The sequence below is a fragment of the Cryptomeria japonica genome, chromosome 5 (genome assembly GCF_030272615.1).
Source record: "Cryptomeria japonica chromosome 5, Sugi_1.0, whole genome shotgun sequence".
NCBI classification, from domain to species: Eukaryota; Viridiplantae; Streptophyta; class Pinopsida; order Cupressales; family Cupressaceae; genus Cryptomeria; species Cryptomeria japonica.
In genome coordinates this window covers 648,135,099-648,423,456 of record NC_081409.1, presented here as the reverse complement: position 1 = coordinate 648,423,456, position 288,358 = coordinate 648,135,099, and the positions used below count along the sequence as shown (strand labels likewise).

Genomic DNA, 288,358 nt, shown 5'->3' with positions numbered 1-288,358 from the left:
CTTCTTGATTTTTGCTAAATTGTCAATTAACTCATCCTTTAACCATTCACAGATATCAATTTTCACATTGTCCTTAACCATGTCATAAGCACTCTTTATGCATAAAATGGAAACTGAGTTAAGCCTATTAGCATGAGTTACTTTGTAACCTAAAATCATGCTAACAAATCTAACATTTGTATCGGTCACATCATTAACCCTCAATGATCTCTTGTCGGATGTTGCACCAGTTAAGTTTATTACTAAGTCATTGGAGACCTTCTTGGTTTTGTCAGGTCTGTTACCGGTGGAAGGTAACCCTATTACTGCTTTCATAGCTTCCTTTGTAATTTTATGCACTGAGTCAAGCCAAAAGAATGAACCATGTACCCTGCTCAGAACTATCCTAACCACTTCCTTGGGAAATTCAGGAATGCAGAGGATTTCAGTGAATCCTAGGGTTTCAACAATTTTATGCTCAGGTTTCACATTTCCGGAATTGTCACATATGACAGACTTATACATGTTTTTAATTTCTTCATCACCTAATTCCTCTATGTTGCAATGAATATACATTCTAGGGTCTTCTGCATAAACAATACCTTTTGGAATTTTTGAAAAAGCATCTGTGTTGTCATCTTTCTTAGCTACCTTGGGAACTAGCTGAAACACGGGCCTAGGTCATTTTATAACTTCGACTACTGTAGGGTTTGCTATGAATTCAGGTGCAGAGGAGGATGCCATGATGATAAATACCTTTTTCTACCTTTGGATGGATTGATTGCTAAAGTGCTTTGCCTCTTTGCTCGGAATGCCTTAGCTTGGTGTAGCATCCTAAAATTGTGACACTTGCAATTTCAACCGCATTTGGGTCTTCACGATGGCGACGCAACACAGAACTTGAATGGAGACCCCGAAACTTGCTCATGGCATCAAAAACTGCATTTTTCCAGCACCCTGGCCTGATCCTCCTTGCACCCTGCTGTCTCAGGAGGTGGGACCAGAGCGCCCAGTGCCTTGGTCCTTCAGGACCAGGGCGCCCAGCGCCCTGGTCCCCCAGGACCATGGTGCCCAGTGCCCTCGTCCCTGGCCCTATTTTTAGGCCTGGTCTCCTATGGGGCTTCGGGTCTTTTTGTTTGCAAATTGGAAAATAACATTTCCTAGTCGGCCTAAGGTCGGGAAAATCAGTCTATCAACCCTAATTGGCAAGTATATAAACTACATTTTCATCTCTCATTTGGATGGATGGAAAAAAAGGTGGAAACGATACTCAAACATTCAAACATTCAAGCATTCAAGCATTCAAGCATTCCTTCAAGCAATTGATCATTCTAAGTCTCCATTCAAGGCTAAGTGTTGCATTCAAGACAAGGATTCAACCATTGAAGAGGAGATCACATACTACAACATACAACAAACAACATACAACAACATCTACACCTTCGCATGTAAGAATACAAACATTCTTACAACAAGGTACTAGTACTTGTTTTACATTACAATCATTTACATTTACAACATTTCTCATTTCTTGGTTAATTCCAAAACTGGGGTTTGACCTAAGGGAAAACCCCTAATCCCTAACCCCCTAATTGTCTTCGCTTTTCTATGTGTAGGTTGCAGGTACGCAGCTGAAATTGAAGATCTGGAATCCTTGTGCAGAGACGAACAGATCCCCCTTCGTTTCGTGGATTTTTCGGAGGACCGTGTGCACACCAGGCGCCATCGTCCCATCAACTTTTGCTCAAATTTGCAAGACAGTGCCGTCCCGACATTTTACTGCTAATTCCAGGTCCGCAGCTTCATCCTATATCCCTATCTCTGTTTATAAGCGAATCTTTCTCACTTTTCATGCATTCCTAGCTTAATCATTCTATCTACATTCTTTACAAAAGAGGGTAGCCTTGCTGTCTTAACCCTTGAAACTCATTTAGCATCCAATCTTTCATTGTGTGGGATTGGATCTTGTGAGTTTCAACCCCTCTTTTGAATGTAAAGTCTCCCCTAAGTGAAAACCGTCAATCCTAGTAATCTCCCTTCTCTCTCCTTGGAGTTGGAAGAGGGGAGAGCAACTAGGGTTCGATTCTCCGCTTTACATTTTGGTGAACCCGACGTGAACATCCTTTCTGATTATTCATGGTTAGATTTGAAAATTGGATTCCTTGATTACATTTCCATGTTTGATCTTTTGCAAAATTTTAGAGGTTGATTGCATAAAAACCCTAAATTTTCTTTTTAGTAATTAAGCTTGTGGAATGTTTAATTGTTAATGCTTGTTTCAGATCTACCCTTCTATTATAAATTATCAATTCATATTTGTGCTTTAATTCTGAAAATTAAGTGGTTAAGTGTCAAAACCCTAATTTTTGAAACCCTCTTAATTCAACCTTTGTCCGACAGTTTCACTGATCAAAACATCTCCAAATCAGCTATAACTTTGGATTCCGCAATAAAATCATAATATCTTTCATCCCTGAAAATTTGGAAAAAAGTTGCGAGGACCGTGTGCACTCCAAGTGCCATCGTCCCCGACATTTTTTCTGAAATTTCGGGAGTTAGATCTTACTGTATTTTTTTGCTAAAATCCAGAATTTTGGCTGATTTTATCAATTCTAACACTTTCAAAATTAAGGTCAAAGTTGGTCTTGTGATTGCTTGGATTAAGGCTTCTAATTATTCAAAAATTGTTGAAATTGAAATTTTATGTCAAAATTGTGTTTCTTATTGTCCTAAATCTGAAAAGTGTGTTGATGTTCATCCAAAATTTCAGTACTTTATTCAAATTCTTGCAATTTGTGACTTTTGAAATTAAGCGCTTAATTACAACAACTTTGATTTCTGCTTTCAAAATTGAATTTTGCGTGAAATTGAGTCAACTTTTAAATTTCAAAACTTGCATTGCTTTTGGTATTCCCTCTAAAATCATAAAATTCAAAATTTCAGTTTCCCTCTCTTTTTCAAAATTCAAATTTTGCATTTTTCGACAATCTTGGTAGGGTTCAATTTTGAGATTGCAACTTTAATTTGGCCTATCTATAGATCGTAAAATCACTCAATTTTTTTAGGTTAGCTTTAAAATCATCATAACTTTCATCCCTGCAAATTTCGAAAAAAGTTGCGAGGACCGTGTGCACTCCGAGCGCCACGGTCCCTGACGTTTTTTCCGAAATTTCGGGAGATTGTCGTGATTGCATTTAACAGCTTAAATCTAGGAGATTGGCTGATTTTATTGAAATTTGCTACCTCTAAAATTCAAAATCTTCTCTCCCTCTCTAGTGCATGAGTTTTACAACAATAAGCCCTACTTACACTATTCCCGTTAGACGAAGCCTTAGAATTAAGTCTTTCCAAGGTTTAATTACTGAGGAGATGGAACCTAATTTGAATAGCCTTTTTAATGAGGACATGGGTAATTCCTCTAATCCTTCTAATGATGAAGAAGCTCTCCATGAGGTTTCTGTAGAAAAACTTGCGAAATTGGATAACCAATTTGACGATTTTCGACAATGGATGTCTCAAGAATACCCCGATAGTCAAGCTCTTCCTTTAATTGAGGGTCTAAAACATATGCTTCAAAGTGATAAGAATGGAATTGATATTTTGCGTGGTATTGCACACATTGTGGATTCGAATGTGATGCCTATGAAGAGTTGTGCCGAAAATTTAGGTTATACACAACCTCCCACTCAAGTCAATCATTCTATTCCTTTGACAACTTCTATTGCTAGCATACCTACTTTTACATCAAACATAATGGCTAATTCAATACAAGACATTCCTCCTATGATCACCAGTCATGGGGGCAATCCTTCCTCTTCAATTAATCCTCTTCCTTCATTCATTCCTTCAATGAGTGTTCCTATTACATCTCCACAAATGAACATGACGCAAGGGGGCAATTCATTCAACCATTCCATTCCTCCTTGTAGTGTTCCTCCTTTCCAATCTTCTCCTATGATTAACTATCATAGTGTCCCGCCACCTTACTCTTTACCTTCTTTCAATAACATAACACCTCCATCTCAATCTAACACATCTAATATGAATTCTTTGACTGAAGCGACCATTAACAATCTTGCACAAACTGTCTCTTCTTTACAGCAACAAATTGCCTCTATGAATCAATCTAAGTTTAGTGTGCCCACATTTGATGTTGCAAGCCCACTTTCTCTTGAAATTGTTCGAGATATCCCTCCTAAACATGTTGAAATCCCGCATTTGGAGCTTTATAATGGTAAAGGTGATCCTCTAACACATGTTAAGACTTTTCAAACAACATGTACTGATTTTGCTTATGACCAAAGGTTGCTTGCAAAACTGTTTACTAGAACATTAAGAGACAAAGCCCTACAATGGTATTGCTCGTTGCCTTCTTATTCTATTACTTCTTTCGAACAACTTGCAAATGATTTCATTCAACAATTTCAAAACAATATAAGTCCTAAAGTTACTTTGATTGATTTAATGCATTGTAAACAAGGTGTTAAAGAAAAAGTGACTGATTTCATTGGTAGATATAAGCATTTGTATGCTTAAATTTCTTTTCCAGTGCCTGACAATGATATTCAAAGAATCTTTATTTCTAATTTATAAAAAGATATTTGAGACAAACTTCTATTTTCTGAGTTTACTTCTTTCAAACAGTTGTGTGCAACTCTTCACAATTATCAACTGGCTGTGAGTCAAATGGAACAATCACATCCTATGGCTCCGAGTGATAAGGGTGATAGCAGTCAACAACCATTTGGAAAGTTTAAACCGAACAAAGATTCCATCAAATTCAATGAAAACATCATCAACAACAATGTGAATGCAGCATCAGGTGTGCCTCCTATTTCTAAGTTTTTCAAGAAAGAAAGAAAGTTTACTCCTTTGAATGAATCATTGCATAGTATTATGAATAAGCTATTGGAACAAAATGTGCTTACTCTTCCTCCTATAAGGCAAATAGATCCTGCAAAGATTAATTCACCTTATTTTGATAACAAATCTTTTTGTCAATTTCATCATCAACCCGGGCATGATACTGAAAAATGTTTTGCTTTAAAGGGTAAAATTCAAGATTTGATTGATAATAATACTATCTCTGTTTCTGGAGTGAATGATAAAGGCAACACATCTATAGCTCCTCCTAACCAAAATCTTCAGATTTTTACTGATCCATTACCTTCTCATACCTCTAATGCGATTGAGACTAATGATTCCTCTTTTTCATCTGATGGTCTTGTGTCTATGACTCTAAATGTGATTAACTTTGTAGAGCAACAAGAAAACCCTAAAGAACCTTCCATCACATTTGATTCTAGTGAAACTATCAGGGCACCTGATGGTCCTTTATATACAGTTGCAAAAGTCAAGAATACACCTTGCCGTGGAGTGCTTATTGATCCTTCGTGCATGGTTAATGTTATTACTAAAGAATTTCTTTTTACTTTGCAATTGAATCAAGTGATCTATGAAAAAACATACGTGATTGTGAAATTATTTGATGCATTTTCTTCTCTTGCAATTGGTTCTATTACATTACCTATTGAGGTCCATAATAAATCCCTTGATGTGAACTTTGCTATTATTCCTTCATCCGAACAATTTCGTGTGAAGCTTGGCTATCCTTGGCTATCTTCCATGAAAGCTATTGCTTCTCCTATTCATAAGTGTTTGAAATTTCCCCATAATGGTGAAGTTGTTACTGTCAATCATAGTCTCTTTAAACCAGCTAAAAGAACTTCTAGTGTTCCTATTGATTATTTTTGGCCTAAACAATTCCAATCCCTTCCTCCGCGAAGTGATCATCTTTTCAAATCTTATCAAAAGTGGAAAACAGATATGATCCTATCTCTAAGTGAACCTAGAACACCCAAACTTGATATTCCTATCGTTCTTGAGAAGGAAGTTCTTCCTTTGAAAGATAAAACTAATGTCTTTCCTCAAGAAGATTCCCAACCCATTCCTATGGATGTGACTATGTCTATGCCTAATAAACTTTCTAAAAGCAGACCTATACCTCCTCGTCATGATGGACTTGGTCTCCTTCCTAAACCAAAAATTCCTCCTTTATATGGAGCAGTTCCTCCTCCTTCTTTTTATAGAGAGAAGAGACCTTCCTCTTCTCCTATTATCCAACCTAAGAGACCACAACCTAAACACCCAAGTAATAAGGATGAGAACATTCCTCCTCCTCAATCTCCTCAACTTCCTACTAAAACTAGACGAAATCGTTCTGCACATGAACGCCGACGAAAGCGTCGTCTTAGAGCTCAGGCAGCTGCTTCTCAAACTTTGCAATCTCCAAAAACACCTTGAACAAGCATTATTCCATTTTCTCCAAAATATCCTAAACATAAGATGCATGATGATCTTGATTCTGTGCGAGTTAAAGATCCTATTTTTATAAATCTTGATGATGATATAGATGAAAATGTTATTCATGATGAAAATGTTACTCCTCTTGCTTCTGATAGTGAATATGAACTTATTGATATTGATAAGCATTTATCTAATGAATTTTCTAAAGCACTTATCCTAGCTCCTAGACAAGAACAACGTGGCTTGGAACATGAACATAGCCCTTGTTTGGATCTTGTGATAGCTCCATCTGCTGTGTTGGATGTTCTTCCTCTAGCGTGTTCCCTGCCTTCCCGAAACATTGATCAACAAGATCGGGGGGTAGATGACGTGCTAGACTAGTTACATTAGCATAGCAGACTCTATCCTCCTCTCTTTTGTTACTTCTTCTATGTGTTATTCACATTCTTCTATTTGTTGTCCTTAGTGTTGTCTACTTGAGGACGATGCAAAGCATTGAGATCTCTTTTGGTCTCTCTCATGTTGACTCAAAAGACACATGTGTTCCCTTCTTCTAGGTGACCTTCCTTGATTGGGGAATGAAGAACAATTATGCATACATACATATGATATACATGAATTATCATACAACATACTAACCCCGAGGAAAGCAAAGTCACCTCGTTCTTTGTGTTTTGTATCTATTATCCTTGGGTTTATCTCACACTTGGGGGCTAAATCTTTGTGATAACGTGCTCCTTTCCTTCTCATTTTCTATGTGTATCACTACCTTAAAGCAATCACCCCCGTTGAGGCGTGTGCGATCACTTTAACGTAGGGGGGCATACACCCCGTCTATCCCTTCAGGATACTTGAGAATTTCTTGGCGAACTTAGCTTTGCCTTGAAAATTTTTGGTATTTCTCTTACATGACTCATAGTGAGGGAACCTTACTACTGACAGTCATGGTTCTCCCTCGTGATCTTCCCTTTTACTTTTTCAATCGAAGTCGTAAGATCCTTAGTCCACTAGGGGCTCGGTGTGTCTTGCCTCCTTGACGTGGTGAAAGTCTTTCAATTTTGTTTCCTTGTACTTTACCGGAAGTATGAGCGTACGCTTATACTCCCACTAAAGTGGGGGCTAAATGTAGCGTCCTAAAATTGTGACACTTGCAATTTCGACCGCATTTGGATCTTCACGATGGCGACGCAACACAGAACCTGAATGGAGACCCCAAAAGTTGCTCATGGCATCAAAAACTGCATTTTTCCAGCACCCTGGCCTGATCCTCCTTGCACCCTGCTGTCTCGGGAGGTGGGACCAGAGTGCCCAGCGCCCTGGTCCCTGGCCCTATTTTTGGGCCCAGTCTCCTATGGGGCTTCGGGTCTTTTTGTTTTCAAATTGGAAAATAACATTTCCTAGTCGGCCTAAGGTCGGGAAAATCAGTCTATCAACCCTAATTGGCAAGTATATAAACTACATTTTCCTCTCTCATTTGGATGGATGGAAAAAAAGGTGGAAACGATACTCAAACATTCAAACATTCAAGCATTCAAGCATTCCTTCAAGCATTTGATCATTCTAAGTCTCCATTCAAGGCTAAGTGTTGCATTCAAGACAAGGATTCAACCATTGAAGAGGAGATCACATACTACAACATACAACAAACAACATACAACAACATCTACACCTTCGCATGTAAGAATACAAACATTCTTACAACAAGGTACTAGTACTTGTTTTACATTACAATCATTTACATTTACAGCATTTCTCATTTCTTGGTTAATTCCAAAACCGGGGTTTGACCTAAGGGCAAACCCCTAATCCCTAACCCCCCAATCATCTTCGCTTTTCTGTGTGTAGGTTGCAGGTACATGGCTGAAATTGAAGATCTGGAATCCTTGTGCAGAGACGAACAGATCCCCCTTCGTTTCGTGGATTTTTCGGAGGGCCGTGTGCACGCCAGGCGCCAACGTCCCATCAACTTTTGCTCAAATTTGTAGGACAGCACCGTCCTGACATTTTACTACTAATTCCAAGTCCGTAGCTTCATCCTATATCCCTATCTCTATTTATAAGTGAATCTTTCTCACTTTTCATGCATTCCTAGCTTAATCATTCTATCTACATTCTTTACAAAAGAGGGTAGCCTTGCTCTCTTAACCCTTGAAACTCATTTAGCATCCAATCTTGCATTGTGTGGGATTGGATCTTGTGGGTTTCAACCCCTCTTTTGAATGTAAAGTCTCCCCTAAGAGAAAACCGTCAATCCTAGTAATATCCCTTCTCTCTCCTTGGAGTTGGAAGAGGGGAGAGCAACTAGGGTACGATTTTCCGCTTTACACTTGGTAATCTTCACGCTCTCTGAAAGTTTGAATTCACGATGAAATGAAATGGAGCCAAAAACCTTATTTTATAAAGTCTTTTCTGCTACCTACCACATTAATTGCTTGCCGGTAATGTATTAGCTTAACTTTATTTGCTGATAATGAATGATCTTCAACTTCTTTTCTTTAACCGAGGGAATAATAGCACATGTGTCATTAGATTGCCAAACCCTCAAGATAATTTTCTTCAATTTGATGAAGAACATCCTGCCAGTGGAGCATTGCTCTGTCTTGCCGGTGGAGTGTCATATTGTCCTACCGGTGGAGCATTTGTTGGTTCTACCAGTGGAGGAGTATCCCCAATATTTAGATCACCTTTTCTAATCCATTGCTTTAAGAATTCTTGCTTAACCTCTTCAACCTTTTCTTTACCTTTCAAACTAGTACTTTTGTTGTCTACTGGTGTACCTTTACTTCTACAAAATTTAGCAATATGACCAATCTTGTTATATGCATAACAAGTTACATTATTTTTTTGAATAGCTTTCCCATAACCTATGTCAGTTTGTGTTCTGCATTTATTTGATAAATGACCAAATCTTCCACAAACATAACATCTTACATTCATTTTGTAATTTTCAGAGTTATGACCAATTTTGTTGCATTTGGAGCATTTACCAGTGGGAGGATTGATGTTCTAATAATTCCTAGATCTACATTCATTTGCCCTATGACCATATTTATTGCAGTTAAAGCATTTTCCATTGAATTTGTAAGTATTAGAAGGTCTTATCAGTTTGCTGTGATCCTGGGTATTTGCAGTACCAGAGCTTTTTCCAACTTCAAATCCAATTCCAGAAGTGTCACCTTTGGGTTTTTGATTCTTCAATAAGGTACCAAGTTCTTTAGAGCTTTTCTTGAATTTTTCTTTGTGTTGATTTGCAGTTTCTAATTCCCTTTCCAAAATTTATTTTTGTCTCATTAGTTCATTTGAGTCATTCTGAGTATGCATCAGATCTATCTTCAACATGTCATTTTCATAGCTAAGTCTCGTGTTCTCATTTGCTGCATCACTTAGTCTTCTGGTCAATTCTTCTTCATTCTTCTTTCTGTCCTCAATCTCTTTGCAAAATCTCATAGTCATATCCTGCATTTCATTTTTTGTTGTCATGATCTCTTGTTTCTATTTGCTTATCATATCATTTAGTGATTCCTTTTCATTGTTCTCATTTTGCAATTTTTCACAAAGTTCTCTTCTCTTATTTCTTGTAACAATAAGATTTTCTTGAAGTGCCTGAATAATGTCCCGAGCTGCTTTTAAATCATCTTCTAATTTGATATTTTTCAACTTCTTTGCATCATAGTCAGTAAGAGCTCCTTCAAGTTGCTTCATTAGATTTTCCATCTTTACCGGTGTCAAGATCTTCCTCAAGTTGTTAGGCTTCTGAAAATAAAGGACCAGGCTCTGATACCAATTGTTGGGGTTCCCATAGATACTGAGAGGGGGGGTGAATCAGTATCTGACCGGTAATGAGATTTTCTTGAAATAGAACATGCAGAACATAAAGTAACAGTATACCGGTATGCAAGAATTAATGTAAATAACAGAATCAAAAACATCCACATGAAAAGAATGCCATAACACAAGATGTTTAACGAGGAAACCCGGTGTGGGAAAAACCTTAGTGGGATTTGTGACCCACAATATTCACTTACTGGCCAATAAGAAAATATTACTTACAATAGGGGCCTGCACATGCAGGAAGGCCAACTGCCTAGAGCACACTACTCAATAAGAAGTCACACTGACTTACAATGAGGATTTACACAAATCCAATATTCTGTACTACTTTACAATAGCATCTTCAATGCCAGATTTAGTACCGGTTCTTGCTCTGTTCTTTACATATACCCTTGACCTACAATTCGCACATTAGGTCTACCTTATAATTATCTTTATACTTCCTATCCATATCCTACAAATGTCTACAATGATCTCTTTTATATACAAGAGTCATTTTACAATTTGCCAAGTTGGCTTACAATAATAAACAAAATATTACATATCAAAAATCTTGTCAGCCTGTGTGCTAGTATACATGTTCTCTTCTATGCCAGTGCCAGTGTAGAGTGACCTTGCTGATGCCGGTGCACTGTCTTGCTTGAATAATATCTTACTGGTGCCATAGGATTGCAAGGTTGCCTGTGTAATGTTTTACCGGTATAATGTCTTGCTGGTGCCATAGGATTGCAAGGTTGCCATCAATGACAAAACCTTCAATCACACACAATGTCTCATTGGAGTGTCCATATGCCAACAGACAAGTCACAAGCTTTTGAAAGATTCAAAATTTTCAGAAAAATGGTTGAAAAAGAAAGTGGATACAAGCTGAAATGTCTCAGATCAGACCGTGGAGGAGAATTCACATCAAACAAATTTGAAGACTACTATGAAAGACATGGAATAAGAAGACAATATTCAACACCTAGGACACTACAACAAAATGGTGTTGTGGAAAGGAAAAATAGGAAAGTCAAAGAAATGGCGAGAACAATGTTAAATGAAGAAAAATGTGCCTAACATATACTAGAAGGAGGCAGTCCACATTGCAGTATATACACTAAATAGGGTGCAGCTAAGAGTAAACAACAAAATGACTCCATACAAACTTTGGTATGATAGAAAACCCTCAGTCAAGTACTTCAAGGTGTTTGGTAGCAAATGTTTCATTAAAAGAGATGTGGATGGATTAGGTAGCTTTGAATCAAGAGTAGATGAAGGTATCTTCTTGGGCTACTCTACTCACAACAAGGCCTACAAGTGTTTCAAAAAAAGACTAAAGAGAGTGGTTGAAAGCATAAATATTAGGATTGAAGAGGATATGCACAAAGGGAGGCAAAATATAGTAAATCAGATTGAGGAACCATATATGGAAGAGGAAGCACAGTCTAAAAGTCAACAAGAGGAAGAGACACCAAGCAAGGCTCCAAATAAGTATGTTCACAAAAATCACCCTGAGGATCATATTATAGGAAACAATAATGATGGTGTGCAAACAAGAAGGAGAGTGAGGAACAATGGACAAGTAAATTTCTACCTTATGATAGATATGGAACCCAAAACATATGATGAGGCCAACAAAAGCGATAAGTGGATGAAGGCTATGGAAGAAGAGTTGCAACAAATTGAGAAGAACAAGTCTTGGGATTTGGTTCCTAGTCCAGTAGACAAGAATGTTATTTTTATTAAATGGGTCTATAGGAACAAGATGAATGAAGAAGGCAAGGTAATAAGGAACAAGGCAAGGCTTGTATGCAAGGGTTATGCTCAGGTAGAGGGCATAGATTTTGAAGAGACATTTGCACTAGTTGCAAGGCTTGAAGCTATAAGGATGTTCTTGTAATTCTAAGCCTATAAAGGATACAAAGTATATCAAATGGATGTCAAATCTGCATTCTTGAACAAAATTATTGAAGAAGAGGTGTACATAGATCAACCTGAATGATTCCAGCTACATGAAGATGAGAAATTTGTATCCAGATTGAGAAAAGCTTTGTATAGTGTAAAGCAGGTACCTAGAACATGGTATTCTAGGTTGGATAAGTACTTACATTAGCAAGGATTTAAAAAGGGGCGTGCAGATAGCAATTTATATATTAAGGTGGATGGTGATCACATGATTATTGTTGTTGTATATGTAGATGACATCATCTTTGGAGGCAATAAGGATATCCTATGTAAAGAGTTTGTTGATCAAATGCAATCTTAGTTCGAGATGTCCATTCTTGGAGAGTTATCATATTTTCTTGGTTTGCAAATATCACAATAGAATAAAGGCATATTCATTTCCCAAACCAAGTATGTTAAGGACATGCTGAAGAAGTTTCAAATGGAGGACAACAAACTAATTAGTACCCCCATGGTGACTGGATGCAAGCTAAGTAAAAATTATGAGTCACCTAGTGTAGATCGGACTTTGTATAGATCAATGATTGGGAGTTTGTTATATCTAATAGTATCAAGGCCGGATATAGTTCAAGCAATGTGCATGGTTCCAAGGTTTCAAGCAGCTCCTTAGAAATTGCATGTCAATGCAATTCGATTGTTGGCATTTTTGATGTTTATGTTGTGATTGTCATTGATGGACACACACTTGCTTTGAGATCACTTTTTGTATGTATGAGTTATGCTCAACCAGTATTTGTTCCAAACCGATATTGCATTATAGTCTATAGGCTATCGATGTTTTGCAAAAAGTGTATATCAATCTCAAGTGGTATGGAGACCTCAAGTGGTTCGAGGATCTCAAGCGGAGAGAAGAAACTGAAGTGGCAGTTATCATTTTCCCAGTCTTCATTTTTGGATAACCAGTAATCGGTTTAATGTTTGAACCGGTATTACTCTGTGATGAGGTACCAACCGGTAATTGGTAAAGTTGTATGAATCGGTAATACTCTGTGATGAGTTACCAACCAGTATTTATGTGATGAGTTACCATCCACCGACACTTTGACAATGATTTGTGTCATGTTATCAAATGTGTCTAGATGCAATGAACCTAGGAACTTGCAATTTAATCCTATTGGACCAACATGAAATCAGATTCCTTTTTTAAGGACATCATGTCTAGGGTTTTAGGTGTGTAGCTGTAAGGGGTTTTTGGTGGTTGATGAGTTTTTGTATGTGTGATCTTAGAAGAGAAGATCAAGTCTATGTGTTGTAACAGAGTGTGGATTTACTGAAGACTGAAGTAATGCTGAAATGCATTAGCAATGAGCTATCATGGATCTAACCAAGCATACTATGCTATTTGCTAGATCATTCACTTGTTGATTACTCACATCTTCAACAAGTCTAAAACCCTTAACCAGGTAGGCCCAGAAAAGCCTTTGTAAATCCTCTAACAAGGTGGTTCACATCTGTGGATCTAAAATCTTCTCACAAGGTAGTCTTTAACAAGACTTCTCTCCTAATAGAGATTGAGATTCCTAACAGGATTTGTTCTGGTAAACAATATTGTATGACCTTAATTGGTCTGACCTTAACTGGTCTAGTTACTATTTTGCAGATAGTTACTTGTGAGTTTCATCTCACCATGGTTTTTCCCATTTGGGTTTCCACGTCAAAATCTCTTGTGTTATGGTGATTGTGCTTCTATGGGTGATTGCCTTATTTATTGTTTGGTTTGCATTTGTGTTAACCTGTTTGTTAGTTAATCTGTTATACTAGTTTACTACTAAACTGTTAAAGTGTTTAAGTTCAGTATTTTCTGGTATACTAATTCACCCCCCCCTCTTAGTATTCATCAATTGGTATCAAAGCCAACCTTTCTATAAGTTTAACCACTTGGAAAGAGATATGGAGGAATACACTATGAGGGAACTTACTCATCGCCTCACTTAGATTGAGAAAGCCTATGATGAACTCAAAGTCAAGTATAAGGCCTCTCTGGCAAAAAGGAGAGAGCATGCTGAGAAACTGATGGAGCTAACTAAAAATAGTTCCTCTGATGAAGCGGATATGGATGCCCTAGTTGGAGAAGTTGAAAAAATGAATGAGTCTAATGCCAACCTAAGAAAGGAATTGGAAGGACTAACTATCAGGATGTGTCAAGAGCTTGAGAACCAGAGGAAAGCTGAAGATCTGGTAAAAGACAAAGATCATGAGATCTCTAAGTTGAAGCAAGAAATCAGTACACTTACCGCTCATCTCCAAGAAAGAAAAGTGGAAAAAGAAGAAATGCAAGGTGAACTAAACTTGGCTATTTCTGAGGATGCAATCTTGAAGGAGTCCAATGGTACTATTACCAAAGAACTCACTGAGTCAAAGGAAATACTTGCCAAATTCAATAAGAGCACTGTTAAGTTAGAACAAAAGCTTGAATCAGCAAAACCAGTAAAGAATACCACTGGACTTGGTTTCTTTGAGTATGAAGAAGGTGAGACCTCTAGAGAAAAAGATGTAGCATCAAAGAAGCAACTGACATCAAAGGATAAAGGTAAGAGAAAGTTCAAACATGTTTGATTTAATTGTCTCGAGGAAGGACACATTGCCAATGTATGTAGAAACAAGGCTTACAATAATTTTCCTTACTTTTTAAACAATAAGCCTAGATCCAATAGATTCAATGGAAATTGTTATGCATGCAACAAGTTTGGGCATAGAGCATCTGAATGTAGGTCTGTCATGCACAACAGTGAAAGGTAACCTCAAAGGAGTCAAGGAGTTTTTCTTGAACCCTATGGGAACCGGAATCCTAACCAGTTTAATACCTACAATTATCAGTTAGGAAGCGGTGACTATCAAGTGACAACCAGATGGAGAATAACCTATTTGATTTGTCATGGTAGTGGTCACACTACTGTAACATGTAGAAGGAAGAATGGAAACATGAATAATGGACCTTGGAGAGCACCTGGAATGATTTTCTATCATTGCAACAAACTGGGTCATACAACAAGATTCGATAGAACAATAAAGAATATATCAGATGATATATTGGTCACTTCAAAAGGAAAGATTGATGTTGAAACTGTTCAAACAGATATGAAGAAAACTTGGAAGAAGAAGCTAGAAGAAATGTCTCAAGAAGAACCGACTTCTGCACCTAGTGTGGAAGTCATTGAACCGGCAAACTAAGCTACAAAAAGGCTTAGGGGGAACAATCGGTGAAATATTGCAAACCCCTGATTTACACCAGTAAAAGACCTTAACCGGTATGTGATACTTGTCAATTGGCAGAAGACTGAAAATGGTAAAAGGCAAATTAGGGTTTACGCCCTAATAGTGGAGCATTTATTGTGGTAGGTGAAGAATTCATTTAAAAAGGGATTTTCAAGTCATTTTCACTTATCAATTTTTGAGCGAAGAAGTTTTCAAGTGCAGAGCAACAAGAGGCAATTTGTCTTGCAATTCAGAGAGATTTCAAAAACTTGAAGAATAATCTAAAGATTTCATCAATCGGTCAAGTGTGGAACTCAAAGCGGTAATCCAGCAATTGAAGTAGTGAGTGACGAAGCGGAATTCGCAAGCCCTAAATCTTGACTTTTGAAGGTATTTTTCGAGTTTCTCTATTTATCATGGCTTCAGCATCGCACTCTAGTTCTAGTGCACTCGTTGATTCACTTGATTTCATACAATGAAAGGCAAAATATAATGCCCTATCCCAAATACCCATTTTTGTTATAGTAGAGGAAGGTATTTCAGATTACATGACTATAAAATTGAAGACCTAGGATCTCTAGTGATCCATTCTCAGTTGAGTTTGTTCTGCGAGAAGGACAAGAAGATCAAACCAAAATTTATCATCTTGGAAAAGAAGAAGCTTCACAATGCGGTCTATTTCCTTGAAGAATTCACAGATGATCACATCTACATCATTCTAAGCAGAGTGCATGGTGACAAAATGTATCTAGAGTAGACACATGACATCACACCGGAAGCAATTCATGCTGTCACCAATTTCTGTAACATTGGAGAAGTGCCAGCCCTAAGGAAGATCAAGAAGACCGATATGACTAAGCTCACTGGTTTTGTGAGTGACCAACGAGGAATGACCATCAATACCATCAAGGAAAATCTAGTCAAATATGCCTGCATGGTGATAGGTTACCGAACATTCTATGCTAGCAGGATCAACTTTGTCTTTGCTGCAGCGGTAAATGCTGGGTACAGGATGATTATGGAATATGCCTCATTTGATTTATGCACCTATATGCAAAGGCAACTCCTAGTGAACCCGAAGTCAATAAAATAGGACAATGCCTTGAGATTTAAATTCGGACAACTATTGGTCAAATTGTTCTTCTACTTCCAAGGCTACTTTCTAGGAGTCGGTGATATTCAGTGGTCTGCTGACCAACCAATTTCAAAGCAAATCAATGAAAGTCGACAAGCGGTTGGAACCGATTACCCTGAAGTTCTGAACAAATACTTTGATGAGTTCAGATGCAAGATGAGACAAAGGGTAAGAATATCCAATGATATTATCAAGAAATATGAAGAGGACATCTACTTTATAATCAAAGTAGATGAGTGCATAATGGAGGTTGTTGAGCCCAAAAAGGAAGAAGTGAAGCCTATGGGTTATGAGGTAATGTACGACATGCTGGACGGGTATGCTTCTACCCTACTTGCCTCACTGCTTGATCCTAAAAAGAAGAGAACTGACACTTATCTGGAAAGGGTTACACCGGTTGAGGAGCCCTCAGTGAAGAAAGGAAATGCAGTGCCATCTGTATCAGCACCGGTTACTCCAGTGAGTCCTAAAGTGACCAAGTGATCATCAGCAAAGAAGAAACCAAAAGTTTCTCCTGCCAAAGTCTTTGAGAGAAAGCGGAAAAAAAAAGCAACACACCAGATTCAGAAGACACTATATATGAAGAACCACCTAAGAAGACTAGGCAAATGAGGAAGAAGACAAAAGCAACTAGCAGTGAACCGACATTTTCAGCACTAGTAAATATTGATATCTCCTCTTACAAACCTTTGACACATTGTCAAAGAACCATTAAGAATATTAAGAGGAAAGTGCTGAGTGACTTAGTAGATTATTTTGATGATTTCAATGATAGTGAGAAAGAGGAAGTGGAACAAGAAATCATTAAATATTTATGTATTAATGACTGGTCGCCATCAAAAATTAAATTTGTGACACCAAATTATTTATATAATTCTTTAGACAACAAATGGCGCATTGCCATAGAAAAAGAACAGGAAATAAGAGAGGAAATATGTGCATAATATTTTCCTAATGTGTCCAATTCCAAACTCTATGAAGTTATGGAAAAATATAAATGCCTCTTCTTTATGCGAAGAAGGAGAATCTTGTTGCTAGAAGGGAGAGTCCCTGAGGTGGTAAAAGATACCCACTCTCATGCTCAAGCTGCTCTGAAATTGCATCAAGTATCTAAAGCCAACAAGAAGGCTGAACAAGAACCAAAAATTGCAAAACCGGATGACGTGTATAATAGTGAGGGAGAACAAATCACTAAGAAAATGGACCCCATTGATGTTGATGCCTTGAATGGTGAAGATGTTACCCCTGATACACCATCAGAAATGGTAGGATGGGAGAAACAGGAAGAGGAGAAGAGAAAGGAAGAGGAGAAGAGAAAGGAAGAAGAGAAGAAACAGGAAGCGGAGAAGAAGGAAGAAGAGTGGAAACGTGAAGAGGAGAAGAAGAAGAAGAAGAAGGAAGATGAGAAGAAACAAGAAGCAGAGAAGAAGAAGGAAGAAGAGCGGAAACAGGAAGAGAAGAAGAATAAAAAGGAAGATGAGAAGAAACAAGAAGCAGAGAAGAAGAAGGAAGAAGAGCGGAAATGGGAAGCAGAGAAGAAGAAGGAAGAGGAAAGGAAAGAAGAAGAGAAGTAGAAAGAAGAAGAAAGGAAGAAGGAAGAAGAGAAAAGAAAGAAAGAAGTTGAAGAGTAGAAGAAGGCAAAAGAAAATAAGCAAAAAGCCAAAGAAAAGGAGGAAGCGGCAAAAAGTGTACATGCAAAGACCCCAAAGGCAACCGGTGGTAAAGCCAAACTAGCTAACATCACCAGTCCCATTGACCTCCAGTTTGCAAATGAAATGGAGCTACTGCAAAGCATTAAGCTTGCTCAAGAGTGATTGGATGCACTAAGGAGGAAAAAGCAGGAAGATGTGATTCAAACTGTGGTGGAAACACTCACCAGTTTGATTCCCGATACTAATCTCCCAAGTACCGATTCCTCTTTAGCTCAATTGAAGCTCTTATGAACAGTTGTAGAGGACCAAGTGCAATGTCTGGAAGATGTTGCCGAAGCCAATTCAAAAAAGAAGCATCAAAAGGCTCAGAACACTGCCTTGGTGAAGAAGTTGAATGAGCTCTGGTCTGATCTACAGAAGGCACAGAAGGACATTAAAGATGTTCTAGATGAGGGGAATCTACTACTCAGCAAGATATGTCAACCCCATCTATTCTATGATGATGTGCTTGCTTAGAAAGGCAAACTGCAAACTGATTTGAAGGCATTCATAAGAACCTTCAAGACACCATATGATTCCTTTACCACTTATGAGAAAACCGTTCACCGATTTCAACTTTAGGCTGCAAGAATTGAGTTGGAGATCAGCAACCGGACCAGGGATTTGCAGGAACTACAACTAGTTCTACTACCAAGACTGCAAATACTTAAGAAATGCTATCCCAATTTGGATGCCTTGACGGTTACTCAAGAGATGAGTACCTTGGACACCATGGAGGAATAGGTATCCTAGATGCAAACAGAGACAGAGGTTGCTACCTCATTGCTTGAGTCATAGTCTGTATCCATGAAGACATTTATACAAGACTTTAAATCAATTTTTGACAAGTTTCAATCTTTATTGTCATAAACTCTTATTATTTTAATGCTAATGGACGCAGGGGTTATTGAGCTGCACTTTGTCATTGTTGGCAAAGGGGGAGTAGTATTTTGTATTCAAAATTTTGATGCATGCTATGTATACTTTCATGTTTATCTCTGTAAGGGAGTAGTATACATTGTATTTTCTGCAAAAGGGATAGTGTATATGCTTAGGGGGAGTAGTTTTGATTATGGCATATTTTTGTTGTAAAACACTTAGATGTCAAAATTTTCCTAAGTGTTGCCATCAATGCCAAAGGGGGAGATTGTTGGCATTTTTTGTGTTTATGTTGTGATTGTCATTGATGGACACACTCTTGCTTTGAGATGAATTTTTGTATGTATGAGTTATGCTCAATTGGTATTTGTTCCAAACTAGTATTGCATTATAGTCTATAGGCTATTGGTGTTTTGCAAAAAGTGTTTATTGATCTCAAGTGGTTTGAGGATCTCAAGCAGAGCAAAGAAACTGAAGTGGCAGTTATCATTTTCCCAGTATTCAGTTTTGGATAACCGGTAATCGGTTTAATGTTTGAACCGATATTACTCTGTGATGAGGTACCAACCGATAATCGATAAAGTTGTATAACTGGTAATACTCTGTGCTGAGTTACCAACCAGTATTTATGTGATGAGTTACCATCCACTGACACTTTGACGGTGATTTGTGTTGTGTTATCAACTGTGTCTAGATGCAATGAACCTAGGAACTTGCAATGTAATCCTATTGGACTGATATGAAATCAGATTCCTTTTTTAACGACATCATGTCTAGGGTTTTAGGTGTGTAGTTGTAAGGGGTTTTTGGTAGTTGATGAGTTTTTGTATGTGCGATCTTAGAAGAGAAGATCAAGTTTGTGTGCTGTAATAGAGTGTGGATTTACTGAAGATTGAAGTAATGCTGAAATGCATTAGCAATGAGCTATCATGGATCTAACCAAGGAGACTGTGCTATTTTCTAGATCATTCATTTGTTGATTACTCACATCTTCGACAAGTCTAAAACCCTTAACCGGGTAGGCCCAGAAAAGCCTTTGTAAATCCTCTAACAAGGTGGTTCAAATCTGTGGATCTGAAATCCTCTCACAAGGTAGTCTTTAACTAGACTTATCTCCTAACAGAGATTGAGATTCCTAACAGAATCTGTCATGGTAAATAACATTGTATGACCTTAACCGGTCTGACCTTAACCAGTCTAATTACTATTCTGCAGATAGTTAATTGTGAGTTTCATCTCATCGTGGTTTTTCCCATTTGGGTTTCCACGTCAAAATCTATTGTGTTATGGTGATTGTGCTTCTGTGGGTGATTGGCTTATTTGCTATTTGGTTTGCATTTGTGTTAACCAGTTTGTTAGTTAATTTGTTATACCGGTTTACTGCTAAATTGTTAAAGTGTTTAAGTTCAGTATTTTCTAGTATACTAATTCACCCCCCCCCTCTTAGTATTCATCAGAGGATGCTCAAGTATCTACAAGGGAAAATCAATTATGGCTTATGGTACCCTAAGAAAGGTGATTTCACTTTGCAAGCCTACACCGATGCTAATTGGGTAGGTTTCCTAGATGACAGGAAGAGCACCAATGGTGGAGCTTTCTTCTTGGGAGATAGATTGGTTTCATGGCACAACAAGAAACAAGAGTCAATTTCATTATCAACTTCTAAAGCTGAATATATTCCAGCTACCACATGTTTCTCTCAAGTCTTGTGGATGAAGCAAATACTAAAGGACATTCAGGTAGAATTTTTAAACCCCATTTCTATCATGTGTGACAATTCAAGTGCTAAAAATATATCAAAGAACCTATCATGCATTCTAGGACAAAGCACATTTCCATCAAGTATCATTTTCTTAGGGAAAAGGTTGTAGAGAAAGAGGTAAAAGTTGAATATATGTGCACGGGTGAGCAAGTAGTTGATATCTTCACTAAGCCGCTACCAAAAGACAACTTTGAATATCTAAGATACAAGTTGGGCATTGTCCCACCTCCTTTCAACACTAAAGCATATTCTAAGGTCTATGGTCCATGGGGAGCATATTGTGTTACTATTTTTCATCCTTGAACCTCATGTTTGTCTCAGGGGGAGTTCTCAAATTTTTGTAAGCAGTATAGGCAATTCTTTTTTATATTATGATAATGGCTCATCTAGCTTTCAGACATACCAACCATTCAGATTTATGCACGCAGAGATGGTCATAGGGGGAGAAGAATAAGTCTAAATGTGTTGTTTGTCAAGCCCTTTGCCATTGTTGTCAAAGGGGGAGAGAAGAAAGTGTGTTGACATCAATGCCAAAGGGGGAGATTGTTGGCATTAGATTATCATTGATGTCAACAATTAAGGAGAAATCAAACAAGATGCAATGTGAAGATCAGATGGATAAGTTGGTAAAAGTATTATTGCAACATATGCATGAAGTGTGCCATTGGGGCATGAAAATGGACAAGGAAGACAAAGGCAATTGTGTTAGAAATGTATTGTGAAATTTGGTCCGACTCAAAAAAAGTTTGCTGCAGTTGTCAATAAAACGCTATGTTAGTCGCATGCAGTTATAATGAGTATCAGTTGCAGTTATCAATAACACACACGTTATTGCTATCTATAAAGATGCAAAAATGTGAAAGGAAAGTCAATAAAATGATGTTTATGTGGCCTCCACTATCCCTCAACATGAACGGTTGAAGATAAGTGACCATGCAGCATAACACTAAAGTGTGATGGAGATGTCAATAACACGCAGGCTATGCTGGCCAACTTATCCCATGATATGCTATACATGGTAACATAAACTTGCGGGATAACATGAAGGTAGAAGTGTGAGGTTATCCCACATGAGACAAGGATGATGTCAGTGGGCCCGTGAGATAAGAGAATAAAAGGAAGTGAAGGGCCTACTTATCTAGTGTGATCAAGCTGGAATGTGAAGAAGATCGCGGGATAAGGAAAAGCGAAGACAAAGGAGAGAAAGAACTTATCCCGCATGGGTAAGAGATCTGAGAAGAAATGATGCGGGATAAGGAAAATGGTAGAAGGCATGTTATCCTACCAGACCAGATCAAGGAAGAGTTGTTGTTTCGCGACATGTATAACATGCATGTTATGTGATCTACAGAACACATTCGTGCATCCCACAAATTCAACATTTCTCTCACACATGGACTTGTTGTATGTAGAGGGAGTTATTGATGAGTCCCACCATTTGCCATGTGGCCATTAACATGTGAATGCTAAGTGGACAAATAAAATATACTTTCTTTCGGTTGGTCATTGAATTTGCAAAATGCATTCGTATCAAAGAAAATTTCTAGTCTGTTCAAAATTAAAAGAGGGAAAGAACCATCAGCGGGATTTTTTTTTGGTTCAATTTTGGTTTTGGAGGGAAATCTTTCAGGAAATGCAGTTTCTAGAGAGAAATTCCAGTTGGAACAGACTGTTATGTTTTGGATGGAAAATATTTGAATAGTGTGACTACCGCCATGAAAAAGGGACCAGATTAGTTAGAGTGTGAGCTGATGAAGTGATGAGTTTTTGGAATGCCTGGAAAAGTGAGCTGTGTGAAAAATGTGTTGAATATTAAATATTGAAGAAAATACAGAGGCTGTAGAAAAGTGTTTTTCACAGCTGTCAATAACACGAAGTCGGAGTGGTCAATAAAATCACAAAAAAATTATGTGCAGAAAAATCAAATAGTAAAAAGGAGAAATCAGAGATAACAGAAAGTTGAAGCAGAGAGCAAGAAGAGAGAAGAAATAAAATTTCCAAGTTGAGATCAGTGTTTAAATAGAAGAGTTACAGAGCCGTGGTGCAATTAGAAGAAGTAATTATTGCAGAATAATTAAAGGTAGAGAACAAAGCAGAAAATAGAGTGATGTTTGTAGAAGACAAATTGTTAGTTACAAAACTTCAATTGTAACAAGGTTCTTAATTGTTCTTGTATATTTTTATTGTATTTATCTGAGTGGGTGCTTAGAGAAGGGTTTGGTGCTCCTTGAGTTGGTGCTTAGAATCAATAGGGGTTGGTGTTCTTTGAGTTGGTGATGAGAATTATCGGGGGTTGGTGCTCCTTGAGTTGGTTCTCATAATTATCAGGGGTTGGTGCTTCTTGGGTTGGTGCCCTAAACATTATAATCAAACTTTATTGTGAGGCTAGATTGGAGTAGTAGACTCCAACAACTATTCTCACTGATGTTTTCTCCACATTGGGAGTTCCTCGTATATCTTGTGTCTTGTGGTTTGATTGTGCGTGTTTCTACTTTATCTACATCTTTAGTATTTGCACACTTTTTGGTTTAATTTTTTTTTGAATATCATTGATTCACCCCCTTCTCAGTGATCTCTTGTGTTCTTCAGACAAAATGCCTATATAGTGACACACACACACACACACCATTTTCTGTGTTGCAGGTTCAATTACAGTTCTTTTCAGATTCTGACAAAAGAAAACACCTTGCGATACTATCACGACACAAGTTTTCATTTTCATCAAGAAAAATCACTAACTCGTTTGGGTGCATTTTTCAACGAAAATTTCTAACGAACTATGGGATTTTTTTTTGTTTTGTCAGATATTATGAGGTTAACTGTGTCAATTTGTTATTTAAAAAAAAAACTTTCTCGACGTTTGTCAAAATTCCTACGGTTATAAATTTTGTTGGAGTTACGACAGGCAGTCATCAAAATTTTGACGAAAAATATAAAAGTAAAAAAGTAAAAAAAAGACCCTTAGGGTTAGTCAAGTAAAAAATATAAAAAATCGCGCGGATAGTGTTTTCCATACTTGTGACAACATTTTGCTAGGTTTGTGAAGGTTATAGACTGAATTTTTATAGTCCTATTTTGTTGCTTGTGAAGAAAAAAAATGTTAGATAATATTAGTCAAGAACAAAATAAGGAGAAATTGCTAGATTGTGGTCTAGGTTGAAAAGAAAAGGCGATGGGAAATGTTATTGTCCCTACAAAAATTGCAAGGGCCTAAAGATGAGAAGAATTTTAATCACAACAACTGAGAAATATTGTAGGCAACATGGTCACATTGAAGGGGGGCATGATTATCATCCATTGGTAAGTTGTTCATTATATGTGTTTATATTGATTGCATTTGTAAATGTTTATATTGTTTTAACAATTTATATACATAAAAAATTACTTGATAATGAGATCATGATCATGGTTTATTTATGTTGATCATTATTATATAGGTGGGGCGCCCTATGGCACATGATATGGACTACCGAGACCCGAAGAATGTGGTTTTCCAAGTGGAGGAACATGGAGGTGTGAATATCAAAGATGAAGATAATGATCCTATGGAAGAAGATGATCATGCACCAGAAAACACAATTGAAGATGATGGTACAAATACATTAATCCATGACACATTTAGTACTGGTGTTGTTGATCATGATGATCAAGATGACTTTGATGTTGTTCATGATTTACCTGTACTTCAGAAGGCATACGAGCCCCTTTATGAACGCTCCCAAACAACTCTTCTCTCTTTTGTATTGTTGTTGGTGAGATTGAAGGTTATGAATGGTTTATCCAACATAACAATCTCACGTATGTTAAGGTATGTCATATATGTCATCTTTTTTTATCTATTTTTGTTGTTATTTTATCACTAGTAAATAAAGGGTGAAATATGTACCATTAATATTATTTATATTAACAAATTTTTTTTTTCATTGTAGATTGATAGGTGAATTTTTCTTACCACCATCAAATATTCTACCTCGCTCATACCAAGAATTATCTGCCATTATGAAAGATATTGGAATGGAGTATCAAGCAATAGATGCATGTCCCAATGATCATATTATATATCATAAACAACATGAATTTGCAATAGAATGCCCTGAATGTCATATCAGTAGATATCAAATAGATCAAATAACAAAAAGGGTGCCTCGCAAGGTTCTTCATTATATTCCCATTATTCCACGTATGCAACGATTATTTAGTTGCGGAAGCTTAGTGCAATTTATGGATTACCATGCATGAAACATAAGTGGTGATGACATTCTTCAAATTCCTACAGATGGTTCTGCATTTAGGGACAAAGGAAAAATGGCCACACTTTAGAGAAGAACCTTGTAATCTCAGGCTTTCATTGGAAGCGGACGGTGTCAATCCATTTGGAGAGCTGAGATCTATTTACTTGGTGTGGCCTATTTTTGTTATCAACAATAACATTCCTCCATGGATGTTAATAAAGAGGGAGCACATAATGTTGGCAATGATTGTTCCAGGTATTTTTTTCATTTAATAGTCAGGTACATTAAATTATATATATTGCAGTAAATTACATAATATTTATGTTCATTCAACTAGGTAAGCACCAAGTTAAAGATATGAATATATATATTGAGCCTCTTATAAATGAGTTACTAGAGTTATGGAATGGCGTCACTATGTATGACATCTCTAGACCAATAGGACAAAGACAAATTCAATTCCATGCAATGCTTGTATGGACAATTCATGATGCCCCGGGGCTAACACATTTTTGTGGTATGTTATAAAGTTCAACTTGTGCACTTTAATAATATTTAATTTTTTTAAGTATAAATCATGCATTTTTAAAATGATCTATTCAATATATATATATATATATATATAATTATAAAAATTAACAGATTTAATCCAATTATAAATGATCTTGCAGGTCTTCAAACAAAGGGAAAATTTACATGTCCAGTTTGTGGTCCAAAGATGAAATCTCGTCATTAAACAAGTTTAGGAAACCAGGTGTTTGATGAATATAGGCACTTCCTCCACAAGAATCTTAAGTATCGAACTACTGAAAAAACATATTTTTAATGGGAAAGAAGAGACTACATCAAAACCACGAAGAATGACACCTCGCCTATGGAAGTTGGAATATAATAGAATTAATCATCAAGGTAATGACATTCAATCAAATTGTTTATCTATCATATATGATATGTTTGGAATTTATATTTACATATTGTGTTTTATTTTCTCATGTTGTAATTGACGATGATTGTCATTGTTAACTTTTTAAACTTATATGCTTCATGAAGGTCGTCAAGGCATTAATGACCAGCTTCCGAAGGGACTAAAAAGTTATCCTAGACAATTTAGTAGGTTGCCCTACTATGAGCAGCTACAAATTAGTAAACATGTTTGATACTATGCATATCGAAAATAATATAACAAAGACGTTATGGAAAATATTGGATGGAAGGCGTGACAAAGAAAAAATTGTCAAAATTTGTAGTGACTTTCAAGAATCCAATCATGCAATGAAAAATGGCATTTCCCATAGGATTTGTTGTGAACATAAATAATATCATAAGCAAAGAAAGGTAAATTTTGGCCAGGGATGAAAATGGATGATTGGCATACCTTCTTTAAGGTAATTCATGTTCTTGTATATTTACTATATATTTGTATATTGCATGTACATACTTTTTTATTGTATTATGTTTACTAGTTTTGGAAAAGCAATGAAAATATCATTTTACAATTGTTGTAGTATGTTTTACCTATATCTCTCCCAAACCACTTCGACAAAAATGTGAAGCAAGTTATATATGATCATGGAAAATACATGAGGTAAGTAGTGATATTTGTTCAATATGTTGTATAGATATTATACTTGCCATTTGTTTTACTTGTGTGAGATTTTGCCAAGATCAAGGGCACAATGAAAAGAACAAAAGAGAGACAATAGTATGACAAGAACAAACTATATTCTCATCAATATGCAAATGATCAACTGGATTAACGAATAAAATAAATATGGGCCTACATATATAGGCAAGGTCAAATGGATATGTGAGCACACAATAATGACATGTGGCTCAATGAGAAACAAGGGTAGGTAAGAAAAAGTAGGGGTAGAAAGGAAAAATAATATAATATTTCACAAGAGGTGGATGACCCACCAAATGTGGAATGTAACAACAATATAAGACCACAAAAGGTGGAATTTATCCTACAACCTACATCTCTATGTGCACACTTCCCTAACTATCTCATATCCAAACTACAATGAGATGCATTATCCTAAGTTAACTTAAGTAAAGTGTAATTATATCCTATATGAATAAATAATTACACCAAAACCCCTCCTTAAGTACAACTTGGGGGAATGAAGACTCAAGTCAACAATGCAAGATGGGTCCTGGCTACTAGGCCATGATAGGTACCCATGTACAATATGAAAATGAAAGAAAACCTATGCAATGCAATCTCTCACAAACAGAGAAAGGGAGAAAACCCAGTGGGAAAAAAATTACCCCCAAAAGAGAGATAAATGTACAAAAGACTCTCAAAGAAGAAGGACAAAACCTCAAAGAGGAAAAAGTACCCCCCATAAGAGAGGAAGGAGAAGTTAGCTAACCCCCCTAATGAAACATCCCGCACCCCCAAGAGAGCTCGCAACTGATGGAACTTACTCTCAGTTAAGGGTTTGGTGAATATGTCTGCAACCTGCTCCGTTGTAGGACAATACTGCAAATCAGTGACCTTCTCCTAAATCAGCTCTCGGATGTAGGGCATATGAATCTCAATGTATTTGGTCTGCTAATGTTGAACTAGGTTGTTTGAGATTTCAATAGCACTCTGATTGTCACAATGCAGAATTGTTGGCTGTGGAATGGAGAACCCAAAATCTGTGAGAATATGTTGAAGCCAAATAGTCTCAGTCGCTACGTTAACAACCCCTCGATACTTAGCCTTAGTCAAAGAGAGAGAAATAGTATGTTGCTTCTTGTTCTAACAATAAATGGGGCCTGAACCAAGGTGGAAGTTGTAACTAGAAGTAGACTTATGATCATCAAGATCCCCATCCCAATCGGAGTCTGTGTAACCAACCAAGCGAAGTCTTGTGCCTATTGCATAGTGAATCCCATTATGATGTGTACCCTCGATGTAATGTAGAATGCATTTGGCCGCTTTCCAATGAAGCTCATGTGGTTCCTGCATGAAGTGGGAAACCATGCCAACCGCAAATGAAATGTCAGGGCATGTGTGACTCAAGTAGATGAGACCACCCATAAGATAACGATACAATGTGGAATCAATTGGTGGAGAAGAGCACTTAGCCTCAATCTTGACTCCTGAAAGAAAGGGAGTCAATGTAGGCTTACAATCAGCCATATGAAAGCATGCAAGTAGATCAAGAGCATACTTGGGCTATGAAAGTGTAATCCCGGAAGGTGACTACGAAATCTCTATCCCAAGAAAGTAGTGCAAAAGAACCAAGTCAGTCATAGTAAATCTGTAATGCAAAGCATATTTGACATCACTAATGATGGATGCGGTGCCCCCTGTAATGATCAAATCATCAACATAGAAAATAAGTATCAAGTGTGAGTCATCCTGTCACAAAATGTAGACATTCGAAAAGGAATGACACCTATTGAACCCTACTGAGAGAAGAAAGGAATCCATCTTGGCGTACCAATCCATAGGGCCTACTTAAGGCCATAGAGAGATTTCCTCAATCTGTAAACCAAGAAAGAATCCTGGATGAAACCCTGTGGATGCTCCATATATATCTCCTCATCAAGATCCCCATGAAGAAAAGAACTCTTCATATCCATCTAATGTACAAACCAACCATGAGTTGCAACAATAGAAAGTGTCAAGTGAATGGAGTTCATCTTGGCTACGGGTGCAAAGGTCTCAGTATAGTCAACACTTGGAACCTGAGAAAAACCTTTCGCAACAAGTCGAGCTTTATACTTATCCACACTACCATCCACTGCAAACTTGGTCCAATAGATCAACTTACATCGAACCATCTTTCACCCTTTAGGGAGAGGGACTAACTCCCATGTGTTGTTCCTCATCAAGGAACTATACTCTTCCTCCATAGCTTGGTCCCACTCGAGAACCCCTGATGCTTCTTGAAATGTTTGTTGATCAAAAGTGGTAGCAATGTATGCATGTATAAGGTCCTGATGTTGTGATCGAATCCTCCCATGTATCTGAAGGATCCCCAACAAGAGAACCCATTGAATCAAGTTTCTGTCGAGCCCAATGAGGTCTATGTGGAGAACAAGGCTCCTCAACTGCAAGTAGACCCTACAGAGGTGTAACCCTATGAGTCAGAGTTGAAAGAGTCTCACCATCTGAATCACACTCATCACTATCCATAATGGAGGAAGGTATAGGAGGAAGAGAGGCTAAGCTAGGAGAGCTTCCCTCAAAATGAACAATCCTCTCAATTAACACCTCATGTGTCTCAGGATCCATCAATCGATATGCCTTAACACCCTCAGGATATCCAACAAAAATACAAGGCCTACTCTAAGGTTCCAATGCCCTATGTTTTTGTGGAGGAATGCGAGCCAATGCTGGACACCCAAAAACTCTAAAATGTCTCACAATCGGTTTCCTACCAGCCCAAGCCTCAAAAGGAGTAATACATGTCAAAGCTTTGAGAGGAACCTGATTTTGGATCTGTGTGGCACAACTGATAGCCTCTGCCCTGATAGTTCTAATACTTAATGTTAAGTACAGATACCAAGCTAACAAGATGAGAGGGGGGGGTGAATCATACAAACTAAAACTTCCATAAAACAACAAATTCAACCTCGGTAACATATACTTCAGCAATATAACAAAAAATGATAAACATGCAAACTCATAAGCATATAAACATCATAACACTCATAACACCAGATTTAACGTGGAAACCCAAATAGGGAAAAACCACTGTGCGATTTTGGACCCACTAAGAAATATACTCTTCTAGATTATGCTTGGTTAAAAGCAAATCCTGTTAAATATTACAAACACATTGCTAGATGTGACTCAGTTAAGGGATTTCCCTTATATCTGTTAGGATCTTCACCTTGTTAGAAGTGACCTTGTTAAAGGATTTCAAACACTCAATCAGAATGTCACCTTGCTAGAGGGTTTTACAAATAAGACTGTTAAGTCCACTTAGTTAAGAAATTTTCTATCACTTTACAAAATAACGGTAATAAAATCTATTTGCAACTTCACATCTAAAAATGCTAAAGCAGATTCTTATTTGCTCAATACAATCTAGTCATAGGACTTATCTTGTCCATCTGCTGGGCTCTATACTCTATTATTCAAATAGGTCTTCAAGCTTCTGTGCTTGGTAATCACTATGTAGCATCCCTGTGCATACACTTGCCCACATGCATTCTTTATCAACAGTTCCTTATTTATAAACAATTTTCCAACTACTTAATCTCCTTGATCACATTTCCCATGATCAATCATAGCCATTAGATCTTCAAACTTGACCAGGTTCAATGTATCCTTCGATCTGAAAATATTTTACCCCTCCTTGGAACTTGCATACATTTCTTGGAGCTTGTGCTAGGGTATTGTGGTTCAATCTACGCTGTAGATCTTCCTGCCGATTTCCCTTTGACATAGATTCTTTAACAAACTTCATTCACGACATACCAATCATTTAATCAATTCTAGCTCATCAGCTTCCTTCATTAAATAATGCTTTTATTCATTTAATGCATTTTGTTATTACTCGGTTGCAACTCGGTAAATACTAAACTTCAGTCGGTAGACATTTTGCCTTCAGTAACTGATAGCGATAACCTTAGGGTTTACTGACTAGGTTCCTTAGGGTTTACCGACTAGGTTCCTTGCTCGGTAACATAGTATAGTATTAACCTTACAATCCTTAAAGTTTCTTCCCAGAATATGAATGCTTTGGCGGATCATTTGGAAAGGAAAAATTAGGATAAGAACCTGGTAATTATAGAAGATGCTCCAACCTCCAGCCCCACCCACCAGAACCCTAGATGTAGAACTACGCAGACTACTATTGGGAAGGACACCAAAATGAAAGAGAGCCAGCTGGGACAGGAAAACAATGACCTGAGGGAAGCAGCCAAGGCGATGATGCTCTTGGTACAGAATGTTGAGGAAACTATGAAGAGTTTTTAATTAACTTGTAATGATGGGCTTGGGGCCAATTTCTTGCTGGCCTCTTGTTGTCCCTTTCTCTACTGCTGATTTTTTTGCTAGTCTTTTGCAGCTGTCTTGTTTTGTTTCCTTCTTGGATATCTTTCAAATGTAATCGGGTTTCGGGTCCCTTAAAACCTATTTTTACTTAATCAAAAACAATCTAAACATCATGATCTCATCATTGTCTAACTCGATAATAGTTGCCCATTGAATAACTTATTCCTCCCCTTATTCATCACATTCTTTCTATGTCTTTTATCGACATCTTTATACTCACCAAATCATACTTCTTAAGATATGGCAACATCATCCTCAATTAGAAAATCAATTTCTTGACATCAATGACAAAATAATAATATTAAGACAGTAAACATCCTTAATCAGTTATATCCATAATCATCAACAACCTTCCCAATATCCTAATAGAAATGCCAACAATCTCCCCCTTTGGCATTGATGGAAAAACCAATTGATTTGGATTCAGATTGCTGAAATGCTCTCCCCCTATCATCAGTCTTCTCCCCCATACATTAGTCTTCTCCCCTTTTCTCCAGTCTTCTCCCCCTTTGACAACAATGCCAAAAAGTAAAGAACTAAAACATAATTTCTTCTTGTATGAAGTGATTTCCTGCTATTATGTGTCAACTTAGTCTCAGTCAGAGCATTTTGTCTTCAATTCTTGTTCCTTGTATATGTTTCCTACACACCTTTAGAAAACATCCCAAAGTGTGTAAACCAGCATCAACTACTAAAAGATATTCTTTAGAGTTGTTGAATTGATACTTTCACTGAACTCGGTCAGTGAATGGAAGATAGGGGTAGGACCCCTAACTTACTTCTGAGATACTCAAAAGTGTCCCTAGGCAGTAGCTTGGTAAAGATATCTGCTATTTGTTCCTTTGTGCTAACATACTCCAACACCATTTTCTTCTCTTGAGCTTCTTCTCTAAGATAATGATATTTGATGGAGATGTGCTTTGTCTTAGAGTGCATAAAAGGATTCTTTGAAATGTTAATGGCACTAGTATTGTCAAAGAATATAGTTACTGGCTCGGTAAATTTCTCATTTATACCTTCCAATAGTTGTTTGATCCATGCTATGTTGGTACAATTCAATGCTGTAGCAACATATTCAGCTTCTGCTATTGACTGTGAAACACATCCTTTTTTCTTGCTAAGCCAACTCACTAGTCTTTCTCCTAAAAAGAAAGCTCCTCCACTTGTGCTTTTCCTGTCATCAATGTTGCCTACCCAATCAGCATCAGTATAAACTTTTAAATCAAAGTCATTTCCTTTCTGATAAACTAAGCCATAATCTTCAGTGCCTTTCAAGTATCTGAAAATTCTCTTGATTGCTGTCATGTGTGTTTCCTTGGGATCTGCAGAGAATCTTGCAACTATACCTACTTCATGTGCTATATCTGGCCTACTGTGAACAACATATTGTAGCTTTCCAATCATGGATCGGTAAAGTGTCTCATCAATAGACGCAGATTCATCATTCTTAGATAGTTTACAGTTGGTAGTCATAGGAGTACTTACTAGTTTTGAATCCTCCATTCCAAATTTCTTCAATATTTCTTTTATGTACTTGGATTGAGTAATGAAAATCTCATTTTTCATTTGTAGTATCTATAAACCTATAAAATACTTTATCTCACTGATTAAGGACATCTCAAATTCTTTGCTCATTTCATTTCAAAAGTTCTTATAAAGAGTCATTTCCACAAAAGATAATATCATCAACAAATATGGCTGAGATCAGTATTCCATTTTCATCATTCTTTATGTACATATTGTTGTTTTCACTTGTTCCTATAAAACCAATCTTGATTAAATAAGAGTGCAATCTTTCATACCATGCTCTAGGTGCTTGTTTCAAACCATATAAAGCTTTGTTCAATTTACATACCTAATCTTTATTCTTGTCTTCAACAAATCCTTCAGGTTGTTCAATAAAAACTTCTTTTAATATACCATTCAGAAATGCAAATTTGACATCCATTTGATATACCCTGAAATTCTTGTAAGCAGTATATGCCAACAATGTTCTTACTTTTTCAAGTCTAGCCACAGGTGCAAAAGTCTCACCATAACTAATTCCTTCTTCTTGGGCATAACCTTTGCAAACTAATCTTGCTTTATTTCAAATGACCTCACCTTTTTCATTCAGCTTGTTTTTGAAAATCCACTTTGTACCAATTACATTTTTGTCCTTCAGTCTTGGGACCAGTGTCCATGTGTCATTCTTCTTGATTTGATCAATCTCTTCTATCATAGCATTTATCCAATCTTCACTATTAAATGCCTCTTTCACTATCCTCGGTTCAAATTTAGATATCAGACATGTGTTCTATCTCAGTTTGTTCCTTGTCATCACTGGATCATCCTTATCTCCTATAATCTGTCTTGATGCATGATGTCTTCTAACATAATTGGTTAATACAGGCTCGGTAGGCTCTGTATGATCTTCTTCATCACTCGGTAACTGGATATTCTCTTCATTTTCTTCTACAGTTCTCTCGGTAAGACTTGTCGGTTGAACATAGACAAATTCATCATAATATTCTAGTTCCTTGGAATTTCCTTCATCATTTCTTTCTGCAAATTCATCAATTTTCACATTTGCACTTTCTACTATTTTGTTAAAAGATTTGATTAGACATTTAAATGCTTTTCTTCTAGAAGAATAACCAAAAAATGTTCCTTCTTCACTTTTTTGATCAAACTTGTCATTTCTATCATCTTTGTGTACCTAGCATCTACTTCCAAAGATTTTAAAATAACTTACATTAGGTTTCTTGTCATGCCAGATCTCATATGGTGTCTTCAAAGTTCCTTTCTTTAGTTGTACTCGATTCAAGGTGTAAACTGCTGTGCTTATTGCTTCTCTCCAAAATGTTTGTGGCACTTTCTTTTCAATCATTAGGGTTCTAGCACAATCCACAATAGATCTGTTTCTTCTCTCAGCAATTCCATTTTGTTGTGGAGTTCTCGGTGCAGAGACTTGTCTTTTTATACCATGATCATTGCAGAATAAGTTGAACTCATTAGATGTGAACCCTCCTCCTCTGTCTGATCTAAGACATTTCCGTTTTCTTCCTGTTTCATTTTCAACTCTTGTCTTGTACCATTTAAACATTTGAAAAGCTTCTGATTTTTCTTTTAAAAACATAACTGACATCATCCTTGAATAGTCATCCACAAATAATATGAAATATTTATCACCATAATAACTTTGAACTTTCATAGGACCACAAAGATCAGTGTGCACAAGATCTAAAATTCTCTTAGAAGTGTAGGACTTACTTGTAAAGCTTGATCTTGTCATCTTACCCATCTAGCATCCTCGACACATAGCATTCTCAGGTTTCTCAAGACTTGGTAGACCTCTTAGTCGGTGCTTCTTGCTTATTTTGATCAGATTATCAAAATTTACATGACAAAACCTTTTAAGAGTCATCTATCTTTTCATCTAGACACTTATTTCGAGTTGAGTCAAGATGAAATGTATTACCTTTTGTTTGAGTTCTGGTAGCAGCTAACTTTCAATGCTTGTCATGAACTTTGACAATTCCTTTTTGAAATTCTATTCGGTAACCTGTGTTGTTTAACTGTGCTACACTCAACAAATTTTATTTCAATCCTTCAACCCAATAAACATCATTACATTTAGCATTGTCAAGAAGTGTTATGGATCCTTTACCTTTTACCAGACATGGTGCATCATTACCAAATCTTACATAGCCTCCATCATAATCTTATAATATAACAAACTTGTGTTTATCGCTTGTCATGTGATGTGAGAATCCACTATCTATGATCCAAGAATCATTAGTATTTATATGAGATATTAGGGCTTTTTCTTCATACCTTTATTCATTTGATTCATCTTTGATAGCCACATAAACTACTTCCTCTATATTAGTTTCATCTAATTTATCATCATTGGATTCCTCATCAGCTATTAAGCATGACTTTCTATCTCTTCTTTTGAAGTCTTGGTATCCTCTGTAATGATTATGTTTCTGTCTGTCATCTCGATAATCTCTCTTTTCAGTAGAATCTTTGTCAGGACAGTTAGAAGCCATATGTCCTATCTTATCACAATTGAAACATTTCAAAAGTAGTTTTCCTTTATACTTACCTTTGCCTCTTGGTAACCTGTTGGCATTATAACAGACAAAGGGAGATTGTTGGCATTTCATTAAGGATATTGAGAAGGTTGTTGATGATTATGGATATAACTGATTAAGGATGTTTACTGTCTTAATATTATTATTTTGTCATTGATGTCAAGTAATTGATTTTCTAATTCAGTATGATGTTGCCATATCTTAAGAAGTATGATTTGATGAGTATAAAGATGTTGGTAAAAGACACAGAAAGAATATGATGAATAAGGGGATGAATAAGTTATTCAATGGGAAACTATTACCGAGTTAGACAATGATGAGATCATGATGTTTAGATTGTTTTGATATCCTACATATGTTGTTGATTGTAAGGTTAATACTATACTATGTTGCTGAGCAAAGAATCTAGTCGGTAAACCCTAAGGAACCTAGTCAGTAAAACCCTAAGGTTATCGCTATCGGTTAAAGAAAATAGAATGTCTACCAAGTAAAGTTTAGTATTTACTAAGTTGTAACTGAGCTATAATATAACACATTAAATGATTATAAACGTTATTTAATGAAGGAAGCTGATGAGCTGGAACTGATTAAATGATTGGTATGCCGTGATTGAAGTTTGTTAAAGAATCTATGGCAAAGAAAAATCGATAGGAAGATCAACAACTTAGATTGAACCGCATTACCCTAGCACAAGTTTCAAGAAATGTATGCAAGTTCCAAGGTGGGGTAAAACATTTTTCAGATCGAAGGATACATTGAACCTGGTCAAAGTTTGAAGATCTGATGGCTATGATTGATCATGGGAAATGTGATCAAGGAGATTAAGTGGTCAAGCAATTGTTTATAAATAAGGAACTGTTAATCAACAATGTATGCGGGCAAGTATATGCACAAGGATGCTACATAATGATTACCAACCACATAAGCTTGAAGAATTGTTTGAATAACAGAGTATAGAGCCCAACAGAAGGACAAGATTAGTTCTATGTCTAGATTGTATTGAGCAAATAAGAATCTACTTTAGCATTTGAGATGTTAAGTTGCAGATAGATTTTTATTACTGTTATTTTGTGAAGTGACAGAAAATCTCTTAACCAAGTGGACTTAATAGTCTTAGCTGTAAAACCCTCTAGCAAGGTGACATTCTGATTGAGTGTTTGAAATCCTTTAACAAGGTCACCTCTAACAAGGTGAAGATCCTAATAGATCTAAGGGAAATCCCTTAACCGGGTCACATCTAGCAATGTGTTTGTAATCTTTAACAGGATTTGCTTTTAACCGAGCATACTCTAGAAGAGTATATTTCTTAGTGGGTCCGAAATCCCATAGTGGTTTTTCCCTATTTGGGTTTCAACGTTAAATCTGGTGTTATGAGTGTTATGATGTTTATATGCTTTTGAGTTTGCATTTTTAGCATTTTTGGTTATATTACTGAAGTATATGTTACCGAGGTTGAATCTGATGTTATTATGGAAGATTAAGTTTGTATGATTCACCCCCCCCTCTCATCTTATTAGCTTGGCATCTGTACTTAACATTAAGTATCAGAACTATCAATTGGTATCAGAGCTTTGGACTCTGGAAGAAAAGTTTAAAGGTACTTAAGGCAAAGATCCAAAGATGTATAAGAGGGATGCACTGAAGGTGAACAAGTCAAGTTTCTCTACATGGCAGAAAAGGATGAAGCTGCACCTATCAGGAGTCGAAGAATATGCTATATATTGTCTAGAGAATGATTTTGTTACACCCAGCACCTATCCATTGACAATAGAAGAGATAAAGGAAAAGCAAGAGCATATCCAAGCAATGATTGAAATAACATTTTCATTGACCAACTCAGAGTTTAATGATCTAGAAGGCTGCAATGATTCAAAGGCAATGTGGGACAAGCTCATATCTGTGAATGGTGGTGATGAACATGTTCAAAGAGCAAAAGTGGATAGTCTAAGAGGGCAACTTGAATCTATGAGGATGAATGAAGGTGAGAACATAACCCAGTATAATACAAGAATAAAGGAGATTGTCAATCAAATCAAAGAAGCAGGTGGAACCATTGAAGAAAAGGATATAAAAAGTAAGTTGTTAAGAACCCTTCTACCAGCTTATGCAATCTGAGTCTCTACAATCTATGAATTGAGGTCTATACCCAATATGCCAGTTTCTTTAGATGCTATTATTGGTAAGCTACATGCATTTTAGTTAAGTAATTTTGATAACAGTGGGTTTTCAGTAAATAAAGTTGAATCTGCATTTAGTTCTTTTCATCTTCATGAATCTAATGATTACAATAAAAGAAAGTATAAGTACTCTGAAGGAGATCATAGTTGAGCAAGTGAAATATTTCGTAAGAACATGGAAGAAGTACACAAACTGTATGAGGAAATCAAAAAGCAGGAAGAGTTTGAAGCACTATTAGCTAGAAGGTTACCGAGAGGCAAAGGTAAGTATAAAGGAAAACTACCTTTGAAATGTTTCAATTATGATAAGATAGGACATATGGCTTCTAACTGTCCTGACAAAGAATCTACTGAAAAGAGAGATTACCGAGATGACAGACAGAAAGATAATCATTACATAGGACATCGAGACATCAGAAGAAGAGATAGAAAGACATGCTTAATAGCTGATGAGGAATCCAATTATGATAAATCAGATGAAACTGATACAAAGGAAGTAGTTTATGTGGCTATCAAAGATAGATCAGATGAAGAAAGGTATGAAGAAAAAGCCCAATATCTCACATAAATACTAATGATTCTTGGATCATAGATAGTGGATGCTCACATCACATGACAGGTGATAAACACAAGTTTGTTATGTTAGAAGACTATGATGGAGGCTATGTAAGATTTGGTAATGATGCACCATGTCTGATAAAAGGTAAAGGATCCATAACACTTCTTGACAATGATAAATGTAATGATGTTTATTGGGTTGAAGGTTTGAAATACATTTTGTTGAGTGTAGCACAAATAAATAATACAGGATAGTGAATAGAATTTCAGAAAGGAATTGTCAAAGTTCATGACAAGAATGGAAAGTTAGCTGCTATCAGGACACAAACTAAAGGTAACGCATTTCACCTTGACTCAACTCGGAAAAAATGTTTGTATGCAAAGATAGATGATACTTGGTTATGGCATAAAAGGTTTTGTCATGTAAATTTTGATAATCTGATCAAAATAAGCAAGAAGCACCGAGTAAGAGGTCTACCGAGTTTGGAAAAACCTGAGAATGCTATGTGCCGAGTATGCTAGATGGGTAAAATGACAAGATCAAGCTTTACAAGTAAGTCGTACACTTCTAAGGGAATTTTAGATCTTGTGCACATTGATCTTTGTGGTCCTATGAAAGTTCAAAGTTATTATGGTGATAAATATTTCATATTATTTGTGGATGATTATTCAAGGATGATGTCAATAATGTTTTTAAAAGAAAAATCAGAAGCTTTTCAAATGTTTAAATGGTACAAGGCAAGAGTTGAAAATGAAACAGGAAGACAACTGAAATGTCTTAGATCAGATAGAGGAGGAGAGTTCACATTTGATGAGTACAACTTATTCTGCAATGATCATGGTATTAAAAGACAAGTCTCTACACCGAGAACTCCACAGCAAAATGGGATAGCTGAGAGAAGAAAGTGGTGTTGGAGTATGTTAGCACAAAGAAACAAATAGTAGATATCTTCACCAAGCCACTGCCAAGGGATACTTTTGAGTATCTCAGAAGTAAGTTAGGGGTCCTACCCCTATCTTCCATTCACTGACCGAGTTTGGTGAAAGCATCAATTCGATGACTCTACAGAATATCCTTTAGGAGTTGATGTTGATTTACACACTTTAGGATGTTTTCTAAAGGTGTGCAGGAAACACTACAGGGAACAAGAATTGAAGACATAAATGCTCTGACCGAGACTAAGTTAACACATCATAGTAGGAAATCACTTCATACAGAAAGAAATTATGTTTTAGTTCTTTACTTTTTGGCATTATTGTCATAGGGGGAGAAGACTGGAGAAAAGAAGAAAAGAAAGATTGAAGGAAAGAGGAGAAAATTAATGTATGGGGGAAAAGACTGATGACAGAGAGAGATCATTTCAGCACTTCAGAATCACAACAATCTAAATCCAAATCATTTAGGTCAAATCAATTGGTTTTGCCATCAATGCCAAAGGGGGAGATTGTTGGCATTATAACAGACAAAGGGAGATTGTTGGCATTTCATTAAGGATATTGAGAAGGTTGTTGATGATTATGGATATAACTGATTAAGGACGTTTACTATCTTAATATTATTATTTTTTCATTGATGTCAAGTAATTGATTTTCTAATTTAGTATGATGTTGCCATATCTTAAGAAGTGTGATTTGATGAGTATAAAGATGTCGGTAAAAGACACAGAAAGAATATGATGAATAAGGGGATGAATAAGTTATTCAATGGGCAACTATTACCAAGTTAGACAATGATGAGATCATGATGTTTAGATTATTTTGATATCCTACATATGTTGTTGATTGTAAGGTTAATACTATACTATGTTACCGAGCAAAGAACCTAGTTGGTAAAACCCCAAGGAACCTAGTCGATAAAACCCTAAGGTTATCACTATTGGTTAAAGAAGACAGAATGTCTACCGAGTGAAGTTTAGTATTTACCGAGTTGTAACCGAGCTATAATAGAATGCATTAAATGATTATAAGCATTATTTAATGAAGGAAGCTGATGAACTGGAACTGATTAAATGATTGGTATGCCGTGAATGAAGTTTGTTAAAGAATCTATAGAAAAGAAAAATTGGCAGGAAGATCTACAACTTAGATTGAACCGCATTACCCTAGCACAAATTCTAAGAAATGTATGCAACTTCCAAGGTGGGGTAAAACATTTTCAGATCGAAGGATACATTGAACCTAGTCAAAGTTTGAAGATCTGATGGCTATGATTGATCATGGGAAATGTGATCAAGGAAATTAAGCGGTCTAGCAATTGTTTATAAATAAGGAACTGTTGATAAACAATGTATGCGGACAAGTGTATGCACATGGATGCTACGTAGTGATTACCGAGCACAAAAGCTTGAAGAACTGTTTGAATAACAGAGTATAGAGCCCAGCAGAAGGACAAGATTAGTTCTATGTCTAGATTGTATTGAGAAAATAAGAATTTGCTTTAGCATTTTAGATGTGAAGTTGCAGATAGATTTTTATTACTATTATTTTGTGAAGTGACAGAAAATCTCTTAACCGAGTGGACTTAACAATCTTATTTGTAAAACCCTCCAACAAGGTGACATTCTGATTGAGTGTTTGAAATCCTTTAACAAGGTCACCTCTAACAAGGTGAAAATCCTAACAGATCTGAGGGAAATCCCTTAACCGGGTCACATCTAGAAATGTGTTTGTAATCTTTAATAGGATTTTCTTTTAACTGAGCATACTCTAGAAGAGTATATTTCTTAGTGGGTCTGAAATCCCACAGTGGTTTTTCCCTATTTGGGTTTCCATGTTAAATCTGGTGTTATGAGTGTTATGATGTTTGTATGCTCTTGAGTTTGCATGTTTAGTAATTTTGGTTATATTACTGAAGTATATGTTACCGAGGTTGAATCTGATGTTATTATGGAAGATTAAGTTTGTATGATTCACCCCCCTCTCATCTTATTAGCTTGGCATCTGTACTTAACATTAAGTATCAAAACTATCATAACCTTCTTGCTAATAGAGCTTCAAACTCTTCTTGCTTTCTGGTTTCCTCGTACAGTTTGTGTACTTCCTCCATGTTCTTGCAAAATCTTTCACTTGCTCCACTGTGATTCTCTTTAGTGTACTTACTCATTATATCATTGTAATCATCAGATTCACCAGTATGAAAAGAACTAAATGCAGACTCAACTTTATTTACCGATGACCCACTGTTATCAAAATTACTTAACTCAAATGCATGTATCTTACCAATAGTAGCATCTAAATAAACTGGCATATTGGGTACAGACCTCAATTCATTGATTGCAGAGACTTGGATTGCATAAGTTGGTAGAAGGGTTCTTAACAACTTACTTGTTATATCCTTTTCTTCAATAGTTCCACCCGCTCCTTTGGTTTGATTGACAATCTCCTTTAGTCTTGTACTGTACTAGGTTATGTTCTCACCTTCATTCATCCTCATAGATTCAAGTTGCCCTCTTAGACTATCCACTTTTTCTCTTTGAACATGTTCATCACCGCCATACATAGATATGAGCTTGTCCCACATTGCCTTGGCATCATTGCAACCTTCTAGATCATTAAACTCTAAGTCGGTCAATATAGATGTTATTTCAATCATTGCTTGGATATGTTATTGCTTTGCCTTTATCTCTTCCATTGTCAATGGATAGGTGCTCAGTGTAATGAAATCATTCTCCAGATAATATACAACATATTCTCCAACTCATGATAGGTGTAGCTTCATCCTTTTCTGCCATGTAGAGAAACTTGACTTGTTCACCTTCAATGCATCCCTCTTATACATTTTTGGATCTTTTCCTCAAGTACCTTTAAACTTTTTCTTCCGGAGTCGAAAGCTCTGATACTAATTGATAGTTCTAATACTTAATGTTAAGTACAGATGCCAAGCTAACAAGATGAGAGAGTGGGGTGACTCATACAAACTAAAACTTCCATAAAAACAACAGATTCAACCTCGGTAACATATACTTCAGCAATATAACCAAAACTGCTAAACATGCAAACTCATAAGCATATAAACATCATAACACTCATAACACTAGATTTAATGTGGAAACCCAAATAGGGAAAAACCATTGTGGGATTTCAGACCCACTAAGAAATATACTCTTCTAGAGTATGCTCAATTAAAAGCAAATCCTGTTAAAGATTACAAACACATTGCTAGATGTGACCCAGTTAAGGTGTTTCCCTCAGATCTGTTAGGATCTTCACCTTGTTGGAAGTGACCTTGTTAAAGGATTTCAAACACTCAATCAGAATGTCACCTTGCTAAAGGGTTTTACAAATAAGACTGTTAAGTCCACTCGGTTAAGAGATTTTCTGTCACTTTACAAAACAATAGTAATAAAATCTATCTGAATCTTCACATCTAAAAATGCTAAAGAAGATTCTTATTTGCTCAATACAATCTAGTCATAGGAATTATCTTGTCCATCTGCTGGGCTCTATACTCTGTTAGTCAAACAGGTCTTCAAGCTTCTGTGCTAGGTAATCACTATGTAGCATCCCTATGCATACACTTGCCCGCATGCATTGTTTATCAATGGTTCCTTATTTATACACAATTTGCCAACTGCTTAATCTCCTTGATCAGATTTCCCATGATCAATCATAGCCATCAAATCTTCAAACTTGACTAGGTTCAATGTATCCTTTGATCTGAAAATGTTTTACCTCACCTCGGAACTTGCATACATTTCTTGGAACTTGTGCTAGGGTATTGTGGTTCAATCTGCGCTATAGATCTTCCTGTCGATTTTCCTTTGCCATAGATTCTTTAACAAACTTCATTCATAGCATACCAATCATTTAATCAATTCCAACTCATCAACTTCCTTCATTAAATAATGCTTTTATTCACTTAATGCATTCTGTTATTAATCGGTTGCAACTCGGTAAATACTAAACTTCACTCGGTAGACATTTTGTCTTCATTAACTGATAGCGATAACCTTAGGGTTTACCAACTAGGTTCCTTGCTCGGCAACATAGTATAGTATTAACTTTACAATCAACAACATATGTAGGATATCAAAAACAATCTAAACATCATGATCTCATCATTGTCTAACTCGGTAATAGTTTCCCATTGAATAACTTATTCCTCCCCTTATTCATCACATTCTTTCTGTGTCTTTTACCGACATTTTTATACTCACAAAATCATACTTCTTAAGATATGGCAACATCATACTAAATTAGAAAATCAATTTCTTGACATCAATGACAAAATAATAATATTAAGATAGTAAACATCCTTAATCAGTTATATCCATAATCATCAACAACCTTCTCAATATCCTAATAGAAATGCCAACAAGCTCCCTTTGTCTGTCATAATGCCAACATGCCCAAAAGGCGGGATCAAGAGAACGTGCATGTATCATACAACTAGCCATTTCTTTGAGAGTTTTATTCTTGTGTTCTGGAACTCCATTTTTTTGTGGAGTGTAGGCAACTGAATGTTGAAGATCAATCCCCTCAAATGTTCAAAAATCCTCAAGTCTTTTGTTCACATATTTCCTTCCATTATTTGTGCGAAGAATCTTGACCACTTTCCTTGATTGCTTCTCCACATGAGCCTTGAAGTCTAGAAATCTATCAAACACTTCACTCTTATGAACAAGAAAATAGACCCAAGTGAAGCGAGAGTAGTCATCAATGAAGGTGAGGACATAGTGGGCCCTACTAAATGAAGCTGATGGAAATGGACCTACTACATCATTGTGAACAAGTTGAAGAACTTCCATAGCTCTCCAAGATTTCCCCTTATCAAACTTGTCCTCAGGATGCTTTCCCATGGAACATCCTGAACATACACCCTCTAAAAAATTGATGTGAGGTAGACCTGTGACCATGTCTTTAGTGCTAAGCTGTTGAAGGTAGCGGTAGTTGAGGTGACCAAACCGCTCATGCCATAGCTTACTTTTTGAATTTGAATGAGTAAGCAAGGCCCTAGAAGGAGAACTTGGCACAATGTGGGAGAATTAATAAAGTCTTGAGTTGTCATTGACTTGTCCCACTGCTACCAAGGCATCATTATCAAGTTCCTTTACCACAACTGAATCAGGTATAAAATAAACCTTTTTCCCATTCCCATAGTGATTTGGTAGATAGAGAGAAGATTGGTAGACAAGTTAGGAACATAAATAACATTCTCAAATGTTCCATCATCCATGTCAACCAAACCTTTCCCTTCAACCTCAACTTGTGTATCATCACTAATGAATAATGATGAACAACAGATACCCCAACCGGTATTGAGAGGGGGGGGTGAATCAGTACAGATAAAAACTCTCCTCAACCACTTTGTCTAGCTAAAGCAATACCAACTGGTTATCATCATTACTAAACTTAACCATGGCAATACCGGTTAAACACAGTAAGACACTAGACACCATAAAATGATAAGTATGAACACTTCAAATACGATCAGTACTCGACTTCAATTTCACCCATTAACATATGTATGTGGTATACTAGAAATACCATAACGTATAAATTCTACATGCATAGTCTTTCAACCAAATACTTCATAAACATCACATGAAAAATGCATAACACATAACACAAATTTTTCACGTGGAAACCCAAATGGGAAAAACCACAGTGGGGATGAATACCCACAAGCTTGTTTTGAACTCTTTTGAATCTCACCCTGTTAGAAGCCTAGTTCAATTAGAGACTTTACAATAAGGTTCTACTAGGAACCGATCCTGTTAGAGATCACCCGGTTAAGGGATGGCTATATACCCTTTTAAAGGTTGAAACCATGTTAAAGGTTACCTCGCTAGAGGATTTAAAGAACTCAATGATCTTGAGTCACCTGGTTACAGGTTTTACAATAATCCTGTTAAAGCTATCGAGTAAAGGGATTTTCAAACTGTTGAAATGATTAGAAGACAATAGGAAAAACTCCTGATCTGATAACAACACTACATGCCAAGGCAGATCCTTTTCATATCTGCTACTTTGCAATCACACTTTGCAGTTTCCCTCTTACTAGTCTGGCAAGTATCAAGTATCTCTTTACTCAGATACACACACATAACATTTGCCAACAACTTTACAATAACAAACATCATCGACCTTATAGACAATAGTTTGGTCAGTAACATAAACCCTAAACCCTAATATGCTTAGGTTTACAACACAGGCGGTCCAATCCTGACCGTCCAAACATATTTCATAGAGTATTACAATTTCCAACAGATCACAAGACAATATGCATCATTCATTCATCACCGCTCATGGGAATCGGTAACCCATCACACTTTCTTCTCATACCATTAAGAAGAATGATCATTCCCTAGGTAGACTTCAAATGTAGTCAATCTTCTCATACAAGATCCTCAAGAAAATCCTTCACGTGCACAAAGTTGATGCGGCACCTTGATCTCATTCATATCTCTTAGTTAACTCATCATAGAGTATCATCGGTTGCATCACACAAGCTGGATTTCCAAATCGATAACCATAGAGCTGAGACTACCAACCGGTAGTCACACTAAGTGAAACCCTAACACCGGCTCACTACATCTCTTCATGCTTTTTCATACTAGTTCACCAACTTTATTGAGATCAATGATAACATACATTATCATCATATCAACATATTGGTTCACCATATGCTATCATATCCAACAATCTTCCCATATGCCAACAATATCCAACAATCTCCCCCTTTGACATTGATGTCAATATTGTAGACATCATAGACCAGTGTATATCCATCATCAAATATATTCTCCCCATACATCAGATATCTTCTCCCCCTTTGAAAACAATGCCAAGGTGGAGGCACAAGCTTTCAAAATCTACAATGTTGCTCCCCCTAAGGAGTAGCATCCTTCAACACATCAATCCTAAAAGATTGGACACTATAGTACTTGATTGATGCGGAGCACACATCTTTAATTAATTTCATGAAGGGGTAGAACCCCTAATTCACTTATCAAATAGGTAAATGTCATCTTCGGTAAGGGCTTAGTGAATATGTTTGCTAGCTGCTCCTTACTGGAAACATGTTGTAGTACAACCTCCCCATTCTGAACTTTTTCTCTCAAAAAGTGATATTTAAGCTCAATATGCTTAGTTCTATCATGCAATACCAGATTCTTGGAAATATTTATTGCACTTGTATTATCACAAAATATATTCACTGGTTTAGATACAGGTACCTTAAAACCTTCCAATACATGCTTCATCCAAATTGCTTGAGTGCAGTTCATAAATGCTAACACATATTTTGCTTTAGTTGTAAATTGAGAAGTACAACTCTGCTTCTTACTTGTCCACGATACTAATCTTCCACCGAGAAAGAATGCTCCACTAGTTGTGCTTTTTCGGTCATCCACATTACCTCCCCAATCAGCATCAGTATATACCTTGAGATTATAGTCACCATTATATGGATACCACAATCCATAATCAACTGTTCCTTTCAAATATCTAAGAATCCTTTTGACAGCTATCAAGTGGGATTCTCTTGGACATTTCTGAAAACGAGCTACTATGCCCACTACATGAGCAATATTAGGTCTGATGTGCACCATATAGTGCAACTTACTGATCATTGACCGATACTCCTTTTCATTCACTAGTGCTAAATCATCTTCCTTGGTCAGTTTACAGCCAGTCACCATCGGTGTACCAACCAATTTGCTTTCCTCCTTGCCAAAAGTCTTCAATACCTCTTTGACATACTTGGATTGGGTAATAAAGATACCCTCTTTCATTTGTTGAATCTGTAAACCAATGAAGAATTTTATTTCTCCTATCAAAGACATCTCAAACTCTTTCTTCATTTCATCTGCAAACATATGACTCATTCTATCATCTCCTCCAAAGATTATATCGTCCACAAACACTTCACAAATTAGAATCTAACCACCTTCTAATTTCAAGTAGATGTTTCTATCTTCACTTATTCTCTGAAATCCAATCTTCACAAGATGAGAGTGTAGTCTTTCATACCATGCCCTAGGTGCTTGTTTTAGTCCATACAGGGCTTTGTGTAATCTACACACCATGTCACTATCTTCTAATAAGGAAAACCCTTCTGGTTGCTCTATATAAACTTCCTCTTCTAGGATTCTATTTAGAAAAGTAGACTTTGTATCCATTTGATAAACCTTAAATCCCTTAAATGCTGCAAATGCAAGTAGCATTCGAACACCTTCTAATCTAGCCATAGGAGAAAAATTTTCTCCATAGTCTTCTCCTTCCTCCTAAGCATATCCCTTACATACAAGCCTAGCCTTGTTCCTGACAATTGTGCCTTCTTCATTTAGCTTATTCCGGAAGACCCATTTGGTACCTATGACATTTTTATGTTCCAGTCTAGGCACCAAAGACCATGTCGCATTCTTTTCTATCTGGTCTAGCTCCTCTTCCATTGCTTTAATCCATTCTTCATCTGTAAGAGCTTCTCTTGAAGTCTTGGGTTTAAATTCAGAAATCATGCAAAGTTTTCTTTCACTTTTCTTCTAGTGAGTATCCCTGCATCTTTATCTCCTATGATTTGCTTTGGATCATGATGCAACTTTACATATCTAGGAATGATTCTAGCTTGGTCTGCTAGCTTTTCTTCTTCTTCTTCAATAACTTCTTCTTCTTCTCTTATTACAGCTTCTACTGGTACAAGAACACTGAGATCTTTACAAATTTCTTTATTAACCGGTTCCCAGAAAGCTATACCTGGTTCATCTTCCACTTCTTCGCTGCATGTTTCCTCAGGTTCCTCAGGGGATTCATCAACCCTGACATTGATACTTTCAACAATATTCTATGTTCTATTATTGTAGCACTTGAGAGATTTTCTCTTAGTGGAATATCCCAAAACTATTCCTTCATCACATTTTGCATCAAATTTGCTCAAATATTCACCTCTCTTGGTATAACACTTACTACCAAACACTTTAAAGTAACTCACAGTGGGATTTTTCCCTGTCCAATACTCATAAGGGGTTTTATCTTTACCTTTATTGATGAGTACCCAGCTCATAGTGTAGACTGCAGTACTCACTGCTTCTCTCCAAAAAGTGTGAGCAACCTTTCCTTGGATCAGCATAGTTCTAGCCGCTTAAACTATCCTGTTATTTCTTTCTGCTATGCCATTTTGTTGTGGTGTCCTTGGGGCAGACAACTGCCTCTTGATACCGTTATCTTCACAATACTTATTGAATTCATCAGAAGTGAATTCTCCTCCTTGATCAATTCTCATATATTTTATCTTTTTACCATTTTCTTTTTCTACTAATGCTCTGAAGGCTTTGAATTTTCCAAATGCTTTAGCCTTGTCTTTCAAGAATGTGATCCACATCATTCTTGAGCATTCATCAGTAAGAATCATAAAATACCTATCTCCCTGAATACTTCTAGTTTTCATAGGACCACACAAATCAGTATGCACAAGGTCAAGTAAACTTTCTGCTGAGAAAGACTTACCTTTAAAATTTGAGGAAGACATCTTCCCAAGTTGACATTCTCTGCACAAAGAATTCTCAGATTTGTTTAGCAAAGGTAATCCTCTTACCACCTTGATCTTTCCAGCTTTAACAATGTTGTCAAAGTTCATATGATAAAGTCTCCTATGCCATATCCAACTATCATCAAACTTAGCCATTAGACACCGACTTATCTTGGCATTCAACTGAAATAGTTTACCTCTGGTTTGTTTAGCAGTGGCAATAACTTCACCATTATTCCCAATTATACTGCAAATTCCACCTTTGAATTCTAGAACTAATCCTTTGTCATTCAGTTGAGCAACACTCAATAGGTTATGCTTAAGACCTTCTACCAAGTAGACATCGTCTGCATTGCTTTTTCCATTCAGTGAGATGGATCCTTTTCCTTTCACCAAGCATGGTGCATCATTGCCAAATCTGAAAACACCTCCATCATATTCTTCCAAAGACAGAAACTTTCTCTGGTCATCAGTCATATGGTGAGAACAACCACTATCAATTATCCACTCATTAGAATTGTCAATGCGGGAGACTGATAATTTTGATACTTAATGTAAGTACAGATCCAATAGCTAACAAGATGAGAGGGGGGGGTGAATCATACAAGCTTAATCTTCCATAAAAACATCAGATTCAACCTCGGTAACATATACTTTAGTAATATAACCCAAAACTGTTAAACATGCAAACTTAAAAGCATATAAACATCATAAACCTCATAACACCAGATTTAACGTGGAAACCCAAATAGGGAAAAACCACTGTGGGATTTCAGACCCACTAAGAAATATACTCTTCTAGAGTATGCTCGGTTGAAAGAAAATCATGTTAAAGATTACAAACACATTGCTAGATGTGACCCGGTTAAGGGATTTCCCTCAGATCTGTTAGGATCTTCACCTTGTTAGAAGTGACCTTGTTAAAATATTTCAAACACTCAATCAGAATGTCACCTTGCTAGAGGGTTTTACAAATAAGACTATTAAGTCCACTCGGTTAAGAGATTTTTTGTCACTTTCACAAAATAACAGTAATAAAATCTATCTGCAACTTCACATCTAAAATGCTAAAGCAGATTCTTATTTGTTCAATACAATCTAGACATAGAACTAATCTTGTCCATCTGCTGGGCTTCTATACTCTATTATTCAAACAGGTCTTCAAGCTTCTATGCCTGGTAATCACTATGTAGCATCCCTGTGCATACACTTGCCCGCATGCATTGTTTATCAACAGTTTCCTATTTATAAACAATTAGCTAACCGCTTAATCTCCTTGATCACATTTTCCATGATCAATCATAGCCATCAGATCTTCAAACTTGTCCAGGTTCAATACATCTTCCAATCTAAAAATGTTTTACCCCGCCTTGGAACTTGCATACATTTCTTGGAAGTTGTGCTAGGGTATTGCGGTTCAATCTAAACTATAGATCTTCATGCTGACTTTCCTTTACCATAGATTCATTCAAAAACTATATTTACAGCATACCAATCATTTAATTAGTTCCAGCTCATCAGCTTCCTTCATTAAATAACGCATGTAAACATTTAATGCATTTTGTTATAGCTTGGTTACAACTTGGTAAATACTAAACTTCACTCGGTAGACATTCTGCCTTCATTAACCGATAGCAATAACCTTAGAATTTACCAACTAGGTTCTTTTCTTTATAACATAGTATAGTATTAACCTTTACAATTTACAACATATGTATGATGTTAAAACAATCTAAACATCATGATCTCATCATTGTCTGACTCAGTAATAGTTGCCCATTGAATACCTTATTCATCTCCTTATTCATCATAATCTTTCCTGTGTCTTTTACCGACATCTTTATATTCTTCAAATCATACTTCTCAAGATATGGCAACATCATACTGAATTAGAAAATCAATTTCTTGACATCAATGACAAAATAATAATATCAAGACAGTAAACATCCTTAATCAGTTATTTCCATAATCATCAACAACCTTCTCAATATCCTTATTGAAATGTCAACAATCTTTCATTGTATGTTATAATGCTATATTGCCAACAAGAGATTTCTTGTCTGACACTTCTTCCTTTACTTCTGCAAACACTATGTCTTCATTTTCTTCATCTTTTGATTCTTCATCAATGACACCTTCATCCATTGCAACTAGGCAATTTCTTCTATTTCCTCCTTTATATTTTCTAAACCTCTCTAGTTTATCCTTATTATAATTGTTAGGACAATTAAAAGCTATATGTCCTATCTTGTTGCAGGAAAAACATTTCAAAGGAAGTTTACCTCTATTTTTTCCAGTTCCCTTTAGATGTCTTTTAGCAAGAAGGGCTTCAAACTCCATTAGAATCTCTTCATCATCCATATCTTTGCATTGTCTAGATTCATAACTGGTACTAGTTTCTTTTCCTTTTCTGGATGGTGCAGTAGATGCTTTAAAAGATGACTGAGTCTTTTGAACACTACCATCATAGCTATTCAACTCATATACAGTTAATTTTGCAATGATAGAATCTAAGGATACCTTGGTCTTATCAATAGACCTTAGCTCCTGGATAGCAACAACTCTGATTGCATAGACTGGTAACAATGATCTAAGGACTTTACTAATAACAGTGGTATCATCAATCGTTCCACCAACACTTTTGATATCTCCAACTACTATCTTAATCCTAATACCATATTGTTGAATCATCTCTCCTTCAACCATCCTCATGTCTTCAAATTTTCCTCTAAGGCTTTCTTCCTTAGCTTTCTTTACATGCTCATCACCACCATAAATAGTTTCCAGTGCATCCCATACCTCCTTAGGAGTGTCCTTGTCTTGTACATCAATAAACTCAATGTCTAATAGGTTGCTGATAAGGGCTTCCATGACTTGCCTATTTTCCTGGATTTCTCTCTTGTGATCATCAGTCAGAGTGCTAGTGGGAATCACATATGCATTCTCAACATAGCTCTAGTGTCGAGCACCCATACCCTTGATGTAAATCTTCATTATGTCCTTCCATATCTTAAAGTTATCTCTATTGAACTTAGGACCTTCCCTCTTCATCATTACAGTAGGATCTTTTACCTAAAGCGGTTAAACTTATATTATCGAGGACCTGGAGTTGCTCTGATACAAATTGATTAATAATGATGAACAACAGATACCCCAACCGGTACTAAGAGTGGGGGTGAATCAATATAGATAAAAACTCTCCTCAACCACTTTGTCTAGCTAAAGCAATATCAACTGGTTATCATCATTACTGAACATAACCATGGCAATACCAGTTAAACACAGTAAGACACTAGACACCATAAATTGATAAGTTTGAATACTTCAAATATGATCAGTACTCAACTTTAATTTCACCCATAAACATATGCATGTGGTATACTAGAAATACCATAACCTATAAATTCTACATTCATAGTCTTTCAACCAAATACTTCATAAACATCACATGAAAAATGCATAACACATAACACAGATTTTTCACATGGAAACCCAAATGGGAAAAACCACGGTCGGGATGAATACCCACAAGCTTGTTTTGAACTCTTTTGAATCTCACCCTGTTAGGAGCCTATTCTGGTTAGAGAATTTACAATAAGGTTCTACTAGTAACCGATCATGTTAGAGATCAAACGGTTAAGGGACAGGCTATATACCCTGTTAAAGGTTGAAACCATGTTAAAGGTCAAAACCATGTTAAAGGTTACCTCGCCAGAGGATTTAAAGAACTCAATGATCTTGAGTCACCTAGTTACAGGTTTTATAATAAGCCTGTTAAAGCTACCCGGTAAAGGGATTTTCAAACTGTTGAAATGATTAGAAGACAACGGGTAAAACTCTTGATCTGATAACAACACTACATGCCAAGGAAAATCCTTATCATATCCTCTACTCTTCAATCACACTTTGCAGTTTCCCTCTTACTGGTCTGGCAAGTATAAAGTATCTCTTTACTCAGATACACACACATAACATTTGCCAACAAATTTATAATAACAAACATCATCGACCTTATAGACAATAGTTAGGTCAGTAAGATAAACCCTAAACCCTAAGATGCTTAGGTTTACAACACAGGCGGTCCAATCCTGACCGTCCAAACATATTGCATAGAGTATTACAATTTCAAACAGATCACAAGACAATCTGCATTGTTCATTCATCACCACTCATGGGAATCAGTAACCCATCATGCTTTCTTCTCATAACATTAAGAAGAATGATCATTCCCTAGGTAGATTTCAAACACAGTTGATCTTCTCATACAAGGTCCTCAAGAAAATCCTTCACGTGCACAAAGTTGACGTGGCACCTCGATCTCATTCACATCTCTTAGTTAACTCATCATAGAGTATCATCAGTTGCATCACACAAGCTGGATCGCCAAACCAATAACCATAGAGTTGATACTACCAATCGATAGTCACACTAAGTGAAACCCTAACATTGGTTCACTACATCTCTTCATGCTTCTTCATATCGGCTCACCAACTTTATTGACATCAATGACAACATACATTATCATCATATCAACATACCAGTTCACCATACGCTATCATATCCAACAATCTTCCCATATGCCAACAATATCCAACAATATCCAACAATCACCTATGTAAATGTGAGGTACCTTTGATGGCTCCAATGAATAAAACTTCTCCTTTGTATAACCCATGTGATAAGAGGCACCTGAGTCAAGTATCCACTATTGTGAAGAACCTGTTTTAGCCACAAATGCTAGCCCTTTTCCCTTAGACTGTAAGGAAGTGGAAAGAGATTAATCCTTCTTGTTGTAGGCGGGTGGAAAATTGATGTTGTTCTTCTTAAGAATATTTGTCAACTCATCAACTTGTTTTGTGTGGCATCAATGCTCATCATGACCATACTTCTTGCAATAAGCACAAGTTGGTTTATCCTTCTTAGGTGGAGTCCCGTTCTTGGAAGAGGATGAAAAATTGCCTTGTGATGGAGAGGATGATTGTCCTTTATCCTGTTGTGGCTTTGGCTTAGATTTCTTCTTCTTCTTGTTGGAATCTTTTCCTTGACTCCCTTGATTAGCCACCAAAGCCTTAGACTTTGAAGACTTGAGAATCCCCATGTTCAACAACTTAGATTGTTCCAACATCAATATTTCTATGAAAGCATCAAATGAAGGCATAGTATAGGAACTCCCCACTATCAAACGATGAGTTTGGAAGCTAGAAACAAATGCTACATATTCAGGTGAAAGCTTGTCCAAGAAGTTGAATATCAACTAAGCATCCTTTTTGTCAATTCCACAATCCTTAAGCTTTGCTCTTAGCTCATTTGCTTTGGTGACATAATCTTGGATTTTATCAAAACTCTTGGGATCTAAGTTAGTGAGCTCATTATCAATCTTGTAACCTCTCATTTCATCAACTTGACCATACAATTTCTGAAAGATGTCCCAAGCGTCTTTGATTGTAGAACACTTCTCAATGTGAAAAATGAGGTCATCTGATACATACTTACGCAAAGTTCCAAGAGCCATGCAATTATTAGTGAGCCATTCTAACTGAGAATTATGATCAGCCTTAGGATCAGGTGGTCTTGCTATTGTTCTATCTATGTAATGCGTGAGTCATTTTTCCATTAGTTTGCTCCATGCTTTAATTTTCCAAGATGCATAATTATGAGGAGTTAAAGGTGGAAATTTATGAGGACTCATAGAAACAAAAATGAAAGCGAATAAGGAAAGAGAGGCACAATCATACAAGAAACCCCCCCAAATTTACTCAATCAAAGAACACCCCCCCCAAAAAAAATGATGATTTGACACTTTATACTTAGTGCATGTACAATGGGCCACTTGCAAAAAATGGCAAAGTGGACTTCTGATTTCAACTTTACAACTACCTCAAAGAGGCCAAAGGAGACTCAAACTGATAATGCAAGAGATCTAAACTAAGATTCAAGCAAATTACAAGTACCAAGTAGGCCAAAAAAGACCAATATCTGAAAGTAAAATATATAATCAAAATCTCTGAAAACTGATCATAGATTATGAAAGTAGACAAAAAAACATGCACTTTAAAAAAAATGACACCTAAAAAGGAGCTCATATGAGCCCAAACGAAGCCTTTGAAGTTGCAAAATTGAGGATTGGACGGGTATAGCTAAGAGAGTCTAAAAATTTTGAAAAACCTTTGCACCAAAATTAGAAAATAACCATACCACTGCGGAAAGCATGAAAAATTAGTCCAAATAAAAAAAATTGCACCCAAAAAGGAGTAAATTTGAGCAAGTTATGAGCCTCCAAAATTGACCCAAAAAACCAAACTGCTAAATGGAGAGGGGTCTAAAATTTTCAAAAAAGTGCTAACGCAGGCTGATGTCAGCAAATGATTGTGTTAAACTTGATGGCCATATGAATGTCAAAATGGTCGTCGCACCCCTGGCGGACCGTACAGAAATGTTGATGTGGCACTGACTGAGCAGATGATGTGTCAGAAAGTTTGTCCATGGGCCAGTGGCCTCCTGACACGTGGCAGACGTGGATTCGCTAGGGAGGAGTTTTGCAGCGGCAAGAAGGATGCTGCTGGCTGGATCAAAGACAGATGGCTGGAGTTGACAGAGCCCGGTGATTGACCGGCGGGCTGCAGGGTGTTGGGGCCGGTTGCTAGAGCCGGTGGCAGTCGGTTGCGGAGGTCAGCGAGGAGTAGACGGGCTGGCGGCGGTCTACGAAGCCGGAGGGGAAGACTGGTTGCGTGGCTGCCAAGGACGATGTACAGTGGGTGACGTGCCTACAGGTGGTACAACCCTGCGTGTTGCGCAGGGTACGACCCCTACAAAAAATCTTTTTCTTTTTTCGAATAATAAAAAAATATTTTTCGAAAATCCGTACCGTCCTACCCGAATTGGGTAAAAAATTCCTCCAACACCCAAAATTTGACTTTCATCAAAATAGGTCGAGTTTATACGCGATTTTTATTGAAACGGCCTCCCGGACACAATGGTGAGGTTGAAAATGCTCTAGGATGCCTGCAAAATGTGTAGTACCTCATATCCAAAAACAAAAGCCTTCCAAGATGTCTCCCAAAACCAATCAATAAAGCTCCAATGACTCTGATACCATGTGAGATTTTTCCAAGATCAAGGGCACAAAAGAGAGATAATAGTATGACAAGAACAAATTGTATTCTCATCAATATGCAAATGATCAACAGGATTAACCAATACAATGAATATAGGCTTGCATATATAGGCAAGGCCAAATGGATATGTGAGCACATGATCATGACATGTGGCTCAATGAGAAACAAGGGTAGGTAAGAAAAAGTAGGCGTAGGTAGGAGAAATAATATAATATTTCACAAGACGTGGATGACCCACCGAATGTGGAATGTAATAGCAAGATAAGAGTACAAAAGGTGGAATTTCTCCTACAAGCTACATCCCTATGTGCACACTTCCCTAAGTGTCTCATATCCAAACTACAATGACATGTATTATCCTAAGTTAACTTAAGTAAAGTGTAATTATATCCTATAAGAATAAATATTTACACCAACAACTTGTTATGTAATATATTGTATATTATTTTGTTAAGTCTCGTTAATATATTTGTGTCTTGAATCACTTGTAGATGGTTTTCATCTAAAGAAATCCATCAAGAAGATATAAATTATTGGAGGAGAAAAATTCCTCGTCTAATGTGTGAAATGCAAAAGTGTCTACCTTCGACATTTTTCAATGCACAAGAACACTACCTCATACACCAAGTACACACAAGGTAAATGTGGATGATTCAGAGGCACTTGAAATTTTTGAAGGCTTTGGTTCGACAAAGAGCACATCCTGAGGGTTCTATGGTGGAGGGATATATGGTATACCAGACTGTGGTGTACATTACTCAATATCTTCCTAAGTTCACAACAAAGATCCATGTAGATCACATTTGAGATCCCAACTCCAATAACAAATTCAAAGGGGAGTACCTAATGGGGAAAGGTAGATTGAGGAAAGTGAGATGCAATTATAGGATGTTCATGGACATTAATCTAAATATATTTTAATTACATTTTGTTTTTATATATATTATAGTTAATTAATTCTTAATATTCAATATACATCAATTATAAATTTTTATTTGTTTTTTATACAATTAGTCGAGAGTGGAATGCACTACATTTGTATGTCGCAAACAATCTTGATTGGATGACAATATGGATTGAACGATGTCAACAATATGGTCGTGCATTAACATGGGAAGGTGTGGCTTCATTGGTTAAAGAAGCTCATCGTAATGGAGATTCCAATGTTACACCAAGGGAAATTGATTTAGCATATGGTTTAATAGATAAACATGTACGTATAAATATATTATTCACCCATATTATTTAACTATTTTCAATTGTATTGATGTATATATATATATGTATATTTATGTTGATTTTATGTATACATTCGACCAAGAATAAATATGTTTATCAACTGGCAAAGCAATAATTTATACATGTTTAACATATTGTAGGTGAAACACCACAAGGCTATGTGGTGTAATGGTCATAAATTTCACATCAAAAAGTTGGGTGACATGAAGAAAACTTGTGATTCTGGGATACCTACAGTCTTTCATGTGACCAATGTTTCATCTAGAAGCAACATACATCCTCAAGTCTCAGAAAATCGATACTATGGGATTTTGGATGATATACTTGAATGTGACTTTAGGTCCTTCAAATTAGTTTTGTTCATCGTCCAATGGCACAGGATACAATTGAATAAAAATGATCCTAACAAAAATGTTATTAAACATGATAATGGATTTACAATGGTTATTACAAGGTCGTTTGAGCGAGTTGGAAATGAGCCCTATGTTCTTCCAAGCCTATGTGAGTAGGTATTTTACTCAGAAGTTCCACATAAACTGGGTTGGTCATTTGTTGTTAGACATGATCCTAGAGGAAGGTTGGTAAAGTATAATGTGATGGAAGAAGAAGATACCGAAGAACTAGAAGATAATGTAGATGATGATCAAGATCAACAGTTAGCTGATGATGTGCCTGACGAAGATGTTGAAGAAGATGAACATGATAACGATGATGTAGGAGTTAATGTTCATGAAGATGATGATGATGATGATATCAATGATGATGATCCTTACAATGTCGATTCTAGATTGGATGATACAGACAAAGAGTTGGATGAATAAGAAGATCAATGTCATCATTGAAATGTATGAGGTATGTGATTAGTATATATATTATATATTTGATATTGATTTCTTGATAGAATTTTATTTGACTTATATAGCTACATAATTAATTCATTATGTTTTTAATTTTAACTCCATTACATAATTAACTCATAGTAATTACTCTGCTTTAATGAATGATAACGATGTGTCTAAAAATGATATACTTTCTTTTGTGATTTTTCAAGGTGATGTTATACCTTATTATGACATGACCTAATGCTTAATGTCATTCATACTTTTACATTACAAATATGTGTTTAGCCTAACTTATTTTTCAAGCTAAAAGCCTCAAAACAACATAGTGGTAGAATGTGTTACAAAATATTGCATCAACGTACTAATACGTTGTGAGCAATAGACCTTAAAAAAATATCGTAAATAATTTTGGATTTTGTCAACAATTGAAATATATTAGTGAAATAGTGCAAAAGATATATTCAACATAGCTTGGTAATGTTCATTCGGATCAAAAATTCTCTAATTACATATAAAAATATTCAATATCCCATAGGTCAAATTCAATTTTTTAAATGTATAATATTCCATATAATATCCCATAGCTTGGCAATGTTTACTTATAATTACATATAGAAATGTATAATATCTCATAGGTCAATTTCAATTTCATAATAAAATACTTCAAATTATTGTGCAAAGCAAAAGACTTCAAAATACTTCATTCCCACAAAGCAAAGCAGAAGACTTCATTCGTGCGCGTAGGAGCTTGATCAGGAAGAGGAGATTCACAAGAAGAGTGACCAAAGTAGTGAACTATTTGAACAAAGGAGCTCGATTAGGAAGAGGAGATTCACAGGATGAGAGATGGTAGGTTAATGAAGAACCTGACTAGAACTCGTTGAGCGAGTGATAGTTTGGATCAAAATGCGTTACGTTGAAGCTTGAGGTGGCTATAGCTTCGATTGGGTGGACTAATTCTGATGCTAGCGGGTGAGATGGTGAAGATAGGCTTATCAGTTTACAGGTGAGCCATCACTTAGCTTCATCTTATGTGCGTCTCAAATATAATCATATTTGCATAGCTATTGTTTCATGGGTATCCCATTGATGCATTTTTAGGGTACTAAGAAACACATGATATGGAGGCAATTGTTTGGGTTGACACTGTTGGTTTGAAGAGGTTGGTTCTGATCATAGTTTATGTCTGATTGGAAGAAAATTTTAAATTGACCTTAAATCGATAACCCCATTACATCAATTGAGAAGAATAAAAAGTAGGGTTATTGTCACATATGAGAGTGAACAACCTAGAAAACTTGGTTACAATGTTATCTTCGGCAAGTTTGATGACCATGTATGTGATACAATTTTTTTCGATTGGTAAACTGTCGTAGCCATAGATTTTTATTGATATTAAATCCTAATACAACCCAGATCACTAGGGGCACCGGTAGGAAAGAGTCAGGTGGAGAAAACCTCTAGTCTCACCCCATATAAGTTATATAGTACAATTGAGGAGATCTCAGACCTCAGTTCAAGCCCAAATAATGGCTTATTTGAAGCAATTCAATACATATAAGTGGACTCCAAGAATTATCAATATATCTCTATCCACAATCAATACAAGTAGCTAAAATTCTTAGAGATTGATGATGCTCTGATCACCCCTAGATCTAGACTCTCAAGGTCTCCTTCTTGATCCTCATCAACAATGGTCGTGAGCCCATGTATAGCTGTGCACTCTATCCCTACCATTGAAATTCCTAGATTTTACTTAGTTCTATGCTTGTTGGAGCTAGCCTATCTGTTACCTGCAAAACATAGTGACAAGCCAACCAAGCCTTCTCGAATTATGTTAAGGGTTAGCTCACATATATATAATACCAAAATATGACCATATAGCATCAATAATGTGAATTTCAAACTTTAAAAATTATGTTAAGATACAGTATGTAGTTGACACCGCACTAGAATAGTTAATGATCTCCCATAAATTAATGAATAAAAAATAGTCCACTGAAGAATATTAATAGCTATAAAGAAAGATCAATTATCATAGAGATATACACCTTCAAAGAAGCATACTAACTTAAGCAAGTAGAGCACCTTCTTTAGAGGTCTAATTATTACTATGCATGTGGAAGCCAGCTTTGCTGACGTCTATAAGAAGAATGATGAGTAACCGATCCTACTTCAATTCCCAACTAAGGGTAGTCACACATATATCCACTTTCAAATCATAATTCAAGAATATAGCATAGATGCTTGTAAATTTAAATATATATATTTAACATGAATCGGTATTGGGATGCCATTTTCAGTAAAATTTGATAAACACCCATTATATAATCAGTAAAGCATTGGACAGATGATAGTAGATTTCATCAAGATGAAACAAGTAGGTAGAAATATTTCTAATAAGGCCGAGTATTTGGTATTTCTGTCAAGCCAGAGTACCAGAAGAAAAGCACGTATAACCATAAATTTATATAACTAACCAGCTAAGTATTTATGAAGCTAATCCAAGATCAAGCTATCAACCTGCCGAAGACATTATCCAGAAACATATAAAAACAGAGGTTTCATAGTAGTAGCACAAAACCTATAACCATCCCCTAACTAGCTACAACCAAAAGAGTAATTAACATAATATACTAAATTTCCATCATGAAAGCCATTAAGGATTAAGGTGACCTACTATATCGACAAGTTAAAATATCCAGATATTCTGAAAGATAGAAGCTATCAAAAATGCAGACTACCTTAAACAAACAAAATGCCTACTAACTAGCTAACATGCTAGGATTAATTTTGTAGTAAGCATAATGTGAACATGCCACTATATATAATGATATCCTAAAGCATGTTTAAAGGATAGTGATTACTCTTGCCTACATCATTTGTCCACGTGACCGGAGAGGGAACGGGCTCTCTACAAGATTATGAATATAAAGTATTATAAAGATATCTGAATATAAATATAGATAGATAGATAGATAGATAGATAGATAGAGAGAGAGATAGATAGAGAGAGAGAGAGAGAGAGAGAGAGAGAGAGAGAGAGAGAGAGAGAGAGAGAGAGAGAGAGAGAGAGAGAGAGAGAGAGAGAGAGAGAGAGAGAGAGAGAGAGAGAGAGAGAGAGAGAGATTTGAAATTTCTAAGGAGTTTATTTAGCTCCTCCTTTTTAACTGCTGAGAGGTCAATGCAAGATAGTGTATGTGATACAAAACTTACAAGTTATAGCTTCTATCCAATGTGCGTAGTATTTAGTCATCAATAAAAATTTGTGACCTGCAGAAGAGTTTGGGTTAATGACACTAATGAAATATAATGCCCATTAGGCAAATGGTCTTCACCAAATACACCAAATAGTTGTCTAAGTCTGAGATTAAACATTAGTTAAGTCTATGAAATAGCTAAGATCAAAATTTATCAGAATGAGATCCATTTAACCATTTGTCTGTTAAATTTTTATCGTAACTATTTACAAAGCTAGTAACAAATCTTTCATCGTAACTATTTATAAAGCTGGTAACAAATCTAACTAAGACTAATCAATCTCTTAACATTAGATTAATTTTGCCGATATATTCAACGTATGCTTGTTCTTTGTATGTCACACATTCAGTGAGCAGTTTCTTCATCATGTATTCTTGGGCATATAGTTCATCAATGATTTTGGAAACCTGTGGTGCCAATTCTTTATCCTCTTTGATCTTCGATACTCTGCGCTCTAAATTTCCACCCAATTCAGCCTTGAATTGCTCCATTGTCAAGAGCTCATCGTCACTCGTTAGATTCAAAAGATCTTTTGTATTCTCAAACTTATCCACATCGCCTTTCAATAGTTTATAGTAATGATCATGAGTAGCAATCATCTCATTAGGCTTTGGCCCTGTTTTATCACACAACCTCTCCTTCATTGTCATATGGTTATCCAAGCTTGTGAAAGTTCCTTTGAATGGAGTATCCCAAGTGTTCATTGCATCAATCTTGTGCTTAATTATCCCTGTTATCAATGCATGTACAACAGAATATTTCTTTCCATTTTCCTCGGTCATTTTCTTCTCAAACTTTTCTGCTTTGTATTTCTAATATATGGCATCTTGAGATGCAAGCACGATCCTCTGCTCTTCCTAACAATCAATAGGTCGTTATGGTATTGCAGTCCTTTGATCCTTTTGCAATTGAGTTGCTATATCTTGCCACTTTTGTCTTTCTTCAACCTATGCATGATATGCATCCTTGTAGTGAATCATTTCTCTTGTGACAAAATCCACCCGATCTACATTTAGTCTAGCCACATTTAAATTTAACATTGTAGTCTCCATGGGATTGGTCATCCCCACCTGTCAAATAGTCAATGTTGCAAATAGCTCATCTGGATCAATCAGAAGGGGCCTTTTGTCTTGAGGGTACACAACCCATTTCGGTAATGCTTTTTGTCCTTGATCATATCCAGATCTAGTATACACTGTATCAATATTTTCAAGTAATTTGAAGTTCTCTTTACCAACTGATTTGGCATATGTGTCAAACATTAATACACCCTTCATATTCCAACCACAATATATGATTGTGCTAGCATCTTTTAGCATTTATCTCCATTTGGCTGGAGTTATTGTCTTCATTTCCTCATCAATGTACTCTTGAAGCTTATTTAACGCTTCTTCACTGATGTCTTCTCTTCCTTCAATCCTCAACTGCTTTTCTTTATGCTGATATATAAATGTCTGAAATTCAAATTTAGGGATTTGGATGAATTTCTCATCCGAAACAAAGTTGTCACAATCATCAATTCTCTCATCTAAAATTGCATGTTTCGGGGGCTCAACAAGAATTTCATTTTCTCCCTCTCCCTCAGTAGCCTTTGTTGGAACCTCATCGTGCCTCTCATGGGCCCTGGAATTTTGGTGACAAATGATCAAGAGGAACCTCTATCCTTGGTTCACATGGCTCGTGTAGAAGATCCTTTTTCAGGGATTCCTTCAAGGATTTCCTGTCTTAGATCCATAAGTTTCTCTGCTTTAGCTAATGGTTCTGTGATATCTTCAAGATCGTGTTTGATCATATCCCTAACAATCTTCAAGTTCAGGTGTGCTTACCCTTCAAAGACTCATTGATGGCTAACTTTGACTATGGTTTACATGGAAATAACTCACCATTGCTATTTCATTTTGTTACCAGGAGCTGAATCCATTGATGTTCATATTTACTTTAAGATGGATCAATACAACCTATGTGGGAAGGTATAAATCTATATATTTTTCAAGTTTTCTTTCCTCTCTTTAATTTTCTTGAAGCTTTGCAGGTGGATTATTTTTTTCTTTAGAATAGTAGCATCTTGTCCATGCAATCATTAGAATTTGTCACTATCAAATACAAATTGATATTTTGAGCTTAGTCAAGCTAAGGACTTAATAAGACAAAAACATATCCCCTCATATCTAAGGCTTCCCATAAACAGTCAGAAATTTTACATTTCAAGATTTTAGAGCATCTTCTACACAAAACTTGCAATCATTGAACTAATAATTTTATAATTAAAACATTACCCAAAATTACATAACAATAACTCGGTTGCTCTTAGTCTTCCTTTGACATTGTCTCTCTAATCTAAAAGCTCTCATTACTATCAGTTCTTGGTGAGTGATTGAACTCAAGGGTTTTTTGACCGTATTCTTGGAATTTCTTTCACCCTATCTTCTATCACCTCTTGATACTCAAAACCCCTTATCTCTATTTGATAATTAAAACCTCATAGCACTGAGGTTTTGACAGCACTGACGTTTTCCAAAGTTAAGTTTAAGTTTTGACAACCTTCTATAACCCTTAACCAAATTAGAGTAACTTAACCATCTATTAGCCAAGTAAAATTTTCCAAAGTTAAATTTTAAGTTCGTATTGATTGTAATGTAAATAATATGGATAAAGAGAGTTTGTATTGAACCATCAATCCCCAAACCTAACTCTAAACCTTGTAAAGAAAGGGAGAGATAGAGATAGAGGCCGGCAGGGAGAAGGGGACAAAGAGACAAAGAGTGGGAGGGAGAGAATGGATAGAATGGGATATAGACACCTGAGAGAAAGAAAGAGGCAAAGAGAGGGAGAGATAGAGATAGAGGGCGAGAGAGAGAGAGTGTGGGAGGGAGAGAATGGATAGAATGGGATAGAGACACCTGAGAGAAAGAGGCAGAGGGATAGATAGATAGAGAGAGAGAGAGAGAGAGAGAGAGAGAGAGAGAGAGAGAGAGAGAGAGAGAGAGAGAGAGAGAGAGAGAGAGAGAGAGAGACTGCCTAACATTTTTTTTTTAAATATTAACTTTTTATCAAAATTTTGATGAACGCCCCCAAAATGCTCTGACGAGACTGCTAAGCTTGCAACAAAATTTTTTCGTCGAAGGCACAACATTCTCGTCGAAGCATAGTGGCAATCCGTTAGAATTATAATGATCGATGTCTTCCAAATTTGGTGCACGTACAACATGGTTTCTATGGGAATGTTGTACAAGCGACAAAAAACTACCATGGTTTCCGTCGGAGTTCCGATGAAAATTGTTGCATGGTCCCATATGAGATAAAATTGGTTTCCAACAAAATGTTCGTTGGTTGTTCAATGAAATATACTGTGTCGGATGCTTCGACGAAATTTTAGCGACGTAAAACTCGCCGCCATTTCATCGAACCTATGACACAAAACCGTCAAAATTTCGACGATATTTCATTGGAAAATGTGTCCAAATGTGCTAGTGACTCAAGACTAAGTTTCCTGGGGCACCATAGTCCCAAGACAAGGGTTCTTGGGATGCTATACTCCACCAAGAATCAACTAAATTTTTTGGCAAAGAGTAGATACAGGCCTCCAAGAACACAGATTTAGAATCACAGCCAATTTCTCAGTCTTCGGAAGTAGTCACCATAGGCAACCAAATCTCAGCAAAAATAATTTATATTTAATTCACAAGTCAAAACCCTATCATTTTGTATTATTCCAATTGACATCTCCAAACAACAAAAGAATAGAAACTGAAGAACATAGATACTAAATTGGCTCTCTTGAATAAGAGATTATTTAATCATATTCATCTCTTGGTGGCTTCGTATTATAATGTGATTGAAAAAGGGGATTCTCAGCTTAGTTGGCCTATCCTATTGTTTATCTAAGTGTTATAAGGGGATTCTAGATGAGCTTAGTTGGCCTATCCTATTGTTTATTTAATCAAATGGACTCACATAGGACTGCACTATAGGACTTACATATTTTATTAAGATTTAATTGAATTAATTAAATAAATATTTTTATTTATTCAGTTAATTCATTAGTCTTTTCTTTCTAAGATTAAATAGATATTTATTTTTATAATTATTCTAATCCCACTTTTTTGCTCTATCAATTAAATAAATACTTTTATTTATTTATTCAATTTATTATTCTCTCCTCTCTAATCCTAGCCCTCCAGCTTGTTCAAATGGATTGCAATCGAAATTCATAGGCATGTAACAAATGTCATAATCCTCTTCATTCACTTCATCTTTTCTTCAATGTTCAAATTCATTGAACCAAAAAGTCAACCCACCTTTTAACCTTATCCCTCCATTTTGAATTAACCTCTTAATCTTATTCACTCTCACATACTACTCAATCTCCTCCCTTTAGTTTTGCCCACCCTTCAATCTTATTGACTCTCTTCTAACTATGTGATCATGGTCATTCCTCTTTTAACCTCTTAATTTAAACCCTTGATTCTCTTGGTGATTTCTATAAAAGAGGTTGCTTCCTTCTATTTTGATCATCCACAATCATTAGAGTACTTAGGTAATGCAAAATCATTCTAGAGCTTATATCATCATCCCTATTGCATCATAGCTTTACCTCATCAAAGCATCTATTCTTCATTCTTTCGTGACCTCTTGTGCTTGTGCTTCATAGTTGAGAGCAAATATTATTTCCTCAACTAACCTCCCCTATCAATGCCACTACAACTAATAATTCAAATTATAAGGCTCAAATAATAAAATGATAATATCTCTCAATCACATACGTAGGCCCACCCAATTATTCATTTTGAAAAGGTTGAATGTTACACATTAGCATATTAAATCTCCTGCTTTAAGAGGAAAGTCTTTTAAAAAAGCCAAATTTTGCAAGCCAACTTACTAGTAGATTGGTTAGATATATAGATTCAAATTGGGAAAGTTTCACAAATGGTCAAATTATATTTATACCTATAATTTAGTTTTTATTCTATAGTATTTTATTTGAAGTAGAACAATCTATTGTATCACTTTTTATAGTAGAGGTTGTGTAGAAAAATACCACATTTACAACTTGCTAGACAATGTAGTTGAAAACATTATAAGAGGATATGCAATAGACACATGGACCCACCTTATTATATTGCTATAACGCAATTATTATACTAATGAGAAAGAACCCAATCTTTAATAGTAAGACTAAGGATATTGAGACTCAACATCACACTCTTTTAGAGCTGGTTTAGAAAGGATTGTTTAAGATTATATATTATCTTATTGATTATTAGATAGAAAATATATTGACAAAGCCCGTCTTGTGAGGAGCTTACAGTTTAACTTCTAATCTAAGTTTTTCCTAATGATTATAATCGGTGAAAACAATAGAATCATATCTATTATATAATTAATAAATTATAATTAATCAATAATTTACTTGTATATTGCATAATATTTTAATACAAATTATTCATATAATAAAAAAATTCCTCTCAAATGCTGCTCTTTTTCCTCTATATAGTGCAGCGATAAAGTAACGGTAACTTGTATAATTTTCTGTGATATATGCCTGACCTATTTTGTTTGTATACAAATTTTTCGAACGATGAAAAGTAAGCATTTTAAAAACAACCCGTACATAAAAATTTCCAACAGAATATGGCACTGTAATAACCATTCTAGCATTATATACCTTGCACAGCATACAACAAGCTTTTGCGAAGCAGATATTGAATCTAAAGTTATTTTGGAGATGTATTAGAGCCCACAATCAGTTTGTTTTTTATTTTTAACATTTTCATTACCATCGACGATGCCACCTGATGAAAACTTGTAACAGTAAAAAGCAATTGAAGGAAATTCCGATCAATTAGTTTGTTAAGAATTATAGATTCTGATCTTACAGGTATGGGTATCATAAAAGAGAACCATAATGCGCTCTAAATTTTACTCTTGTACAGTATTTCAATCTAAAAGTTATTTTCAATTATAAAATAAATGCTAAAAACGTAAACCTTAACATCAAATCATAGCATAGATGGCAAACAAAGTGAGAGGTTCGAGTCTATAAACAGTAATGGAATACCTAGATTTCCTAGCATATAATCTGTTTGAATACCATTGTAACTTCACAGCGACTTAAATAAGTTGCAGAAAATCTCTTGGACAATAGCATCCCCTTGACTTCATGACAGGCTGCACATACACAATCTCGTCATTAAACTTTTTCTTTTATCTCCGAGCATAGAGTCCATCGAATTCATGACAGGCTGCACACACAATCACTTTATTAAAAAATATTTTTGTAAGCTAAAGAAAAATCAATAAGCAGAAATTATCATCATAAAAATTACGTGAGATTGAGATTAGTCTGATGTAGATTTTGTTGAGTTGCACCATCTGTTTCCAAATCATTGTCAAATCCCTCCATAATGTCAATGTTGAGGTGGCATGTCCTGCAACCTCCTTCAATCTGTATCATGTTTAGAATTTCATTATGGTAAAAAGAAAAAGAACCATTATGATGGCAATGCGGATATGCGTACAAGTCTATTACCTTTTTAAACAGGTTAGCGTTTTCCAGCATAAGTGATTTTGCCTGCTTGACAATTGAAATCATCAGCCTTTGCCAAAATAACTTCATTACAGTTGTAATCAGTAAGAAATTTATAACAGTTTTGTTAATGCAGTGCATAGCAACTTGATGTTATACACAAAACATCACGAAAAAGCCAAATCAACTTGAAATGTGGTTTATAATTATAGGAATCCTTAAGGTCAGATGTCAAAACCGTGTAACAATTGAAAAACAACATAGCGAACATGGAACAGAATTGCAAACTATTTAATTGATTTATTCATGAACAGGTTACAATTTTATTGGTGTGAAAGAATTAATAGTTAAACATTTTAACAGGTAATCGTAATTGTTTGACAACAAATTGAGCTAAATACAATAAACTCGGATTCAATCATAGATTTAACAGGGACTCGATTACATATATACAATTAGGTTTTTACTGATACAGCGTATATTCCAACAGTCCCTTTTAATGCTATAATATTAAGTTGATTGACAAAATAAAACAATACATTATGCGGAAACAGTTATTTGTAAAATATCTTAAACTGCTTTCAAGTATAATCACTCTGTTATAATTCATATTTAGAACATTATTGGATACCATTTACACATGAACTCTCTCATCAGCCTCTTAAAAGTATAATACTGAACTTTCAGATTTTAGATCTCGTTTTTAACTATTAGACATCAATTCTCACATATATGACTCATAACCCTAATAAAATATAATTTCTTTGACTCAAGCAAATAACTATTCTCTACTACATCGCTCTTTATTTTCAAATTGTTACCCTCTTCAAAATGCTTCATTTTCAATTAAGTCATCATCACTATCAACAGATGATCCTTCAACAACTTTCATTCTCAGCTTTACTATTGCAGTGAACTACTCAAAAGCACGTTTCTTTTAAACAAACTTTGACTTAATAGCAACACATTTCTAAAAATAGACTTAGCAAGGGGTGTCTTCCTCTTGACAAAGGACACTTATTTTTCTCTTTAAGATAAGCTGCAACAAATACAGCTCCACTTTCACCTCAAGACTTTCAATTTCCTACACCAACGAACAGTAGTCTCGGCATGATGGGATTGAGGCAGTTATGTTCTTCATCAACGTAGGTTCCTTTTGAATTGCTATCTCAAACTAGAATGATGAGTGGCTTCATCCCATTCTCAATGCAATCGAACGACCAAATTTAACGAGGAAAGGAAAGCATATCAAACAGAAAAATTACAACAGTTTTTTAACCTCCATAACCAGACAAGGATAACTGTGTCACCAACACGCCTTTTCTCGCTCTTCGGCTGCTTCTTATTACTCTAGCTTGCCAAACAAAAATGTTGAATGAAGAGGGGGAGCAAAAAGAAAGAAACATAGTTTATATTAAGAAACAAATACATTACATGTATCATCTGAGCTTCGGTTCATAGATTTAAAAACCATTACTATCAGACTTAGCAGTTTCATACATTCTGATTCAGATCATTACAGGTTCATACACTTAATTCATTACAGACTACTATTTCCAGCTCTGTGGAGCTGGACTCTGCTCTACTGAGAGAGTGAGTTCCAATGTACAAAACCCTACAATATATAGAAAACGTACAATCAATGGAGGACAAACAATAAACATAAAATATTGTTTATCAAACCGTGAAAGACCAATTGATGGGACAGGTGACAGCTTGGAGAAGAGATTGAAATCAATTCGAATCCAAGAAAGAGCTATATTGAATTCTGATCATTAATATTGAGATGAAGGCTGGACATATGGCGCATACGGAGTTGATAAAAGCAGCTGATAGATATGAATGTGTGCACGAATGAACAACTGGTTGTACTGGTGAGTAGTTTTGATTATTTCCAACAAAAAAAACACTCATGACCAGATGGCAGCAGCTATTCTTCCAAAAACACACTAATGTATTATGGAAAGCCGGTGTTGGCAAAAGACACTAATCCGGTGAAGATTGATGCATGACGAATGCTTAGGAGTTGTCATTGATGGCAACCCAGTTCAGAAATCATATCCGGTGTACATAGATTTGATTTACCGGAAGTTATATTGTTCACAAGGCATAAGTCTGGAAGGTGGAACATAGTAACCAGTAGAGCATGAGTATAGTTTGCATATCTTGATTTTGGTTGTGTAACTTTGGTTGCGGTGATAGAGGCAGATGATTCAATATTTGAGGCAGATTATTCCATAATCTTGATATCCGGTGTTGATTCATGAGTTAGATTAAAGTTCCAGTATCTGGTAATTCAGCTAGAATAGAGATATTTTTGTGTAACGTGTGTTGCGGAATCCTTGGGTTGATTTCGGTGATTGGTTTCGTGATTGAGGAGATTGGGCCGACTTGTATGAAGTTTGTTATCATTTTGTTTGGGTCCGTATATGGATTTGTGGACAGATTGAGCCGACTTAAGGTTACACATTTCATGTTGCCTATTATGTGGTTTGTGAAGGCCGACATAAGAAATGATTCATTTTGCTGATGCGGATATATAAGTCTGATCCATTTGAGCATTTTGGGTGGTGATGTAAGTATGAGAAGTCTGTATGAGCGAATGTGTGAAGTTTGGTGAATGTGATTGAAGATTTAGGTGCTCTAATATATGACAGAGCAGAAAGACAAAACAGTTGCAGAAGTCAATTTGAGCCTAACCGAAACTGCTTTTTGGCATATGTAGATGCTATACGTCAGTTCATTTGTTATTGTAATCAATTGTAATCGCCTGTAAGGCAGTGAGCCTTCCTCCAGGTTGCAGAGCAGTGAGCTTTAGGTAGTGTGCTTGAATGCAAGTGCATTCCCCTTTATGTAATATTATCATACTTTTGGCCATAGTATAATAATATTGTGGGTTCAAATCCCACCATGGTTTTTCCCTTTCCGGGTTTCCATGTAAAAATATTGGTGTTATAGTTGTGTGGTTGATTGCTTTATGTTTCTGCACTTTACTTTCATTCTTATGCATCCGGTGGTTTGTGAATCAGCTTAATAAGTTTGTAAATTGTAGAAAATTGATTCCCCCCCCCCCCTCTCAGTGTTCATTGATTCCAACAATTGGTATTAGAGCTTATTTCCTCAGAAGAAGCCTAACAGCTTGAGGAAGATTGGGAACATTGAATCAGTGGACTCTGTTTTGTAGAAACAACTTACTGTGACACTTGAAGATCTTGATGCAGCTATGAAAGAGAAGAGTAGCCTGAGGAGATGTCTGGAAGCAGCTGAAAATTTCATTGAATCTCTGAAGGAACAAGTCAACACATCAAGAGAGAAGAGAATGGAACTGATGGATAAACTCAAGGAGAAAGAAGAACAAAGCATTGACAATCAAGCCCTACAAGACAAGATAGATGAATGTGAGAATCTTGCTAGAGAGAATGCAGTCCTGAAGAATGAGATGCAATCCATTGTGATGAAGTTGACAAAGGAGATTGAAGACAGAAAGAAGAATTAGGGAAATCTGACTCAATCATTGAATGATAGATTTGATGAATGTTGCAGATTGAACTATGAGAATGATCAGTTCAAAATTGAACTGGTGCATTGGAAGAATGATGGACAAGAACTTGAAAGGCAAATCATAATTCTGAGATGAGCTCTCTACTGCTAATGAGTACATAAAAAAATTCAAAGCTAGCTCAGCCCGGCTAGATGAGATGTTTGAAAGTCAGAGACATGGAAAAGACATGCGATACCTTGGATATGAGAAAGGAGAATCCTCCAGTTCTGGACAAAGCAATCATCAAAAGAAAAAGAAACCTCCGGTAAGATAGCCTAATGCCTATAAATTCAATGGTAAATGTTTTTTTTGTGGAAAATTCGGTCATATGGCAAGTCAGTGTAGAAATAAGATGAATAATAGAATGATGAATAATGTGATGAATAATGGTCCTACCTTCACTAGTCAATGTTTCATATGCAACAACTTTGGTCATAAGTCAAACATGTGAAGAATAATGATGAATAATTTTCAGAACAAGAGATGCTATGTTTGTGGAATGTTTGAACATATTTCTAACCAATGCATTATGAGATCAAATCAAATGAACTTCAAGCCTATGCATGGAAATGTTATTTGCTATGCATGCAACAATTCGGGTCACATTGCAAAATATTGCAGAAGCAAGAATGTGAGCAGGAATGCTTTGGTAGACAAGAACTGATCAGATGAAAAGGGCAAATCAAAGGTCGAAGAAGTTAGAGAGAAACATAAGATGTGAGTTAAGAAGGAAGATTCAAATATTTAGAATGGTTCCATACCTGATTCCAGTGTTGGAACCTCATCCGGTAACTAAGGCATTTTGGCCTAAGGGGGAAGCTTTTCATGCAGATCCTTAAAACCCCCTTTTGGAGATTTGTGACCGGTCGAGGATGGTTACAGATGAAAGAGATTAGTTGTGTAGTTGATATCTAGAAGATTACATGCCTATATGAATATCTGGTGATGAATTATTGAAGAAATAGGGTATGTGAAAAGCCTTTAGGGTTGTGCATGTATTGCAACTTGAAGTTAGGGTTTCGGAGGATAAAAGACATTCTTCTATTCATTTTTCACATTGCGAACAAAGAGAAAGGGCATAAGAGAAAGGCGAACGAGATTGAGCAATGATAACTAAACTTGAAGCGAACAGACAACGATTTCTAGAATCCGGTTGAATTTGAGAAGGTATTCATTCATGTTCGTGCTATTTTTCATACCCTAATTTCAAAATGGCATCAACATCTAGTATTGCAACTCAGTTGGTAGCTGAGATCATTGAAAGGGAAAGGCTAGTGTTTAAGAGACATCCATTCAAATCGGTTGAAGATGATTCAGAAGGAGCATTTTCTCCTGTATCGTATGGCATGCTGCACAATGAAGATATTAGGGCATATATTCACTGTAATATCAAGCTTGGGAATACGGACATGCTATCACTATACACCAATCATATGATGGATAGAATGGGAAATTTAAAGCCCGAATTAAAATCATTGCAAGATAAAGGTTTTATCTAGTTTGTTCATTTTTTGGTGTTCAATGAACCCGAATGGGTTAGGTACATCTTGAGCCGAATCCATGATGAATTTATATGGCTGGATAGACCTCACAAGATCACAAAGTAAGTCATTCAAATGGTAAGCTATCTGAGTGCAATTGGTGAGATCCTCGGTCTGAGAAATGTCAAGAACACAATGGTGAATGCAGTTACCGGATTCCAGTATGACAACCGATTGATGACAACAAGTGATATCATAGAGCATGATGTAAGATTTGCTTCAATGGTGTCAGGATGCAAGGCGTACTAGTCCAACAAACAAAATTAGTATCCAGTACTGCAATATATGCGGCCTATCAAATGCTCAAGGAGGACAAAAGATATGATTTGTGCAGAGTACTTCTCAGTGAGCTGATGAGAAACTTGAATATAAAACAAGATAAGGAACATTTTTTCAAATTCGGTTCTCTGATTGTTTGTTTAGCACTTTACTTCTTGAATTAAATCCCCGGAATAGGAAAAGTACAATGGGCTTATGATAAACCAATGACAATACAAATCAAAGAAGGCTTACAGGGATTGGGTGATATTGTAGCTCAGAAATCTTCTTTGTGGGGATATTTTAAATAATTTCAAGCAATGATGCAAAGCAGAGAGAGGATCCCAAAAGATATTGTTGAAAAATATGCGAATACAATCTATTTCATGGTAGACAAAGATTAATGTCACATGGAGGCAGTTGAACCTAGAACTGTTTGGATCATGCCCTTGGGGTATGAGGTAGATGGAAATACACTTGATGAATATGCTCAACACCTATTGAGTAAACTGGTAGATGTGAAGGAAGAGAGGTTTGGTAGTTTCAAAGAGAAGGATCTTGATTTGCACAAGAAATTCATTGAGGCGAAAAGGAAGAGGAAAGTCAAAAAAGAGGTTGAATAGCTTGCTGAACAAATGGGTATTACAAAAGAAGTTGTGCAAAGGGCTAGGGAGAAAAATATTCTCAAGGAGGACAAGGTAAATCCTAAGAAGTCAAAACTGGTCTCCATTCCTCTCAAGCAATCAAAGCCAAGGCAATCCCAGTGGTGCAGGAGCACCCAGTTTTGGTTGCATTTTCAAAGTTTTCAACAATTTTGATATGATTAGGTTCAAATGTGTGCTTTATCAGTTTGAAATGGCATCTCATAAGTGCACTGGGATAACCTATTCTGATGGGTTGTTTGTTGGTGAGTCATCGGGTATCAGAAGGAGTCGGTTCAAGTTACCCCAACATCCCGATGAGAAAGCATTGGCTTGGAGCGTGTTCGTTGGATGGAGTATTGGAGATTGGCAAGAGGGGTTTTCACCCTACATCGATCACCCGATGAGACTGACTCCCTTGCTATGTTGTCATCGGCCATCAGAAGTCCGGCTGTGAAGTTTCCCCGGTGACCCGATGGAAAGTGCAAAGTGGTGTGTGTCACCATCGGACATCGGTAGCCCCGTGTTAGTGTTATGCCGACAACCCGATGGAAAGCGCAAAGTGGTGTGTCACCATCGGACAACAGTAGCCCTATGTTGATGTTGCGCCGATGACCTGATAGAAAGTGCGAAGTAGTGTGGGAAGTCAGCGGTCATCCGTAGCCCAATTCTGATGTTACATCGAAGATCTGATAGGAAGTGAGAAGAGTTGGAGGTTGTCATCGGACATCGGTAACCTTGTTTAGATGTTACCCCGATGCTCCAATAGAACCTATCCGACAGTTGCCGCTGGAAACCGTTGGTAACAAGATCAATCTTGTCCAATAGGAGTTCACGATAGAGGATGGAATGCATAAAAGACCCAATGGGCATCTGTAAAAGGGTTGTTGTTTTGAATGTGGATTGTTGATTGCCACGGAGAACACATCTATTTTTTTGAATAATAAAGAGAAGCCTATTTTTTGGTTTCCATTCAGTGTCGGATTTTTGTTTGTGAATTTCAATAATGTTTTAGAATCTTTAAGATCACTTATGTAGTCAATGTAAACGCTTCATGTCTCTGTTCTGTGAGTTACTGAGTTGAACCCAGGAATAAGCTTGGAATATGTAAATAAGTTTTCGTTTTTCAGTTTTGGTTCTCTGTTTGTAGATAACAACATGGCTCTGGCTTGAAACTCCACACGACCATTGGAGGTGGTCAAGAAGAGCCAATCATGTACAATAGGTTTTCATTTGTACATTAGCTATTCCTGCAAACTGGCCCTAGACGAGCTTGGTGATAGTCCGGCTAGGTGTTAGTAGTGCGAAGGAGATAACTTGCAAGAGAGCATGTTGGCATATGCACACTCCAATGAGACATTGTATGTAATTGAAGGTTTTGTCATTGATGGCAACCTTACAATCCTATGGCACTGACAAGGCATTACACCGGCAAGGCATTACATCGGCAAGATAGTTCACCCACATCAACAGATCACACTCTACACTGGCATAGAGAATGGAAGCATACCAGCATAGAGGCCGACAGGATTTTTGTTATATTATATTTTGTTTATTATTGTAAAAACCTTGTAAGCCGACTTGGCAAGTTGTAAAATGACTCTTATATATAAAAGAGATCATTGTAGACATTTTGTAAGGGATGTAAGTGAAAAAGGAAGATATCAGGCAGACCTATTATTCGAAATATAGGTTAAGGTTTTATGTAAATAACAGAGCAAAAACCGGTATTGGATTAGGCATTATAGATGCTATTGTAAAGCAGTACAAGATATTGGATTTGTATAATCCACATTGTAAGTCAGTGAGACTTCCCATTGAGCAGTGAGCTCTAGGCAGTTGGCCTTCCTGCATGTGCAGGCCCCCTTTTGTAACTAATATTCTCTTATCGGCCAGTAAGTGGATATTGTGGGTCACAAATCCCACCGAGGTTTTTCCCACACCAAGTTTCCTTGTTAAATCCTTGTGTCATGGTGTGTTTTTCATGTGGATGATTTTAATTCTGTTTATTACATTATTTCTTGCATACCAGTACACTGTTATAATATGTTCTGCATGTTTTAAATTAAAAAATTCTAATTACCGGTTAGACACTGATTCACTCCCCCCCCCTCTCAGTATCTGTAAGTTTCCTAACAATTGGTATCAAAGCCTGGTCCTCTATTTTCAGAAGCCTAACAACTTGAGGAAGATCTTGACACCGGTAAAGATGGAAAATGCTTTAACTGTAATAAGTATGGTCATAGAGAAAATGAATGTAGATCTAGAAATTATCAGAATATCAACACACCCACTGGTCAATGTTCTAAATGCAACAAAGTTGGTCACTATTCTGAAAATTGTAGAATGAATGTGAGATGTTATGTTTGTGGAAGATTTGGACATTTATCTAATCAATGCAGAACACAAACCGACATAGGTTATGGGAAAGCTATTCAGAAGAATAATGTAACTTGTTATGCATGTAACAAGATTGGGCATATTGCAAAATTCTATAGAAGTAAAGGATCACCGGCAGACAACCAAAGTTCTAGCTTGAAAGGTAAAGAAAAAGTTGAAGAGGTTAAGCAAGAATTCTCAAAACAATGGATTAGAAAAGCTGATCTAAATATTGGGAATACTCCTCCACCGGTAGAACCAGTCAATGTTTCACCGGCAAGACAGAGTGATACTTCACCGGTAGGACAGAGTGATGCTCCACCGGCACGAAGTTCTTCATCAAATTGAAGAAATTTTTCTTGAGGGTTTGGCAATCTAATGACACATGTGCTATTATTCCCTCAGTTAGAGATGAGAAGTTGGAAATTACTTCATTACCAACAGACAATGTTAAGTGAATACTTAACCGACATGCATTTAATGTGGTAGATGGCAAATTAACACTATAAATTTGTGGTTTTGGCTCCATTTCATTTCACCGTGATTTCAAACATTCATAGAGCGCGAAATTTGCAGAGCTAAGGAATTTCAAGCAAAGAGGCGAAGCACTTCAAGCAATCAATCCATCCAAGACAGAAAAAGGTATTTATCATCATGGCATCCACCTTTGCACTTAAATATATAGAAAACCCTACTGTAGTCGATGTCATAAAATGCCCTAGTCCCGTATTTCAACTAGTTCCCGAAGTAGCAGAGAAAGATGACAATATAGGTTCTTTCTCACAAATACCAAAAGGAGTTGTTTATGCTGAAGACCCCAAAATTTACATTCACTGCAACATAGAGGAATTGGGAGATGAAGAGATCAAAACTATGTATAAAACTGTCATATGTGATAATTCTAGAAATTTGAAATCGGAACATAAAATCATTGAAACCCTAGGATTTACTGAAATCCTCTGCATTCCTGAATTTCCCAAGGATGTGATTTGGATAGTCTTAAGAAAGGTACATGGTGAATTTTTCTAGTTAGATGCAATTCACAAAATCACCAAGCAAGCTGTGAAAGTTGTCACAGGGTTACCAACCACCGGTAAAAGGCTTGAAAAAACTAAGAAGGTCTCCAATGACCTAGTTAATAAGTTAACTGGCGCTACATCTGATAAAAGGTCCCTAAGAGTCAATGATGTAACCGACATCAATGTAAGGTTTATCAGCATGATATTAGGGTATAAGGAAACTCATGCAAACATACTCAATTCAATTTCAAGTTTATGCATTAAAAGTGCTTATGACATGATCACAGATAATGCAAAAATTGATATATGTGAGTGGTTGAAGGATGAGTTAATTGACAACCTAGGCAAGATTAAGAAGGATAAGAAAGGAACTTTTAGGTTTGGGAATCTGCTAGTATGTTTGATACTACATATAACCAAACAAGTTCCCGGTATAGGCTACAAAGAACTTGGATTTGATATACTGGTAGGTAAACAGCTAATAGAACTATTCAACAATATGGGAGAAGATAAGGAAAACAATATCCATGATTTCTTTCAAGCACTTAAGGCCAAGATGAAGAAGAGAATCAGATTATCACAAAAGATTGTTGACAACTATAAGGATGAAATATGTTTTGTAATAAAAAAGGATGAAATTTGGATGGAAGCAGTCATCCCAAGAACAATCTGGGTAACAGAGATGGGTTATGAGACAGATGATCACATAATTGAGACTTATGCTAAAGCACTTCTGGAAGCACCAAACAAACCAAAGGAAGAAGTATTTGGTAGTGCTGAAACTATAGGAAAACAAATACAATCTAAGAAGAGAGTGAAAAAGGTTGAGGCAGTTGTGAGAAGAGGCTCTAGACAGGCAAAGGCTATTAAAGAAGATGTGTTAAAACAAACCGGTATCACTGAGGATGAGCTAGGAACTCTACAGCTTGAGACTCATCTATCACCAGTAAGCATTTCTTCAGAGAGTGACATGCCTGCAGCTTTCAAAAGAGTTGTAAGGAAAAGAGATCCCTCACCGGCAACCACACCCTCACCTAGGAGGACAAGACAGAAACAACAAGCAGTGAGATCACCGGTTAAGAAGACTACACCAAAGAAGAAACTGACACCCAAGAAGAAGAAGAGAACAAAACAAAACCTGGCTCCTCTTGAATATACTATTGAATGAAATTATAGAGGAAGGGAAACTGAAGAATATAGAGAAATTATATGACACTCTAACAGCAGATGAAAAAGAACAAGTAGAAAACAGTGTTATATTGCATAGGGACATGTATAAGAAATTTTTGATGGAAGTTGTAGATGAAGTACCAGATGAACTGTTCAAAAGACTGGAAGCAAGGAGACAAGAAGTAATAGAACTTGACAAGAAAATCAAGATAGAAAAGCTACTTGCTATGTACCCAGTGAACTCACCTAAACAAATTGATGATTTAATTGCTGAAGCCAACGGGTCAGTATTCTCTACTGCACACCGACACATTGCGTTAATGGTTGGAAGAGTCAATGAGGTGACTGAAGAAACAGAAAATGCATGGGATATATTCCTAGTTGAAAAAGAAAAACAAGAAGAATACCAAAACCCCAAACCAATAAAGGTATATCAGAAAGAAAGAGGCAAAGGAAAAGGAAAGGTTGGTGGACCTCCGAGTATTAAAGTAAAAGACAACTTACCCCCACCATCTTTTACATCACCGACAACAGTAACTACAGAAGATCAACCGACAGTTGAAAGTATGGATATAGAGGATGTCAATCCTAATCCTGAAGTCTTATACACAATAGATGTTGAGACACAAAAGATCAACATTGTGGTATATAAAGATACAACTAGTAAGACTGAAATGGCTAGTGAGCCACCGATAGCTGAGCAAACTGTTAAAACACAGGAGAAACCAACAGATGACAAAGAACAACAGGCAGAAGCTCAGATTGAGACAGTGCAACAAGAAATGCAACAGCAATAGGAATAGGTTCATGAGGAAACAGTGCCACCGGCAACTGGAGAAAACACAAACCATTGCTTAAAGAAATGCAAACACAAACAGACCTACCAGAGGTCACAACAAGCTTGGTTACTTCTTCCACCAGTGGAATTCAGAATGTTGGCTCCTCCTCAGCAGGCCACAAACCAAAAAATGTAACTGAAGTACTTTTGGATTCAATCAAAAGGATAACAGATTGTAGTTCACAGGCTTACAAAGCTATAGATGACACAATCCCAATTTTGAAGGTAATTTCTCCTAATTGTAATATAGACAATAAAGATTCTTTAGGACAACTTGATACTTTCTGTAAATATATCATAGAGAAGATTGAGAAAATAAAGGAAGAAACATTGAAGGACAAAGTAGAAATTGAAAAGCAAAAATTCTTTGAAGATTAGATAAAGAAATGTACTAGGGATTTTGACACACTTCTACCGGAACTGTGTAACTTATTGAAAGAGTACAAAACTTTGTACAAAGACACCTGTAAGACAAACCTTTTGACAATAGACATAGATAAGAAAATAAGCAAGGTACAGGATGAAATCAATAAACTTGCTGACAATTTTGTTAACTCACCTGATACATTATCAGTTTTTGAACAAAGGATAACAAATTTTGAGGAAGAGTTACTTAAATTAGAAAGAGAAAAGGAGAGAATAGTGAATAAGGCAAAGCATCTGAGATTAAAACTAAGTCCAAGATTGGACTATCTAGCATCATTGCGGAAGGAAATATCTGAGGCACTGATACAAGGATAGAAAACACTGGCAGAGCATTTGCAGTATCTCACCGGTACAATTAAAAGAACAAAGACAGCAATAAGAGACAGTAAAAAGTTTTTGGAGAGTATAAACTTGATTTTGGCGCATCTATTTCAAATTGTAACTACCCAATTACAAGGTTGAAACTACAAACTCTACTGACATCTTGACAACCTTTGTCATTGATGCCAAAGGGGGAGTAGTGGTATGAGAAAATTCAATATCATAGGAATCATATGCTTAGGGGGAGCACACATTTTTGGTAACATTTTTGGACTTCACATTTTTGATACACTTTTGAAATTTCTCATGAGTGTTGCCATCAATGCCAAAGAGGGAGATTGTTGGCATATGCACACTCCAATGAGACATTGTATGTGATTGAAGGTTTTGTCATTGATGGCAACCTTACAATCCTATGGCACCGGCAAGGCATTACACTAGCAAGGCATTACAACGGCAAGATAGCTCACCAGCATCAATAGATCACACTCTACACGGACACAGACAAAGGAAGCATACCGACACAGAGGCCGATAGGATTTTTGTTATATTATATTTTGTTTATTATTGTAAAAACCTTGTAAGCCATCTTGGCAAGTTGTAAAATGACTCTTATATATAAAAGAGATCATTGTAGACATTTTGTAAGGGATGTAAACGAAAAAGGAAGATATTAGGCAGACCTATTATGCAAAATATAGGTCAAAGGTTTTATGTAAAGAACATAGTAGAAACCGGTACTGGATCAGGCATTATAGATGCTATTGTAAAGCAATACAAGATATTGGATTTGTATAATCCACATTGTAAGTCAATGAGACTTCCCATTGAGCAGTGAGCTCTAGTTGGCCTTCCTACATGTGCAGGCCCCCTTTTGTAAGTAATATTCTCTTATTGGCCAGTAAGTGGATATTGTGGGTCACAAATCCCACCAAGGTTTTTCCCACACCGAGTTTCCTCGTTAAATCCTTTTGTCATGGTGTGTTTTTCATGTGGATGATTTTAATTCTGTTTATTACATTATTTCTTGCATACCGATACACTGTTATAATATGTTCTGCATGTTTTAAATTGAGAAATTATAATTACCAGTTAGATACTGATTCACACCCCCCCCCCCTCAGTATCTGTAAGTTTCCTAACAGAGGAATCTATTGAGAAACGGAAGAAGATCCAGAAGGCTATAAGCCTTGGAACTTAGTCATTTTGTAACCAAAAGGAGAGAGTTTGCAAAACCAAACAGGAAGGGTGGTTTTGCAAAGAGAGAGAACAAGTGTTGATTGTCCTACACCCCTGCAAGGATATAGTGAGCAAGCTTACCTTGTGAGCTTGAGGAAGGTGAAACAAGAAAACTATTGGTAGGAGAGTACATAGGAGAAGACTATGGGCCCTAATAGAGAATAGGATTACACCATCAAGAACTCCAATTGGTGGTAAATTAGGCCTCTCCTTATCAAAGTGGTATCAGAGCAAGTTAAGACTTGGAAAGAAACTTGTTGATGTCAGGCATTGAATCCGTAGGAGAAATTAGTCTCAGAATGGTGACCAATGCAGAGTTAGCCAAGAAGGTAGAAGATCAAGAGGAAGAGAATAGACTCCTGAGAGAAAGATTACTACAACTGGACAGCAAACTAGACATAGTTGAAGACAAAACTAAGAAAGTGACAATCAAGTTCAATGAAGGGAAGGGAAAAGAATCAGTAGAATAGGATAGGATACCTGAACTAGACCCTGTTCTATCTGAAGAACCTTTCCTTAAAGAAATTAAAGCCTTAGGGGGAAATGCTTGGAAGGAGTGCCACTTTTTTATGGGAAAATGGAGCGTGAAGTAGTTATGGAATGGATCGAAGGATTGGAGAATCACTTTGAGTGTAATGGAATTAGTGAAGCCCAAAAGGTGAAGGTAGCTAAGTCTAGATTGAGAGGAGCAACCTTGACTTGGTGGAAGTTTATCCAAGAAGAAAGGCAAAAAGAGGGTAAGAACCAAATAGCCAATTGGAAAGGAATGGTAGCCAAGGTGAGGGAAGCCTATATCCCTGAAGATTATGAGATCCAACTGCACAAAAGGAGACAAAACTTGAGACAAAGAGACTTGGATGTGAGCAGCTACACTGAGGAATTTCAGAAGTTATGTTTGAGATCCAAGGTGGTAGAGAATGAGAACATCAAGGTAGCTAGATATTTGAATGGCTTGAGATGGAATATTCAAGAGGAGTTAAGTTTGTTATGTCCTAACACCATGCATAAGTGCTTTCAATTGGAAATGAAAGTGGAGGAAAAGAGCAAGAAGAAACAAGAATAAAGCAACAGAGGCAGAGGTAGAGGAAGAGATGGCAAAGGTCATAGAGGTAGCTATGGTGGTAGAGGTGTCGATCAAAGATCCCAAGAGGAATCCAAGTTGGTAGAGAAAAGTGGGGATTCCAATAGCAAGAGAAGCTATAGAGGAAGAGGATCTAGCAACTCTAATAGATGAAGGTCTAGTGGATCAGGAAGAGGGTACTATTTTGCCATGATGAAGTGCTACAACTGCTATCAGCTTGGACACGCAGCTTATAGATGTCTTGAGAAGTCTTCTTCATCCCAAGGAGGTGAAAGGAGAGTAAATTATATTCAAGAAGATGCAGCAAATGTGAAGGCATCAGAAGTGAGTTTAGATTATGAGAGTGGAGAGAATCTTATGATGAGAAGAGTCTTGATCAAAGAACTGGTTAAGGAGGAACCTAGCTAAAGAAGATCCTTGTTTAGGATAAAATGCAAGATTATGGGTAGAGTGTGTAAGTGTGTAAAGTGGTGGTAGATTCAGGTTCCACTGGCAATATTGTGTCAGAAGAAGTAGTAAGTAAACTTAACCTGCAAAGAATTTCACATAGTGATCCTTATAAGGTTACTTGGATCAATAAGGAGCATCATATTCTAGTGAATGAACAAACTTGGGTGGAGTTCACTATAGGAAGTTACAAAGACAAGATTTTGTGTGATATCTTGCCAGTGGATGCATGACACCTACTCTTAGGTAGGCCCTGGCAATTTGACAGGAAAGAAGCACACCATGGAGAAAAGAATTCTCATACTTTCCAAAAAGATGGAGTTACTTACAAAATTCAGTCCTTAAAAGATGAAGAAGGAAGCATACCTAAGGGCTCCAATGTGCTACTAGTTGGTGAGGAGGAGTTCATTAACACCCTCAAGGAAGGAGAAGGAGTGGGGTTTGCACTTGTAGTGAAACCTAAAGAAGAAATCAAGGAAAAGAAAGTATGCATTCCCAATGAAGTGCAGAAGATACTAAACCGGTTCAAGGAGATCATTAGTGATTGAACACCTGCAACGTTGCCTCCTCAACGTGCCATCAGTCACCAAATTGACTTCATACTTGGAGCTTCTGTGCCTAATAAGGCAACCTATAAGATGACACCAGAGCAGAATCAGGAGGTAGCTAAATAAATACAAGAGCTTTTGGATGATGGTCTGATAAGGAAAAGCATCAACCCATGTGCAGCGCCCATTGTGTTGGCACCAAAGAAGGGAGGTACTTAGAGACTGTGCACTGATTCAAGAGCCATCAACTAGATTACAATCAAGTATAGATTTCTTATTCCCAGAATTGAAGATTTGATGGATTTTTTGGGGGGTGCTAAGTATTTTACCAAGATAGACCTCAAGAGTGGTTAGCACCAAATCTGAATCAAAGAGGGAGATGAATGGAAGATAGCCTTCAAGACTACAGAAGGACTTTATGAATGGCTTGTTATGCCATTTGGACTCACCAATGCTCCTAGCACATTCATGAGACTCATGAATGAAGTACTCAAGGACTACAATGATAAATTTGTTGTTGTTTACCTAGATGACATCTTAATTTTTAGAAAGTTTAAAGATGAGCATCTTAAGCATATAGAAATTGTATTGGGAAAACTATATGATGAACAACTAACCGTCAATTTGGGGAAATGTGAGTTTATGAAACAGGAATTATTGTATCTTAGGTTTGTAATCTCAAGTGGTTATTTGAAAATGGACACTTCAAAAGTGGAAGCAATAATCAATTGGCCTAATCCTAAAACAACAAGTACAATAAGGAGTTATTATGGTTTGGCTCAGTTTTACAGGAAGTTCATCAAAGGGTTCAGTGAGATATGTTCACCTATGCTAGAGACAATCAAGGGAGGTGTGAGAACCAAGTTTGTATGGGCAAAGGAAGCACAAAAAGGTTTTGATCTCTTGAAGACAAAGGTGGCTACACAACCAGTACTAATCCTACAAAGCTTTGACAAAATTTTCACAATTGAATGTGATGCCAGCAACATAGCAGTTGGAGCAGTTTTGAGTCAAGACAATAGACCAATTGCATTTTTCAGCGAGAAACTCAATGATGCAAATAAAAGGTATTTTTCCTATGATTTGGAATTGTATGCACTTGTTCAGTCACTTAGGAAATGGAGGCATTATTTGCTACCTAAGGAATTTGTGGTTTACACTGATAATCAAGCTCTTAGCTTTCTTAATTCTCAAGAAAAGTTAAACCATAGGCATATCAAATGGGTAGAGTATTTGCAGTCATATACCTTTACCATCAAACACAAGAAAGGACAATGTAATAAGGTAGCTGATGCATTGAGTAGGAGGTTACTAACAGTGCAAGAAGTGCAACTTAAAAGCATTGGAGTGGATAGTTTCAAGAATTTGTATGGAGAAGATGAAGATTTTGCTGCTGCCTAGAAGGTTTGCCAAGAGTTTAGGAATCATTTCCATAGTGAATATGCAGATTTCACTTTGCAGGATGGATTTTTGTTCAAAGGAGGACAACTTTGTGTACCCAGAGGGTCTATGAGAGAAAATCTGATGCAATAAAAACACAATGGATGCTTGAGTGGAGATTTTGGTTTGAATAAGACTTTGGAACTTGTTCAAAGATTATACTATTGGCCAAAGATGCAAAGGGATATCAGCAGATATGTGGAGCAATGTGTAATTTTCCAAAGAGCTAAGGGAACATCTTCTAATGCTAGACTGTATCAGCCTTTACCTATCCCAAACAGGCCATGGGAGTGTGTAAGTATGGAATTTGTCGTTGGTTTACCCAAGACCAAATCTGGATCTATGTTGTCGTAGATAGATTCAGTAAAATGGCCCGTTTTATTCCTTCTAAGGTGACTCATGATGCCATTCATATTGCTCATTTGTTTTTCAAAGAGGTCATTAGGATTCATGGTTTATCCATCAGTAGTGTCAGATAGAGATACAACATTCATTGGACATTTCTGGAGAACTTTATGGCACAGATTGGGAACTAACTTGTCTTTCAGCTCAGCATACCATTCCCAAACGGATGGCCAAACAAAGGTGGTCAATAGAATGCTAGGGAACCTTCTCCGATGTTTGACAAAGCAGTATGGGAAAGCTTGGGATCAAATCATTCATCAAGATGAATTTGCTTACAATGAGAGTATGAATAGATCAACTGGTAAGAGTCCTTTTGAAGTAGTTTACGGCCTTCATCCCATAGATGTTTTGGAGCTCAAAGAAATTGAGAAGATGGGCCAATAGAGTGGACATGATGTTGACATAGCTCAGTCCATGAAGGAAATTCATAAGCAAGTTAGGCAAACTTTGCTAGACAACTCTTAGAAAATCAAGGACAACGTAGATGAAAAGAGAAGAGATGTACAATTTGCTGTTGGGGACTTGGTAATGGTTCACTTGAACAAAGCAAGGCTTCAAAAAGGTATCCCTAGAAAACTTCAAATGAGGAGAATTGGACCTTGTAAGATCTTGGCCAAGTATGGAAACAATGTCTACAAACTTGACTTGCCCCGAGACATGGCTTTATCTCCTATTATCATTGTTGCAAACTTGGTACCATATAAGGGTACACTTCTAGAAGAATGTCAAAGATTTTCTGAGGTCTCATAGGAACTTTCAGACCTACCCTTACCATCGGCAACCAGGCCACAAGCCGAAAAGGTGTTGTATTCACAAGTCCTCAAGAAGACCAGGCATACCACCTACATGGAGCATTTAGTTAAATGATAGCATCTTCCAGAATCTGAGTCCACTTGGGTCCCTGAGGTAGACTTTTCAAAGCTCAAAATTACCTCCTCTATGTTTCCCCAAGGAGTCACTTGACTTCTTTCTCACTGCGGGAGTATTGTGCAGGAGCACCCAGTTTTGGTTGCATTTTCAAAGTTTTCAACAATTTTGGTGTGATTAGGTTCAAATGTGTGTTTTCTCAATTTGAAATGGCATCTTATAAGTGCATCGGGATAACCTATTCCGATGGGTTATTTGTTGGTAAGTCATCGAGCATTGGAAGGAGTCGGTTAAAGTTACCCCGACATCTTGATGAGAAAGCATTGGCTTGGAGTGTGTTCATTAGATGGAGTATTGGAGATCGGCAAGAGGGGTTTTCACCCTACACCGATCACCCGATGAGACTAACTCCCATGCTAAGTTGTCATCAGCCATCGGAAGTCTGGCTGTGAAGTTTCCCCACTGACCAGATGGAAAGTGCAAAGCGGTGTGCGTTGCCATCGAACATTAGTAGCCCTGTGTTAGTGTTACGCCAACAACCTGACGGAAAGTGCAAAGCAGTGTGTCGCCATCCGACATCGGTAGCCCAGTGTTGATGTTGCATTGACTACCTGATAGAAAGCACGAAGCAGTGTGGGAAGTCATCAGTCATCGGTAACCCCGTTCTGATGTTACACCAAAGACCCGATAGGAAGTGGAAAGAGTTGGAGGTTGTCATCGGAGATCGGTAACCTTGTTTAGATGTTACCCTAATGCTCCGATAGAACCTGTCCGATAGTTTCCATTGGAAACCATTGGTAACGAGATCAATCTTGTCCAATAGGAGGAGTTCACGACAGAGGATGGAAGGTATAAAAGACCCAACGAGCATCTATAAAAGGGTTGTTGTTTTGAATGTGGATTGTTGATTGCCACGGAGAACACATCTGTTTTCCTGAATAATAAAGAGAAGTCTATTTTCTGGTTTCCATTCAGTGTCTAATTTCTGTTTGTGAATTGTAATAATGTTTTAAAATCTTTAAGATCACTTATGCAGTCAATGTAAACACTTCATTTCTCTATTCTGTGAGTTACTAAGTTGAACCGAGGAATAAGCTCGAAATCTGTAAATAAGTTTTCCTTTTTCAGTTTTGGTTCTCTGTTTGTACATAACAACATGGCTCTGGCTTGAAACTCCACACAAAAATTTGAGGTGGTCAAGCAGAGCCAATCATGTACAGTAGGTTTTCATTTGTGGAAGTCCAGGAGATGGCATTAGTTATTCCTACAAACTAGCCCTAGGTGAGCTTGGTAATAGTCCGGCTAGGTGTCAGTAGTGCAAAGGAGATAACTTGCAGGGGAGGAATCTATTAAGAACTGGAAGAAGATCCAAAAAGCTATAAGCCTTGGAACTTAGTCATTTTGTAACCGAAAGGAGCGAGTTTTGCAAACCAAATAGGAAGTGTGTTTTTGCAAAGAGAGAGAACAAGTGTTGACTGTCCTGCACCCCTGCAAGGATATAGTGAGCAAGCTTACCGTGTGATCTTGAGGAAGGTGAAACAAGCAAACTATTGGTAGGGGAGTACATAGGAGAAGACTATGGGCCCTAATAGAGAATAGGATTACACCATAAAAAATTCCAGTTGGTGGTAAATTAGGCCTCTCCTTATCACCCAGTTTGTACCTATCTTTGATATTTAGAAGCCTGTCCCTCCACCCAAGCCACAAGGCAAGTCAACCGGTGGAGTTGAGAAGAGGAAGAAGGAGAAGCCACAAAGAGAGTATCTTGTAGCCACTGTCGAGGATGTTGAAGCTAAATTTGCTAAAGTGATGAAAGAGGTAAAGAAGACAGCTACCTATGTTAGGGTAATGAGGAAGCCTCAATCTGGTGGAGCCCAGCTGTCCAAGAAGAAAAGAGCTGAAGCTGAGCCATTCAGTAGAGCCAAAGCAAGCAAGAAGCAGAAATCTAAATTGGATGAAGCTCCAAAATCCGACAAAGTTAAAGGTACTTATGATGTTTTGCCCCCCATGTGATCCAAATTATGGCTTTGGAGTAAAATACCTGGTGTGAACCTGCAGTATTGTCAATTTTGTTTAGAAGAACATAACTAATTCAGATTTATAACAAGCCAAAAATGATTCATTCCTTTCGAAAAATCAAGTTAATACAAAAATTGAGCTTCTCGCGGTCACAACAGACCTTTGGAATCCATGATTGTTTGACTCACAAATCCTGATAAATAAACTAGACACAGACATCACGATAGCTATCCCGAAATGACAACCTACTGTTGGACACCAACGTCAGAATAGAAATCCCAATCCGAGGTCCTGAACACCCATTGGAGTAGCTAACATAGGCGGTGTAACCATTTTATGCTAACTCGATAGAGAAAACTATGCCGATGTCACTTCATCAGAATAACTATGCCGATGACAGACTTGACACATTGGGACGTCTATCAGCATAGCCAACAACAGTCGGCCTAACAAAATTTTCCAAACCCGATAGACAGAACTATCCCGATGACACTTTATTGGGATAACTATCTCGATGACAAACTTGACATTTTTTTCAACAATGGAGACACCTTATCAGGATAGCTATCCCGATGATGACACCGACAATGGAGACATCCTATTGGTAAAGCTATCTTGATGACAACCTTGACAAACTAGACATCTTATCAGTATAGCTATCCTGATGATGACATTGACAATTTGTTTACAACAATAATACTTTATCGGGTTAGCTATCCCGATGACAACAAAATGACTCCAAATTTGACATTTTTGAAATTATTTCCTGATCATTCTTCCTCCCTTGAAAAGCAATGGGCCCCATTGCATCCACAGTCTGTAAAAGATGAGGAAAATGATGCTGAATCTAATCATGAGTAAGCCATTTACCTTGCTGAGGATACTGACATGCTTGAACCACTTTGTACAAATAAATTTGTTGTTGTTTCAAGTTTTTCACCATGGTGTCCATAACCTGATCACATCATATTGGAGTAGCTACTTTTGGATTCAATTATGTATTATTAATTATTTCTACAAAATCAACAACATCCAATGGTGGAGGAAAATACAGTTTCAATAGTTATACATTGAAGACTAGATGAAGACCCAAAAATGGAGGTAAATTGAAGTCAAATGCATTATCACCAACTTGCTTGATGATTGTATATGGGCCATAAGGTAGAGGGTGAAGCTTCGTGTTGGTTCCTTTCAATCTCTCTTTCTGAATATGCAACCACACCTTATCCCCAACTTGAAAATTATGGGGAGTGAGATTCTCATCATGCCTTTACTTATATTTTTTATTTGTGTGCTCTGAGATTTCATGAACCTGTTGTTGTAGATGAATTCTATCAATAAATCGTGTTGCCTTGTCTTCCTCCTTATCAACACTTGGGACCAAATTAGGTTGAATATGTAGTATAGCAACATCCATGGGTGTTAATGGCTGATAACTAAGACAAACTTCAAAGAGGTTGTGACCTGTCGAACTATGAATTGCCCTATTGTAGCTATGTTGAACATATGCAAGGCTTTCATCCCATGTGCATGGATGCTTTGAGTGATACATGTGTAGAATTTGGATGATCATGCGATTGACTACCTCTATTTGTCCATCTGTTTGAAAATGGAAAGTAGTAGACTTTCTTAACTTTGTGTCCATCTACTCCCAAAGTGAAGACAAAAAATTATTGAGAAATCTGCTCCCTATCTGTAATAATATTGTTTGGAAGACCAAAATGAACCCATATTCTTTTGAAGAAAAGTTTTGTAGTGTCTTCTGCAGAGATTGCCTTTTTACAAGGCACTATTATGGCCATTTTTGAAAACCTATCGACCACAACATATATACAATCATGCCCTCGTTTGGTGGCAGGAAGACCAGACATAAAATCCATAGAAATCGAATGCCAAGTTTTTTCTAGAACAGGAAGTGGTGTATACAAACCTAGTTTACGATGTCAATAGACATCAGGATAGCTATCCCGAAATGACTACCTATTACTAGACACCGACGTAGGAATAGCAATCCTAATCCGAGGTCTTGAACACAATGACTTTGAATGAGATAATTGATGAAGTGCTTAAGGATGGTAATATGAAGAATGTGTCTGTATATTATGAAAATTTTGATGATAAAGACCAAAAAGCTATAGAGGAAGCAATTGTACAGTATATGGATGTTTATAGTAAAGCATTAATATAATTATCATCCATGATACCCAAGAGCCTATATGACATTTTGGATGAAAGGAGGCATACAACAAGTTTAGAGGATGAAAGAATAAAGGAATATGATTAGTTAATTTGAGTTCTATAATTTCTAAAGCTGAGGTTGCTAGACTGCTAAAGCTTGTAAAGGAGAGATTTAGAAGCAAGAATGGAGTCAATAAAATCATGCTCAGTAAAATAGATGAAGTGACTAAAGAGACTTAAGAAAGTTTGAGACAATTTTTGATAGATCACAGATATGATGTAAATCTTGTACATGATGAAACTCAACTAGGAGAAAAATCATAGGATATATCTGTTCTAGAAGTTCATGCAGTCGTTCCTAATGTGCAGAAATATCAAACATCATAGAAGGTCATTTGAACTGAGCAGACCAATATGCATGCAACAGTTGATGATGTTAATGCTAAGGTTGATAACTTCAATGAAGTTGAATAGGATCATCTAGTGATAGAAGTTGTTTCAGAGAAGGTAGCTCAGGAGACAGTTGATGCTGAGAAGAGTGTAAATGGAAATGCAGAGAAGGAGAAAGGAGAGGATAAGGATGATCAGGCTCCGGTAACAATGGCAAGAGACACTATTGCTAACAAAGAAAAACAAGTTGTTATTGATTCAGATGATTTTGCTAAAGGGCCTATTGATCTAAATTCTTTAGCTCTGATTCAAGCATTGTGGCTACCAACTCTTGTGCAAGAAAAAGCTAATGAGGACTTACTCAAGTCCCATATGGTAGATAAAGAGTTGATAACATTGGCAAGAGATGTGTTAGTGAAAAATTTTCCTTTTAAATCAGACACAACTGATAATCCCTCTGATAAGCTTAGAAGTATGTTAAATACTATAAATTCCTATTTTATGTCTTTGGAGAAGGCAATAGATACTAGAGTTTTGAATCAGTTTAATACTATAAGACTGAAAACATTTTTGAAGATGATTAAGAGTGATAGGGTAAGTTTAATAACTGCTATGAAGGGTATTCAAGATGCTTTTGATGAAGGTGGTCAAATATACAAATCATGTCTAATTTTGCCAGAGTTTACTATGGAAATTGACAAGAAAATAAGAGAATGAATTCTTGAGGATTTGTTTCTTAAGGATTTTACTCTGCATGCATCCATCCTGGAACCTCATGCAACTCCATTGCGGCATGCCGCAACCTCACGCAACTCTGTCGGAGCATGCACAACCTTTGCGCGTCCATCCCATGACCTCGCGCGACTATGTCCTCGCCTGCGTGGCCTTTGTGCAATCTTTGTGTGTCCTTCATGCATCCATCCCGCAACCTCGCATGACTATGTTGTGGCTTGTGCAGTCTTTGCATGCCCTCTGTCATAGCCTGCACTTCCTTCGTGCGACCTTCGTCCACCTGCCTAATTTGCACGTCCTTGGCGACTCTGCCTATCTCAGCATCACCCGCACTCTCTTCCTGTTGGTCGTTTTGCGCAACCTCAACTTCTGTGGCCTCTGTGTTCCTGTGCCTATCTTTTCATGGAGTCGTTGGAAGACCCCCCCTCCCATGCATTACTCCCCTGGAAACCTACCAGTGGAAACTGTCCTCCGACAGTGTGGTCCGGGACTTGCTCAATCGGGTGGCCAGACTCGAGAATGAGAATCAAATTTTGAAGAAGTTTGTTCATGACTTTGAGACTTCGTTGCACGATATCTGCACCAAAGTTTTGACACTAGCAACTGAGAATATTGAACTTCGTAGCTAGCTAAACACCAACATGGAATAGGTCACTAAGAAAAATATAGACATTCTGGAAATAAAATCCAAACAGTTTGAACTCATCACTTTACAGGATTCTCTCAAAATTAAAACAGAAAAATAGTTCAATTCTCGGGTCACAGTTGTTAGATAGTTCAGATAACCGGAAGACAACTGAGAGGGGGGGGGGGTGAATCGGTTGTCACCGATTACTGGAAGCATTAGCAATTAAAAATTTAATACCGAAACCCAAAACATTAATACTTGAATAGCAGATAAACCAATTAGGCATAAACAATAATCACAGAATAGATACCATCCACATGACACTAAGATTTGTACGTGGACAACCCGGTAAAGGGAAAAACCATGATGGGAAGCCTACCCACAGTTAGATAATACTTTTGCAGTAAGTATATAAATTACAATGAAGGGGCCTGCACTTGTAGGAAGGCCAACATCCTAGAGCACACTACTCATCATAGAAGGAGCCTCACTGACTACATACAAATCCAGACTACAATCCAGAGAAGTGTTGAACTGTAAAATATAGAATCTCCTATGCCTGAGTACAGTTTCAGTTAAGCTCAATACTAGAGGACTAAATCCTCTTACATAAACCCAATTTGATCTCCAATGATCGACCAACTCCTCTTCCTGAATGATATTACATTATTCGCACATTACATTCCTTGACCATAAACTCTTATATTAACCATGATGATCTACAATGAGATCTTACATCTATTTATATAAACCCTCGACCATAAACAATCAGGTCGCCCACCATACAATAAACCAATTACATAATTACAAACCATGTCAGCCTTAGACCAAACAAGTAATATCAACACATAAGACACCTTGGAAATATATCAATAGGTCCTATCCACACGTTGTATTAATGTCGATCCATAACCTTGATCAACCGAGATCAAGTATAGGTCTACACGCTTCAGCAATGATCTCCAAATGCCAAGTCTCGTACATGATCACCAACAACATCCTGAAACTCCATCAGAAGCTGCACCAACACCACTTATGCAATTCATCAAAGATCTCCATCAAAAGCTTTGCCAGTGAAACCCTCGCCGTAACCAGCAACCAATCTTCTAAGCAAGTAGGATAACATCCAATCACAAGACCAAAACCAACTGACCAAATATGAGTATAAGTATCATGAACAAGCCAATTCCATCACCAGATTATATCGGAGCCTACTGGATCATGTCGGATCCAAGTTTACCAAAAACCACTCATCCTACCAAGACCAGAAGGGTGTTAGTAAAGCATCCTAACAGCTAGTGTTGACATCAATGACAAAACATCAATGCAACACATAATCAATTCCATCCAAATGGCCAATAATCTCCCCCTTTGGCATTGATGGCAACACTAAATGTCAAAATTATCTAAGTACCAAGAAATGCCAAACAAGTCTCCCCCTTGTGGAAGACAACCAACAATCATCTGCATATAGCTCTAAATATCAATATCTCTCCCCCTTTCATATTTCTCCCCCTTTGACATTTATCATTTTCTTCCTTAATCTTTTTCACATCACTATCTCTCCCCCTTTGACATCAATGCCAGAAATCTGATAGAAATATCAAAGCAAAAACATAAGCCTCTGAATCTCAAAGCTAACTACTTCCCCTGAGCAGTAGCATCCCACATCAATGTCAGAATGAATAGTATCTCTGATAATGTTTGTCGGACTGATCCAAAACCGCATCAATCAAGTCTCTACCGGAGGGGCAGAAACCCCCAATCTGTCTCTTAGGTACTCAAATGATTCCGTGGATAAAGGTTTATTGAAAATATCTGCAATTTGTTCTTTAGTGTTCACATAAACCAGATTAACTTGTTTTGCTTCCACCTTCTCCTTCAAAGAGATATACTTGATAGATATGTGCTTTGTCTTAGAATGAAATACCAGATTCTTAGATATATCAATAGCAACAGAGTTATCACAGTGAATAACTATTGATGCATCACAATCCACCTTTATATCCTTCAACATTTACTTCATCCATAAAACTTGTGTACAATTAGTAGAATCAACAATATACTTAGCTTCAATAGTAGATAAAGAAGTACATGATTGTTTCTTACTGAGCCATGAAACCAACTTCTTTCCAAGAAAGAAAGCTCTGCCGGAAGTACTTTTCTGATCATCAACATCTCCAGCCCAATCAGCATCTGTATATGCACATAAAGTAAAGTTATCATCCTTAGGATACCATAATCCATATTCTGATGTACCTTGCAAGTATCTAAAAATCCTTTTCACCGCCATCTCATTATTTTCTCTAGGATCACTCTAAAATCTTGAAACAAGACAAACAACAGTCATAATGTTAGGCCTAGTCTGATTCAAATAAAGCAGACCTCCAATCATAGATTTGTATCTTGTAGGATTTACCGATGTAGAAACATCTTTTTTTGTCAATTTCTCACTTGTAACCATAGGTGTACTTACTGGTTTAGAATCTCCCATACCAAATTTCTTCAACAATTCCTTACCATATTTAGTTTGATAGATAAAAATGTCTTTGTCAGTTTGAGTAATCTGCAAACCTAAGAAAAAATTCATCTCACCAATCATAGACATCTCAAATTGTTTCTCTATATTCTTAGAAAATTCTATGGATAATTTATCTTCACCTCCAAAAACAATGTCATCAACAACTACTTCAAAAACTAGTATATCATCATCAATGATTTTATAATATAAATTACTGTTAGCACTGCCCTTAGTAAAACCAATCTTCAAAAGATATTTATCCAAACTTGCATACTAAGCTCTAGGTGCTTGTTTCAATCCATATAAAGCTTTCCTTAACCTGCAAACCATATCAGTATCATTTGATATTGAAAAACCATCAGGTTGCTCAATATAAACTTCTTCATTAAGATTCCCATTAAAAAATGCACATTTAATATCCATTTGATAAACCTTGTGGTTTTTATAAGCAACATAGGCAACAAATAATCTTACAGCTTCAATCCTAGCTACTGGTACAAAAGTCTCTCCATAATCAATTCCTTCCTTCTGAGAATATCCTTTACAAACCAATCTAGCCTTGTTTATAATAACTTGACCATCCTCATTCAATTTATTCCGAAAAACCCATTTAGTTCCAATAACATTTTTATTTTTAGGCCGGGGAACCAAAGTCCATGTGTTATTTTTCTCAATCTGATCTAATTCTTCTTCCATAGCTTTTAACCAAAATTCATCTTTACATGCCTCAATTACTAATACCGGTTCAACTTGTGAAATTAAAAATACCTCATTAGTTGTCAGTCTTCTTCTTGTCATCACTCCATTGTTCTCATCCCCAATGATTTGATCTGCAGAATGAATCAGTCTCACATACCTAAGTCTTCTGACTCTCTATTCCTCTTCCCTGTTCTTCAGTTGCTGTAGAATTCTCTGATGTTGCCGGAGTAACTGGTTCAACTGTCTGTTCCAGCAAAGGTGCTACTGGTTTAGATATAATCATTTTCACTGTCAGTTCCTTCTCATAAACTTTGATTTGACTTTTGTTCAGCTCATCTACTTTGACATTAGCACTCTCCACAATTATATGTAATCTCTTGTTATAACATCTATATGCTTTGCTTTCATTAGAATAATCAAGAAATCTTCCTTCATCACTTCTAGGATCAAATTTCCCAATAGTATCATCTCTCCTGATATAACATTTACTACCAAAAATTCTGAAATACTTAATTGTAGGTGTATTTCCAAGCCATAATTCATAAGGTGTCTTATTGGTTCCTCCTTTGATATGTAATCTGTTGAATGTATTAACCATTGTACTTACTGCTTCTCTCCAGTAGATATGAGGTAGATTAGCTTCCATCATCATTGTTCTAACAGCATCCAAGATAGTTTTTTTTTATCTTTCCACAACTCCATTCTGTTGAGGTGTCCAGGGAGCAAAAAATTGTCTTCTTATACCATGCTTGTCACAAAAGTTAGTAAACTAACCAGATGTGAATTCTCCACCATGATCTGATCTCAAACATTTAATCTTCAATCCTATCTCAGTTTCAACTTTAGCCTTAAAGATTTTCAACTTTTTAAATGCTTCAGATTTTTCTCTCAAAAAAGTAACCCACATCATTCTAGAATAATCATCAATGATTAGCATGAAATATCTATCACCATGAAAACTTAGCAGGGCCACATAAATCAGTATGAATAAGATCAAGAACATGATTTGATTTGTCTTGTATACTAATAAAAGAGGTTCTGACCTATTGACCCATTTGATATTCTTTACATATTGGATTATAGGGCTTCATAATCTTAGGAATATCCCTAACTGCCTTAGTTGAACTGATCTTCACAATGCAATCAAAATTCACATGACGAGGCCTTTTATGCCATAGCCAACTATCATCAATTTGTGTAATCAAACATATCTTCTCACCAGATTTTAAATGAAATATGTTACCTTTTGTTTGTGTATCGGTTGCAATCTCCAAGCCAGATCTGTTAATGATTTTGCATTTTCCATCCTTGAACTGTAATTGAAATCCTTTATCTACCAATTATCCTACACTCAAAAGATTATGCTTCAAACCTTCAACATAATAAACATTGTCAGTATTGTTCTTACCATCCAATGATATAGTTCCTTTTCCTTTAATCATACATGTCTTGTCATCTCCAAATCTAACTAGTCCACAATCAAATTCTTGCAAAGATAGAAACTTCCCTTTATCTCCAGTCATATGATGTGAACAACCATTGTCAATTACCCATTCATCCTTGTGCTCAATTTTAGCAGCAAGTGCCTTCTCCTCAGGTACATTCTCTTCCAGTGCCGGATCATCTTCCTTGATAGCCAGGAACACCCATTCCTTCACATTGTTGGTTCCACTAGTAGAGTCTTATGTCGGTTCATCATCTGAATCAGTAATGCCTTCCTCATCTGCTATGTAGCATGATTTGTCTTTGTTTTTCTTGAATCTATACTTGTTTTAATATCCAAGGTTAGGCTTAAATGATCTTCTAACTCTTTCTTTAAATCTTGAATTTCTTTCAAGACATCTAGATGCAAAATGACCAATCTTATTATATGCAAAACATTTAAAATGTGCTTTTCATTCATACTTACTTCCTACCGGTCCTTTTGGTACTCTTCTAGCAAATAGTGCTTCAAGTTTCTCAAACTCATCATCTTCTCTCTTCATATCTTCTAATTCTTTTGGATATAAAGCTTTCCAGTCTTGCTTACCGATTGTAGATGTAGATGCATGAAAAGCAAGTTTAGTCTTCACAGCTCCAAAAGGTCCAAATTCCTCAAGCTCAAAAGTAGATGGTTTCCCAACCAAAGTATCTTTGTTGACAGATGTATTAACCATTATTCTTAACTCATTAATAGTAGTGGCTTTCATTTTGTAATCTGGTGGTAGGGCTCTCAGGACTTTAGAAACAATTTCATCTTCGCTCAAAGTTTCACCACAATATTGAATTCCCATAGCAATCTCATTTACCATTTCCATGAGCGTAGTAATCCTTTTATCTTCTTCCATCTTCAAGTTTTCATATCTCACCCGGTAACCATCAAGTTTAGCAATCTTCACTATAGGGTCACATTCATTAAGAGTCTGCAACTTCTCCCATATAACCTTTCTAGATGATTGGTCTGTTAATCTCATTATTTGTTGATCAGAAAATGCACACAAGAGGGGTTCTCTTTCTCTACAATCATTCTCAAGCTCCTTATCCAGGTTTACCGGAGGAGGATTGTCAAATCCCGGATTAAAGGGTGTGACACCATTCTGTGTGATCTCCCAAATCTCCTTGACAAGACATCTCAAATGAGTCTCCATTTGAATCTTCCATACTGTATAGTTTGTTCCTTCAAGCCTCGGTATATCCCTTTGAAATATAGCTCCACAAGAACTGGATGAACTTGAACCGCTAGTTGCCATAGGATCTTCCTCAAGCGGTTAAGCTTTCTGTAGAGAGGACCACAACTCTGATACCAATTGTTAGACAGTTTAGATAACCGGAAGACAACTGAGAGGGGGGAGGTGAATCAGTTGTCATAGATTACTGGAAGCATTAGCAATTAAAACTTTAATAATGGAAACCAAAACATTAATACCAAAATAGAAAATAAACCAATTAAGAATAACCAATAATTACAGAATAAATATCATCCATATGACACCAAGATTTGTATGTGGAAAACTCAGTAAAGGTAAAAACCACGATGGGAAGGCTACCCACAGTCAGATAATACTTTTGCATATGTGAATTACAACGAAGGGGCCTGCACTTGCAGGAATGCCAACAACCTAGAGCACACTGCCCATCATAGAAGGAGTCTCACCAACTACATACAAATCTAGACTACAATCCAGATAAGTGTTGAAGTGCAAAAGATAGCATCTCCTATGCCTGAGTACAGTTCCGGTTAAGCTCAATACCAAAGGACTAAATCCTCTTACATAAACCCAATTTGATCTCCAATGATCGACCAACTCCTCTGCTTGAATGATATTACATTATTCACACATTAAATTCTTTGACCATGACCTCTTATATTAACCATGATGATCTACAATGAGATCTTACATCTATTTATAAAAACCCTCGACCATAAACAATCAGGTCGGCCACCAGACAATAAACCAATTACATAATTACAAACCATGTCTGCCTTAGACCAAACAAGTAATATCAACACATAAGACATCCCGGAAATACATCAATAGGTCCTATCCATACGTTACATTAATGTCGGTCCATAACCTAGATCAACCGGGACCAAGTATAGGTCCACACAGTTCAACAATGATCTCCAAATGCCAAGTCTCGAACATGATCACCAACAACATCCTAAAACTCCATCAAAAGTTGCACCAACACCACTTATGCAATTCATGAAAGATCTCCATCAAAAGCTCTGTCGGTGAAACCCTCGTCAGAACCAAAAACCAATCTTCTAAGAAAGCAGGGTAGAATCCAATCACCAGACCAAAACCAACTTGTTGGTTGAAAATTTTGTACACTTGGGGAAATATACAAAATTTTGGTTTCAACCACAGCGTGTGAGTAAAACTCTCCTAACTAAGGGAAGGCTCCCCCTATCTAACTATAACTTTGAAAATAAAATGGGATGGGACAACAATCTTTCTTCTTCTTTCAAGAAAAACAATATTCTTTTCTCTTTATAGAAAAGGATAGCGATTTGATATAAATAGCAGTAACCACTTTCATAATGAAATGAGAGAAAGGAAATGAAGTTTCTTGAAAGCTCAAAGACTTCTATCACTTCCTTCGGGATGAGACAACAATATCAAGCTCAAAGACTTGATTATATGAAGTCCTATCTACCCTTTTCTATACTAATGCTATAAAGAACAAAGTATAACAGCTCAAAGACTGGAATATCTCATTTTTTTCTAGTTAAACCATGGGAAGTAGTATAAGCTCAAAGACTTACAGCTATTTCTCACAAAATCTACTCCTAAATTCTCCTAAGAACAAGTGAAATCACAAAGACTTATAGCTTCTCTCAATAAAATATTTATTTTAATTTATATTAACCTCAACTACTTGCAGCACAAAGACTCCAAATCAGGTGTGATTAAGCTCTTAAAAAAACACTTGCAAGAAAGATAATATAGAACACAAACTCAAGTATGTAGCACAAAGACTCAAAGCTTGAAAATTTTCCTTCTATTCCTTTCAATTCTTGAATTTACATATGAAAACTCAAAGACTTCTTTGCTGTAAATTTGACAAAGTTTTTTGCTTGCTTTCCAAAAGATCAAGATTACAATAAACCCCTCAAGTATTTATAGAAGAGGAGCCTTGAGAAAAATGTGGGAGGATCCTAACTAACTTGAGAGATTCTCTCAACTATCAAGACTTATTTAATAAATAACTAAGACTTCAATAATTAACTAAGACTTATTCCAACTACAGTCCTAATTGAACACAACTTGTAGTTGCTTTACATGTAATTACAAAAGTGCAAGTAATGAGTTAACTTGCATTTTACAAAAAGACTTTTACATGTAACTTGTTAAAAGAAAAACTACAACTAAAGATTACAAATGTGGAAAAATACAACTAAGTGTTGAAAAATAGTTAAGCTGTAGCACGTGAAGACACAAATCCTTCAAATTTCTAGATTATCATTTGTAGTTCATCGGGATCCGGTTCATGGGTGTTCTTGGCAATAGCCATGGTCTTCACAATAGTATCATGACATCAGAGGAGTGCAGAGCTATTTTTATCCAGGATGGACTGAATTTCATGCAAAAATATTTAGTGTTTCATCAATATTTGAATTGAAGCGGTCAAGAATTGTTTGCTCCTTCATTCATTATGTATCCTCATTAGTAAATGAACAAGAACTTCTTCTTCTGGAATCAACTCTCCATCCCAACTTAGTATGTTGTAAGAGGCCTTTTCACAATGAGAGACAATATCTTGGAAAACTTCACCCCGTAATCTCATTGTATCACCAATCTCCTCAATGAGTGATTTAAGAACAAGGGCCTTATTTTTGAGAAGCTCTTCAAATTCCAAGTACATGACCCTAGAAGAGATGATGGCATACTCCTGTAGAACACTCAACTGTTGTTGAGGCATGGTACGCTAGATTGTCAAACTATCTTCAACACTTTCCAGATTCTTTTTGAAAGTATCGGAGGTCTAATCCAGTTTCTCTTCAATGGTTTCCAACTTAGACATCTTTTGAAAAATGTCTTTCATCACTTGTGCACATAGATCATGAAGTTGATCAACCCAGGAATCCAATTCTTGTACCTTCTGAGCAGCCCTTTCCACTCCATGAATTGATTGTTGGAAACTTATGGAGTTGCTCCCTTCAGTAGTAGGTGTTGTGATTTTATGAACAACTGCCATAAGTTGTCGGTTTTCGTCTTCTAGCTTGTTTTTCTTTGCTAGAAGTTCATCACACCATTGTACCAATGAAGCTACAGAAAACTAAGCATCATGTTTAATCACCTCATGCATTTTCTTACTCAATACTATTCTTGTAACTTTGTAATCAGCAGCTGACATTTCTTCAAGTGGCTTATCTGCAATGGGTTCAACAATTTCAGCTAGCTTCATCTTGTTACTGTCAACAGTTACTCTAGAGATAGTCTTGGCCCTTTTAGCAACCTTGGCTCTAGACTGTTTTAGTTGTTGATAATCAAAGGCATCGGGTGAGATTTCTTGCTTCTTCCTCTTTGGAGTAAAAGAACTAAGCCATGTAGGTAAAGCCATCAACTCTCCTTCAGTAGCAGCTGTAGGCAAAGGAGAAGCAGTTTTTGTTTGAATAACCGTGGTCATCCTGGGAGGAATATTTGTTTGGATGTGACCACGGTTTTCTCAATAACCAATGGGCATGAAGATTTCCTCATGAATTCTTCAAAATTAGAAGTGGAGGTATCAATTTCTGATAGCTGGATACAAGCAGGAGTATCTTCAAGGACTTCCTGTGCATTCTCTTGTTGATGATCAGGAGCTGGCTCATATGCTGAAATAGGAATGACATTCTGAAGAGATTCATCCACAAGCAAGTCAGCAGGAGAAAGGGGCATCTCAATAAAAATTGGGGGAATAATGTCATGAGGTGAGTCCGATGCTGGAGACTTGGGAGCATCATCAGATTGCTACCCTTCTTATGGATTGTCAAGATCGATCACCTAAACATGAAACCCTGACTTTTCCTTTTGACAAACTGTCACCTTCTTAGGAGGAAGCACTACTCCTCGACTAACTCGCAATTTGATCCTTGTGCCTGAAGATGATGCACCTTCCTTGTTGTCAACTTGAATCTTAGACTTACGTCCAAGAGGCCCCATAGAATCATCTTCTTTGCCAATCTTGATTTTTATGAGTTTAACATTACTTTTCAGCAAAGCATTGGTGTTAGCCAAGATAGGCTGAAATCTCTCAAGAATGGATATGCACTCCTTGTGTGACCATTGGATTAAAGGAAGTGGAGCTTCCTCAACCCTTCGTGAAATATATTTAGGATCAAGTACGTGCCCATCATCAATCATCCCTTGTGGAATGTCCACCAAGTTCAAATCAACAACCTGCTCAACAGTGAGCCTGCAGTAATCCATCTTCAAAACCTCGACCTCTATGCAGAGATCTACCCAGATATTATCCTCAATGTGATGCATATGCACAAAGGATTTTTTGATCTTCTCCTTCATACCCCGGTGATCAAAATCAGCTCTAGACTTAAACTTTTTGAGCTTAATTTCCTGCATATTGGTCTCCATCGCCTTGGCTTTAACGGATGTGACAAGAGAATACTGGCCAATTTTTAATGGGTTTGTTGTAGAGATCCCCATTTCAACCTTATGTCTGGCAGACTGATGAGTGTGGACAACCATGATTTGTCTTCCCAAATCCATAAGAATGATCTTATCAGTTGGGTATCTAGGAAGCATGTATGGCTAAGCACTATAGCTTCCAATTCTCATATAGGTGAAGGTCAGGAACTTTAGAAACAAGCATCCATACTCACTCACCCTTTCCCATGCGTCATCTGATACCCTTTTGTTCTTCAAAGATCTATCAAATTGACACATGAAGTAACCAAAGAATGCATCTTGGACTCTTCTGAAATACAATTTGTTGGGTCTCAAAGGCAACTGATCATAATATTCCCAAACTGGTATAAGCGAGCGATCACCCTTGGTAGAAAGACCTGGAAAATGTCTAAGTGATGCTACCAAGTACACCAAATATGAGTTCATGTAGAAAGTCATGGTAGAAGAGACTACTGAAAGTTGTTCACACAAAGCATCGTTGATGACTTCTCCCCATGATATATGATGGGGCTGCCTTATAAACATGATGAACTGATACATCTAGGGCTCAAAAACATTAGAATGTTCAAGGCCCATTATCCTGCTGAGGAAGGTTATGATGTCTCCTATTTCTCATTTGAAGTCACAACGGTACAATTTAGCCCGCCTTGAGAAGGCGGCTCGAGGCTCATGGATCCACCTATTGATATGTCATTTACAGTCTTTTTCCCTTTTCACATAATACTCAGTTGCACTCTCTTTGGAGATTTCCATGTAAATAGGTGCAGGAGGTATTCTGAAGACCTTCTCAATTGTGTCTGCATCAAGGTGGATTATTGCTTCGACATCATCATTTTTAATGATTCTTGTCTCCTTGTCAAAGTGATGGGCACAAGCGAGAACAAATTCAAGTTCTAGGGCAGCCATCGGGAGAGAAGATGCGTGATGGATATGGTTGTCCAACAGCTGCTACATATTGCTATCTTGTGGATCATCAACCCTCTTGACAAATTTTGACATATCTACATGCCCTATCTCTATATCTCTGATACGATCCAAAGGAGAGGAAATTCGGGAAGGCACAACTTCGTTTTGGTACTTGTCATATTTGTACTTCATCTTTTTTGGAATTGGAGATGACGGCAAATCTGATATTGACGGACAACCTGGAAAACTGTGATGAAGACATATTCAGCTGCAAATAACATTTTTCCTTCTTCAAATGGGAAAAACTTCGACTCTTGAACTTGTTGACTTTGTGAGAGAAAGAGGGGAAATAAATGGAAATGAGTGAATCTTGACTTTGACCAATTTAGGATCTTGGGGAAATTTTCGCAACTATACAAGTTGGAAAGGGCATACATGCAATCGGATTTTTAAAACCCGAATGCAAGTAAACTTGTAAATTTGCAAATGGAGAAATGGATGGAAAATGAGAATTAGACTTGCGGAAAATGACGAAAATGGAAAGTACGGATATGGGTGACATGAATGGATAAAAATGGGAAAATCCGGGAATGTCATTTTCATGAAAATGGGAAGAAATTTTCAACATGTAATCGGGTTGTTAAAACCTGATTTTGAAAGGAAGGGTATTTCACATCTTTTCAACTTGGAATTTTAACCAAAAATGGTTAAATTCTTTAACCGTAAGGGAAGAACAAAGATTTCGAGCCAACTTGTAATTGAGATTTAAAATCCCAAATACAAGTAAAGAGGGAAAATGGGGAAGAACGATGCAATCCAAAAATTGCATATCAAGGGGGTAAAATTCTCTCACAAAACTGATTTTTGGGGCAAGAACAACATATTTACAAATTTTCAACTAGAAAGGAAAACCTAAGAAAACAAGAAAATAAGAAAATGCAACAAGAAAAGAAAAGGAATCGTACCTTGTTTCAAACTTAAAATGCCTCTCCAAAAGATGCAACAATCTTGGAATGAAGAAGACAATCCAATAAATAAAGACAATCCACAATGCCAAACCCTTGCCACATTTTTACAAAAACACCATTTGTATAAAAACGTGGCAGAAAATCCAAGGGAAATGGCATGGAAAGTGGCCAAATCTCCCTCTAACTCCAACGCGTAAACAAGAGATGCAAAAATGACTTGGGAGATTGCTACTTCCTGGAGTAAAAATCCCTCAAAAAGTGGGTTGAAGGAATCATGTGGCAGGTTTTGAAGGAGAAAAAACAACAATCTAAAACCCCCAAATGGCGTGAAAGATGTTTGCAAATCCATAATAATAGGGAAGAATCCCAAATGCCTCTCCTTCCTAGAAAATCTCCACAAAAATTTGCTTGAAATCTTCAACAAAAACGTTTCTCCTTGCTGGTCAGGTTTTTTTGGAGGAAATAGCAAGTTCAAATTTGCATGTATTATTGAAAATCAGGTTTTTTGGAGGAAATAACAAGTTTAAAATTGCACTTTTTCATCAATAAGGCAAAAATCGGGTTTTTAAAATGCAATTACATGTTTAAAATCCTCAAAAATGCACTTTATAGGCAAAATCTGATTTTTTGGACCAAATAGCAAGTTTTAAATGTCATTTTTCTCATTCCTAGGCAAAATCGGGTTTTGGAGAGAGATGTGCAAGTTCAAAATCACTTGTAAAGGGAAAATAAAATCCCTACAACAAGTTATAATTCACTTGCACACATGTAATAGGGGTTTAAAATCCCCATTACAAGCAAAAACCATTAAAGTAGGGGTTTTAGAAAAGAATTACAAGTTTACTTGTAACTTAACCAAAAAATCCCTATTTTAATTGAAAAAGCCAAAAAGCACAAGGGGGAAATAAAAAGCAAATTACAAGTTTTTTATTTTTCAATAAAATGCACTTGTAATTAGCTAAAAATTTCTCTACAAAGACCAAAACAATGGAAATCATTCAAACTTGTAGTGCAAGGAAAATGCTCCACCTGCAGCCAGGGAGAAAAAACCTGAAATTGAACAAAAGACATAGCAAATGAATCCAGAATGCGATGAAATTCAAAAAGTAGTTTGAGGATGGACTGAGGATTAAGCCAGTCCAAGGATTAGTCGAAATTCTACCTCGAGAAGAATTCCATAGAGTAAAATTTTCATTTTTTCACAAAAATTTTATGTAATAGTCCTTCATTTTTGAAAACAAAAATGAGGACAACACAACTGACCCTATATGAGTATAAGTATCATGAACAAGCCAATTCCATTACCAGATTATACCGGAGCCTATGGGATCATGCCGAATCCAAGTTAACCAGAAACCACTCATCCTACCGAGACCAGAAGGGTGTCAGTAAACCATCTAAACAACTAGTGTTGATATCAATGACAAAACATCAATGCAACACATAATCAATTCCACCAAATGGCCAACAATGGTTTGTATCAATAATGGCCCTCCTTCAGCTTGAATTGAAGATCTCATCTAGTCCAAGCTCATTGAGGAATGCACAAGGTGAACTTGTGAGCTTAACCTCAGGGTGCGTGGTCTCCCTTCGCTCTCGTCAGACCCTATGGTTGTTGGCTCTTCTTTCCTTTGCGACTATCTTGGTATCAATGATATCTTTTTGGACAAGGCATGGATCCGTCACGACTCCACCCTCTTTCTTTGCTTCCAGTTTGCTGCGGATTGTTTGTGTGCTCTCAGGGGCAAACAAAAGCTTTTCCCATTGCCTACAAAGGTTTACCTTGACAAGGATCTCACTAAGACCCAAGTGGTTGAACTAAAACACTCTAGGGGCTAGTTGTTGAGGCCAAATGCATTGGTAAGTGGGTGGTTATCCAAAACCTGAAGGCTATCATCAGGGATTCTCCCCCTCTCGGGTGGGATTCTAGCCACCTTTCTGCTGCCACCAATTGACCATCCCACTACCTTTGGATGGTTGGCCAGGCTGGAATGGGAATGAGTCCTTTTGGTCGTCATAGGGCTTACTCTTGGATGCTTTAGGTTCTTCTGACATTCTCCTCCTTATGGAGATGAATGTGAGCCCGATTTGCCCTCTTCCAAGCATTGATGGTTGTCATTGGCATTTTTCTTTTAGGAGCGAGACTAGGAGCTCTAGAGGGGTCTATGGATCTAGTGGTGTCGCCTGTCTCATGAGAGATCATCTTTGGAATCAGATCTCAGTGGTTTCTTCCGGTTTTAGTGCTAGATTCATGTGGGTCTGGTTTTGACACGTTGCTCCCCATCGCAGGGACTTATTTATTGGTGTTTGCTACTTTCCTCCGACCTCTTCTCTTTATACCATTCACAATGGTCTGGATGATGATACCTTCACCGACCTCTACAATTGCATCACACAGGTTTCTTCCATAGGTGATATTCTCATCATCGGGGACTTCAATGCTCATACTCAGATTGTCCATACTTCTATGCATAACCGAGCGATTGACATCCTTTGCATCGAGGATATGGATCTCGCCTCTTTGGGGCTCCTCTGCTCCTCGGAGGATGCCTCGGGTCCCTTTACTAAGCATGACCGACATCTCCTTCAGCTTTACAAATCTCTGGATCTAGTTGTTTGTAATGGGTTAGATTTCTTTCTGGGCTCTCACTCTTTCACTTGCAGACCTCATGGTGGTGGTTCTAGTGTGATCGACTACGCTCTCTCCAACCAATCATTCATCCCTTCCATTCGCAACTTCGTCATTACCCCCATTCTATTGGCCAATCACTCTCTCCTTAGTCTTTCCATTCGCCCCGCCCCGCCCCTCCCTGCCCTCCTCCCCTCTTCTCCCCTCCTCTATTGTCTCCCCTTAGCTCCTCCATCCTCACCGTACCACTATCTACTTTGACGAGGGGGACCCTAACCTCTTTATCTACCACCCCAAACAACTCCTCCCTCCAGTCTCTCTCTTCTTCCCCATTGAGTGTGTCACCACCAAGTTCTCCCACCTTTTCGTTATCATTTGGGAGACTGCTTTGATTTCCTTCCCCCATTCCACCTCTCCTTTTTGCCCTCTTCCCAGGGCTAAGCGCTCTTGTCCTATGAACCATTGGTATGACAGTGATTGTAAAGCCTTGCACCAGCTTCTCTATTCTTCTTTCACCCATTGTCACCCCTCCTTCGCATGGTTGAAAATATCCTACCATTGCCTACACCGCCGCAAGAAATGCCTCTTCATCTCCTAGTGTGGTAGTGCTCTTCGGATGTCCCTCTTCCGTTCCCCCAAGACCTTCTGGTGCACTCTCTTCCCCCATCACTCCCCCTCCCCCTCAAGATGGATCATAACCTGTTGGTCTGTCATATTTCCACACTCTATGACATTCCCAACCAGCTCCCCATCCATTCCACCCCCCCTTCCACCTACCATCTCTTCACTTGCACCATCATCAGGGAAGCGGTGAGACTCATGAACACTAGTAGGGTTGCTGATGAGGAAGGCTTTCAGGATGAGTTCTTCAAGCATGGCGCTCTTGTTTTGGGTGCTTACTGTTGGCATTTTTAATGATTATGATGTGATTGTCATTGATGGACACACACTTGCATTGAGATCATTTTTTGTATGAATAAGTTAAAGCTCAACCGGTACACGTTCCAACCGGTATGATGCATTATAGTCCTTAGACTATTGGTATTTTGCAGAAAGTGTTTACCGATCTGAAGTGGTATGTTGACCCCAAGCGGTTCGAGGATCTCAAGCAGTATGAAGGATCAAAGCAGTAGAACACATATTTCCCAGTCTTCATTTTGTCAAACCGGCAACCGGCATTTTGATTGAACCGATATTTTGTATGAACCGGTAATACTCTATGATGAGTTACCAATCGGCATTTTGTGATGAGTTACCATCCACCGATTGTTTGACGGTCCCGACACTTTAATGGTGCTTTTTGTGTCATGTTACCAGATATGTCTAGATGCATTGAACCTAGGAAATTGTATTGTAATCCTATTGGACTGACATGAAATCAAATTCCTTTATAAGGACATCATTTCTAGGGTTTTAGGTTGTTGGTGAAGTTGATATTGTTGTGAGGGTTTAAGGTGGTTGATATGTTAGAGAGAGTATGAATGTGTAGAAGACTGAAGTAATGATGGAATGCATTAGGAACAAGCTATCAAGGATCTAACCAAGCAATCTGTGCTATTTGCTAGATCACTCACTTGTTGATTACTCACATCTTCGACAAGTCTGTAGCCCTTAACCGAGTAGGCCCAAAAGCCTTTTGTAAATCCTCTAACAAGGTGGTTCACATCTGTGGATCTAAAATCCTCTAGAAAGGTAGTCTTTAATCAGACTTATCTCCTAATAGAGATTGAGATTCCTAACAGGATCTGTTCTGGTAAAGAACATTGTAAGACCTTAACCGGTCTAACCTTAACCGATCTGATTCCTATTCTGCAAATAGTTACTTGTGAGTTTCATTTCACCGTCGATTTTCCCATTTGGGTTTCCACTTAAAAATCTCGTGTTATGGTGTTTGTGCTTCTGTGGGTGAATGCATTATTTGCTATTTGGTTTGCATGTGTGTTAATCGATTTGTCTGTTAAACTGTTTTACCGGTTTACTATTAGTCTAGCAAATTGTTTAAGTGCAAATATTTTTGGAATACTAATTCACCCCCCCCTCTTAGTATTCATCAATTGGTATCAGAGCCTACCTTTCTATAAGTTTAACCACTTGGAAAGAGATATGAGGGAATACACATTGAGGGAACTTACTCATCGGCTCACTCAGTCTGAGCAAGCCTATGATGCTCTTATGGTCAAATACAAGGCATCTCAAGCAAAGAGGAGAGAACATGCTAAAAAGCTGATGGATCTATATGAAAATAGTTCCTTTGATGAAGCAGACATGGAAGCCTTGATTCAAGAAGTAGAAAAGATAAATGAATCCAATTCCAATCTGTGAAAAGAATTGGAAGGACTGACTATCTGAATGTGCCAAGAGCTTGAGAACCGAAGGAAAGCTGAAGATCTGGTCAAAGATAAAGATCATCAAATCTCCAAGCTGAAGCAAGAGATCAGTGCCCTAACTGCTCAACTACATGTGAGCAAAGTGGAAAAGGAAGACATGCAAGGAGAACTGAACATTGCCATCTCTGAAAATGAAAACCTAATGGAAACAAATGCTACTATTTCCAAAGAACTCTCTGAGTCAAAGGAAATACTTGCTAAGTTAAACAAGAGTACTATCAAGCTAGAGAAAAAGCTTGAATCTACCAGACCTATCAACAATATTGATGGACTTGGTTATTCCGGTCATGAGGAAGGTGAGACCTTTGGTACAAATGTTGAAGCATCAAAGAAACAATTAGCATCAAAGGATAAAGGTAAGAAAAAGTTTAAACCTGTTTGCTTTAACTGTCTTAAAGAAGGAAATACTACAAATGTGTGTAGGAGTAAGGATTACAATAATTTTCCTTATTTCCTAAATGATAAGCCTAGATCCTATAGATTCAATGGTAACTGTTATGCATGCAACAAGTTTGGGCATAGAGCATGTGAATGCAGGTCTATTATGAACAATGTAGGAGGATATCCTCAGAGGACTCAAGGAGTTCGTCCTGAACCTTTTGTGAACCGGAATCACAACCGGTTTAATGCCTTCAATCATCAGTCAAGAAATGGTGGCTATCAAGCGGCAACCGGATGGAGAGAAAACTATATGGTCTGTCATGGTCATGGTCACACTGCTGCAACATGCAGGAGGAATAATAGCAACATGAATAATGGACCTTGGAGAGCACTTGGAATGGTCTGCTATCACTGCAACAAACTGGGTCACATTGCTAGATTCTGTAGATCAAGAAAGAACATATCTGATGATATATCGATCACTCCAGAAGGAAAGATTGATATTTACACTGTTCAAGTAGATATGAACAAAACCTAGAAGAAGAAACCAACGATGTTACAAGAAGAACAGGTTTCTACACCTAGTGTGGAAATATTGGAACCGGCAAACTAAGAATAAAAAAAGCTTAGGGGGAGCAAACAACGAAATGTTTCGAACCCCCGGTTTACACCGGTAAAAGACCTTAACCGGTATATGATACCTATCATTTGGTGGAAGACTGGAAATGGTAAAAGGCAAATTATGGTTTATGCCCTAAATGTTGGAGCATTAATTGCGGTAGGTGAGGAATATGTTTAAAAGGAATTTTTAAATCTTTTCTCACTTTCATTTTTTGAAGCGAAGAAGGTTTTCAAGTGCAGAGCGACGATAAAGTGATTTGTGCTGCGATTTAGAGAAAGTTGGAAACCTTAAAGGAGATTCAAAAGAAAATTGCAAACGGTCAAGAGAAGAACTCAAACTGATGATTCAACAACCGACGAAGTGGAAGGTGAAGTGGAATTTGCGAAGCCCTAAATTCTTGATTTTTGAAAGGTATTTCTCAAGCTTTCTATTTTGTCATGGCTTTCGCATCGCATGATAGTTCTAGTGCAACTGTCGATTCAATGGACTTCATTCAAAGAAAATTGAATTATAATGCTTTGTCATAAGTACCGGATGGGGTTATAGTAGAAGAAGGGATTTCGGATTATATAGACTACAAAATCAAAAACCTAGGGTCTCTTGTGATCCACTCATAGCTAGGTCTATTTTGTGGGAAGGATAAGAAGATCAAACCAGAGTATAGCATCTTGGAGAAAAAGAAACTTCACAATGCGGTTTACTTCCTGAAGGATTTCACAGATGACCACATAAGAATCATTCTGAGCAGAGTTCATGGTGACAAGATGTACCTGGAGAGAATGCATGATATCACTCCACAAGCTATTCATGTCGTCACTGGTTTCTGCAATACAGGAGAAGTGCCAGCCCTTAGGAAGGTCAGCAAGAAGGAAATGTCCAAGCTCACCGGTTCAGTGCGTGACTCATGAGGAATGACTGTTAATTACATCAAGGATGACCTCATGAAATATGCATGTATGGTGATTGGATACCGGATGTTCTCAGCTAGTAGAATTAACTCTGTATCTACTGCAGCAGTAAATGCTGCTTACCAGATGATCAAGGAAGATGCATCATTTGACCTCTGCACTGGTATCCAAAGGCAACTCCTGTTGAATCTAAAATCAATCAAACAGGATAATGCATTGAAGTTCAAGTTTGGTCAGCTACTGGTCAGATTATTCTTTTATTTCCAAGGTTACTTCCTAGGAGTAGGAGAAATTCAGTGGTCTGCAGACTAACTGGATACCAAGTAGATCAAAGAAAGTCTGCAAGCAGTCAGAACCAACTACCCTGATTTTCTGAACAAGTACTTTGATGAGTTCAGAAGCAAGATGAGCCTAAGGATGAGGATATCCGGTGACATAGTCAAGAAGTATGAAGATGATATCTGCTTTATCATCAAGGTGGATCAATGCATAATGGAGGCCATTGAGCCTAGACAGGAAGAAGTGGAGCCTATGGGCTATGAGGTGATGTATGATATGCTGGACGGGTATGCTTCTACTCTAATTGCCTCACCCCTAAATCCCAAAGAAAAGAGAACCGACACCTACCTAGAAAGGGTTGCACTGGTTGAAGAACCTCCTGAAAAGAAAGGAAAGGTAGTGCCTTCAGCATCGGCATCGGTTACTGCAGTCAGTCCCAAAGTGACCAAGCAGTCACCTACAAAGAAGAAACCGGTAGTGGCACCTGCCAAAGTCTTCGAGAGAAAGCGAAAGACAAGGAATGCCTCACCAGACTCAGAAAAAACTGTGTCTGAGGAAAAACCTAAGAAGACAAGACAAGCAATGAAAAAGACAAAGAATGAACCGACATCATCGGCACCGGTAAATATTGACATCTCCTCCTACAAACCTTGGACACATTGTCAAAGAACTATCAAAAACATTAGGAGAAAAGTGCTAAATGATTTGATTGATTGTTTTGATGACATTAATGATGATGAAAAAGAAGCGGTTGAACAAGAAATAATTAAGTACTTATGTGTTAATGATCGGTTGCCTTCAGAAATTAGATATGAGACACCAGATTCTTTGTATAAGTCCTTAGACAATAAATAGCGCATTTCAATAGAGAAGGAACAAGAAATGAGAGAGAAAGTTTTTGCTGAACATTTTCCTGATGTATCAAATTCAAAACTGTTCGAAGTAATGAATAAATACAAAAGCCTCTTCTTCATGAGAAGAAGAGGACTCCTGTTACTGGAAGGGAAGGGTCAAGTGTTGGCAATATGGCATTATAATAGACAATGAAAGATTGTTGGCATTTCATAAGGATATTGAGAAGGTTGTTGATGATTATGGATATAACTGATTAAGGATGTTTACTATCTTGATATTATTATTTTGTCATTGATGTCAAGAAATTGATTTTCTAATTCAGTATGATGTTGCCATATCTTGAGAAGTATGATTTAAAGAGTATAAAGATGTCGATAAAAGACACAGGAAAGAATATGAGGAATAAGGGGATGAATAAGGTATTCAATGGGAAACTAGTACCGAGTCAGACAATGATGAGATCATGATGTTTTAGATTATTTTAACATCATACATATGTTGTAAATTGTAAAGGTTAATACTATACTATGTTATCAAGCAAAGAACCTAGTCAGTAAACCCTAAGGAACCTAGTTGGTATACCCTAAGGTTATCGCTATCGGTTAATGAAGGCGGAATGTCTATCGAGTGAAGTTTAGTATTTACCGAGTTGTTACCGAGTTGTAACCAAGCTATAATAGAATGCATTAAATGTTTACATGCGATATTTAATGACGAAAGCTGATGAGCTGGAACTGATTAAATGATTGGTGAGCCCTGGATGAAGTTTGTTAATGAATCTAAGGCAATGGAAAGTCGGCATGAAGATCTGTAGCTTAGATTGAACCGCAATACCTTGGCACAAGTTCCAAGAAATATATGCAAGTTCCAAGGTGGGGTAAAACGTTTTCAGATCGAAAGATGCATCGAACCTGGACAAGATCAAAGATCTGATGGCTATGATTGATCATGGGAAATGTGATCAAGGAGATTAAGCGGTTACCTAACTGTTTATAAATAGGAAACTGTTGATAAACAATGCATGCGGGCAAGTGTACGCATAGGGATGCTACATAGTGATTACTGAGCATAGAAGCTTGAAGACCTATTTGAATAATAGAGTATAGAAGCCCAGCAGATAGACAAGATTAGTTCTATGTCTAGATTGTATTGAACAAATAGGAATCTGCTTTAGCATTTTAGATGTGAAGTTGCAGATAGATTTTATTACTGTTATTTTGTGAAAGTGGCAGAAAATCTCTTAATCGAGTGGACTTAACAGTCTTATTTGTAAAACCCTCTAGCAAGGTGACATTTTGATTAAGTGTTTCAAAGCCTTTAACAAGGTCACTTCTAACAAGGTGAAGATCCTAACAGATCTGAGGGAAATCCCTTAAACGGGTCACATCTAGCAATGTGTTTGTAATCTTTAATAGGATTTGCTTTTAACCGAGCATACTCTACAAGAGTATATTTCTTAGTGGGTCCAAAATCCCACAGTGGTTTTTCCCTATTTGGGTTTCCACGTTAAATCTGGTGTTATGAGGTTTATGATGTTTATATGCTTTTGAGTTTGCATGTTTAATAGTTTTGGTTATATTACTGAAATATATGTTACCGAGGTTGAATCTGATGTTTTTATCGATGATTAAGTTTGTATGACTCACCCCCCCTCTCATCTTATTGGCTATTGGATCTGTACTTATATTAAGTATCGAAACTATCATCAAGAAGTGCTCAAGAATACACACACCCTTGCTCTAGAAGCTCTGAAGATGCATCAAGTGGCTGAAGCCAACAGGAAGGCTGAGAAAGAACTGGCAATAACTAAACCGGATGAAGTGTTTGACAATGAAGGAAACCCGGTCAATGAACCCATAGACACTATTGATGTCGATGCTTTGGATGGAGAGGATATTGCTCAGGGTACACCATCGGAAGCTATAGGACAGGAGAAGTAGGCAAAACAGGAAGTAAAGCAAAAGGAAACTGAGGACAAAAAGGAGGAAGCAAAGAAGCAAGCGGAGAAGAAGAAAGCAGAAGAGGAGAAGAAGGAGAAGGATGAAGAGGAGAAGAAGAAAAAGGAAGAAGATGAGGAGAAACAAAAACAGGAAGAAAAGAGAAAAGAAGAAGAGAAGAAAAGAAAAGAAGACGATGAAGAGAAAAAGAAACAAGAAGATGCAAAGAAGAAGAAAGAAGAAGAGGATGAGAAGAAGAGAAAGGAAGAGGAGAAGCGAAAGGAAGCAGAAAAGAAGAAGGAAGAGAAAGATAAGGCAGAGGAGAAGAGGAAGGAAGCAGAGAAGAAGAAGGCAGAGCAGGATAAGGAAGAGGAAAAGAGAAAAGAAGAGGAGAAGAAGAAGGCAGAGGAGGACAAGGAAGCAGAAGTGGCAAAGAGCACACAGATGGAGACTCCTAAGGCAACCGGCAGTCAAGCCAAACCGGCTGACCTCACCAGTCCCATTGACCTCCAGTCTGCAAGTGAAATGGAGCTATTGTAGAGCATCAAGGTTGCTCAAGAATGCCTTGAAGTGATACGGAGGAAAAAGGAGCAAGATGTGATCCAAGCTACGGTGGACACTCTTACCAGTTTGTTACCCAGCACAAACCTCCCAGCATTGACTCGTCATTGGTCAGATTGAAGCTCTTGTGCACCGTAGTGGATGATCAGGTGCAGAGCTTAGAGGAGGTAGTAGAGGCAAATGCCAAGAAAGAGCATCAAAAGACTCTCAACATTGCCCTAGTGAAGCAGCTTAATGAGCTTCGGTCTGAACTGCAAAAAGTACAGAAGGATATAAGGAATTCTCTAGATGAGGGGAATCTTCTACTCAACAAGATTTGCCAACCCCATCTGTTCTTTGATGATGTGCTTGCACAGAAGCAAAAGCTTCAATCTGATTCACAGTCATACATGAGCACCTTCAAGCTGCCATATGACTCCTTTATAGCTTATGGGCAAACCGTTCACTGGTTTCATATCCAGTCTACTAAAATAGAGCACGAGATCAGCACCCGGTCACGAGATTTGTAGGAGTTACAACTAGTTCTACTCCCACATCTTCAAATACTTTAGAAGTGCTATCTTAATCTGGATGCCTTAACGGCGACATAGGAGATGAGCATACTAGATGCCTGTTAAGGCCCAAAAGTGCACCTGATACTAAGCTATTAAAACCTAGCACTTTGGGTAAACATGGGGACAATCACAAGTTTGTTGGTAAACTATTATTGTGATTGAACCTCCGGATAGGCCGGTTCCTGAAAATGATGGATCACTATCTCTAACAAGACCTTAGGAAAAACCTTTGAGGAAAAGGGAGAGGGAATAAGAAAAAAGGATAACTAACAACTTAAATAAGGTGATGCACCATATGATCTGAAAAATGACAAGAAAACTCCTTTAAATGCACCTGTTCTACACATATGACATCTCTGAATTCTTATAACAAAAAAGTGTTTCATACAAAGGGTTATTGCTCAAAAAACTTGAAAGGAAATGACTTTCACAAACAATTATTTTGATAAACCACAATGCATGACCTGTGATTCATGCATGAGACAGAAAATTCAAGAAAGTTTATTTCACAAATAACACAAAAAATGAAAATTGCTCTCAATCACACAATAAAAAAAATAACTCAGAAATGAGAAAGGCATAAACTAATATCTGTATTAAATTTTTTTGCCAGAACTACAAAAATGGGTTACAAGATACAAAACTCAGCTAAGCTTGAGAAAAAATCTAGAACACCCACAAACTGAAATCCTTCCTTTCTTTATGCAAAAAGCCTTCCAAAGGAAAGGATAGGATGACTAGTGCTCAACTGAAAGTCTCCATGAGTGATCTCCAAGTCAAAAATATCTTGAAATCTGAGTAGGGAAAGGAACCCCCACAAAAGGCTTCAAACTCTGCATAATTGTGTAAAATTAGGTGTAAACACTTGGTCAATTGGAGGTTGACCCATGAAATACTCAAAATCAGGCTCTAACTCCTGGAGAACTAGCCCAAACTCATGAATAACTACATCCCAAGCCTAAATTCGACCCCAAAACCTTGAGATAACTTCACCTATCTAAGATTCAATATTTTCCTTCCATGTGCATATTGGAAATGATTTTAAAGACACAATTTTAATAAATATTAATTGGATTTATAACTCATCCAAAAATATTTATTTTACATTATACATGTGTTTATGGATGGAAGGTGTTGAATCCTAGAGAGGTGAAATATGCACAAAATTCAATTTCCCTTTAAGAATATTGACAGGAAAATCTACTACATGCAAATAAATTAATTTGAATATTTATTAATTATAGTAATGTTGCTAGAATAATTTTCTTTAATATTAATATAATTAACAAATATAAAAATTAATTATCACTTTTTAAATTTAATAAGTCTTAAAAGACTTAGGGGTTTTAAGCCTCCCCACGGCTAGGCAAAGTTTATTATTAACATCTAAGTGGGAGTTTATAGAAACTTCGACCACCATGCATTATTTTTCTTGTTTTACAAAATGCAATCCCATTAAAATGGGAAAAAGAAGATGAAGACAAAATATAGCGATGAAAACCTAAGAATAATCTTCATTTTGCATTTTGAAACTTTGCCGAGGAAGAACTACTGAGTTGCTAGGGTTTTCAAACTGCTGATGGAAAATGGAAATTGCATGTTTACTCCTCTTCGACCTGCAGCTATCTGGAACATCACTCGGTCTGCTCCATCTAGAAATCAAAAGGGTTTTTCTCTAAAACCTATGGAATTCCTTCATTCGCAGATATGAAAAGGTATCTTCAAAGCTTCAAATTGCGAACTTGATCTTTTATGAGTTTCGGCTATCTTTTTTTTTAGAAAACTCTGCTATTTTCAGTACTCCGAAATTCTGTGAACTCGACATTTGTGTTTGGCGTGAGCTCTGATAGTGGGGTTTTTGCGTTTTTGCATTTTCTGGAAAAAGAAATCTCTGTATATTTTTGGATTCAATGAGACTTTGAAAATCCTTTATATTCTTTTAAAATCGGGCAAAATACATGGATTTATGAATATTTCCTAAGAAGGAAAAACTCTGATTTTTCTGAATCTTTCAATCTCTGCAATTCATACCGAATTTATGGGTTTTTTCCTTGCATTTTTCCAAAGAATCTCATTCTCTAATTTCTTTGCTTTTTAAGAAATCCTTGACACTTGTTAATTTCCCTTTAGATGGAAAATCTATTGTGTATTTTTTATGTGGAGAACTTTGCAAATTTATCATTTCCTTTCTAATGAAAAAGTAAATAAGGAAATACTTGGTTTCATTGAACAAAATTCTGCAAATTTTAAAAGAAACCCTCTCTGCGATTTTTGGGGTTTTCCATTTTCGCTGGTAATCTCTGAAAGAATCTCTATTATTTCATGTTCTCGGTTCTCTGCAATTATTCCTTATTGATAAACTTGCTAAACTTGCTTGATTTTCTGAAAATCTACACTTTCTGAAAATGAAATTCTTGGATGAAAATTTGTTGATAAGTATTGTTTAAGCACAACTTGTGCTATGTACGTCTCACCTTCTTCACACATTTGATTGAAAAGATCTTGAAAGCATTCTAATGCCTTTTATTTTTTGCATTAGAATTAGTTACTACAGCTTCAACTTTACTTGTGCTTCCAATATAGATATGGCCTTCCTTTCCATTTGTAATATTGGCAATTGCTTGGCATATTCCTTCAGACTCCTGAACTTAGGCTTTCTTCCTGCATCTCCATGGCTGCTTTCACACCATCTTATGCTTCCTATATATACCTGCAAGTACTCTCTAAACAATCACATGGTTTCTATGAGCTGGGCTCAACCCTTGTGGGAGCCTCATTTAACCCCACTCATAATAAACCCTCTGAAATTTTCAATTCTTTACCTGTCTCTGCACATTAAACAAACAGTTAGAAAAACAATAATTCTCCAAGCAATGAAGATGGCCTTTTATTCTTTGTCTTCCAAGATGCTTATTTTTTTCTGTCAATGGGAGCTTGATTAAACGGTGCAAATGTATAGGTAAGATAAGTAGACATTTAGTCATTTCTTAGATCTTTTGATCTAACCCACTTCACTTTTTCACTTTTTCAGGACAAGGAGGAGATTTGAAGAGAAAGGATTTCAAAAATGCAGACCAATGACTTCGAGAGCAGATTTATGCTAGCCATATACCCCCAGGCAATGGCTGGTTCCTTTTTTATCTTATCTATGCATTTGGTTTATTTAATTCAGTTTTTCTCCTTTGCATAGGAAAGTAAGGATTACTCTCATGGTCTTGTGTGAGAGAAAATTTATTTGTAGATTACTTCTCATAATCCTTTCTTTTTCTCTGTAGATTACTTCTCGTAATCCTTTCTTTTGCTCTATATATTACTTCTCGTAATCATTTCAACTGTATAAAATATAATAAATAAAATAACAATTGAAAGATTTCATTTATGTGCCCGTAATCTTTGCCTAGGTACTTACATTGAATTGTAAATATAATGAAAATTTCAGTAACATTTTTGGCAATTTCTGCTTCATGTCTGCCTGCTAGTCATAAGGAAACCAGTAGCCTAATCAGTCCATTGGGCGGATAGAGTCATTTTTCAGCTTTAGGAATCAATAAAATCTCTTGAACTCAAAACATAGCCTGACAGCAAAATGAAACAGCAGACTAGAAAACTAAGGAGGTTTTTAGGCAAAACCTCAAATGTGCAAGTGCACTTTTGGGAAAACAAAACTGACAAAGCAAGAAACCCAACTGTATTTCTTTCACATTTATGACTATAAAGGTTTCATGAATTAATCATGTCCCTTTCAAAAGTCATTTTTAGCTTTAGGCATAAAAAGAAATCTGTTATAAAATTCCCCCTCTACCTTTAACAATGAGGCTCTTTTGATAATTATAAGGTTTCAGAATAACAATCCCGTCCCTTAAATAATTTTGATTAAAACTTCATATCTCTGACTCTATTCAAATCCAATGTTTTTGCTATGTGATTACACTGAAAATTCATCAGTGAGTTATTTAGTAGGAGCACTGAACCTGAATAGAGTGAGGGGTAAAGCAACATATTTTAAAACACAAACAAAGGGCTTTGCTGAAACAAAAACAGAACTGGAAAACACAAGAAAACAGGAAAAAATGTGCAAAGCACTTATTAGGAAAACCTGGCTCAAAAGCATGCTTTGAGATGAATCCCATTGACTGGGATTGGTAAAATTTCTCCATCCATCTTTGAGAACTGGAATGCGTTATGCTCCTTACAATCCACAATCATGAAACGACCAGTAGGCGAGACGCGCTAGACTGTTAGCTGGATGCGCTAGGGAATGTTTCCCATGCGTTGATTCCTGTTTCCTGCGAACCTGCAAAAATGGTTAAATTCAAAAACCGATTTTATATATGGGGTTTAGCCGCACGGTGGGTGCCAGAAATGTATGCCGGAAAAGTGGGCGAATAAAACTTAATATGTGAAAATATTTGCTAAATACTAGTCCACACACACACAGAGGACTTCTTGGTGCTAGCTATGGGGTAACGTAGTATTACTCAGCTTCCCAAGGAGGGTCCCATGGTTCTCTATCTCACAATGTCCCTCAAACCAATGTTTTTGCTCTCAGATTACTGAGCAAAATGGTTTAGGGATGGCAAATATGAGAACGAGAGATGCTTTGATAGATTTTAGTATGAAATGGATATTAAGCTAGGTATGATTCTAAAATGCAATAATCTAAATGATAAGATGACAAGATTAGTATGAATACTATCCTAGCATACTATATTTAGTCTATGATTGAACTAAAATGATAAAGAAAGTAATCTAACATGCATATTTAGTCTACTTCCTAATTTAAAGAGAGGCTAAATGATGAGCATATATGAAATGAAAGCTTGAATATATTTGAGCATAAGTGTGATGCTACAAATTTGAAGGATGATTGTTAAAAATGGAGGAATGAGAGCTCTATTTATAGCACAAATAGGGCAATGGATGGTCAGGATTAAAAGGTTTAATCAAGGGCCAAGTTTGAAAGTTGGGGATCCATGTGCACAATTTGCACCAATGACATGGTGACAAATGTCAACATAAGATTGGTTTGAAAGAAGGGGTTGGAGGCATTGAATGCCTGAGAAGACCTCATAGTTATCTAGAGGCTAAGGGTCAAGTCTAAGTTAGGATTACCCACTGGATTAGGAGTTAATCCAAGGATAAACCTTTGTGCAAATGATTAAGAGATAATCATGGTCAAAGCATTAAAGGCCTGATGAGACCCTTGGGTTGGGTAGAGGTTGAGTCAAAACAAATGTTTTAACCATGTAGGAGGGTTTGGGTTAACCATTAATGGTTATTGGAGACTTTGTGGATTAAGTGGTTGAAGGTTAGAAGCTTTCATAGGTTATCAAAAACTTTGAGACATTTAGTGGTTGAAGGTTGAAAGCCTTTAATGGTTATCAAAGACTTTGAGGTTTTGAGAAGTGACTTCCCTTTGCTTAGGGATGTGACAAAGTTTAGAGGAGGGGTTAGGTTAATTAGAAGTGATTAGAAGATTCTAGAAGGGATTAGAAATGGGTTTGGGATTTTGCAAGTGGATGGGGGGATAATAGGATTTAATTGAAATAAATGATTTTCATTCAATTTGGTTGTAATTTGGAGAAATTAAATAAATTTGATTTATTCAATTCAGGATAACTATTTAATTAAATTTGAATTTAATTAAAAGTGGATAGGAGGATTTAATTGAATAAAATGATTTATTCATTAAATGGGTATAATAAATTTTATTTAAATAAATTGAGTAATTTACTTAATAAAATAGAAGAATGTGGATAATTTAATTAAATTGGATTTAATTAAATAGGGAAATGAACATAAAATATTCATTTAGGAATATGGTCATTTTTATACGTCTACATTTTGCCCCTCTTTGAAGTGACATGTGTGCACATGTTATTTCAAAGAAAATGATGTGTTTTTGTGATTTATGATCAAATGCAATTTTTTTGTGTTGCTCTTTTGATTTGCCAGTCATGCCCCAGATTCGATATTTGATGTGTGATGCCCCAGATTCGATATTTTGATGGTGATGCCAGATTTGATGTAGTTGTCCAATATGAGTGTCGGTATAACTTGTTTTGATGTGAGATATTTCAAGTTATGTAGATATCAATGTGTTGTTTTGATCAAAATATGATTTATTTGTGTGTTCTATTTCAAGTTCGATGTATGAAGCCTGATGTGTATTACAAGCCGATATGGGTTGGAAACTTGAGTTGTGTTACAAGCTGATATGGGTGGGAAACTTGAGTTGTTTTACAAGTTTATGTGATTTTGGTACTTGAGTTGTTTTACAAGTTTTGATATGGTTTTTGAGAACTTGAGTTGTGTTACAAGTTGATATGAAATGATAGGTTTTTGAACTTGATGTAGATGAGCAAATTTGTTTCATGTTGTTGATGTAAGTTTGATTTTGATAGCTTTGTTTTGATGTGGAAACTGATATTGGATTTGATGTTGAGATTTGATATGATAATGATATGATAATGCCCCCTCGGGAGATCGTTCGTGCACACAAAGCATGAATGATCTCTCGAAAGAAGAAGAATGTTGTTTGAAAGATAGAAGAGTAGATAGTGATGGCATGCATGGGTTTGATAAGATTGATTAGATTGATTGGAATGAGAGCAAGTCTTGTTTCAGGTATGACACCTCCTGTATAAGACATGGATGATCGATCATCTGGTTTTAGGAATGATATCGCCTGTATAAGACATGATTGATTGAGCGTCTGGTTTCAAGACTGATACCGCCTGTATAAGACATGATAGAAGATAGTTTGGAAGAATGATAGAAGATAGTTTGGAAAAATGATGAAGATAGTTTAGAAGAATGATAGAAGATAGTTTGGAAGAATGATAAAGATAGTTTAGAAGAATGATAGAAGATAGTTTGGAAGAATGATAAAGATAGTTTGGAAGAATGATAGAAGATATGAAAGTGAAGAAAGATTCCATGATGATGTGATAGATATGCATGCGAGGGATGCAATGATGAATGATGAATGATATTTTGAAAATGAGATGTACGATATGATATGCAACTAATTGTAAAATGATATGCAACTAATGGCTTTTGGTAACATCCTCATTCTGCATTTACCATCCGATATAGCCATTTGTTTGCTTTCTTTGTAGATATCATCATTGAGCATTGATTTGTTTAGGATATGTTGAAAATTTATACAAGCATAATGGTATAATTGAACCATAATGACCTAAGAAAAATTTACATGATATTTGATTTTACAAGATAGCACAAGCGTCAAGGTATAATTGAACCAGGACGACCTAAGTGCATATTGCGTAAACATACAAGAGTTAACCTTTGTCCCATACAAATCCGAAATGTCCTCAGCGATATGCCACTGGATTTCTTCATAGGACAAATTTGCATGGTAAAATACTTCACTCACAGATAGAAGACAAATAAAACATCACATTCCTTCCTTGCTTCTCTAGTCGCAAGACATCCTGGAGGTGCTCAGGAGATATGATAAGCAAAAATTAACAACCATAAGTAATCATGCATGCTATTGGAAATGTATTCTTGTCAATTAAAACATCTTGCAAAATAGATCTTTGTTCAGTTGAAATCAGTTCAAGTTCGTGATGTTTAGCCTTCTTGCATTGTTGATTGTCATTTGTTGGTTGTTTTGATCCTTGTTGTCTTGCTACGTTTTTGGTCTGATGTTGAAAATCGTGAAGGCGAAATGCCCCAAACGAGGTCAGGATTTTGCCCCTTGTTGTTGATACTACTTTGATATGGATATATACACTGATCACCAAGCCATGGTGGGATAGTACGTGGATAATTGTTTCAGATAAACCAAGGACAATGACTACACTAAGTATGTCCAAGATTGATAAGTATTTGTGAATTTCTGGTGATGCCTCAGATGGGTGGATATGATATGTACAATATGATTTGTGAAACATGTACTACCATCAATTGATAAAGATAAGGCTAACTATAATAAAATCTAGCAGTCATATTGATTGATGTCATTGTTATGATTTGGTTGATGATTGATGTATAAAAATTTATTTCTCTTGATGAATTTGGAAAAACTAGGTTGTTGTTTCTTCAACGTGATGTTACGATAAAGGTTCTTTCTTCTCAGAATAAGGTGATTAGTCATGCATGAGTGATCAATGGTTTCCTTTGATTGGTTTGGATTCAATTGATTCTTGTTTTTGAAAATTTCAAATCTTACTTTATCAGAGTGAAGGTTTAGATGTCCCTTCACGACAAAGTGTGTCAAATGATATGAATAAAAGCCTCCTGATCTAGAAACTTGATTTGACAATATGAAAATTTTAAACAAGTGTTTTTGAGATAAAAATCCGTAAGATGGTAAAGGATTCTGTTGATACTGATGATGAGGTCTCCGGATTATGATAAGAGAAATATCTTTTATCGTGTGATTTGTTTAGGATTCTGACAACTTTTGTTTTGGCACAAATTTAGCTCGAGAAATAGTTTTAATGGTTTGTTTGTCACTCGGCTTTGATGAAAAATGATGTTGATGGATGGATTGATTATCAAGACTTGATGATTGATAGGAATGTCTAGTTTCAAAGAGTGAGTACCCCGTATAAGACATGTTTGATGTTGATGTTGATTTCAAGTAATGGATTGATTAACAAGACATGTGATAAGTTTGATTGTAGACTTTGAGAGTTTTTGGATATTTTGATTTTTTTGATTTTTTGGATATTTTGATTTTTTTTTTTTTTTGAGTTTTTTTTTTTTTTTTATATATATATTTTTTTGGATTAGAAGAAAGATGTATTTGGTTGCGCCAATGTATATCAAGACAAGGAATGGATGAATGGATGACTGAACCATTGAGGTGGAAATGGATTTGTTGTCCATAGTTTTGATCAAGATCAAGGATGAAAAAGGGGATATGGATAGAGATAGGATATAGATAGCACTGGATGATGGAAGCAATGAATAGATAGGATAGATAGATATGAATTAGAGTGAAGCAAGATTGTAGAAAGAATTGGAGGATAGAAGAAATGAATATATAGGATAAGGGATATGGATTAGAGTGAAGCAAGATTGTAGAAAGAATTGGATGATAGAAGAAATGAATAGATAGGATAAGGGATATGGATTAGAGGATATGGATGAGGTGAAGCAAGGTTGTAGAAAGAATTGGATGATAGAAGAAATGAATAGACAGGATAAGGGATATGGATTAGAGGATATGGGAGATATGGTAGGAAGAATAGAGTGGATGAACTTTGCCCCCAAGCATAGAGGTTTCCATTTGCAAAAAGGTGATATGTAAGATTGTCATAGTATTTAGCACCATCTGAATAAGTGTTTCTAAACTTTTGAAAGATAGAGACCCAACCCACACTTGGAACCTCTGGAAAATTCAACTAAATATTTCTAGCAACTAGGAAGTAGACTCAAAAGGGAATAAGAATCCCAAACTGGATCAAGGTACTTGGTCTTTGATTACCCATGTGTGTGCAAGTGGGTTCATTCTGGCTCATATGATCATTGTAATCTTCAGAATTCAGCATGGCTAGCTACATGAGTTACCTTGACTTCAAAAGCATCCTGGATAGAGCCTCGCTGCCAGCGAGCGTCCATAGCCTCGACGAGGTTATCGCTGTAATCTCACAAATATTGCTCCATTGCCAGCTAGGTGTCCATAGCCCCGATGGAGTTACTTGCATGTTCCCATAGCCAATCATTTTGATATTGCATTTCATTGCATTTTGCTTTTCTTGATATTCATTTTCTTGCTCATGCTTTTGATATTTCTTTTTTTCTCTTTATTTTTCTTGCATTGGCTTGTAAGTGATGAAACTTACATGGGTCTGATAATTATAGTGGCACTGAAGCAAGATTTTAGATTTTTCACTAGCCATGTCTTCAATTTAAGAGATCACAATGATTTAGAGCAATTGATTAAGTGTATGAGATATAGTAATCAAAAGATGTCGGTACCAAGATACGATAAGTGGTTCTTTTCTGGATTGAGTGTGTATCCCAACCAAAAGAAAATGTTAAAGAGGAACAACCTCGGATTCTGAAGCATTTCATGAATAGATATCTAGGAAAAGGACTGAACATGAGATTCGAGCATGGGAAAGTATGTGACAAAATGACACAAATACCTATCTCACAGATGAAGGATTTATGCAAAGGATTGAATGACAGGGATGGAAGGATAGAAAAGAGGTGTGGGATAATAGATAGAATGTTTGAAGATTTGTGCAAGGATAGATAGAAATGTTTTCAGGATGAGTGTTGGTACTTGAGAAGTGATGAAGAGATGGAGGAAAATTGAATTTTGGGACAGAAGGACCCAAAATAGATAGAGGAAATGATAGAAGAATAGTTTTGGAAAGATGTTTAGATAGAGGGTTGAAAGAATTTCAAAGATGTGCTCCTCGTTGATCTTTCTTATGGATCATTTGAGGTGATGGATTGGTGGATGGAGGGAAGTAAGGACCCAAGATGGATGAAAGGGATGGAGAGTTTGATTGTGGAATGAAAGGACCTAAGATAGATTTGGAGGATGAAGAGATTGACTTTGGAATGAAAGGACCTAAGATAGATTTGGAGGAAGAAGACATTCCTTGATCTTGATCTTGACTTGGAGTAGGATCATTTGAGTTTGTACTTTTCTCTTGATTTTGAATTAGAATAGTGGAGGATATGGAAGGAATATCATGATTTTGCTTAAGAGATGGGTGTTGAATGGGACTCTGCTCTTGAGATGAAAGAGGGTCATCATGGATGGAATACCAAAATTTTAGGGGATCATCATAAAATTCTTGACAGGTGGGATCTTGATCAAAAATGGGATCAGATTGGGAAGTCATGATATTGTGATCTTGATTTAGGCTAGGACTCATTTCCTTTGACTGAGTTTCCTTTTTCTCGGTTTGATGATGAATGGTCATATGAATGATCAAAGTTGATGTTTTTGATAGGTTGATGTAGAGAAATTTACTCCTGTTGATAAGGGTCTTAGGACTAGGTTGTCTCTTCTTTAACTTAGTTTTGTGATGAAGACTTGTTCGTCTCAAAATATGAGGAGTGGTCATACACAAATGATCAATGGTTTCCTTTGATGTTTGGATTGAGATACTTTGTTTGGAAACTTAAGTCTACTTTTATCAAATGAAGGTTTAGATGCCCCCTCACGACAAAGTGTGTCAAATGATATGGATAAAGTCTCCCGATATGGAAACTTGATTTGACAACTTAAGGTTAAACTAGGTATGATTGTTTGATAAAATCCTTTAGATGATGGACCTTTTGATCAAGGTGATGATAATACCTGATTTTGATAGGATAAAGTCTTATCTTTAGCTAGTTTTGGATTTGACAACTTTTGTTCTAAGACTGACTTGTTTGATTTGGAAATGATTTCTCTGGTGTTTTGATTTGATTTCTTGTGACCCCATTTGATATTGGACCTGAAAGGATACTCAAGAAGTTTGAAAACTTTTTCTAAAAAGGATTACTTGGTTTGGTATTCCCTGAATCTTGTTGGATGAAAGTCTTTCCTAAAGATAGTTGAAATGTTGATAACCATCTCAAAAGATGTTTTGTTGGATATGGAAATCTTCTCCACTTTATGATTTTTCCTTGTTTGAACTGATTTTTGTGTTTGATTGTTGGATACTTTGCAAGATATTTTAACATTTGTGACAAGAATACATAGCACACATGAAGACAATGATCATCCTAATGCTAAACATTGAGTGCATATTCTTTTGAGGATGTCTTCAAATCCTCGATGTTATCACTGGTTTGATTTACAACAAAAGACACATGAAATAGACTCTTTATTCAAAGGTCATTGACAATATCATAGCCCACTAGTCTCGATACTCCGTTAGCTCAAACAACCTTGTCACCCCCTAGAGGGCACCCGTTTTTTTGCCTTTTGCTAGAAATTAACTCAAAGTGAATTGCTTCACAATTGAGTAGTTATCTTGGGAGATATATGGTGAGTGATCTTGGGGGCGGATTCTTCCCCACCCTTGCACTATGATATTGCCAATGTTTGGCGACTGACTCGGTTCAAAGTTTCTAATGTTATGGTTCATAATCAAGCTTCGTGTTTGGCCGTCAGTGATAAACTCCCTCAGGAGGCTTCCCAACCTTTAGAACAAAGGCTTTACGTATCGCAAGGATACTGGGGGAAGGCTAATCCCAGCGTGCAACTGTTGAAAAGGACTTTCGTCACTTTCCACGTTTGATTATAGTGGGTTGGAATACTTGGTGTCAAAGTCGTTCCCCACTTAGGTTGTTCCCTTCACACCGGCCAAAGAATGGCTTTAAGAGTTTTTCAACCCATTGGGAAGGTAGGCCTGCTAAAGGTTTTATGCTTGAAATACAGAAAGCTTAAGAGTGGTTTGGCTTTTTGGTCACCCAGTTATGGGGAGAGCATATACCTTCCACTTTCGAGACAAGGCAATCAAGTTGTTCTTTTTAGCCTTCAAGACAATGATTTGCTAACTTCTATTTGGAGATGTTGCTCCAACAAGCATGATGTTCTTTTTAACCCTTCATAGCAAAGTGTGTATTTCCAAAACTTTTGTAAAACAAGCCTAGTCAACAAAGTAAATCGTGATGTTTGGTCAACAAAATTAAAGTCGATAGGGAAAAACTTTCCCTCTTTGCTTTGTACAAAATGAAGATGAGGATTTTTTACTTTGTAAAATGAAGTGGATCCTTTTAAACACCAAAGGATGGTGAGGTTCTTTTTAAAACTTTTGCCAAAGTAAAGATTGTTGGTTCTTTTTACAGCTTCCAAAATGAAGTGTTTTCCTAACTTGCAGGAATGAAAGGTTTGCTTTGTTGTTCTTTTCACCATGCAATAAAGAAAGATGAATTTTCTTTTAAAACACCAAAAAGGAAGGCATGAAGTTCATTTTATGCATCCAAATGAAATGATGAGGTTTATTTTAACTTGTGCAAAAAGGAGAGTGAGTTCTTTTTAACCAACTTTTGTTAAAAGAAAGTAAAAAAAGAAACTTAAAGCCTTTAAACTAACTCCTTCCCCTGCACAAAAAATATTAGAACCTACACACAATAAGTGATCAAATGTTAGTGTGGGCTTACACAAGCCTAAATTCTGATTTTGGTTACAAATTTTACAATCCTGATCCTGAAATGCCCTGAAATTTGTCTAAGCCTGAAATTTGGAAGATCTTCCAAAAACTAGATTTTGCATTACAACTCCTAGAGGTCCGAAACCCCTCTCAAACATCCTGAAAGTATATATGGAATATAACTTAAAGTATAAGAAAGATTATATTCCATATATATTATGCCTCCCACAAGCCTAATTTTTGACTTAGTCATAAATTTTTGGCTCTGCCAACTCTATGCGCTAAACTATTGCACGGATGCGCTAAGAAAAATCACCCACGCGCTATTATGTGCCCCCAATGCGCTAACCTATTTTCCCGATGCAGTATTCTGTTTTTCTCCCGCGTCGAGACCTACAAGAAAATATTAGTGAAAGTCATGCGCTAAAGAAAGGACTCCACGCGCTATAGTATAGACCCCACGTGCTAAACAGTAAGCGGGATGCACTAGACTGTTAACCGGATGCGCTATTATGTGCTGTTCTTTTTTTTACCCACGCTGAAACCTACAGGAAAATGATTGGATGCACTAAAAGATAGTCTTCACGTGCTGGAAGATGCACTCCACGCGCTAAACAGTGGATTGGATGCGCTACTCTGTGCGTGTAAAGTGCTGCTCTACTTTTCTCCTGCGTTGAGACCTACAGGAAAAATTTTGTGGGGGTTATGCGCTAAAGAAAAGACTTTACGTGCTATAGTAGAGCTTCCACGCGCTAAACAATAAGGTTTCAGAATAACAATCCCATCCCTTAAATAATTTTGATTAAAACTTCATATCTCTGACTCTATTCAAATCCAGTGTTTCTGCTATGTGATTACACTGATAATTCATTAGTGAGTTATTTAGTAGGAGCACTGAACCTGAATAGAGTGAGGGTTAAAGCAACATATTTTAAAACACAAATGAAGGGCTTTGCTGAAACAAAAACAGAACTGGAAAACACAAGAAAACAGGAAAAAATGTGCAAAGCACTTATTAGGAAAACCTGGATCAAAAGCATGCTTTGAGATGAATTCCATTGACTGGGATTGGTAAAATTTCTCCATCCATATTTGAGAGCTAGAATGCGTTATGCTCCTTAAAATCCACAATCATGAAATGACCAGTCCAGATGTTGTCAAATTTCGTATGGTGTCGTGGTCTGCTTTTGAGAACATCCCACTTGAGAACCACATCCCCCTCTTTAAAGATTTTGAAATTTGCCTTTTTGTCAAAGGCTCTTTTTGTCTGGAGCTGATGATACTCCATTGTCTTGAAAGACTTTTGTTTTTCTTCCTCTAGTTGAAGCAATTGTGTATATCTCTGTTGTAAAGGGTCTCCTTCTTCAAATAAAACAAGTTGGTTAGCAAGGTCTAGTGATGGAAACTCAATTGAAATAGGCAGTCTTGCTTCTTTTCCATATGCCAACATATAAGGAGAATTACCTATAATTTGCTTAGGAGTAATTCTATCAAACCATAGGGCAGATTTGAGTTTAGAATGCCAATCTCTTTGGTTCTCTTGTAACGTCCTTTTAATAATCCTGATTAGGTTCTTATTGGTTGATTCAGCTAACCCATTACCTTGTGGGTAATAGTTAGAAGAAGTATTCAGAACAATGCTATTTTTTAAAGCCCATTCAGTGACTTTTGAACCAACGAATGCCAAGGCATTATCTGATATGATTGATTCAAGTATACCAAATCTGGTTATGATATCTTCATAAAAGTTCAGGACAACAAACTCATTAGCCTCCCTAACTGCTATAGCTTCAGTCCAACGGGTGAAATAGTCTGTTGTTGTCAAAATCCATTTATGACCAGCACTAGAATATGGGTTAATGGGGCCTATAAAATCAATTCCCCATCTTGCAAATGGTTGTTCAACTAAAATAGGCTGCAAAGGGAATGCAACCAATCTTTCTTTTCCTACAAACATAGCACATTTTCCACATTTCCTAACCCAAGAATGAGTGTCTTTGAATAATGTTGGCCAATAAAAACCAGCCCTTCTAATTTTCCAAGCTGTGTTTCTTGGATCAAAGTGACCTCCAACAAATCCATCATGGAATTGAAATAAAATCTTTTGAGTTTTAGCAGTATCAATACATTTAAGAAGCATTCCACTATAATTTTTCCTGAATAACCTTCCATTGATTAAAACATAAGGAACAGATTGAAGATGGAAATACCTCTTTTTGCTCTGTCAAGGCCGGCTGGACATTCTCTAGTCTGAAGGAAATTGGTCATATCAGTTACCCAACTTGCTGATTGATTCGGATGAACAGGATCATCTTGAACCAAGACAAATTCCTTATCCGTTTCTACATTCGAACCTTCCCCATCAGTCAACTGCATACATAGACCTTTTCCTTTTACCAGCTTAGTAACATGAAAACTGACATCATACTCCATTACTTTAGTGATCCAACCTGCTCTCTTTTCATTTAAATCCCTGCTTAATAAGAAATCTTTGACACTTGGGTGGGTAACCATTAAATGAATTTTGTTGTTAGATACTGAATGTCTAAATTTCTTAAGACTTTTAACAACTGCTAGTACATGTTTTTCAACAAAACTATACCTTTGTTCATACTCTTCCAATCCTTTACTAAAGAAAGCAATGGGCTGTTCAAGTCCATCATCATTTTTTTGAACCAACATAGCAAGAATAGTATCAAGTCCTCCATAAGCATATAAAATGAAATCTTTTGAAATATTAGGATTTACCAGTGTAGGGGCAGCAGATAAGGCCTTTTTTATTTCTTCAAAAGTACTTCTTCCCTCTTTAGACAACCTGAAAATAGCATTCTTTTTTAACATTGTTGTCAAAGGTTTCAACAAGTCAGCAATATCAAGTATAAAGCGCCTTACAAAATTAATCCTACCAATAAAACTTTGTAACCCTTTCTTATGGCTTGGTAAAGGCAGATCCAAAATAGCTTGAATTCTCTCGGAATCAACTGTAGTACCATATTTGGAGACCTGGTATCCCAAAAGTCTCCCTTCATGAATAACAAATACAGACTTTTTAGGATTTAGAGAAATACCAAACTCTCTGCATTTTTGAAGAACTTGTCTGAGATGATCAATGTGATCATCAACTTGCTTACTATAAATAGTAATGTCATCCAAACAAACCAGCACAAATTTATACATAAGATTATAAAAAGCCATATCCATAACCTTTTGGAAGGTAGCACCAGCATTTGACAGCCCAAAAGGCATCCTTCTATAAGCCATAGTGCCCCACTTGGTAGTGAAGGCAGTCTTGAATTGATCTTCATCCTTTACAAGGACTTGGTTATAGCCTGAATGACCATCTAACAAGGAAAACCTTTCAGATCCAGAAACAAACTGCAAGATTTGTTCCATGGAAGGCAATGGGTGTCTATCTTTTCAGAGAAGCCCTATTCAAATCTCTAAAATCCACACAAAGGAAGATTTTTTCATTCTTTTTCCTAACTGGAACTAAATTAGAAATCCATGAAGTGTGTTTGATAGGAAAAATAATGCCACTATCCAAGAGTTTATTCAATTCTTTAAGCATAAGGGGTTCCAACCTGGGATTGATGGGTCTCTGTTTTTGCTTAATTGGCTTGGTATTTGGCTCTAACTCAATAGTATGCTAGGTAAGTTGAGGATCAAATCCTTTTAAGTCATAATAATCCCAAGCAAAAACATCATTAAATTCTTGAAATAAAGCAATACAAGCTTCTCTATCTTTATGAGAGTTAATCTTGCCAATTTTGAGGAGTTTATTTTTGAATATTTCAACCTCTTCATAGTTCTCCTCCTTGATCAATATGCTGGTTTTATTCTTTTTGGCTTGGTCATCTGGATTAAAGATTATCTCCAAAGTGACCAATCCTCTTGGCAACTTATTTGATTTCAATTGGATAATCTAATCACTGAATTGCTGATTCAACTTGTTTTGATCAGCAACTGAAAACACGTCCTCTTCTTTGAGGAAATTCAAAATCTACTCATCACTGTCAAAAACTTGCCAATTAAACTTATTATCAGGAATGGATGGCCTAACAATAACTTTCACATGATGTTGCATATTTTCCATACTTTCTAGAATATTGAATTGTGCACCTACAACAACAAGTCTATCAGCATGCTGATTCTGGCTTCTAGGAATGGATATCAGGTTAAATGCATCAAATTCTTCTATAATATCCCAAACCCTATTCTTGTATAACTTTAAAACATCATTCTTAACAGTATGCAAACCTCTGACTTGATTGACAATTACCTCACTATCACTGAAGACCTGCAAACATCTGATTTGCCTTTTCCTAGCCCACTCCAATCCCTAAATCAAACCTTCATATTCAACATTATTGTTAGAACAAGGAAAGGTAAAGTGATAAGCTGAAAAATATTTCTCACCTTGTGGAGATACAAGCATTGCACCTCCACCTACCCCATTTTTGCTTTTTGATCCATCAAAGAATAGCCGCCAAACTTGGTTCCATTGTTCTAAAAATTCACTTGTATCCTTGACAAGATTTGGCATAATAGAATTTGGTTCACAAATAAATCCGAAACAAGCATCTTCCACCTTGTTGTTTTCTGCATTATGAGCATCTTCAGCTACCCATTCATCCAAAAGGATGTCCGGAATACCATCAATCTGTGTATTAGGAGATGAAGCAGAAAGATCACCATGTTCAAAGAATAAATAGTTAGCATTAATTGGACTAGGCACATAAGGTTCAAAGTGATCTTTAGCAAGAACCTCGGATTTTATAGTAACCTTTGTACCATATCTGGTTCAAAAACTCATATGAGACCAGTCTGATGAAAGATATCCCCCAATTTTAGCTGTAAATTCCCTTGATAAACAAAGAGCAAAGTATGGGGGTAAATCAATCACATAAATGTCTTGAGATATGGAGAAATTGGGGCAAGCATGAAGGGTTAAACTTGCTCCTTTTATGAGACCTACTGTATTAACAGATGAGCCATCTAATTGCACTACTCCTTTCTCAAGAGGTTCATATTCTAATCCTAATTGATATGCTACCTTTTTTGGTATTACTAAGCTTGTAGCTCCACTATCAACCATACAATTATGAACCAGCTTATCCCCAATGATCAAAGAGACATAAAAAGGAGGAGATTTCACATCTTTACCTTGTATTTTAATCCCTTTCTTGTCGTTGTTCTGAGGTGCAACTTCTTGATTGGTCAACACTACCTTGCAGGGTTCATTTGCAACTTGTTTAGAAACTACCTCATCAGATAAGGCCTGATTCAACAAGTTAGTCTGCCCTAGAATAGCTAAAGATTCCCGCATAGACATATTCACATTCATTTTTTTCATATTTTCAACTATATTGAATAGAACAGTAGAGTGTACCTTTGGCTAGACCTTAGTAATAGCAGGGTGTAATTGTTGTTGTTGTTGCTCATGAGTTATCACGGGATGAGTTTTTTGTAGAATATGTTGTCCTCTAGGCACAGATGAGTCTGCTGCTGTTGTATCTTTATTTTTTTGTGCAGAATCATTATCTAAGGCTCTTTTCTTAGCTCTTTTGTATACAACAACAGGAGGATCATCTTTGCCTATAGCACAGAACTCATCTCCTTGCCAATTTATGTAAGTAGCATCAATTGGGATTATATCCTATTGCTGCTCAAGTTCAGTCTCAGGCACATACTGTGAAGTTGAAGTACCCTGAACCATTAGAGCCTGATTTATAACTCCATTTGAACACGTAGCTTGATTGCAAGGATAACACCAGTCAAATTCTGCAATTATATTGTTTTGAATAGAGATGATATCTCTAACTGCATTCAAGGGTGCAGGTGCATAAGGCCTATATGGTCTTTGATTGACATTCTGTCTATTTCCAACAGCATTATTATTCTAATATGGCTGCCTATTACCTTGGTATTGGCCTTGTTTTGGTTGCTGGAAAGGCTGATTTACAATTTGATTCTGAGCTTGATAAGGTTGTTTGTGCTGAAACTGTTATTTTTTAAGGTTTACAAGCTCATTGCTGAAAGTTTGCAGCAATCCTTCAATTTTTTGTTTGTTGTTCTCAATATCTGAAGCTCAGGAGAAGGTCTTGCAACCACTATTTCTTGACTAGGAACAGTTGGCAGAGGATTGAATGGTGGTATACTTAATGGCATGTTAGACTGGATATTTGGAAAAATAGGCATTGGAGGTCTGGATGCTATTTTACCTGCTTGGATAAGACTATTTTCAGCTCTCACAGAAATACCAAAAGCTTGGGGCAAAGATACACCCCCCATAGAACGGATCATCACTGATATATCACTATTTAAGCTTTTCAGATAATATAAAAAAGCATGATCAGCTGAAGGTCTTACCGAAATAGGAATCCTATTCCACGTCCTTTGAAAACGGCTGTTGAAGTCCATCATCTGCTCTTAAGGAGTACGTTTGATGGTGGTCAGCTGCTCTACCAAAGACAAGTGATCTGATTTGTCTTCAAAATGTTTGGTAAATAGTTCACCAAGCGTATCCCATCAATTTATTGAGGCTACAACCAACGTTCTTTACCACTCTAAGGCTTTACCCTTGAATGACATTGCCAATAATTTAAGAGCCACATCTTCTTCAGTAACATGATGCACACTACATAGGGACGCGACATCTCTGATGTGATCAATCGCTATAGTTAAACTTTCACCAGTAAAATCAGGCAAACTTTTAAGTGTTGCCAATGGCACATCATGATGTTGTACAAAGTTCAAGGGGCTGCGTTGATCAAAAGGAACAAATGCATGCACTCTTGGGAGTGCCATTATAGGAAAAAAAGGAGGAATAACAGCTGTAAATATAGAAACAATAGGTAAAATAGGTGTTGTTGTAGATGTAGTACTTACTATCAATAATGGAAATGTTGAAATTTGAGGATCAGATGCTACTGATCTGCAAGTTGGACTTGCTGAATGCCTCAATTCCTTTCCTTTGGATGATCCTTCTCTCCTCTTGTACACCTGAAAATCAGGTGTTGATAACTAAAAATGGTTCAAAGGCTGAGCCCTTGCAAGTGTTCTTCCTCTTCTCCTATGAGGCTCTAGCTGCAAATACTCAAAAGAACTTGAGCTCCTAGTCTGGATCTGTCTCATAAAATATGAAAAACAATGATCTTTTCCACTCTTTTCACAAACAGAGTCACCATATATACAATTATATCAATAAGAACAATAAAAATCTCCGACCTTAAGGAAAAGGTCCCACCGGGCGTGCCAAAACTATTAAGGCCCAAAAGTGCACCCAATACAAAGCTATTAAAACCTAGCACTTTGGGTAAACATGGGGACAATCATAAGTCTGTGGGTAAACTATTATTGTGATTGAACCTCCGGATAGGCCGGTTCCTGAAAATGATGGATCACTAACTCTAACAAGACCTTAGGAAAAACCTTTGAGTAAAAGGGAGAGGGAATAAGAAAAAAGGGTAACTAACAACTTAAATAAGGTGATGCACCATATGATCTGAAAAATGACAGGAAAACTCCTTTAAATGCACCTGTTCTACACATATGACATCTTTGAATTCTTATCACAAAAAAGTGTTTCATACAAAGGGTTATTGCTCAAAAAACTTGAAAGGAAATGACTTTCACAAACAATTATTTTGATAAACCACAATGCATGACCTGTGATTCATGCATGAGATAGAAAATTCAAGAAAGGTTATTTCACAAACAACACAAAAATGAAAATTGCTCTCAATCACACAATAAAAAAAATAACTTAGAAATGAGAAAGGCATAAACTGATATCTGTATTGAAATTTTCTGTCAGAACTGCAAAAATGGGTTACAAGATACAAAACTCAGCTAAGCTTGAGAAAAAATCCAGAACCCCCACAAACTGAATCCTTCCTTCCTTTATGCAAAAAGTCTTCCAAAGGCAAGGATAGGATGACTAGTGCTCAACTGAAAGTCTCCATGAGTGATCTCCAAGTCAAAAATATCTTGAAATCCATACTACAATTTGGAAGAATGAATGAATTGCAAAGATAGCATCTCCTATACCTGAGTATAGTTCCGATTAAGCACAATACTAGAGGACTAAATATTCTTACATAAACCCAACTTGATCTTCATTGATCAACCAAATCCTCTACCTGAATGACATTACATTATTTGCACATTACATATTCATATCCCATACCATGACCATGATCTACAATGAGATCTTACGTCATATATATGCAAACCCTCAACCATAAACAATCAAGTCGGGCAACAGACAATAAACCACTTACATAATTACAAAAAATGTTAGCCTTAGACCAAACAAATAATATTCAACCCATAAGACATCCTAGAAACACATCAAAAGGTCCAATCGACATGTTAGATTAAGCCAGTCCATAACCTAGATCAACCGAGACCCAATATAGGTCCATACACTAAAGCAATGATCCCAATCCGCCAAGTCTCGAACATGATCACCATCAACGTCCTAAATCTCCACTAGAAGCTGCACCAACACCACTTATCCATATCATCAAAGATCTTCATCAAAGCTTTGGTGGTGAAACCCTCGCCGAAACCACAAACCAAGCTTCCAAGCAAACAGGATAGCATTCAATCACCCGATCAAAACCAACTAACTAAATATAAACATGAGAAGCATGAATAAGACAATTCCATAACCAAATCATACCAGAGCATACCGGATAATGTCAGATCAAATCCAACTAGAAACCAAACATCCTATCAAGACTAGAAGGGTGTCAGTAAAGCATCCAAAATAGCTAGTGTTGACATCAGTGACAAAACATCAATGCCACACATAATCAATTCCTTTAAATGGCCAACAAGATGATGAGTATTGAAATTCCCCAATCAAGAAAGTAGTCTCTAGTAGGAGAATAGGCCATTAAGTCGCGTTCCTCTTGCACACAAATTTTCTCATATATAGCAGAAAACATAGGAGAGGGACAAGTATAACTATTTAGGGCCTTGTATCTAGAAGACAGGATATATAATGAATAGAAGATAAATCCTCATAAGTGGGGTTGGAAATATCTTGAGGATATTCATAAAGAGACTTGTCAATCATGAGTGGGATGAGTGTTGAGAGATGTAGAGGATGATCTAATTGAGATGAAGTCATCATCACTATTAAATATAAAATTCACATTGAGAGATGGTATTTTACATGATTTGGTGGGATTTGAAGGATTATATCCAAGTCCATATGAAGCTTCACGTATGTTATTTTCTACAGGAACCTTAATCCTTTATTCATTTGTGCCACAACCATTTCCATTATATCCACTCTTAGCTAAAATATGAAAAACTAAACCATAAAGGGATGCAATGTCGAAAAGAGATGGTGGGGCCTCATAGGTCACAATGCCATAAATAGATGAAATGGAAGAAGATTCCAAAGAATTCTTTGAATTAAAAGTAGCCACAAAATTATTACTTAGTTGTTTAGACAAAGTAGGTTACTTTCTAGATTCATCCATGTCTTTCTCCTTTATAATCTTAGGTTCTCTTGGAGGGGACTTTGTATTCTCCTACAAAGGTAGGTGTAAAATCTAAGGACCCCCAATCGTCTTCCAAGAGCACTTGTTCTAGTCAAAAAATATATTTAGGAGGAAATGGTGATTCAGTGTGAGTGGAAGAACAATCAGGAGCACTCGAGGAAATAGGAATACTTGAAGATGTAGGAGTATTTTTTAGAAGAATTAGAAGTAGTTGAACAAGAATATGAGGTTTGCACAACGGAGCATGTAAATTGGTATCAGAAAACAAAGTATACATCTTATTATTGTAGATGAACTTAAGTTGCTTATGCAAAGTAGAAGGGACAACTTTCTTACAATGAAGCCAAGGTTGTGTTGGACATTGTTGCTGCTGGGATATGTTGTTGTCATTGATGTCAACATATTCTTCATCCGATGATTGCAGATTGGTTTAATGGGATCATGGTTTGGTGTATGGAGTCTTTTGAGTATCATTATATTCTTTTGTATTGGTTTTGGTGATCAAAAAATCCTAATTCATCATATCATATGATCCGGTTTTGCAGTTTGTTTATCTAATCAGTGCTTTGCAAAGCTCAATATTTCCTCTGGTATATTTTAGTGTGATCAGATATTGAGATGAGTTTTTGGGAGATTGTTTGGGATGGTCTTGTGTATCTTCATTTTAGATGGTTCATGATTTGGTTCTCTGCAAGTTATCTTTTCTTCATGACAGTTGCTGCTATGTGTGTTTTTGAGTTTCAGATGTTGATTGATGAAGATTTCATAAGTGGTATTGGTGCAGCTATTACTGATGTTTCTAACATGCTTGTTGGTGTTTCCTAATTATGTCCTATTTGTTTTGATGATTTTTATTGATCGGTGTGCATGTTCTTGATGATTTTGCTGAACCAGTGATGTTCTTTGTGTTATGCGATTTTCCTAGTGATGTAGCATGTTGCGGTTGATCTTGGCATGATTACCGGTGGTGATGAGTATTTGGGAATTTGATTCGGGACCATGTTATGTCATGTATATTTTTATATCAGTCCGGTGGTTGATCTTGGTATTATGTGATGTAATTTTATAATTGAGAGTTGAGGGTTTAGTTGACCTTGTTGTCAAGGTTAATGATTTGTTTAAATAGGCGATATTGTCATGTAATTTAAATATAGAGGTTGTGTCTGCATATCAGAGTGGTATATGTGCGAATAAGGATTCATCTTTCAGTATGATGTATTGAGGAGAGATTGGTGTTGCAGAGCAGACTGTTGTGCTCAACCGGAACTATGATCAGGCATTTGGAGATGCTATTCTTTCAGTTCATTCCTTCCGGATTGTAGTCCAAATCTTGTTGTAAGTCAGTGAGACTTCCCTGAGGGTTGTAGTCTTCTGGGTCTTTATCTTTTGAGCAGTGAACTCTAGGCAGTGTGCCTAAATGCATGTGCAATCCCCATTGTAAAATTTTCACATACTACTACAGAATATCATCTTATTGTGGGTAGGTTCCTACTATGGTTTTTCCCTTAACCGAGTTTTCCACGTCAAAATATTGGTGTTGTGTTTTGTGTGTTGTGTTGTTTATCTACTTATCTTTGTTGTTGTTGTAGTTTATCAGATCTGTTTTTGTGGTTAAGTTTGTAGATCCTATGAAAATTGATTCACCCCCTCTCTCAATTTTCCTTCATTATTGTTTCCAATGGGTTGTCCTAATAGAAGATTGTAGGTAAGCTTATCAGGCATGACATGAATAGGTTTAGGTAAACTAACAGGTCCCACCTTGATAGGCAAGGTTATAGTACCTAAAGAAGACCTAGAAACATTATCAAAGGCACAAATAGTAAGAGAATTTGATTTAATAAGAGATGTATCCACCCTAATCCTATATAATAGACTAATGCTACAAATATTAAAGTTGAAGCCATTGTCAACAAGGGTTTTTATTGTAGAATTACCATTGATAAGGACAACAATCATAAGAAGATCATATTGATGTTGAATCTCATGGGATGGCAACTCATCTTGTTTGATTAGAATTTGAGCTTTAGATTCATTCATAGGGTCAATCAAAGAAGCCATATTATTAGATGCCACTGTTGGTGGGACATCTAAGCTATTTAAAGCATCTTATAATATTCCATGATGTGTGGATGAAGTTTGAATAAAATTCTAAAGAGATATCTTGGCAAGAGTAGCTTTAAGTTGTTTAATGAGATCATACTTACCAAGAGTTTGTGAGATACAAGGTGTTGGTGGAAGAATAGGTTGAGAAGTAGGAAGTAAAGAAGGAATAATCAGAGGAGGATTAGATTGCCTATTGTTCCTCGTATTATATGTGTGGGTAACTAAATTATCTCTATCTCGGGTAATTTGTTTAGCACACTCATAAGGACTCTTAGTGGGATATCCTCCTTGCACAGTAATAACTGGTTTGTTAGGAATACAAAAGGCATCATTTCTATAACCACCTTGAACCATAAAGAGAGGCTTGTTAAGGGGTTGAGTTGGACCAGAGCACTCTAGTCCCCCTTATTGTACTAAACTGAACCTCTAGAAACTACTTGTTGAAGCCCTAAGATGCAGAACTGCTAAAGACTGCTCAAAAGTGTTGAGGACTAGGGAGATGGGTGCTCTAGTCCTATACCAGAGTGTCGGGAGCTATGGTCCTAATGATTTGGGGTCTCCTTCTGGACTTAGGACTGTGACTATGAATTTTGGCTTTTCGAAAGATAGTAGCTCCGTCAGATGTCTGTACCTACACCTACAACTTGAAAAATGGTGTTTGGGTGGCTATATAGGGTTTTGTCTTAGTTAAACCCCTTGTTTTGGTGATTTAGACATCCACAAATAGCCAATAATATATTGAAAATGTGTGCGCTAGAATCTCATGTATTTACATGATCCTAAATGAGATAAAATACAAGAATCAGAGTTCTACCCTATCTTATGAGTATAAACCCTCGATGTAAATGAGAGTACTTCAAATCACAAATGTAACAATGGATCCAAAGCAATAATGTATATATAAAAACAAGTGCTGTGAAACTCATATAAAGATATAAAAATAGCATGAAACCATACCAAACCCTAAGGGAGAGGTACAAGCCAATCAACAGTCAGTGATCTCCTATTATTCTTCAATATCTTTAAATCTTCAATGGATAATGAAAATGGTTGATGTAGACTTGATAGATGATTGATTTTCTGATTGAAGACTTCACGTAATATGCACTTTCACTTCACAAGAGGCTCCTTTAATTGCTAGAGTTGTTGGATCCTTCAAATAAGGAAAGCAAAGGCTATATATATGAAACCCTAACTTTGTTTTTGATCAAAGGACGACCTAGAATTGATATATATTCATACGAAGATGGATTTAAACATTATAATACCACCAAAACATAATCCCAAATTTAAGACAGAAAATGTTGGAACTTGAATGCCGCAATATGGTCCGACATACTTTTTTCCAAATTCTTAGGGATGCATGGTATCATGATTACAAAGTCAATTCTAGCTCAATGCGACAATTCAAGGTGTTTAGATATGCAAAATTGGGCCTTAAAGGTCAAAATAGGACTTAATCAGGGTTTTGATGAATTGATTGATTAAAAGGATAAAATAAAAAGGGGCACACTTAAGATTAAAGGCCGAAATTTATGATGTATGAAGTGATAAAAAAGACTTTAGATTTAATAAAATTAATTAATTAAATGCTTAAAAGGAATTTAAAAATGAAAAATGCAACACACTAAGGCGGGTGCTAACCTAAATGTGAAGCACAATTGAAAGACTTTTTTTGGGAAATACAGTTTTGTGGTAACCTTTTTGTTGTTACTTTTTGTCCTCGATGTCAAAGGGGGAGAAATATTGTCATTTCCTAAGGGGGAGAGATATGAAAAATAGAGAATATATTTTTAAGGGGGAGAAAAGTGGTTATATGTGTTTTGCCATTGTGATATTTTGCCAAGATCAAGATCTCAATGAAAAGTACAATAAAGAGACAAAATATATGATAGGAATTAACTATATTCTATCAAGATGAAATATTGATCAACTGGATCATCAAAAGTCATTGTTACATACAATGTAGATGAGCATGCTTATAAAGGCAATGCTATATGGATATGTGAGAACACAAACATGACATGTGGCTCAATGAGAAACAAGGGTAGGTAGGAAATAGGTGTGGTAGGTAGGAGAAATTGTAGAATATTACACATGAGGAGGATCACCCACCGAAGGTGGAATTATCATCCCAAAATAAGTGGATATGATAAAGTAATAACAAGATCACACCATAAAAGGTGGAAACCTCCTACAATACACTATCCCAATGTGGCACAAACACCTAAGTGTCTCATATGCAAACTACTATGAAATGCATTATCCTAAGTAAACTTAAGTAAGGTGTAATAATATCCAACATAAATAAATAATTATACCAACACCCCCCCCTTAAGTGCAACTTAGGGGAATGCACTTAAGACTACAATGCAACTAAGAAATGCAAGATGAGTCCCAACTATATGGCCATAATAGGTACCCATGTACAAATGCAAATGCACACAAACTAATGAAATCTCTCTTAAAGCGGGGAAAGAGAGAAAAGCCTAATGGGAAAAAACCCTCCCCCCCCAAAAAAGATGAAAACTATATACAAAGAACTCTCAAAGAAGTATGTCAGGAACAAAACCCCATGTGAGGAAAAAGTCCCCCCCATATGAGAGAAGAAGAGAAGCTAGGTAGCCCCCCCTCAATGTAGAATCTGCACCAATGGTAGAAGCTCGAAGATGAATGAAGAAACTCCTCCACAACCATCGAACAACGTTCCTCCCTTGGGAAGAAACAAAACCAAAGGTGTATCCATGAAGTCTCCTCAATCACGTAGGGAAGATGTAGAAAAAAACTAATGATGAATGGAATCTCTGAAAAGTGCTTAAGTGTCCCCATGTCGATGCTGAAATGTACCCCCTCCAAAGGTGGTGAACTACTCCACACTACTGAAAAAGGCACTCCAAGATCTAGTGGAGATGAATGTAAAACAATAGCCAAAGACTCACATGTCTCCTCAAAGAACAAAGAGACTTCCTCCAATTGTTGTACAAAAGTATCCACAATCATGTCAACCTCTAAAGAATGATAGGAATAAACTCTATTCAACTTTAAAATAACTTTTACAATGTAAAGTCCGAAGAAAGTTTATTTTGCAAATTTATAAATTAAAAATTGAAATTTTTTGCCGAAATAAAAAAGTATGATTTTTTTGACAAATCTGTACAATATACCAGAATAGGCGAAATTTTTTCCTTCACCAAATATGGTCGAGTTTATACTCAAAATTCCTGGAAACAACCTCCTGGATGCAACCGTGATGTCCAAATTGCTATAGGATGCCCCCCAAAAATGTAGATCCCCAAATCCAAAAATTGAATCTTCAAAATGTCTCCAAAAGACTAATCAATGAAGCTCTTCAGGCTCTGATACCATGTGATATTTTGCCAAGATCAAGAGCTCAAAGAAAAGTACAATAAAGAGACAAAATAGATGATAGGAATAAATTGTATTCTATCAAGATGAAATACTGATCAACTGGATCATCAAAAGTTGTTGTTACATACAATGTAGATGAGCCTGCTTATAAAGGCAAGGATATATGGATATGTAAGCACACAAACATGACATGTGGCTCAATGAGAAATAAGGGTAGGTACGAAATAGGTGTGGTAGGTAGGAGAAATGGTAGAATATTCTACATGAGGTGTACCACCCATAGAAGGTGGAATTATCATCCCACAATAAGTGGATATGATAAAGTAATAACAAGATCACACCATAAAAGGTGGAAATCTCCTACAACACACTATCCCAATGTGGCACAAACACTCAAGTGTCTCATATGAAAACTACTATGAAATGCATTATCCTAAGTAAACTTAAGTAAGGTGTAATAATATCCAACATAAATAAATAATTACACCAACGACCATCAATGACAAAAGGGGGAGATTGTTAGAAATATATGTTTGGTTGTCATTGATGTCAAACCATGTCATCTAGATTGGTCCAGATATAGAAACTTAACATGTATAGGCGTTGCAAAGCAGTGTGTATAAGTATTTCAAAGAAGTGATATGTATGTATGATGCAAAATATTTAAGATAAGTATGTATGCATAAAGGTGGAGAACATCGTTAGTATGTCTAGTTGTAGATGTGTTGCAGTCATTGATATCGAGTTACAAATGTGTGCAATTGTTGTACTCATTGTAGATATTAATGATGTGTTGCTCCAGAAATGCGTGTTGTGAGTATGTAGATGTGCTTGTCATATTGTCTAAGTTTTGGTGTTGGTTGTAGAAATTGTTTTGGTGTTTTGGAAGTGTATTCAATATTGATGGTGTTCAAGAGTGATTGCAGTGCTCCACATTCCTCCATATTTTGGTTTCTAGTGATGATATTTTAGAAATACATTGTTCATCATCTCAATTTCCTTGTGTCAATATGGATCATGTTTTTGTGCTTTGGAAGCATGCTTGCAAGAGTTAGAGGATATCATCATTTTGGGTCTAGATGACCTTGAATGTTTTTGTTATTATTTTTGGTTTGGTGCTTCCAACGTGTAATCTAACCTTTGGAATAATCATGAAAGAAATCATGCAGAAGATCATTGAAGAAGTATTCTTGGGGAAAGTGTTCTTAAGGCTGACTTGATACATATACCAATACATATATATGTGTTATGATCTGATCTGATTGTGGTATGATGATAATGATTATGATAATGAATGGTATGTGAGGATGAGTATGTGGAAGTGAAAATGTGATTAAGAGTGTTCATGAGTGCATGTGTTGAAGGAGAAAGGTAGAATTGGTGCGACAGTAATTAGAGAAGGCAGATTGAGATAGAATTGCAGAGATTCTTGATAGGGTCTTCTACAAGAAGTTGTTTGGATATTTGAGCTAATCAGAAACTAATCCCATGCATGTGTAGATGCAATTCTCTCAGTTCATTTTTTTTTGTCTCTATTTCTTGGCAATGAGCCTTCAGGCAATGAGCCATTGTATTCCAAGCAGTGAGTCTTCTAATAGTGAGCCTTGTAATCTTCATATAACTATTCATATTTTCTTGAGAGTTAACCCTCTCCATGGTTTTTCCCATTTGTTTTTTCCACATATAAAAATCTAGTCTCTCTTATGGTTGTCCATTTCTTTTATTATAGTCATGTTGCATGCATTTATTTTGGGTTAAAGTTAATTGATAATAAGTTTTAGAAGTTTAGTTTTAATCTTCCTAAAGGGGAATACTGATTCATGCCTCCCCCCCTCTTAATATTTTGGTATTTCAACAGTCTTCTCTTAGACTTTGTTATGTTTTCACTAAAAAGTTATTTTGTACTGCATTCTACCAGTTTTCACTGAAACATGTTCTTAGTTTGTTTTGGTTTTTTAAATATATGCACCATAAGTATTCCACTTTACATCAATTGGATCAAGTATTTTGATGTTCATTGGGGATAGTATAGTAATTATTGGATAACACACCATGTATTCCCACTACTAGAGTAATGTATGGGCTTTAGGACCTAGCTGACTACACCTTTGATTGAGATATTTGCATGTGATTCACTTACAAATATTTTTAAATGTCGTCTAGGTTGATATAAAATAGTAATTATCATTGGGATACATATATGTTACTAATCAAATTCACTCCAATGTAGTTAGTAGAGTGCATATCAATGATTATCCATGAGTAAAAGTTATAACTGGCAAAAGTTTTTCAAATTGTTTATTCAATATGTGGGCTTATTTAAAGATTTAATGCATAGTGTGAAGGTGTTTTGAAGCAAATAAGATAATATGTGTTAGAATCAATGATAGTCCCAAAGACACTGAGAGGGGGAGGGGGGTGAATCAGTGTCTAACCGGTTAGGAGAATATTTAAACTTATTAGGAACTTTGTATCCCAAAACAGTGTATCGGTAAATGAGAATTAATGCAGCAAATAAGAATAACAGAGGCAGAATAGAGAACATACCATAACAAAATATATTAACAAGGAAACCTGGTGTGGGAAAAACCTCGATGGGATTTGTGACCCACAATATTCACCCACTGGCCAATGAATAAATATTACTTACAATGAGGGGCCTACACATGCGGGAAGGCTAGCAGCCTAGAGCTCACTGCTCAACTACAAAATGGAAGTCTCACTAACTTACAAAATGGATTATCAAAATCAAATACAATGTACTGCTTCAGATCAATATCAACTATGCCAGGTTTAATACCAATTTAAGCTCAGTCTATAACCAAAACCTTCGCTATCAACAATATCACCTTATACAAAAATATCATCCGTCCTTTCTCTCACATCATCAAAATGACCTATAAGATATCATAAATATATGAGTCTTTTACAATATGCCATGTCGGATTTTACAAGAGATAATTACATTATAAAATAATAAACAAAAGTTTATTCCATGTTCGCTTGAGTGTCAGTATGCATTGTTGCCATTGCCGTTGAAGTGCTTGCCAGTGGATGTAGAAGTCTATTGTTGGTGCCGATAACTGCTGGTGGGTTGCCAGGTGATTGCCAGTTGGTTTCCAACTGGTTGCCATCAATGACAACATCAACTATTCTCATAAGAGTGTAGAATGACAACAATCTCCCCCTTTGGCATTGATGGCAACACTCATGAGAAAAATCCAAAAACTGTTCCAAAAACTGAAGTCCAAAAAGGTTCCAAAAAGATGTGCTCACCCTGAGAAAATGATCTTCTCTGAATAAGCATTTTTCTCTCCACTACTCCCCCTTTGACATCAATGACAAAGGTTGTCAAAAATAGTCAAACGAGTGCAAAAATTTCACCTCAAAGTCTATAACCGATTGGTTACAATCTGAAAAATATCTGCCAAAACTAGATTTAAACTCTGCATAAACCTTTTGCTGTCATTCAAGGTTGCCTTAGTTTGTTGGATCATGTCGGTGAGATAGTGCATGTGATCTTCCGGTGATCGCTCTCCCTGAAGTAATGCCTTAGATATTTCTATTCTTTGAGAACTAAGATTGTCCAACTTGGGACCAAGTTTATTTTTAAGTTCTCGGGCATCAGACCCTATCCTTGCCTTTTCTTTCTCAAGTTTCTCTAATTTTTCTTCAAAACCTGCCATTTCCTACTCAAAATCTGATATATATCTAGATGAACCAATTATGTTATCAGCTATGTCATCGATTTATTTTTGTGTTCTACTGATCTCCTTATCTATGTCCACTGTCAAAAGGTGAGGTTTGCATGTTTCCCTATGAAGCTCTTTGTACTCCAAAATTGTAGAGTTAGCTGTCGGTAATAATGTATTCAAGTGTTTTGTACACTTCTTTATGGTGTCTTCAAAGAATTTGTCCTGCACTTTTTCAACTCTCTCCTTTATTGTGTCCTCATTCACTTTATCAATGGTTATTACATTGTCAACAATAAATTTGGACAATGTGTCCAATTTACCTAAAGAATCCTTAATATGATCTATGTTACAATTTGGTGCAATCAATTTAATAATAGGAACAATGTTATCAATTGCCTTGTAGGCCAATGCATTGCAATTTGTTATCTTCTTGACTGAATCCAAAAGTACCTCTGTAACATTGGTAGGTCTGAATTCACTTGTAGATATGTCAGATGTTTGACCAATTACCTATATTACCTTTGTGCTTCCATCAGTTGTAACCATTTTACTTGCATTTTCCTCTGGTGGATCAGTCTAGGTTTGCATATCAACCTGCAAAGGTTTCTCAAACTATTTTAATGTCTTAGTGATTGTCGGTTTCTCTGTTTCAATGTGTACCTCTGCCTCAGATTGTTTTCCTGAAAGTTCAACTATCGGTATCTCTGTCTCCGGTGGCCTTGTGCCAGCATCTTTACCTTCAATAGGTTTTCCAGTTTCTGGCAGTTGCTCTGTTTGGGTTGGGATCTCAACTTCAACAGTTTGTACCAGTTTTTTTGCCATGTTGCCACTGTCAACATTGTCTTCCTTAACCTCTAAACTATCCTTATCCATAACAATATCTACTTCCTGAGTATCCACATTCATGGTAAAGAGTATCTCATATTCAAGATTTGTATCATCATGTGTAATACCTTCAGTGCCAATAACTGGTAGATCATCTGTGTGTATCGATGTGGTATCCAAAGGTGGTGGCAGTAGATTGTCAGTAATCTTGATGTTTGGAATTCCACCAATTTTTCCTTTGCCCTTGTCCTTGTCCTTCTGATACACTTTAAATGTCTTTTTTGGTCATTTCTTTTCCTCTTGCTTTTCCTTCTCCACAAAAAATATATCCCAATTACCTGCAGTCTCATCTACAATCTCTTTTACTCTTCCTACCATTAAGCTTACTTGTCGGTGCCCACTGGCAAAAATGGATCGGTTAGCCTCATAAATCAGTTCATCAATTTCTTCTTTTGAATTAACAGGACGTACAGCTAGAAGTTTTTCAACTTTCAGTTTCTTGTCTAATTCCATCACTGCTATCCTTTTTGCTTCCAATCTTCTATATAGTTCATTAGGTAAATCATCCACAACTTCAATTAAAACCTTTTTATATATGTCCAAGTGTAAGATAGTACTGTTCTCAATGCTTTCCCTATCAGAATCAATTAAATGTATTATAGACTTTGTGTACATTAGCCAAATTTCCATCATCAGTTATCTCATTCAAAAAATCATTCAAAGAAGGGGTAACAAGTTGTTGTTTCTTCTTTGGTGTCAGTTTCTTGGGTGGTCCCCTTACTGCCTATTGTTTCTTTCTCGGAGTCCTTGCTCTCTTACGTGAAGGAGAGGGTCCCGGTGAAGGTTTTCTCTTCCTCCTTTCAACTCTTTTAAACTCTGTTGCCTTCTCACTGTCTGTTCCAGAAGATGTGTCAACTGGTGAAATATGTGCCTCCGGTTGAAGTCCTTCAAGCTCACTAGCTGATATGCCACTAAGGTTCATGACATTTTCTTTGATTTCCTTCACTTTCTTAGAAGCATCTCTAATGAATTTTTCTCTTTTCTTCAACAAATTTACATCTCCTTCAATAGTCTCAACACTACCAAAGACTTTTTCTGATGGTTCTCTCGGTGCTTCTAGTAAAGCTTTAGCATATGTCTCCAAAATGGTAAGATCTACTTCATATCCCATTTCGGTGACCCAAATAGTCCTAGGGAGTACTGCCTCCATCCATGTCTCATCTCTTTTGATAAAAAAATAGATCTCTTTGTCATATTTGTCTACTACACTCTGTGGTAACCTTTCTCTAGTTCTCATCTTAGCTTGGAAAGTTTTAAAGTAGTCTTTAATGTTTTTGTCTCTAGCAGTTCCCATGCCGGTAAAAGCTTCCTGTAGTTGCTTTCCTACCGATATATCATAACCAAAGTCTTTAGATCCTGTACCGGGGATCTCTTTAGTGAAATACAACATTAACCATACCACAAGATTTCCAAAGCAGAATGTACCTTTCTTATCTCCTTTGATCTTTTTCAAATTGTCAATAAGCTTATCTTTGAGCCATTCACACACATCTATCACTGCATTGTAGTTTATCATCTCATAAGCACTGTGTATACAGAGACTAGAAACAAAGTTGAGTCTATTAGTATGTGTTGCCTTGTAAAGCACCATACTTACAAATCTCACATTAATGTCCTTAATATCATCTACTCACAGTGATCTATTGTCAGATGTTGCTCCGGTTAGGCTTATCTCTTTGTTATTGGAAATCTTCTTTCTTTTATCAGGTCTGCTGCCGGTTGAGGGTAAACCAATTACTGCCCTAATTGCTTGCTCGGTTATTTTGCAAACAAAATCCAACCATAAGAATTATCCATGTGCTCTACTTAATACAATCCTTACTACTTCCTCTAGAAATTGAGGGATATTCAGAATTTCCATAAAACCTAGAGTTTCCACAATTTTGTGTTCGGGTTTAATAGCACCATGTACATCACAAATTACCTTAGTTAACATTTTCATTAGTTCCTCAGAACCTTGTTCTTCTATATTGCAATGTATATAAATCCTATGGTCTTCTACAAATGCTACACCTTTAGGAGTTTTTGAAAATGCCCCTATTAAGTCATCTTGCTTAGCAATTTCGGGAATTATCTTAAATACGGGCCTAGGGCATTTCACATTTTCCACAATGGTAGGGTTTGGAATAAACTCGGGAGGAGAAGAAGAGGCTATTGAAAAATACCTTTTACTACTTGAAAGTATTCCAAATGGCTGAAGAAATCACTCTGCACCTTCGCCTTGAATACCTTCGCTCAGTTTTCGTGCTCTCTGCTAATTTGAATGTTCAGTGAGTAAAAAATGAGGGAAATCAGCTGATTTATAATGATATTTCTTCCACCCACCTCATTAAATGCTTTCTAGTTAAGTGAAAACTTAACACATCTCCCGGTAAGGAAGAAATCTATCTTCTCACCATCAACGAAGGGTAATCTACATGATTTTCAACTTGTTGCAATACCCCCAAAGGGTTTCTTCTTAGTTGGATGAAGAATCTCCTGTCGATGGAGGATTACTCTGTTCTAATAGTATAGAGATAGTTTCATCAATATCTGATCTCTCTTTTTAATTCAGTGTTTTGAAAATTCTTGCTTTACCTCATCTACCTTTTCTTTGGCTTTTAAACTGGATCCTTTATTGTTTGCCAATGAAGTCTTGCTTCTACAAAATTTAGCAATATGTCCAATTTTGTTACAAGCATAACAAGTCACATTATTCCTCTGAATAGCCTTTCCATGTCCTACGCTGGTTTGTGTTCTGCATTGATTAGATAAATGTCCATATCTTCCACAAACATAGCATTTCACATTCATTCTACAATTTTCTGAATTATGACCAACTTTGTTGCATTTGGAACACCGGTGGGTGCATTAATATTCTGATTATTTCTGAATCTACACTGATTTGCTCTATGACCATATTTGTTACAATTGAAACATTTACCATTAAACTTATAAGCATTAGGTTGTCTTACCGGTTTGTTCTGATCTAGATTGTTTGTAGTACCAGAACTTTCTCCAACTTCAAATCCAAGTCCATTAGTATCTCGAATAGGTTTCTAACTTTTCAGCATGTCATCAAGCTCCTTTGAACTTTTCTTGAATTTGTCTTTGTGTTTATTTGCAGTAGCCAACTCATTTTACAGAATTTGTCTTTTGTCTCATAAGCTCAATTTTATCATGTTGCATGTGAATCAGATCTGTCTTTAGCATATCATTTTCATGACTAAGTCTTAGATTTTCATTTCTAGCATCATTGAGTCTTATAGTCAAGTCTTCTTCATTCTTCTTCCTGTCTTCAATATCTTTACATAACCTCATAGTCATATCTTGCATTTCATTCTTCATATTACTATTTTCTTATCTCAACTTGTTTGCAAGTTCTCTAAGAGTTTCCTTTTCATCATCATCTTTTTGCATCTTCTCATGAAGTTCTTTCCTTTCATTTTGTGCTATAGCAAAGTTCTCCTGAAGTCCTTTAATGAATTCCTGTGCAGTTCTTATATCATCTTCAAGTTTGATATTCTTCAATTTCTCTGCATCATAATCTACAAGAGCTCCTTCCAATTGTTTTCTTAAGTTCTCCATCTGTACCGGTGTTAGAATCTTCCTCAAGTTGTTAGGCTTTTGAAAATAGAGGACCAAGATCTGATACCAATTGTTAGAATCAATGAGTCCCAAAGACACTGAGACGGGGGGTGAATCAGTGTCTAACCGGTTAGGAGAATATTTAAACTTATTAGGAACTTTGTATCCCAAAACAGCGTACCGGTAAATGAGAATTAATGCAACAAATAAGAATAACAGAGATAGAATAGAGAACACACCATAACACAAGATATTAACGAGGAAACCAGGTGTGGGAAAAACCTCGGTGGGATTTGTGACCCACAATATTCACTCACTAGCCAATGAATAAATATTACTTACAATGAGGGGCCAGCACATGCAGGAAGGCTAGCAACCTAGAGCTCACTACTCAACTACAAAATGGAAGTCTCACTGACTTACAAAATGGATTGTCAAAATCCAATACAATGTACTGCTTCAGATCAGCATCAACTATGCCAAGTTCCGTACTGATTTAAGCTTAGTCTATAACCAAAACCTTCGCTGTCAACTATATCACCTTATACAAAAATATCATCTGTCCTTTCTCTCACATCATCAAAATGACCTAAAAGATCTCATACATATATGAGTCTTTTACAATATGCCATGTCAGCTTTTACAAGAGATAATTACATTATAAAACAATAAACAAAAGTTTATTCCATGTCAGCTTGAGTTCCGATATGCATTGTCACCGCTACTGGTGAAGTGCCTGCCGGTGGATGTAGAAGTTTGTTGTCGGTGCCAATAACTGCCAGTGGGTTGCCAGGTGATTGCCAGTTTGTTTCCAGTTGGTTGCCATCAATGACAACATCAACTATTCTCATAAGAGTGTAGAATGCCAACAATATGTTGAGCATTTAGACTTGAAGGTCAACATAGCATATATTTGGTATATCCTCATGTATTTGAGATAATAGATTGGTGTCTCATATGTTGTGTTTGTGCTGAGATCTTGAATTAGGGGATTGGTGTCTTTCGTATGTTGGTGCTTGCAAATATAATTGGGATTGATGTCTCCAGTAGGTTAGTGCCTACATAATATTATAAATCATTTAAACACGTATCTTTTGTGAGATTGGATTTCGATAGTAAATCCAAGGACCTATTCTCACCATGGTTTTTCCCTTTTGGGTTTCCATGTAAAATTGGTGTTCCTTATGTGAACATGTGTTCATGTTCATCATTTTTTAAATTGCTTAATGATTAAGGAAATACTAGTAAATGGTACTATTGATGAATTGGAATTGAGACTAGTTGTGATGTTTCAGTAAGTTATTAATGATAATTAATGTTGAAGTAATCTGGGATTGACAATATTCATTCAACCCCCTCTTAGTATGTCTATGTGATTAACACTAGGAAGTATTAAAAATTTAATCTTACCAAAGTAATCTCTTCAATTTAGTAGTCAAAATAATGGAAAAAGTTGTAAGATAAAGCATCTAGCAAGGAAATAACTATATGCTATCATATAAGATCACAAGAGGCCCAAAAATTTATGTTTAATCACATCTAGTTGTACTATGAAATATGAAGACATGCACAATTTTTTAGACAATCTAGAAGGTGTTTGTCTACTTAATTAATAAAAAATGATAATTTCATAATAAAGTATAATACTTTATTAAAAAAAATATATATATTCTACCTTCATTTCTATAGAACGAGCATACTCTTGTGACGTTTTATCTTGCAATGTTCACATAGCATGATCTCAATAAGATAATGTAATTTTGATTGGAACCAATGAATGAATCATACTTGAAGTTTGTTTAATATTTTCAATACTTTTTCCTATGGAGAGAAACATTCATTTAGAGATTTTTATAATACTAATCAAAAGTTACAGAAAATTAATAAAAGTAAATGTAACACTAAAATCATATTTAAGAAACACTGTGAAAAATCATAAAAATTTAAATATTGTTATCATTACCTTTTTGGAATGTATCTTCCTAGCACCCAAACTTACTTGCTTCTCAAGACGTTGTAACTCCTTAAAGTTTAATAATTCCAAATCTTCACCAATCATATGTCTGCATCATAAGACTAATATTTCTTATTTTTAAACTACATAAAAATATTTTTCATATTCTTAAATCTACACCATAAATTTAAAAAATTTAAAAATAATATTGAAGTTCTTACTTGCATGATTTTTCTAAATGTGTCATCCTCTTTTGCAAATTCTCCACTTCCAAATGTAATTTCTATTGGCACATTAAGTTTTAATCCATTAGCAATTATTTTTAAATATCAAATCATGAGAGATTTTAACCATGTATACCCTTTAGTGCCTTTCAAAATAAAACCATATTATTTTTTTTTTTAATTATGAGATGCTATAACTAATTCTATTTGAAATATAACATTGATATCTATTGAATTTACTATCACAAAAACCTTTACTCAAATATTTTATTTAGTGAAATAAATTATAAAATTTTCCATATATTAGATTTACATTACATTATATAAATTACATAGTTTACCATATTATGCATAGGATGTTAATGGTGCATAAGTTTAGAAGCATCATCTCTTTTATGTCAAGGTAATTTTGGGTATCTTTAAGATTACAACTAAATTTATTGCTAGACAAAAATTGGTTATTGTATTTCTTCAATGATTTTTAAGTTCCTAAAACTATATGGACAAAAATGAACTTCTAGATTTTCCAAAACCCACATAGTTTTCTTGTTTATCCTCATATATTTGTTGGGATCCAAGAACACTAAGAGGGGGGGTGAATCATTGTTCTGTCGGTAAGATATGATATCACCCTTTTATAACACACATATAAACCGGTAAGTGAAGAAACATATAACTTGAAGCAAATAAACCATCCACATAAATGAACACCATAACACAAAATTTATACGTGGAAAACCTCAAAGAGGAAAAACCATGGTGGGATTTGTGAGCCACAATATCAGTTCACTGGCCATATGAAAGGATATTACATAAAATGGGGGCCTGCACATGCAGGAAGGCACACTCCCTAAAGTACATTGTTCATCACAAAAAGAGTCTTATTGACTACAAGCTTTTGCTGAAATAAAACAATAATAATGAACTCACAAAATGCATCTGCTATGCCAAAAAGAGTTCCGGTTATAATTCGACTCTATATCGGTTCATAAACCCTGAACACTTCTATCGGTATCTCCTTTCCTCCAAGAATGCTTACCAAGCTATCTACAGATAATTGCATGATATAACATTTGCATACAAATGATCTACATACATATACTTCGCATTACATAGTCTCCTATGTCCTTATTACAATATATCTCATCTATATTTATAATGACCTTAACTAAAGTCGGCTTCACTGAAGTGCTAGATGTCGGTGCCGGTCTCGGTGTCGATGTAACCCTAGATACTCCAGTGTCAGTGTCTGCCGGTGAATGCCTCCTAATGTCGGTGTATGCTTCCTTATGAATCTTGTTGCCAAGTTACCATGTTTCCATGTTGCCATGTTGCCATCAATGACAACATATGAATCCAATGAGTGTCAATTACCAACAATATTTTCCTATCTTGATACAAATCATCTTAGCATACATAGAGCCTTCTCCCATAATTTTTAATCCTTTCTAGTCATATAATCACCTTGTGCATAATTTATTTCTTCTAGAACTTGCATTTGACACCTTCTACTATAAATGAATCTAGGAGATCCTAGGGTGGCCTAGAATGATAAGATTACGTAAGGGAATCGAGCTTCTAAAATGAATCACCTACCTTCCAAGAGGTGACCTTATTATTTTAATTTCATGTGCCATTATTTAAGATTTAGTACTTTCTTCTCTATTTTTTCCTCTAATTAACAGTTCTCTTAGGTATTAAGCAAAAAATTCACTCCCAATATTTTTTGATACTCTCCTCTTAATTGATCCTCACATCTCCTATGATTTCTTTTCTATTTTCCAATAAAAACTACCCCACCCCCCATCCATTAACATACATGAAAATAAATTATTGCATCTATGAACTACATTTATAAGTTGAGATATTACTACACGTATTTGGTTTCTCATTATGAATTTACAAGAAGTATTGCATCTTTTCCTCTAGGAAATTAAAAATCACAAAATTATACAGGCCTCTTTCTCATTATAACTTACGAAATCCAATTTGGATAATCCACATAAAATTGCATTCTTGACTTTCACATTATTTCCACTTTCCTTCTTTCTGACCTAATTTGTTGGAGGCGTTGCAATGGATATGTGTCCATTTACAACCACTTTTTAAAAATCATATCCTATAGCATCCAAATACATTTCCATCCTTATGCCCTAAAAGGCAAAATTTGTTCCATTAGAAAATTGTGCCTTTTTTTATGAGAATCAATATCCCTCCTTCTCGGCCATATGTACTCTTTTAGGCATTTCTTCAAAAAGTTGGGCTATATCTAAAGGAACCCACTCTCATACCAATTGAAGAACACTCAGTTATATTGATGTGAATGAATCAATGTAGTACCCTTCCATATCGCACTCTTTTATGATACTCTTGATAAATGCTTATGACTTTACTTATATTCTCATGCTTTTGGATTGATGATAGACATTGCATATTCAAAGTTGATACATATGTTTTTATATGAATGATGATATACTCAGGACTATTATGATGAAGGGATATGTGTTTGGTTATCTATGTGCACTCATTAGATGCATGTTGTGGTTTATATTTGCTTATGATGATGTTGTGCTATGTGCTAACCCTACTTTATGCTTATATTGGATATGTTGGTGTTATCAATGATGTTATGATGCCATCATTGTATTACTACTGTGGATGTGAAACCATTCATTTGTGAGCAAGGTGCGATGTTACGATTCTCTTTCATTTTTTTGATTATTTAATGTTTGTTGTCCTCATTTTTGTTTTCAAAAATGAAGGACCATTACATAAAATTTTTGTAAAAAAATGAAAAAAATTACTCTATAGCATGCTTCCCAAGGCAAAATTTTGACTAATCCTTGGACTGGCTTAATCCTTAGTCCATCCTCGAACTACGTTTCGAATTTTGTCGAATTCTGGGTTCGTTTGCTATGTCTTTCCTTCAATTTCGGGTTTTAAAACCCTGACTGCAGGTGGAGAATTTTCTTCAAACTGCAAGTTTTAATGATATTCATTATTTTGGTCTTTGTAGGGGAATTTTTGGCTTATTACATGTGCACTTTTATTCAAAGATGAATACTTGTAATTTGTTTTAAATTTCCCTTTTATTTTTTTAATCTTTTTTATTGTTTTTAGTCTTGTTTACTTAAAATAGGGATTTTTTGGCTGAATTACAAGTAAACTTGCAGTTTGGTCTAAAAACCCCTACTTTAATGATTTTTACATGTAAAAGGGATTTTAAACCCCTATTACATATGTGCAAGTTATTAAAACTTGTTGTAGGGATTTTATTTTCCCTTTACAACTAATTAAAACTTGCACATCTCTCTCCAAAACCCGATTTTGCCTAGAAATGAAATAAAGTGACAATTTTAAACTTGCTATTTGGTCCAAAAAACCCAATTTTGCTTATAAAGTGCATTTTTGACATTTTAAACTTGCTATTTGGCCAAAAAATCCCGATTTTGCCCAACATGTTGAAAAAGTGAAATTTTAAATTTGTTATATCTTCTAAAAAACCCCATTTTCATTGTTTCAATGCATTCCGAACTTGTTATTGGTTCCAAAAAACCTGAATTGCAAGGAAAAACTTTTTTCTTGACGATTTTAGGCAAATTTTTGTGGAGATTTTTTGGGAGATAGAAGGCGTTTTGGATTCCTCCCTATTTTCATGCGTTTTCAAACACCTTTCACGCCACATGTAGGTTAAGATTGTTGGTTTTTAGCTTTATAACAGCAGCCATGTTTTTTCAAAAAACCACTTTTTTTTGCCATTTGGAATGCCACAAATCAGCAATGTTATGAATCGTTTTGGCTTGGTATACTAAGGCGTTGAGGTTAGAAAGAGTCTTGGCCGTTTTCTATGCCATTTCTCATGCATTTGCTGCCACATTTTTTAGTTTTGTGCATTTTTTTTCAAAAACGTGGCTAGGGTTTTGGAATGTGGTTAATTTCTTTTTAAGAGTTCTCCTTCCTTATTTCAAAGATTAATAATCTTGTTGAAGAGGCATTTTCAGATTGGAGCAAGATAAGATTTCTTTTCTTCTTGTTTCATTTTTCTTGTTGTAAATGGTTGGTTCTTCCCCAAAAATCGGTTTTTGTGAGAGAGATTTTCCCCTTTGTAAAGCAATTTTAGAATTGCATTGTTCTTCCCCATTTTCCCTCTTTACTTGTATTCAGGATTTTAAATCTCGATTACAAGTTGGATGAAAATAATTGTTCTTCCATTATGGATAAAAGATTTAACCATCTTTTGTTGTAAGTTCTTCCCATTTTCTTGAAGATGATCTTCCCAAAATCTTTTCATATTCATTTCCATCATCCGTACATACCATTCATACCATTTCATCCACTCATTTCACACCTTCATTCATTTTCCCCATTTAAAGTCTACCTGCAGTCAGCCATCCAGAACCCGAAATTGGTCCAAAATGCACTCAAAAAACATTTGAAAATGAGTCTTAAAGGTCCAATTACAAGTTCAAACTTGTAGTTACCCATTACGCATATGAATTTCCATTTTTGTTCCCCACAATTGCAAGTTAATGCTCTTGTTTTACCCACACATGTAATGCAACTTCCAAAACCCGAAATTCACTTGTGAGCCCTTGTCAGTTCGGTTTGCACACACGATCTACCAAATCAATGGATTAAGGCATGAGCCTTATTTTGTAAGAAAATTTCAAGAATGAAGGACGATACAAAAAAGAGATACAACAACAATTCATGGTTGCGAGCATAGAATGGTTCATATTTGACATGGACCCTGTTGGAACCCTAATTTTTTGCAAAATTTAGGGTCCCTAAATAAGCAAAACCAACAAACACCCCTAAAAATGCCCATCCAAATATTGAATTTGATAAGCAATTTGACCTTTTAATTAGGGTTACCAATTATAAATGAGCATCATTATCCATATTGATCCTTTCCCGATAAAATTTGATGCCTCTGTCAAGTAGCAAAATTTAGGTACACACTAGTCTAGTCACATAACTATTCCAAGGCACCTTTGGGAATTAATTCCTTTGCATCTGATGATCATCATACAAAACCATCTTGGGACAACATTTATGTCACATTCATAAATATTCTTGCAAGATTTTGTAAACATTGGAGCTCGTTTGATATTTTTCTTAAGCTCCAGCTTTTTTCAAGTTTGCATTGTCCTCAGAACAACATATTGTCAAAAACACTCTAGAGCCAACTTTGATGGATAATATCTCACAGGTCAAGGTGGATTTTATAGAACCACTTTTTGCTTCAAATTATTGGCTCAGATGTCTGCATGCTTTCCAGCATGGGTAGTCTAAAGAAAAGTTTTGACAAGATTTTACATTGTTTCCTGACTGCTTGAGCCAAAAAATGCATCTGAAAAAAGTTTCAAATTTTGAGATCCTGAAAGCGGCCCACCTATTATTTTGGTCTCAAGTGATTTTGGTTCCGATTTCATGGTCATACGAGATCATATGACATACTATTTTAATCTTCTCTCGAGTGAGCGATGTAGCCCACAGGGTCATAGCCGGCAGGGTCAATTTACAAAAAAGGTACTTGAAATTTGCGAGCTGCTCAAAAATGGATGAGAAACCCATGTTTTATTTTAAATATCATAATGGCTCATGGCTTGAGGATGCACGGTTTGACTATAGTAAAATTTCTCTGAAATGGCAAGAAGACAAATTAAAATATTTCAATATTTTTCTATAGTTTCTGATATCAAATTATGGAATAATTAAATATTTAAATCATCTGAGAGGAAAAATGAAAGTATCGGTGGGCTCCATGTTCTAGCAAATAACTTGTAAAGTTTCTCCATGTTTTGGGCATAGCATAGCTCATTGGCACGATAAAAAAATGTCTTACAGAAAGGGTAAGATTTATCGATAAAGGAAATTGGTGATGGTTTTCCAAATTTGGGGAAGATTCAAACCTAACCCTACCCACTATCTAGCTTGCACCAAAGTAGAAGTTTCAAATAGATTACCACGTGCGAAAAGCTGAAAGGAGGTAGTTTGGTCAAGTATTAAAGCAGAGATGCAATGGTAGATATGTGAGCGAGATGAAATCATAGACAAAGAACAGTAATTGTTTGCACCACTCTTCCTGAAGGTATCATCACATACAATACTCCATTTACACAAAATGAGTTTGTTAAATTTTTAAAAAGAAAAACTTTCTGGAAAATGCAGTTGGCCGATATTAAGCCAAGTTTGCAGCCTTCAGCCAACATGGTAGCCTTGGAATCAAGCATGGACATGACATGAGTTGATAAAAATTACTCAACAACATAGACATAATGCCAATATGTTTAATACCAATATAGAAACATATAAGCCAATATGTACATGGACAAATAAAAATATAAAGCAAGCAGCATAATAATGTATCGAAATGCCATGTGAAACATACAAGTTGTATTAGCAGACATAGCATGGAATTTTCGCCTCGAGGAAATATGATATCATGGAATGCAAGGTTGATCTATTTCAAGGTTTTAAAATTTTACAAGCAAATACAATTCACAGGCATCGAACCAGATTATATGACTTCCCAGCGGTGAGTTTCAAACAATGACTGAAGAAATTCAAAACAAATACAACTACAAAGATGGGTAAAATTATTGAAAAAGAAATAAAGCTTATTTAATAGTCCTTAGATTTCGATGAAACTATGATATCTATAAATTTGAATAGTGTTTCATCGAAAGGAAGAGTTTCATCGATAAACCCTATGAATTAAAATATAGAGGAGTGGGGCAAAGAGAAGCTTGAAATGGAAAGGGAGTAATTTTGAGTGTGAAACTTCTTTAAAGAATATCTTTCATAAAAGGAAGTATAATAAATATTTTTAAAGGGGAATATTTGCTTTGCCACTTAAAAATAAACACATTATTCAAAGGGAGAATTATTTTCATTAAGTGAAGATTGTTATGGGAAGTTGCCAATGAAGGAGGATTATTATAACCTTCTTTGCAAAGTACAGAGGTAAAGGGATTAAAATTGAAATACTTTAATCTATTAAACATAGTTAATTAAATATAAAATTGTACCGATTAGTGCGAAGGGTCATAACCTTAAAATTGTAGTATAAATTAACAAAAGTGGTAATTAATATATTTTAGGGCAACATGACTTTGTTATTAAGCATTGTAACAGTTTGAAAAAACTCCTTGAATATTATAAAAGGAGAAAAGGGGGGGATTTTTTAAAGAAATATAATATAAACTCTGGATAATACGATACTATTTTGAACCTTTAATACAATCAGTTGTTTTCCTTCACATATGTGTTGTGATTTATTTCATTTTCTATAGGTAGTTGTTTGTGATATTATCTCTGAGAAGATAAGATTACTTGTATTCTTGCAGTGAAGTTTATGTTCTTATGTTATAAATTAGAATCAAAATATCTACTAGTGAATTGTCATTGTTCCTTGTAGCTCTTTCTTGAATGGTCCCTTAAGGTTAGGGTTAAATTCATTCAGGCTATCTATAACATAAACATCTGACATATCTCTTTTAAGAAACAGTAATTGACAGATTTACCAAAGGGGTAAGCTTAAGAATTGTCTCATAAATCATACATTAAGTCCTAGAAGAATATAAGACTTTGTAGCCCAAATAACAGGGAAGACACTGGTCATTAACAAATCACAATCTTTTAATTACCTTTACATTAAAGCAATAGGACTGGTTGAGTAGGACATGTAAAACCAATTAGCAATAGTATACATACTTATAAATTGCAAGTGAAAAGATCGAATAGATTTCACAACAACAATCTTGAACTCATCTAAACACCACCTATCCTAGGAACCTATGCCATTCTGAGGTAGGGAAGAATTTAGATCAAGATACTCAATCTGCTACAAAAAGCATTATTCATCAGAAGCCACTAGTGAATAGGTATACCCGCCTAGGTCTTGCAGAGCCTAAAGTGAGGAAGTTAGTAACCAAATAGGTTCACTCTATAAGTTGGTCAAGTCAAATTGGAGGGTTTGATAATAGGAGTTGGCATTTCCTTAGAACTTATCCAATCTGTTGATTTGAGATCCAATAGAACCTTTGATAGGATGTGTTAGCACTCTCAAATTTTGAAGAAAATTTTGGTCCCCATGGAAAACTTTAAATGAGGCCCATAAGTATGTCCCTGCAAAAGACCTTGCAACATGCCTTAGGTATTAAATTTTGAAATTTTCCCTAGTATTAAATGAAGGAATGCTTCGTTTGGTGGGTTTTCTTTTCGCATAGTGATTGCCTTTTACCGTTACCTTTGGTTTAAGATTCTTTTCTCGAGGGTTTCCTATCATTCATGATCGACCCCATTCCTTAGAGTTTTCATCCTAGCTGGTATTTATAACCCATAGTAACCTTATGTGTGTTGTGCCCCTAATATTTTTAAGTCATGATTCTAATGTTTTCCCTCCTCATGATGTCCTAGCGACATGATTCACATGCACATGCCTTAAGTTGTTTCCAAGATGTCCTTAGCTTCAATGGTTCTTGGTACACATTGAACTAATTTGCACTCCTTATTGAGGCCCCAAGTCCTATATGATGTGGCAGTCATGACGTATCCTACAAAGTAACTTGGGACTCAGTGAAATAAGTAAAGACATTTTACCGAGCTCCGAGTGATGTTATTGATCGCAAAGTTTCTAGTTGTGCAATTTGGGTTCTCAGAAGACTATTTCGAAGCCTTTGTTGACTCCCAAGATTGTGCCATGGAGTGTAACACATTGGCTCAGGACTCGTTAAAGGATTATGTCTTAATTGGCTAGCTGAGAGAGAATGTACAAGGCAATGAAAAATTAGCAAATAATATGGAATCATCACCTAACCAAAGGTCTCGATCATCGATGATGAGCTAAGATCACTAGTCTTGCTGCCAAAAAATCCAAGAGTATCCCAATAAATCTTCCAAAAAGCCTAAGGGTGGAGGTGTGAGAGATTTCAGAATTGGTGACTCATGTGCAAATGTTAGTTATGGCCACAATTTAAGAATGAAAACATATTTTCACTATTATTCTACATCCGGAAACAACAACAGGGTACGGTTCACATGGATAGATGCAATGTGCAGATAAATCAAGATTATAATAGTATATTGACTTCATATTCTATTGTAGTCGCTTCGAAGTTTGAAAAGGAAAGCAACTAAGTGAGATGGAAAATCAATCACTTCTAGTCATTATTTCTCAACAGGGCGGTTATACTATGCATTACTTGTATCACCAAGTCTTGAGAGCTTGAGAAATGAGTGTATCCTCATAAACAAATAATTTATGTTGAAGGGTGTTTTGTTTTTGCTTGCAAAGGTAGCAAGATGAAGTGCATAAAGAGAAGCCATGTTTTGGCGTAAGGAAAGATGGTTTGATAATGAACCATTGGGTAAACCATGTCACAAAAGATTCACAGAAGCCTCAACATGAAGTAGATAAATTAGGTACCTTGTAGCTATAGCGGTATTAAAATTGCCGAAGGTAGCCAAAGGGCTATTAAAACATTTGAGTGCAACTATAAGCTTTGGCTACAGTTGCAAATAATTCCAATCTCTTTGCTAACCATCACCTTCCCCCCATGAAGGTTAGAAAGTGGAGAGAGAAATGGGTGAGAACACAGACATTACGTGTTTTGAGCTAGGCATGCCTACTCGGTTAGGACTCTCAAAGTTCTCCTTTACCAGAAGATGCAATAAGAATCTGGCATCCTGGTAGCTCGCTGCACTAAATGCCACAAATGTGTGATAGTGGCATGACTCAAAAGGTGGTCTATTTCTCCAGAATCTTTTGGGTTTCTGCACCAAACCTTTTATGTATCTTTCAATAGTGACCTGACAGTTTTTCTTAAGGACAACATAGGGGAAACATGTTTTTTGATTGAGGGAATCTTCTCTTGAGAGTGGATCAATAGAAAATGAGAAATTTCCATATGTAAACAGTTGGTAGCTTATTGCATTCCTTATCTTCTAAAATGAATATCATGGTCGTAGGTGAGGGGTCCGAATCCTGAGTTTTTTGGAAAGGAGTAGAACAAAAGTGTATAGTTTGTTCATGGAGGGCTTCTCACAGTGAATAAATGTGTTTTTCTTTCAGCAATGTAAATTAGTCTATGAGAAAACAATAAAATAGTTGCAGATTTATCTCCAAGTGCATTTCTTTGATTTCGTATCAATTAAAATATCAAAGGTGTTTGAATTTGTCTCTACAATTTCCTTGTAGATGTGTGACTATGTGTATGGGTTTCCTTCAAGGAAGGAATTAAAATTCTATATAAAGGTTGCAATGAGTCAGAAGAATAATTTGCATTTGTAAGAAGCATCTTGTAGCAACAAAAGGGGTTGCATTAATATCATAAAGGCCCACTAATTTGGATATATTTGTTGTTTAAAATTGGCATTTAGGATCTTAGATTCAACTCCTCACCCAATGGATAAGGAACTACTTTATGAGACTTCCGGATCTAGTTCAAAACAAGTTTATAAATCAAAATCTAATTTGCTTTCCTATTGTAATGGTGAAAAATTAGGGTTTCCGCCATAGAAGGAAGAAACCACTAATTTTATGACTTAAAGACCATTGCATTCAAAAGAGGAGACTTAATCCCATAGATCTAGTCACAAATCAACAAGGATTAAGACTAAAAGTTCTAAGTGGATTGGAGGTTTTGATGATGTAAATTAATAAACCCTCTTTTGTAAGTTGAATTGTTGAAATTAGGGTAAAAGTGTTGGAAATTGAAGTAAAAATGTGTAAACAATGAGCTACAGCTGTTGGATTGAGCCATGAACCTGGATCTGAGCAATGTATGTAGATTCGGACCCGTTACCTAAAAGAGCTCCCAAATTGTTGGGACCATGGTGCTCGTCGCACTGGTCCTTTAAACTTTTCGCATTCCAAAGGAGGATTGATTCGTCATTGTAAATAATGCTTATTCTGAAGATCGCGGCTCCGTGCCTATTTCCTACACACAGAAAGAAAGGGAAATAGGTTGGGAATGGGGGTTTGCCTAAGTTAAACCCTAGTTTTGGAATTAACCATGAAGTAGAAATGAAAGATAATTGAATTGCAGTAATGGAAATGTTCTCAGTTTGAGGGAGATGCTAAATAATGATTGAAAACATAAATAATATACCTCCTCATGAAGTTTTGTTTGTCTCAACATAGAATTAGGGTTTTATGAAGTCTTCATTTAAAACATGGAACATGAATGTCAACTCCAACGCTTGAAGGAAGACTATTGCTTGCTCACTTGACTTGAATGCTTGATCGCTTGATGTCAAATTGAATTTCATGTGTGTGGACTGTAAAAATGAGAGGGGAAAGCCTCCTTTTATACTTACCAATTGAAAAACATATTAATTTTCTAACATGAGCCAACACGAGGTTGGGTTTCCTGCTCAAGTTTTAAAATGGCCAAGTGGACTGAAGGAAGGCCCTAATTGGGAGGACCAAGGTGTGGCACACTAGTCCTATTAGGGACCAAAACGCCATGCCCTGGTCCTACCCAACTTAGGGGCTAAGACTAAGGGTCTAAATGATGTACAAGGTCAATATGAAGTCAAATTTGCATGATATGAGCATAATTAGGTCCTCATTAGGCCTAGGGGTGCAAATGCTAAAGTGAGGACCCAAATATAGTGAAAATTGTAAGGTAGTACAATATAGGACATTACACCTAAATTATTTCCTTTCTTTTTTAATTTATTTTAATTGTTGTGTTTCCTTGGTTATTAAAGGTCCTAGAGGATAAGTTTGAAATTGTATTTCCATCATTCCCTCATGTGTTTCAGGAGATGCATAATCTATTGTTCTTAGTTAAATTTAAAGCCAATGGGATTAAGATTGAATATGAGATTATGTGAAGAATCCCTATATATCTGAGAACTATCTACCTTTTGTGAACTTGTACATTGTAGTTTCTAACAAAGTTATCAAGTATAGAGGTCTAAAGTTAGGAATACCCTCATGAGCTTGGTGGAGATCGAAGTGAAGAAGGCTTGTTTTAGCCTTGTTATGTTGTATTTTCTTGTCCTCAATATCCGGACAGGGTTAAATATGTGACCTAGATGTTCAATCCCATAGTATAGGGTTTTATAATTTCTGTTAGAATTGAGAGTAGCAAGAAAAATCATGAACAAGATATATCATGTGATTCTCTAAAGCTCTTTATATTTATTTTTATACCCTAACTATTAGGAACATGATAGGAGTGGTTGTCGGAACCTCAAGTGGTTTCCATGAGATTTCATTAGAGGTTGTTGTGATCAAATGATAATATTAATAAATTGATTTAGGGGTTTGGATAGTTCTCACATTAAACAAGATAATTGTGATGCCCCACTCATGGCCTAGAGTACTAATATAGGCTAAGGATGAGATTGGAAAGGCCTTTTTGGCATAACTATATTCCCTTGTCTTCACGAAAGGTTGAGTTAGTTTCACATGGGTATCACTTGGGCGCTAGGGTCTAGAGAGAGACTGCCATGATTACCCTTGTTGATGGGCGTCGAGGTCTATAGAGAGAGACTGCTAAGATAACCCTTGTGATAGCATGTGATGATACTCTTCCCTCAACGTGTCCTACTAACTTAGCCTTTGTGTTTTGATGGTGGACTCTAGTGAGTTTGTGCTTTGTGGTTAAGCCTTGTGTTGTGCATTTCATTTATGTCTTATGTTGCTAGTCTTCAATTTTTGTTGCTTATGTTTTATGTTCCTTGGATGTTAGGTGTTAGCCTAGGTTTAGAGTGTGTATGGGACCTTATGTCATTCTCCAAAGCACAAAGGTGGACCTTTTTGGTTCCACATGGTCAGGTGGTTTGATGCCTTCTTCCATTGGGATTTTCTTGGTTGGATGTTCGTGTGTGTGATTGAAGGTTCTACATCACTTCAGTAATTATGCTTTGGATTTTCGAGCAGTTATGATCTATTCTCTATGATTGAGAAACACCATTGTATTATATAACTTGGATAACCAGTGATGTAGCTAGAGATTATGGTTTCCCTATTTAAATAGATAATGTATTATTGTATTGACCATCTTTGTTGAGATATAACATATAATATGCAATGAAGTTTTATGTGATTTATTCTATTTAGAAATGATTTTGATTATATTATTGGGTTGTAGGATTAAATTAGGGTTTTGGAATTTGATAACTTAGGAACATTTAGAATTTATGCATTAAAATGAACCTATTGTATTAAGAATATCTAATATGTTATAATTCACATGATTAAGTAACGATTGGTTAAATGCTTACATTCCTATGTTTTAGAGATGGAATGTGCATTAGGCTAAGTAAGGGGAAATCATTCATTAATGTTATTTGAAGTTATTAAAGTTATTTGATGTTGTTCACATCTTTATGTTGTGTTAAGTAATGACATTGAGTTATCCTAAGGAATGTAATTTAAATGATATAAGATAATTCCACTTGTGCATTTATGTGTTTCGCTTTGAACACCAAATTTACATGGAAAACCAAAACATGAAAAAAACACGATGAGAATCTAACTCACAATATGAATAACAATGTTTACAATGTTTTAGGCTTACTACCAAGGACCACCAACACCTAAAGGACTAGTAGAACTAAGATGCACAACCTAAAGCAAGATACAAAGATGACTTGCACAACCGAAGATCACTTCTTTGGGACAAGATATAAACTATTGTTGAAGGACTCACTATCAATCAGCAACAAATGAAATAGCTAAATTGAAATTGAAAAAGATTATCATTAACATGAAAATTTCCTTGAACAACTAGATCAAGCGACCAAGACTATATCAAACATCCCTAATAATCTTCACTTTCACAACACACTGCCTTGCAAAATATATCACCTTCAAAGCTCTTCAAAAATTGAATTTCACATCACCACAAACTTCAATTTTTCTTGCAAATCATTCTCATATGCTTCTCACACAATTTACTTCTCATATACAAACAATTCATCCATCTGCACATCTTAAATATGAGATAGAGCATTCAAATCCTAATTAAGGGTTGGCCAAAATAGAATAAACAATATTACACAAAATAAGCCACCCAGACCTAAAATACTTAAATAAGTCCACTCTAGGAAAAAGACGGAACCAAAACATATCACAATACATCCTGTCACGATTGGTCCAACAATCCGTACACGTTAACAAAATATCCAAATCTGTCACAAAACATAATGTGTAGAAATAGTAACCGGTAACCACATAACCACTTCCAATGCAAAACACTCCATGTGAATATCCACATGTCATGGTGAGACCCAAATTAACATCTCAAAACATCTTTTGGACCAAAAGAATATGATCCACTGAACTACAATACAATTAGCAACATATTTGAAGGGCACCAAAAACCATTATGAGCCACCCTGAATATAGGATGACACAACACCAAAAACATTAACTGCAACAAAAAAACAATTTTGCAATAACCAAAAATAAATCCTAACCAACATCCATATAGATAACTAGGTTTGACATCAATGACAACCATACAAGTTCATGCTATCAACGAACTCCAACAATCTCCAATTATCTTTAAACATGGTGCAAGAAAAAAATGCAACACTCGCATAAAATATACATGAACAAAAAATAATGGATATATTCATATCAACACACACACACACGCACACACACACACACACACACATCATCATCATCTCATATTCCACAATCAATTAAAAGAGAGAGGTTAACAAAACAACCACCACATAAATAATTAACTTGACAAAGGATAACCAACTACTTGATGATACACGAGTGACAATTGACTTAAGGTCAACATCAGTAGGGTTATATGGACCTCACTCTACCAAGGTTGATTAACCGGACCTAGGACTAATTGGCAGTGCTCTTTTCTAATATTTGCAACTTTCTCCTTGATGATACTTTCCCTCCCTCTTGAGGGTAGTTCATATCTTGCATCCACTTGGTTGCATGAAAAGAAAACAGTTAGTCAAATCTTAACCATAATAACTTATAAAAATGAAATATCAATTTTCAAAATTACTTCCTCAATCAATTCTTACTCATTAAGAATTTTCATCCATATGAAAAAATATATATTAAACCTTGCTTAACAAATCACATAATTCGCATAATTCTGAAGTAGAAAAAGTATATATATATATATATATATATATATATAAAATTTTGGTTAAAGTTTTCATATGTATCATTCTAACTTTATATTATATTATGTTTCACGAGCTGTCATGATTCAGTTTCTTGGAGCAGTATTCTCCATGATGCATTGCTTAATTAAACCTTTTTTTTTGGGAAGGGGGTAACCTTTTCAAGATGGGAGTAATTATCGCTAGTGGAAGAAAGAAGTGGAGGGTGGAAGTAACTTAGCACTCTATTCTTAATCGCAAAGGAAAGTGGATTCTCATTGTTTCTTGGCGGTGTCGAATCTTTCGCCTGCCTTCTGGAGTACGGAGAGGATCCATTTTGCCATTGCTTGAGCAGAAGTCATGAACAGAAGCATCTATTTACAGGCACAAGCCATTATTTACTTTATTTTCACTACTGTGTTAAAATATGCCAATACAATTTCCGTTATGATGCGCATTTGTGAAGCTAGAACGCAATATTTCTCTTTCTTTGATTACGTTTTAATTTGAAAAAGATGAGCATGTATTATAGAATGAGTCGCATATTTAGAGAACTGTAGATCCGCCTTGCGTACTCTTTCCATGGTACCGCAGGTCAGACTATCAGGGTCTTGATATTCAATGTAATGGATAGAAATTCATTAGATACTATTATTCTATAGCTAGACTGTAATGAATAGAAACTCATCCGATACAACATCATGCATAATTATTTATAACCACATGTGGTGGTCCTCATATGCTGAAATGCATACTTAGGCACGCCTACATCGTAAAAAAACATTATAATATATAGAGAAGTAAAGGTGATAGGACATATTTATAAGATTCATGTAATACTTAATCAAATAGAGCATCAAGGGAATGTCATAAATAAGAGAATATTGTTGAAACACTTTCGGCGAAGACACTGAACACAATAGCACAATGGTCTAGCAGGGGTTTGAAAGTGTTTTAACCACAACACTACATGTCCAAGGATTAAGATTTATATTTTTATAATAGATAGGTTTTACAATATTTTTATTTCATTTATTTTCAAATAATACAAGTACCATCAAATTATAATATTATTTTACAAAAGTTAAATAAATATAATAACATGAAATAAAACTAGCATAAATTTTATTGAAAATAAATCCAATTACTAATATGATCTTTTCACTATTTAATCTTTGTTTATTTTGATATAATTAATTCAATGAATTTCATAAATAAGATGTGAATCATACCTCGATGTTCGGTAACTCTATAGTGTCTCCCACAGAAGAAAAATTCCTTTGATACGTCCCAATAATTCTATTCATGCTTTATCAAAAATTATTTTAATCAGTTAGTTTTTCAAAAATAGATGAAAATTTGAAAAATTTAGCAGATATTTTTCGTACTACAAAATTTATCAAACCATGATATAATTTCACTATAATACTTAAAACATGATACAATTTATAGAAATTTAAGTGAAATAGAACAATATTTAATAACAATTGTATTTCATTTCATAAACCCAAAAAATATAAGATATTGAATATACTAAATGAGACTCGACTAGTTCAACCTTGTTTGATTTTGTAATTCACTTCTTATTCCAATAAAAAAAGAAACTATTGATAAGAGCCTCCAATTATATATTATTGTTGTAATTTAAGGTGACCTTTAAAAAATTCCATGGACTACCTCATATGTTTCCTAATTTTATCATAAAACTTTCATATAATATTGATATCCTCCTACCCTATGACAATAGTAGGGTTAACATCAATGTTTGATTTTTGTTAAATGTATTAATTAAACAACCTTATCTTGCATGACGTGATTAAAGAATTCTCTAAAACATTATACCAAGGTTCAATGATAAATGAAAATGTATAAAAAAAATCATTAGGGAAAAAATGGGCCATCATATGGGCAAATTCAATCTAAAATTAAATTAAATATAAAGTAATATAAAAAATCCCCAAATATTGTATATAGGCTGCATGATGCATCTTTATGTATAAATGATTAATAGGACAACAATTTACAACAATGTGGGGTTTTCAATCTAAACTCAAATAAAATTAAGCATTACAATAGCTTTATAGTCTCTCCTCCTAACACACTCCTTTTGAGTAATAAACATTAGCATATGTAGATTCCTCAGCTACTTTCTAACAATAGATTCCACATGTCCTTTCTAGAAATATTATTTGAACTTGCTATCCCTCTTGAATCCATTCAACTTTGTTTATTCAATCCATGAATTGTCCCCTATAATCTAGGCAACTTAATTTTTAAGTACCAAATGCTATGGTGTTTGAACAAAATCTTTCTTTTGGCTCTTGAAATATTGGTTACATATACAATCTCTTTTTCTGAAGATTACTTTCTAGAATTCCCTCAAAAAGACCTTTTCTCATTAATATCCATGGTTTTGAGCATTGTTCTCACCGATTCACTTCCCACTTGCATGGGTCTTACCTCTTGATGTTATCTAGCCTTGCAACTCTCTTCATCCTTTTGTTGACTCATAAGCCCAAGCCATGTTAGTCATTTATTGTCTATATAATGACATGGCCCATCCTTCTATTAAATATTAATGTTATAAAAGGTCCGAACTTCTTTTCATTTCAAAATATCTCGAGGATAAACTCACATGTGAGCCTTGTTGAATGTGTCAGTCGTTGATCTTTTAGGGACACTTATTGATGCCACTATATACACATCATCCCATTCTATAGGATTGGGTTTAACCCAATAGTGGACCATTACTTAGAATTACATATTGCAGTTCTGTCAAATTTTTCAACCTTTAATAGGTCAAAATCTTATGAATTGCATGTTAGGGTTTTACAAGATCCGAAGCAAATACAAATTAACAATTATCTGCACATTCGATTACACAAAGATGAAGAAAAATACACAACACCAATAACACAAAGATTTAATGTGGTTCACCCAAGATGGGCTACAACCATAAAACACATTTGTCCAATCTTTTCTTATTATCCAGCTAAACAATACAACACCATTATAATGCCCTTTCAATTCCAGGCACTTCTAACATGTACTTTTAGGGCAACATACAAAGTCAACCTTTTCTAGGGTTTTTTCAACAAAAAAACGGCCATACCAACCATCTCCCACTTAGAGACTGATCAGGCTCCACACCAAACATTGCACCACTCATTAATTTCATGGTAAATATGAAATTTATAAGCCTGTACAAGTATCAGTATTTTTTTTAGCATTTTTGTCTTAGTACTAATTATCTAGAGAATACTCCTTTAGTTTGATACTTCTATATACTTGTTTGCTTGATCTCCTTGCACTAAAGTCAATTATCTATTTGCATAAAATTTTCATTATCAATAGGTGTCAACTAATCTAGTTCTATTATAGGTACCTTTGCATTATTTAATATGTCCTCGCTATAGGTATACACATAACCACATAAAAGAGTTGGTCATCTAATGCAAAGAAACTTAATAGGATTCCCTTCTATGACACTTATTTAGCTTTATTTTATATTTGTTTCTCAAATCCTATTCATATCCAAAATTTATTTTCTTTCTATCAATTTTCACTTATTAATTAGAATAGGACAATGTTGGACTCTATAGTAGTCTATGTTCTACATTATTTGTAAGAATAGTGTGTACTTTGTTAGTTTAGTATTAGGTTTATTATAGATGGGGAAGACAACATTCTCCAAACGTTCCTCTAATATTAATATTTATGGTTGTTAGGTTGTAATTTTGGGTAAGAAACAAAAGAACTATGTGTGTGTGTTCTACTTACAATCCAAATAAGCATAACCCTTTCCATACGAAATAGGCTCAAATTAGATACATGTCTTTTATTGAGGATGCTCATGAGAGCCATGTTGATGATATTTATTGAAAGGTAGTTAAGATTTGAAGCTCTTCTTTTCATTATAACCATCAAAATAATGATAAAGATGTATGGTATAGCAAGGATTCTAATGAATTTTTTCTAGCATTCATAATTGCAGGGATGGATGTGCAAAGGTTGAACTATTATGCTTTATTCCACTTGATAATAAAGGTGCTTATAACTCTATTGTAAACATATGTGTAGATGAAGATGGCATTGAAGGGTAAACATCCATGAGCAATTAGGCATATCAAATTGGGATATAGACACTAACTTATAGCCCCATAACTTCTATGGTTTAAAGTAAATAGATTGATAAGAAAGATGGAGCAACATTATCCTTACTCTTGAAAGTAAATGTGTTTGATATGAATGTTAATCTATGAACATATTTCATGAGAATAGATTTTATCTTGAAAATGAAAGACAACAAAAAATATTAATGCTCTTATCCTTACAAGGAATCTTTAAGCCTTTTCTCCTCCACTCAATGAAATTATTGATTTGGATCAACTCTTTGATACACATAGTTTTACTTATATTTGAAACAATAAATGTAATTTTGTCAACACTTTAATATTTATAGAATTTGGCCTTGAGTCTTTGCAATATTGGACTAATTATCACAACTGACTAAAATTATAAGTTGAATATGTAATTTGTTGAGATAACGTACTTATGCTTTGTGTGAATTTGTATGAAACTCTACATGTAGATCAACGAACGTAAGTAAATTTAATGTAAATTATCATATCAATGCTTTTGATTTAGCTTATTTTTTTGATGAATATAAAATAGAGAGAATTTTTTAATGATTTAGTCTTCTCATGAGGTGTCTTACTCTTTTAATTATGCAATAATGATGTGATTATTGACTCAGAATATGTTTATGATTCAAGAATAAAGGATTATTTCAACATTGGTGATGCTAATGTATACCAACCCAACATAATATCTATGAACACGATGAAAACGACAATGGTTATGAATCCTTCAACCTTGTTACATGCTATTTACCAACCCAAAGGCATGGTCCTCTTTCACATAAGAGTGAGTATTTATATGGGATATAGATAAATGCATAGGTATAGATAATCTTTAACGTCTAAATGAACCTACTAATCAACCTATTGTAGCCCTACATAATTGAGTCCCTAACTTTGAGAATTTTAAGTTTAGATATTAAATAAAAAAATTCGACGTATACGATCACAAGTATATTTCTTTACACCCTATGTGTTAGAAGCATTCTCTTTCCACTTTGGTTCACTTAAGAAAGTCTAAAGATGTAATTGTTATGTAGTCACGCACAGCCTATATGATAGTTGAGATGGACCTAGATCATGTCTTATTTCTTATGGTTAGAATTCTAAACCCACGAAAAGTCTTTTCCTCTTTCTCTATGTACTAGTCACCCACCTATGCATGTATCAAAGAAACATTTTGTGTTGCAATCAATCAATGAGTCTATTATCTCCTTTATGATGGGTATAATAATCATTCAGCTTGTATATCACAAGGGTAAGAATGCATTTTTAAGATTACCATTGAATTATGGTGCAAGCATTTATCTACAAATATATCTTTCATAGGGCCCTTGCAGTCATACAATTCCATATTTGTTTTTTCTTCATCTCTTTGGTTGTAAGTTGTGGATCTCTTTATTTTGTCCTACTTTTGTTGCCTACGTCGATGGTTATATATATTTTTATTTATTTTTTATTATCACGATTTCTCCATTGTCACTTTCTTATCTTAGTTTGCATTCTAGAGGCTTTCTAGTTTCTTGCGATACCCACCATGTGTACTCATCCCAAGCTAGAGCCAATCTTGGTAAACACGCTATTTAAAAATGTGTTCTTCCCTTGTACCCATGTTCACCCTATGGTGATAATAATGATAATTCAGTCAATTACAATTTTTAATTATAGGTGTTCCTGTACAATTTTTTCGTTATTGAACATTGATATTTTTATTATTAGCTTGGTAGTGGTTTCTTTTGTTTCATTACCTTTTGCTTGTAAGTGCAATGTGTGTCTTGTCATTGGGGGTAAGTCATGCTCTGGGTCAGGAATTTGAATTCAGGCATCAAAACTGTAGGTTAATGTTAGAATTGTTGGAGAATTGTTCAGTGATGTAAAATTTGTCAAAGTTATCAAAGTTGTCATAAAAATTACAAACATGAAGAAAGGTTGCAAAATGTTGAAATAGAAATTTCACTTGTGGTTCCGTCAGAAATTGCGAGTGTTTCATGTGAATCATACTTTATAGTGTTGAGGTTGTCAAGGTTGAAACGTTCCATTTTGTCTAAATGTTGAGCAACCTAGAGATTTTAGCACTAAGGCAGGTAGAGGTAGGGGTAAATGTTAATCAAGTGCTAATCATCAACAAAATCTGAGTCTCGCAAGGCACTGGTCAATGCAAAAATGATTTGAACTCCAACTTGTGCAATTGTAAAAGTGATCTATAGTCTGATTCACAATAATGCAACATGAACTCCGACCTGTCTTGAGTCGATGCACAAACTCAGCAAACTTCGCTTTCGCCATGCTTAGTGCAAAATGATCTTAAACTCTGATCTTTTGTCAATGCAAATCCAGCTTAAACTCCAGAGAGGATCAATACACAACTTTTGTTTAATTCCGACCAGCCCCAGTGAAAATCTCCTTCAAAGTCCGACTTCATCAAATGCAAATTATCTGAGACGTCCACCATTAAGAGGAACATTGTTGTCAGGAGTATGGATGGGTGTCAAGCTGAATGTAAGTCTAACTAGCCAGGGGAAGGAAGAAAATGCTGATCAGCTTAAGTCTCCGCCTTAGAAAAGGTTGAACTAGACCTACTCCGATCAAGAAAGAATCACATACAAATGCAGAGAAAACACATAATAATGGACAGAAAACAGCAGAAAGAGTAATAGACACAACAAAGAACTCAAGACACATGATTAACGTGGTTCATCTCTAAGTGGCTACGTCCACCAGAAACACAAGGAAAATTCTTATTGACTAATATCCAATTACACAGAACATTAGGTATGGGCTGCACACAGCCATTTATATAAACATATCAAATATGAAATGAAGAGTCTTCTGGGTTAGACAAACAGCCATGTGACTGTTGGGCTTCATATACCCAACAATCTCCCCTATGAAGTCCAACCGGCACAACCTATAACATTACTTGCATCTCCATTCCAAGGCTCATACTACAACCAGTTCTTAAGAAGATTTAAATTTCGCCAAACTCTATTCATGAACAGTGCAAATTAATCTTCTCCAAGTCAGATCAGAGTTAAAAACATATTCTCTAACTACTTCATTTGGTAATCCATAATCAGGAACACTACTATCAACAGATACATAATACACTCCTCCATCAAAATCTCTTGCTTTTGTGCTCCCCCGTAATAGAATATCTAGAAGATCACCATTATTAGATTTTAATACCCAAATATAAAACTCTTGTACAGGTGTGAATAGTCTACAAACATCACTCCCAATTCTCACGGTTGCCTCATTGAATGAATTTGTTGTATTTTGTGCAAAAACTTGTGCAGTACCTGCAATCAATGCATTCCACTCCGCCTCTATTTTTGCAATCTAGAGCAATAAATCGTCACTCTTTTGTTCTTTTTGAAATTCATTTTACTCAAAGACCTTATCCTTAACCTTTCCAAAGTCTTCTGGATCTTGTGCAGCCTTGAGCCAGAGGCTCTCTCCCGCCTCCGTGAGCTCTATAATCCTTGCGCTCCTGGGATATTCAATCTCCAAGCACCCTGAATCCTCTTGTGGATTCTTTCCACCAAAGAAAGGATTTTCTATCAACAAGGCATACATTTTTGTGAGGAAAGAGTCCTCAGTTAGGAGCTTCCCATCACTTTCCTCTTGTTGAAATACAGTCTCTTTAGAAAAATCCCATTCTTTCTCAAAGTTATCTTTTCCAATATTCATGATGCGACACAAAACCATCAACTTTTGGTCAATAGAAATCAGTTTGTCGGTGAGTAGGAGATTCTCTTCCTTCAACCTCATAAATTTTTCTTTTTCATAATCCTCCTGAGTCTTGGTCTCAACCAGAGAAACGGGACTCGCCCGGACTCGCCCAAACTCAGCGAGTCCGAGTACGAGTCATGCTCAACGAGTCCTAGGGACTCGGACTCGGACTCGTCCGAGTCTGGGGAGTAAACTCGCCAGACTCGCCGAGTTGGCGAGTAAACTCGCCAGACTCGCCGAGTTGGCGAGTTTGGCTCAAAATCACCAAACTCGGCAAGTCCTGAGCCCCAGACTCGGCTACTGGCTGGGTTAATAAAATGACAAAAAAAAAACATTTTAAAAAGTTTTTTTTAAAAGTAATAAGTCTTTTTGGAAGGGTCCGGAGCGAAATTTGACATTTTGGTCTCTCCATCAGGATTATTTTATGGAATATAACATTTAAGTATATTGGTTTTTCTTATACTTTAAGTTATATTCCATATATACTGTCAGGATGTTTGAGAGTGGTTTCGAGCCTCCAGGAGTTATATTGCAAAATCTAGTTTTTGGAGGATTCTTCAGTTTTCCAGACTTAGTCAAATTTCAGGATCAGGACATTCCAGACTTAGCCAAATTTCAGGGCATTTGAAGATCACAATGACATTCCAGACTTTATCACTCACCAACTTGACCTAGCTTGGACCTTCAAGAATGATAATCACTCACCAAGCAAGACCCAATTAGCAACAAGAGCAAAACTAGGCCCTAAGGAAGACTCTCAAAGAAACCCTAGTTCAGACTTGTAATAAGTTTTTTTGGCCTCACTGGGCGCTGCCCCTCGACCTCGCCCCGTATCGTGACAGGGAGCGAGCAAGGGGCGCTGCCCCCAAACCCCCATTGAAAAATATGGGGGGAAACTGCATCGATAGAAGTAGAGAAAATTTAACCTCCAAGTCTGAAACTGATTGGATCGACCAGGTAGATATAGAGGTTGAGACTGTAGCCATGGCAGAGGAGGAGCGGAGAGCACGAGCACAGACAGGAAATTCAGAGGCAGATAGTGACATGGATGTTCCTGATGTTGGTGAGCATGGCATGGTGTCATGGGAAGCGGCTATGGCAGTCGAACCATCCAGGACCTACCTTAGACGCCTTCGCAGGGTGCCGGGGACGGAGGGTGCAGGCTCCTCTGAGCCATAGACTTTTAGTTGTATTTACCTTTGGTATTTGTATGAAACATTTGATGATGATCATATGATGACATGGATTTTTTATTCCATGAGTTTTGTAATATTGTATACATTTGACAATATTTATATATCTATGTTTGTTATTTTCTTCAGCTACAATTTGCGTTTATGCTTATGTGATTGATGTATACTTGTGTATGTAATCAAATGAGCTAAGTTTGATGATGTTATTATGTCTTTAAGGTGTATTCAATAAAGGGTGTCTGAAACAAGTTTTAAATATTTAAAAATCTCTAAATTTCTTGAGTTTTTCACTATCCCGAGTCCAACTGAGGTTGGAGCTGAGTCTGACGCTGAGTCCCGAGTCCGAGTCCGAGTCGGCCTTGCCGAGTCCCGTTTCTTTGGTCTCAACCTCATCAACTTCATCCTCACTTGCTTCAGCATCTTCCTCTTCAGTGTCCTCTTCTTTAGTCGAATCAAGAAAATCTTCAAACAACGAATACTTCAAACCCTCTTCTTCTTCAACCGAAGTCTCCTCATTTTTCCAACCATCCCACCAATGAACATGGTGTTTTGTTTTAACTTTTGCTTGCACAATTTTACTCTCCACCGAGTCTAAATTTGCAAGAAAATCTTTGATGACTGGATCGGTGTCTTCATCTTTTGGCTATCTTTTAGCCTTCTCGAGAAACCAACAATTTCTTTTGACGTGGCCTCGCTTGCCACAATACCAGCAACTAATTTCCCTAACTTCGAACTTCTGCATCTTCTCAAGAATTTTCAATCCTTTATCTATCTACCTTTCCATCTTTGCTCAATCACTTCACCTAAGCTCTGATACCAATTGTTAGTTTAAAAAACGAGCAGGGAAAACACATAATAATGAACAGAAAATAGCAGAAAGAATAATAGACACAACAAAAAACTCAAGGCACAAGATTAACGTGGTTCACCACTAAGTGGCTACGTCCACCAGAAACGCAGAGAGAATTCTTATTAACTAATATCCAATTACACAGTACATCATGTATGGGCTGCACACAACCATTTATATAAAAATATCAAATATGAAATGAAGAGTCTTCTGGAGAAGACAAACAGCCATGTGACTATTGGACTTCATATACCCAACACATTGTTGTCAGGAGTATAGACGGGTGTCAAGCCGAATGTAAGTCTAACTAGCCAAGGGAAGGAAGAAAATGCTGATCAGCTTAAGTCTCCGCCTTAGAAAATGTTAAACTAGACCTACTCCGATCAAGAAAGAATCACATACAAATGCAAGAATGATTTGAGTGTCGACTCGTCACATCAGCTTAAGTCTCCGCCTTAGAAAATGTTGAACTAGACCTACTCCGATCAAGAAAGAATCACATACAAATGCAAGAATGATTTGAGTGTCGACTCGTCACATCAGCTTAAGTCTCCGCCTTAGAAAATGTTGAACTAGACCTACTCCGATCAAGAAAGAATCACATACAAATGCAAGAATGATTTGAGTGTCGACTTGTCACATTGCAAAAATACGGAGACAAGAGGGCAATGTTTGAATCATTCAAACTCCGACCTGGACCTGATGCAAGACTTGAAATAAAGTCCACCCAACGTGTTGTTAGAATGCATGAACTGATATAAAGTCCACCAATCTAAAGGTGGCAAGCAATAAGGTTGATTGTTACACAGCGAATCTGATTAATGGCTATCAACTTGTGCATTCAAACAAATTCAAATCAGACATAAAGAGGAAATTCAATCATACTTGAGACGCCCTCAATGCCAACCTGATTTAAGTCTTGAAACCAAACAGGAGAATACGAATTTGTTAAAGTAAATGCTACATTTGGAGGAGTGAATCGAATTTCTGAGTTTGTTAGGATCTGATTTTAGTAAGTTTTTTGTGCATTAAGGTTAAAATCGGAATTGAGAATATTATTTTCTAAGAAAGAGTAAAGGTCTGAGAGCATGATTAAGGAGGTATTAAATGCTTTTACATGATTCTGGAGTTTCTAATGTGTTCTCTTTCCAGGTTTGATAGGAGTAAAGCACATACAAAGTGGAAAGAAGGCTCACACTTCAATGCAAAGTTTTCCTAAACTCCGACTTGGGAGTGCAAATTCGCAGTTGTAGTAATCTAAATAATTGTAAAGTGGATGTTGAATTGTGATTATGTTTGAACGTTTTGATTCTTATTTATGCGTAGTGAATGGTGTAGCAAATGGGAAAGCCGACCTACCAAAAAAAGAAAAATCAAATAAACCTCCCGAAAAAGTGAAAAACGTGAATGTAAGCATGAGCCGACTTGTTCTTGTGTACATGTAAATTCCGCCCGGTCACGTGTTCAAGAAGCTTATCATAATGCACTCTAAGATATGAAAGAAAAGTAAATCCTAATGGGATCGGCTGGAGGAATTATGCAAGAAATCCCCATAAACCCGCTATACACACTACATATCCTTATGCACTCAAAAAAAGGCAATGCATTAGTTAAGCATCAAGTTGGCCAACCTTAGTTGAAGGGTTTTAAATGAAATGTGAAATCAAAGAGAGGCTGACCCCTTTGTCAAAAGGATAGGTGTTTACAAAAGACATATAAAGAAACAAACCTTCAGTTCAGATTCAGCATTTAAATTGAAATCGCAATCTCCAAGTACAATTAGAACAAGAAACTGCAAATTCATGAGCAGAAAAGAGAATTTCACGAAAAAGTACGAATACTAGAAGCGAGTTTCATGGAGGAGATAAGAATTCAGACAGGGATGCGCGAATTTGAACAGTAGAATTAGATCATAGCAAACTTTAAATCAGAATTACAAGTAAACTCCAGATCAAAATCAGAACCGAATCATTGTCAAGAGTTAGATCATGTTCTTTTGCATTCAAAATCAGACATGATTCCCTTCTATCATTTGCCTTACTTGAGTCTTGAAACTTTCATTTTATTGTGATCTTAGGGTTTCATTCACTATCCAAAGTATTTCTTTATTTTTCAGATATGAAGGATTTCAACCACAAAAGATTGATAAAGGACATCACAGCGTGGGGATGCTTGATGCAGAGAGTTGGCAGCAGTAGGGTGATAAACCCACCTACACACCTTGGACTTTTGTCCCTTGAGTCTCTCTCAAGGATACATCCACACCTCAAGTGTGAAATCGGACTCTTGCCCCGAACAAGGGATGGCGCAACACTTCTACACACTTCCCAAGGCCCTCCACAATGATACTTTGGAGCACAAGGCAAATATTGGCTTTTGAGGCTTAAATAGGCCTACCGGTTAGGCCTACTGGTTAGTAGCCCTATTTCACTGTCTATTTGAATTTTTCTCCAAATTATACCAAACAACACCCTAAACAAATTTAGGTTTCAGACACCCTTTTGAGATTACTATTAGATTCCAGAAGATTGGAATTCCCCCCTATTCCCGCACTCTTCAACACCTACTTGGGTCACAGGCCTAATTGATCAAGTTAGATCGGTTTTGCAAAGGAGGTATATGAGAATGGGATCACAAGAAGGTTCCAACTCTTCAGAAGGTTTCTTCTATGCCTAACTACTCCAATTGCATAAATTCGACTCATCATCTCATCATTACTCATAGTATGCTCAATGAAACTTATCTATTCTAATCTAAACCCTCAAATAGTTTAGACTAGGGCTTGGTGGCAAGGTTACCAACCAACTTCTCTAACCTCGCCCCTCTAGAATCTCAAAATACATACCCCTAACTTGCATTCTACCAATGGCCATTGGATCCCAATGAGTAGATTGCAAGTTAGGGTCCCATTTGCATTGTAACCCTTGAAAATGGAGGGTTTCAGACCTGCAGATGGTAAAACGCTTATAACTTCCACTAAAATTCACTTCAAGAGGTCAGGCCAAATGCATTGGAAGGTTATTTCAGGTCTCTTTCTAACAAAATAAAAAATTTATCAGTAGATCTCACACCATGTACGGACAGTACGGAAAAATGTCATTGTTATGGCAAAATCAGACTTGTTCCATTCAATTTCTCCACCAAACTTTACAAAACTCTCAACTCTCAACTCTCCCATGGTTGTCCAAGCATATATAAACCTTTTCCAACATCCATAACTAACTTTTGAATAGTTAAGACCGTTGGAGAAGTAGTTGGCATCCTACCGGCAACTTTGAAAAGTTGTTTGAGAACAAATGCAACATTTTGCAACTTAGGACACCATTGGTTATTAACCACTTAGACCTTATGGAAACACATCCAAGGTCATTATTTGTCAATTTTAGACTCCAAGCACCTAAGACAACATCCTAAACACACCAACATTGAAAATCCAAATTCCAAGCCTTCATGGCCTAATAGACCTCTAGGTTTATATGCTCAACTAAGAGATTATTGACCATACAAATAGGCACTCAATTACATCAAGGGTGATCATTGATCCAACCCATTATTACATCACAAATGAACATGTAGACACCACCATGTGCTTGAAATAGAGGTGTAGTAGAAGGTGCTTTGCACCAATTCTCAAGGTCGAGCATTTGAGTTTTACATTCAAACAAAAGAAGGATGCACATCCAAGGACTAAGGTTTACATTTCATGATAAGATCAAGAGTCACCATCATAACAACATCAAAGGGCGCAACTTTGCAAAATGGATTTTACAAACACATTGCAAGGGATCAAGGCTTGGAGCAACGGTAATGCAAGACAAAAAAATCAAGACACTCAAAGGAGGTTGGCATCAAGATCTACAACTTTATGGAGTAGACCTCAAGGCGTCTAAGAGAGAGAAATCGCTTACACATGCAAAGAAGTATATCAAGCAAAATCAAATAATGCAAGAACAAATTTAAGAGATAATAAAGACAAAAAAATCTCCAAACATGAAGATTTTCTATGCATGTTGAGGTGGCATCATACCCATTATTGACCAATCAAGTTCTTCCAAGTCAACACATCCAGATACGATGAACGTGATTCATCCAAAGGTGTAGCAAGTGACACATGGCAATTTGTCAAATATTATTTCTTATCCCTAACCTCAGTTCCTTTTGGTTAAAATTGAAGATGGACATGTGTCAAATTTAATGCAATTTTCTCATTGGCCAAAGAAGAGTTTGTTTTAACAAACCCTAGTTAGCGTTTGTTTGTAGTACCTTGGCCATTGATTTGAAAATTAATCCTAACCCTTGAATTATAATAGGGATCTCAATAAAAGGCCTATCATTTTCATTTGTAAAGGTTAATATTTAGTAGCGAAGCAGTTACATAATAGTTAGCAATATTGTAGGAGGAAGCTTGAAATTGTTGCCAAATTATGTTGAAATCAATTCATTACTTTCATTGAAGTTATGGTTGATGTATGTGTTGTGTTTCTACATTTTGCATGGTTCCTTGTTGCTTCGCAAGATTAATTATAGCTCATTGATTATGATAGAGAAGCGTGATGATATTTGATGAATCACTTGGTTCATACGATTTACACCTTGTTGATTGCAAGTTGTAGTGCATGCTTACTCTAAACTTAATTATTTTTGTGGCTAAGTTTGATTGTGAATACTTCATTTGGAATGAATCATTATTAGGTCTTTGAATGGATTGTTTACAATATGAAGACCTATAATTACCTTAGGAGATCACACTCTCTCTATGGTTTTATGAGCTATCTCAAGTTAAGTAGAAAGTAGTTTCATGAAGGATTTGTCTATCAAAGCATCATTCCTTATTGTAACTGTCCTTGGGAGTTAGGGGTAGTATAGGCTTTTTAAACCCTTATCTCTTTTATCTTTATTTTCCAAGTCAGTTAGAGTTTGACAGATTTCAAACAAAACATAAGTCCCTTTGTGATTCCAAAAAAATCACATCAATTTCATTAAGTCTATTCACAACAATTAAGTCACATAGTTCACATTGTAAACCCTGAAGTCATCTCATTCGATCACATTGAAAATTGTTTGTTCATGAGAGAATAGAATACCTTAATATTTTATTTTGTATTCAAGATACATAAAAAATACACCACTGATTTGAGCTAGTAGGTCACCCCTACCTTTACACCCCAGCTAGTCACAATTATTTTATATAATCCCTCCATCTTATTGATCCATCACATAACACTCTTTACGTACCTCTGCACACTATTCAAGAGGCCACATCTTATACTACACAAAAACTAAACATTGAAAAGGTATCTCTTGTTTTGACACTATAAGTTGGTTGTTTAATCAACGCCTCTTGTCTTAATAGCCATTTAATCACCTCTGACATGCTAAATATTTCCTTCAATCTATGTCCTCTATATTGGTCTTGAGTATCTATGCTAGAGGAATGGAACCAAGTGTACACCCTGAACAAACTTCTTAATGGCCTTGATTGGAGGAAGACCTCCCACCATATTCTTCTTATTCAACAAGGTTAGCCCTTGAAAATTCAGATGACCATATCGTTGATGCCATAACCATGAATCATCTATGGTTGATTTGGGTGTATGCAACTTACTAGAAACCAATTTGAGAGGAAACAATCTATTCTCTGTCATATAAGTTTTTGCTACAAGATGATGATTATTGGATTTACCAAAGATTTTATAGCAGCTATCTTCAAATACAACTTTATAGTTCTTTTCTAGAAGTGGTCCTACACTCAATAGACTATGTTGTAACTCTGGCACAAAGAAAGTATTATGTATATGTGTAGTGTCTTTGTGCTTAGTCTTGACTACAAGGGTACCTTTTCCCACTACATCAACCTCCTTATCATCTCCAAATTTAACTTTACTTCTCATTGAATCATCTAATTTGACAAAGAAATCAAATTTACCTGTCATCTGATTGGAACAACCGCTATCTAAGAACCAAACATCCTCTTGGGGTTCTTTTGCCAAATTGCATGCAAAGAATGTAGAATTCTTTGCGTCAAAAGACTCTTCTACATAACTAGTTCAACTTATTCAAGTCAAATTTCTTCTTCCTGCACTCAGATTCATAGTGCCCATATCTTTCACAATATCTGCACTATATACTCCTATCAAGAGAACTTCATCCTCTTCCTCTATTATTTCCTCTTCTTCTTCCTCTGTTATTTTCAAAAGATTCACCTTGAAATTTAGCAGTGTGAGAGGGAGGAGATCTGTAATTTTCCTCAATATTCATAAAAGATTGGAAAGCTTGCACAAAAATTTCCATAGAACGTTGCATACGCTCTTCACTTTCTTCAATAGCAATTACTACAGGGTCAAATTTAGGAGGAAGAGACCTCAAAATTTTTTTTACTATTTTCTAGTCTTATATAGTTTCACCTTGTGTTAAGCTGATTCACAATACCATGAGTCCTAGTAATAAATTCATGAATGGACTCGGATTCCTTCATCCTCAAATTTTCAAATTCTCTTTGAAAAGTTTGAAGTCTTACCAATTTGATTTTGTCTGTACCTTGGTATGCAGTTTTGTAGAACCTCCCATGCATCTTTTGATTTTGTCATACTGGCAATTCGAGGAAAAATTGAAACATCCAAGGCAGATTGAATGGTGAAAAGAGATTTGTTATCCTTCTTTCTATCTTCTTTCAGTTAAGCTTTCTATTGTGGTGTCCATGTATTTAATGTATTCTAATCAATAGGTTCTTGGTATCCACCTTCCATAATTCCCAAAAAATTTGGGATAATAGTAGGGTCTTCATCTTGATACTCCAATAATCATAATTTTCTCTAGTAAATAACGGAAACTGAAATGCTAAACCTTTTCCATTAGCCATTTGAAGATAACTGTTGCTCCAATCTTGTTACCTACAAAATCAGAAATCTTGCAACTTTCTCTGATAACAAATGAAAGATTGTACAATTAAGAAAATACACAGAAAAGAAAACTGAAAAGAAAAAGACTGCAAACTATTTTATAAAACTGATATTGAAAACTTGAACTACAATTACAATAGCAGAGTACTACATTTTAAAGACTTTGCCTTCTTCCTTAAGGAAGGATTAAAACAAAAAAGAAAAAAAACATAAAGCAAAAAAAATTAAATAAAAAATAGCAGAAAACTAAAATAGTTTTCTTCCCTAAGCATTCAGCAGCGATTACAAGGCATGAACTAAAAAGCAGAAATAAAGCAGTTTTAATGAAAGAAAGCAGAGATCCTTCTCCAACACGACATATCCCTCCAGCACATCATTCATCCATATCTTCATACTTGGTTTAAGCAATTTAATTCTTTACTTCAGAAGAAAATGGCAACATTAATATATTTCCGCTCAGGAATGATTTTTTTTTGCCAAACATAAAGTATGGCTTCAATCAAGCCGGTGTGCACGTATGTTGAGAACTAATGCTGAACTCTCAGCTTACTGGAAGTTCCAGCGTAACACTCAACATTCACCGCATGGTTCAAATCTGTGATCATCCTTATTAGTTCCTACTCCGCATGGAATTATTGGCAAGGGTTTCCATTAAACTGTTATTAAACCTTTTTCTCACAGCCAATAACATCGCTTAAATTTCCCTGTCCAAAACTTTAATTCAATGTTCCCAACAGACATGTGATCGAGCTTTAGCAGCTGTCTATCAAATTTTAATTATTTACTATTAAAAATTCATTTTGTGAGTTTTTTATTGGAAGATACAGAGGTTCACATTTGACCATGCCAGAGACTGCACGACTATCCAAGATAGTTGGCTGACAAAACAGGTGTGTTGGAGCTTTCACTTTTGGGGCTTAGCGTATGTGCAGGAGGCTGCAGGTAATTAATCATGGTGGCTAGGTGGCATTTGCAAGCAATCCATGTGCCTTGTCTCTCTGCTATTATGATGAAGAATAGATTGAAGCAATGCTTGTGGAGAGGATCATTTTATCTCTGCCCATCTTTCGACTGAATCACCCGCTGGATCGACTGCTTAATCTGTTGTGTAAGGAACTGGGTCAAGGTCAACGAAACGTGCTTAAACTGATGCTCCTGCTCCGTTAGTTAGTTACTTTGCTCTAGCTTTTGGCTTAGCTACCTATGCCTCTGCTTATGGATATACTACTGTAAGGTATGCTACTGGATATGCTGCTTATGGGTATGCTTTTCGAACTAATAAGAAGTTAAGATGTTCATCTATATACATTGCTAAAATATTTCAATTTTGTATATATTCAATTAAAAAGTTAATTTTAATTATTTTTTATAAAACTAAATGCTCCAATCTTATTTCATATAAGCTTAATCTAATTCATATTATCTAAATTATTGTACTCCTAAATTAATCAATTCACAAAATTGAGAACATTCTAATAGTTTGATAGCTGACACTTCAATCAGATGGTATACAAATTATTCTTTTATTATAAAATTTTGTATGTTATAAGAATTATATTTTGGGGACGGGTAGTTGTACTTTGTTTGACTTTGAGAATAATAAATACCTAATTATTTCTTGATAGTTATTTGTAAGTTATCAAAGCTTTGAATCACTCTAATCTTTAATGACTAACTATAATTGACAGAAAATCACCACACCATGAAAGCTTTGAATCTGAATCAGTCTGATATATATAACCTATTAGGAATTAAAGCAAGTCACCAGACAGAGAGGCTTTCAATTTGAATAAGTCTCAGATGTAAAAAGCTAACTATAGTTAACAACAAAACACTGCACCATGAAACCTGTCAATCGGAATCTTCCAGACATAACAGTAACTCACAACAAATCACCACACTTTGAAAGTTTGCAAGAGAATCGGACAGAACTTTGAAATTAGATTGTATTTTAATTATCAGTTTTTTTTAATAATGAAAATAGTTTATAGTTTATTGGTTTAATCAATTATCTGTTGGTGTGAGGTTTTATTTATTTTTAAATAGTTGTTGATGATAGTTTCTTTGATTATTGATAAAAAAAATTGTTTCTAATTTCTATTTGTTTGAAGGAGGCTTCTCTTAAAGAGAAAGCTATAAATTCCCTACCAAACCCCACAACGTTACTTGGTCTTATCCAGAAAAGGATACTGAGAGCTTCTCTGCTTATGGTAGCCTGTGCTTATACTTCTTTACATTGGCATGTACCTAGCAGTTGCAGCTATAACATAAACAACAACCTGACTTCTCCTTACAATACTACCATTCTTAGAACAAAACAAATCCACGGTCACCGTTGCACTATTAGGCAAGAACTAAGCTTCCCTGCAGCCCTTGTTATTTTTAGAGAGACAACTTTCTAGATTTACTTAGCTGTTTTTTAGTTGTGCGAATTATCTCCAATATTTTTTAGTGTAGAAGTTAGACTGTGAGTTAGCATTTCTCTCCAAAGTTTGTTTCACATGTTTTCTGGTTCTCTATTTTTAGGCAGAGTCTTTTATTTAATAAGCAGCGTCTCTATTGTTTTGACAATCCTGTGAGGAGTATAAACTAGAAGAAAATTTTGAAGAATGATTTGAATTAGAAGTAGCCACAAAATTGTTACTTAGGCAAAGTTGTTCTATTTTTAGGCTCTAGCATATCATCATCCTTTGTAGTCTTAGGCTCTATTGGGATGACTTTATATTCTCCTACAAAGGTAGGTGTAAAATCCAAGGACTCCCAATCATCTTCTAAGAGTACCTATTCGAATGAAAAAGTATCTTCAAGAGGAGATGGTGTTTCAACTTGAAGTGGAGGAGTAGAAGAATGTAAAGGCGATTTAGAATTAGATGAGGTTTGTAAGCAAGATTCTAAAATTGTGTTAGCATGTAAAGTATATATCTAAAAGTCATAAATAAATTTGACTTAGCAATCAAAAGTTGAAGGAATAGCTTGCATAGTATGAATCCAAGGTCTTCCTAGAAAAAGGTTATAAGTTTATCGGGCATGAATTGGATAGATGCAGGTAAAATAATAGGTCCTCCTTGAATAGGCAAGGTTATAGTACCTAAGGCTTCCCTAGCAGCATTGTCAAAGCCACAAATAGAATGAGATTTATGTTGAATAAGAGAAGTGTCAACTTTAATCTTTTGCAACAAATCAATGCTACAAACATCAAGGCTAGATCCATTGTCCACTAAGGTTTGTCTTATTGCATTAACATTATTAAGGACAACAATCATAAGAGGATCATATTTATTTTGAATCTCCTTAGGAGATAAGTCATTTTGAGAGAACACAATTTCACCTTTAGGTGCCTTCATAGAATCAATCAAAGAAGTCATATTATTAGGTGTCATAGTAGGTGGAACATCAAAGTTCTTGAAAGAATTTTTCAACATTCCATGATAGGTGGGTGAGGTTTGAATCGACTCCTAGACAAATATCTTTGTAGGAGTAGCTCAAAGTTTTTCAATAAGATCATATTCATGTCCAAGATATTTAGAGAGACATGGTATTGAAGGCAGTATTGGTTGAGAAATAGGAAGAGAATTTGGGATAATAGGAAGAGGATTAGGTTGCCTATTGTTCTTGTTTTATGTATGTGACCAACTGCATTATAACTTTTTTGAGTGATCTGTTTGACATATTAAGGACTTTTACTGGCATAACCTACTTTCACAATAATGACTTATTTTTTGGGAGTGCAAAATGTGTCATGATTATAACCACCTTTAACCACAATAACTGGTTTATTAAGAGGTTGAGAGGTTTGACGAGTACTACCACCCTTAGTAGTAATCACAGGATCATTACGAGTTTCATAACCATTTACATGTATCATATTCATCAAAGATGGTTTTCGAATATTTGACAAAAATATAGTAGAGCTGAAATCATCAAATGCTTCACAAAGAGGATCATCAACCTAAAGCACTTCTTCATGAATAGGATTATCTTCAGATTGAATAAAAGGGAAATCCGCATAGAGGGGATTGTTAGTGATATTGAAGCCTTGTAGCCCTAGAGCATTCTCTTGTTTCAAAGTATCCTTACAATCAAGGTACATTTTAGGAGAAATATCAATCAAAATGTCATCATGGATAGCATCAATTATGGAAGAGAGACAAGCACTAGTCATTAATGCTTCATCCTTTCTAGTGTAATCATCCTCTAATGTGTTCTTATGAATAAGAATTTTTAGGAGAGCCACAAATATCACTTATTAATATTTCATCTCTAGAGGGAAGGTTATTGAAATGAAAAGAAGGTATAGTATCACTAGGAAACATATCCATCATATCATCCTCTAGCACCAAATGATCTGCATGGGGGAGGTACACTCTCGGAGAAGGATCAACATCACTCTTAAAAGCTTCATCATTGAGAAGGAGATCTTTGAAATAAATATTAATAGTCTCTTCTTGAACTAGGATGTCCTCATGGGTAGGACCAAATTTGGGAGAGGAACAAGCATTATTTATTAATACTTTATCTTTAGAAGGGAGATCATTAATAAATGTGTTTTTTAAATCATCCTCTTACCACAAAATATCATTTGTAGGATCTTTAGGAGAGGGGTGAAGGGTCATAAGAAGGTCTAAGAAACTATCATAGTGCAAAGACAAGTCAGTCTAAGGGTTCCTTTTTTCTTTCTTTACAATTTCTACTGCAATGAAAGAAACAATGCAAAGAAAGAAAGAAAGAAAACTTAATGTCTATGTAATGAAGAAATTATGCAATTAACTAAGGCAAGCATATAAACTAACAAATGCAATTAATGAAAGTATATAAGTAGTGAATGAATGCATTCAATGTCATATAAAAATCAGATTAAGATCTCAAAATAAGAACTCCTGCAATTGTGAGAGCAGCCAAGTCCACCAAAATGTATAGTATAAAAATGAAACTGGGAAAAACATAAGATCAAGATCCACCTTCACACCAAAATTGGAATACAAAATCACCTAGAGGAGTGATTGTATTTGACTAACTCTTGTAATAGAGAGTCAAATCTCTCTTCCAGAGTTTCTATTCTCTTGCTACTATAAAAAAATCAATTATGGGGGTATGTTGAACTCATGCAAAGCTATGGCTAAGGTATGAAGAAAGTAAATACTTAAGTTGTTGTTAATGGCTGACAAATAATCCCTAATGTTGTAACAAACACAAAACTGAGTAGGAAATCTAATTATAGACTTGCAATTGCTATTTGAAGCTAATTTAGTAGGTCCAAGGTTCCCAAAATATCTTGGCCTTCTCAATATGAGCTGTTGTCAAAAAATTTAGAACTTGAAGTCATATGGAATTCACCCTTCATAACTACTAAAAAATGTTGAGTACCAAGGTGTGTAACGCCTTGGTCCAAGGACAGGGGTACCCCAGCCACACTGGTCCCTAAAAATCAAATCCAGATTCTAGGAGCATGTCTATATTATCCTCTTGATTCCTTCCAAGGTCTCTTGGCTCTTTCAGGTACCTTGAGCTGCACACAAGAGGAAAGGAAAGGTATTGTGGATAGGGGTTTGCTATTAATTGTAAACCTTGGGTTTGGAATTAATAGTATAATTGATTGAAATTTAAATTGAATAGAATTGAAAATATTGCCTTTTGAGGGAAAGGCTAGATTTGTTATTGAAATACTTGAATATCAATGATTTTACCTCCAATAGGTGATGCAATTCTCTTGAGATAAGTCCTCCATGTGTTGATGCAATAACAAGATAAATCACATAAAATTCATCATAAAATCCTAATTGCAACATAATATGAAGATTTTTTGATGTAGTGTGTTGCTCTTTGAATCAAATGTGCTCTTGAATTGTTGCTCTTGAGTTGGAATATTAGCATAATGATAGATAATAGTACATCTCGAAATTAATTGAGAGAGATGCCTTATAGAAGGATTTCATTATTGAAATCACCTGGCTGACTTAGATTTGATATATTTTCACATGGAGTCGGATTTGAATTAGATAAGACCACCAATGTATCCTCTTTAAATTCAGGGAAAAAAGTGCAGGACTAGGAGGGTAGGACGCCCTAGTCCCAATAGTATTTTTTTGACCTTCTAGGAATGAAAGATAATAGGGTTCTAATGTCGATTCCGGCTCAGTGGCTTAAACCATAATGTATAGATATGCATAATATGTCTTCAAAATTGAACTTGTGGTAAGATTAAGGAAAAATTAAGATATAATGATATAGGACACATATAATTAAGGGCCCAAATAAGAGTGTGATGATGTAGTAAAGCGGAATGAGAACAACAATATTAATTTAAATCAATAGAGTTCCCATAATGCATGGCAAAAAGAAAAATACTAAAATAGGTGCTACAACAAAGTGAAATTGGACACAGTAATAAAGTTCTAAAATTTAGAATGTTATGGAAACAAGTATTACAATGTTTGTTTTAGGCTTCACTACCCGAGGAAGCTCACTCCTTCTAGAAAGGACTTGCAAGCTAGGGCTCACTACCTTAGGGCGAGATACAATGAATAATGACTCGTTGAAGAGACTCAATGTCTAGTAGTAGAATACATAAGAATTATAGTAGAAAACATGCATACGAACTATTGTAGAAGAAGCATCTAACAAATGCTAAAGTTGCGATCCTCTTTTGTAGAAGAATTACTCTCTCATATGAATTTCAAACACTTTAAACAATTAAGTGAAGTATCACCAAATCATTCCACACATTAAATAACAACACCACAGACTCTACACCCTTCATAAATGATCCATCCTTCCTTATATATCCTCCACAACACCTCAGAACATCAATTATTTTGGCTCAAAAAGGACGTAAGAAATGAAATGTGTGACCTAAAATAAGTCGACCTCAAACACATACATGATCAACAAAAATAAGTTGGGGATCAACCGAAGACATAGTTGAATCCTAAACACATCTTAACATGTCCCTCACACCCACTAAAATAGGTGAGAGACAACAAAAAATGAAGGAACACACTTTCTCAGTCAAAATATCAGTACCACAGGCAAAACTACTAATTATTTGCAGTTATACCACTAGGGAGATACCAAAATCATTATGGAGACAAAAAATGAAAGCAAATTAAATAATATAAAACCATTCTGAAATCATCTCCTAAACAAATCAATCACTAAAATGCTAGCACAAAAGAGTAAGCTTATTGAACTAGTAAACACACTGTAGACTTAATAGACCGTGTCACATCAACATAATGAATATTCCACTGCAAAGCAACGACTCATCTGAAACTCACAATACTAAACTCTTACACAATCTTTAATATATTTTCAAATTCATACACGCATAACAATCACTATGGAAGAATGTGGAGCATCCTAGTGACTCAATAGAGACACATTACACAGTTAAATTGTAATCTAGAGAAAAAATACATATACCTCTTACAACACAAATGTGAATGACATCAAATCTAGTAAGTAGGAATATTTCACCCTAAAAATTTAGACTTAACAAACAACATATAACTAGAATATGCAATGCAGCTAGATGTGGATAAAATTACCAACTCCCAGTCATAGAGAAATGCACTACTCAATACGTAGACAAACGTTTTTAACAACAAAATTATGAAACCAATGTCAAATATCAACTAACTTCCTCCCTAAATATGTAATCATCAAATAAAGCAACTTCATCCCATAACTATAACATAAGGTATATGTAAAAATGTGTTACCATATACTTAGAATGAACTTACAGACTAATAAAATGACATGGATACAACTATTGGACTCTCAAACTGCCTTTCATGTTAATTCCAAGATACCATCTTTGTTAGAGGCACAACTACTCTCAAATATACTAGACACACAATCTAATTCATCAATGACCACAACACATATTCTATTCATCTCCTCAATTACAACACATATTGTCAAACATTAGTTGACATCAATCACAACATACATTACCAATAAAATCATCTTGACGTAGTCCTTCAAGATTTGGTTCTATTGCTACCCCTAAGGATCCTTCATCATATATGCATATATAAGTGGCTCTTCTTACTCCATAGCTAACAAGTGAATCACATAACATTTTGGAAACAAAGAAGGATCAGGTAATTACCACTTTTTAGTCACCCAATGTTATACCATCATTCACATTTTAGTGTGACATTCGACCATCTTGCTAATACAATGTCTTGTTCTGTGTGACTTTGCTTGTCAGTGAGACTCCTTTTGGGCTTAGCAGTTATTCTGAGTCATATCGACATCCCCACTTCAATGAGACATTGGACCTGTCTTGCTGATATAGTTCCTTTATCGATGTGACCTTGCATTTCAAACCTAGTTCATTCCTTGTAGATCACCTATGTCATGCTGAGTTCGATGTGACCTTTGAAGTGTCTCATCCATATGTTTCTTTTCGGTGAGACTTTACTTTTCGGTAAAACACTTTTTGGTTATAGGTGGCCTTTGGTGCTACACCGACATGATTCTTTCATTGTGATCTACAAAGTGACTTGTCAATGAAGTTTCTTTTCAATGTGACTTAGTGTTTCAACAAAATGATTTTTGCTTTATGTTTCCCCTTGGTGGTGATGTGATAGACTTCTTTTCGTTCTGAATTAAGATGTGTCTCACTGATAAAGTTTCTTTTCAGTGTGACTGAGCCTTTCCATAGGACTCAAATTAATTCTTGCTGACCCTTTAGGACTATAGCGACATGGTTCTTCTTCACTATGATGCATGCGGGGTCTTGGCAAAATACCTCCAACTGCAAGGATAGATCAAACAATGTGTTTTCCACCTCACCAAAGTATGTCGATACATAAGTGGCCCACGTGGACAGTTGACCGAGGTTGAGCCAATGACACAAAGGGAAATGTTGAGGATGTGAAGCATATGGGATGAATCAATTTCCATCTGGATGAAATGAGTGTGAGAGTATTCGGGTATTTACTTGATTAATTAAACATTCTTTGTTTAATTATTTAAGTTCCTTTTATCTCTTTTACACTTAAGCTAACTTTAGGTGCATATAATTAATTATTTTAATTAATTATTATGTGCAAACCTAGGTTTTCCCTTTTTAGGGTTTCTTGACCTATTAAAGGTTGAGTTCTTTCTTTTCATTGTAAGAATCACATTACATATTTTTGTGAATATTGAGCTCTCTCTTTTTGAGCATATTCTCTGTGTTTTGTTTGTTCTTCAGATTTTGCTTCATTGCTTCTCCTTGTAACAGGTTATTCGGCTTGCAGAAGATCTTCAGGCTCCTGTGGTGTTGTATTTTTTTTTGGCACTTTTTTGTGGGTACCGCAGGGTACCGGACTGACAGGCCTGTCAGACCTGTCAGTCCGGCCCCTGCGGCCCCCACTGATGGCCCCTCTGTCCTTCTCCGGCCCTTGCCGGCCATGCAGATCTCGGTCTCCACTCCCGCCGGCCGTTGCATGCTCCCTGGTCGCCGCTTGACTACACTGCCAGCTCCTCCACGGGGATCGCCCGTCGCCACCAACTTGGACCGTCGCCTGCGGCCCACCGCCACCCGGCTGCCGCTACTCCCTACGCTCGCCGCCACCGCCTGCGACCCTCTACCCTGGCCCCTGCCGCTCAGTCCCCGGTCGCCACTCCGGCTCCCCGACCCTTTTTTCTGGTCGACCACTGGGCCGCCACCCGGCCACCACCAAGCCACCGGATCTCCGCCCAACTGCCACCAGTGCGCCACCGGAGCTCTGCTCCCTAGCCACCGGACCACCAACAAGCAACTAGACCCCTTTTTTTGGCTTTTTCAGGGGGGGATTGGTTTTTTGGCCCTATCTTGGGCATACGGAGTCATTTTTTCAAAAACAAATACGCATCGGAAAGCTGGTTCTGAGGCCGACCGCATGGTGTTGGTAATTTTTTCCAATTTTTCTGATTGACTGTGTTTTTTTACAGTCAAAGTGAGGTCTCTTTTTTGCACTTTGGGAGACATAGAATGAGCATCTGAACTCCGTTTTTCAAAAACTTTATATTTTTGGAAAGCTTGTGCTGTGTACTTTCCAAAAAAATGGGTTTTATTTCCAGATTCTGGTCCATGCATATTTTATTCAGTTTTTTTCTTTTCAGCAATCTGGTGGATATCGTGGTTGTTTCAGGTCCTAGGATCTCTTTTCTAAGTAGGGTGTCTCTGTTTTGATTCTCATTTCTATTTCCAGTCTTCTTATCATTGTAGCTTGTAATTATGCAAATGCACTGAGATAAAGTGCCATCCTGCATTGTTTACTTGGAATCTTGCATATCTTGTGTCTTTTTGTACATGCACTGTTGATCAAGTGCCATGAGGGGGTTAATGTTTGCCTTTGTTTGCCATCTTCCTTTGTCAAGTTAGTGTTCCTTCCATGACATTCGCCTCATGATGATGTGTCTTAGCACCTTTGATGTTCTTGGTTCTTCGTCATGCAGTTGTTTTTGGCTGTCCTTTTCAGTGTTCCTGTCCCTATCCCACTTCCGCATTATTGGGAGGTTTATCCTGTTGGTTCTAATGCTTCCGTGGTTCGATTGATCAGCTCTTCAGGCTTTGGTTTCTCATGCCATCTGTATCTTCGATTTCAGTTGTTTTGCCTTGTTTGCCTCCTGATTCGAGTAGTGTCATTTGAGGGCACTCATGCAGATTATAGTCTTCTCTACCTGGTCATGTTCTAGTTCAGTGGATGTTCTTCAGATCAGCAGTTATTCTTCGACAGAGTTTGCAGGGTCTTCATGCTTCAGTGATATTCTTCTCCATCTCTTTTTGGAGTAGAGTTTTGTTCCCATGTGGTTTTCTCTATTTCTCCACTTCATAGAGATTTCATTGTATTTGGGTACCTAATTAGGCCTTGTTGCCGAGACCCATCTTTATTGCTTTCAGTAGCTGTTCTAGGTTTTAGCTTCTCCCTAAGTCTAGCTTAAGGGGGGGTGTGAGAGTATTCAGGTATTTACTTGATTAATTAAACATTCTTTGTTTAATTATTTAAGTTCCCTTTATCTCTTTTACACTTAAGCTAACTTTAGGTGCATATAATTAATTATTTTAATTAATTATTATGTGCAAACCTACGTTTTCCCTTTTTAGGGTTTCTTGACCTATTAAAGGTTGAGTTCTTTCTTTTCATTGTAAGAATCACATTACATATTTTTGTGAATATTGAGCTCTCTCTTTTTGAGCATATTCTCTGTGTTTTGTTTGTTCTTCAGATTTTGCTTCATTGCTTCTCCTTGTAACAGGTTATTCGGCTTGTAGAAGATCTTCAGGCTCCTATGGTGTTGTATTTTCTCAACTCCTATAATGAGAGGTACTGTTGATAGAGATTGGTTACTTGGACACAATAAATGTGGTAGTTTGTAGTCCAATCTGAAATGATCGCAGAAGACTGCATTTAATTGAGAACAAGTTGCAAACAGTTGAGTGGCTCCAAAAGATCTGAAGATTTTCTATGAATGAGATGTCACAGACATGGGAATATCAGAAAATCTTCAGTCAACAAGACATCAACGCAAATGAGCAAGTGAAGATTACTAAATGTAGTAATCAGATCTCAGAGTTCGATCTAAAAATGTAGGAAGATACAATTAATGATGATGACCAGGTATGTTGTAGGATAGATTTCTTGGAAGCTCGAGAAGACTACCTTTGAATTTTCTGTATGGAGGGAAAGTCTTTGAATGTACAGAGACGGCTTCTAAGTGTGGCGAGAATGTAGGCAAATGAGTAGAGTAAAAAGAAAGAGGGGTGTATGTTGATCAGATAGAGTGTAGAGGTAGGTAAAAGAGATAAAAATCAAAGACAAGAGAACATAGTGCAGAGGTAAGCAAAAGAGAAGGTTAGTCTCACAAAGTATGACGGATTGAGAGGATAAATCAGAGAGTCGTGCAAAGATAAATAGAAGACAAAGTAGAAGATTGTGTTGAATTGCATAGATTAGAGGGCAGAGGTGAGACATTAGAGAGTCAACATAACACAACAGTAAGCCAAGCATATCAATTAGTATCAGTGCATTACAAATCTTATTTGAAACAAGGTGTCCAAATTGTATTTAAAATTGATCATTAATTTAGTGTATGTCATTTGAGTGGGTGCTCAAATTAGGGGTAGGTGCTCCTTTGAGTTGGTACTCATAAATCTCAGGGGTTGCTGCTCCTCTCGGTTGGTGCCCATAAACAGTATTTCAACATTCTCATTGTGAGGCTCGATTAGAGGAGTAGACTCTAGCAGCATATCTTGTCGAGCTTTTTCCCATCATGGGTTTTCCTCGTACATTTGGTGTTATATGTTTGTCCTATGTGTGAATGTGTTTTGATCTCTCTGCATTTTTTTATTAGTGTGTTCATAGTTCAATTTAAAGTTCTAAAGATTCATTCATTCACTCTCCCCCCTGTTAGTAATTATTTATGTTCCTTCAATTGGTGTCAGAGCCCTAGGTTTCCTATTTGATAAGCTTTCTCTAGCTTGGGTAGATTCTGGTCTATGAACACAATGGCGAGAATGAATCCTCATTTGCTAAAGAACGAATATTTGATGGCACAAACTATGCCCTTTGGTGTAGAAGAATGGAAACCTACTTATCCTCTATAGGCTTTGATGACTGGATGTCAATTAAAAATGGCTATATTGTTCCTCAACATCCTCCTACAGACCCAGATGCAAAAAGAGAATATGAGTACAATGCTAAAGCCAAGAATGTTATCCTAAGTCACCTATCTGATACAGAGTTTGTCAAAGCTATGTATTGCACATCTCCAAAAGAGACATGGGACAAGCTGCAAAGAATCTATGAAGGAGATATAAAGGTAAAGGAGGCTAAACTGTAAAATATTCGAGGTCATTTAGAAGGACTAAAGATGAAGGAAGAAGAGAAGATTGTTGATTGTCATCAAGGAGTGGATGAAATAGTTAATGTTATAAGAGGACTTGGAGAGGATGTTTCAGATGAAGTAATTGAAAAGAAGGTGTTGAGATCATTGACAACAAAGTATGACAAAAAGGTCTCTTCCGTTGAAGAAGTTAAAGACTTAAAAACCTTCTCCATGGATGAATTATTCAGTTCTTTATCAGCTTGACTGTATGTGATAGAACTTCAAAGAGAGAGGCTACCTTCAACACAACTAAGAAAGGGAAAGAAGCATCAACAAGTATAGGTGAAAATGACTCTCAAACTAATGAAGAACACTTTGGTAGGAAACTAAAGAAAGGATCAAAAAAATACAAAGGTAAGCTTCCATTTAAATGTTTCAATTGTGGCAAGATATGACACTTTGCTGCTAAATGTTTTTCCCATTGTGGGTTTTCCTCGTACATTTGGTGTTATGTGTTTGTACTATTTGTGAATGTGTTTTGATATCTCTTCATTTTTACTATTAGTGTGTTCATAGTTGAATTTGAAGTTTTAAAGATTCACTAATTCACCCCCCTCCCTCTCTCAAAGGTCATTTGTGTTCCTTTACAAGTTGAACTATTGGAGCAACACGTCCCGTTACAACACCATTTTTCAAGATTGAATTTTCTTTTAATAGTAGAAGGTACTCTATCTTGACAATATGTCACCATCCAAATACCAAAGAAACTTGCCTCAAGCTAGATTTCTTGTTGCGATATTTTTTTCTTCTAGGCGTTGATTATGAAATTCTATCTTTTCTCTCTTCTTATCTTAAGGTACAAATTACCCTCCCGTATTCAATGAAATGAGTTAGTTATTTTCAAGTCAGTGTGGTCAGTCTAGAAATGATGTCATTTTGCTCACTTTGCAGCCAATTCAAATCAGACTGAATTACAGGAAATTAGTTTTCATGGTGTATTACCATTGTGGGTTGAAATAAGATAATAATCCATAATAAATATTGACTAAAATTGGGAATTGTGGGATTGACAAATCTTTGTTTTATTCAAGTGAGTACTAGTACGTTTCTTTGACCAAGTTTAACAAATAATAATGAGCTTAGAAATATACCATTTTTTATTTATGAATTAGGCTAGTAACTCATTAAATGTTGGCGTGTCTGGAGTAATGTCACCTATTTTCAAAAACCGCACCAACACCCTTGCATTCCTTTCTCCATCCAATCCATTATAATAATCTATACTTTCCAAATCGATAAAAGATTGTGCCTTGAGAAATGTGAGCTCTAATGATGCAAGAGCATCCTGGGTTCACAGCAATCTTGCATCAACCAAAAACATTTTCCTTTTAGTTTTGTTTTTTGTTTGCAGTTTCAGTTATCCTTTTTATGTGTCCCGGTTTTGTCTCACCGGATCCTGTGGAGTTGGATTCTACTTGAAGACTTGATCATCTTTCTTTCTTTCAAACCACATCTCATTTGGATCACTTTTTGGCAAGATATCGCTACCGGTTTCCATGACAATTTCTTGTTACCGGTTGTTCCTTTGTTACCAGTTGCCTAAGACTTATTCTGGTGATCTTCTGGAACCCATTATGAAGCTTGCAGAGCCTTGAGCGTTGATCTTGATGTTTTTTGGCGTGTGGCTAACCTTCTATGTTTCATCCTTTGGATTTTCCGGAGGAATCCCTTGGCGGAGACCGACCTTGTTCATTTTGCACATTAGGTCTTGTTTTTTTCGAGTTTTCATCCCTTTTTGAGCCGACTAGATCCTTTGGATCGATACATATATATTTGTAGTCATGCTTTAGAATGTAATCAATTAGAATCAATCAGAGTATCAGATAGATAGACTGTGCCTAGAAGATAGATCTTTCGATTCAATGTCCCGATTGTGACCTATTCTACAAGGCCTGTGTGTCGGTATGTTGTAACTCAGTTGCTATCGGTTGGATGTAATCAAGTTTCATGCAATAAAACTATCTATTCTGCATTGCCTCCATTAGATCTATGTATTTTCGTTGTGTTTACTCTTGCTGACCAATCTGGACTGATCTCCTTGAGGCCCGTCCTCACCGGTGACTCTGCATGATTTTCTTTGTCCAATTTGTAATAAGAAGTCCTTTCCAAATCCCCTGAAATATTGTGCCTTGCATAATGTGAACTTCGACAAAGTCAGGTTATTAATAGCTTTTCTAACTAAGAAGCATGTTGAGCAAGAGATTTTTTGAGTTTGAAGATCATCCGATATGCCGATTCGAGTGCTAATTAATTCACTTAGCTTCTAGTGATATGTAATCTTCAGAGAGTGGTAGGGACTTCAGAAAATTTGGGAACTGAGAATAATACATGAAAAAGTAATGAGGTTCCATAATTGTCTGACTAACTGAATATGAAGGGACTGACTTGACCAACGACATAACATTTTGTGAACAAAGAAGGATTGGGTAATTGGCACTTTGGTGAACTTTGACACTATGAAGACCAACTTCAAATGTTTGATAATTTGTCGATCCAAAGTACATACATAAGGATAATGCCATTTGAGAACTAAAATTAACACTCAAAAGGGACCAAAAAATTAGGGTAACATGAATATCCAAAAAAAAACTTGTGACAGGCAACATCGCAATTATCCAAATTATCCAAATATCCTTTAATCCGAGCACTGATTGGAACATCTCTTCTCCATATTATATTGTTTAATCCAGGTAATGCATTAAAAAAATATAATATGAAACTCACAATAATTGATCCATACTAGAAGGGGTACAAATCAGTCTTCGTCAAGAGGGGGTTATCCAATAATTGCCACCTCAATAATTCACACAGATCATAGTCAACAATTTCTTTCACCATCTTAAAGGCTATGTATACTATTGTCGAAGAAGTCAAAACTTCACGATTTCTATATACACCTTATATGAAATTTCCATAGTCGCATACATGAGTATCAAGAATAATGGTATCAATTGTAAGGCTCTCTTGTTAGACATAACACCAATCAATTTGTTTACTTCATCATTCTTTACAGACTTCAATGTAGAAACAATTCTAATCGAGCATAAACCAGTCATATCCCTTAGGGCCTCTTTTGAAATCTAATATAATTGATCCAACCATAAACAATTTCCATGAATTCTTCTTAGGACTATCTTAATTATCTCTTCATCATTAAACAGGAGAAAATTACTCTAAGCATCCAAACCCTTATGCCCTAAATTAGCATACTCTACAATAAATCTCTATGCACCATCTACTAGTTGAATTCTCTTAAAATCATCAAGTTTGATGTGATCATACTCTTCCAAAGAAACATGAATGTAACTAAAAATATCTTCTTTACATACCACTTTGTTGGGAACAATAGAAAATGCACCAGTCAGATCCCTCATCGCTGAAATAAATGGCCTAAATTTAGAACTAGGTCTTTCCTTACCATTACCGCTAATAATATTAGGCTTAACCATCAAAAAATATCTAAAGAAAGAAAAATACCTTTGAATGATTCTTTTTCACTTCTCTTTGTGGTTTGCAATTCTCTGATCACATTTGCATAAATGAATTTTGAACAAGCAATATATAATCATTATCTAGGGTTTCTTTAAAAATCTAATACACTATATACCTGAAGCCACCAAAAAAGTTCTCAACAATCAAACTCGCTTAGAATCCACCAGAAATCACTTTCATAATTTTATCGTGTGAAGAATAACCCAACAACAAGCCAAGAGGGGATGAAAGATATGATTTTAAAATCTCCCCTCGAGACATAGCTATCTAAGTTAGTCACTGAAAGAAGGGTCTGTACCCACAGAAGGTGCATCTCCAACCTCTATCTTTTCTTTAGTATTATCATTGGATTTCTTCACCCATTTCATCTTCATATTCTCCTTTTATTCATTGATATCAATCTTCTTCTTCGGAGCATTAGATTTTTCATTTCCACTCCTGCAATATTTTGTAATGTGATCCATCGTGTTACAATTATGACATACTGGACCTCTCTGAGATTTGCCACCACTCATTTTTTTATTTCAGAATATTTTATTTGTTCTACATTCAAAATATTTATGTACATATGTATTGCAAGAATAGCACACTCCATTGAAATAACAAAAATAACTTAAACTCCTGCATCCATTTCTCATCATCCTTCTCCTACATTCAGTTTGCCCTATGCCCAAACCAATTGCAAGAGTACCATCTGATGCTAATTGATTGATTTTTAATTGGACTTCCGCATTCACTAGCTCTATGTCCAAATTCATTACATGAAAAATAATTACCATTAAAAGATAAATACCTAATAGGAGCAAAATGATCTCTCTGGACATCTCTTGAGTTTCTCAAGCTTGAGTTTTTCTGATCTTTACTATCTTTAACCTTGTCTTTTCCTTTATCCCATTTCGAACATTCACCTTCTTCAAAGTCAAGTCCGCTTTTGTCGTTAATCTATCTCTAAGAATCAAAAACAACATCTAGCACTTCACTTCCACCTTTGAGTTTTAATCCATTAGCAAACTGATCTTTTATAGCTTAAAGTTCCTCCTTGAATTTGACAATTTCATCTTCAAGCTTTACACATTCTCTGGCCTTCTCATCAAGCTTTTTTTCAAATTACGAAAAATGAAAAAAATTTCAACTTCTTTTTTATGTTCCTCTCTATTATCATCTAGGTTTGTCAAGGCAAATATCAATTCATCTTCCATATCAACAATACCATCCCCGTCGTTCCAACCATTCTAATCTATATCATCCATGCCATTCAATTCTTTTTCAAAAATAGTGTTCAAAATACAAGATTCACCTCAACGCTTAAGCTAACTCCTCAAGAAACAAAACTCTAATACCAATTGTTGAACACTAACGTTGAGAGAGGCGGTGAATCAACATTCACAACATAAAAAGGTAATCATATTAAGTTATTTGAACAATAACATTTATCCCAATACAAATTCATAAAAGTAAACAACTCAATCATCAGAACTCTGTCACAAGAACACCAAGATTTTTTCGGTGGAAAACCCAAACTGCAAAAAAACACTGTGAGAATGAAGGTCATAATATGTATAATAACTATTTTAAAGTGAAAAAGGCTTCTTGTCGAAGAGCTCACAACTACAAACTTACTGACTAAGGTGCACAACCTCAATCAAGATACAAAAGGAACTTTCTCAACCAAAGATCACTTCTTCAAGGCAAGATACAAAATTGCTCGTACAAAACAATAGGAATAGTAGATTGAACTTTTTATAAAATAGCATTTGTTAGAATTTCAATAATAGTTCACTCTTCCTTCAAGATACTACGTTTGTTCGCAACAATGCAGCAAACTGAGAGTGGGGGGTGATCAGTTTGCTCTCAAACTCTACACAACTCAAACTTAAATTTGGATCTGATTATTAAAAATGAAAGCACAAATCAATGTCACATCAATAACACACATAACACCAATATTTTTGACGTGGAAAACCAGGTTAAGAGAAAAACCATGGCAGGAACCTACCCACAATGAGATAATACCCTATTAGGAGTAAATGTAAATATTACAATGGGGAATGCACATGCATTTAGGCACACTACATAAAGCTCACTGCTCAAATACATGAAGGGCTACAACCCTAGAAGGCTCACTGCCTTGCAAAGATCAAAAAAAAATCTAGATTACATGAACTGGTGAAATAGCATCTCCAAATGCCTGATTACAATTTTGGTTAAGCACAACCTGATTTGCTCTGCCGCACACTTCTTTTCACATTTCTAAAAGATCATAACACTTGTTCACACATTTACGCACAGATACGGAGTAGATGCATCTCACAAATGAATATTACATATATTAATATAAATCATCAACCTATATTTCAAGGTCGGCTAAACGCTCCACAAAAATTACAAAACAATAACATCACACGCTACAACAATAAATGTGGACCAAAACAGTATCGGCTAAGACATGGTCTGGACCAAAATCAATATCGCAACCAAAAAACACCACCAATAATTACACCTCGATCATCCACGACAGGCTACAATCACCAAGAATGTTGCATAACAAGAAGAACTTGGCCAGATCAAGAAAATGATCAATAACACGCACACCAATCAATGCAGACCATAAATCTAAATAGAAACCGATCTAAAAACATCCACAAGAACTGTGAATCGCACCAAAAACAACCGCAACATCACCACTTATTAGAATCTTCATCAACAATATACCAAACGTCAAGAACACACACTGAATTGACTGTCAAACTGAAACATAAACTTGCAGACTTCCAAATCATAGACCATCTGAATTAAGGACACATATGAACGTCCCAAACACTTTGCCAAATGCATAAACCAAGATAATGCAATTTTGGAGTGAGCACAAATCAGAATACCGAGTAACATGAACAACTGAATAACCAATCATAATAACGGACCACACAACATGGTCAAATCATCATGTAGAGCACTGAAACTTTTGCTAAATCAACTAGAGATAAGTATCGCTAAACCCACTAAACCACAACAGCTCATCTACAACACACTGGCCAAAACAACTCATCCAATCTGACTGCAACACTGAAATACATAGAAGAATATGTTGACATCAATGAGAACACATCACTTGTAATGTCCCTTATTAGACATTATATGAATTATGGGTCAATTAATGACTAGTCCTTACAATAAGCTTAGATATTTGAAAACAAGAATACAAATATATAGTAATTGGTATTGGACAACCCAGTGGCTGCCTAGATTTATACAGTTAAGTTTACGCTGGTGTGAATTGTTTGTCAATATGTATTTGGGTGCAAATTACTTGTTGATCAAACAAGACAATATAGACCTGCAATTGAACTAAACTTTGATGTTGGCAATGGGAATATGAATGCCTATTTTCTGATTTGGGATAAACACCCAGCTCAATTGGTTATTATTGTCGGATCTAGAAATAATATTATTTAAGGTACATAATGTTGTAACTGATATAAATAATCCCTGGTCAATTTGTAAACGATATTGGGCCTTCCGCCTTCCTCATACGAGCTCTTTCAAACTGCCTCCATGTTATGATTTAAATGTATTAACTTGAAACAATGATGTAGTCGATGGTTTTAGTTGTAATAGTATGATCTCGCCACTTGCTAGAGTTAATCCTGAGGACGGTTGCTTGAAGTATATATTCGATTTTGGGTCTTCGGCCTTCCTTGCTTTTATAATCGCCTAAATTGGAAATGGAATTCTTGACTAAACTCCCTCCTCCTTCCTGTAATGAAATGATTGATGATATATATTCCTACATTCCATTGGGTGTGTCCCTTTGAAGATATAGGCGTATCTATTTGTTATAATCGTGCCCCTTATTAATTACGTGATTAGTTATGATTACCACTTTATAGTCCTTCCTCCCTTAACTACAACTTACAGAGGTTGTTTGTATCATCCACTTGAACGTTTCTTCTTATAATCAATTCCTTATTAATCTTTGATGCATAATGTTTTATGTAATCACAGTTGTTTTATCCATTTGTGATGACTAGTCATTGATTCAACCTAATCTGATAGTAGTAATTATACTGTTTTGAGCCATGGATTTTGATCGCTACTTGCCAGTGTTACACTGATATTTATGGATCATAGGTTATATTTTCTTTACATATACTTGATGTCTTCATCGGTAGATGCTATTCCTCCTCAACCGATAAGGATTCATCTTGAGTCCATGATAGCTATTGGCTTTGGGAACTATATGTATGGGGAACATCACAACATTCCAGCAAACTTCTCAGTAATATCCAACAATCTCCCCCTTTGGCATTGATGACAACATATGATTGTGAAAAACAATAAATGCAAAGAAAGAAATCAACAACAAACAATATCCCATAACTCACAAAAATTTCCCGCTAAGATCAACACAAGATATATTTGTTTTTCTCATGCTCTTCTCTCCCATAGGGTTTTTCACATGCTTCTCTCCCCCTTTGACATCAATGCAAAAACAACATACAACACAAATATTGATTCTCTTCCCCATAGGAAGATAATCTCTCCCTTTGACACACACTCTAACAATTCCGAACCCCTGAGGCACATATTGACTACTCCCCTTGAGTAGCAGCCTCACTTATCAATCTGGATCATAAGATATCTATGTGAAGTCCACTAGACCGATGTTACTCCATCCATCTTAGTTCTCACCAGGAGGGGCAATTACCCCTAGCTTCTCTTTGAGATACTCAAATGTATTTTTAGGCAAAGGCTTCGTAAAGTTATCTGCAATTTGTTCCTTTGTAGATACACACTCTAATCTGACTTCCTTTTTATTCATCTTGTCTCTCAAGAAATGAAACTTGATTGATATATGCTTGGTCTTTGAATTCAACACGCGATTATTAGAAATATTGATAGCACTTGAATTATTATAGCATATAGCAGTAGGCTCATCAAAAATAACTTTGATATCCTTCAACATCAGCTTCATCCAAATTAAATGAATACAATTGCTAGTAGCAAAAATGTATTCAGCTGCTACTATAGACAAAGATATAGCATTCTGCTTCTTACTCATCCATGAAACCAATCTCTTACCCAAGAAAAATGCACCACCACTAGTACTCTTTCTGTCATCAACATCACTTGCCCAATCAGCATAAGTAAAAGCACTCAAAATGAGATCATTATCTCTAGGATACCACAAACGAAAATGAATTGTCCCTTTCAAATATCTGAAAATTATTTATACAACAACAACATAAGATTCCCAAGCATCATCTTGAAATCTAGCAACAAGACATACAACATTCATAATATCAAGTCTAGTTTGAGTCAAATACAACAAACCACTAATCATAGATTTGTATCTAGTCTGGTTTGTTTTTGGAGAGTCGTCACCCTTTGTCAACTTACATTCGGTTAGCATAGGTGTACCAACTGGTTTTGCATCATCCAAACCAAACTTCTTCAATAATTCCTTCACATACTTAGATTGAGATATGAAAATATCTTTATCCAACTAAGTAATTTTCACTTCCAAAAATAATTTCATCTCACCTATCACAGATGTCTCAACCTCAATCTGCATATCATCAACAAACTTTTACACAAACCATCATTTCCACCAAAAATAATATCATCAAAAAAACCTTCAACAATTAAGCTATTATCATTTTCAATCTTGAAGTACAGATTACTCTCAGCAGTACCTTTATTAAATTCAAGCTTCATCAAATAATTATCCAATTTTCCATACCAAGCTCTTGGAGGTTGCTTCAATCCACACAGTGCTTTCTTCAACCTACAAACCATATCTTTCTAATCTGTCAACTAAAAACCATCCGGTTGCTCAATGTAGACTTGTTTGAGCTCACCACTAAGAAAGGCTCACTTGACATCCATCTGATACACTTTGAAATCTTTGTAAGTATCATAAGCAAGAAATAGTCTAACAGCTTCAATTCTAGCTACTGGAGCAAAAGTCTTCTCAAAATCAATACCTTCCATCTGAGAATAACCCTTACAAACAAGTGTTGCTTTATTCCTAAGAACTTAACCTTGTTCATTCAATTTATTCCAAAACACCCATTTAATTCCAATTAAAATCTTATCCTTAGGTATGGTAACTAAAATCCATGTATTATTCTTTTCAAACTTATTCAACTCTTCTTCCATAGATTTAATCCAACTTTCATCTTTACAATCTTCATAACATCTTTAGGTTCAATCTTAGAAATCAAGCAATACTCTTCCGCAAGTCTTCTCCTAGTCATCACACCTCTATTCTTATCGCATATTATCTGATTTACTGAATGATTTAACTTTACATACCTTGGAGTCTTAGGATTTTCATGATTTCAAACTCTTGAACTCTTTCTTCTACATTAGCATTTGCACCTTCATTCTCAGGCTTTTTTGGAGCAATCTAAACTTGATTCTGGGTCTGCAATTGCTTTATCTTCACTGACAATCTAATCATCTGAATCATATCCAGTGGAACATCTGAGATGATATGCATTTCCTTCATCTAGCTTCACATTAACACTTCAACTATCTTTCTAAATCTCTTATTATAATATCAGTAGGCCTTACTCTTAGTAGAATAACCAAGAAAGATTCCTTCATCACTTTTAGCATCAAACTTCTTTAGATCTTCATCTCTTCTGATATAGAATTTACTAATAAAAATTCTGAATTATCTAATTGTAAAAGCATGAGAAAACCATAAATCATGAGTCTTACCAGTATCACCTTTCATATGTACCCGGTTGAGAAAGAATACAACAATACTCAGAGATTCTCTCCAATAGATATGCAGAATGTTTACTTCAATCATCATGGTTCTGGAAGCTTCCTAAACTGTCATGTTCTTCCTTTCCATAATACCATTCTAGTGACGGGTCTGCGGAGCAGATAAATTTCTCTTCACCCCATGCTTTTCACAAAAAGAATTAAACTCACCGAAAGTAAATTCTCCACCTCTGTCAGATCTCAGACACATCAGCTTCTAACAAGTCTCTATCTCAACCATAGATTTGAAAATCTTGAACTTCTCCAATGCTTCAAACTTCTCCCTTAAGAAGGTAACTCACATCATCCTTGAATAGTAATCAATCAGCAATATCAAATACATGTGACCCTGCAAGCTTCTCACTCTAGATGGACCACAAAAATCAATATGCACAAGATGTTGGAATCAATGAACACGGAGGGGGGGTTAATTAGTGTTTTGCAAATTACAAACTTATTAAACTGATTCTTAAACCACCAAATGCATAAGAATGAAAGTAAAGAGTAGAAACATAAACCAATCAACCGCAAAACCATAACACCAAGATTTTTACATGGAAACCTGAAAAGAAAAATGACGATGGGATTTCAACCCACAATATTATTATACTTTGATCAATAGTATGATAATATTACAAAAAAAGGAATGTACTTACATTTAGGCTCATTTCCTAGAGCTCACTGCTCAAATACAAAATAAGGCTGCAACCCGGAGCACTCACTCTCCTACAATTGATTACAAGTAGTTATAATAATGAATGAACTGAAGAAAAGCATCTACTAATGACAAATAACAGTTCTGGTTAGGCTCAATTAGTCCCCTGCAACTTTTTTTTCCTCCTGCTCAGTTCTATTGCTCTATCAAATACCAGAGCACTAAAACCTTCAATCACATTCGCTCAAGCAAAATTCTCTCTCATAATCCCTTAAAAATGCTCAACCAAATCGATCTTATATATCCGCATCAACAAAACAAATCATCTCAGGTTAGCTTCCAAATACAGCATAACACGCAACATGAAACGTGTACAATCATGTCGGCTCAATCCGTCCACAAATCCATATGCGGATCTAAATAAGATGATAAAAAGATTCACACATGTCATCCGAAACTCCTCGAACATGAAACCAATCACTGAAATCATCCCAAAGATTCTAGACTAAATTTTACACCAGAGTAGATTTGTTCTCCTGGATTACCAGATACCGAACCTTCAATATAGCTCATGAATCAACATCGGTTATTGGGATTAAAGAATAATTTACCTCGAACCTCAAATCATCTGCCTCTATAGCTAAAAGAAAAATTATCAAACCCAAATTAAGATCTACATACTGTACCCATGCTCTATCGATTAATGTGTTTCACCTTCCAAACTTATGGCTTATGAATAATGCAACTTCCGGTAAATCAAATCTATGTACACCGGATACGATATCTGAATTGAGTTTCCATCAATGACAAGTCCTAAGCATTTCTTGTGCATCAATCTTCACCGGAACAGTGTCTCTTGCCAACAATCTCCCCCTTTGGCATTGATGGCAACACTGTGAAAAATGAACTTTACACTCAAGACTACAAAACTTCAAAACTCAATAAGACTCAACAAGCTAAATAAGCTCCCCATGAGGATTTGCAACATTTTTCACTATGTTCTCTCCCCCTTTGACAACAATTCCAATGGTAGGAATCCGCTAAAATTTATATTTAGGGATATATACAGTTACAAAAAATTGAAGATATCAGCAAAAATTGTCTTTACGTTCAGCAAGTGGTTATCCCAACCCCTCTTCAAAATTTCCAAAATGCTGATCCTACCACTAAAACGATAGGTGTGCATCTCTGCTCCTCTTCTATCTACAGGAACACTCTTGTTCAGAGCATCCTTTACATCTTGTATATTGTTGATCGATTAGTCTTTCTGGGGAGTGATAAGACTTCTTACTTCTCCCATTCTGCCCAAAATTATGTTGTTCTCCTGATTTAAGCTCTTAATCTTATTCAACGTACACATAAATTGACCTTCAAAATGTTAGAAAATTCAAATAACCAGAAGACAACTGAGAGGGGGGGGGGGGGGTGAATAAGTGGTCACAGATTACCAAAATGTTTAGCAATTAAAACTTTAATACCAGAACCCAAAACATCAATACCAAAATAGCAGTTAAACCAATTAAGCATAAACAATAATTAGAGAATAAATACCATCCACATGACACCAAGATTTATACGTGGAAAACACGGTTAACGGAAAAACCGCTGTGGGAAGCCTACCCACAGTCAGATAATACTTCTGCAGTAAGTATGTGAATTACAATTGAGGGGCCTACACTTGCAGGAAGGCCAACATCCTAGAGCACACTGCTCATGACAAAAGGAGTCTCACTGACTACATAGAAATCTAGACTACAATCTGGAAAAATGAATGAACTCCAAAGATAGCATCTCCTCCTACGTCTGAGTACAGTTCCGGTTACGCTCAATACTTGAGGACTAAATCCTCTTACATAAACCCAGCTCCATCTCCAATGATCGACCAAATCCTCTGCCTGAAAGATATTACATTATTCACACATCATATATCCATATCCCATTCCATGACCATGATCTACAATGAGATCTTACATCATATATATACAAACCCTCAACCATAAACAATCAAGTCGGCCACTAGATAATAGACCAATTACATATTTATTAAACATGTTGGCCTTACACTAAACAAATAATATTCATCTTGTAGTACCCCTCCTCGATCAGCCTCTTTTGTATGTTTTGAGTTACTTCAGTGATTGTTCTATGCAATATTATTGTATTTTGATTCAGATATTACGCAATGTTATTTCATGCTTTATCTGGATTTATGGTGTATGATTTTGTGTAGTATCTCGGTGCTTATGAATAATGTTATTTTATGGATCTTTATCATGGACTGACACTTTTCCCTTATATTGCGATGCGTTATTTATATGTTGCATGTTTGCATGTGTATTGGGATGCGAAGGGATGATTTTCCTTCACTCACTCTGGTGAGACATGGAACGTCACGATTCTCCTTCATCGGTGTGTGTGTCGTGTCTGTATATAAATATATATATTGGTGTATATGCACGTGTGGTTCTTTGGTGCAGGACATTGCAGGTACTAGTACCGGGCAGGTACGAGTATTGACTCCACTTGGTTTCACGGGTCTGAACATGCCTGATATATCTGATGGGAGTGGAGGAGATAGTTGTGGTACCCTACCTTGACTGCAGTTACACTCGTGTGAGTGTTGTCAATCGGTTGTCTTTCCCGTCTGGCTGGTATGCGAGTCATAGTGCCTTGGTTTGGTCATTTGAGAGTCATCATTTGATTTGTCTTGGTTTTGTGTGCTTTCATTTATTTAAATGGTTATTTAATTTAAATGGATGATGCTATCTCATGTTGGCGTAATCATTTAATTAATATGCTCTGTGATTATTGATCTACTTAAATTAATGATTGCTAGATTGAATGGTTATATGCCTTAATGTATTGTGTAAAGTTGCATTGATATTTTTGTGAAATAAATTGCCTAGTCATTTAAAAAGGTTAAATGCTTATGTTGAGGAAAGTATTTATGGAAAAAGAAATAAATAAAAGCTTCCCTTTTTAGTTTTCCATTTGGCCTTTTTAATTTAATCATTGGTAAGAATTATTATTTTTGGGAAAGAAGTAAATCTGATTGCCTTTTAGTTTTAAAAATATTTAAATCTGACTGGATGAAATAACTTTAACCTAGAAGCTTAGGTGAAAAGATATTTTGGGGCATCCATTCTGAGGATTCACAGCAAGAGAAGAAGAGAAATTGTGAGAAGAAAATAATTCTGGAAAACTTCCTAGAGGAGCTGGAGATTCGAACTGATTGCAAGACTGGATTTTCTTCACCTCTTGCTTGCTACTTGCTTCAAGGTTGGAGGTTCCATTCTTGTTTTGAATTTGTTTTTTTTGAAATTTTCAATTTGCTTCCTGTGTATGGGAATTTATACAATCTTTCTGTAGATGCTTGTGGAATGATTGAAATGGAAGAAATAGTGCTTATTATTGTTGGTTTTGTGAAATCTATATCATATGTTTGCATTTAGGAAGGAATTGGTTCATTTCTCTATCTGTTGTGGGTTTGATCTTGAAAATCAACTTCTTGATTTATCTCTTCTTTTGGAAGAAATAATTTTAGATTGGGTTTGCTGGGTGCATCCTTTTTTCTCTACTGTCAAGAATTGGTTAGTTATTCTTTCCAATGTGTTTATTTCACCATCTACCTTGCTGGTAAACTTTTCCTTGAAATTTTGGAGATTGGCACTGTATGTGTGTGCCTGTGAAATAATTATGGAAATGGAAAGTTATTTGTGGTTATTGATTGGGTGATCTTTTGGTTTTTGAATGCCTTAGAGGCATGCATTTTTGGTTTGTTTGTAGACTTTACCGCTCTCGTGATGGGCTTGCCTCATCATGTGAGTCGGTAGTGTCTGCTATCCGCAGGTAGCAGAACTACCGGTCGGCAACACCGCTACGCAGTAGCAGTACTACCGGTTAGTAGGACTACCACCGGTTGGTAGTTTCACTACCGATTGGTAGGACTACTACCAATTGGTAGCGGCTACTACCAGTAGTAGCGACACTACCGGTCGGCAGTATCGCTACCGGTTGGTAGTAGCTGCTACCAACGGTAGCGACACTACCGATCGGCAGTATCGCTACCGGTTGGTAGCAGTGCTACCGATCGGTAGTGGTTGTTACCAGTGGTAGCAGCACTACCGGCAGGTAGTGTCTGTTGCCTCGATAGCACCACTACTGCGGGTTGGCTTATGCCACTGCTTGACCTGTGCCTTACCAGTGCAAACCGGTATGTTATAAATTAATTTTATTTTATTAAGTGAACATGTTGAAGTGGTTGTTTTATGTTAAGCATAAATGGTGATTTTTCATGTGATTCTTATTATGTGGTTAATAAATTTATCAATGGAAATCAAGGCATGAATTAGTGATTCACTTGGTTGATTTGTTTATATTCTGGAATTGAATTGAATGCCTATTTGGAATTCGTATTTTTATTTGGTTGAATGTTCAATATGGATTTCATTCCTGATGGAATATTGATTTGGGAAAATGAATAATTTGACTGCTGTAAAGAGTGCTCTATTTCATATTTCAATGCATGATGTTGCAAGTGTATTATGTGTTATTTTGGTTTGTGGTTTAGTCGTCTTGTGGAGGTATATTTGGTACCTTTGACCAAGAGATATATGTTGGCTTCGTTGTCTTAACCATGTAGTGTCTTTGCCCTATGGTTAGCCAAGAGTCAGTATGTCCTTGTTTGACCATTTGTTTTTGATAGTGGTGTTATGGCTGTCTACTTCGCCATAGGGTCCTCGGGGAGTGACCATATTTGTTTAGTGACCTTTGAGAGAGTGGCTTTCACTTGGGGGTTGCGCCCAAAGTGGTAGGCATTACGACCCAGCGAAAGTCAGATAATAACTGGTAATCTAATGAATTGATTAGGTGGGTAGAATCATAACATTAATAAAGATAATTGTACCTCACACCGGGTGAGTGCTTGTATGAGACTCATCATGTTGTGAGAAAGCCTAGAATGGCAAACCAACCACCTTGTCTTCACGAAAGGTTGGTATGGTCCACATGAGACTTAGTTGGAACCGGAGGTTCGGGAGAGGTTACTAGGACAGTGAGTCGGGACCTATGGAGGTTGTACCATGGTATCCATCTTAAGCTATGCGATGATACTCTCTCATTTGGTTCACTTGTGTGTTTGTGACGTTGAGTCACTCGGATTTTGTGGGGTCATTATGTGTTGTCATCGAGTCGTATTGTTTTGTCAACCATGTCATGCTTATACTTGTTTGAGGGTCCTCAGCTATCTCCTAGCACTGTGGGGTGATTCCATTTGGGGATTATATGGTCGGGTGGTAGTGCCACTTCCCATCGGATGTTCGGATTTGTAACTTCATGCAAGGATTGGCTTCGTAGATGTTCTTCTAGTTCGTGAATTATTCTTCATCTCTTGTTTGTAGATTATTGTTATTTGGAGACCCTTATGGTCATTGTATCTTTGTATCATTATACCATTGATCTTATGTAACCTTGTAACTGGATGAGATCTATCCTTATATGTATATTGAGAAGTTATGTATTGGAAGAGAAATGTAATTCTATGTTGGGATATTTTTATCAGTTTCCTTGACGATGTTAGTAAATTCTTATTGAACTGGAAATTATACTGTATCCTTTCAATTTGTCTATGATGAATCTTTATTTTCTTATGGCTTCTTGTAATCATTGAGTTAATGATGCATATGTGGAATTTATTCTTGAAGTTAATTCTTCACTGGTAACCCTTAAGGAATTCTGGTGTAGTCTTCCGCTTGTGTTTTGTGCATGTTGTGTAAATGCACTTATGATGTTTATACTTTTTAATAAAAAAATTGCTTCACCCTTGTTGTGGGTTTTCCTTCGGGGTTCCTGGTGGGGCATTACATTTGGTATTAGAGCCCATGTTTCAACACTGGGTACTCTGGGTTTGTCGTGAGCCTATTTGCATTGACCTTTTTGTGTAGGTCTTGTGGTGTGACTTCCTTGTGTCTTTCTTTGCCTTTGATCTGAACCTTTTTCTCTTGTGCAGTGTTAGGTCATGGCTAGGAAAGCCAAGCAAGGTGGCTACATTGGTGGTCGCACCAGAGGTAGAGGAAGAGGAAGGGGTCGAGGTTTCGATCGCCTTAGTCCCTCGCCACCAACCACTCATGCAAGTGTGGATGGGGATCAATTAGTTCATCAGGAGGAACCGCATTCAGTAGAGCAGGTTCCCGAAAGGGAGGAGCTACGTCAGATGTTTTAGGAGGTGCTAGCTAGACTAGGCCCCAGACCCGAGGTGGATCAGCCCATCCATGGTCGGGTAAAGGAATCGCTTCAGTAGATTCCAAAGAGAGAGAGAGATCTCCTAGAAGGAGAGAGGTCCTAGCAGACCCGGATCCAACTATCTTAAGGCACATGAGGGACTTGATGAGGTCCAATCCTCCCTTCTTTGATGGGAAAGGTACCGGTCTCGAGGCAGAGACATGGCTTATCAATTTAGATCGGTGTTTTTCTATGTACCCTTATAGTAGTAACACCAAGGCAAGATGCACGATCATGCGTCTCGAGAGCTTTGCATCTATCTGGTGGAGATTAGAGGAGGAGAGGATCAGTGTGAGCATCAACACCACATCTTGGGAGATGTTTTTGGAGAGGTTCAGGGCACGATTCCTCTCACCCTAGTGGAGGCAGTCGCAAGCAGATGAGTTCTATGCTCTGCACCAGTTTGGGTTGTCAGTGGATCATTTTGAGCACAGGTTCTATGAGCTCAAACAGTATGTCAGGATCGGCAATGATGAGGCTATGTTTGTGCAGTACTTCTTGAGGGGTCTCAATGACCGCATCAGTGGAGGAGTGAGAGTTTTTGAGCCTACTTGAGTAGAGGTAGCCATGGCGAAAGCCAGGTTGGTAGAAAAGAACCTTAGTCGTGCTCATGGCAGCCAATCTGGAGTTCAGATTGGGAGTGATCCTTTTAGTGGGTCTAGAGGTAGAGGGAATCGGTCCCAAACCACCGCACCTTTTAGGGGACCTTAGGCACCCGCCAAGGGTGAGCACCAGCAGCAGTAGCAGTTGCCGAGACTGAAGCAGTCTCAGGGCCAACACAGTGGCATCTCTCAGTCTTGGAAGTGCAGGAGATGGCAGAAGGGTAGGCAGACCTTTCCAAGGCAGTCTTGTTAGGGAGCATCTCATGCCCCTAGTGGGGAGAGCTTTCAGTAGTCCAGTGGACCGTTTGGGAGTAAAAGACCGGTTAGGGGAGTTTGCTTCACTTGTGGTCAATATGGCCACAAGGCCACTCAATGTCCTTAGCATACTCACCAGACGAGCAATCAAAGGCCAGCCGCATCATAGCTGACAATAGGGGATGCAGGTAGATCCCATAGAGTATTTGTAGCGGTGGATGGCCACCAGGCTGAGCATCAGAGTACTGTGATTGAGACCACAGGTGTGTTGTGTGGTACCCCTATCTCTGTACTTTTTGATTCTGGTGCTTCAGATTCTTTTATTTCTTCATCCATTATGGAGCGATGCGGGCTCATGTCTGCTAAGCAGGCAGATAGGTGGCAAGTAGAGTTGGCTACCGGTGTGCGAGTGTTTGTAGATGTCTTTGTTCCCAGTTGTGAATTGCACCTAGGACCCTTTGTCACTTCAGTTGACCTTCGATTCATTCCTTTGGGCTCCTATGGAGTTGTGTTGGGGATGGATTGGTTATCATCTCATAACACTCATGTAGACTGTCGTCTGAAGACAGTAGAGTGTGTAGATGACCTTGGCAGGAGAGTGGGGATCGTTGGAGTTCAGCAATCGATATCCTTACGTATGATTTCCGCTATGCAACTTAGGCGATGCATGGATCAAGGGTGTCAATTTTTTGCAGTTGCTCTTGAGGATGTGGATGAGGGAGAGAGTCAAGAAATTTCTCTTGATGGTCACACTATTCTTCAAGAGTATGCGGATGTGTTTCCTTTGGATATTCCCGGTATGCCTCCGAAATGAGACATAGATTTTCGCATTGACTTGGTTCCTGGCGCGGAACCAATTTCGAGAGCACCATATCAGATGACTACTCAAGAGTTTAGTGAGTTGAAGTTGCAAGTTGAGGAGTTGTTGGCTAAGGAATTCATTTGTCATACTGTTTCTCCTTGGAGTGCGTCGGTTATCTTCGTCAAGAAGAAGGATGGTTCTCTTCGATTATGCATTGATTATCGATAGTTGAATAAGGCAACCATCCAGAACCGATATCCATTGCCTCGGATTGATGACCTCTTTGATCAGGTGAAGGGAGCCAAGGTGTTCTCTAAAATAGACCTAAATTCTGGGTATCATCAGTTGCGCATTCAGGATGCAGCCATTCATAAGATGGTGTTTCCTACTCGTTATGGTCACTATGAGTTCACAGTGGTGCCATTTGGGTTGACGAACGCGCCTTTAGTGTTCATGAGTCTTATGAATGGGGTTTTTGGCACCTACCTTGACCACTTTGTCCTTGTGTTCTTGGATGACATATTGATTTATTCTAGATCCATGGAAGAGCATGACGGTCACTTGCATTAGGTATTGCAGTGCTTGAGGGAGAATCAGCTTTTTGCAAATTTGGTGAAGTGTGATTTCTTCCAGACAGAGGTGAGTTATCTTAGTCATATAGTTTTGGGAGAAGGTGTATCCGTGGATCCTTCTAAGATCCAAGCCATTGTTGATTGGCTAGTGCCGACCAATATTTCTGAAGTTCGAAGTTTCATGGGTTTGGCCGGATATTACCATCGCTTTGTTCAGAGCTTTTCTCCGATAGGCCATCCAATTACCTCTCTTCAGAGGAAAGGGAAGAATTTTTTTTGGTCAGAACAGTGTGAATTGGATTTTCATACCTTGAAGGAAATCCTGGTTAGGGCTCTAATTTTGGCAGTTCCTGACCAATCCAGAGATTTCATGGTATGCACAGATGCCGCTTTAGAAGGTATAGGTGCAGTGCTTATGCAGGATGGACATGTGGTTGCCTATGAGTCTCGCAAACTCAAGGATCATGAGTTGAACTATCCAGTTCATGACTTGGAGTTGGCAGCTGTAGTGTATGCATTGGTTCGTTGGAAACAATTCCTATTGGGGCATCGGTTTGAGCTGCATAGTGATCACTGCAGTTTGCAATATATTTTCACGTAGCTGAACTTGAATGCTCGACAACGAAGATGGATGGAATTCCTCTGCGAGTATGATTTTGAAATTCGTTATATCCAGGGGAAAGAGAACGTAGTGGCAAATGCTTTGAGCCATAGGCGGCATGAGGTTGCAGCACTGTCCCTTGGTGTGGACTTGAGTGAGAGAATTCTTGGAGTTCTTCCTCAGGACACCTGGTATCAGGATGTTAGATCCGTGGCGGAGTCTAGAAGACCATTGGAGGGTAGACATTCTAGATATATTCTTGAGTCAGATGGTCTTCTTAGACATCTTGGACAGATCTATGTACCTCCTTTGGAGGGTCTTCACGTTTTGATCATGATTGAGGCCCAACGTGTACCTTATTTGGCACACCCTGGTGTCAAGAAGATGCATGCAAATCTTAGACAGATATATCATTGGGCTGGTATGAAATGTGACTTTTCTGATTTTGTGTCCAAGTGCTTGGATGTTAGTAGGTGAAGGTGGAGCATCAACACCCTGCAGGGCATTTACAGCCGAATTTGATACCAGATTGGAAATGGGATATCATTTCCATGGATTTCATAGTAGGGTTGCCTACTTCTTCGTGGTGTCATGATGCCATTATGGTCATTGTTGATAGATTGACCAAAGTTTGTCATTTTGTTCCTATTTGATCTTCTTATACTGCAGCTGTGGTGGCACAAGTCTTCTTGGAAGATGTAGTGATGCATGGGATCCCAAGGCCGGATCATTTCTGATAGAGACCTTGTCTTTACATCGGCCTTGTGGACCTCACTTAAGCATGCTTTGGGGACCCAATTGAACTTTAGTTTAGCTTATCACCCAGAGACTGATTGTTAGACTGAGCATGTGAATCAGGTCTTGGAGGACATGCTTCGCATGTATGTTATGAATCAGCAGTTGCGTTTGGACGAATATCTTTGCCTTGTGGAGTTTGCTTATAATAACGGATATCAAAGCTCTATAGGCATGTCGCCCTTCCAGGCATTGTATGGTCATCTTTTCCGTTCTCCTTTGAGTTGGGATCGGTTGGAGGATAGGGTGTGTTTAGGCTCAGATTTGCTTCGTGAGATGGAGCAGCAAGTTGAGCAGATTCGTGGGTATTTGGTTGCCGCCCAGGACAGGCAGAAGAAGTATGTCAATGCTCATAGAGTCAATCGCCAGTTTTCTATTGGCAATCGTGTGTTCTTGAGAGTGTGTCCACGGAAGATTCTGATCCGTTATGGAAAGGGTTCTAAGTTGGAGCCTCATTTTGTAGGCCATTTTGAGATCCTTGAGAGGATAGGACCTGTTGCCTACCATCTTGCCTTGCCGACGAGTCTATCCTGCATCCATGATGTCTTTCATGTTTTTATTCTTTGTCCTTATCATTGTGACGTGACCCATATTTTTGATTGGAGCGCTTTGCAAGTCAAGGATGGGCAGCTTTCCATGGAGCTTGTGTGCAACCTTCAGCATCAGGATTTAACCCTCAGGGGTCGTACCATCGAGCAGGTAAGGGTCCTATGGAACCCCAGTGATGAGTCCTCTATGACTTGGGAACATCCAAAGAAGATGAGAGAGCTTTATTCCTATCTGTTTTAGGCTTCCAGGAGTAAGCCTAGGCTTGGGGGGAGGATGTAGTACCCCTCCTCGATCAGCCTCTTTTTTATGTTTTGATTTACTTCAGTGACTATTCTGTGGAACATTATTATATTTTGATTTGGATATTATGCAATGTTATTTCATGCTTTATCTGGATTTATGGTGTATGATTTTGTGCAATATCTCAGTGCTTATGAATAATGTTATTTTATGGATCTTTATCATAGACTGACACTTTTCTTTTTATATTATGATGTGTTGTTTATATGTTGTGTGTTTTCAAGTGTATTGGGATGTGAGGGGATGATTTTCCTTCACTCACTCCGATGAGACAGGGAATGTCACGATTCTCATTCATCGATGTGCGTATCATGTGTGTATATAAATATACATTGGTCTATATAGACGTGTGGTTCTTTGGTGTAGGACATTGCAGGTATTAGCACAGGGTAGGTGCGGGGTATTGACTCCACCTGGTTTCACAAGTCTAAGCATGCCTGATATATCCGATGGGAGTGGAGGAGATAGTTGTGGTACCCTAGCTTGACCACAGTTACACTCGTGTGAGTGTTGTCAGTCGGTTGCCTTTCCCGTCTAGCTGGTATGCGAGTCATAGTGCCTTGGTTTGGTCATTTGAGAGTTGTCATTTGATCTGTCTTGGTTTTGTGTGCTTCAATTTATTTAAATGGTTGATGCTATCTCATGTTGGCGTAATCATTTAATTAATATGCTTTGTGATTATTGATCTACTTAAACTAATGATTGCTAGATTGAATGGTTATATGCCTTAATGTATTGTGTAAAGTTGCATTGATATTTTTGTGAAATAAATTGCCTAGTCATTTAAAAAGGGTAAATGCTTATGTTGAGGAAAGTATTTATGGAAAGAGAAATAAATAAAAGCTTCCCTTTTTAGTTTTCCATTTGGCCTTTTTAATTTAATCATTGGTAAGAATTATTATTTTTGGGAAAGAAGTAAATCTGGTTGCCTTTTAGTATTAAAAATATTTAAATCTGATTGGATGAAATAACTTTAACCTAGAAGCTTAGGTTAAAACATATCTTGGGGCATCCATTCTGGGGATTCACGGCAAGAGAAGAAGAGAAATTGTGAGAGAAGAAAATAATTCTAGAAAACTTCCTGGAGGGACTGGAGATTCGAACTAGTTGCAAGACTGGATTTTCTTCACCTCTTGCTTGCTACTTGCTTCAAGGTTCGAGGTTCCCTTCTTGTTTTGAATTTTTTTTTTTTTTAAATTTTCAATTTTCTTCCTGTGTATGGGAATTTATACAATCTTCCTATAGATGCTTGTGGAATGATTGAAATGGAAGAAATAGTGTTTATTATTATTGGTTTTATGAAATCTATATCATATGTTTGCATTTAGGAAGGAAATGGTTCATTTCTCTATCTGCTGTGTGTTTGATCTTGAATATCAACTTCTTGATTTACCTCTTCTTTTGGAAGAAAGAATTTTCGATTGGGTTTGCTGGGTGCATCCTTGTTTCTCTACTGCGAAGAATTGGCTAGTTATTCTTTCCAATGTGTTTATTTCACCATATACCTTGCTGGTAAACTTTTCCTTGAAATTTTGGAGATTGGCATTGTATGTGTGTGCCTATGAAATAATTATGGAAATGGAAAGTTATTAGTGGTTATTGATCGGGTGTGTTGGGTCTCAAATCAACAGATTGGATAGGTTCTAAGGAAATGCCAGTCCCTATGGTCAAACCCTCCAATTGACTTGGCCAACATGTAGAGTGAACCTGTTTGGTTGCTTACTCTCTCACTTTAGGTTCTGCAGGACCTAGGCGGGTATACCTATTCACTGAATGTCTCCAATAAACAGTGCTTTTTATAGCAGATATGTTATCCTAATCTGATATCTCCTGATCTTGAAATGGCATGAGTTCCTTGAATGGAGATATAGCAGACGAGTTCAAGATTGTTGTTATGATAATTGTTTGCTTTGTGCTTCTTAATTACTTCTATAGCTATCAAAATAACTAATTAAGAAAGAAATGATGAGTATAACTTGAGATTTTAGCCAGTGCCTTCTTCACTGTTTGGGTTACAGAGTCATCACAATTTTCTTCAGGACTTATAGTGCGAATCTGTGAGACAGCTTTTTAATTCATCCCTTATGAACCTGTCAGTTACTATTTCTTTTAAAACCAAATGAATGCTTATATTATGTGCTGATTGAGTGAATTTAACCCTACCCTTAAGGGACCAGTCAATTAAGCTTTGCAAGGAACGATTACAATCCGCAAGCAGAACTTTTGTTGCAACATTATAACATAAAGCATAGATCTGATCTTAAGAACATGAATAACCTTATCTTTATCAGACAATATCACAGACGATTGCCAAAAGAAAATGAAATAATCCACAACACATATGCAAGGAAACAGTAGATCAAGATTTGTATTCCATTATAGTTTGTACACAGAAGACTTACAGGCTGTTCTTGTTTCGCTCCTAATCCTATCTAATTCTATTATCTCTTTACATTACAAAAATCATTCTCATATATATATGAGGACGAAAGTTTTTCACGAAGAGACACGACTTTTCAAAATATTAGTCGTTAACTTGAGTGTTTCTAAACTTAAGCAAAAAGAGATTCAAAAGCCCCAAATGATGAATGTAATCATCGTCTTTGAATGTTCTGATTCGAGGCGTTTGCTTTTTTAATTCATCCCCTAGCGCCAGGTACTTGAATATCATCTGGTTGACGGTAGGGGCCATATCCTTACTCCGATCAATTTCTGACAAGGCCCAATCCTTGACGCTGACAAGTTCCTTTCGCAAATCCTCCAAGGTTATTACCTCTCCTTCCTTGTAGACGGAAGGCATTCCAACGGGTTTTTCATCATCTAATTCTTGTAAATCTCTTCTTAGCATATCCTCGAGTTTGACATGATTATCCATATACGCGTTACCCTCAGCCTTTTCTTCTGGCGTCATGGAATCGTCACTACTTAGCACCCCCTGCAATCGTGCTCTTAACCGTTCATGCTCTGTTAGCGCTTTTATTGTCCCATTGTAAACTATCCAATATGGTTCGACCTGTAAGAGCATGGTGTTAAACCGATGTCCTATGATGTCATTGACCAATTTGTCTATCTTTTGCTGGATATTATTTGCGCGTTTATTGGCCTTCTCTGCCTGATATTTCCAGTACAGGTCATCAGAGACATCATCCAAGCTGCGTCCTGCGGGGTATGAGGTGTATTCGCTGATAGGAGTCCCCGTTTCTAATTGCAATACCTTTGCTTGCAGCTTCTGATTTTCCTCCTTGGATTTTTCATATAATCCCTTGTATGTAATGTTCTCTCTGACCAAAAACTTTGTCTGGTCCAAGTTCAATCTTGCAACATCCAGGTTGAGCTTTGCAGTGACCCTAGGATCAGTCTTTCCAACCTGGTGAACCATGAGATGCCCAAAGGTTTCTTCTATATCCACAATGATTGGCCTCTTCCCTTTTGGATATAGTGCCCACTGTAGGAGAGCCTTTTTGTCTGGATCATATCCAGAGCCTAGGAACAGTTTATCTACCTCCTGGGGCAATACCTGCTGATTCAAATCTTGTTTTTTCAAAAAGCCATCAAATAAGAGTGCTGAGTTGATATCCCAACCAGAGAAGATGATCACACCGGCCTCTTTTAATAATTTCCTCCCCTTTTCAGGAGTCATGTCTTTCATGAGGACATCAATTTCATCCTGTAATCTCTTCATCTGTTCTTCCTCTGGTTTTCCAGCCATGCTTCATTTGACATGAGCCCCTTTGTATTGATATAGAAATGAAAGGAATTCCCTAGAGGAGGCGAATCCATCATCAGCAATGAAGTCCTCATGCTCAGTCATTCTTATGTCAACAACATCTTTGATGTTGATTTCTCCTGTGTCCATGTTCATTTCTGTTTCGAAACCAGGAGGATAATCCTCTCTAGGAGAATCAGGTGGGATACTACTGGCGGTTGATTTCGGTGACATGTGAGCTAGGGGCTGACTGTCCCTTTCAGTATTAATGAAGCGAAGGAATTGTGAAGGAACTCTATGCATAATTTCAGCTTCATGTTGAAGCAGCCTTTTAGCTACCTCCAGAGGATCTTGGAGATTTCCAATTAGGTCTCCATCTATCATTCCCCTTGCCCTTTTCCATTTGTAGGCCTCCCAGACTAACTCACTCTTTCCTTTTAAAGCCTTGGCCTCCTCTCGCTCAAGGTTCTTAATTAGGTCGTCCGGCATTTTGGCCATATGTATCCCAGCTTTGAGTTTCTTTGAGGCTCTGGCAGCTCTTATATATCCTTCGGGATCAAAATTCTCCCTAGGCTCACCCAGAGTCATGCCATAGTAATTTAATTTATTCTGTAATAAATGATAACTCTTTGAACTTTTGACAATGAAATCAGAGAAAACTAATAGACCTGGAACAATAGATTGTTTACCAAAATCAGTTAAATGTTTAGCACTGGCAATAGACAATTGCCTTATAATCTCCAAGCTAGCCACTCTGTCTGGCACCGTAATTGGAAGCATGTGCGGTTGCCCTTCATATCCAAATACCCTTATCTTTGTGTGATTATCATGGCAATACCAATCACCCCAATTATGTTCAATCTGTGACTCTGGAGAGAAATCCTTTGGCCTGAGGAACCTCTTAATTTCAGGGGACAAAGTATAATCCCTACGTTGTCCAAAAGCTGCACTGAGAGGTTTCACAAAGTATTCTTGAAAATGCCAATATTGGTTGTTCATAAACCTCTGGTCCCATGCTGATACCCACAACTGAACCGGCTTCTTCAGACCATTCTTATCATAAGACCTGATGCTGAACTTATCTGGCCAGAAGTTAATTTCTTGTCCACAATAAAGAAGAATATGCATTAGCATGGAGTATAATGAAAAGTGAACATTCACAAGGTCTCCTTTCATTTTTTCCAGCCCATGATTCAAGGTATCCGCAACATAAGTAGCAAAATCAAATGACCTAGGGTCTTTTGATTGAATATCAGCACACAGAACCATAATCCCAACATCCATGAGTGGATGAGCCTCTATGCCTAGTACTTGGGCTGCAGTATAATACGTATATTTGAAATATGGATGGAAGTGGTTGACATCAAATGGCACCTTGTCACTTTTGCCAAACTGAACAAATGACCCACCCACTTTTGGCCTGTGAACAGGTAGCCTCCAAGTCCTGTAGATATTTTCCAAACTAAAGAATTCCTGTGAAAGTTTCTTCATATCGATGCTTTCCTCGACTTCCCAGTCTAGATCAAAAACCATATCAATAGTCTGCTTGTTGATTACTACTAATGTATTCCCTCTGTAATCACATATGGTTTTAGTTCTCGGGTTGTAGCAATTTACCAGAGCTTTCATTAATTCTACGTCTACAAACACATTTGGAACTACTAACTTGCCTAAGTTCCTCTTCCAGAGATTACTGATGGGTTCGGGTGCATCCCTTCTTTTGTAACCAAACAAAAATAACTCATGTCCTCTTATCTCAGTCCAAATGTCTCCTAGATTTTCAAATTTGTCCTCTAATCCTTCTTCTTCACTTTTAATCTTTTTGGACCTTACACTAGACGATGGACACTGGTCTAATAAGTCCTGAGTCAAAGCTCTCCCTTCTTTCTTCTGTCTCTTGGGCTTCTCTTCAGGGTTTAACTCTTTTCCTTTCCTACTCTTTTTAGAAGAAGAAGACGAAGGTTCCATAGTTACAGTAAATAAGAGAGACAACACTTACTTGGTAGAATGCTCAACTCTTCTGGTTATCGTTTGCAAATCTCTGTAAGTTCTTCACAGCTTCCAATCTCTTAGCATCGATCTGATTCTTACGAAAATTCACTCAGTTCAATTGCAATTGAATGGGCAACTTGTGTACAGTTAATGTTTCTGCATCTGTAACGGCTACTCAAGTGTTTTAAACTTAATTGCAGATGTGACACTTTTCAACTAGGCCTTTAACTCCTTCGCGGGAAGTACAGTCCGCTCAAAGTGCGCGCGTTTCAAGTTATCGATGAAACCCTTGTCTTCGGCCAAGTGTTTGAATCTTCCATCGAAAGCTCACTCTCTTCGATAATATTGTTTCGGTGAAAAACTTACGTCGAGAAGCCGCTTTTAAGACTCATCGAAATCACTTTTTCATCGATAGTCCCCCTTTTCGATAAGTTGCTCGTGAGTTTCATCGATGCCATACTTTCGATGAGTTTCTTTCTTCGGTGAAGGCTTATGAGTGTTCATCGATATCCCCTTTTTCATCGATATCCTTTTTATCGATGAAACAGCTTTTCTTTTGTTCGACACCACGTTCATCGATGAAACTTGCATTTCGATGAATGTCTCTTGAGTTTCTTCGGTAACGACATTCCTTCGAAATCACCTTTTGCCTTTTCGCTTTTTGCTTTTACCTTTTCGATGAAACCTGGAGTATCGATGAGCGGTTTCTTGCGTTCATCGAAGGTAACTTCTTGCCGAAACACCTTTGCTTAATGCTTTATATGCCCTGTGTCGATGAAAACGCTCTTTCGATGAAACTTCTCCTGCAGTGCTCGATACAGCTTACTGGCCGAAATATCCATTAGTCTTCATGCTTATGGAAACATATATTATTATTTTTTATTTTTATTATATATTTTTTTTAAAAAAATAGTGCTCAACAGGGTGATCTTTTGCTTTCTAAATGCCTTGGAGGCATGCGTTTTTAGTTTGTTCGTAGACTTTACCTCTCCCGTGATGGGCTTGCATCGTCACGTGAGTCGGTACTGTCTGCTACCTGCAGGTAGCAGAACTACTAGTCGGCAGCACTGCTACACAGTAGCAGTGCTACTGATTGGTAGGACTGCCACCAGTTGGTAGTAGCACTACCGATCCATAGGACTACTACCGGTTGGTAGCGGCTGCTACCGGTTGGTAGTGGCTAGTACGAGCGGTAGTGGCACTATCGATCGGCAGTACCGCTACCCATTGGTAGCAGTGCTACCGGTCGGTAGTGGATGTTACAAGTGGTAGCAGCACTACCGGCAGGTAGTGTCTATTGCCTCGGCGAGAGCAATACTGCGGGTTGGCTTTTGCCATCGCTTAACCTGTGCCTTACCGGTGCAAACCAGTATATTATAAATTAATTTAATTTTATTAAGTGAACATGTTGAAGTGGTTGTTTTATTTTAAGCATAAATGGTGATTTTCATGTGATTCTTATCATGTGGTTAATAAATTTATCAATGGAAATCAAGGCATGAATTAGTGATTCAACTGGTAGATTTGGTTATATTCTGGAATTGAATTGAATGCCTATTTGGAATTCGTATTTTTATTTGGTTGAATTTTCAATATGGATTTCATTCCTGATGGAATATTGATTTGGGAAAATGAATAATGTGATTGTTGTAAAGAGTGTTCTATTTCATATTTCAATCTATGATGTTGCAAGTTTATTATGTGTTGTTTTGGTCTGTGGTTCAGTCGTCCTGTGGAGGCATATTTGGTACCTTTGAGCAAGAGATATATGTTGGCTTCGTTGTCTTAACCATGTAGTGTCTTTGCCCTTTGATTAGCCAAGAGTCAATATGTCCTTGTTTGACCACTTGTTTCTGATAGTGGTGTTATGGCTGTCTGCTTTGCCATAGGGTCCTCGAGGAGTGACCATGTTTGTTTAGTGACCTTTTAGTTTGTTCGTAGACTTTACCTCTCCCGTGATGGGCTTGCATCGTCACGTGAGTCGGTACTGTCTGCTACCCGCAGGTAGCAGAACTACTAGTCGGCAGCAGTGCTATTGATTGGTAGGACTGCCACCGGTTGGTAGTAGCACTACCGATCCGTAGGACTACTACCGGTTGGTAGCGGCTGCTACCGGTTGGTAGTGGCTAGTACGAGCGGTAGTGGCACTATCGATCGGCAGTACCGCTACCCGTTGGTAGCAGTGCTACCAGTCAGTAGTGGATGTTACAAGTGGTAGCAGCACTACTGGTAGGTAGTGTCTGTTGCCTCGGCGAGAGCAATACTGCGGGTTGGATTTTGCCATCACTTAACCTGTGCCTTACCGGTGCAAACCAGTATATTATAAATTAATTTAATTTTATTAAGTGAACATGTTGAAGTGGTTGTTTTATGTTAAGCATAAATGGTGATTTTCATGTGATTCTTATCATGTGGTTAATAAATTTATCAATGGAAATCAAGGCATGAATTAGTGATTCAATTGGTAGATTTGGTTATATTCTGGAATTGAATTGAATGACTATTTGGAATTCGTATTTTTATTTGGTTGAATTTTCAATATGGATTTCATTCCTGATGGAATATTGATTTGGGAAAATGAATAATGTGACTATTGTAAAGAGTGTTCTATTTCATATTTCAATCTATGATGTTGCAAGTGTATTATGTGTTGTTCTGGTCAGTGGTTCAGTCGTCCTGTGGAGGCATATTTGGTACCTTTGAGCAAGAGATATATGTTGGCTTCATTGTCTTAACCATGTAGTGTCTTTGCCCTTTGGTTAGCCAAGAGTCAATATGTCCTTGTTTGACCACTTGTTTCTGATAGTGGTGTTATGGCTGTCTACTTTGCCATAGGGTCCTCGAGGAGTGACCATGTTTGTTTAGTGATCTTTGAGAGAGTGTCTTTCGCTTGGGGGTTGTGCCCAAAGTGGTAGGCATTATGACCTAGCGAAAGTCAGATAATAACTGGTAATCTAATGAATTGATTAGGTGGGTAGAATCATAACATTAATAAAGATAATTGTACCTCGCACCTGGGTGAGTGCTTGTATGAGACTCATCATGTTGTGAGAAAGCCTGGAATGGCAAACCAACTACCTTGTCTTCACGAAAGGCTAGTTGGGTCCGCATGAGACTTAGTTGGAACTAGAGGTTCGGGAGAGGTTACCAGGACAGTGAGTAGGGACCTATGGAGGCTGCACCATGGTATCCATCTTAAGCTATGTGATGACACTCTCTCATTTGGTTCACTTGTGTGTTTGTGATGTTGAGTCACCCGGATTTTGTGAGGTCATTATGTGCTGTCATGGAGTCATATTGTTTTGTCGACCATGTCATGCTTATGCTTGTTTGAGGGCCCTCAGCTATCTCCTAGCACGGTGGGGTGATTCCATTTGGGGATTACATGCTCAGGTGGTAGTATGCAGGGATTGGCTTTGCAGATGTTCCTCTGGTTCGTGACTCATGCTTCATCTCTTGTTTGTAGATTATTGTTATTTGGAGACCCTTGTGGTCATTGTATCTTTGTATCATTGTATCATTGATCTTATATAACCTTGTAACTGGATGAGATCTATTCGTATATGTATATTGAGAAGTTATGTATTGGAAGAGCAATGTAATCCTATGTTGGGATGTTTTTATCAGTTTCCTTGACGATGTTAGTAAATTCTTATTGAAGTGAAAATTATATTGTATTCTTTCAATCTGTCTATGATGAATCTTTATTTGCTTATGGCTTCTTGTGATCATTGAGTTAATGATGCATATGTGGAATTTATTCTTGAAGTAAATTATTTGTTGGTAACCCTTAAGGAATTCTGGTGTAGTCTTCCACTTGTGTTTTGTGCATGTTCTGTAAATGCATTTATGATGTTTATACTTTTTTTTTTTTAAATTGCTTCACCCTTGTTGTGGGTTTTCCTCCGGGGTTCCTAGTGGGGCATTACACAACCCATAAGACATCTCAGAAACACATCGAGAGGTCCAATCCACACGTTACATTAAGCCGGTCCATAACCTAGATCAACCGAGACCCAATATAGGTCCACACGCTAAAGCAATAATCTCCATCCACCAAGTCTCGAACATTATCACCAATAGCATCTTGAATCCATACCAGAAGCTGCACCAACACCACTTATGCATATCATCAAAGATCTTCATCAAAGCTCTGTTCGTGAAACCCTCCTCGGAACCACAAACCAAGCTTCAAAGCAAACATGATAGCATCTAATCACCAGACCAAAACCAACTTACTAAATATGAACATGAGTATCATTAATAAGCCAATTTCATAACTAAATCATACCGGAGCGTACTGGATCATGATGGATCCAATCCAACCAGAAACCACACATCCTACCAGGACCAAAAGGGTGCCAGTAAAGCATCCAAAACAACTAGTGTTGACATCAATGACAAAACATCAATGCAACACATAATCAATTCCTCCAAGTGGCCAACAATCTCCCCCTTTGACATTGATGGTAACACTATATGTGAAAAACATTTAAGTACCAAGAAATACCAAATAATTCTCCCCCAATAGAACACAACCAGCAATCTCCCGCATTTTGAAACAAAGACCAAACTCCCCCTGTGAATGATATCTCGGTAAAGCTCTAAGTTACACATATATCTCTCCCCCTGATGTATTCAACTCCCTTTTTTCTTTTTCACATCAACATCTCTCCCCCAGTGACATCAATGCCAGAAATCTAACATAAATATCAAAGCAAAAACATAGGGATAACTACCACTAAAACACAAGGCTAACTACCCCCCCTGAGCAGTAGCATCCCCACATCAGTGCCAGAATGAAGGATATCTTGGATAATACATACCCACTTGATGCCAAAACACATCAATCAGTTCTTTGTCCGAGGGGAAAAAACCCCTAACCTGTCTCTTAGGTACTCAAATGGTTCTTTAGGAAAAGGTTTAGTGAAAATATCTGCAATCTAATATTTAATGTTCACATAAACCAATTTGACTTCATTTTCTTCCACCACCTCCTTCATATAGTTCCTTTTGCTTTGATCATGCATGCTTTGTCATCTCCAAATCTAGCCAGACCGCCATCAAATTCTTGCAAAGATAGAAACTTCCTTTTATCTCCAGTCATATGATGTGAACATCTAATGTCAATTACCCATTCATCCTTGTCTTCAATTTTAGCAAAGTCTTCTACTGGTTCATCATCAGAGTTAGTAATACCTTCTTCATCCACTATGTAGCGTGATGTATCTTTGTTTTTCATGTACTTATACTTTTTCTGATATCCAGGGTTAGGCTTAAAAGATCTTCTAACTCTTTCTTCAAATCTTGAATTCCTTCAAGACATCTAGATGCAAAATGACCAATCTTATTACATGCAAAACATTTAAAAGGTGCTTTTCATTCATACTTATCTCCTACTAGTCCTTTAGGTACTCTTCTAGCAAATAGTGCTTCAAGTTGCTCAAACTCATCATCTTCTCTCTTCATATCATCCAATTCCTTTGCATAGTAAGCTTTCTAATCTTGCTTACTAGTTGATGATGCAGATGCATGAAAAATCGATTCAAACTTCACAATTCCAGAAGGTCAAAATTCTTCAAGCTCAAAAGCAGATAATTTCCCAACCAAGGTATCTTTGTTGACAGAAGTATTAGCCATTGTTCTCAACTCATTAATAGAAGTAGCCTTCATCTTGTAAGCCACTGGTAGGGCTCTTAGGACTTTAGAAACAATTTCATCTTCACTGAGAGTTCCACCGCAACATTGAATTCCCATAACAATCTCATTTACCATTTCCATGAATGCAGTAATCCTTTCATCTTCTTCCATTTTCAAGTTTTCATATCTCACCCAGTTACCATCAAGTTTAGCAATCTTCACAGTAGGGTCACCTTCATTAAGAGTCTCCAACTTATCCCATATAACCTTTGCAGATGATTTGTTAGTTAATCCCATTATTTGTTGATTAGAAAGTGCACACAAGAGGGCTTCTCTTGCTCTACAATCATTCTGAAGCTCCTAGTCCAGGTTTGCCACAGGAAGACTGCCAGATGCCAGATTATGATGTGTAACACCATTCTATGTGATCTCCCAAATCTCCTTGTCAAGACATCTCAAATGAGTCTCCATATGAATCTTCCAAACCGTGTCATTTGTTCCATCAAGCCTAGGAATATCTCTCTAAAAGAAAGCTCCAGATGAACTAGATGAACTTGAATTGTTAGTCACCATAGGATCTTCCTTAAGTGGTTAACCTTTCTACAGAGAGAACCAGAGCTCTGATACCACTTGTTAGAAATTTCAAATAACCGGAAGACAACTGAGAGGGGGGGGTGAATCAGTTGTCACAGATTACCAAAACATTTAGTAATTAAAAATTTAATATCGAAACCCAAAACATTAATACCGAAATGCTTAAACCAAATACAGGAATAGTAGTTAAACCAATTAAGCATAAACAATAATCAGAGAGTAAATACCATCCACATGACACCAAGATTTATACGTGGAAAACCCGATAAAGGAATTAACCATGGTGGGAAGCCTACCCATAGTCAAATAATACTTCTCAAGTAAGTATGTGAATTGCAATTGAGGGGCCTGCACTTGCAAGAAGGTCAAAAGCTTAGAGCGCACCGCTCATCACAAAAGGAGTCTCATTGACTACATAGAAATCCATACTACAATCTAGAAGAATGAATGAACTGCAAAGATAGCATCTCCTATGTCTGAGTATAGTTCCAGTTAAGCTCAATACAAGAGGACTAAATCCTCTTACATAAACCCAACTCGATCTCCAATGATCAACTAAATCCTCTGCCTAAATGATATTACATTATTCACACATTACATATCCATATCCCATTCCATGACCATGATCTACAATGAGATCTTACATAAGGGTGAACTCACAATAATGGTTCCCACTTTTTTGCCACTTTTGACACTGAGATACAATTTTAAAATAATCTTCAACTTCCAACAACAATAACTTTTAAATTATTAAGAATTTGAAGATGATGTAAATTAGTGATTTGTAGAATTTTGTCTATAGATTCTATATATTTTTTTTTCGAATTTTTTTGAAGGATTTTTTTAAAATTTTTCCATCTCCCTCGAAAAGTAGTTTTTTACAACAAACTACAATTTTTAAGAGTGATGTGTCCAAGGGGTTGAGCTTAACTGGTTAAAACACTAGGTTCTCATTGTGGAGACCCAAGTTCAATTCCCAATAGGGACATCTAAAGTGAAATTCTAAGTTGTGACTCTTGGTCTTCCAAAAGATGGGGAAGGTCTTGGGGTCAATCTAATCAAACACAATAATAATAATAATAATTCAAAGATATGTAATGGGGATGGGACCCCCTACTGTGGCCCCACTGGTTCATAGCTCCAGTCAAAAGCTATTCAGGCTTCGGCCAATTACCTATCAAAAAAAAAAAAAAAAATTTTAAAAGTGATGTGCCTCCCGAAATGCATAACTTTTTTTTCTATAAATGATAAAAACTCAATTCTTTCAAATTTTGGTTTGTAACATTAATATCCAAGACTTGAAGTTGGTTTGATAGTGATATGTTCAATATTTTTCATTTTATTAAGTTTTGAAGTCCGACTAGTCATAATTCAGACATAGGGTGACGTTTGAACACATAACTTATTCTATATATATCAAAATTCAATTTTATTTTTTTTCTTAGAAAGAAGACATCAATACCCAGGGCTTGGATATTTTTCAGAATTTTTTTGAATTAGTTTCCTATTTTTCCCAATGTGTTGAACAAAGAAGTTCATGTTCGGTGAAAAACCTATATTTGGTAAAATTAAAAAAACAAGTTCATAATAAACTCAATATGTAATAAAATTATATTGATTGGAAAGCTTGCTTCGAGGACTATAATACTACATTTTGGGTTCTCAAGATCATTCCATTTGAGCCTTCAACCAAAGGTTTCAAGGCCAAAAATCTGCAAAAAAATGTAGAAATCTTCAGAGAAGTGTTAAAAAAGGGGTTCGAACGAAGGGAAGTTCGAGCGAACCCCCCTTTTTTAGGGGGTTTCAAATGAAGGGGGGTTCAATCAAACCCCCACGCTATAATTGAAAAATGACATAAACGGGCATTAAAGGTGCTTCGCTCGAAAGATGGGGTTCGAGCGAAGTGGGGTCTTCGCTTGAACCCCAAAGGGTATTCCGTTCAAACACCCCCACTTCGCTCGAACCCCCCATAAAAAAACTTTTCCACTTTCGCCAATTTTCTTCATTGGCAATAGTGGGAACCAGCTTTGTGAGTTCACCCATAATATATATACAAACCCTCAACCATAAACAATCAGGTCAGCCACTAGACAATAAAACAATTACATAATTACCAAACATGTCAGCCTTAGACTAAACAAATAATATTCAACCCATAAGACATCCCAGAAACACATCAAGAGGTCCAATCCACATATTACATTAAGCCAGTCCATAACCTAGATCAACCGAGATCCAATATAGGTCCACATGCTAAAGCAATGATCTCCATCTGGCAAGTCTCGAACATGATCACCAATAACATCCTGAATCTATACTAAAAGTTTCACCAACACCACTTATGCATATCATCAAAGATATTTATCAAAGCTCTGCCGGTGAAACCCTCGTCGGAACCACAAACCAAACTTCCAAGCAAACAAGATAGCATCCAATCACCAGACCAAAACTAACTTACTGAATATGAACATGAGTATCATGAATAACACAATTCCATAACTAAATCATACTGGAGCATACCGAATCATGCCAGATCCAATCCAACCAGAAACCACACATCCTACCAAGACCAGAAGGGTGTTGGTAAAGCATCCAAAACAGCTAGTGTTGACATCAATGACAAAACATTAATGCATCACATAATCAATTCCTTCAAATGAACAACACAAAATTGCTAGCCAAAACTGATTGAGGTGCATATGATTGAGATATTCTAGCAAGATGGCATTCACCCTCTTATTTTCTTGTCAATGTCAATTGTAAACTTTGGGCAAAATCGAACATGACTTGTATATTTGGCCCCCTTCATCTAATGTGTCTTGAATGTTCTTCATAGCAATTATTAAACTTATCCTATCACCCTCTATCATCTTCAAAATTGACTTCATTCTCATAGCATTGAACTAGGTCAAAAAATTTGCAATTGCAACCTTCTCCAAAGACACAAAATGAGATTCTACTTCATTCCACATAATTCTAAGCTTATTGAAGGTATTATAACTTATATCTGGTTTAAATGATGGCAAAAGTTTCTCCAATACATCTACCTCCAATGTTATCAATTCTCTATCTGCACCGTGGTATGCTTGAGTAAGTCCTCACTGGATTTTCCTTTGAAAGAGTTTACCCTTATCTGCCATAGTGTCTCTTGTTGTTGTCACTAGAGCCTGATCATCCTTCTCTTCTCTTTTCGTCTTCTCTGCCACCTCTGCAATTGCATCTTTTACTGCATCTTCACCATTTTCTTCATCACCTTTTCCAATCTCCTCAGTCACTTTCACTGAATCAACACTGATCACCAGATGATCTTGTTCAGCTTCACTGGAGGTATCAACCTTAGCAATATCAGTGATTTTCTCATTTGTTTGCACTGTCAGAGTGGCTTTCTCAGTTGACTGATCATTATGCTAATCAAGAATGGCTGCATGCACTTATAAAATGGATGTACCTTTAGACTTCTCTTTCAACTAAGTGCCATCATGTGATGGATTAACATCATTCCTGTGCTCTTTCAAAAATTATCTTAAAATTGCTTCAGTTTCTTTGGTCACTTCATCTATTTTACTGAGCATGATTTTATTGACTCTCTTCATGCTTTTGAATCTATCTTTAACAATCTTTAACAATCTATCAACTTCAGTTTTAGAGATTACAAAACTCAAATTTATTAATACATATTCCTTTATCCTATCTTATAGGCTCTTGGGTATCATGGATGATAATTCTATTAATGTTTTACTGTAAACATCCATATACTGTACAATTGCTTCTTCTATAGCTCTTTGATCTTTATCATCAAAATTCTCATAACATACAGGCACATTCTTCAAATTACCTTCCTTAAGCACTTCATCAATAATTTCATTTAATGTCATTGGGGGCACAAATCTTAATTAGCTTTCACTTTGCCAGACTTCAGAGCTTCATCCATTTCAAATTTTTGTTTCTTGCTTGCTCTGGCTCTACCGGATGGCTTAGCTTCAGTCCTTGGCTTCTTGGTTGGCTGGGCTCCACCAGATTGAGGCTTCCTCACTATCCTGGCATAGGTATTTGTCTTCTTCACTTCTTTAACTGCTTGATCAGATTTTGTTTCTACATCCTTGGCAGTGGTTGTAATATATTCTCTTTGTGGCTTCTCCTTCTTCCTTTACTCTGCTCCACTGGTTGACTTGACTTTTGGCTTGGGTGGAGTGATAGGCTTTTGAGTATCGAAGGTAGGTATTGACTGAGCTTGCCTTTTCAGTATCTCTACTACCAATAGAGTTGCTACACCAGATGCAGATGCCATTTTGAAATCAGGGTTATAAACAGATAGCTCGATCACAGATAGATACCTTTTCAAATTCAACCAAATGCTACTATCGAGTCGCTTCAAGCTATGTTTTCAGTGCTTAATCTCATTTGCTTTACTCTCCTTCTCTTCTCTTAATTCGCAATGTGAAGAATGAATGCTAGAATTCTTTTTTATCTTCCAAAAACCTAACTTTAAGTCATAATAAATGCACAACACTAAAGGCTTTCTAGATACCGTGTTTCTCCAAGAATTCATCACCAGATACTTAAATAGGCATGTAATCTTCCCAATATCAACTACACATCTAATCTCCATCATCTGCAACCTTCCTCTATTGGTTACACATCTCTGAAATGGGGTTCTAAGGATTTTCATGAAAGGCTTACCCCTAAGGAATCAGGTGTGGAACCATTCTGATCATTTGAGTCTTCCTTCTTAACCCAAATCTTCTTATGCTTCTCTCTAAATTCTTCAACCTTCTCATTTCCCTTCTTATTTGATATGTTCTTGTCTACCAGAGCATTCCTTCTCACATTCTTGCTTCTACAATATTTTGCAATGTGACCAAATTTGTTTCATGCATAGTAAAAAACATTTCCTTGTATAGGCCTGAAGTTTAACTAATTTCGTCTCATCCTGCATTGGTTAGAAATGTGTCCAAATATTCCACAAGCATAACATCTTTTATTTTGGAATTTATTCATCACTTCTCTGTACATGATTGTCTTATGACCAAAGTTGTTGCATTTGAAACATTGACTGGTAAAGGTAGGACCATTATTCATCTTCTTATTTCTGCGTTGTTTTGCCATATGACCGAATTTATTGCAAACAAAATATTTACCATTAAATTTATAAGCATTAGCTTGTCTTATCGGAGGTCTCTTGTTCTTTTGATGATTTCTTTGTCTAGAACCGGAGCATTCACCTTTCTCATATCCAAGTCCTCACATGTCTTTTCCACTTCTTTGACTTTCTAGCATATCATCTAGCCTAGATGAGATGGCTTTGAATTTTTATTTATACTCATTAGCAGTGGAAAGTTCATCTCTCAAGATTATGATCTGCCTTTCAAGTTCTTGCCCATCATTCTTGGATTGCACCAATTAAAGTCTTAACTGATCATTCTCATAGTTCAATCTACAACATTCACCAGATCTATCCTAAATTCACTGAGTCAGATTTTCCTCATTCTTCTTTTTGTCTTCAATCTCCTTTGTCAACTTCACCACAATGGATTGCATCTCATTCTTCAGGACTACATTCTCTCTAGCAAGCTTCTCACATTCATCTGTCTTGTCTTGTAGGGCTTGATTGTCAATGCATTGTTCTTCTAAATCTCCTTGAGTTTATCCATCGGTTATTTTCTCTTCTCTCTGGATGTGCTCACTTGTTCTTTTAGACATTCAATGAAATTTTTAGCTAGTTCCAGACTTCTCCTCAGGATACTTTTCTCTTTCATATCTGCATCAAGATCTTCAAGTGTCATAGTCAATTGCTTTTGCAAAACAGAGTCCATTGATTCAATCTTCTGAATCTTCCTCAAACTGTTAGGCTCCTTCTGAATAACTAAACTCTGATACGAATTGTTGGAATCAATGAACAGTGAGAGGGGGGTAAATCAGTATTTTTCAATTTACAAACTTATTAAACCGATTCTTAAATCACTAGATGCATAAGAATGAAAGTAAAGTGCAGAAACACAAACCAATCAACCACAAAACTATAACACCAATATTTTTATGTGGAAACCTAGAGAGGGAAAAATGATGGTGGGATTTCAACCCACAATATTATTATACTTTGATCAAGAGTATGATAATATTATTGTAAAGCGGAAAAAAATCGAACCCTAGGTGTTCCCCCACTCCAAGGAGAGAGAAGGGGGTCACTAGGATTGACGGTTTTCACTTAGGAGAGACTTTACATTCAAAAGAGGGGTCGAAACCCACAAGATCCAATCCCACACAATGTGAGATCGGATTCTAAATGAGTTTCAAGGGTTAAGACAGCAAGGCTACCCTCTTTTGTAAAGAATGTGGATAGAAGGATTGAACTAGGAGTGCATGTAAAGTAAGAAAGATTCACTTATAAACAGAGATAGGAATATGGGATGAAGCTGCGGACTTAGAATTAGCAGTAAAATGTCAAGACGATGCTGTCCTGCAAATTTGAGCGAAAGTTGACGGGACGATGGCGCCCGGCGTGCACACGGTCCTCTGAAAAATCCGCGAAACGAAGGGTGATCTGTTCGTCTCTACACAAGGATTCCAGATCTTCAATTACAGCTGCGTACCTGTAACCTACACACAGAAAAGAGAGGATGATTGGGGGGTTAGGGATTAGGGGTTTGCCTCTAGGTCAAACCCTGGTTTTTGGAATTAACCAAGAAATGAGAATGCTGTAAATGTAAATGTTTGTAATGTAAACAAGTACTGATACCTTGTCGTAAGAATGTTTGTATTCTTACATGCGAAGGTGTAAATGTTGTTGTATGTTGTATGTTGTATGTTGTAAGTTATCTCCTCTTCAATGGTTGAATCCTTGTCTTGAATGCAACACTTAGCCTTGAATGGAGACTTAGAATGCTCAATTGCTTGAAGGAATGCTTGAATGCTTGAATGTTTGAATGTTTGAATGTTTGAATATCGCTTCCACCTCTTGCTTTTGCTTGCTTATTTCCTCCTCTTTCAAATGGGAGAGGAAATGTAGTTTATATACTTGTCAATTAGGGTTAAAAGACTGATTTTTCCGACCTTAGGCCGACCTAGAAAGATTATTTTTCGAATTGCAAACTTGAAGACCCGATGCCCCATAAGAGACCAGGCCCAAAATAGGGCCAGGGACCAGGGCGCTGGGCGCCATGGTCCCACCTCCCGGGACAGCAGGGTGCAAGGAAGGATCAGGCCAAGGTGCAGAAATATGCAGTTTTTGGTGTCATAAACAGGTTTCGAGGTCTCCATTCAGGTTCAATGTTGCGTCGCCATCGTGAAGACCCAAATGCAGTCGAAATTGCAAGTGTTGCAATTTTAGGACGCTACAATTATAAAAAGAGGAATACAATTGCATTCAGCCTCACAGCTTAGAGCGCACTACCCAAATAAAAAATAAGGCTACAACTCGAAGGACTCATTGTCCTATAATTGATTACAACTAGTTATAATAACAAACTGATGTAGGAGCATCCCCGGTTCATAGCAATCTTGCATCAACCAAAAATATTTCATTTCTGTTTTTCTTTATGTTTGCAGTTTCAACATTTTTTTCTGTGTGTCTTGGATTTGGGTCATCGGAACCTATGGAGTTGAATTTTGCTTGAAGACTCGATCATCTTCCTTATTATCAAACCGTGCAGCATTTGGATTATTTTCTGGCAAGTTATCACTACCGGTTTTCGAGACAGTTTTTTGTTACCAGTTGCCTAGACCTATTTGCATTGGTGATCTACCAGATCCTTTCCCTACCTTGCAAAGCCTGAGCATTGATTCCGATGTTCTTTGGCGTGTGGCCGACCTTTCCCCATGATCTACACTCCATCCTTTGGATTTTTTGGAGGAATTTCTTTGGCGGAGGTCAATCTTGTTGGTTTTTCATGTTATAGGTCTTGTTCTTCGGGTTTTGATCCCTTTTTAGACCGACCGGATGCCCTTGGATTGTACAAATTATTGTAATCGAGAATTAGAATGTAATAGAGAAGTTAGATAGAGCATAATAGATAGATCTTAAGATTTGAGGTCTCAGTTGCAATCTATTCTATATTTTGAGCATGTTTTAGCAGGCCTCTGAGCCGGTTACTGTAACCTAGTTGTTACTAGTTGATTGTAATCAGTTTCATGATATAATTCATTATGTTCTACATTGCCTCAATCATGTCCTTGTGTTTCTGTTATGTTTACTCTTGCTGACCAGTCTGGATTGATCTCTTTTAGGTCCCTCCTAGCCGATGACTGCTTAACAAATGAAATGAAGAATAGAATCCACTCATGCCAAATAGCAGTTCTGGTTAGGCTCCATTAGTTTTCTGCAACTGTTTTGCCGTCCTGCTCTATTCTGCTACTCTGTCAAATACCAGAGCACTAAAACCTTCAATCACATTCGCCAAACTTCGCACATTCTCTCATGCAGACTTCTCTCTCTCATACTCTTACAAAATGCTCTACCAAATAGATCTTATATATCAGTATCAACAAAACAAATTGTTTCTCATGTCGGCTTCCAAATACCACATAACACACAACATGAAACATGTACAATCATGTCAGCGCAATCCATCCACAAATCCATATGCGGACCTAAACAAGATGATAAAAAGCTTCACATATGTTGTCCCAAACTCCTCAAACACGAAACCAATCATTGAAATCATCCCAAAGACTCTGGACCACATGTTACAACAAAATAGCTTTGTTGTCCTGGATTACCGAATATTGAACCTTCAATCTAGCTCATGAATCAACACCGGTTATCAGGATTAAAGAATAATTTTTCTCGAACCTCTAATCATCTACCTCTATTACAACAAGAAAAATTATCTAGCCAACATCAAGATCTACATACTGTACTCATGCTATACCGGTTAATGTGTTTCACCTTTCAGACTTATGCGTTATGAATAATGCAACTTCTGGTAAATCAAATCTATGTACACCGGATATGATATCTCAACTGAGTTGCCATCAATGACAACTCCTAAGCATTTCTTGTGCATCAATCTTCACCGAAACAGTGTCTCTTGCCAACACAAGATCCAATATCCCATTAGAAGTATATTGTTTTCTTTTGAAAGAAACTCTTATTTGCTTCCCTAACTGACATTCTTTACATACTAGCTTAGTAGGCTTTAAAATCTTAGGTAGACCTCTTACATCTTGAGTGGAACTTATCTTAACTATGTAGTTAAAATTTACATGACACATCCTTCTATGCCATAAACAACATTCATCAACCTAAGCACTTAAGCAACTTTTACCACTAGCATTCAAGTGAAAGACATTACCTTTATTCTTTGTACCAAAGGCAATTTTATTTTCGAAGCTACTTAAGATTTTACATTTTCCATTCTTGAATTTCAAGTCATATCCCTTATCAACCATTTTTCCAACACTCAAAAGATTATGCTTTAGAGCTTCAACATACAAAACATCATCAGTGTTATGCTTACGATCAAGAGAAATAGAACCTCTACCATGGATTATACCAGCCTTGTCATCTCCAAATCTTACGCTACCACCATCATACTTTTCCATACTCACAAACTTACTCTTATAACCTATCATATGATAAGAGCAAGCACTGTCAATAACCCATTCATCTTTCTCTTCAACTTTAGCATCTAAAGCTTTTTATTCAATAATGCAGCTCTAGTAGAATTAGCAGTCACCAGATCATCTTCTTTGATAGAAATGAACACTTATTCATTCCCTAAATTTCCTTTCTTAGACTCATCATCAATCACACCTTCATCAGCAGCGAAATAACACTTCTTTTGATATTTAGGGTTATATGGCTTCAATGGCTTCTTAGAAACTCTTTCTGGACACCTTGAGGCAAAATGTCCTATCTTTTTGCATGAAAAACATTTAAGAGGCAACTTTCCTTAAAACTTATCGGCACCCTTAGGCAATCTTATGGCAATAAGAGCTTCAATCTCTTCAAGCTCTCTCATCTCCTTCTCATATCTGAATACTCTTACTCAACTTTCTCCTGGATCATATTTTTGCTTCACGGATATAGTAGCTTTAAATGCAGATTCTGATTTAGGAGGGGCTTCACCATATTCTCTCAAGTTAAAAGCAACAAGCTTTCCAATCATCATATCTCTAGTCACATTTGTCACAGTCTGGATCTCTTCAATAGCAACAGCCTTGTTGTTGTAAGCAGGGAGCAAGGATCTCAACACCTTAGTAACAATCTCAAATTCTTCCAGTACTCCACCAGCACATCTCATGTTCAACACAAGCTCATTCACTTTCTGCATAAAGGAGGTATTGTTCTCATCTTCACCCATCTTCAACATGTCATACTTTCCTTTCAAGCTCTACAACAATTTAGCTTCTTCCAAATTACATGAGCAATCTAAAAATCCATCACATTAGTCATCTCAGAATCAGACAAGGCACTCATCAATGCTTCCTTAGCTCTAATATTTAATTCAGCTTCATTTATCTCATCTGGAGTAGTAGGACCATTGTGAGGAGCATTATACATATTCTTAGTAATCTTCCAATAGTCTTCACCGATGCATCTCAAATGAAATTCCATCCAATTCTTCCAGAGAGTGTAATTTGTTCCATCAAATCTCAAACTATCCTTCTTAAAAGAAAAAGTTGCCATCCTAGATCTCCTCAAGCAATCAAGCTTCCTTCGAAGGATCTAGCTCTGATACCGATTGTTGGCAACAATGCAGCAAACTAAGAGGGGGGGTGAATCAGTTTTCTCTCACACTCTACACAACTCAAACTTAAATTCAGATCTAATTATTAACAATGAAAGCACAAATCAACACCACATCAATAACACACATAACACAAATATTTTTTATGTGGAAAACCTGGTTAAGAGAAAAACCATGGTGGGAACCTACCCACAATGAGATAATACCCTATTAGGAGTAAATATAAATATTACAATGGGGAATGTACATGCATTCAAGCACACTTCCTAGAGATCACTACTCAAATACAATAAGGGCTACAACCCCGAAAGGCTCACTTCCTCACAAAGATCGAATAACAATCCAGATTACATGAACTGATGAAATAGCATCTCCACATGCCTGGTTATAGTTTCAGTTAAGCATAGTTTGATCTGCTCTGCCACAAACTTCTCTTCACACTTCTGAAAGATCATAACAAGTTTGTTCACACACTTACTCGATCACACACTCGCAGATATCGAGCAAATGCATCTCACAAATGAATATTCCATATATTTATACAAATCATCAACCTATATTTCAAGGTCAACTAAACCCTCAACATAAACAACAAAACAATAACCTCACACACTACAACAATACATGTAGACCAAAACAATATGGGCTAAGACATGGTCTGAACCCAAATCAATACCACAACCAAGAAACACCATCAAGAATTACGCCTTGATCATCTGCAATATGCTACAATCACCAAGAATATTGCATAACACGAAGAACACCACCGGATCAAGAAAATGATCAATAAAGCACACAACAATCAATGTAGACCATCAACATGGATAGAACCCAATCTAGAAACATCCACAAGCAACGTGAATCGCACCAAAAACAACTACAATATCACTAGTTACTAGAATCTTCATCAACAATATACCAAACCTCAAGAACACACGTTGAACTGACTGTCAAACTGAAAGTTTCACTTGTGGACTTCCAAATCATGAGCCTTCTAAATCGAGGACACATATGAATGTCCCAAACACTCTTCCAAATCTGCAAATGAAGATAATGCAATTCTGGAGGAATGCAGAGCACAAACCAGAATACCGAATAACATGAAAAACTGAATAACCAATCATAATACTGGACCACACAACTTGATCAAATCATCATGCAAACCATTGAAACTTCTGCTGAATCAACTAAATATAAGTATCTCTAAACCCACTAAACTGCAACAAGTCATCCAATCTTATTGCAACACTGAAATACACATAAGATGATATTGACATCAATGACAACACATCACTCCACCAAACTTCTCAGCACTATCCAACAACGTTCACATGCATCACTTATACACCACTTTCTCATTTTTGTTTTTGTTGTATGCTCAATATAAATCAATTAAATCTAAAATAAGCTTCACTAGGTTGGCCAAAAGAATATGAAATGTATACTTAGTATTGACCCAAAAATACATCATCCGAAAGGTAAAAGGAACATGTGAGGGTTCACACCATGTCGGCTTACCTTCCAATCAACATCAAAACCCTTTACACACAACCACTCACACAAACTGGTACAACACTTGATTTGTTAAAAATGCACAATTTTATCCCAGACCTAAATAAATAAGTGCACCCTAAAAAAACCACAACATTTTGATTTGTAACATAGTCATGATGAGCAAAACAGTCCCAATGACAACATGATCATCAAACATATTTCTAGTACAAACACTCATTTTGAACCACAATAAGTTTCACCAAAGCAAACACAAATAGAGAATAGAATTACTTCCAAACTAGGTAGGAAATACTAGGCTTCCAGAAACACATTAAATCATTATCTTATATTCTCTAAATAACACAATATAAACTGCAATCAGTTCTATAATGTAGTATTATAAAAATAGACATCTGAACCAATAACCAAATACACAATGTATCAACTAAATATATAAATATCTGGATTGCCATCAACAACCAGTTCGTATAGGATTGATAAGGGTTTGACATCAATAACAAGAAAGACATCCACATGAGCAAAAATGGTATCTACAAAAAAGGACATGAGCATAATATTCCTTCAAGTATGCTCAAACCCTCTCATACATCATTTGGGTGATATTTTACCCCTGTAAAATCCTTATAAGATGTAATCTATTTAAATTTCACAGTCATCTTTGATAGTATTTATGTTAGCAAACCTAAATACTCAACTTATATCTATTTCTACTAGGCTTTCATATCCATAAGCCTTAACACTTTACATGGTGGTCTCTATAGGATCTCCATGTGTCCATTATGAACTGGATCTATGTTTATAATAGACATCCTCATATCTTGTATTACAAACTTCAACTATGTAGTCAACCAAGCCTTAATTATCTTCTTGAATTTCACTCTGGTATTTTAAATTCTCATCAATGTTGAGACTCTTGTTAAATTCATTTACGGTGATGGTACACTGAATAGGATATAAATAATCCTCATTAATGAGAAGACAACAATTTAGTGTAGCATCTAGACATTGATGCTATGGATCATCCTAATGGTTGGATAGTTGTTTCTATAAATGATACTCATCAATAACTAGTCAACACTTCAATGTAGCAACTATTGAGAAAATGTATCAACCTTGTTACTATACTTGAATTTAAATATTACTTGACAATTTGTAATTATCTTTTAGCTGTCAAAAATGTTCAAAAATTCAACTATGACAACTTATAAGATGTTTTATAGTTGTCAAAGAGAAAGCATGTAAAAGGGAAAGTTTCAAAAAAACTCAAAGATGATGAGGAATATATTTCACTAGGCAAATTAGATCACAAGTTAAAAAATGAAGTTTTCTATTTTTATGTGATTTGTTCCTAAATGGTTTTAAGAATCATTTGTGATTTATGGTTTCTCTGATGCCTATATATTTAATGCTTTAGTTCAAGGAAATATATTTTATTCATGGGTTGTTAAGGCAATTAAGTATTGCAGCGATTCAAAGAGAGAAGTTGTATTGATGTAATTCATTTGAAGGACTAATACAAGTCTTGGATCTCTTTAGGTACAGTGAAGTTCATTCCCCAAAGGTTTTCTCCATGTAATTCTTGAATTTTATTTATTAAATTCTACTTTGTTATGCATTTCCATTTATGATTTATTGATGTCTATTTATTTGGATGCATAAAATTATCAGCATAACTTCACTGGAAATTTTAATCATAGTTTCAACATTTGGTATCACAACCAAGTTGGCTTGATTTGAGAAGGGGACACCTTTCTTGGAGTGTTTCATTGGATCTTGTGATGCAGTGAAAGTGTGTTGTTTTGCCTTGCAGTTTTAAATTCAATTTGATAAAAGATCATAGCTATCTCATCTTGGTAGGACATTGAAAATTTCAACAAGACTTGATGTGATCTTTGGAACCTAAAGATGGATGATATCTTGGAAGACATATATCATAATAAAAAGAAGAAACTAGAGTAACACACTATGTACAATGAAGCTAAAAATGAATTTTGAGTGCCTACGTTAAGAAAACAATAATCAATTACATCACTCAGAATCACACTTGCAAAATTTGCCCAAGAAGCCTACTTTGGAGATGTATAACTCTACCTATTGATCATCACAATAAACCACTTTGTAAGAAGACTTGTGTCACCTTTATATACTTGCTCACAAGTTTTTGTGATCATTGGACATCATTTGATATTTTTTCAAGTCCCAAACTTTTCATGTTTTGGACTATTTGTAAAACAATATTTTGTTAAGACAGTTGCATAGGTCATCTTTGACAACGAATATCTAGCACATCAGGATGAATTTTACAAAACCATTTGTTGTTGTGGATTCTTTGGTTAATGTCTCCATGTTGGTATAAGTTTTAAGGTTTTATGATAAGATTTGACCAGTTTTCAAGGACCATTTCAGATGCTACAGAGCTAAATTTAGATCAAAAAAATGTTCAAATCTCAGAATTCAAAGAGGAACCCAGTTCATTATTTGGCCTCAAATGTTACCAAATTTAATTTAGTGTCTTTACAACACTTAGAGTGCTCATGATGAAATCTCCAAAAAGGGCTAAAAAGACATTTTGAAGTCTCTCAGATGAACAATATCAAAGAGACGTGACAATATCGAAGAGACATTTTGAACTCTCTTAGATGAGAAATATCAAAGAGACATTTTACAAGTATTTTAGATGAACAATATTGAAGAGACATTTTACAAGTCTCTTCGATGAACAATATCAAACAAACATTTTTAATTCTCTTCTACCCAGTTATCCAAGACAGTAATAGAGGAGGAAATAAGATTAAAATGAAAGATCGGTAGATTTTTTTTTTACTTGAGAAGGAAATTATATTCACAATATGAATAAAATATTATTTTGGGAACACAATTCTCACTAATGATATTGTGTGCAAAAATAAGATATTTTCACTGAAAAGTAAAAAGATTTCTACAAAAGAATCAAAGGGGTGAATGTGAAAATGAGTACCACTAGGGAAAATCACTTTCATATTAGCATAGGATGAGAAGTACAATTTATTTTTGGAAATAAAAATATTTGATAAAGGTAAATGTGCAGATTAAAAGGAGAAACCTCAACAAACGGTTTCACTCAAAATGAAAATAACTCCACATAAAGCATAAATGAGTGAAAATAAAATTAAGGCACACTATATAGTGATTATTCTGGTTGGAAAGATTGAAAATTCAAAATTTTTACTTTCACACAGATTAAGATATTTAATAAGGGGGCTCACAGTTATTTCACATGAGCTGGAAGAAGTAAAGGTAATGTGTTAAGTTGTGCGTATTTCGGAAGTGTAGGTTGAAGATTAAAACCTAATGATAATGTGCATAAATATTTTGTAATTTAAGGGTAACTAAATGATTTCTTGTTAATAAAATCTGTAAAGGTCTGAAACGCTCCTTTGTATTTATAAAAGGGAAATCATGATCGAGAAGAAGGATAGAATTAGAATGAGAACTTTTGGGAGGTATATATTGTAAACTTATTTTCTGAAGCAAAGCAATGGAAGAAGTGCATACAGTGTTCTGAATATTGATTTCAGTTGTTGTGTTGCAATTATTTATAATTTATTATCTAGATGTCCTCAACGTGAAGTTTTTCTTATCATTTAAATCAATATATCAAGGATGTACTTTGGTTTATCAAAACACATTTGTTGTTTTTTGTGCAATTTATTTGTTTGGCTTCTGTAAAGCAAAATTAAATTCATTCAGATAAGTCACAAGATTTCATTTAGATTAAAAAGAACGACCTCGTAATAAACCTCCTTGCAGGTTTATACAATTCATAAAAATCAAAGTGCCAAATAGCTTGAATTAAAGTTAGTAATAAGACAAATATATCTTTACTCTATTGCCTAGTGGAAGAAAGACACTGATCCATAAAAAAAATTCTTAAAATATCATATGAGTTTCAATTTCATGTTTTAGGAGTAGGAGTAGGGATTAGATTAATCTATTTCACACAAATTAATGCTAGTTTGAAGTAGATAATGATTAAATTGAAAACGTCATATGAGTTTCAATTTCATGTTTTAGGAGTAGGAGTAGGGATTAGATTAATCTATTTCACACAAATTAATGCTAGTTTGAAGTAGATAATGATTAAATTGAAAACGTCATAAAGACTTATAATTTGCTTAAATATCAGGAGGTAAACCGCCTAGGGAAAGGAGAGTCTGAAGAGTGGAAGATTTTGAGCTTTGTTGCTTGAGATTTGATCATTGGCCAAGATCCATTATCAAACTTGATCATAGAATCTGGCATAGCCTTAGAGTTTGGCAACATGCAGTTTTGGGGACCAACACACTGTTTGTATGGAAAGGAACATAAACTATATTTTAGATCTGAAAGTACTAGAGCTAAGCAAATTTTGGAGGTAATTTATAGCGATACTTTTGGTATTTTGGATATACCATCTATTGGAAGCTCTCGCTATTTGAAGGAAAAATCTATTTTTTTTAATATTTAAAAAATTCAAAACACGGTCTTTGATGACTATTATAAGCATGCAAAACATAGACACGTAAAAATGCCCTCTTAATAACCTTAATTAATAAATTAATTCATGTCTATCCATAATTTCATTATTTCATTTCATACTAATATATTTCTCACATCATTTCCTATCAATATTCCATAAAATCCATTTAATAACATATATTTTTATTATTTCATTATATCCATTTTAAATAAAGTCATTTCGAAATCTCTTGCATATCACAATTTCATCGCCTATTTATCCTATTCCATCTTCATCAGCTGCACCCACCTAATGCATGTGAGAGAAACATTTGCACCAATTTTTTATCCCACATTTGTGTTGCAACTTGGATCAACTCATGAGGACATCTATAAAATCTATTTTCTCTCTCATTTCTATGGTGAGCACCTTTATCTCTCTTATATTTTATGTTTCTCATTCTTGCATCTCTGATATCTCTTGCATCTGTTGCTTTGAATTTTGATTGTTTTGCATCCAAATCACATCCATTTTGCATAGTTTCGATTTTACATTATCTTTTAAATCTCCCCACTCCATAGCTTCTTGTGCTCGATTTTACATTCATCTTTTAAATCTCCCCACTCCATAGCTTCTTGTGCATAGTGCTCTGAGAGGAAACATTTTCGAACACATGATCTTGGTTGATAGAAGGACAATGGAATGAGGTTTTCATTAAAATGCATATGTGTTCTCATTTGTTTCATGCTTCGCATGTGTGTTTCTTTGATTGATACTCCATTGTTGTGATGTATTCCTGATTCAATCCTCCATTTCCATCGGTGTACATCTGACACTCTCGGTGGGATCAGTTGTCCTTATCATTGATTTGATTTGACTAGATAGAAATAGCTTGTCTGAAATTTGCAAGAAGCAAGACTCGTTTGATACTTAATTTATGCATCCTAATGAGACTGTTATGCATGAGATTATGGTACTTTGCTTCAAGATTTTGAAGATTTTTTTTGTTTCAAAAAAATTAGTGCATACATATGCTGCAATTATTACATCCACGGCTAACCTGCAATTATTCACGATTTTGTTTTCAGGTTTTACTGCTGTAAAACATTTCATGTACCTCTGTCAAATGGTTCAGGTGTTTTATTAACACCTTGCATTCTTCCCAATGGCTCATGTCCCCTTGTCGAGCCTGCAAAACATTTTGTTCTGTTAAACAGCTAATTTATACCTTGCAATCTTGTTTAATGGTTTAAATGTCTTATCTGTGCTAATGGTTTCTGCGGTCTCTTAAACACTTCATGTGGCCTTGTCTACATGTGCATTATCCACACAAGCATACTTCAAACAGTTCACATGTTTTATTTATGCTTACAAATTTTGCATGCCTTGTTTTGGATCCCACGCTTGGATTCATTGGCAGATTTAAGGCTTTGCAAAAATAATTAAAACGCGTTGTCTATGTTCCCACGTTTGGCATTATTTCAAACAGTAACCTGCCCTGTCTGTGTTCCATGTTTTCAAATCTGCCTAACAGTTAATGTGCCTTGTCTATGAAACATAACGCATTCTTCCTAACAGCTAACGTGCCTTGTTCCTGTTGCCATATTTTGTGTAATTCTTGAATTATTTTGTCCAACGATTCAGGTTCACTGTGAGAAAAATCTTCTTTAACGTATTTTACAATCACTGCAGGCCGTAAGAGTACATTCTATTAAACATTATGTCAAGCAACTCATATTTTCCATTTTGTAAAAACGGTTCATGTGTATTTGGTGTCGGTTTTTTATGCTTAGGTTGGTTTGTTGTTTATTAGGTCAGGTTGTTCTTTGTTTAGTGTGTGTGTTTTGTTTTGTTAGTGTTAAATAGTTATTTTTTAGTTGTTTTTGCTAGTGTTTTTTTTGGTTAGTTTTGTCTATGTTAGTTGTTTTGTTTGTTTGTTCGTTTGTTTTTTTTTGTTTTTTTTGGTTAATTCTTGTGTTTGTGTGTTAGTTTGTTAGATGTTTCTATTGTTAGTTTTTTTGTGTTTTGTTAGTTAGTTTTTTATTAGATTAGTTGAACGAGTTTATTTTTTATTAGATTAGTTGTTAGTTTAGTCTTTTGTTAGTTTAGTGTTTTGTTTTGTTTTGTTTTGTTTAACTGTTTTCTTAGATTTTGTGTTTTGTGAGTTTTTTTTGTTTATGTGCTTTGTTAGTGTTTTGTCAACATGTTAGTGAGCATTTTTGTTAGTTTATGTTCGCTAGTGTAGTTTGTTTTAGTGTATTTTTGGTGTAATTAGTGTCTTTAGTTTATTTTGATTTTGAGCCAAATTTTTGGTGGACTAACATTTTGTGTAGCTTGTCCTCAATTGTCAATGATCGGGCTTTGAAACTACAAATGATGCTTGATGTTGATGAATGTTAGAGAATTGTGGTTTTTAAACACCCTCTTATTTTATCTTAAATTAAATTTCGTTTGTTGCTTAAAATTAATCCAAATGTTTGATGTGTTTGGTGTTCTTGCACTCATAGGGTCAACCCACTATTGTACCAAGTATCCTCACCCCTTGCCTCTAGGATCATTGGTGAAAGAGAAGGGTGTAAACGACACTTGCTTTTATTTTATTAGAGAAATTTTTGTGGGAATTTTATCACCTCACAGGGTATTTTGAAATTGGAATATCTTTGGTGATTTCATTAGTGTAGCTTAGCGATTTCTGAGTGGCATTTCTCTTTGAGCCACTATATAAAAGGCTTTGCCAAATGGTCCATACAGCCACAGTGCAAAATGTGTCAAGGTTTTCCCTGTACGGATTGTCAAAGCTTTTAAGTAGCTTCTTTTGAGAATCTGTATAATGATCTTGTTCCTCAAAGAATTACCATGATTCAATGTTTTTACAACCCAAAAACCTTTTACTTGCTGGTGCAAGAGGTCGGACCTCCAAAGTTGCCCCACACATACTATTCACTGTGGAGATATGAAATTTCTTGGTTTATAAGATCTCTAGGTCTTTGGGGTGAGATATTTGGTGTGTCTGTGTTGTGGAGGGGAGCCAGTGTCACTGATATCTCTACCTATCCATTTTGTCTCAATATATGGATTTATCCGAGTGAGGATTCAATAGGTAGTATCCTGTTTCCATCCCAGAATGTACACACTTACAATTTATTTCAAATTTGTCAAGGCCAATGAAAATATTGGCCTAATCTAGGCCCCCATTTAGACTTTTACTCTTATTCTATGTCAGCGTCATCCAAAATATTCTATCTGTCATGTTTTATGTGTGCGTTCAAAATAAATATTTTAAATCACAATCAAACACCACACTAGAATCTTATTACATTATAGCCTTGCAAACCTTAAAACTTGTCCAAAAGTCAAATAGTACAAACATCTTCATCATCTCTTGCAATAGAAAAATCCCTAAGAGAAGACCCACGTTTTGCTTTTACAAACATAGACATTTTAGTTCAAGGTCTATCAAAAAATATATCTTGAGGAACTACCGCAATCATGACATATTGTTGAGAAATTTTTAATCAATGCCCTTTAAGAAACAAAACACACCTACATATCCGATATGATCTTAGTTAAGTGCCACTGCTTTAGATTGCCTTTACATTTTTGTAAGGATGTTAAGTAGGGGAACAACTTCCTATACTAACCTTGAGAGGAGGGTAATGCAAAAACTTTTATAGATTGTCACAACAGTTACATAAAATAGAAATAGATATAATATCATTCAAACTATAACATAGTGATTTATGTGAGGAAAACCCTTTCGGGAGAAAAACCCCACACTCCAAAAGCCGCCCAATATATTATTCCGCAATCAAAAATAGATTACAGTATACTTTCAAAGCAAGATCTTCATAGGAGTACCACTAGTCAGAGATTCAAAGGTAACTCAATAGCTATAAGACTCTTACACACAACCTCTATCTCATGCACCTCATATATAGGAGATACAATACAAGAAACTGTCAAACAGTATTACAAAACCATAGGCTAAAACCACCCAATAAGGTGTATCCGTCCTTATCTCCCTTCTAGATGCCCTATGACGTGTCCCTCCCTTTTCACAACTCATTTATGTGTCCGATGTATTTTATATTTCCTATTTCAAGAGTACAAACTTCCAAAGGCCATAACTTGAGAACCGTGTGTCCTATTGATGAACCGTTTGAAGTACCATAAATCTCGTAAAGTGTTCTATTGCCACGTATACAAATTTGTTGTTTATGCCCACTTTTAAAGGCATTTCAAGGCCTCTAAATTCCTTAAAATCAAATTTAAACCTTTTATTGGACCCCTCCAAAATGAGAAATTTAATCTTCAAAACTAGTTGTGATCTTGCGATGTAACTTTACAGGAATGCTTATCTAGCCAACCAGAAGCTTCGGGGAGAATACTGCACCATTTGTTCTCAAATGAAAACTTACTATAAATAGTAACCTCATGTAAATGTAAGGTTGAGCTACCATTTTCCCAGCAATTTTATCCTCTTGGGGCATCATTCTTCAGTTCTAATCTTTTAGGTTTCAATCCCTAATCCTTGCATATTCCAATCATTCCATTCAATCATATCCTCAGTCCTTGCATATCCATCATTGATCAAACAAAACTTTCATCTTGCACTTAGGTCACTCTCCTTAGGTCTTGAATCAAAGTTCAAACATTGGCTATTGATTACTCGTATCACTTGAGGTCCATCGTCCTTGAATTAGGGAACGTATCATCTTCTTTGAACAGGGTAATCTTCTTGGAGTTCATCATCTGCTACTTTACCATACCCTCTCTAGATCACTTGTCCTTGTGTCTATCCATCATAGCACACGTAAAGCTTTTGCATCACAATTATTTTAGACCTAGAGTTGCCTTGATTTCTTTCATCTTTATCAGATCAAGTTGATCATTTGTTTTCATATTTCATTTAGAGTTCAACCCCATATCATGTCTTAGAACCATATCCTACCATATAGTTGCTTACACATTCTAGAATTTGAATTGCATCCTAATCCCGAGTCCCATACATTGTCATATCTCCAAGTCGTAGGTCAGATCAGAACAATCACCTATGTCCCCTAAAGCAAGAACAATAATATTTTGAAACCTGATTTTTCAAGATGGAGATAACCTCTAGGAGAACAATTTTGAGGGGCAGAACACATTAGTGTTGCAACTAGTGAGACAAGCCAAATTGATGATGGAGAAGTAACCCAATCTCATATAGAAGAAGCACATCATGATCATAGATTCACTAAACTACTTAAAGAAGTACTCAAACATAGTCTGCAATATTGGCATGGAGTTGTCATTGATGTCAACATGCATAGATGTAGAGTTGATTTAGGTTCAAGATACAAAGGGAGAAGTGTTGGTTCAGATTTGGCACTAATGCATGGAAGCTTTTTCATATTGATTACACAGTGTGTTTGTCACTACTCATTGCGCGCCTGAGTTTATTGATGAATGATCTTATTTATGCAAGATACATTGACTTCCTAGAAGATCAATTGAGTCTTGTTGATAAAGTTTCTATAAATAGGTTGTGGCAAACCCAATGTATTTATCACTACATGTGCAAACAAAGAACAAAGTGTGGTCGTTATTTTGTAGGTCAACATGTTTGTGTTGACCAAGGTGGCTGGCTAAAATATGTGTACATATCAAGTTGTGTTTATCACCATAGGCTTCCCCGCTATCCTGCGACAATATGGATGGGAGCAAATGAACCTGTGCGGTAATCACCATAGTGAATAAATTGGTGCCCTCACTATACTGCAGCAAAAGGATTGATATGAAATGACCCCGCAGGTGTAACTAGAAGTGAATAGCTATGAAGCGCCCCACTATCTCGCCACATAGAAGATTGGAGTGAAATGACCTTGCAGGATAATCAGTTAGAAGAAGTGTTTACCACATAAGATCAACAACGTGTTTTGCACAATGCCCTACTATCCCGCGACAGTAAAGACCAGACAAAAAAGGCTTGCGGGGTAATAACCATAACATGGAAGCAAGTGGTCCCACTATCTTGCAGCCCTGAAGGGTGATTAAAACAAACTCGTGGGGTAATAAAATGAAAGAAGGTGCGCAATCCCGCCATCCTGCAGGTATAGTTTGCGATGTTGAAAATGTTGGAATCCAAGAGCACTAAGAGGAGGGAGTGAATCAGTGTTCTATTGGTAAGATTAATTTTAACCTTATTAACAGAGTGTTTCAATAACCGGTAACCATAAAAGAATATAACAGTGAGTAGAAATAATGCCACCATAAGAACACATAGCATAACACAGAGATTTATACGTGGAAAACCTCAAAGAGGAAAAACCACGGTGGGATTGATGACCCACAATATCTATCCACTGACCAAATGAATAAATATTACAATAAGGGCCTGCACATGCAAGAAGGCCAACAGCCTAGAGTGCATTGCTCATTGCAGAAGGAGCCTCACTGACTACAAACACCAAATACTGGTTTACAAACAAAATTATGAACTCAGAGAATGCATCTTCTATGTTGGATAAGTTTTGATTCAAGCACTGTTTGTATTGGTTTCCACTGTGTCCTCCTTTGCCGGTAACTTGCTCTGCATCCCAAACCTCTAAACCAATAACCAAGACCGACTATAGAATATTATATTCACATACAGTCGATCAATATTGTTCACACAATATCACATCACTATGTTCCTTCTCTCTGTATATATTCAAAATAACCTAACCGGACTGACTTAAATACCCTTCCCAAACATAAACACAAATGCCTTATGTCGGCTTACAATGATATTACAATTTATTTACATGTGATCCTAGAAAAAAAAAATACAGTAAACTTCCTGACTGATGTCGCTGATTGCTACCATGTAGACTTATCAGATCAATCTCGTATGTCGGCCTCATATACCGGTTTCTAGTTTGTCGGTTCCCTGGATGTCGGTTCCTGAATCATGAATGCTGGTGAGTACCAGTTAAGTGTCCAACCCAAAATGATATGTGTTGCCATCAATGACAACACAACTAAACCAGATGAGTGTCAATTACCAACAATCTCCCCTTTGGCATTGATGGTAACACTCATGTGAAAAATGAATCGCTGAAGTGTTGTCCCAGTTCCTCCAAAAATTGATGACCAAAACTAACCCTGCTCCCCTGAGCTATACATTACTTGTTATGTCCCTTGACATTCTCTCCGTTTGACATCAATGACAAAGGTCGGGACAAAAGAATGAAATAATGAAATCAAAATGTGTTTACTAGATCTAGATGTACTTGAATATATCCGAGTAAGCACACTTCAAAAATCCTAAGTATTAGTTTTCAAAGTGCCCAAAATAGATACAAACCTATTAAGAATATATGCATGTAGTTCTTCTTTTGTTAGATCTATCGACGTGGGTTTATTGATCAATTCTACACTTTCCCGCTTATGAAGTAACAAAGTGTTCAACCAGGGACTTACCAATCCTCTCAATTCCCTAGATCGCCGAATTAATCTGTCTATATCTTTCTCCAGGGCTGATATCTTAGATTCTGTACCCAAAATTTGACCATCAATGGTGCTGGTCAATGACTGAGTACCATCAAAATTGTTAGCCAGATGTTTCAACCGGGCCTTTCCTGCTTTTTTTTTCACCTCCAAGTCAGTTGTAAGTTTGGCAGTGTTAATACAAGACCTATATATACAACTGCACTGATTAACAGCCTCATCAATCATTGTAAGTTGCTCTATCATCTTCACCTTGTCTAATATGATTATATTGTCATAGGTGACCTTCCTAGTTGCATTGTATCTCTCTATCAACTATCGGTTTGATATTTGTTGAAGAGTTTGAAACTCTTTTGCAATATGTTCAGTCAAACTCGTAAGCTTACTAGAGGGACTAGCTACCGGAATAGTGTATCCTAGAACTAGCTGCTGCAAAATCAGAATGGCCTACTCAATAACTTGCTTGTCTTTTGATCCTTCCTTCCTCAACTTCTGAGCTGCAACAAACATTAATTCAAAACTACTCAACTACTCAATGTTCTTATGCCCAAAATCAACTTGACCAGATGAGCCAAGTGTCAGTAATGAATGACTAGACTCTCCAACCCGGTGACTAGCACCAATGTCTTCGCCACTTGGTGTAGTAACCATCTCAATCTTATCCTCCTCAATATGTACATTTGTTGTCGGATGTTCGACATCCTCAACCTGTTTATTATCTTTATCCACAACAATAATCTCTACATCCGGAATATTTTATTCTGATGTATCCTGCTTATCATACACAACTTTAAAGTTGTCTACCGGTTTCTCTTCATTATGTACAAGTGATACTATCGAAGGAATATCCTTGGTTAGTTTTTGTTCCAAAACTGGTGAATCCATGGCCAATAGAACCTTTCCCTTACCATCAATGGATATGTCTTCAATACCAAACCTAGGCAGGAATGTCGGTGCAGTAAAGAAATATGGTTTATCTACAAAGAATTTTACCCATGCCTCACAGGTCTCCTTAACTATTTCATTCACTCTACCTACCATTAGACTCACATGTTAGTGTTTGCTCCAAAAAATTGTTCTATTAGCATATTCGAGACACTGTTATAACTCCTCATCAGTTATAGCACCATAAACAGTCAATAACTCCCGCAACTTTATATTTTTGTCTTCTTCAACTGCAGATAATCTCCTAGCATCTAGCTTATTGTACAAATCTCCTTGTATTTAATTTTCAATCTCAAGTAATACCTTGTTATATATATCTAAATACAACAAAACTGCTTCCTCAATCTCCATTTGTTTCTTATCATCCGTATGTTCATAATAATGCTAGATATTGCTCAAAATTCCATCTTTAGTTATTTGATCTATTAATTTAGCAACTGAGAGAGGAGGAATGACCTCAATACTCTTACCGTATTCATGAGCTACATCTATGTCTAATTTCTTCTTCCTGTCGGGAGTGGAAGTAGATTCTTTAACTGGTTTCCTCTTCTCTGTTGGTTTCCTCTCCTTCAAAATTTTCTTTGGGGCTACCGGAGGAGTGACCTTCACTTTCTATACCTTTCCTTCCATAGGCTTCTTCCTTTGTATCCCAATGTATGTCTGAGGAATATTTGGGGGCACAATATCAGTATCAGAACCAGATTCAACAGGGGCAATATAAGTTTTCGGTTTCTTTCTCTTTAGTATACCCTTGCCGATTGTTCCTACCGGTGGAGTCAGAACTACTGCTAGAGATGACCCTTCTATCAGTCCAATGATCTTCTTGATTTCAGTGGTCATCTTCTACATAGCTTCCCCAACCTTCTTGATTTTTCCTTCCCTCTTCTTCTAACTGAAACCTATCTGAACTTTGGATTCCTTTTTCTTTGTTTTCCCAAAGGTTTTCTCAGATTCATCAACCGAGGCATCAATAAGAGTCTTGGCATGTAAGTCCAAGATCTTAGCATCAACCTCATAACCCATCTCAGTGATCCATATTTTCTGGGGTTGCACTGCTTCCATCAAAGTTTCATCCTTCTTAACCATAAAGCAGATTTTTGTAGAGTACTTGTCAACAATATGTTTAGGCACTCTCTTTCTTTTCTTCATTGGCTTCCGAAATGATTTGTAATAAACCCATAGAATGAAGTCTCTCTCCTTATCCTATCCTAAACCTCTTATATCATCCTTTATATGCTTTCCTACCGATATATCTAATGCCCATTAAGTTTTACCAGATCTCGGTAACTCATTCAAAAAGAAAAGCATCAAGCAAACAACAAGATTGCCATACCGAAAAAAAAATTTCTTCTTACCCTTAATCCTCCCTAGCTTTAAAATAATCTCCTCACACATCCATTGATAGAGATCATACCTATCATTTTCTTTGACCATCTTATCAGAAAAATAAATGCATGAACTAGAAATAGAGCTCAATCGATTTGATTAGGTTACCTTGTAACCAATGATCATGCTTGCAAATTGAGTAACTTTGTCTCTGATAGTGCTTATCCTCATCGACCGGTTGTCGAAAATTGCACCAGTTAACTTGTCAACCTCATTGTTACGTATTTTCTTCCTTCTGAGAGTCTGACTAGTTTGGGGCAAACCAATGATTACACGAATAGCCTCTTTGGTGATTTTGTAAGGTCGGTCCAACCATATGAATTCCCCATGGATACGGCTCAGCACATACCAGATCATTTCACCTTCAAATTCCAGCATCTCCAAAATGCTTGTGAAAACCTGATCCTTCAAAATTTGAAATTTTGGTTTCATTGATCCTCTCTTATCGAACAGATTTGTCATGTACACTATTTTGATCTCAATTGAACCCAAACCCTCCAGAGTGTAGTGGATATATGCACGAACATCCTCAACATACAAAACTTTGTTTGGAACCCTAGAAAATGTACCAGCTGAATCATCAACCTTCACAATCTGAGGGCGTTGCGTGAAAATTGGGTGTGGACAATCCTTGATGTCAACAACAATAGGGGTAGCCACACCTACCAGAGTGGAAGTAGATCCAGAAGCCATTGCAAATAAAAGATAGTCCAGAAACTAATAAAATACCTCACAACCTTCGTAAGTGAAAGTTAAAAATTCACACCAAATACACTAGAATTCACTTGAAAATACACCTTCAATCACCTTAAACTCACTCTGCTTCTCTTTGAGTTTTGTGTGACCAGAAATGAACCAACATTTCTCTTTTATTCTGTGAAAACCCTAATTTCTCATTGACATAAATGTGTGCCGGTCTATCATACCAAATTCAAAATCCATGAACTTAGTGCTGAAAAACCTTCAAATTGACTTCTCCAAGATCTGAAACAAGCTTTCAGACTGCTACCATGGGCAATGCAAGATTCATCATGTTGGCATCATGGTGGGCATGATGAATTTTGAGGTACTTAAGAAGTTGTCATCGATGGCAATACCGGCTCTAATGTCATCATAACCATTGGAAAAGGGTTATAGTGGATTGGTAAGGAACAAGGGAGTAAAGACTTCCATCGGTGAGCAGAGACCAATTTACATGAAGCAACCGATAGCTGAGCTGACTAAATCTGGTTCATCGATATAAAGAAAACAACCAGTAGCAGATCACAATGGTGAAATGTAAAGGAAAGGTATGCGTAGTCATTAGCATGTTTGACTTGCTAACATGTAGATCTGACCAATTTAAAAAGATCCAGTTGAAGTCGGAGTGCTTGCTAGAGAACCAGAGAGATTTGTGGCATGAACGGTTAGTCCCACCGATACAATCGGCGAGATTTGAGGAACGAACAAATTGGCACATAAAATGATTTTTTGAGTTTGAAATTTTAAGGGAAAGTTGACGCCAAGATTGAAGACAACTATATACATGTTTTTCATCTTGATATTTGTATGTAGATGGAGTTATTAATGGATTGAGGTTAAAAATAAGAATAAAATGAAGAACAAGCGAACTGCAGAAGGGTTCCTCATGAATTAGTGAAGTCATCACCGAGCAGAGATTGAAACAGATATAGAACAGATCTATTCAATAGAAAAGTGTCATCATTAGATCAATGATTTGTTGCTCTCTAATAATTGCAGCAGATTAAATCCCTTAATAGGGTGAACCTTAACCTATTCTATTTGTAAAATTCCCTAACAGGGTCACTCCATAGAGTAAATATAAAATCCTTTTTCAAGGTGAATCCTAATAGATTCCAATGTATTCTTAACAGGATACCAATCATCTTTAACAGGGTGATGTTTTCAAAAGGAACAGGATTGTAAGCTCTTAATAGGGCACTCTTTTTCACTGTAGTAAAAGAGATTGTGGGTTATCCCCACCATGGTTTTCTCCCTCTAACTGAGGGTTTCCACGTATAGTGTTATGTGATGTTTATTTGATGCATGCAAATCTCTTTCCTTCAATGTTCTTGCCTTCATGATTAATGCAATGTTTTAAGTTAATTTGAAAATAGTAGTTGCAGACCAGTTAGTTTGAAAGTTTGAATTCTATATAAACTATTTCGACTGATTCACCCCCCCTCTCAGTCAGCGGTTAATATCAACAATTGGTATCAGAGAATTGGTCATCTGAAGAAAAAGTGTAACAACTTGAGTAAAAGATCATGGAGGAATACCGGTATCAGAAGTAGCTTGATGAGGCTAATGAGATGATTCCTCAACTGAAGGGGAGACTAAAAAAATCACTTGCTAAAAGGAAGGAACTCGCTCTACAACTTAATGAGAGTCAGGATATCATAGATCAACTCTTTGATCAGAGTGGATCTGAAGAAGCAGAAGAGGCAGTCTCAGAGCTGATGGAAAAGAACAAGAAGCTGACTGAAGAAATCACAAATCTAAAAAGAGAACATGAAAATTAGGCCCTGAGAATGACTTAAATACTAGAATCTAGCAGGACAGTAGACGAAAGAAAGAGAAATGCAAATGAAGCTCTATCAAAAGCTGAAAGAGCCGAAAGGCTTCCTGAAGAATCCCTAAGACAGAATGATTCAATAATCATTGAAAAGGGTGAAGAAATTTGAATTCTTACTCAAGAGAATATAGTTATGTATGATCAAATGCATGGCAAAATAGAGGAAAATGAGAAGATGATGAAGGAGATTGAACAACTCAAAAATGAGTTAAAAGTTGTAGATGAGATAAAATACAAAGCTAAGAAAATTTAATGAAAGATTTGAGAAGATAGATGAACAATTAAAAGCTCAAAGGAGAATAAAGGAGACAACTAGTCTTGGTTACTCCGGTATAGGTCCAATGGAAACTGGAGAATCATCTAAACCCAAGAGAATGAAGGATGATAAAAAGAACAAATCAGGAATGAAAGGTATGAAGTTTTCTAAATCCTCTTGCAATTATTGTGGTAAACCAGGTCATGAGTTTGATGTCTGTAGAAATCAACCAGTAAGTCACAAGAAGCCATTCACCTTTGATGGTTATTGCTATAACTGTCACAAGTATGGACACACTTCTTATGAGTGTAGACCTCGATCAAGTAGCATGTCTAGTAGAAGAAGCTTTAATGGATATTTCTTTACATGCAATAAATATGGACACAAAGCTGAAGAATGCATGTTCAAGACAAATGCATCAAAATCTCCATCCAAACCGATTAGCCCTAATAGAAAGAGTCATCAACTCAATGCCACCTATTCTACTTGTGGTAACTTTGGTCATGTTGCAGCGAATTGTAGGATGAGAATGGGTTAGAGAAGCAATACATAACTATGGAAGGCAACTGGTATGGCATGTTTCAACTTCCATAAGATCGGCCATTTGGCCATAGAGTGCAGGAAACGATCCTACAACTGGTCTGAAGATAGGAACCAGTTTGGCAAGAAGAAAGGGCCAAATGATTTGAAAGGAAAGAAGACAGTTGAAGAGGTGAAGAATGAAATTAAAAGGATGTGGACTAAGAAGGAAGAAAGAAAAGAAGAAGAGAAGCATATTGAAACTAATTCATCATCCACCAATGATGACAATTCTTCTTCAAACTAAGTAAAATGATGCTCAAGAGGAGCACTTATTGAAAAATCATGGTTGATTCCCTGTAACCAAAGTGAGGTAACTCTTATTTGTATTACTTAGATGCAAAAAATTTGGCATATTGTTTGTAACTCTTCATCGATGAATTGCTAAGAGTATGGATATTAAAGGTTGTATTATTACCGGTAAGGAAGTGACACCGGTAAGCTATAAGTTATTACCATTTGAGATCGTCCGACTTAACCATTGTATAAGTGCATCGAACAACTTAAAAAATAAATAAGGAAATGAAAGCTCATTTTGTCTATCTTGCTTTCATTTGTGCATTCCTAAGCTCCTAGTGCAATCAAAGGTTTTCTAAATTTGTTAAGTGCATTTCGTGCAAAGAGAGTTTGGATATCAAGCCCTGAAGTTTTGGTGATCAAAATCCCTAGCAGAAACGGTAGAAGAAGTCAATCTCTAAATTCTGTTCAAATTCATCATGGCAGCTTTCATGTCAACTCCTATGTTGGTTGAGGTAGTTAAGAAACCAGAAACTGAATTCAAGTTGCATCCTATGAAGGCCGAAAAGATCAATAAGATCAATTCCCTATCATCTATGCCCTCTGGTGTGTGTTATTGGTTGAACATATCTATTCATTCATCTATTGCAAGCTTGAAGATCTTGGAGACAAATTCATTCAAGATAAATTCAAAGGGTTCTCCAAGAATGGTCTATTGAAGACAGAACATATGCATCTGAAGACCAAGGGTTTTTTGTATGATGTTGATAGTCCTAACTAATTCCTTGTCAATTAGATCAGGTATGTGCTAAGTAGAGTGCATGACCAGTTTCTATGGTTGGAAGCTGAAGCACCAATCAAAATCATAAAGGATGTGATCCAAAGAGTAACAAGGTTCAGTGAAACAGGCACAACACTAACCCTAAGGACATTATCATCTGGTGTGGCCACTCAATTAACTCAATCCTGATATGACAAGAGAGCAATGACAGTCACTCACATTAAGGACGCAGAGTGAGGTTTGCATTTGCAGTGATCGCTTATAGAGTGTACCAATCAAGCCGCATGAATAGTGTGTCGAGTGGTGCTATCCATGTAGCTTACTGGCTCATCAAAGAGGATGCAACATATGACATTTGTGAGATGATAAGAAGTCAATTCCAGGTGCGCATGGACCAAATTAAGGACAAAAAGAAATCATTCAAGTATGGCTCAATACTGGTATGTATCTTCTTCTATGTGCAAAATTTCTTTCCTGGTAAGGGCAATGTAGTGTGGTCTACAGATAAACCTATCCCAGTTCAGATAGGTGAAATGATTATAAACTTAGGTGATAAGTTTGGAGACACAATGTGGGGTTATTTTAAATAATTCCAAACTAGAATGCATCAAAGAGAAAGAATCCCGACTTGTATAGTTTAAAATTACAAGGACACCATTTGCTTTCTTGTCGATACTGATTGTTACATTATTCAAGTGGTTGAACCTAGAACTTTCAAGGTACCGCTATGGGTTATGAGATAGGGGCAGACATTGCCAAAGTATACGCAAACATGTTACTATCTAAACCGGTATATCGAAAAGCTAAGAGATTTGGAACTTATGAGTAGGAAAGCTTTTAAATTAAGAGGGAACTCAAGAAGCCTATCATTCAAAAGAAAGTTAGGAAAATGAATGACACCTTAGACAACAAATATGGAGGTGAAGCATCCGGTGCCACTGCGTCCACTAGTACAAGTGAACAAATGGGGGCTAAATCAAGCAAAGATGAAGAGCAAACAAAAGAAAAGAATAGAATGTCCAAGACAAGATCCAAGGGTGTTGCATACAGCAAACCGACAACATACATTCAAAAGAAAAAGACTCAGATGCTCCTACATCTTTCCAAGGTAAAGGTGGATCGGTAGGAGTCACATATGCAAGAAAGAAAAAGAATGAAATGACAATTGACACAAAGGCTTAGAAGAAGCCTAAGAAAGATGAAAAGGAGGATGATAACTCTGACACCCAATTTGATGTGGTAGTTAAAGAAGTTAGAAGAAGCGGTAGGAATGTAGCTCCAATTGTTGATGATTTTGTCCATGGGATCAAATAATATGGATGTTTAGCTGGTGTTGGGAGAAAGTATCCCCTCTGCAATGAGGAAGACAAAAGAAAAATTGAAGATGCACTCATCTAGAACTTACATAAATTTTGCAAAACTCCCAGTGAACTACATGGAATAATTCCATTAGATTTACAAAATCTCATTGAAGGGAGATGGAAAATTGCCCTGACAATTAAGAAGGAACACAAAATAAAGGCACTCATGGAAGTACAACATGAATTAGATTATAATCAAGCATCTTTACTAGCCAAAGCATGTGTACAATGTTTCAAAATAAGGAACAAAATAGGGAGAGTGTCCATAGGAGATATTCAAGGTGTGAGTGATGAGGGTGTTGACATGTGGAAAACAATTTTGAGCCAACAAAAGGAAGCTGAGGAGGAAATAAAAAAATAAGTAAAACAAGGACAAGATATAGCTGCTCAAGAAAAGAGCAAAGGAAAAGACAAGGACACCACATAAGAGTTTGATGCATTTATAGTTGAAGATATCATAGGTGATGTTGTGTAAGATATTCCTAATCTAACAAAGGATGTAGTGCCACCGATTGAACAAAAATCAACTCTTGAAACTATTAATATTGATGATACATCGGCAAAGGGAACCGATCAAACTAAGCATCCCGGAGAAGATGAAGTTATAATTGAGGACATCCCTTATGAGGAAAAACCTCAAAGGCATCCACTGACAATAAATATTCCCATAGCACACCCTATTGGCAATGAACATCATTTTCCAAAAAAAGGAGTAGATGGAGAAAACCCCAAGATGATAGATTCATCAATACCATCTGTTGATGAAACATAGGAGAAGGAACAAGAAAAGAAGAACAAAGAGATGAAAGAAACAGAGGAAAAGAAAATAGAAAGAAAGGAAAGAGAAACAACTGATATTGGTCAAGGGGAGATCAAGGAACTAGAACAAGAGAAGAAGATAGAAGATTCTTCATCTGGTCAACCTGAAGGTGGTCAGAAAACAATGGTGGACACTCCTCCGATAAGGAGGAAGTTAGTTTTAGAAAAGGAAACTGAGAAAAAGAAAGAAAAACTCCCGACCTCAACTAGCTTTGAGGTAGAATTTGAAGAAGAAGAAGAAGAAACAAAGGAGGAAGAAGGGGAAGACTCAGTAATTGATATCAAGAAGATGACCCCCAAACAGTTAATAAAAGTTTCAGAAAAATTGAGAATTCAAGCTGAAAAGGCCAAACTTAAAGCAAAGAAAAAGAAGGCAAGAATTCTTAATACTGCAAAGACAATCTTATCTGATCTCATTCCTGATATTTTTGTTGATGAGAATGCACCTATCAACGATCAATCGGGCACTCTTGTCAAGCAATCGGTTCAGAGGCAACCAATTTGGAGAAGGTTGTAGGAAGGCAGTATGAAACCAAAAGAGGTGAGCAATTAATGGAATAAATATCAGTTGATAAATTCGCTCTCTCTACCAGTACTAAAGAGGTGAAATCAATCTTAAAGGAAGTTGGCCAATTATTGGTCAAATTCTCAAACTTTCCTGAATTCATCAAAGATCTTGCAGATAAAAGAGTAAAGACTCAAAAGGAAATTCAAGATCTACTAGGTTCTTTTGATCCTCTTACAAGCTCAGTAGCGACTTTCAGTGGAAAAGTCAAATAGTTAACTCATGAAATCAACAAGCTGAAAGAGGAACCAGACAAACGAGCTCTAAACCTGCTAGAGATACAGTGCTATCTTGCCCCCTTCATTGATTTATTGCAAGGCAATGTGAAACAAGCAGAAGGCCTCATCAGTTCACCTAACTGCAAGGCAGTGGATGACATAGAGGATTTTGTCACACAACTACATGGACAAATTCACATTATGAAACAAGTGAAGCCTACATGAGAATCTTCTTTGGAGGCTGCTAAGGTCAATTTCAAAGACATTTTTGACTTACTCTAATGAAATTTTTTGTATACTTTGATTCCTTTATTGTTTGTCATTGTTGCAAAAAGGGAGAGAATGAATGTATAGTGGATTGTGCATATGAAGAAGAAGGGCTATAGAGACAATGTATATTGACAGAGTAGTACCAGTAGAGAGGTAGAGTAGTACTGGAAGAGATAGAGGCAGAGCAGTACTGGAAGAAAAGACAGTACCGACAGAGAAGGTTGAGAACAAGGGGACAATTAGTAGGAATAGAAGATATTCATTATTCCTCTAATCCAGTTCAATCCAGCTAGATGTTTTCCCACCAATGCCAAAGGAGGAGATTGTTAGCATCATGGAGGGTATGATGAAGTTTGAGGTACTTAAGAAGTTGTCATTGATGGCAATACCAGTTCTAATGTCATCATAACTGATCAGAAAAGGGTTATAGTTGATTAGTAAGTAATGGGGGATTAAAGACTTCCACCAGTGTGTAGAGATCGGTTTACAAGAAGCAATCAATAGTTGAGCTTAGTAAAGCAAGTTCACTGATATAAAGAAAACAACCGGTAACAAATCACAATGGTGAAATATAAAGGACAAGTATGTGTAGTCATCAATATATTTGACTTGCTAACATGTAGATTTGACCAATTTAGAAAGATCTAGTTGAAGTCCAAGTGCTTGCTAGAGAACCAGAGAGATTTGCGGCATGAACAGTTAGTCCCACCAATATAATCAACGAGATTTGAGGAACGAACAGATTCGCGAATAGAATGATTTTTGGAGTTTGAACTTTGGAGGGAAAGTTCGTGCCAAGATTGAAGACAGCTATATACATGTTTTTCATCTTGATTTTTGTGTGTCAATGGAGTTATTAGTCGATTGAGGTTGAAAATTAGAGTAAGGTGAAAAACAAGCGAAGTGCAGAAGGGTTCCTCATGAATTAGTGAAGTCATCACCGAGCAGAGATTGAAGCAGATATAAAACGGATCTATTCAGGATAAAAGTGTCATCATCAGATCAATGATTTGTTGCTCTCTAATAATTGCAGCAGATTAAGTCCCTTAACAGGGTGAACCTTAACCGGTTTTGTTTGTAAAATCCCCTAGCAGGGTCACTCCATAGAGGAAGTGTAAAATCCTTTTGCAAGGTGAATCCTAACAGATTCCAATGTATTCTTAACAAGATACCAATCATCTTTAACATGGTGATGTTATCAGAAGGAACAGGATTGTAAGCTCTTAACAGGGCAATCTTTTTCATTGTAGTAAAAGAGATTGTGGGTTATCCCCACCATGGTTTTCTCCCTCTAACTAAGGCTTTCCACCTATAATTGCTGGTGTTATGTGATTTTTATTTGATGCATGCAAATCTATTTCCTTCAATGTTCTTGACTTCATGATTAATGCAGTGTTTTAACTTAATTTGAAAATGGTAGTTGTAGACCAATTAGTTTGAAAGTTTGAATTCTATATAAACTATTTGGACTGATTCAGCCCCCCTCTCAGTCATCAATTAATATCAACATATCATTAATTTTCCTCCCCCTAAGGCTAATGCATTAGTTACTGGATGAGTTTCCAGTTGGTGCAGGAACATTCTATTTTGCCGGTTGAGTAAGAAGGTTGATTGTCTCTACCGGATGATCTTTAGATTTCCTAACCCATTTCCTTTCGTGCTCCTTTCAGATATCATCAATCTTCTATTTTCCTTTTTCATCATTTCCTACCAGATTGTTCTTGCTTTTGAAGAATTTAGCAATGTCCTATTTTGTTGCATGCATAGCAAGTGACATTACTTTTCTAAATTGCCTTACTGTATTCTTGATCATTCCTTGACCTACATTGATTAGCTATATGTCCAAACTTTCTACATGCATGACATCTCACATTCACTCTACAATATTTTGTCTTATGACCATACTTCTTACAATTTGAACACTAACCAAGAACTGCATTATTATCCTGATTTTCTCTATTTCTACAATTTCTTGCCATATGACCAAATTTATTGCAAACATAACATCTACCATTGAATTTATGTGTGTTGGGTTTCCTTATCAGTGGGTTCTAGTTGGCAGGTGGATTCTCCTTTTGACCGGTTGTGTCAACTCCATTTGCAGTACCAGAGTTTTCTCTTTTCTCAAATCCAAGACCTCTAGAGTCTCCCTTGTGCCTTTGATCGTTTAATAGCTCATCAAGTTTTGTAGAACTATCCTTGAACTTGTCTCTGTATTAATTTGCAGTATCCAGATCTACTCTTAGGACTATTATCAATCTTTCCAACTCCTACTCATTATTGTGGGATTCCACCAGTTCAGTTCTCAACATATCATTCTCATGTGCCAGCCTAATGCATTCCTAAGATCTGTCTTTTAGAGATCTACCAAGATTTTCTTCATTCTTTTTCCAGTCTTCAATCTCCTTGGACATCCTCATAGTTAGGGTTTGAATTTCATTCTTCATGACATTGTTCTCATGACCCATCTTCTGATATTGTTTTTTAAGGGCATTCTTCTCTTCATCATCCTGATTTTGTAAAATTTCCTTCCTTCTATCTTGAGTAGATGACAGCCTCTCCTGCAGGATAAGAATGAATTCCTTTGCAGAGTTCAACTCATCTTGTAATTTCAAGTTTTTCTTCCTTTCAACATCATAGTCTTCAAGAGCTACTTCAAGTGGTTTCTCCATACTCATCTCCATGGATTCCAGATTTAGGATCTTCCTTAAGCTGTTAGACTTACTCCAAGAGACCAAGAACACTAAGAGGGGGGGTGAATCAGTGTTCTACTGCTAAGATAAATTTTAACCTTATTAACTAAGTGTTTCAATAACCAGTAACCATAAAATAATATAACAATGAGTAGAAATATTGCCACCACAAGAATATACACCATAACACAGATGTTTATACATGGAAAACCTCAAAGAGGAAAAATCAAGGTGGGATTGGTGACCCACAATATCTATCCATTAGCCAAATGATTAAATATTAAAATAAAGGCCTACACATGCAGGAAGGCCAACAATGTAGAGCGCATTGCTCATCACAAAAGGAGCCTCATTGACTACAAACACCAAATATTGGTTTACAAATAAAATTCTGAACTTAGAGAATGCATCTGCTATGCTGGATGAGTTCTGGTTGAAGCACTGTCTGTAAAAGTTTCCACTGTGTCCTCCTTTACCAATAACTTTATCTGCATCCCAAACCTCTAAACCAATAACCAAGACCGACTACAAAATATTATATTCACATATAGTCAATCAATATTATTCACACAATATCACATCATTAGGTTCATTCTCTCTGTATATATTCAAAATAACCTAACCAGACTGACTTAAATACCCTTCCCAAATATAAACATAAATGTCTTATGTCGGCTTATAATGATATTACAGTTTATTTATATGTCGACCTAGACAAAAATAAATAGAGTAAACTTCATGACCGATGTCGCTGATTGCTACCGTGCAGACCTGCCAAATCAATCCACTATGTTGGCCTCATATAGTGGTTCCTAGCTTGTCGATTCCTTGAATGTCAATTCTCGAATCATGGATACTGGTGAGTACCAGTTAAGTGTCCAACCCAAAATGATATGTGTTCCTATCAAAGACAACACAACTAAATCGAATGAGTGTCAATTGCCAACAGAAAACACGATGGGTATATCACCAAGTGCCGACATATAATTGTCTCACTTGGATGTTTGACCATGCTTTGAACCAACAATAATGATGACATGGAGAATGTGGCATTTATGGAACAATATAAATACTGTTGTCAAGGAACTGTTGGGGCCCATTTGATAAAATCTAATCACAGTAGAAGCTACATTAAAGGAAGGTGACTACATTTATTGTAGAATCTATAGAAGATTGAGTGTGAGGCTTGAGAATATAAGATGATCTTCAACAGACAAGATATTATACTATTGTGTGCAGGTGAAGACTACTAAAGTTAGTAATCAGTACTTAGAGTTCGATCTAAGGAAGGAAGAAGACACAATTAATGATGGTAGAAAATCAATCTGTTAAAAAGATTTTTTTTTGAGACTCCAAAAGATCTCTTGTGAATTATCTTTTGGAGGAAAAAATCCTAAGAGGTAAATGGGGTTTTTATTAAGTGGAGTTATTTTGACAAAGAAGTAGTTGACAATGTGGGAAGTGGTCGGTGTGTAGAGAGAGGCAAAGAAGCTCTGTAAAAACAAAGAACACAGAACTATAAAAACTGGGTGCTAAGAAGTGGCTACAACTCACATGGAGAACATAGTGCTGAGCAGGAGAACTTGAGTGTATTGTTGTAGACAAAAGAGAAGTAAGAGAAAAAAGTGTAAGAAATACATTTATTTCACACTGTGCAGAGTAGAGTACGAGATAAGAAGAGAAGAGATTTGAGCAGAACAGAGATCAGAGTTGGTAAAAAGATAAGATAGAGTGTGGAGAGCTATTGCAAAGAGAAGAAGAGTTAGGGAAAATATAAGATAGAGTGTTGAGAGCGATTGTAGAGATCAGAGAGCAGAAGACAAACCCTGTAAGCAGAAAAGAGAAGATTCAGTTTCAGGTGTGGAAAACATGACAGTTACAAAACATCATCTGTAACGAGGTACTCAACTTGTAGTTGTACTTCTTCATTAATGTAAATCTCTAAGTGGGTGCTTAGAGAAAGGGTAGGTGCTCCTTTGAGTAGGTGCTCATAAAATCAGGGGTTGGTGCTCCTTGGGCAGGTGCCCTAAAGTTCAAGGGTTAGTGCTCCTTGGGTTGGTTCCTTAAACATTGTAAACTATTATTACTGTGAGGCTATATTGGAGCAGTAGACTCCAGCAGCTATTCTCACCGAGGTTTTTCCCACATTGGGTTTTCCTCATATATTTTGTGTTGTAGTTTGATTTGTGTGTCTGTATGTTCTTAATTAATCTGTAGTTTCAGTCCTTGCGCACATAGTTAAAAGTTTTAAAATACACTGATTCACCCCCCCCCCCCTCAGTGTCCATTTGTGTTCTTCACGCAATAGTATTTCAAGGCCCTTGTTGATGAAGGAATCAAACTACAACCTTGTTGGCATTTGATTGAAGATTGCATTGATGACCTATTGTGTTGTCATTGATGTCAATTGTAACTGTTAATGATGTTGTTATGATGTTGTTTTGCAACCAGTAGTTGAGAAAGTAAAGGAAACCGGTATTACTTTAGAAGCAATGAGATCAACCGATAACCCTACCTGTTGATGTACCAAACCCTAACCGATGGAGCTTGGTGAATCAGTTGTATTGATTTATAATCAAATGGTGAATTAGTAATGATTATGCCACGTATGCATGTTGTATGTGATAAGTTTCAAGTGGTTTTTGGCACGTAGAGATAACGGTTTTATCTTGGGAATGAGTGAGTACATTGCATGAAGTAAAAACCGTGTGATGAGTTACAGGAATAAATGAAGTGATGATCAAGGAGTGGTCGATGTTGTCTTGAACAATGTGCTGATGATTGCTATGTAATCCAACGATCATACTTGAACCAATTTTCTTGTAATCTCTATGAGATCTTAGGTTTGTGATGTGTTACCGACCTATTGTTTTTCTTATAAGGTCGATGAGTTGTTTTGTTGTAGTGTTGCTAATTTTGATTAAGTATCAATGTGATTGATTTCCAAACTAGAAGGAGTATCTGGAATATCTGTGAAGGCAGATAGGAGCATGAAAATGATTTGATCAAGCAAAGTAGTTCTATTTACTAGATCAGCAAACCCCTATTGTTCTCTAATAATTACAATAGTTAAATCCCTTAACCGAGTAAGATTTAACAGGCTTAGTGCTTTCTAAATCCTCTAACTAGGTGATCCATTACCTTGGATTTCAAATCCTCTATCGAGGTTACTCCTAACAGGGTATTGCTTCTAACAAGGTATTATAGTCAATCCCTTAATCGGGTGGTCCCTAATAGAATTTGTTCTTAACAGGACATTTTGTAAAGCTTTAACAGGCTTGGCTCCTAACAGGGCGAACTTCAGAAGAGTTCAGAATAATTGTGGGTATTCATCCCCACCGTGGTTTTTCCCATTTGGGTTTCCACATCAAAAATCATTGTGTCAAGTGGTGAATGCTTTTTGTGGTTATGTTTGATATGGTTAATTTGCTTAATTGTTAAATCCACTTAGTTATGTTAAGATGGCCAACAGTAATTTGAAATGTGCTTTTACTATTGTTAGTAAAGTATTTTGATGTTTTGGTTAAATGGTTTGGGAGTTTCAAAGTTGTTATACTGTTATTTTGGTATGCCAGTCAACCGGTAAACTGTCAGTGCTATTGCAATTTGTAGCTCAGTGTTTGAACCAGTTAGCTCAGTGATTGGCTTGTGAGATTGTGAAAGTATAGTCAGTTTTCTATCTACTGATTCACCCCCCCTCTCAGTAATTGTCCGGATCTTTATTGATTCATCATATCATCAAACCTAATTTTGATGTGTCATTATGCACGGTGAATGACAAACCTAGATTTAATGAATCTAAACATTACCAAAATGAGAAATGATGATAGAATAAAGGTTCATAGACCATTCTATTAACAAATAAGCTTCAAAAGATCTACAAAGACATCAAAGTCGATACCTTCAAATTATCCTGTTTTCGATGAACAAGAGTTTAACAATCTCAAAGACAATAAGACATCATCCCATAAGTTTTATGTTAAGGATATATGTCCTTCTTATTTCAATCCACGCATTCCATTACCACATTTTCCTATTCATTGCGAGATACTGAAACTTGATAAATATAGAGGAAAAGGGGATCCTAAAGATTATTTGAGAGAATCACCCGAACTATCAAGTCTTTTCAAGAATTGGCTGACAAATTTATTTCACTTTGATGTCATGGAAATGGGGACAAGGCAACAACAAAGTTCAATGTTAATAAGTTAGTTTCAACCATAAAACCAAAACAAAGAACTAAAAACCATTCCAAACATATCAAATGAGATTTCAAAAAGCATGAAAGAAGTTTAATAAAACAAAAGAAAGGAGAAGAGCCTCCCTAAGGTGCTTCCATGATGCCTTTTGATGCTTCTCCCTTGTTTCTCTCATTTCCAAGTCCCAAATGAGTGTAGCTCTCAGCTTTTAGCACTAGCCATGGATACCATATGGAGATTCAAGATGGATGGATGTGATAAACAAATGCTATGCAAGTGTAGATAGTGATGCTATGAAAAAGCTTTATGCTAATACCAGTATAGCAACAATACTCTAATGCTTCCTCCTTTTCTAGAGGATAATGATTCTACTTATAGAAGAAATGGGGAAATGAAGGGTTAAGATTGAGCAATCTTAACAAGGGTTAGGATTGAAAGATATTCAATCCATGTGAGACTTTCAATCCAATCCCATGTTGACAAGTGTCACCATGAGGAGGCCTGAGAGGGGAGATAAGGAGCATTAAATTCTTGAGGGGACATGATGGTTACCCTAGGGGGTTGGGTTAGGGTTAGGTTAATAGATATTTCTTTTATCCAAGGGATAAATGAATGTGCAAGGGTTAAATGGTTACCTTAGTCAAAGAAATAAATGCTTTGAAGAGACCCATGAGTCAAAAGGATGGTTAAGTTAGAGGAAAGTCTCTAACCAAAGGTAAAAGGTGAGTTAAATGGTTATGTAAGAGCCTTTAATGGTTTGGAAGACTTTAGAGGTTAACCATTTGAAGACATAAAGCCTTTAATGGTTATTGAAGACTTTGGAGGTTTTTGAGAAGTGACTTCCTTTTATTTAGGAATGTGACAATGATTAGGATAAGATTAGGCTAATTAGAAGAGTTAGAAGAATCTTAGAAGGGATTTAGTCATGCAAGTGGATTTTGTAGGAGAATGCAAGTGGGAAGAATTTTGGGATTTTCAATTAAAATAGAATCATTTATTTCAATTAAATGGTGTAATTTGCATTTAAATAAATATTTATTTATTTAAATGCGAATGTGAATTTTGGATTTTATTTAAATAAATCTTAATTTATTTACATGAGAAAAAGGAAGATAAAACATTAAATGCTTGAAGACTTTGAGGGAAACCATTAAAGGCTTAAGAAGACTCTAGAAGGAAGCCATTGAGTTTGGAGACTTTAAGGGAAACCTTAAAGGCTTGAGAAGACTCTAGAAAGAAGCCATTAAGTTTGAAGACTTTAAGGGAAACCATTAAAGGTTTCAAGTGGGTGAGGATAAATAAGATTTTAAATAAATAATTTATTTCTTTAAAATAGTTGTGCAACTTGCATTTGTAGGAAATTGCAAGTGGGTGGAGGATAAAGGTGATTTAAATAAATATTAATTTATTTAAATGTGAGAAATGGGATTTTGGGGGATTTAAATAAATATTAATTTATTTAAATGTGAGAGAAGATTTAATTAAAAACATATGATTTATTTATTTAAATAATGGTCTGAATTTGGTTAAGTGAATTAAATCAAATAAATTGAATAATTTATTTAATTAATAGGAGAAGAGGGTTAAGATGAATTAATTAAATATTAATTTAATTAATTATTGATCGATGGTTAAATAATCAAATAAATACTAAATATTCATTTAATTAAGTGGACAGATTTATGTGTCTACACACTTTATGCCTATAACTGTGAACATGAAGTGACCATGAATGACCTCTTTAATACCTGCAATCGTGAAAAATTAGGGTTTCCACCATAGAAGGAAGAAACTGCTAATTTTATGACTTGAAGACAATTCCATTCAAAAGAGGGTTCCAATATAATAGATCTAGTAATGAACCGGCAAGGATTAGGACTAAGAATTATGATTCGATTGGGAGTTTTGGTAATGTGAATTATCAAACCCTATTTTGTGAGTTAAATTATTAAAATTAGGGCACAAGTGTTGAAATGAAGATGAAAATACCGAAACAATAAAATACAATTGTGGGATTGAGCCACGAATCTAGATCTGAGAAATGTAAGCAGATCCAAACCTATTCCCAAGGAGAGATCGTAAAATGTTGGGACCGTGGTGGTGGTTTCCCTGATCCTCCAAACTTTTCACACTCTAATAGGGGATCGATTCGTCACTGTAAATAAAGCTTATTCTAAAGATTGTAGCTTCATACCCGTTTCCTGCACATAGGAAGAAGGGGAAAAAGGTTGTGAATAGTCAAACCCTGGTTTAGGAATTAACCTTGAATGAAATATTGTAAATACTGAAATAAATGATGGAAAGATATACCTCAAATCTGCAATGGTTGATAATGATGCTTTGTTTCTTGAATGCAACCACTTATTTTTTATAAAATAATAAAACCTTGATCACACACATGCTCGCATATGAATGATATGATGTTGCTCCACAATAGATAAATGAAGAATACGCAACCTTGAAGATCTCTATAAATGCTTGATGATGAATGCTTCAATGCTTGAATAAGGATTTGATTAGACACCTTATGATTCTTCTATTATTCATCAAATGAGAGGGATGGACCTCCTTTTATACTTGTCTATCAAAAACATCTTAATTGTCCAACCTCAGCCAACATGGAGATCTCATTCCTACTAACTCATTATGACCATTAAGGGGGGCCAAATTAAGGTCCCAATTGAGAGGACCAAGGCACCCCGTCCTAGTCCCATTGATGACCATGGTGCCACACCCTAGTCTTACCACATTTTAGGGCCAGAACAAAAGGGCCATGTGATGTGTAAAGTGGAAAGGAGGCTAGAATTGCATATTATGAGAAGAATTAGGTCCTAGTCCGACTTTGGGACATGAACGCTAAAATGAGGGTCCAAATGTGGACCAAATTGTATGGAAGTACAATTTAGGATGCTACAATACCAAATAAAAACAAGAAGAATCCTTTATGTTATTTTTGAAAAGATGGAGACACTTGACCAAAAGAGAACCTTACAACATTCCCACTAAGCAACTAGTTCATCTTTTTTGTCAAAAATTGAACAAAAAAATTTGAAGATAACTTCGCCTTAAATGTTTGGACTCCTTTGACTAAGTAATAGAAATGGTATTTTATATAGAACAAACCCTTATTGTTGATCGTACTATCAAGATAATTGATGATAAAGATCACAAGACAAGCTCAAATTCAAACAACAAGAAACCCTTTTCAGCTAAGAACAAGAACATGGTTAATGACAGAGTTATCGATCCGAAAACTGCTAAAACCTCATCACCCATTTATAACATTATAGGTTTATCTTCCAACAAGGGAAAACAAAAACAAAAGAGCTTTCCTAAATGGAATTTTATACCATTAGGACAATCACTTGAGCCAACATTGAAAGAACTTCCTAAGAATGATATTATAACACTACCTGAAATGAAAGAATATAATTCACAAGTCAAACCCCAATGGTGGAATGATGATCATTTTTATGAATATCATAGACACAAGGGACACAAAATTAATAGTTGTAATTGGCTCCGACAAGTGATACAAGATCTTATTGATGATTGTAAGATTGCAATTCATGGACATACTCTGACCTGCCTTGGTTTCCCTCTAACCCCAGCAAAGTGAAAGACTCACATTTTTTAATAAACCCGAATGTCTGATGCAGGAGAATCCCCTGTTCATGGCAATCTTGCATCAACCAAAAACATTTTCTTTCTATTTTTCTTTTTGTTTGCAGTTTCAACATTTCTTTCTGTGTACGAATTTTGGCTCACCGGATCCTGTGGAGTTGGACTCTACTTGAAGACTTGATCATCTTTCTTGTTTCCTTGACAGTTTCCTATTACCGGTTGCCTGGACCTATTTTAGTGATATATCAGAACCCCTTCCAAAGCTTGTGGAGCCTTGAGCATTGATTCTGATGTTCAATGGCATGTGGACGACCTTTTCCCATGATCTACATTTCATCCTTTGGATTTTCTAGAGGAATCTCTAGGCGAAGGCCGACCTTGTTGGTTTTACATGTTAGGTCTTGTTCTTCGGATTTTGATCCCTTTTTGGGCCGATCGGATCCCCTTGGATCATATATATAATTATAATTATGCATTAGAATGTAATCAAGTAAGTTAGACTGGGTGTAGAGGATAGATCTTGATATTGGAGGTCCCAGTTGTGACCTATTCGGTACTTTGAGCATGTTTTAGCAGGCCTGTGAGTCGATTTCTGTAACCTGGTTGTTATTGATTGGTTGTAATCAGTTTTCATGAAAATTCGATCTATTCTGCATTGCTTGCATCATATCTTTGTGTTTTCGTTGTGTTTACTCTTGTTGACCTATCCGGATTGATCTCTTTGAGGTCCCTCCTAACCAGTGACTGCTTCACTTTGTGTGGTTCTATGAGGACATCTCGGGAGTTAGTCCTAATTTAGTTATGCATCACTTGTCTTTGCCACCTGGGGTAAAACCTGTCAAGAAATAATTGAGAAAAATACACCTGCACGTGCCACTATTTATAAAGGCAGAATTGCAAAAGTTGCTAGATGTTGGATTCATAAGGCCTGTTGATTATGCAAACTAGATTTTTAACCTAGTCCTAGTTTCAAAACCTAATGGGAATGTCTGTGTTTGCACAAATTTCAGACTTAAATAAAGCTTGTCCGAAATATGACTTCCCATTTCTAAATATTGATATGGTAGTGGATTTGATAATAGGAAACAAGATGTTATCCCTCATGGATGGTCTCTTGGATTACAATCAAATCAAAATTATTGTTGAGGATCAGGTCAAAACAACATTTACTTGTCCTTGGGGAACTTTTTGTTGGAATGTCATGCCCTTCATATTGAAGAATGTCAGAGCTACCTATCAATGTATAGTGACCACTATCTTTCACGACATGATACATACATATCTGGAAGATTATGTCAATGATTTGCTTGGTAAATCGTATACTAGAGGGACATTTAGAAATAATGGATAAGATCTTTACAAGATTAAAAAAATACAAGTTCCGATTGAATCCAAATAAATGTGTCTTTGGAGTAACCTTCAAGAATCTCCTTGGATACATTGTCCCATTTAAGAGAAATGAAGCCAATCCTATAAAAGTCAAATCCATACTCGAAATTCCACCACCAAATAATATCTGTCAGCTAAGATCCTTGTAGAGAAAAATTATAATCTATTCATTGATTCTTAGCACAACTAGCAAATAAATGACAACCATTTCAGTACTTGTTACATAAGAATGTTCCAATCAGATGGGATGACAAGTGTGAACAATCTTTTCAAAAGATCAAAGAATACCTGATATTGCCACTAGTATTACTACCTCCTGCAAATGGCAAGCCCTTAGTCTTTTATATGTCCACAACTACCATAACACTTGGGCAACTTTTGACGTAACGTGCTTCTAAAGGAAAAGAATGTGCAGTCTATTGCATCAATCATACTCTCGTGGGATATGAGATCAACTACAATCCTATAGAAAGATACGTATTTTTTGCCTTGAAAAAGATACAACATTACATGCTTACACATCAAACAAAACTCATTGTAAATATTGGTCCTCTTAAATATCTTCTAAGTAAACCAGTTCTACAAGAGGATTGGCTAAATGGTGTTGGCAATTGACACTCATTTGATTGGTTTCATATGTTGTCATTGATGGAAATATGTTTCGGCTTCATTCTTTAGTTTGGTACTTCATTGACAGACACTTCACCGCCACCGACAGGCATCTTCACCGGTAGGAAGGATTCTATGGGTACCGGCATTGAAGGCCGATATGATTTGCAGATTAGGCAAAGATAATAACCGAGAAGCAGGATACCGGTATAGGAGGATGACATCATTGTGAGATCCAACAATCAGCAATTCATTTTATTATTTATATATATATATATATATATAATGAGCCAACATGTATAATCATTTTTATATTATCTATGTAAGATGACATGAGTCATGAAGGATTGTAAGGGTATATAGGTCAGTTATTAGATCATTTTGAGTCATGATTGTAATGATGATATTGTAAGATTAGATCAGTAATGTGAAGATAATGTGTATGGGGTCATTTATATAAGAGATCAATATTCGCTAATAATTAGTAGATGATTTTGGATGGGCTTAGAGAGAGAAGGTTATTTCGGTAGGGGTTTAAGGTTCCAAAACCCGAACAATCAGAGCTTGAACCAGAACTCAATCAGGCATAGCAGATGCATTAAATGAGTTCAGTTTTATGTTTAAAGTGACTGTAGTCAATGAGACTCCTTTGTGTTGAGCAGTGTGCTTTAGGCAGTAAGTCTTCCTGCATGTGCCGGCCCCCATATTATGTAATATCTCTTCATATGGCCAGTGGATTGATATTGTGGGTCACAAATCCCACTGTGATTTTTCCTCTTTGAGGTTTTCCATGTATAAATTTTATGTGTTATGGTGTTTCTTTGTGTGATTGGTTCATTGATTTCTTTACTTCTTTCAATCATATATGTATCGATTTACCGGTTGGTGAATTCATGTTATAATAAGGTTAAAATTGAAAATTCTAGGAGAACACTAATTCACCCCCCCCCCCCCGTCAGTGTTCTTGGATTCCAACAATTGGTATCAGAGCCTCATTCCTTGGAGGAAGTCTAACAGCTTGAGGGAGATTCTGAATCCGGAATCCATGGAAATGAGTATGGAGAAACAACTTGAGGTAGCACTTGAAGATTATTATGTTGAAAGGATAAAGAACTTGAAGTTACAAGATGAATTAAATTCTGTAAAGAAATTCATTCCTATCCTATATGAGAGGTTGTCATCTATTCAAGCTAGGAGGAAGGAACTTTTGCAAAATCAGGATAATGAAGAGAAAGATGCCCATAATAAAAAATGTCAGAAGCTGAGTCAAGAGAATATTGTCACGAGGAATGAAATGCAAGCCCTAACTATGAGGATGTCAAAGGAGATTGAAGACCGGAAGATAAATGAAGAAAACCTTGGGAGATCTCTGAAAGACAAATCTAAAGAATGCATGTGGTTGGCTCATGAAAATGATGTGTTGAGAACAGAATTAGTGCAATCCCAAAGCAATGAAAAAGAACTTGAAAGACAGATGATAATCTTAAGAGATGATCTAACTATTGCAAATAAGTACAAGGACAAATTCAAGGTTAGTTCTGCGCAGCTTGATGAATTATTGAAAAGCCAAAGACAGATTAGAGATTCTAGTGGACTTGGATTTGAAAAAGGTCAAAGCTCTGGTACTGCAAATGAAGATCAAAACAACTAGAACCAAAGGACACCGATAAGGCATCTTAATGCTTACAAATTCAATGGTAGATGCTTTGTTTATAATAAATTTGGTCATATAGCTAGAAAATGTAGAAATAGAGAAAATCAAAACTATAATTCTACTCTCAGTCAATGTGCCAAATGCAATAAGTATGGTCATAAGACATAAGATTGCAGAATGAAGGTAAAATGTCATGCATGTGGAAAATTTGGACATATGGCTAATCAGTGCAGGTCAAGGAATTATTCCAGTTATAGCAAAGAAATTCAAAAGAACAATGTTACATGTTATGCATGCAACAAGATTGGACACATAGCTAAGTAGTGTAGAAGCAAAAATCCACCGGTTAACAATGATGGATCAAATGATAAAGGAAAAGAAAAGATCAATAAAATCTGGCAAGATCATACCAAGAAATGGGTCAGGAAGTCAGATGATCAATCAGAGAATGGAACTACTTCGGTTACTCAACCGACAGAGTAGATTGCTCCTACACCTATAGGAAGCTCATCCGCTAACTAACGCAAATGCCTTAGGGATAATCAAATTTTATGAAAATATTGTATAAGCCCAAGGAAGGAGATCTGGAAGTAGTTCTAGACATTGGAAAAGGTTTATCCGGTATGGAGATGTCCGACCGAGATCCAGTATGTTCCACCAAAAGATATTTATATCAATGGCGAATTTGCGTTTCTCGAAGGTTAAAAGGTTTAATCCACTTCATTTTTTATCACCTTGCATTCAAAGCGATTAAGAGCTATACAGAGCAAGTCTAAGGTGATTCAGAGTGATCAGAAATCTTCATCAGCGATTCCACCAGCACTCAAAAAAATTTTCTAGGGTTATTCATCGACAACCATTTCTCAGGTATTTATCGCAATCATCTCCCATCATGGAAGCTAGATCATCCTATGCACCTACTTTCATTACAAATCCAACTGTTGTCTAGGTTAAGGATCGTCCCAGGCCAATTTTCAAGAAATGCCCGCATATTGCCTCCTTGGATGATTCAGTTGGTACATTTTTGCGTGTTCCAGAAGGAGTTATTTATGTGGAAGACGTTAGAGCATATATTCATTGCCACATTGAGGATTTGGGACTGGGTACCAGTGACATAAAGAATACATACATGAATGAGTTGATGGGTGACTCCAAAAAGATCAAACCTGAATATAAGCACATTGAAGATCTAGGGTTTACTGGCATTCTTGATATCAATGAATTGGAAGATGAGATCATCTGATATGTACTGAGAAAAGTTCATGGAGAGTTCATTTGGTTGGTCAGACCATACAAGATCTCAAAGGAGGCTATTAGAGCCATCACCAGTTTGCCACAGATTGGTTAACATCCGGAGAAAAAGATTTCAAATGATCAAGTTAACAAACTCATCGGCACAACTTTGGATCGACAATCGATGAGGGTCAGCACCATCACTGATTGAGACATTAGATTTAGTGACATGATCATTGGGTATAAGGTAACTCAATCCAACCATCTCAATTATGTTTCTAGCTCCTGCATATATGTCGCACATAAGATTATGAGGGAAAATAGGAAAATAGATCTATGTCGATGGATGAATGATGAATCTATCATTAACCTTGGAAAGATTAATGGAGAAAAAAAGGGGATATTCTAGTATGGGAATATCATTGTCTACTTAATGCTATTTTTCCTTAATGAAACTCCTGGTTTTGGGAAGAGATAGTGGGCATTTGACTTCCTGGTAGGTAGAAAATTGAAGCAATCTATTGCTACCTTAGGAAGCCAGCGAGATGATAAGGTTTGGGGTTATTTCAAGGCATTTCAAAAAGCAATGAAATCTAGAGAGAGGGTTCCTAAACACATTGTTGACAAATACTCAACCGAGATCTGCTTTATGGTCAAAAAGGATGAAACCTTAATGGAAGTAGTTAAACCTCGGAAGATTTGGATAGAGGAGATGGGATATGAGGTTGATGTTGTGATTTTGTATGCTTATGCTAAAATGTTGATTGATGCTCAAATTGATGAGGCTAAAAAGTCTTTTGGTACTGCAAAGAAAAAGAAGCAAGAGGTTCAAACTGAATTCAATCAGAAGAAGAGGGAGAAACAACAAGGTAAGGCAAGCAAATTTGTTGAAAAAGTATCCCAAGACATCAAGGACTTAATGGAAGTTATTCCGGCAAAAAGAAGGAAGAGGAAAGAGCCTGAAATCTTCATTGAGCCTATTCCATCACTCTAGAACTGAAGATGACACTCCTCTAGCATTCAAGAGGGTATTGAGGAAGAAAGGTGAGGAGTCTAAGGAGGAGGCAAGGAAGCAACCCATAAGAAAGGTCACAATCAAGGTACCGGCCAACCAACCTACAAAGAAAAGAGCTCCAAAGGAAGGATGGCATAGACCTTTCTATTGTAACCTAAAATGTATCTATAATCCTGCCTAAGACTTGTGTGGAACTAATAGATGAAATCACCAAGGATGGAAGTTTTTAAAAATACACAATACTATTATGAGCACTTAGATGATGATGAGCAGAAAGAAATTGAGGAAGTAGCCTTGTTACACCTAGATATATTTAAGAAGGCTTTCTTGGAAATTGAAAAGAAAATACCGATACAACTGTATAACAATCTAGATGCTAGGAGATTATCCACTATCGAGGAGGACAAGCGCATAAAAATTCAAGACTTATTAACTATGTGTGGTTCTATTACTCCAAATGAGTTGGATATGACCACTGAAGTTGCAGACAAAACAATTTTCCGTAGCAAGCACAAGATAATCAACCTTATGGTAGGGAGGGTGAATGAAATAATCAGTGAAACTCACAAGGCATGGGTTCAATTCTTTGTTGACAACCGTGGTTTCTTCTCTTCACCAAAAGCCAAGATAGGCACTACTGACATCCCGGATGAAGGGAAAGGCAAAGGTGTAGTGGGTGCCTCACCCATAATTTTGAAAGATACTAAGGAATTGGATGTAGAGCCCCGATAAAATCAAATGTACAAGACAAAGAGGAGATACCAGCAAAAATAGATAATGTACATATACCAGTAGATACTCATAATGTACAAGTTAAGGATGCAGATAATGTGGAACCGATAGTAACAGATATTGCACCAAGTGGTGAAGCCACCAGTGCAAAAAAGGTTGTTATTAAAGATATTAAACCATCAGAGGAACAGGGAGAGGAATCCAATAGGGAACTGGTAGCCAGCACATCTTTGTTGTCAATTGACACCTCTCAAGTAGAGAAGAAGAGCATAATTGAGATGAGTTCTATTGAGCTCATGATGATTGCTGCTCAAAAGATGATGAAGGAAGGATCAGTAGACAAAGGAATAATTGATCAGCAATTCCAATATTGCACAAACTTATCCCGGAGTTCCAGTTTGACAAAGGAGTAAGCCCATTCGACAAGCTCAAAATAATTGCTCAACACATTTCTAAGGATTTTCAATCACTACAACATTTATATCTAACTGACAAGCATTGGAAAGATTCACTCAAGCTAAGAAAGCCACTTTTGATCAATGGATAGAATCATAAAAGAAAGATATTAATGACAAATTGAAGTTAATTGATAATGCTTTAAGGCAATGTACAAATATATACAGAGTATACTGTAACACCGGATTACTTACTACAGATATAGATAAAGGTATTAAAGATTCTCAGGATAAAATTGTAGGTATAGCCAATTATTTTCATGGTTCAAATTCTTTGACTACATTGATTGATGGGTAGATTTTGTTGTTAGAAGCTCAAATTTCAGCTCTTGAAAGGGATAGAGACAAAATCATTAGGAGAGCTAAAGGGCTCAAAGGAATGGTGAGTCCCTATTTGGACTCCTTGAGTGTACATAAAAAGGAATGCATAGATATGGTTGGCAAGCCCGCACCGGCAGAGCTTAAGGAGAAAGAGTCCCATTCTCATATGCTTAATGGACTTGTATCAGTATCCGTCATATTGAAATCTGGCTGGGACACTTATCTAGAGATTTTGGAGAAAGCCTATCCAAAAATTTTCAAGTGGTTCACTGTTAAGGTGTTTTGGGACAAATTCTTTGTGCAAAATTTTGTTCTTTGTCCTGGTTTTTGGTATTTTTTTGGCATTGATGTCAAAGCGGGAGGTATAGGTGAAAAATAAATCCTTGACATCAAGAGATATGGAGTATTTGTACAGATCATGATCACAGATGAATATTCAACTCAGGGGGAGCAGTTTCAGGGTAAATCTGGCAGATGGAAACCATTATCATTTTTAACATGAGTGTTGCCATCAATGCCAAAGGGGGAGATTGCTGGCAATTAACACTCATTCAATTGATTTCATATGTTGTCATTGATGGCAACATGTTCCAGCTTCATTCTTTGGTTTGGTACTTCACCAACAGACGCTTCACTACCATCAGTAGGTATCTTCACTGATAGGAAGGATTCTATGGGTACCGGCATTGAAGGCCGACATGATTTGCAGCTTAGGCAAGGATAATAACTAGCAAGCAGGATATCGGTATAGGAGGCTGACATCATTGGGAGATCCGAAAATCGAAAATTCATTTTATTATTTATGTATATATGTAATGAGCCAACATGTATAATCATTTGTGTATTATCTATGTAAGCCGACATGAATCATGAAGGACTGTAAGGGTATATAGGTCAGTTATTAGATCATTTTGAGTCATGATTATAATGATGATATTGTAAGATTAGATCAGTAATGCGAAGATCATGTGTATGAGATCATTTGTATAAGATCAATATTCTGTAATGATCTGTAGATGATTTTGGATGTGCTCACAAAGAGAAGGTTATTCTGGTAAGGGTTTTAAGGTTTCAGAACCAGAACAGTCAGAGCTTGAACCGAAACACAATCAGGCATAGAAGATGCATTAAATGAGTTCATTTTTATGTTTTCTTATTCAAAGTGACTGTAGTCAGTGAGACTCCTTTGTGTTGAGCAATGTACTCTAGGCGGTAAGCCTTCCTGCATGTGCAGGCCCCCATATTATGTAATATCTCTTCATATGGCTAGTGGATTGATATTGTGGGTCACAAATCTCATCACGGTTTTTCCTCTTTGAGGTTTTCCATGTATAAATTCTCTATGTTATGGTGTTCATTTGTGTGATTGGTTCACTGATTTCTTTACTTCTTTCAATTATATATGTAACGGTTTACCGGTTGGTGAATGCATGTTATAATAAGGTTAAAATTGAGCATTCCTGCAGAACACTGATTCACCCCCCTCTCTTAGTGTTCTTGGATTTCAACAAATGGGTCATGAATCTTAGTGAATTTGACACAGAATATGTGGAAACAAAAGCAATCAAATGACAAGCTATAGTAGAGCAACTTGTTGATGCTCTTGTGACACATGATCATCTCCTTACTATAGATTTATGTGATGAATCAATATTCAACATAGAACCTACACATCTTTGTAGTATGTACTGTGATGGCTCCTACAAAGAAGATGATTCTGGCGCTACCATTTTCTTTGTCATACCGCAAGGTGATTGTATACCTATAGCTTACAAAGTACATTTTCCATGTACTAATAACATTACAAAATATGAAGCACTCCATGTTGGATTTTGTATCTAGCTATGGTGTCAAAAATTCTAGCTATGTGTTCTTGGTGACTCTCATCTAGTGATCAAACAAGTTAATCCAATCATTCTATCGGAAGACAGTAGACAACAAAACAGCTAGTGTTGACATCAATGCAACACATAATCAATTCGTCCAAATTGCCAACATGAAGTTATTTTTCTACTTAACTTCCTCACATCTTCCTCTTCCTTATCTTAAAGAGATCAATCAGTGCTTTATCAAATCAATAAACTTGCTTCTTGAGATTTCATTTCTCCCTAATCAATTAATCAATCAATCATTGTACCTGTTGTCCTCATTTTTGGTTTAAAAAATGAAGGACCATTACATAAAAATTTTGTGAAAAAATGAAAATTTTACTCTATGGAACGCTTCCCGAGGAAGAATTTTGACTAATCCTTGGACTAGCTTAATCCTCAGTCCATCCTTGAACTATGTTTTGAATTCCGTCACATTCAGGATTCGTTTGCTATGTCTTTCCTTCAATTTCGGGTTTTTTCTCCCTGACTGCAGGTGAAGAATTTTCCTTGAACTGCAAGTTTTAATGATTTCCATTGTTTTGGTCTTTGTAGGGAAATTTTTGGCTAGTTACAAGTGCACTTTATTAAAAAATAAAAACTTGTAATTTTCTTTTTATTTCCCCCTTGATGCTTTTTGGCTTTTTCAGTTAAAATAGGGATTTTTTGGTTAAGTTACAAGTAACCTCGTAATTCTTTTCTAAAACCCCTACTTTAATTGTTTTTGCTTATAATAGGGATTTTAAACCCCTATTACATGTGTGCAAGTGAATTATAACTTGTTGTAGGGATTTTATTTTCCCTTTACAAGTGATTTTAAACTTGCACATCTCTCTCCAAAACCTGATTTTGCCTAAGAATGAGAAAAGTGAGATTTTCAACTTGCTATTTGGTCTAAAAAACTTGATTTTTGCCTTATAGTTGAAAAAATGCATTTTAAACTTGTTATTGCATCCTAAAAACCCGATTTTCTCCAATTCATGCAAATTCGAACTTGATATTTGTTCCAAAAAACCCGACCAGCAAGGAGAAATGTTTTTGTTGAAGATTTCCAAGCAAATTTTGTGGAGATTTTCTAGGAAGGAGAGGCATTTGGGATTCCATCCTATTCTCATGCATTTGTAAACACTTTTCACACCATTTGGGGTTTGCATTTACTGTTTTTTGGTCTAAATCAGCAAACACGTGGTTCTTTGGATCCACATTTTAGGCAATTTTTTCTTCACAAAGCAACAAACTTCTAAGGTATTTTTGCCTCTCTTGCCTAGACGTTGAAGGTGGATGAAGTTTTGACCCTTCCTTGGGCTATTTTATTTGCCTTTTCTACCACGTTTTTTAGTTTATGACGTTTTTCAAAAATGTGGCTAGGGTTTGGGATTGCAGTTTGTGTTTATTTAAGAGCTATTCTTCTTCATTCCAAGATTGATTGCATCTTTTGGAGAGGCATTTTCAGTTTGAAACAAGGTATGTTTTCTTTTCTTTCCTTGTTTCATTTTCTTATTTTCTTGTTTTCTTAGTTTTCCTTTCTAGTTGTAAATTTGTAAATATGTTGTTCTTGTCCCAAAATTGGTTTTGTGAGAGAATTTTTCCCCTTGATATGCAATTTTTGGATTGCATTGTTCTTCTCCATTTTCCCTCTTTACTTGTATTCAGAATTTTAAATCCCGATTACAAGTTGGCTAGAAATCTTTGTTCTTCCCTTATGGTTGAAGAATTTAACCATTTTCCAAGTTGAAAAAGTGTGAAATACCCTTCCTTTCAAAATTGGGTTTTAAGAACCGGACTGCATGTTGAAAAGTTCTTCCCATTTTTTATGAAAATGAAATTCCTGAATTTTCCCATGTTTATCCATTCATGTCACCCATATCCGTACTTTCCATTTTTTTCATTTTTCGCAAGTCTAATTCTATTTTTCCATCCATTTCTTCATTTGCATATTTACAAGTGTACTTGCATTCGGGTTTTAAAAATCCGATTGCATGTATGCCCTTTCCAACTTGTATACTTGCAAAAATTTCCCCAAGATCCGAAATTGGTCAAAGTCAAGATTCCCCCATTTCCATATATTCCCCCTTTCTCTCACAAAGTCGTGAAGTTCAATAGTCAAAGTTTTTCCCATTTGAAGAAGGAAAAATGTTATTTGCAGCTGAATATGATGTTGCCTTAACGCTTTTAAGTCTTCATCATAATATTCCAGGTTGTCCATCAATGTCAAATTTGTCGTCATCTCCAATTGCAAAAAAGATGAAGTACAAATATGACAAGTGCCAAAACGAAGTTGCGCCTTCCCAAGTTTCCTCTCCTTTGGATTGTATCAGAGATACAAAGATAGGGCATGTAGACATGTCAGATTTTGTCAGAAGGGTTGAGGATCCACAAGATAGCAATATACAGTGGCTGTTGGACAACCATATCCATCACGCATCTTCTTTCCTAGTGGCTACCTTAGAACCTGAATTTGTTCTCGCTTGCGCCCATCACTTTGACAAGGAGACAAGAATCATTAAAAATGATGATGGTGAAGCAATAATCCACCTTGATGCAGACACAATTGAGAAGGTCTTTAGAATACCTCTCGCACCTATTTACATGGAAATCTCCAAAGAGAGTGCAACTGAGTATTATGTGGAAAGGGAAAAATATTGTAAACGACATATCAACAGGAGGATCCAAGAGCCACGAGCCACCTTCTCAAGGTGGGATAAGTTGTACCACTGTGACTTCAAATGGGAAATAGGAGACATCATAACCCTCCTCAGTAGGACAATGGGCCTTGAACATTCCAATGTTTTTGAGCCCTAGATGTACCAGTTCATCATGTTCATAAGGCAGTCCCATCATATGTCATGGGGAGAAGTCATCAGTGATGCCTTGTGTGAACAACTTGCAGTAGTTCCTTCCACCATGACTTTCTATATGAATTCATACTTGGTGTACTTGGCAACATCACTTAGACATTTTCCAGGTCTTTCTACCAAGGGTGA

At 36.4% G+C, this 288,358-nt stretch overlaps 1 protein-coding gene across 1 annotated transcript; it reads right to left on the bottom strand.

The window, feature by feature from the left end:
- Nucleotides 1–66,502: 66,502 nt before the first annotated feature.
- Nucleotides 66,503–169,462, bottom strand: LOC131078483 (MADS-box transcription factor 14-like). The gene is made up of 6 exons (XM_059220240.1): nucleotides 169,391–169,462; nucleotides 153,048–153,109; nucleotides 152,836–152,935; nucleotides 67,230–67,271; nucleotides 67,027–67,145; nucleotides 66,503–66,942 (listed from the first exon to the last, which is right to left on the bottom strand). The coding sequence occupies exons 2-6, from the start codon at nucleotides 153,071–153,073 to the stop codon at nucleotides 66,933–66,935; spliced, it is 297 nt and encodes a 98-aa protein (XP_059076223.1). The 5' UTR covers nucleotides 153,074–153,109; nucleotides 169,391–169,462; the 3' UTR covers nucleotides 66,503–66,932.
- Between the last annotated feature and the right edge of the window lie 118,896 nt (nucleotides 169,463–288,358).

Excerpts from the sequence above, each read along its gene's own strand:
- LOC131078483 (XM_059220240.1), bottom strand. The coding sequence starts at position 153,073 with ATGACACATTTAGAAAAATCATGCAA. Across the intron at positions 152,936-153,047 it reads CATTTAGAAAAATCATGCAA|ACATATGATTGGTGAAGATT; the intron begins GTAAGAACTTCA and ends CTTATGATGCAG. Across the intron at positions 67,146-67,229 it reads ACGCTAACCTGTTTAAAAAG|ATTGAAGGAGGTTGCAGGAC; the intron begins GTAATAGACTTG and ends AACATGATACAG.